Below are 221,114 nucleotides of genomic sequence, written 5' to 3'. Positions count from 1 at the left end.
AAGATTCCTACGGCACCTTTAATTAGGTACTATCCAGGCCGGACCCTGCTTAGCCTCTGAGATCAGATGAGATTGGGCGCTTTCAGGGGGATGTGGCCGTAGGAGATTTCTTTGGGCTCTCTCAGCCCTCTTGACAAATGCCAAGATGATCACCTTGGGAAACAAGCGGAAAAAAAAACCCATGTCAACGCCAACAACATAAAAAGAATCCTACGGCATCTGGTATTCCCAGTTGGTCTCCCATCCAGTTACTAATCAGGCCCGACAATGCTTAGCCTCCGAGATCAGACAAGATCAGGCACTTTCAAGGTGATGGGGCCATAGGCGATCTCTTCGGGCACTCTCAACCATCTTGACAAACGCCAACATGGTCATCTTGGGAAACAAGCGAAAAAAAAACAAGTCATTGCCAACATTGGAGGCTAAGCAGGGTTGGGCAATCAGTTTCCTTGCCTGAAATAGGCATCTCAGAACTGCCATCTGGCTACTTCCCGGGTTTCCAACTCCTTCAACTAATCCCAGGAGACAATACTTCGCCCAAATCCTGGTGGAGGTTCCAACCACCCGATCAATGGTTCCTGTCACCTCTGTCCAGTAGCGGATCAACTTCGGGCATCTCCAAAACATGTGCATCATGTCTCCCCCCATGTTCCCGCACCGGGGGCAACTTGCGTCCGGCCGTTCGGCCAAACTGAAAAAGTTTACGAGGAGCATAATAGGTTCTATATAATAAGAACAGATGTGACATCCTGTGTGAGGAGAGCCACAATTCACCACAGGCAGGATTCCTGTGGCCAATTATAGCTCAGGGGGGTTTAGTACACAGTAAATAGTAAATAGATGGTGTTGCGCTCCACATAAAATAAATTAAGTCTAATAACACAATTAATAAATAATCTCATAAAATCTTGAAAACGCACTCATGTGATTAAAATTAAAATCACTAAATAATCGCATAAAATCTTGAAAATGTGCTCATGCGATTAAAAATTCCATTAATTCTAGAATAAATACCAAGTGAATAATACAGTGCTTGAAGCTATTTCCTACTAATATTCATAAAATGAAGAAGCTAAAATAATCTATATACTCGTGATAAAGTGACAAGAAAAAAAAATCGCAAGTCTTAAAATTATCAACAAAATCGTGACATCAAACAAATCTGTGTCAGTCCATGAAAGTGCATACAAGTGCCAGCAATATGTGCAAAAAAGAGTATATATAAAAATATACAATAAAAATATAAAAAACGGTGTATGAAAAAATTATTATCACAAAATGCAAAAGATAGTAGTCCAGCAAACGTGATAAAAAAATGTCTCTAAATAAGTGTACAAAGGCTAAATCATAAAGTTCATGCAGAAGATGAAATAAATCCACGCTGTGCTATGTGAGGAAATGAATCCTATGAACAACCCCGGGATGATTCCACCAGTGATTTTTCAGCTCCTTAAACGTGGGTGCTCACACACTGAGTGCAGTGGGTACCTTACCTCACTGCTGTCAGTAAGACAGCAAAATACTCCAGTGCAGCAGTTGTGTCCTCAAATGGGGTGTATATCCTCAGTAGGTATAGGGGAACTTCAACACTTTGCGGTGTATATCCTAAATGTAGTATGGGCGCCCCCAAAACCTTTTCCTCCAGATATTCCGCAAGGGATCGCAAATCAGACCCAAGAAAGAAAGAGGGGTGCTCCAATAGTGAAGTACGTTCACACAAATACTTTATTATAAAAAGGAACTAAGTCCTGGGTACTCACACTTATACAGTAACAATCAAGCGGTTTTTTCACTAACAAACAACGAACGGCTTCCTCGTTCGTACCCCGGACGTCACTTCCGGTATCCTCCTAGGCCAATCCTACGCGTATCGTCATTGATCACGTGACTTCATCAGGGACTAATGCATAGGAGGTGGACGAACGTTTAAATAGTCTTTGTAATGGGCGGCCATTTTCCTGTAGTCAATCCTATTTACTACTATTCGCAGGCACGACTCTAGTTAGACGGCCATTTTGTGATAGACTACCTTCTCGACCGGTTCTTGTGCGCTTCACGGTCGTATTTTCTATAGATACAGAAATAGTCTATTCGTGTATTAGGTAGATCTGTGTCCGCTTACCTGGCTTCAAGCCTAATTGGGACATTTGGTGGTTATGTTTATTCAAACAATAACCCGGGATCTACCTAATAGCATTCTTAATGTCAGTGGCAATGTAAACACATTCGCTTGCTATTGGAACGACGGGACCACAGTTCGTTCGTGAGCTGGTTTAAAATTAAACTTAAAATTGAACTAGTATTGTAATAGGAAATAGAAAATTCATAAAAAATTATAAAATTATAAAAAATGGCTTGAGATGGAGGGTAATGTGCGAATTATTAGATATTCTTTAATTGGTAAAAAAACATATTGACTCTAAATCTTTCCTATAAATTAAAATATTGGTACTGGTTAATAAGTAAAATATCTAGAATAGTGTGACATAGTATTTTTCATATTAAGATAAAATAAAATTAAAATTGCTCCCGACACTTTAAGCGATGATCAAGATATCAAAAGGACGCATATATATGCGATTTGGGGGATGGGTACCGGAAATGAAGTCCAGAGTTCCAAACACACCCCTTTCAGTATATCATTGTAGAGTACAGTAACAGGCAAGATGTTGTATGTCATAATGCTTTAAATATATAAAATTCAAATTCATAATAAAATATCTAAAATTACCTAAAAATCGCTGATAAAACAGTTAAGATCAAATTCTATGTTGAGTCCTTGAGGTGTGAAAGTGTCTAAGGTAAAAATCCATTTAGATTCTAGCTGGCTGAGCGTTCTCACTTTATGCCCCCCCCTCCAATGCTTTCTGTAGGGCTCGATCCCCCAAAATGTGAGGTGGGTGGGATCCTTATTATGGTGTGTTAGAAAATGTTTTGACACACTGTGTTTGTCAAATCCATTAATTATATTTTTAATATGTTCCTTTATGCGAACCCTCAGCGGTCTCTTGGTGCGGCCTACATACTGTAGGCCGCAACTGCATTGTAGGACATAAACGGCCCCTTCAGTGTTACAACAAATAAACTCTTTAATATCGTAGGAATTCCCAGTGCTTGTGGAGCTAAATTTGAATCTTTTTTCTGGTGGGCGTTTTGTTTTTGTACACGCGAAACACCGCTTGCATGGAAAAAAACCCTTTCCTGTGAAAAAGGTCACACCATTGTATGGTGGGTCAGGAACATTCCGGACGATCTTATCCCTCAATGTTGGTGCCCTTTTGTACACGAACTTGGGAAATTGGGGTAGAAGGTCTTTTAGATGCACATCTGAGCGTAAAATATACCAGTACTTTTTAATAATTGCCTCTATTTTCTTATATTGGGCATTATAATTCAGAACGATTGGTACTTTGCCTGCTTCCAGCTTAGGGATTTGTTTGTCTTTAATCATCTCCATGCGATCCATATTTCTAACTTCTAAAATTTTCCTTCTAATTTCTTCGTCTTTATATCCTTTATTTGTGAACCTATGACCAATCTTCTCTGCTTGTGTCAGATATTCTTCCGTTTTTGTGCAATTTCTGCGCAATCGCATCAGCTGCCCTTTTGGAATATTGCACAACCAGTTTTTGTGGTGGCAGCTCATGATTGGCAAATAACTGTTTTTGTCCACATTCTTAAAGTGCGTTCTTGTGCGTAGAGTTTCATTTTCTTGCAATATTTCTAGATCAAGAAAAGAGATGGATTCGCTATTAACTACCCATGATAATTTAATATTTCTGTCATTGCGATTCAGTGTCTCCAGGAATAAGGTTAGGCTATCTATGTCTCCTTTCCAGAGTATGAGGATGTCATCTATATACCTCTTATATAATATTAACTCTTCAGGTTTGCCAGGTAGTATCGCATCCTCTTCCCATTGAGACATATAAAGACAAGCTACACTGGGCGCAAACTTCGCTCCCATCGCAACTCCAGTTTTTTGGTAGTAATACTCGCGATCATACCAAAAATAGCTGTTCTTGAGGCAAAAGTCCAAACATTTCACTAAGTATTTTCGCTGTACGCATGGCAAAGTACTGTATTTCCTTAAGCCCCACTTCACTGCCTCACACGCTTGATGGTGTAGGATTATTGTATATAGTGACGAAACGTCTGCAGATGCCATAATCCATGGGCCTTCCTCTTTTGGTAGCCCTTCCAAAATTTGTAATACTTGTTTGGTGTCTCTGAGGTACGCTTTTGTTTGTTTGACTACTGGTTGAAGATATTTATCGATATATTCCCCCATTCTAGAGGTTAAAGAGTCGATCCCATTAACTATGGGTCTTGGGGGCGGGTCTGCTTTATCCTTATGGATCTTGGGAAGTGAGTAAATAATCGGGGTCCTACATGCCTCGGGGATCAGATACTTCGCTTCTTTTTTAGTCAAGATGTTTCTTTTTAATCCCAGATGCACCACCTTTTCCAGCTCCTTTCTACATTTAAACACTGGGTTTTTTGGTAATTTAGTATAGGTAACACTGTCTGACAGTAATTTTGTCATACTGTTCTTATACTGTATTTTAGAGAGGATTACAATCCCTCCCCCTTTGTCAGCAGGTCGGATAACTATATCCTTCCTCTTTGTTAGTTTTCTGATGCCGCTCTTTATATGTTTAGGTTCCTCCAGTTTCTTAATTCTTAAATCTTTCAAGTCTTGTAAAACCACTTTTTTAAAAACTTCAATATGTCTGTTGTTCGAAATCAAAGGGTTAAAAACTGATTTATTTCTTAATTCGCTCCGTATGATATCTTGATCCTCATTCTGAATTCGCTTTTTAATCGGGTTACCAGCCAAGTATTTTTTAATATTCAAGGTCCTTACATACTTCTGTATTCCTACATAAGTTTCAAATTTGTCTAAATTCTTTGTCGGGGCATATTTGAGACCTTTATCTAGTACGCCAATCTCTTCTTGGGACAGGGGGAGGCCACTCAAGTTGAAGATCCCCTCACCTTTTAGTCTCTTCTTTGCCTGTATTCTTTTTCCGGACCTCTTCCCTCTCTTCTTACAGGACTTCTTCTTTGATCCCATTGATCGTTTAGGCGTCTTGGTGGGTGATTCTCCGTGCCCCTCCCTAAAAAAGGCCTGCTTTGATACTGGTCCTGGTAGTAGCCATGGGATCTCCCATCTCCATTTTCCTCATAATGGTCCCTTAGGGGAGCATAATAATTGTTTGTAGGTATTGGATAGCGTCCATCGGGATAGGGGTAATCGCGCGGTGTGCCCCAATTATCTCTATGACCAGTCCCATAATTATGTGGGGGGGTCCTTCCTCGTTGGCCTTGCATTCCTTGGGGTGGGCCCCTATTTTCCCTTTGATCCCTAAGGTCATATGGTGGCTTATTGTAGTTGCCATTCTGTGTCCTTCTCTGGTTATTATTTTTCCAGTAAGGCTTCTTACCCCCATTATGTGGTGTTTGGTTTGAGTAGGGCGGTCTCCTCTCAGCTCTTTGTGGTGTGGAGTAGTTGTGGTCATTTTCTCTCTCATTACCCCTTGGGGCCCTAGATGGTTCTACCCGATTTCCAGTTTGTAGATCATTTTGCTCTGGTCTGTATTGGATACTCCCAGGTTGTGTAATTCTCTCTGGGGTGGAGAATGTAGAGATCGGATCCAAATTACCTCTCTGTCTCTGCCATTTAAAAACATCATCATTTTTAAAATCATTGATATCCCTTGTGTACTTCTTGCTTTTCCTAGTCTGGACTTCTTTGTCCTTCTTGGCTAGGTCTTTATTCAATTGTGACATGAGTGAGGTGAGCTCAGGCTTATCCTTATGTGTTTCCAGTTCCCCTTTTATCTCTCCTATGGTCTGGTCTATTTTCTTTAATTTCCTCTGTTTTCTTTTGAGTAGGAAAATAAGTAATTCTAAACCTTTTGTGTTAAAGAAAGAAAACCATTCATCAATCGACTCCTGGTCAACCAAACCATCGTTTGGTGTAATATCCCATCTGAGTCTTCTCGGCACTATGCTGTCTTTCTGGTACTGCTCAAAAGTGGTTATGTCCCACCATAGGCTCACTTTTTTCTCCATATTGTGGCCCAACTTCCGCATCAGACTCTCTAAACCCCCATTTTTTATTACATTGGAGTCTGAGCTATTAAATACTTGTTCTAGATCAATTTTCCTTTTTTCCATAAAAGAAAATACCTCCATTATGGCTGCAAGGATATATGGGAGAGTAAGTCAAAGTAGTAATGGTAGGTTATCCTCGCGCTATAGTGGTAAAGTTAGAGCAGGTTGGTGTGGTTGCAGCAGAAAACACCGACAGAGGTGCAAACCCTCCCCTCAAAGTGACAGTAAATAGTAAATAGATGGTGTTGCGCTCCACATAAAATAAATTAAGTCTAATAACACAATTAATAAATAATCTCATAAAATCTTGAAAACGCACTCATGTGATTAAAATTAAAATCACTAAATAATCGCATAAAATCTTGAAAATGTGCTCATGCGATTAAAAATTCCATTAATTCTAGAATAAATACCAAGTGAATAATACAGTGCTTGAAGCTATTTCCTACTAATATTCATAAAATGAAGAAGCTAAAATAATCTATATACTCGTGATAAAGTGACAAGAAAAAAAATCGCAAGTCTTAAAATTATCAACAAAATCGTGACATCAAACAAATCTGTGTCAGTCCATGAAAGTGCATACAAGTGCCAGCAATATGTGCAAAAAAGAGTATATATAAAAATATACAATAAAAATATAAAAAACGGTGTATGAAAAAATTATTATCACAAAATGCAAAAGATAGTAGTCCAGCAAACGTGATAAAAAAATGTCTCTAAATAAGTGTACAAAGGCTAAATCATAAAGTTCATGCAGAAGATGAAATAAATCCACGCTGTGCTATGTGAGGAAATGAATCCTATGAACAACCCCGGGATGATTCCACCAGTGATTTTTCAGCTCCTTAAACGTGGGTGCTCACACACTGAGTGCAGTGGGTACCTTACCTCACTGCTGTCAGTAAGACAGCAAAATACTCCAGTGCAGCAGTTGTGTCCTCAAATGGGGTGTATATCCTCAGTAGGTATAGGGGAACTTCAACACTTTGCGGTGTATATCCTAAATGTAGTATGGGCGCCCCCAAAACCTTTTCCTCCAGATATTCCGCAAGGGATCGCAAATCAGACCCAAGAAAGAAAGAGGGGTGCTCCAATAGTGAAGTACGTTCACACAAATACTTTATTATAAAAAGGAACTAAGTCCTGGGTACTCACACTTATACAGTAACAATCAAGCGGTTTTTTCACTAACAAACAACGAACGGCTTCCTCGTTCGTACCCCGGACGTCACTTCCGGTATCCTCCTAGGCCAATCCTACGCGTATCGTCATTGATCACGTGACTTCATCAGGGACTAATGCATAGGAGGTGGACGAACGTTTAAATAGTCTTTGTAATGGGCGGCCATTTTCCTGTAGTCAATCCTATTTACTACTATTCGCAGGCACGACTCTAGTTAGACGGCCATTTTGTGATAGACTACCTTCTCGACCGGTTCTTGTGCGCTTCACGGTCGTATTTTCTATAGATACAGAAATAGTCTATTCGTGTATTAGGTAGATCTGTGTCCGCTTACCTGGCTTCAAGCCTAATTGGGACATTTGGTGGTTATGTTTATTCAAACAATAACCCGGGATCTACCTAATAGCATTCTTAATGTCAGTGGCAATGTAAACACATTCGCTTGCTATTGGAACGACGGGACCACAGTTCGTTCGTGAGCTGGTTTAAAATTAAACTTAAAATTGAACTAGTATTGTAATAGGAAATAGAAAATTCATAAAAAATTATAAAATTATAAAAAATGGCTTGAGATGGAGGGTAATGTGCGAATTATTAGATATTCTTTAATTGGTAAAAAAACATATTGACTCTAAATCTTTCCTATAAATTAAAATATTGGTACTGGTTAATAAGTAAAATATCTAGAATAGTGTGACATAGTATTTTTCATATTAAGATAAAATAAAATTAAAATTGCTCCCGACACTTTAAGCGATGATCAAGATATCAAAAGGACGCATATATATGCGATTTGGGGGATGGGTACCGGAAATGAAGTCCAGAGTTCCAAACACACCCCTTTCAGTATATCATTGTAGAGTACAGTAACAGGCAAGATGTTGTATGTCATAATGCTTTAAATATATAAAATTCAAATTCATAATAAAATATCTAAAATTACCTAAAAATCGCTGATAAAACAGTTAAGATCAAATTCTATGTTGAGTCCTTGAGGTGTGAAAGTGTCTAAGGTAAAAATCCATTTAGATTCTAGCTGGCTGAGCGTTCTCACTTTATGCCCCCCCCTCCAATGCTTTCTGTAGGGCTCGATCCCCCAAAATGTGAGGTGGGTGGGATCCTTATTATGGTGTGTTAGAAAATGTTTTGACACACTGTGTTTGTCAAATCCATTAATTATATTTTTAATATGTTCCTTTATGCGAACCCTCAGCGGTCTCTTGGTGCGGCCTACATACTGTAGGCCGCAACTGCATTGTAGGACATAAACGGCCCCTTCAGTGTTACAACAAATAAACTCTTTAATATCGTAGGAATTCCCAGTGCTTGTGGAGCTAAATTTGAATCTTTTTTCTGGTGGGCGTTTTGTTTTTGTACACGCGAAACACCGCTTGCATGGAAAAAAACCCTTTCCTGTGAAAAAGGTCACACCATTGTATGGTGGGTCAGGAACATTCCGGACGATCTTATCCCTCAATGTTGGTGCCCTTTTGTACACGAACTTGGGAAATTGGGGTAGAAGGTCTTTTAGATGCACATCTGAGCGTAAAATATACCAGTACTTTTTAATAATTGCCTCTATTTTCTTATATTGGGCATTATAATTCAGAACGATTGGTACTTTGCCTGCTTCCAGCTTAGGGATTTGTTTGTCTTTAATCATCTCCATGCGATCCATATTTCTAACTTCTAAAATTTTCCTTCTAATTTCTTCGTCTTTATATCCTTTATTTGTGAACCTATGACCAATCTTCTCTGCTTGTGTCAGATATTCTTCCGTTTTTGTGCAATTTCTGCGCAATCGCATCAGCTGCCCTTTTGGAATATTGCACAACCAGTTTTTGTGGTGGCAGCTCATGATTGGCAAATAACTGTTTTTGTCCACATTCTTAAAGTGCGTTCTTGTGCGTAGAGTTTCATTTTCTTGCAATATTTCTAGATCAAGAAAAGAGATGGATTCGCTATTAACTACCCATGATAATTTAATATTTCTGTCATTGCGATTCAGTGTCTCCAGGAATAAGGTTAGGCTATCTATGTCTCCTTTCCAGAGTATGAGGATGTCATCTATATACCTCTTATATAATATTAACTCTTCAGGTTTGCCAGGTAGTATCGCATCCTCTTCCCATTGAGACATATAAAGACAAGCTACACTGGGCGCAAACTTCGCTCCCATCGCAACTCCAGTTTTTTGGTAGTAATACTCGCGATCATACCAAAAATAGCTGTTCTTGAGGCAAAAGTCCAAACATTTCACTAAGTATTTTCGCTGTACGCATGGCAAAGTACTGTATTTCCTTAAGCCCCACTTCACTGCCTCACACGCTTGATGGTGTAGGATTATTGTATATAGTGACGAAACGTCTGCAGATGCCATAATCCATGGGCCTTCCTCTTTTGGTAGCCCTTCCAAAATTTGTAATACTTGTTTGGTGTCTCTGAGGTACGCTTTTGTTTGTTTGACTACTGGTTGAAGATATTTATCGATATATTCCCCCATTCTAGAGGTTAAAGAGTCGATCCCATTAACTATGGGTCTTGGGGGCGGGTCTGCTTTATCCTTATGGATCTTGGGAAGTGAGTAAATAATCGGGGTCCTACATGCCTCGGGGATCAGATACTTCGCTTCTTTTTTAGTCAAGATGTTTCTTTTTAATCCCAGATGCACCACCTTTTCCAGCTCCTTTCTACATTTAAACACTGGGTTTTTTGGTAATTTAGTATAGGTAACACTGTCTGACAGTAATTTTGTCATACTGTTCTTATACTGTATTTTAGAGAGGATTACAATCCCTCCCCCTTTGTCAGCAGGTCGGATAACTATATCCTTCCTCTTTGTTAGTTTTCTGATGCCGCTCTTTATATGTTTAGGTTCCTCCAGTTTCTTAATTCTTAAATCTTTCAAGTCTTGTAAAACCACTTTTTTAAAAACTTCAATATGTCTGTTGTTCGAAATCAAAGGGTTAAAAACTGATTTATTTCTTAATTCGCTCCGTATGATATCTTGATCCTCATTCTGAATTCGCTTTTTAATCGGGTTACCAGCCAAGTATTTTTTAATATTCAAGGTCCTTACATACTTCTGTATTCCTACATAAGTTTCAAATTTGTCTAAATTCTTTGTCGGGGCATATTTGAGACCTTTATCTAGTACGCCAATCTCTTCTTGGGACAGGGGGAGGCCACTCAAGTTGAAGATCCCCTCACCTTTTAGTCTCTTCTTTGCCTGTATTCTTTTTCCGGACCTCTTCCCTCTCTTCTTACAGGACTTCTTCTTTGATCCCATTGATCGTTTAGGCGTCTTGGTGGGTGATTCTCCGTGCCCCTCCCTAAAAAAGGCCTGCTTTGATACTGGTCCTGGTAGTAGCCATGGGATCTCCCATCTCCATTTTCCTCATAATGGTCCCTTAGGGGAGCATAATAATTGTTTGTAGGTATTGGATAGCGTCCATCGGGATAGGGGTAATCGCGCGGTGTGCCCCAATTATCTCTATGACCAGTCCCATAATTATGTGGGGGGGTCCTTCCTCGTTGGCCTTGCATTCCTTGGGGTGGGCCCCTATTTTCCCTTTGATCCCTAAGGTCATATGGTGGCTTATTGTAGTTGCCATTCTGTGTCCTTCTCTGGTTATTATTTTTCCAGTAAGGCTTCTTACCCCCATTATGTGGTGTTTGGTTTGAGTAGGGCGGTCTCCTCTCAGCTCTTTGTGGTGTGGAGTAGTTGTGGTCATTTTCTCTCTCATTACCCCTTGGGGCCCTAGATGGTTCTACCCGATTTCCAGTTTGTAGATCATTTTGCTCTGGTCTGTATTGGATACTCCCAGGTTGTGTAATTCTCTCTGGGGTGGAGAATGTAGAGATCGGATCCAAATTACCTCTCTGTCTCTGCCATTTAAAAACATCATCATTTTTAAAATCATTGATATCCCTTGTGTACTTCTTGCTTTTCCTAGTCTGGACTTCTTTGTCCTTCTTGGCTAGGTCTTTATTCAATTGTGACATGAGTGAGGTGAGCTCAGGCTTATCCTTATGTGTTTCCAGTTCCCCTTTTATCTCTCCTATGGTCTGGTCTATTTTCTTTAATTTCCTCTGTTTTCTTTTGAGTAGGAAAATAAGTAATTCTAAACCTTTTGTGTTAAAGAAAGAAAACCATTCATCAATCGACTCCTGGTCAACCAAACCATCGTTTGGTGTAATATCCCATCTGAGTCTTCTCGGCACTATGCTGTCTTTCTGGTACTGCTCAAAAGTGGTTATGTCCCACCATAGGCTCACTTTTTTCTCCATATTGTGGCCCAACTTCCGCATCAGACTCTCTAAACCCCCATTTTTTATTACATTGGAGTCTGAGCTATTAAATACTTGTTCTAGATCAATTTTCCTTTTTTCCATAAAAGAAAATACCTCCATTATGGCTGCAAGGATATATGGGAGAGTAAGTCAAAGTAGTAATGGTAGGTTATCCTCGCGCTATAGTGGTAAAGTTAGAGCAGGTTGGTGTGGTTGCAGCAGAAAACACCGACAGAGGTGCAAACCCTCCCCTCAAAGTGACAGTAAATAGTAAATAGATGGTGTTGCGCTCCACATAAAATAAATTAAGTCTAATAACACAATTAATAAATAATCTCATAAAATCTTGAAAACGCACTCATGTGATTAAAATTAAAATCACTAAATAATCGCATAAAATCTTGAAAATGTGCTCATGCGATTAAAAATTCCATTAATTCTAGAATAAATACCAAGTGAATAATACAGTGCTTGAAGCTATTTCCTACTAATATTCATAAAATGAAGAAGCTAAAATAATCTATATACTCGTGATAAAGTGACAAGAAAAAAAATCGCAAGTCTTAAAATTATCAACAAAATCGTGACATCAAACAAATCTGTGTCAGTCCATGAAAGTGCATACAAGTGCCAGCAATATGTGCAAAAAAGAGTATATATAAAAATATACAATAAAAATATAAAAAACGGTGTATGAAAAAATTATTATCACAAAATGCAAAAGATAGTAGTCCAGCAAACGTGATAAAAAAATGTCTCTAAATAAGTGTACAAAGGCTAAATCATAAAGTTCATGCAGAAGATGAAATAAATCCACGCTGTGCTATGTGAGGAAATGAATCCTATGAACAACCCCGGGATGATTCCACCAGTGATTTTTCAGCTCCTTAAACGTGGGTGCTCACACACTGAGTGCAGTGGGTACCTTACCTCACTGCTGTCAGTAAGACAGCAAAATACTCCAGTGCAGCAGTTGTGTCCTCAAATGGGGTGTATATCCTCAGTAGGTATAGGGGAACTTCAACACTTTGCGGTGTATATCCTAAATGTAGTATGGGCGCCCCCAAAACCTTTTCCTCCAGATATTCCGCAAGGGATCGCAAATCAGACCCAAGAAAGAAAGAGGGGTGCTCCAATAGTGAAGTACGTTCACACAAATACTTTATTATAAAAAGGAACTAAGTCCTGGGTACTCACACTTATACAGTAACAATCAAGCGGTTTTTTCACTAACAAACAACGAACGGCTTCCTCGTTCGTACCCCGGACGTCACTTCCGGTATCCTCCTAGGCCAATCCTACGCGTATCGTCATTGATCACGTGACTTCATCAGGGACTAATGCATAGGAGGTGGACGAACGTTTAAATAGTCTTTGTAATGGGCGGCCATTTTCCTGTAGTCAATCCTATTTACTACTATTCGCAGGCACGACTCTAGTTAGACGGCCATTTTGTGATAGACTACCTTCTCGACCGGTTCTTGTGCGCTTCACGGTCGTATTTTCTATAGATACAGAAATAGTCTATTCGTGTATTAGGTAGATCTGTGTCCGCTTACCTGGCTTCAAGCCTAATTGGGACATTTGGTGGTTATGTTTATTCAAACAATAACCCGGGATCTACCTAATAGCATTCTTAATGTCAGTGGCAATGTAAACACATTCGCTTGCTATTGGAACGACGGGACCACAGTTCGTTCGTGAGCTGGTTTAAAATTAAACTTAAAATTGAACTAGTATTGTAATAGGAAATAGAAAATTCATAAAAAATTATAAAATTATAAAAAATGGCTTGAGATGGAGGGTAATGTGCGAATTATTAGATATTCTTTAATTGGTAAAAAAACATATTGACTCTAAATCTTTCCTATAAATTAAAATATTGGTACTGGTTAATAAGTAAAATATCTAGAATAGTGTGACATAGTATTTTTCATATTAAGATAAAATAAAATTAAAATTGCTCCCGACACTTTAAGCGATGATCAAGATATCAAAAGGACGCATATATATGCGATTTGGGGGATGGGTACCGGAAATGAAGTCCAGAGTTCCAAACACACCCCTTTCAGTATATCATTGTAGAGTACAGTAACAGGCAAGATGTTGTATGTCATAATGCTTTAAATATATAAAATTCAAATTCATAATAAAATATCTAAAATTACCTAAAAATCGCTGATAAAACAGTTAAGATCAAATTCTATGTTGAGTCCTTGAGGTGTGAAAGTGTCTAAGGTAAAAATCCATTTAGATTCTAGCTGGCTGAGCGTTCTCACTTTATGCCCCCCCCTCCAATGCTTTCTGTAGGGCTCGATCCCCCAAAATGTGAGGTGGGTGGGATCCTTATTATGGTGTGTTAGAAAATGTTTTGACACACTGTGTTTGTCAAATCCATTAATTATATTTTTAATATGTTCCTTTATGCGAACCCTCAGCGGTCTCTTGGTGCGGCCTACATACTGTAGGCCGCAACTGCATTGTAGGACATAAACGGCCCCTTCAGTGTTACAACAAATAAACTCTTTAATATCGTAGGAATTCCCAGTGCTTGTGGAGCTAAATTTGAATCTTTTTTCTGGTGGGCGTTTTGTTTTTGTACACGCGAAACACCGCTTGCATGGAAAAAAACCCTTTCCTGTGAAAAAGGTCACACCATTGTATGGTGGGTCAGGAACATTCCGGACGATCTTATCCCTCAATGTTGGTGCCCTTTTGTACACGAACTTGGGAAATTGGGGTAGAAGGTCTTTTAGATGCACATCTGAGCGTAAAATATACCAGTACTTTTTAATAATTGCCTCTATTTTCTTATATTGGGCATTATAATTCAGAACGATTGGTACTTTGCCTGCTTCCAGCTTAGGGATTTGTTTGTCTTTAATCATCTCCATGCGATCCATATTTCTAACTTCTAAAATTTTCCTTCTAATTTCTTCGTCTTTATATCCTTTATTTGTGAACCTATGACCAATCTTCTCTGCTTGTGTCAGATATTCTTCCGTTTTTGTGCAATTTCTGCGCAATCGCATCAGCTGCCCTTTTGGAATATTGCACAACCAGTTTTTGTGGTGGCAGCTCATGATTGGCAAATAACTGTTTTTGTCCACATTCTTAAAGTGCGTTCTTGTGCGTAGAGTTTCATTTTCTTGCAATATTTCTAGATCAAGAAAAGAGATGGATTCGCTATTAACTACCCATGATAATTTAATATTTCTGTCATTGCGATTCAGTGTCTCCAGGAATAAGGTTAGGCTATCTATGTCTCCTTTCCAGAGTATGAGGATGTCATCTATATACCTCTTATATAATATTAACTCTTCAGGTTTGCCAGGTAGTATCGCATCCTCTTCCCATTGAGACATATAAAGACAAGCTACACTGGGCGCAAACTTCGCTCCCATCGCAACTCCAGTTTTTTGGTAGTAATACTCGCGATCATACCAAAAATAGCTGTTCTTGAGGCAAAAGTCCAAACATTTCACTAAGTATTTTCGCTGTACGCATGGCAAAGTACTGTATTTCCTTAAGCCCCACTTCACTGCCTCACACGCTTGATGGTGTAGGATTATTGTATATAGTGACGAAACGTCTGCAGATGCCATAATCCATGGGCCTTCCTCTTTTGGTAGCCCTTCCAAAATTTGTAATACTTGTTTGGTGTCTCTGAGGTACGCTTTTGTTTGTTTGACTACTGGTTGAAGATATTTATCGATATATTCCCCCATTCTAGAGGTTAAAGAGTCGATCCCATTAACTATGGGTCTTGGGGGCGGGTCTGCTTTATCCTTATGGATCTTGGGAAGTGAGTAAATAATCGGGGTCCTACATGCCTCGGGGATCAGATACTTCGCTTCTTTTTTAGTCAAGATGTTTCTTTTTAATCCCAGATGCACCACCTTTTCCAGCTCCTTTCTACATTTAAACACTGGGTTTTTTGGTAATTTAGTATAGGTAACACTGTCTGACAGTAATTTTGTCATACTGTTCTTATACTGTATTTTAGAGAGGATTACAATCCCTCCCCCTTTGTCAGCAGGTCGGATAACTATATCCTTCCTCTTTGTTAGTTTTCTGATGCCGCTCTTTATATGTTTAGGTTCCTCCAGTTTCTTAATTCTTAAATCTTTCAAGTCTTGTAAAACCACTTTTTTAAAAACTTCAATATGTCTGTTGTTCGAAATCAAAGGGTTAAAAACTGATTTATTTCTTAATTCGCTCCGTATGATATCTTGATCCTCATTCTGAATTCGCTTTTTAATCGGGTTACCAGCCAAGTATTTTTTAATATTCAAGGTCCTTACATACTTCTGTATTCCTACATAAGTTTCAAATTTGTCTAAATTCTTTGTCGGGGCATATTTGAGACCTTTATCTAGTACGCCAATCTCTTCTTGGGACAGGGGGAGGCCACTCAAGTTGAAGATCCCCTCACCTTTTAGTCTCTTCTTTGCCTGTATTCTTTTTCCGGACCTCTTCCCTCTCTTCTTACAGGACTTCTTCTTTGATCCCATTGATCGTTTAGGCGTCTTGGTGGGTGATTCTCCGTGCCCCTCCCTAAAAAAGGCCTGCTTTGATACTGGTCCTGGTAGTAGCCATGGGATCTCCCATCTCCATTTTCCTCATAATGGTCCCTTAGGGGAGCATAATAATTGTTTGTAGGTATTGGATAGCGTCCATCGGGATAGGGGTAATCGCGCGGTGTGCCCCAATTATCTCTATGACCAGTCCCATAATTATGTGGGGGGGTCCTTCCTCGTTGGCCTTGCATTCCTTGGGGTGGGCCCCTATTTTCCCTTTGATCCCTAAGGTCATATGGTGGCTTATTGTAGTTGCCATTCTGTGTCCTTCTCTGGTTATTATTTTTCCAGTAAGGCTTCTTACCCCCATTATGTGGTGTTTGGTTTGAGTAGGGCGGTCTCCTCTCAGCTCTTTGTGGTGTGGAGTAGTTGTGGTCATTTTCTCTCTCATTACCCCTTGGGGCCCTAGATGGTTCTACCCGATTTCCAGTTTGTAGATCATTTTGCTCTGGTCTGTATTGGATACTCCCAGGTTGTGTAATTCTCTCTGGGGTGGAGAATGTAGAGATCGGATCCAAATTACCTCTCTGTCTCTGCCATTTAAAAACATCATCATTTTTAAAATCATTGATATCCCTTGTGTACTTCTTGCTTTTCCTAGTCTGGACTTCTTTGTCCTTCTTGGCTAGGTCTTTATTCAATTGTGACATGAGTGAGGTGAGCTCAGGCTTATCCTTATGTGTTTCCAGTTCCCCTTTTATCTCTCCTATGGTCTGGTCTATTTTCTTTAATTTCCTCTGTTTTCTTTTGAGTAGGAAAATAAGTAATTCTAAACCTTTTGTGTTAAAGAAAGAAAACCATTCATCAATCGACTCCTGGTCAACCAAACCATCGTTTGGTGTAATATCCCATCTGAGTCTTCTCGGCACTATGCTGTCTTTCTGGTACTGCTCAAAAGTGGTTATGTCCCACCATAGGCTCACTTTTTTCTCCATATTGTGGCCCAACTTCCGCATCAGACTCTCTAAACCCCCATTTTTTATTACATTGGAGTCTGAGCTATTAAATACTTGTTCTAGATCAATTTTCCTTTTTTCCATAAAAGAAAATACCTCCATTATGGCTGCAAGGATATATGGGAGAGTAAGTCAAAGTAGTAATGGTAGGTTATCCTCGCGCTATAGTGGTAAAGTTAGAGCAGGTTGGTGTGGTTGCAGCAGAAAACACCGACAGAGGTGCAAACCCTCCCCTCAAAGTGACAGTAAATAGTAAATAGATGGTGTTGCGCTCCACATAAAATAAATTAAGTCTAATAACACAATTAATAAATAATCTCATAAAATCTTGAAAACGCACTCATGTGATTAAAATTAAAATCACTAAATAATCGCATAAAATCTTGAAAATGTGCTCATGCGATTAAAAATTCCATTAATTCTAGAATAAATACCAAGTGAATAATACAGTGCTTGAAGCTATTTCCTACTAATATTCATAAAATGAAGAAGCTAAAATAATCTATATACTCGTGATAAAGTGACAAGAAAAAAAATCGCAAGTCTTAAAATTATCAACAAAATCGTGACATCAAACAAATCTGTGTCAGTCCATGAAAGTGCATACAAGTGCCAGCAATATGTGCAAAAAAGAGTATATATAAAAATATACAATAAAAATATAAAAAACGGTGTATGAAAAAATTATTATCACAAAATGCAAAAGATAGTAGTCCAGCAAACGTGATAAAAAAATGTCTCTAAATAAGTGTACAAAGGCTAAATCATAAAGTTCATGCAGAAGATGAAATAAATCCACGCTGTGCTATGTGAGGAAATGAATCCTATGAACAACCCCGGGATGATTCCACCAGTGATTTTTCAGCTCCTTAAACGTGGGTGCTCACACACTGAGTGCAGTGGGTACCTTACCTCACTGCTGTCAGTAAGACAGCAAAATACTCCAGTGCAGCAGTTGTGTCCTCAAATGGGGTGTATATCCTCAGTAGGTATAGGGGAACTTCAACACTTTGCGGTGTATATCCTAAATGTAGTATGGGCGCCCCCAAAACCTTTTCCTCCAGATATTCCGCAAGGGATCGCAAATCAGACCCAAGAAAGAAAGAGGGGTGCTCCAATAGTGAAGTACGTTCACACAAATACTTTATTATAAAAAGGAACTAAGTCCTGGGTACTCACACTTATACAGTAACAATCAAGCGGTTTTTTCACTAACAAACAACGAACGGCTTCCTCGTTCGTACCCCGGACGTCACTTCCGGTATCCTCCTAGGCCAATCCTACGCGTATCGTCATTGATCACGTGACTTCATCAGGGACTAATGCATAGGAGGTGGACGAACGTTTAAATAGTCTTTGTAATGGGCGGCCATTTTCCTGTAGTCAATCCTATTTACTACTATTCGCAGGCACGACTCTAGTTAGACGGCCATTTTGTGATAGACTACCTTCTCGACCGGTTCTTGTGCGCTTCACGGTCGTATTTTCTATAGATACAGAAATAGTCTATTCGTGTATTAGGTAGATCTGTGTCCGCTTACCTGGCTTCAAGCCTAATTGGGACATTTGGTGGTTATGTTTATTCAAACAATAACCCGGGATCTACCTAATAGCATTCTTAATGTCAGTGGCAATGTAAACACATTCGCTTGCTATTGGAACGACGGGACCACAGTTCGTTCGTGAGCTGGTTTAAAATTAAACTTAAAATTGAACTAGTATTGTAATAGGAAATAGAAAATTCATAAAAAATTATAAAATTATAAAAAATGGCTTGAGATGGAGGGTAATGTGCGAATTATTAGATATTCTTTAATTGGTAAAAAAACATATTGACTCTAAATCTTTCCTATAAATTAAAATATTGGTACTGGTTAATAAGTAAAATATCTAGAATAGTGTGACATAGTATTTTTCATATTAAGATAAAATAAAATTAAAATTGCTCCCGACACTTTAAGCGATGATCAAGATATCAAAAGGACGCATATATATGCGATTTGGGGGATGGGTACCGGAAATGAAGTCCAGAGTTCCAAACACACCCCTTTCAGTATATCATTGTAGAGTACAGTAACAGGCAAGATGTTGTATGTCATAATGCTTTAAATATATAAAATTCAAATTCATAATAAAATATCTAAAATTACCTAAAAATCGCTGATAAAACAGTTAAGATCAAATTCTATGTTGAGTCCTTGAGGTGTGAAAGTGTCTAAGGTAAAAATCCATTTAGATTCTAGCTGGCTGAGCGTTCTCACTTTATGCCCCCCCCTCCAATGCTTTCTGTAGGGCTCGATCCCCCAAAATGTGAGGTGGGTGGGATCCTTATTATGGTGTGTTAGAAAATGTTTTGACACACTGTGTTTGTCAAATCCATTAATTATATTTTTAATATGTTCCTTTATGCGAACCCTCAGCGGTCTCTTGGTGCGGCCTACATACTGTAGGCCGCAACTGCATTGTAGGACATAAACGGCCCCTTCAGTGTTACAACAAATAAACTCTTTAATATCGTAGGAATTCCCAGTGCTTGTGGAGCTAAATTTGAATCTTTTTTCTGGTGGGCGTTTTGTTTTTGTACACGCGAAACACCGCTTGCATGGAAAAAAACCCTTTCCTGTGAAAAAGGTCACACCATTGTATGGTGGGTCAGGAACATTCCGGACGATCTTATCCCTCAATGTTGGTGCCCTTTTGTACACGAACTTGGGAAATTGGGGTAGAAGGTCTTTTAGATGCACATCTGAGCGTAAAATATACCAGTACTTTTTAATAATTGCCTCTATTTTCTTATATTGGGCATTATAATTCAGAACGATTGGTACTTTGCCTGCTTCCAGCTTAGGGATTTGTTTGTCTTTAATCATCTCCATGCGATCCATATTTCTAACTTCTAAAATTTTCCTTCTAATTTCTTCGTCTTTATATCCTTTATTTGTGAACCTATGACCAATCTTCTCTGCTTGTGTCAGATATTCTTCCGTTTTTGTGCAATTTCTGCGCAATCGCATCAGCTGCCCTTTTGGAATATTGCACAACCAGTTTTTGTGGTGGCAGCTCATGATTGGCAAATAACTGTTTTTGTCCACATTCTTAAAGTGCGTTCTTGTGCGTAGAGTTTCATTTTCTTGCAATATTTCTAGATCAAGAAAAGAGATGGATTCGCTATTAACTACCCATGATAATTTAATATTTCTGTCATTGCGATTCAGTGTCTCCAGGAATAAGGTTAGGCTATCTATGTCTCCTTTCCAGAGTATGAGGATGTCATCTATATACCTCTTATATAATATTAACTCTTCAGGTTTGCCAGGTAGTATCGCATCCTCTTCCCATTGAGACATATAAAGACAAGCTACACTGGGCGCAAACTTCGCTCCCATCGCAACTCCAGTTTTTTGGTAGTAATACTCGCGATCATACCAAAAATAGCTGTTCTTGAGGCAAAAGTCCAAACATTTCACTAAGTATTTTCGCTGTACGCATGGCAAAGTACTGTATTTCCTTAAGCCCCACTTCACTGCCTCACACGCTTGATGGTGTAGGATTATTGTATATAGTGACGAAACGTCTGCAGATGCCATAATCCATGGGCCTTCCTCTTTTGGTAGCCCTTCCAAAATTTGTAATACTTGTTTGGTGTCTCTGAGGTACGCTTTTGTTTGTTTGACTACTGGTTGAAGATATTTATCGATATATTCCCCCATTCTAGAGGTTAAAGAGTCGATCCCATTAACTATGGGTCTTGGGGGCGGGTCTGCTTTATCCTTATGGATCTTGGGAAGTGAGTAAATAATCGGGGTCCTACATGCCTCGGGGATCAGATACTTCGCTTCTTTTTTAGTCAAGATGTTTCTTTTTAATCCCAGATGCACCACCTTTTCCAGCTCCTTTCTACATTTAAACACTGGGTTTTTTGGTAATTTAGTATAGGTAACACTGTCTGACAGTAATTTTGTCATACTGTTCTTATACTGTATTTTAGAGAGGATTACAATCCCTCCCCCTTTGTCAGCAGGTCGGATAACTATATCCTTCCTCTTTGTTAGTTTTCTGATGCCGCTCTTTATATGTTTAGGTTCCTCCAGTTTCTTAATTCTTAAATCTTTCAAGTCTTGTAAAACCACTTTTTTAAAAACTTCAATATGTCTGTTGTTCGAAATCAAAGGGTTAAAAACTGATTTATTTCTTAATTCGCTCCGTATGATATCTTGATCCTCATTCTGAATTCGCTTTTTAATCGGGTTACCAGCCAAGTATTTTTTAATATTCAAGGTCCTTACATACTTCTGTATTCCTACATAAGTTTCAAATTTGTCTAAATTCTTTGTCGGGGCATATTTGAGACCTTTATCTAGTACGCCAATCTCTTCTTGGGACAGGGGGAGGCCACTCAAGTTGAAGATCCCCTCACCTTTTAGTCTCTTCTTTGCCTGTATTCTTTTTCCGGACCTCTTCCCTCTCTTCTTACAGGACTTCTTCTTTGATCCCATTGATCGTTTAGGCGTCTTGGTGGGTGATTCTCCGTGCCCCTCCCTAAAAAAGGCCTGCTTTGATACTGGTCCTGGTAGTAGCCATGGGATCTCCCATCTCCATTTTCCTCATAATGGTCCCTTAGGGGAGCATAATAATTGTTTGTAGGTATTGGATAGCGTCCATCGGGATAGGGGTAATCGCGCGGTGTGCCCCAATTATCTCTATGACCAGTCCCATAATTATGTGGGGGGGTCCTTCCTCGTTGGCCTTGCATTCCTTGGGGTGGGCCCCTATTTTCCCTTTGATCCCTAAGGTCATATGGTGGCTTATTGTAGTTGCCATTCTGTGTCCTTCTCTGGTTATTATTTTTCCAGTAAGGCTTCTTACCCCCATTATGTGGTGTTTGGTTTGAGTAGGGCGGTCTCCTCTCAGCTCTTTGTGGTGTGGAGTAGTTGTGGTCATTTTCTCTCTCATTACCCCTTGGGGCCCTAGATGGTTCTACCCGATTTCCAGTTTGTAGATCATTTTGCTCTGGTCTGTATTGGATACTCCCAGGTTGTGTAATTCTCTCTGGGGTGGAGAATGTAGAGATCGGATCCAAATTACCTCTCTGTCTCTGCCATTTAAAAACATCATCATTTTTAAAATCATTGATATCCCTTGTGTACTTCTTGCTTTTCCTAGTCTGGACTTCTTTGTCCTTCTTGGCTAGGTCTTTATTCAATTGTGACATGAGTGAGGTGAGCTCAGGCTTATCCTTATGTGTTTCCAGTTCCCCTTTTATCTCTCCTATGGTCTGGTCTATTTTCTTTAATTTCCTCTGTTTTCTTTTGAGTAGGAAAATAAGTAATTCTAAACCTTTTGTGTTAAAGAAAGAAAACCATTCATCAATCGACTCCTGGTCAACCAAACCATCGTTTGGTGTAATATCCCATCTGAGTCTTCTCGGCACTATGCTGTCTTTCTGGTACTGCTCAAAAGTGGTTATGTCCCACCATAGGCTCACTTTTTTCTCCATATTGTGGCCCAACTTCCGCATCAGACTCTCTAAACCCCCATTTTTTATTACATTGGAGTCTGAGCTATTAAATACTTGTTCTAGATCAATTTTCCTTTTTTCCATAAAAGAAAATACCTCCATTATGGCTGCAAGGATATATGGGAGAGTAAGTCAAAGTAGTAATGGTAGGTTATCCTCGCGCTATAGTGGTAAAGTTAGAGCAGGTTGGTGTGGTTGCAGCAGAAAACACCGACAGAGGTGCAAACCCTCCCCTCAAAGTGACAGTAAATAGTAAATAGATGGTGTTGCGCTCCACATAAAATAAATTAAGTCTAATAACACAATTAATAAATAATCTCATAAAATCTTGAAAACGCACTCATGTGATTAAAATTAAAATCACTAAATAATCGCATAAAATCTTGAAAATGTGCTCATGCGATTAAAAATTCCATTAATTCTAGAATAAATACCAAGTGAATAATACAGTGCTTGAAGCTATTTCCTACTAATATTCATAAAATGAAGAAGCTAAAATAATCTATATACTCGTGATAAAGTGACTGTACTCTACAATGATATACTGAAAGGGGTGTGTTTGGAACTCTGGACTTCATTTCCGGTACCCATCCCCCAAATCGCATATATATGCGTCCTTTTGATATCTTGATCATCGCTTAAAGTGTCGGGAGCAATTTTAATTTTATTTTATCTTAATATGAAAAATACTATGTCACACTATTCTAGATATTTTACTTATTAACCAGTACCAATATTTTAATTTATAGGAAAGATTTAGAGTCAATATGTTTTTTTACCAATTAAAGAATATCTAATAATTCGCACATTACCCTCCATCTCAAGCCATTTTTTATAATTTTATAATTTTTTATGAATTTTCTATTTCCTATTACAATACTAGTTCAATTTTAAGTTTAATTTTAAACCAGCTCACGAACGAACTGTGGTCCCGTCGTTCCAATAGCAAGCGAATGTGTTTACATTGCCACTGACATTAAGAATGCTATTAGGTAGATCCCGGGTTATTGTTTGAATAAACATAACCACCAAATGTCCCAATTAGGCTTGAAGCCAGGTAAGCGGACACAGATCTACCTAATACACGAATAGACTATTTCTGTATCTATAGAAAATACGACCGTGAAGCGCACAAGAACCGGTCGAGAAGGTAGTCTATCACAAAATGGCCGTCTAACTAGAGTCGTGCCTGCGAATAGTAGTAAATAGGATTGACTACAGGAAAATGGCCGCCCATTACAAAGACTATTTAAACGTTCGTCCACCTCCTATGCATTAGTCCCTGATGAAGTCACGTGATCAATGACGATACGCGTAGGATTGGCCTAGGAGGATACCGGAAGTGACGTCCGGGGTACGAACGAGGAAGCCGTTCGTTGTTTGTTAGTGAAAAAAACGCTTGATTGTTACTGTATAAGTGTGAGTACCCAGGACTTAGTTCCTTTTTATAATAAAGTATTTGTGTGAACGTACTTCACTATTGGAGCACCCCTCTTTCTTTCTTGGGTCTGATTTGCGATCCCTTGCGGAATATCTGGAGGAAAAGGTTTTGGGGGCGCCCATACTACATTTAGGATATACACCGCAAAGTGTTGAAGTTCCCCTATACCTACTGAGGATATACACCCCATTTGAGGACACAACTGCTGCACTGGAGTATTTTGCTGTCTTACTGACAGCAGTGAGGTAAGGTACCCACTGCACTCAGTGTGTGAGCACCCACGTTTAAGGAGCTGAAAAATCACTGGTGGAATCATCCCGGGGTTGTTCATAGGATTCATTTCCTCACATAGCACAGCGTGGATTTATTTCATCTTCTGCATGAACTTTATGATTTAGCCTTTGTACACTTATTTAGAGACATTTTTTTATCACGTTTGCTGGACTACTATCTTTTGCATTTTGTGATAATAATTTTTTCATACACCGTTTTTTATATTTTTATTGTATATTTTTATATATACTCTTTTTTGCACATATTGCTGGCACTTGTATGCACTTTCATGGACTGACACAGATTTGTTTGATGTCACGATTTTGTTGATAATTTTAAGACTTGCGATTTTTTTTTCTTGTCACTTTATCACGAGTATATAGATTATTTTAGCTTCTTCATTTTATGAATATTAGTAGGAAATAGCTTCAAGCACTGTATTATTCACTTGGTATTTATTCTAGAATTAATGGAATTTTTAATCGCATGAGCACATTTTCAAGATTTTATGCGATTATTTAGTGATTTTAATTTTAATCACATGAGTGCGTTTTCAAGATTTTATGAGATTATTTATTAATTGTGTTATTAGACTTAATTTATTTTATGTGGAGCGCAACACCATCTATTTACTATTTACTGTCACTTTGAGGGGAGGGTTTGCACCTCTGTCGGTGTTTTCTGCTGCAACCACACCAACCTGCTCTAACTTTACCACTATAGCGCGAGGATAACCTACCATTACTACTTTGACTTACTCTCCCATATATCCTTGCAGCCATAATGGAGGTATTTTCTTTTATGGAAAAAAGGAAAATTGATCTAGAACAAGTATTTAATAGCTCAGACTCCAATGTAATAAAAAATGGGGGTTTAGAGAGTCTGATGCGGAAGTTGGGCCACAATATGGAGAAAAAAGTGAGCCTATGGTGGGACATAACCACTTTTGAGCAGTACCAGAAAGACAGCATAGTGCCGAGAAGACTCAGATGGGATATTACACCAAACGATGGTTTGGTTGACCAGGAGTCGATTGATGAATGGTTTTCTTTCTTTAACACAAAAGGTTTAGAATTACTTATTTTCCTACTCAAAAGAAAACAGAGGAAATTAAAGAAAATAGACCAGACCATAGGAGAGATAAAAGGGGAACTGGAAACACATAAGGATAAGCCTGAGCTCACCTCACTCATGTCACAATTGAATAAAGACCTAGCCAAGAAGGACAAAGAAGTCCAGACTAGGAAAAGCAAGAAGTACACAAGGGATATCAATGATTTTAAAAATGATGATGTTTTTAAATGGCAGAGACAGAGAGGTAATTTGGATCCGATCTCTACATTCTCCACCCCAGAGAGAATTACACAACCTGGGAGTATCCAATACAGACCAGAGCAAAATGATCTACAAACTGGAAATCGGGTAGAACCATCTAGGGCCCCAAGGGGTAATGAGAGAGAAAATGACCACAACTACTCCACACCACAAAGAGCTGAGAGGAGACCGCCCTACTCAAACCAAACACCACATAATGGGGGTAAGAAGCCTTACTGGAAAAATAATAACCAGAGAAGGACACAGAATGGCAACTACAATAAGCCACCATATGACCTTAGGGATCAAAGGGAAAATAGGGGCCCACCCCAAGGAATGCAAGGCCAACGAGGAAGGACCCCCCCACATAATTATGGGACTGGTCATAGAGATAATTGGGGCACACCGCGCGATTACCCCTATCCCGATGGACGCTATCCAATACCTACAAACAATTATTATGCTCCCCTAAGGGACCATTATGAGGAAAATGGAGATGGGAGATCCCATGGCTACTACCAGGACCAGTATCAAAGCAGGCCTTTTTTAGGGAGGGGCACGGAGAATCACCCACCAAGACGCCTAAACGATCAATGGGATCAAAGAAGAAGTCCTGTAAGAAGAGAGGGAAGAGGTCCGGAAAAAGAATACAGGCAAAGAAGAGACTAAAAGGTGAGGGGATCTTCAACTTGAGTGGCCTCCCCCTGTCCCAAGAAGAGATTGGCGTACTAGATAAAGGTCTCAAATATGCCCCGACAAAGAATTTAGACAAATTTGAAACTTATGTAGGAATACAGAAGTATGTAAGGACCTTGAATATTAAAAAATACTTGGCTGGTAACCCGATTAAAAAGCGAATTCAGAATGAGGATCAAGATATCATACGGAGCGAATTAAGAAATAAATCAGTTTTTAACCCTTTGATTTCGAACAACAGACATATTGAAGTTTTTAAAAAAGTGGTTTTACAAGACTTGAAAGATTTAAGAATTAAGAAACTGGAGGAACCTAAACATATAAAGAGCGGCATCAGAAAACTAACAAAGAGGAAGGATATAGTTATCCGACCTGCTGACAAAGGGGGAGGGATTGTAATCCTCTCTAAAATACAGTATAAGAACAGTATGACAAAATTACTGTCAGACAGTGTTACCTATACTAAATTACCAAAAAACCCAGTGTTTAAATGTAGAAAGGAGCTGGAAAAGGTGGTGCATCTGGGATTAAAAAGAAACATCTTGACTAAAAAAGAAGCGAAGTATCTGATCCCCGAGGCATGTAGGACCCCGATTATTTACTCACTTCCCAAGATCCATAAGGATAAAGCAGACCCGCCCCCAAGACCCATAGTTAATGGGATCGACTCTTTAACCTCTAGAATGGGGGAATATATCGATAAATATCTTCAACCAGTAGTCAAACAAACAAAAGCGTACCTCAGAGACACCAAACAAGTATTACAAATTTTGGAAGGGCTACCAAAAGAGGAAGGCCCATGGATTATGGCATCTGCAGACGTTTCGTCACTATATACAATAATCCTACACCATCAAGCGTGTGAGGCAGTGAAGTGGGGCTTAAGGAAATACAGTACTTTGCCATGCGTACAGCGAAAATACTTAGTGAAATGTTTGGACTTTTGCCTCAAGAACAGCTATTTTTGGTATGATCGCGAGTATTACTACCAAAAAACTGGAGTTGCGATGGGAGCGAAGTTTGCGCCCAGTGTAGCTTGTCTTTATATGTCTCAATGGGAAGAGGATGCGATACTACCTGGCAAACCTGAAGAGTTAATATTATATAAGAGGTATATAGATGACATCCTCATACTCTGGAAAGGAGACATAGATAGCCTAACCTTATTCCTGGAGACACTGAATCGCAATGACAGAAATATTAAATTATCATGGGTAGTTAATAGCGAATCCATCTCTTTTCTTGATCTAGAAATATTGCAAGAAAATGAAACTCTACGCACAAGAACGCACTTTAAGAATGTGGACAAAAACAGTTATTTGCCAATCATGAGCTGCCACCACAAAAACTGGTTGTGCAATATTCCAAAAGGGCAGCTGATGCGATTGCGCAGAAATTGCACAAAAACGGAAGAATATCTGACACAAGCAGAGAAGATTGGTCATAGGTTCACAAATAAAGGATATAAAGACGAAGAAATTAGAAGGAAAATTTTAGAAGTTAGAAATATGGATCGCATGGAGATGATTAAAGACAAACAAATCCCTAAGCTGGAAGCAGGCAAAGTACCAATCGTTCTGAATTATAATGCCCAATATAAGAAAATAGAGGCAATTATTAAAAAGTACTGGTATATTTTACGCTCAGATGTGCATCTAAAAGACCTTCTACCCCAATTTCCCAAGTTCGTGTACAAAAGGGCACCAACATTGAGGGATAAGATCGTCCGGAATGTTCCTGACCCACCATACAATGGTGTGACCTTTTTCACAGGAAAGGGTTTTTTTCCATGCAAGCGGTGTTTCGCGTGTACAAAAACAAAACGCCCACCAGAAAAAAGATTCAAATTTAGCTCCACAAGCACTGGGAATTCCTACGATATTAAAGAGTTTATTTGTTGTAACACTGAAGGGGCCGTTTATGTCCTACAATGCAGTTGCGGCCTACAGTATGTAGGCCGCACCAAGAGACCGCTGAGGGTTCGCATAAAGGAACATATTAAAAATATAATTAATGGATTTGACAAACACAGTGTGTCAAAACATTTTCTAACACACCATAATAAGGATCCCACCCACCTCACATTTTGGGGGATCGAGCCCTACAGAAAGCATTGGAGGGGGGGGCATAAAGTGAGAACGCTCAGCCAGCTAGAATCTAAATGGATTTTTACCTTAGACACTTTCACACCTCAAGGACTCAACATAGAATTTGATCTTAACTGTTTTATCAGCGATTTTTAGGTAATTTTAGATATTTTATTATGAATTTGAATTTTATATATTTAAAGCATTATGACATACAACATCTTGCCTGTTACTGTACTCTACAATGATATACTGAAAGGGGTGTGTTTGGAACTCTGGACTTCATTTCCGGTACCCATCCCCCAAATCGCATATATATGCGTCCTTTTGATATCTTGATCATCGCTTAAAGTGTCGGGAGCAATTTTAATTTTATTTTATCTTAATATGAAAAATACTATGTCACACTATTCTAGATATTTTACTTATTAACCAGTACCAATATTTTAATTTATAGGAAAGATTTAGAGTCAATATGTTTTTTTACCAATTAAAGAATATCTAATAATTCGCACATTACCCTCCATCTCAAGCCATTTTTTATAATTTTATAATTTTTTATGAATTTTCTATTTCCTATTACAATACTAGTTCAATTTTAAGTTTAATTTTAAACCAGCTCACGAACGAACTGTGGTCCCGTCGTTCCAATAGCAAGCGAATGTGTTTACATTGCCACTGACATTAAGAATGCTATTAGGTAGATCCCGGGTTATTGTTTGAATAAACATAACCACCAAATGTCCCAATTAGGCTTGAAGCCAGGTAAGCGGACACAGATCTACCTAATACACGAATAGACTATTTCTGTATCTATAGAAAATACGACCGTGAAGCGCACAAGAACCGGTCGAGAAGGTAGTCTATCACAAAATGGCCGTCTAACTAGAGTCGTGCCTGCGAATAGTAGTAAATAGGATTGACTACAGGAAAATGGCCGCCCATTACAAAGACTATTTAAACGTTCGTCCACCTCCTATGCATTAGTCCCTGATGAAGTCACGTGATCAATGACGATACGCGTAGGATTGGCCTAGGAGGATACCGGAAGTGACGTCCGGGGTACGAACGAGGAAGCCGTTCGTTGTTTGTTAGTGAAAAAACCGCTTGATTGTTACTGTATAAGTGTGAGTACCCAGGACTTAGTTCCTTTTTATAATAAAGTATTTGTGTGAACGTACTTCACTATTGGAGCACCCCTCTTTCTTTCTTGGGTCTGATTTGCGATCCCTTGCGGAATATCTGGAGGAAAAGGTTTTGGGGGCGCCCATACTACATTTAGGATATACACCGCAAAGTGTTGAAGTTCCCCTATACCTACTGAGGATATACACCCCATTTGAGGACACAACTGCTGCACTGGAGTATTTTGCTGTCTTACTGACAGCAGTGAGGTAAGGTACCCACTGCACTCAGTGTGTGAGCACCCACGTTTAAGGAGCTGAAAAATCACTGGTGGAATCATCCCGGGGTTGTTCATAGGATTCATTTCCTCACATAGCACAGCGTGGATTTATTTCATCTTCTGCATGAACTTTATGATTTAGCCTTTGTACACTTATTTAGAGACATTTTTTTATCACGTTTGCTGGACTACTATCTTTTGCATTTTGTGATAATAATTTTTTCATACACCGTTTTTTATATTTTTATTGTATATTTTTATATATACTCTTTTTTGCACATATTGCTGGCACTTGTATGCACTTTCATGGACTGACACAGATTTGTTTGATGTCACGATTTTGTTGATAATTTTAAGACTTGCGATTTTTTTTTCTTGTCACTTTATCACGAGTATATAGATTATTTTAGCTTCTTCATTTTATGAATATTAGTAGGAAATAGCTTCAAGCACTGTATTATTCACTTGGTATTTATTCTAGAATTAATGGAATTTTTAATCGCATGAGCACATTTTCAAGATTTTATGCGATTATTTAGTGATTTTAATTTTAATCACATGAGTGCGTTTTCAAGATTTTATGAGATTATTTATTAATTGTGTTATTAGACTTAATTTATTTTATGTGGAGCGCAACACCATCTATTTACTATTTACTGTCACTTTGAGGGGAGGGTTTGCACCTCTGTCGGTGTTTTCTGCTGCAACCACACCAACCTGCTCTAACTTTACCACTATAGCGCGAGGATAACCTACCATTACTACTTTGGGTTTAGTACACACCCCACACTATATAAGGCCGCCAGCACGGCGGCCTTGTATAGTGTGTTGCGGTGGTCAGGGAAAGAGGACGATAGGCAGGGACATTGTCTTTACTGCTTGGGAACCTAGCACTGTTACAGTGGGTGTTATGTGCCTCCTGCACAGTACACACCTGAAGCTACCCTTTATTACTGGTGTTCAATTTCTGCAATACATGCATCTGCATGTGTCGGTGTTGTGTGCCTCCTGCACAGTATACACCTTATTGCTGGTGTTCTGTTTCTGTAATACAGGAACCTAGCACTGTTACAGTGCTAGGGTGTACAGAGAAGCTGTTATATATAGAAGACTACAGCATACAGAAGAAAGGCTAGTGAATACAGAATACAGGTTTCGTGTATGTAGATAGGCTTGAGTATACAGAGATGCTAGAGTAAACAGTGAGGCTGGGGTACACAGAGAGGCTAGTTTAAAGACAAATACAAAGATGTTAGTGTATATAGAGAGGTTAGTGTATAGAGAGAGTCGAGTGTATACAGAAAGGACAGTGCATATAGAGAAGCTAGTGTATACAGAAAGGGTATACATGAAAGCTGACATTCTATACAGAAGACTGGGTAGTGTATACAGAGAGTCTAGTGGGTACAGAAGACAGGCTGGTGTATTCTAGCTAGTTTTTACAGTCTAGTGTATACAGAAGACAGGCTGTGGTATACAGAGAGTTTAGTGTATTCAGAGAGTCTAGTGTATACAGTCGGCGAGTGTATACATAAGACTGGCTAGTTTACACAGTGTTTACAGAGATGCAAGGGTGTACAGAGAAGCTGGTATATATAGAAGACTACAGCATACAGAAGAAAGGCTAGTTAATACACAATACAGAAGACTCGTGTATGTAGATAGGCTTGAGTATACAGAGATGCTAGAGTAAACAGTGAGGCTGGGGTACACAGAGAGGCTAATTTAAAGAGAGGCTAGTATATACAAAGATGTTAGTGTATATAGAGAGGTTAATGTATAGAGAGGGTCGAGAGTATACAGAAAGGACAGTGCATATAGAGAAACTAGTGTATACAGAAGACAGGCTTGGGTATACATCAAAGCTGACAGTGTATACAGAAGACTGGGTAGTGCATACAGAGAGTCTATTGGATAAAGAAGACAGGCTGGTGTATTCTAGCTAGTTTTTACAGTCTAATGTATACAGAAGACAGGCTGTGGTATACTGAGGGTTTAGTGTATTCAGAGAGTCTAGTGTACAGAGATGCAAGGGTGTACAGAGAAGCGAGAAGCTAGTATATATAAGGCTAGTGAATACAGGCTAGTGAATACAGAATACAGACTCGTGTATGCAGATAGGCTTGAGTATACAGAGATGCTAGAGTAAACAATGAGGCTGGGGTACACAGAGAGGCTAATTTAAAGAGGGGCTAGTATATACAAAGATGTTAGTGTATATAGAGAGGTTAATGTATAGAGAGGGTCGAGAGTATACAGAAAGGACAGTGCATATAGAGAAACTAGTGTATACAGAAGACAGGCTTGGGTATACATCAAAGCTGACAGTGTATACAGAAGACTGGGTAGTGCATACAGAGAGTCTATTGGGTAAAGAAAACAGGCTGGTTTATTCTAGCTAGTTTTTACAGTCTAATGTATACAGAAGACAGGCTGTGGTATACTGAGGGTTTAGTGTATTCAGAGATGCAAGGGTGTACAGAGAAGCTAGTATATATAGAAGACTACAGCATACAGAAGAAAGGCTAGTGAATACAGAATAAAGGCTGGCTTCTACGGAGAGGCTACCACTACGGAGATGCAGAACACTATCTAGGGTATATAGAGAGGCTAGATTATACAGAGAGGCTAGTGCATAGAGTGAAGCTATTGTATATAGAAGCCTGGTTAGTGTATACAGAGAAGCTAGTGTGTACAGAAGAAAGGCTAGACAGGCTATAAAGAGAGACAAGTTTTTACAGAAGACAGTTTAGGGTATACAGAGATGCTAGTTTCTACAGAGAGACTAATGTATACAGAAGACAGGCTAGGGCATACAGAAGACAGAAGACGGGCTAGTGTATTCAGAACATAGGCTAGTGTATATCGAAGACAGGCTATTGTATGCAGAAGACCGGCTAGTGTAAACATGCTGGTGTGATAACAGAAGACAATCTGGGCTATACAGAGACATTTCATCATTTCATCTAGCTCACATCTCTAATGGAGTTTGTCTCATTGCCATGTTTTGCCTTTTCATTCTTATGCTAAATATAGATCACTACACGATTTTAATCATCCACATCAAGCATGCAAAAAAACTATCATACATCAAAATAAACCATGTACTCTTTTGCTCTATTTTGCATATTTGTACCGGGACTGTGAGTATGTGACAGTCCTGACACACCATCCTGACTTATTTTTCTTTATTTCTTATTAGAAATGGAGAGTACTATCTCAAAATCCGCTTAAATCTATTCACTTCGATGAGTTCTACCGCTAATTGTACCTTAATGCAAAATGTTCACAAAACCATCCATTTGCTACCAGACATGCTGCACATACTAAGAGTAATGTAACTATCGCTCTCTAACGATGTAAACAGTTTTATTGCTTTTCTGACATTGACCGAGTATCTCTGACATTAACTGAGTATCTCTCTGCAGTATGATCTTAATAATAATAATAATAATAATAATAATAGGATTGTGTAATGCAAACATCAACTAGTCTAATATAAGCTTTCTCATTGGTACCGGCATATCCTTTAAATTTAGACTAACGCAACTATTTCTCGGCCATTTTCAAGCTAAGCTTTCAATCTCTTACCTTTGAACAGCGATACTTCCTCCCTACAATATTAAGCCATTTAAATGTCCTATTGGTCGCCTATATTATACAACTCTCTGAAAAGCCTATATGTAGAGAATAAAGCTAGTCTTACATCTAAATAAAACAGTTATATTGCTCAACCAAGTATCAGCTGTCATGACAAATAAACGTTTCCACTGTTTGACTCTATTTTCTGTATTACTTCTTTTTCTCCACCTTATCTGTCACAGTTAAAACACAGTGACAAAACATTTCTTTTTACCGCAGCAAAATGTGAGAAAAGCAGTGTAAGCCGTCTTTCTGCCATATGCAACCATCTCTCGCTACCTCTATGCAATAGGATTCTCTTTCCAGTGGAAACGGAAAACAGTCAGTGTAAGCCGTCTTCGTGCGTAACAAAATTAATGGAACGATTTACACGTTGGAATTTGCAAGCTACTTCAATTTACTCTTAAATAATGTACCTTTGCATTTATCCCTTGACTTTGCAACTATCCCTTGATCCTTTTTGGGTATTCACTTTATCTCGACCTATATATACTGCCTCAATATTTTCCTAATTTGTTTTGCTATACTTATTATTATTATATTATAGAGATTACTAACTCTAAATCATTGTAAACCTAACCATAGTTATAATGTCTACAGCTAATTTTACGTTAAAGCAAAATTCACACAAAACCATCTTTTTAAAACCTTTACACATTAAGAGTAATGCAACCATCTCTCGCTACCTCTATGCAATAGGATTCTCTTTCCAGTGGAAACGGAAAACAGTCAGTGTAAGCCGTCTTCGTACGTAACAAAATTAATGGAACGGTTTTCACTTTGGAATTTTCAAGCTACGCTTTGCTGTATGTAGCCGCGTTTACATGTAAGTAACCAATGGGGATTGACATTTCATGTCCATCTCACATCTCTAATGCAATTTGTCTCTTTGCCATGTGATACTTTGTCAGTTATTACACTTTCTCATCCGATAGAAACCTAGTCGTAGCTGATATTTCATGATTACAGCAATCATCTCATCTAATTGCTATTCCGACATTCTGCCTTGGTATTACTTTGCAACGCTCTATTGAACAATGTAAAGGTAAGCTAGATATTTTGTGTATTTCCACTTAAAATCGACCTGTATATACTGTCTCAATATTATCCTTTTTAATTTTCCTAAATTAGATTATAGAGTTTGCTATGTCTAAATCCAGGTTACCTACTCACCTTTATTACGTATACTGCTAATTTTAGGATAATACAAAACCATCTTATTGCTTCGTTACACGCTGCACATATTAAGAGAAATACAATGCTACCGATGTGAACAGTTTAATTGCTCTTCTCACATTTAGCTGGTATCTCTCTGCTATAGGACACTGAATTCGTACCACAACGATCACTCATCTAATATCAGTCCACTCAGTGCTACCGGGATAACTTTTACATTTAGAGTAATGAAATGATGTCTCAGTCATTTTGAAGATACTGCAACCAACGCTTCCGATCTCTTTTCAATATCTTTGCAATTTTAAGTAATATTTAGCTGCTTAGCTCACACTTTGCTGTACGTAGCCGTGTTAACTCTATTAATGGTAACCTGTAAGTAACCAATGGGGATTGACATTTCATCTCTAATTCACATTCACATTTCCAATGCAGTTTGTCTCTTTGCCATGTCACACTTTGCCAGTTATTATACGTTCTCATTCTTAAAGACACGTAAGGATCCTGAAAACGATAGAAACCTTGTCACGTCGTTGCTGATATTTCATGATTACAGCACTCATCTCAACTAATTGCTATTCCGACATTCTGCCTTGGTATTACTTTGCAACGCTCTATTGAACAATGTAAAGGTAAGCTATATATTTTGTGCATTTCCACTTAAACTCGACCTGTATATACTGTCTCAATATTATCCTTTCTAATTTTGCTAAATTAGATTATAAAGTTTGCTATGTCTAAATCCAGGTAGCACTAGCACTAGCCTGTCTTTTGTACACATTAGCCTCTCTGTATAAACTAGCCGGTCCTCTGTATACACTAGTCCATCTGTATACACTAGCAAGTATGCGTACTCTAGCCTCTCTCTCTGTATACCTTAGCCTCCATCTCTGCATACCCAGGACGTTCTTCTGTATAATCTAGCCTATCTGTATAATCTAGCCTATATGTATACACTAGCCTGTCTTTTGTACACATTTGCCTCTCTGTATAAACTAACCGGTCTTTTGTATACATTAGTCCGCCTGTATACGCTAGCAAGTATGCATACTCTAGCCTCTCTCTCTGTATACCCTAGCCTCCATCTCTGCATACCCAGGACGTTCTTCTGTATAATCTAGCCTATCTGTATACACTAGCCTGTCTTTTGTACACATTAGCCTCTCTGTATAAACTAGCCGGTCCTCTGTATACACTAGTCCGTCTGTATACACTAGCAAGTCTCTCTGCATACCCTAGCCTCCATCTCTTGCATAACCAGGACCTTCTTCGGTGTAATCTAGCCTATCTGTATACACTAGCCTGTCTTTTGTACACATTAGCCTCTCTGTATAAACTAGCCGGTCTACTGTATACACTAGTCCATCTGTATACACTAGCAAGTCTGCATACTCTAGCCTCTCTCTCTGTATACCCTAGCCTCCATCTCTGCATACCCAGGACTTTCTTCTGTATAATCTAGCCTATCTGTATACACTAGTGTATACAGACAGACTAGTGTATACAGAGGACCGACTAATGTGTACAAAAGACAGGCTAATGTATACAGATAGGCTAGATTATACAGAAGAACGTCCTGGGTATGCAGAGTGCTCAGCTTCAAGGTATGGCCAACGTGAGTAATATGAGGGACACTCCTCACCCCCGCCCCCACCTACCAGATCTGACTTTCATCCCCTTGCCCTCTCTGCCCCGGTCATCTGGTGGCAGTTTTATGCACACCCGGGCCCCCACCCATTCATAATCCTTACCGACCTTTCCTTCCGCTGCTCACAGGAACACACTGGATGACTTGTCTAATTAACAAGACACCGCTATCCTCCTGTTTGACACCGGTCCCCCTTGGAGGCCTTCACTGTTTGGGTGGTCCCTGCCTCTCCCTGGATGCTCCGCATATACCACAACGACATTGTCAGAGGGGCCCCACTTGACAGGACACGGGGCTGTCATGCCGGTGGCATCTCCCATTGGAGGAAGGGATGATGGCCCCAACCCCTTGGCAGCAGGTTCTTTCATGTACAGACGAGGGCGGCTCATCTTCCCTTCTGGAGTCTTGACCTTAGATGGGGGAGTTGCACTTTGGGGGGTCTGAGTGATACCTAGTGCGCTGTACTGGAAGGCCTTGACATTCCCGCATATGTGTCCCCTCCCCCTGGTTGCGCCCCTCGTCCCCCCCTCTGGCTCCCATCTACTCTTTGCCGACATTGCCTTCTGCAGCTTTCGGGGACCCTGGATGACTTATTTATTGAGCCTATTGGTACGAGACACTGCTTCCCTCCAGGGTGACTCTGGACCCCCCTGGAGGATTTACCCCTTACTGGATGCTCTACACAGCCCCCGATGGCGATGCAGGAGAGACACTAATTGGCGGGCCCCAGGACTGCTGCTCGGGTGAAGTCTCCCGTTGGATGGAGGGATGGTGGCCCCAGCCCCTTGCCTGACGGATTTTCCATGCACCGACCAGGGCTGCTCCTCTTTCATCTTGATGTGGTGACCATGGAGGGGAGGAGTTGAAATTTATGGGGTCCAGGTGTTTGCTGGTGGGAGTGTGCTAAAGGACTTGACATTTCCGCATGTTTGTCCCCTCTCCCCTGTTTCCCCCCTCCCTTCCCCCCTTCCCACCCTTCCCTCCTTTCCCTCCCCCTTTCCCCCTTCCACTCCCCCTTTCCCCCCTTCCACTCCTCCTTCCCCCTTCCCTGCCCCTTTTCCCCCCAGGGCGTGGGCCGGGGTGAGGGGGTAAGGAGAGGACAATCTGCCAAAGGGAGAAATGCATTTGTTCGGGGACTGCATGTACTTTAGGGGTATGGGATGGGGGGTGGTGGATCCAATTCTGTGATGCCTTTTCTGTTGTGACGGGCTCCCTCGTGCATGCCTATGTTTAGGGCGAGCCGAGGAGACCCCTCAGTGCTGACAGTTATATGCTCTACCTCTGTTTTGTTTATACTATTGTTTTTTGGTTCTATGATGTTACTGATTGTCTTTTTATTTGCATACCGGTATCAGACGTGACATTTACCACTGCCGGGACTGGGGGGACTAGGATTTGGGGGCTCCCTCTCCGACCTGTCTACCCACCAACCCAAGTAAGACAGCGCTTTAAACCCAGTGTACATCTGGTAAGCGCTATAGCATAATTGTGCTGTTTTAGTATACCCTTCCTGTACTGTTGAGTGCGGACAACCCTTAATTTCCCTCTCCCCCTGGGGTTGAGGTGCCCGGCCTCTTTTTCCCTTTACCTTTCCTTCCATTTGCCCTTCCTTTCTCCCCCTTAGTTCCCGCCATGCATTACCTACCCAAAACCTACCTTGGTTCAACTTTCTTTGCTTTTCTCTGACGTCCCCCTCCCCCTCCCCGAGGAGCGATGGCAGACTCAGTCAAGGTCGCCTCTCTAAACGTTAAGGGACTGAAGTCCCCTGAAAAACGGTGGATCCTCCTGTGAGAACTGAAGACTTCCTGTACTGATGTGGCCTTTATACAAGAAACACATTTTAAAAATACTAGCCTCCCCTTTCTATGGTCGAGATCCTTCCCTAAGGTCTACCACTCTACTAACCCCTCCTCTAAGACCAAAGGAGTCTCCATTCTGATCTCTAGCAGGCTCCCCTGGGTTCTCCAGGATTCTCTGCTGGACCCTGGGGGCCGATATCTTTTTCTTAGGGGCCACATTGGAGAGCGCCTTTTTACATTTGCCACTGTGTACGCTCCCAATGATCACCAAGACACGTTCCTCAGAACTACCCTGCACAGATTATGTGACTTTCGGGAGGGCCAGTTGATATTAGGTGGGGACTTTAATGTCCCCTTTCGCCATCGGTTGACACTTCTGCCTCTTGCTCCTCGCTCCTCATTTCCTCTAGAAAGCGGATTACTAAGTGTTTACTGAATGACCAATTAGTTGATGCCTGTCGTCTGCAACACTCTGGGGAAAGGGACTACTCTTTTTGCTCTTCCCCTCACAAATCATACTTGAGGATAGACTTCTTCTTGATTCCACATGACCAACTGCACTTGGTGAGCTCTTCCTCCATTGGCCATATTACTTGGTCCGACCACGCTCCTGGACTGGAATCGAAACAAACTTTCTAAGCTCACTCCCGAATTCCGCTAAGAAGCGCCATGTGGTGCTATAAGTATTTACCCACAGAATTTATGTCACATCCCACTATAGGGGCTTAGTTGAAAGTCAGTCACCTGATCGCTACCCAAAACACACTCACGTCTTTGACTTCCCCCCTATTCCCTATACGTGGCCATCCAACCTTTGAACTGGGGACCCACTTAGAAATTCCAACCTAGACAATGCGTCTAAATTCGTCATTGATGGAAAATGGCCTTCTTTCTCAACCCTAACAGATCCGACAGAGCTTTTCCAACTGCCTTTTTGGAGAGCGGCGCAACGACATCATTTTCTCCATTCCATCCCCAATCCTCAAACGTTCGCCCGCCCTCAGACGGAGTTTGAGACTCTATGCAGGAGCGAAGGCCCTTTGGCCCACATTCTCTCTCAAACAGATTACCCACACTTAACATGTCTGTCCAATTGGGAAAAGGACCTTAATTGCTCATTTTCCCCAGCACAGAGACAACGCATTATCACTTTGGCTCTCAAAATGTCGCTGTGCACGAAGATACAGGAGACAAATTTTAAACTTCTCACCAGGTGGTATTTGACACCATCAAAGCTGCAGAAATGTTTCCCCTCTTCCTCGAACATATGCTGGAGATGTGGAGAAGAAGAGGGCATGTTGCTGCACATTTTTTGGTCCTGCCCCAGCTTGGTGGACTTCTGGACAGAGATCCGATGCATAACACAAAAATTCACAGACTTCTTCATCCAGGAAGAGGCTGCATTCTTTCTCTTGCACCATTCACAGATTCCCATTAAGAAGTACAAAAAAAATCAATTTTACGGCATGTGATAAATGCGGCGTAATCCTGCATCCCTCTCTATTGGAAAAAATGTTGCCCCCCTTTCATTACTCACTGGCTTAGGAAAATAGAGGACATTAAAAAAAATGGAGGACTTGATCCTCACATCACAAGGTAAACAAGAATTTTTTAAACAAACCTGAGACATCTGGAATACCTTTATATTCGCTATCGCCTTAGTGCTCTGAGCTTTCCTTGACTGTCCCCTTGGACAGTGGCTGCCATCGTGTCTCGTCCCCTCTTCTCCTTTCCTGATCTTTCAACCCTTCTCTTTTCTGCCTTCCTCCCCTATCTCTCACCCCCTCCACCCCCTCTCTCTTTTGGAAAGAGTGGAAAATTGGGAATGACGGCCCCACACCCCCCTCTGGATGGATTATGCCGGAGGGACCTGGGGGTTTGTGTGACCCTGGATCTTGGTACAGTACTTTATCCGTGCCTCGAATCATTGTGATTGATGGAAGGCAGACTCACAGTTGCGAATATACCTGTATCAAGTATTGTTCAGCTGCTTTTTGCTCTGTATTTCTCTGTTGCATTATGTACTCGGGGGACCGTCTTCCCCTATTTGGAGAAAAAATTATATTTGAAAAAAAAAAGAAGCCTACGACACCTGGTATTCCCAGGCGGTTTCCCATCCAGGCATTAACCAGGCCCGACCCTGCTTAGCCTCCAAGATCAGACGAGATGGAACAGATTCAGGGTGATGTGGCCGTAGCCAATATCTTCAGGCACTCTCAACTCTCTTGACAAACACCAAGATGGTCACCTTGGAAACAAGCGGAAAAAAATAGGTCAACGGCAACAACATAAAAAGAAGCCTACGGCATCTGGACATCCCAGGCGGTCTCCCATCCAGGTACTAAACTGGTCCCAACCCTGCTTAGCCTCTGAGATCAGATGAGTTTGGGCTCTTTCAGGGTGGTGTGGCCGTAGGAGATTTCTTCAGGCACTCTCAACCTTGACTAACGCCAATATGGTCACCTTGGGAAACAAACAAAAAAATCAAGTCAACGCCAACAACATGCACCTAGTATTCCCAGGTGGTCCCCCATCCAGGTATTAACAAGGCCCAACCCTGTTTAGTCTCTGAGATCAGACGAGATCTGGTGCTTTCAGGGTTATGTGGCCATAGGCGAGCTCTTCAGGCACTCTCAACCCTCTTGACAAACACAAAGATGGTCACCTTGGTAAACAAACAAAAAAAAAAACAAGTCAACGCCAACAACATAAAAAGAAGCCTTCAGCACCTAGTATTCCCAGGTGGTCTCCAATCCAGGTACTAGCAAGGCCCGACCCTGTTTAGCCTCTGAGATCAGAGGAGATCGGGTGCTTTCAGGCTTATGTGCCCATAGGCAATCTCTTTGGGCACTCTCAACCCTCTTGACAAATGCCAAGATAATCCCCTTGAGATACAAGCGAAAAAAAACAGGTCAATGTCAACAACATAAAAAGAAGAATACGGCACCTGGTATTCCTACGCCATCTCCCATCCAGGTACTAACTAGGCCCAACCCTTCTTTGCCTCAGAGAAGAGATAGGGCTCTTTTAGGGTGATGCTGCTGTAAGCGATCTCTTTGGGCACTCTCAACCCTCTTGACAAATGCCAAGATGGTCACCTTTAGAAACAAGCAAAAAAAAAAAAAACGAATCAACGCCAATAACATAAAAAGAAGCCTACAATAACTGGTTGTCCCAGGTGGTCTCCCATCCAGGTACTAACCAGGCCTGACTCTTCTTAGCCTCCAAGATCAAATGAGATTGGGTGCTTTCAGAGTGCTCGGACTCTTTCCCCATCACTAATGGGACGAGGCAGGGGTGCCCTCTGTCTCCCCTAATTTTTATTCTGACACTGGAACCACTTATGTGTCACGTTTGGAATGACCCGAATATTACTGGCATATCCAAACCCTCGGCACACCACAAAATTGCGGCATGCGCTGACGATCTAATTTTTTTCGTCTCCAATCCACACATTTCACTTCCCAATATACTCGCGGCTCTCCGGCGATACGGCAGCCTATGAAACTATAAAATCAATTGCACCGTCGGCTGTATTGAATATATCGGTCCCGGATGGTGAGGCCAGGAGGCTACGCTCCGCTTTTCCATTCTACTGAGCTGAAAAATCTATACGTTACCTGGGCGTTGACATCGCAGCGGATTTGGCGCAATTGTACCCGCTTAATTTTGTCCCTCTCCTGAATAGACTGAAATCTGATTTGGGAAACTGGCATGCTTTAACACTGACCCGGTTCGGGCGCTGTAATGCATTCAAAATGACGGCCCTCCCGCGGATCTTATACTTGTTCCAGACATTACCGATCCGGTTACCCCCAATTTTTTTCAGACAACTGCAGGTGCTGCTCCGGGACTTTATTTGGGCGCGCAAACTGCCCAGAGCCCGTTTGCAATTGCTTGCCAGACCAAAGGACAAAGGGGGTCTGGGTCTCCCAGATCTGAGACAATACAACAGAGCGACTCTGCTAGCGAGAGTCGTTGATTGGCATTGTAATGGCCCACACAAGCAGTGGGTGGAGATGGAGATTGAGGATGGATCCATTCCCCTATTGACCTCCCCGTGGCTCCTGTCCTCCCTACCAAAAGACCTCAGAGATCACCCCGTAGTGGGAGCTACGTTGGCTGTTGTGTGGAGGTTGTTCCGCTGCACACACATTGCTCCCCTGCCGTCACCAATGACTCCGGTTATAGGTAATCCAGACTTCCCACCGGGATTTACCAACAAGAAACTGCGACAGTTGACAGTGGTGGGGAAACAGCGTCTGAGAGAGGTGTGGCCCTCGGGAGGGCTCCCGACCACGCAAACTGTCGCCAAGCTTTCTGACCCTCCGCTTGACTTGTTTAATGCTTATCAACTTCGTCACTTTCTTCTGGCCATACAAAGGGCCCCCTAAACTCCTAGAGACCTGACGCCCTATGAATCCATCTGTCACAAAAAGGAACCTGTGCGGCACACCCTCTCCCTCCTGTACAACCTATTAAGTAGTCAGGAGGAAGAGTCGACCCCACCATTTATCCACAAATGGGAGATTGAATTTGGCATCACATTTACCCCACAACAGATAGGGAAGATCCTGACATTAGTACATAAAGCTTCCATCGCAAACCAATATCAAGAATCAGGATACAAGATAGTCTCACGCTGGTATAGAGTCCCATACCTTCTGAATAAAATGAATAGATCGATCCCGGATGTTTGTTGGAGGTGCAATTCAGATACGGGGACCATGGGACACATTTTCTGGGCATGCCCGGCCTTGAGGAACTTTTGGGTGGAGGTGACCGGGACGATAAAAACTCTCAGAAATGTAGATATCGCAGACAACCCAGCAGCGTGCCTTCTACACTTGACCGAACAGCCTTGATACAGGTACTTGAGACTACATTCGGGAGGTGAACATTTAACGTTTACCTACGTAGGCCATGTCTGCCCTGGGTGGCATTCCCCCCCCCTCCCTTTTTGTCTTTATTTTTCTATTTTTCCCCGCCGCCATCCCCCCCCTCCTCTCTCTCCGTCTTTGCACTCTCTTCTTCCCCCGTCCTCCCTTTTGACTATGCCTTGTCTCCTTACTAGCCTTTGGGACCCAGAAGAACCCCAGGGTTCTGGACACGACCGGCTCATATTTTACTCTGGTTCACGTAGGTCATGATAAGCTGGCTCGCTGTGGTCCCAGTTGTTCTCCATGATTACATTTGTCCGAACGGAGCTGCATTAGTTATACTGTACTACATGTCGGAGGTGGGGTTTCTCTCTTTTCTGCATGAAACTCTAGGACTCCCCTCTGAGAACCCAGAGTTATTTGGCTGCCTATTTTTTGTTACCATGTAATTGTGACCCTGGGTCATGCTGTATGGTTGACTGTTACATTTATGTTGTTCTACTTATACTTAGTAAAAGAATAAAACAAAAAATAAAATAAGTCAATGCCAACAACTTAAAAAAAAAGTCAATGCTAACAACTTAAAAAAAAAGCCTATGGCATCGAGAAATCCCAGGCGGTCTCCCATCCAGGTACTAACCAGGTCCCAAACCTGCTTAGCCTCTGAGATCAAATGAGATTTGGCTCTTTCAGGGTGATGCAGCCATAGTAGATTTTTTTAGGCACGCTCAACCCTCTTGACAAACGCCAAGATGGTCACCTTGGGAAACAAACAAAAAAAACAAGTCAATGCCAACAACATAAAAAGAAGCCTACCGCACCTAGTATTTCCATGCGGTCTCCCATCCAGGTATTAACAAGGCGCGTCCCTTTCTAGCCTCTGAGATCAGCGGAGATTGGGCGCTTTCAGGGTGATGTGTCCATAGGCAATCTCTTTGGGCACTCTCATCCCTCTTGAAAAATGCCAAAACCCTGGGAAACAAGCGAAAAAAAACAGGTCAACGCCAACAACATAAAAAGAAGAATACGGCACCTGGTATTCCAAGGCCGTCTCCCATTCAAGTACTAACTAGGCCCAACCCTTCTTAGCCTCTGAGATCAGAAGAGATAGGGTGCTTTCAGGGTGATGTGGCTGTAAGCGATCTCTTTAGGCACTCTCAACCCTCTTGACAAATGCCAAGATGATCACTTTGGGAAACAAGCGAAAAAAACTGGTCAACACCAACAACATAAAAAGAAGCCTGCGGCATCTGGAAAACCCAGGCGGTCTCCCATCCAGGTACAAACCAGGCCCAACCCTGCTTAGCCTCTGAGACCAAGCGAGATTGGGCGCTTTCAGGTTGTTGTGCTCGTAGGCAATTTCTTTGTGCACTCTCAACCCTCTTGACACATGCCAAGATGGTCACCTTGGGAAACAAGGGAAAATAAAACAGGTCAATGCCGACAACATGATGAGAAGCCTACGGCACCTGGTATTCCCAAGCTGTCTCCCATCCAGGAAATAACCAGGCCCATCGCTGCTTAGCCTTCGAGATCAGATGAGATTGGGCTCTTTCAGGGTGATTTGGCCGTAGGCACTCTCTTTGGGCACTCTGAAGCCTCTTGACAAAGGCCAAGATGGTCACCTTGGGAAACAAGCTAAAAAAAACAGGTCAAAGCCAACAACATAAAAAGAAGCCCACGGCATCCAGTATTCCCAGGTGATCTCCCAATCAAGACACTAACCAGACCAGATCCTTCTATGGCACCTGGTCTTCCCAGGGAGTCTCCCATCCAGGTACTAACCAGGCCTGACGCTGCTTAGCCTCTGAAATCAGACGAGATCGGGTGCTTTCAGGTTGATGTGGCCGTAAGCTTTCTCTTCAAGACACGCCCAACCCTCTTGAGAAACAAGCAAAAAACAACATAAAAAGAAGCCTATGGGCTTACAGCGGACCTTAAAAGATGGGACCCACTTGCTCTGTCATGGTTCGGACGCTGTAATGTGTTGAAGATGAACGCGTTGCCACGACTTCTGTATCTACTACAAGCCTTACCTATCAAAATACCCCAGACTTTCTTTCATGCGGTTCGCTCAATCTTTATCAAGTTCCTCTGGCGCGGAAATTATATGCGTATTGGTAGGGCAATGCTATTGCGACCGATATTGCGGGGAGGTATTGGCTTCCCGGACCCTGCTCTATATTACACAGCGACGCACATGACACCGGTGTTGACTGGTGCCGGTGTTCTGCCATATACTGTCCGGCCATGATATAGTGTCTGCGCCGTACTGCGCATGCGCAGTACGGAGCAGACGAAGCTTTCGGAGATTTTCATGCGCGGTGAGTGGAGGTGGTAGCCCCACCATCCAAGTGGACATAGGGTTGTGAATATTAGAGGGCCCCTCGCAGGCGAGCTTCGCTCGCCACGCTTCGGGCTTGGCCTCGCTGCGCTCGGCTCTTTTATATTCTTACTCTATGTCCACTTGGATAGTGGGGATAGAACCTGGACTCAGTGCGCAGGCGCCGTTCATGCTCGGCAATTTTCGGAATCTGTGTTGCTGTGTACTGTGCATGCGCAGTACACAGCGGACACTATCCGATGGGGGACCATATGTGATAAGACACCGGCATGGGGAACTGAAGCTATGGGTCAAGCTAGAGCAGGAGATGGCTCGGGTTCCACTGGCTGGTCTGCCTTGGGCGGGGAGGCCATTGGAGCCCTGTGTGACTACTCACCCGTTAATTGGCCCCTCGCTCGCCGAGATGGATAGTTTTTTTCACCTTTCCCACCTGACTAACTTCCCTTCTCCTATGACCCCAATTATTGGACATCCTAGATTCCCTCCGGGCCTGTCTGACCAGGCCTTTACCAGGCAAGCCCCGAAAGGGCTTCTGAGAGAAGCCCTATTTCTTGGACCCACGGCTTGATTCCCATGGGGACCATACTGCTAGAGCAAGTACCTGTTGCATTGGATATATATATATATATATTGGACCTATATGTTCCAGGGTGGCCTGCATAAAGTGCCAGGCCACCCTGTCAAAGGCCTTCTCCACGTCCGTTGACAACATAAGCAAGGGCCTTCCCTGCACATGCGCCGCATGGATTAAATTGAGGACTCGGGCCGTATTGTCTCTAGCTTCCGACTTATTTTTATTTTTTTTGCTTGTTGCCAAAGGTGACCATCTTGGCGTTTGTCAAGAGGGTTGAAAGTGCCTGAAGAGATTGCCTACAGGCACATCACCCTGAAAGCACCCGATCACGTTTGATGTTGGAAGCTAAGAAGAGTCAGGCCTTGTTAGTACCTGGAGGGGAGACCGCCTGGGAATACCAGGTGTCGTAGACTTCTTTTTATGTTGTTGGCGTTGACCTGTTTTTTTTCCGCTTGTTTCCCAAAGTGACTATCTTGGTGTTTGTCAAGAGGGTTGAGAGTGCCTGAAGAGATTGCCTATGGCCACATCACTCTGAAAGCACCCAATCACGTCTGATCTTGGAGGCTAAGAAGAGTCGGGCCTGGTTAGTACCTGGATGGGAGACCACCTGGGAATACCAATTATTGTAGGCTTATTTTTATGTTGTTGGCGTTGATTCGTTTTTTTTTTTTCGCTTGTTTCCCAAGGTGACCATCTTGGCATTTGTCAAGAGGGATGAGAGGGAAGAGATCGCTTACAGCAGCATCACCCTGAAAGAGCCCTATCTCTTCTCTACTCTGAGGCTAAGAAGGGTTGGGCCTAGTTAGTACCTGGATGGGAGATGGCGTTGGAATACCAGGTGCCGTATTCTTCTTTTTATGTTGTTGACATTGACCTGTTTTTTTTCGCTTGTATCTCAAGGTGACTATCTTGGCATTTGTCAAGAGGGTTGAGAATGCCCAAAGAGATTGCCTATGGGCACATAACCCTGAAAGCACCTGATCTCCTCTGATCTCAGAAGCTAAACAGGGTTGGGCCTTGCTAGTACCTGGATTGAAGACCACCTGGGAATACTAGGTGCTGTAGGCTTCTTTTTATGTTGTTGGCCTTGACCTGTTTTTTTTTTCACTTGTTTCCCAAGGTGACCATCTTGGCGTTTGTCAAGAGGGTTGAGAGTGCCCAAAGAGATCACCTACGGCCCCATCACCCTGAAAGCGCCCAATCTCGTCTGATCTCGGATGCTAAACAGTGTCGGGCCTGGTTAGTACCTGGATGGGAGACCGCCTGGGAATACCAGGTGCCATAGGCTTTTTTATTTTTTTATTTAGTAGTATGCGACATGCAATGCAAAGGCAACTTCACAGAATGTGTGATACAAATACTTACAAACAAACGATCATATTGCATGGATATCAGAGCCAATGGTAAGAAGTCCGAGGAGAATAGCACGTGTACAGCTTTGCGGTCATATCAAGATGAGATTAAAGCTCCATCTCGTTGGGATCCTCTACCACTTAAAATATTATTGATACTAGCCCTGCTACCTTCGAAGAGTTTAGATATCCATAGATAGAGGAAGAGTATTGTGTAGTAGTCAAATGGGGTCGGAACATACCATTTTCTTTTCCCTTTTTTGAGTTAAGAAGGGAAATAGTAGAACTGAAAGGAGGGAGAAGGGGAAAGAGAAGATTGGGGACGGAAATGGCAGAAAAGGAAAAGAAGGGGTAAGGGGGTGTCGTGGGTAGAGTGGATAGGATGGGGTCCCCTCCCAGGGAGCAAGAGACGCCCTCGGCTCACCAGCTCATCAGCTGTCCAACGTTTGGAACAGCGATCTCCAACGATCACCATGAGCTTACTATGTCTCGCGGAGGTATTCTTCTGAAAAGCGAAACTGGGTCCAGTAGAACCATCTGTTCCCATGCTCCTCCGTTTTATCCCTCATTGTGGCAGTCAGGTCTTCCATTCGTTCAATATCATTTACCCTTGCGAACCACTGGGTCACCATTGGAGCAGATTGCTCTTTCCACTGACTTGGGATGCAGGCCCTAGCTGCCTTGAGGAGATGTTTAAGTAAGGACTTATGATAACGCTTTCTCGACATAGGAGTTGGATTGAGAAGAACTGCTGCGGGATCATTGGCTAAGGAAATGTCTGTGAACTTGTGGATGAGTCTCAGGACAGGCTGCCCGAATGTTTGTAATTTAGGGCATTCCCAGAAAATGTGGAGAATGGTGCCAGCCTGTTGCGACTTATGGGCGAAAAAGAGTATTCTGTCCTTCTGTGGTTTGGAGAATGTAGTTTGTAAGTCCCTTTTCCATTTAGCTAGGAAGGGTGGATCCGTGGAGGATTGTGCATCTGTCAGGATTAGGTAGGACCTAGAGAGGGAACCATGAATTGGGCCATCATCCAGGCAAAGTTCCTCGAAGGGGTGGAATTGTCTAGAGAAGAACGAATGGTTAGGTAGTGATCCGAGGAAATGGATTAGCTGTCTAGCTCTCCAGCTATCCAATGCAACAGGTACTTACTCTAGCAGTATGGTTCCCATGGGAATCAAGCCCGTGGGTCCAAGAAACAGGGCTGCTCTCAGAAGCCCTTTCGGGGCTTGCCTGGTAAAGGCCTGGTCAGACAGGCCCGGAGGGAATCTAGGATGTCCAATAATTGGGGTCATAGGAGAAGGGAAGTTAGTCAGGTGGGAAAGGTGAAAAAAACTATCCATCTCGGCGAGCGAGGGGCCAATTAACGGGTGAGTAGTCACACAGGGCTCCAATGGCCTCCCCGCCCAAGGCAGACCAGCCAGTGGAACCCGCGCCATCTCCTGCTCTAGCTTGACCCATAGCTTCAGTTCCCCATGCCGGTGTCTTATCACATATGGTCCCCCATCGGATAGTGTCCGCTGTGTACTGCGCATGCGCAGTACACAGCAACACAGATTCTGAAAATTGCGAGCATGAACAGCGCCTGCGCACTGAGTACAGGTTCTATCCCCACTATCCAAGTGGACATAGAGTAAGAATATAAAAGAGCCGAGCGCAGCGAGGCCAAGCCCGAAGCGTGGCGAGCGAAGCTCGCCTGCGAGGGGCCCTCTAATATTCACAACCCTATGTCCGCTTGGATGGTGGGGCTACCACCTCCACTCACCGCGCAGGCGCCGTTCAGCTTCGGAGATTTTCCGAAGCTTTGTCTGCTCCGTACTGCGCATGCGCAGTACGGCGCGGACACTATATCATGGCCGGACAGTATATGGCAGAACACCGGCACCAGTCAACCACCGGTGTCATGTGCGTCGCTGTGTAATATAGAGCAGGGTCCGGGAAGCCAATACCTCCCTGCAATTTCGGTCGCAATAGCATTGCCCTACCAATACGCATACGTTTTCCGCGCCAGAGGAACTTGATAAAGATTGAGCGAACCGCATGAAAGAAAGTCTGGGGTATTTTGATAGGTAAGGCTTGTAGTAGATACAGAAGTCGTGGCATCGCGTTCATATTCAACACATTACAGCGTCCGAACCATGACAGAGCTAGTGGGTCCCATCTTTTAAGGTCCGCTGTAAGCCCATAGGCTTCTTTTTATGTTGTTGGCTTTGACCTGTTTTTTTTTGCTTGTTTCTCAAGGTGAGCATCTTGGCGTTTGTCAAGAGGGTTGGGCGTGTCTTGAAGAGAATGCTTACGGCCACATCAACCTGAAAGCACCCGATCTCGTCTGATTTCAGAGGCTAAGCAGCGTCAGGCCTGGTTAGTACCTGGATGGGAGACTCCCTGGGAAGACCAGGTGCCATAGAAGGATCTGGTCTGGTTAGTGTCTTGATTGGGAGATCGCCTGGGAATACTGGATGCCGTAGGCTTCTTTTTATGTTGTTGGCTTTGACCTGTTTTTTTTAGCTTGTTTCCCAAGGTGACCATCTTAGCCTTTGTCAAGAGGCTTCAGAGTGCCCAAAGAGAGTGCCTACGGCCAAATCACTATACTATATATCTATATCTATAATAATAAATAATATTTTTAGTTATTATATATAAGATACTATATAGGTGATTTGGCCGTAGGCACTCTCTTTGGGCACTCTGAAGCCTCTTGACAAAGGCCAAGATGGTCACCTTGGGAAACAAGCTAAAAAAAACAGGTCAAAGCCAACAACATAAAAAGAAGCCTACGGCATCCAGTATTCCCAGGCGATCTCCCAATCAAGACACTAACCAGGGGGGCGTGGCCTAGGCATGAAGGAGTGAGGACGCTCTTTTCCGGAGCTCCTGGTCCGTGACCCCTCCGCACCCCTTTACCACAGTCTGGTCGCATATTTCGGCATCGCCGACATCCCCGCGCTTCGGCGGAACACAGCCAGCCGAGCGGGGTCCGCCGCTGCTGCCATGGACAGGTACTTGGTCCCGCTGCAGCCTCCGGCCTCCACGCCGGATCCAGCCAAGATGGCGCCCGCGGCCTCCGGCGCTCCAGGACACGCGGCACAGAGGGAAGTTGAGCAGACTGCTATGCAGGGACACGACATGCCCCCGTTCTCCCCGCCTAGTGACTTGTCCCCGTGTCTCCCCCGCTCACTGTCCATGGCCTCGCTTGACAGCCCGGACCATAGCGGCCTGCCACCCTGGTTCCCTCACAACTCCCAACTGTCCCAGAGACCCTCCCGCAGTGGAAGCCTCATCCCAGGACCGAATGGCCAGGCTGCTCTCGCCTCAGACACACAGGGGGACCCACCGCTGCCACCAGCACCGGCATTATTGGGGGACAAGGCCATCCTAGCTTTACTCCAAAACCTTCCCACTAAAGCAGACTTTAGCTGTATGGCAGCCAGGATTGAAACGACCTTGCGACATGAAATCGCAGGGGTCAAACGTGACGTGTCGGCTACGAACGAGCGGGTGACCACCCTGGCATCGGATGTGACCTCCCTGACCACTGATGTTTCTGGCCTGCAAGCCGCACATGATACCCTTGCTGACAGAGTGGCACAGTTGCAACTCCTAGTGGATGACCTTGAGAATCGCAACCGCAGACGCAACATCAGGATCAGAGACTTGCCCGAAGCCACTGGCCAGGCAGACCTCAAAGCCACAGTTACAGCTATATTTAACGCCTGTCTGGACCGCGCTGCTGACACAGTAATAGCCATTGATAGAGTCCACAGGACCCTGGGCCCCAGGAGCCCCACAGAGAACCGGCCACGTGATGTTTTATGCTGTCTCCACAATTACTCAGTTAGGGAGGATGTCCTGCAAGCGTCGTGGCGCAAAGGCAGCATTGATTTTGACGGGGCCCAAGTCACCCTTCTGCCAGATGTATCCCGCAAGACCTTCCAGATGAGACGCTGTCTGCGACCCCTTCTGGAACACCTAACTGAACGGAGGATTCCATACAAGTGGGGCCATCCGTTTCACCTTATAGTGCGCAAAAATGGGAGGCCCCTTGCGCTACGACACCCTTCGGAGGTCCCGTCCTTTCTGGAGGCATTGGGCCTGCCCTCGGTTCAGGTCCCCGACTGGTTGGCTCCTGTTGTCCCCCAGGGAGCAGTGGCCCCGACGAACAACCCCTCAACCACGCCACAGAGAGTGAGACGCCACCGTCGATCCCAACGTCAGAGATCGCAGGCCCCTCAAGATCGTGAACCCTGAGAGAGTACAGTAATTTTCCGTTATTCCTGTGTTATACCCTTTTTTTTTTGTTTTCTTTTTCTCTACCAACATAGATGGCTGGAGTATCCAGCTTTGTGTTGTTTACCATGCCACGGGCCATTGTTCCCAGCGCCCCCGCTAGGGGAGAGGAAGGACATTGGAAGAACAGAGTTGGACACTGCGCTTCCTGGACGAAGCCCTGAGTTATTGGCGGTACTGTTCACCATTCTCGTTACTGTTTATCTACAGGTGCCCTAGTCTCTGCGCTCTTTGTGTTTTTGGACTGCCTGGTGGTGCCCCCCGGGTGCCCCTGGGCGGCGTTCCCGCTCCCTCCCCCTCTCCTCCCCCCCCCCCTTTTTCCATTTTTTTTTGGGGGGGGAGGGGCGGGTGCCTGGGTGGTATAAAGTTATCTATACTCTGTGTTGAAAAGTTTAATATGTTGGTTTAATTATGCACTGTTCTACTGTTGTTAACTGCCCGATACCTGCTGCAGTGATGTTCTATAATGCATTTGATGTCGTAGTTAAGATGCCAAAGAAGTTCCATGCACGCCCGATTGCGACTGCATGGACCATGGGATGCTGGAGGGGTACTGCACCGACGAGTTCCTCCCTCTGCAGTGCCTTACCTCTTCCCCCACTAGGCCCCTCTGCCCTAACCAGCAGGTTCTCTCCGATAGGAGCTTTAGCAATTCCCCGATCTATCCCCACCCCTCCTACCCTCCTCCTCCCTACTAACTCCGGACCTTCTCCGCTTCGTTACTGCTTTTCCTTTTTCTCCTCCTCTTCCTCTGTGCTTGAACTCTATATCTACTACTGACTCTGGTGGGGACCGCCGACCGGGTACCACTGCCGTCATGGCCCTGAAGCTGGTTTCCTGGAATATGAAAGGGCTGAATGTACCTGAAAAAAGGTCCAGCTGCCTAACAGAATTGTGGCGGATGAAGCCCCAAATAGTTTTCCTCCAGGAGACCCATTTCAGGACAGACCAAATACCACGGCTTTATAGTAAGCACTTCCCCCTGGCCCACCACAGCACGTCCCCTACTTCCAAATCGAGAGGAGTGTGTGTTCTTCTTGCTAAAAACTTGCCGTGGCGCCTGTTAGCTGTCCAAGCCGATAGTGAAGGGAGATATCTCTTCATTAAGGGAACTCTCCACTCGCAAACTTTTACTCTTGCCAATCTATACATGCCGAATGTGGACCAGCTGCCGGCCTTAGAAGCATGCTTGGATGCCCTGGCTGCATTCTCGGAGGGTACTTTGATCGTTGGGGGGGACTTTAACCTCACCTTGGACCCCCGCAGAGACTCATCATCGGGCACCTCTGCGATTTCTGCGAGAACGCGTTCACACATAAGAGACCTGCTACACTCCCACCGACTGATCGATGTGTGGCGTACGCTTCACCCACAGGATAGGGACTATACGTTCTTTTCCACCGCTCATGGTTCTTACTCACATATAGATATGTTTTTAGTCGCCCACAATGCTATCCCGGCGGTCACAGACGCTCAGATAGGCCACATAGCCCTGTCTGACCATGCCCCGATTTCTTTGATGCTGAAGCTACAACAGGAGTCGCGTGGTCAGTCCTGGTGGAGACTGAACGAGTCTCTCCTGAAGGACCCTGAGACCCACGCAGACCTGCTTAGGGAATTAGAAAGTTACTTTGATCATAACCGTGATTCTGTTTCCAACCCCCTCATGTTATGGGCGGCTCATAAATGCTACATTAGGGGCATTCTTATTAAACATGGTCATGGACTCCTATTATTGGACACCCACGCTTTGAACCCGGCATGACGGAAAAGTCTTTCCGCCTCGACCCTGACCGGGACCTTGTGCGGGCCTCTTCTTTTCTTGGCCCTAGGACGTGGACAGCGGTCTCCACTATGTACGAGGCGTTAGCAACCACGGCCCTGGGACAGTGGAAGCTTGCCCAACTCTCCCACTTCTTGAAATCTTTGCCAAACAGTGGCGAATTCCGCAGACCCCTAACATCGTTTGAGGAGGTATGCTCAGGAGAGGGACCGACCCGAGGGTCTCTTTCCCTGTCATATCGCATCCTACTGGACCAACTCTCCCAGGGTAACCTGGTGTTCGTGGAAAAATGGGAGCGAGACCTGCATGTCCGGCTCTCGCCAGACCAGAAGAACCGCGCGCTTCTTTTTGCGCACAAGTCATCCCTATGTAGTAAATACCAGGAAATAGCTTATAAAATTTTGACCCGATGGTACAGGACCCCCACTGTCCTGGCGGCTATGTTTCCCGGTCACAGCCCTTTGTGCTGGAGATGCGGTGAACAAGCCGGCACGTTACTACATATCTTCTGGGAATGCCCCCAACTGGCCCATTTCTGGAGACAGGTTCTCAATATCATTTATGACCTCACGGCTATTGATCTCCAGAACAACCCAGCTGCGATCTTCCTCAATCTGACCCCACTCTCGAGCAAGAAGTACCATAAATCTCTCTTAAAACATCTTCTGAGTGGGGCCAGGGCATGTATACCTAGCATGTGGAAACAGCAGGCCGCTCCACTGGTGTCTCACTGGTTTGCAAGAGTTTGCGACATCTACCGTATGGAACAGCTCACATCAGCGTTAGGCGACAGGGAGGAAGAGCACACTGCTCGTTGGTTGTCTTGGAGCCTGTTCAGGTTTTCCGACGCATACAGATCCTATCTGTAGGCTCTGGCACGTGTATAGAGGGAAGGGTCCGGCCGTGGGAACCCATCGGAGTCCTCTTTCTTTCTCTCCCTTCTCGTATACCACCCTGGTTCACTCTCTCCCCCGTCTGCCTCGTAGCACTGTTAGCCCCCTATAACTTTCATTCTTTCTACCCCCATCCCCTTCTCCTGCCCATTTGCTCCCCCCTCTTTCCCTACCCCCTAACTCCCAAGTATAATTAAAATACATGGTGATTGCAAGGATCTTTTCGTTTTGTTCCCTCGATTTCCCAGCCAGGGGTTGGCGGCCCTCGGGGTGGTCCCGGCTGAGCTCTTTGACCAATAGAATGAAGGTGACCAATGTTAGAGGCCCCTCAGTCTGGGCCTTGAGGGGGATCGCCCCGGGGACTGCCCTGGTTTATAAGTAGACACTGAGGTGCCAGATCATTAGAGTGGGATGATGTGGTGGCCTAGCCACGGCTGGGGCTGCTGCTGACATAAGTTGTTAGGTTTCCCCCGGTCCCCCACGAAGTATTAACTATGTATTTTTGTTAACCTGGAAAACTGAGGGATCTATGTCTTTTACAGTTTGTCTCTGTATTACCTGCAATCCGTAAATAAAGAATAAAAAAAAAAAAAAGACACTAACCAGACCAGATCCTTCTATGGCACCTGGTCTTCCCAGGGAGTCTCCCATCCAGGTACTAACCAGGCCTGACGCTGCTTAGCCTCTGAAATCAGACGACATCGGGTGCTTTCAGGTTGATGTGGCCGTAAGCGTTCTCTTCAAGACACGCCCAACCCTCTTGACAAACGCCAAGATGGTCACCTTGAGAAACAAGCAAAAAACAACATAAAAAGAAGCCTATGGGCTTACAGCGGACCTTAAAAGATGGGACCCACTAGCTCTGTCATGGTTCGGACGCTGTAATGTGTTGAAGATGAACGCAATGCCACGACTTCTGTATCTACTACAAGCCTTACCTATTAAAATACCCCAGACTTTCTTTCATGCGGTTCGCTCAATCTTTATCAAGTTCCTCTGGCGCGGAAAACATATGCGCATTGGTAGGGCAATGCTATTGCGACCGAAATTGCGGGGAGGTATTGGCTTCCCGGACCCTGCTCTATATTACACAGCGACGCACATGACACCGGTGGTTGACTGGTGCCAGTGTTCTGCCATATACTGTCCGGCCATGATATAGTGTCCGCGCCGTACTGCGCATGCGCAGTACGGAGCAGACGAAGCTTCGGAAAATCTCCGAAGCTGAACGGCGCCTGCGCGGTGAGTGGAGGTGGTAGCCCCACCATCCAAGCGGACATAGGGTTGTGAATATTAGAGGGTCCCTCGCAGGCGAGCTTTGCTCGCCACGCTTCGGGCTCGGCCTCGCTGCGCTCGGCTCTTTTATATTCTTACTCTATGTCCACTTGGATAGTGGGGATAAAACCTGGACTCAGTGCGCAGGCGCCGTTCATGCTCGGCAATTTTCGGAATCTGTGTTGCTGTGTACTGCGCATGCGCAGTACACAGCGGACACTATCCGATGGGGGACCATATGTGATAAGACACCGGCATGGGGAACTGAAGCTATGGGTCAAGCTAGAGCAGGAGATGGCGCGGGTTCCACTGGCTGGTCTGCCTTGGGCGGGGAGGCCATTGGAGCCCTGTGTGACTACTCACCCGTTAATTGGCCCCTCGCTCGCCGAGATGGATAGTTTTTTTCACCTTTCCCACCTGACTAACTTCCCTTCTCCTTTGACCCCAATTATTGGACATCCTAGATTCCCTCCGGGCCTGTCTGACCAGGCCTTTACCAGGCAAGCCCCGAAAGGGCTTCTGAGAGCAGCCCTATTTCTTGGACCCATGGGCTTGATTCCCATGGGGACCATACTGCTAGAGCAAGTACCTGTTGCATTGGATAGCTGGAGAGCTAGACAGCTAATCCATTTCCTCGGATCACTACCTAACCATTCGTTCTTCTCTAGACAATTCCACCCCTTCGAGGAACTTTGCCTGGGTGATGGCCCAATTCGTGGTTCCCTCTCTAGGTCCTACCAAATCCTGACAGACGCACAATCCTCCACGGATCCACCCTTCCTAGCTAAATGGAAAAGGGACTTACAAACTACATTCTCCAAACCACAGAAGGACAGAATACTCTTTTTCGCCCATAAGTCATCACTCTGCAGTAAATATCAGGAGATCTCATATAAGCTGATCACACGCTGGTATCGTACACCGGTGGTGTTGGCCAAAATATTCCCCGGTCAATCTGACCGCTGCTGTCGCTGTGGGCAACAGACTGGCACCATTCTCCACATTTTCTGGGAATGCCCTAAATTACAAACATTCTGGCAGCCTGTCCTGAGACTCATCCACAAGTTCACAGACATTTCCTTAGCCAATGATCCCGCAGCAGTTCTTCTCAATCTAACTCCTATGTCGAGAAAGCGTTATCATAAGTCCTTACTTAAACATCTCCTCAATGCAGCTAGGGCCTGCATCCCAAGTCAGTGGAAAGAGCAATCTGCTCCAATGGTGACCCAGTGGTTCGCAAGGGTAAATGATATTGAACGAATGGAAGACCTGACTGCCACAATGAGGGATAAAACGGAGGAGCATGGGAACAGATGGTTCTACTGGACCCAGTTTCGCTTTTCGGAAGAATACCTCCGCGAGACATAGTAAGCTCATGGTGATCGTTGGAGATCGCTGTTTCCAAACGTTGGACAGCTGATGAGCTGGTGAGCCGAGGGCGTCTCTTGCTCCCTGGGAGGGGACCCCATCCTATCCACTCTACCCACGACACCCCCTTACCCCTTCTTTTCCTTTTCTGCCATTTCCTTCCCCAATCTTCTCTTTCCCCTTCTCCCTCCTTTCAGTTCTACTATTTCCCTTCTTAACTCAAAAAAGGGAAAAGAAAATGGTATGTTCCGACCCCATTTGACTACTACACAATACTCTTCCCCTATCTATGGATATCTAAACTCTTCGAGGGTAGCAGGGCTAGTATCAATAATATTTTAAGTGGTAGAGGATCCCAATGAGATGGAGCTTAAATCTCATCTTGATATGACCGTAAAGCTGTACACGTGCTATTCTCCTCAGACTTCTTACCATTGGCTCTGATATCCATGCAATATGATCGTTTGTTTGTAACTATTTGTATCACACATTCTGTGAAGTTGCCTTTGCATTGTATGTCGCATACTACTAAATAAAAAATAAATAAAAAAAGAAGCCTATGGCACCTGGTATTCCCAGTCGGTCTCCCATCCAGGTACTAACCAGGCCCGACACTGTTTAGCATCTGAGATCAGACGAGATTGGGAGCTTTCATGGTGATGGGGCCGTAGGTGATCTCTTCGGGCACTCTCAACCCTCTTGACAAATGCCAAGATGGTCACCTTGGGAAACAAGTGAAAAAAAAAACAGGTCAATGTCAACAACATAAAAAGAAGAATACGGCACCTGGTATTCCAACGCCATCTCCCATCCAGGTACTAACTAGGCCCAACCCTTCTTAGCCTCATAAAAGAGAAGAGATAGGGCTCTTTCAGGGTGATGCTGCTGTAAGCGATCTCTTTGGGCACTCTCAACCCTCTTGACAAATGCCAAGATGGTCACCTTGGGAAACAAGCAAAAAAAAGAAAACGAATCAACGCCAACAACATAAAAAGAAGCCTACAATAACTGGTAATCCCAGGTGGTCTCCCATCCAGGTACTAACCAGGCCCGACTCTTCTTAGCCTCCAAGATCAGACGAGATTGGGTGCTTTCAGAGTGATGTGGCCATAGGCAATCTCCTCAGGCACTCTCAACCCTCTTGACAAACACCAAGATGGTCACTTTGGGAAATAAGCGGAAAAAAAACAGGTCAACGCCAACAACATAAAAAGAAGTCTACGACACCTGGTATTCCCAGGCGGTCTCCCATCCAGGTACTAACAAGGCCCGACTCTATTAGCCTCCAACATCAAACGAGATCGGATGCTTTCAGGGTGATGTGCCCGTAGGCAATCTCTTCAGGCACTTTCAACCCTCTTGACAAACGCCAAGATGGTCACCTTGGGAAACAAGCAAAAAAATAAAAATAAGTCGGAAGCTAGAGACAATACGGCCCGAGTCCTGAATTTAATCCATGCGGCGCATGTACAGGGAAGGCCCTTGCTTATGTTGTCAACGGACGCAGAGAAGGCCTTTGACAGGGTGGCCTGGCACTTTATACAGGCCACCCTGGAACATATAGGTCTTGGCCCCAACATGATGAGCTGGGTAATGTCGCTTTACTCCACGCCATCGGCAGCGGTACGGGTGACCGAGTGGTGCTCGGACTCTTTCCCCGTCACTAATGGGACGAGGCAGGGGTGCCCTCTGTCTCCCCTAATTTTTTTTTTTGCATAACCAAGTTTATTAAAACAAGAAAAAGTGCATACAAATTATTACATACAGCCAAGGTGTCATTGGTATCAGAAGGGTGTACAGTAAGTAGAGTACAGCCGGTTCAAAACCGGTGTCATGAATAACAAACATTTGTAAGAGGGAACAAAAACCAGGGAGAGAGTGGTAGCTGGTCCCGACCATGTGGGTCAGCCAGACCCAAACCAGAACACACAGTTAGGGGCAAACCATCTAACTGGCAACATAGATTCAAAGTGCCTTACGTACAAGTATCGGAGTCTTGTAACCAACGATCCCATATTTTGTCATATTTGGCCGGGCATCCCCTGTTAATATACACAACCTTTTTATATGGTAAATTATTATTGACCTCCGCCTTCCACTCCGCCAGCCCGGGGGGTGCGGGCCGCATCCACCTCCGGGCAATGACCTTCCGCACCGAAAACAAGGTCTCATGCAGGAACGTCTTAGCGTATTTGTCTATAGTATCTGGAAGTACCCCGAGTAGGCATTGTTTCGGGTCCAATGTGACAGGAGAGCCCATGTGATCGTGCAGGAACGTTATAACTTGCGCCCACAGGCCTTGTATTTTAGGGCATGACCAGATTAAGTGAAAGAACGTACCCACCTCACTCCCACACATCTGACAAAGGGTAGATTGAGTGCTTCTGTATCTGGCAACCCGAAGGGGGGTGAGATACGCCCGGTGGATAATATATATTTGGGTCAGTCTGTCAGCAAGTTTGGGTGAGACAGCCTTGCAGGATTCCAAAGCCTCCTCCCATTCCCCATCCTCCAAAGGGCCCACCTCTCTCTCCCACCGGGGCCTGAGAGTATGTGCCAGTTTGGTGGAAGCAGGGGTAGTGAGCATGTCATAGAAGGACGAAGTTAATTTGCGGGGGTCAGTACTCTTGATTATGGCCATTAGTGCATTGGTGGCTGACTGCGGGATGGATTCTGAAAACTGAGCCCGGGCCGCATGTCTCACCTGTAAAAATCGGAAGAGCATGTAGCTGGGGAGTGAGAATTCTTCTCTGAGCGTGGCAAAGGTTTTAAGGGTTCCGTCAACAAACAATTGATGCATATAGAGAATACCATGAGTAGACCAAAGGTCTGCATCGGGAAGTTGTAAGAATTCTGACAGAGTTTTATTATGCCATAATGGAGTGTAATCATTATAGAGTGGTATCCCCAGCTTGACAGAAGCCAAGTCCCATATGCGTCTGTAATGGTATAACAAAGTCTGTCTGTTGTCCCCCAGGCCCGCCCCGCCAAGGCCCATCGCCAGCGGGTAAATTGAATCTTCGGTGCGTCGAGCCCACCCCGGGCATAGCAGTTGGAGAAACCGCCCTCTGTCCGTTTTGTCTATATGGTACAGTTGGGATAATTGTGCCGCAATGTAATAAAGATTAAAATCGGGAAGGGCCATGCCCCCCAGGTCCGTGGGGTTTTTAAGCACCTGCCAAGCTAATTTATGTCTGTTGTTACCCCATACAAAGGGTTTAAGAAGGGCCTCAAGGGATTTAAAATGCTTCCAGGGTAAGTAAGTCGGGGAGTGCCAGAGAACATAGAGGATCTTGGGTAGCAGAACCATTTTTATGAGGTTTACCCGGCCCCAAACCCCCAGTGGTAGACGGGCCCAGGCCCGTAGTTTGGATTTAACGTGGGAAATTAGAGGGCTTAAATTTAAATGTATATAATCCGTTGGTGATCTGGATACGTATATCCCTAGGTACTTGATAATGCTGACTCGTTGTAATGGCAAACTGCCCTGAAATTCGGTCGGTGGGAAGCTGTTAAGTGGAAGAATTTGGGATTTCCCCCAGTTGATCTTTAGCCCGGAGAAAGTCCCGAACCGTTCAATTGTTTGGAGAGCCGCATGTAGAGAGGGGCCCGAGTCTGCCAGGTATAACAGTGTGTCATCAGCATACATGCTGATCTTTTCAGTTAGGGCGCCATGGCTCAATCCCCTGATCTCTGGGTCAGCTCGGATGGACACGGCCAAGGGTTCCGTGGCCAAGGCATATAATAGTGGAGATAGAGGGCAGCCTTGTCTCGTGCCTCTACTGAGGTCGAACATTGGAGATGGCCAGCCATTAGCCACCACCTTGGCCGTGGGCGCCTGGTACAACAGTTGCACCCATTTAATGAACCGTGGTCCAAATCCATATCCCTCCAAGCAGCTCCAGAGATAGCCCCACTCCACTGAATCGAACGCCTTTGCTGTATCTAATGTCACCACCACCCGTGACCCAACTTCTGCGTGTGTAGCCTGTAGGTTAATGTAAAGTTTGCGTAGATTAAAGGAAGTGTTACGGCCTGGCATGAATCCTGCTTGATCCACATGTATGAGGGACAGAATAACTTGATTCAATCTAAGGGACAGTACCTTGGCCAGTATTTTTTGAAAACTGACATTTTATTGAAATTTCAAGGGAAACAAAAAAAATCAAAGAAGGAACAATAAGGCACAAGTAATAAAAGCAAACGGTCACAGACCACAGCAAGCAAAGGCATAGAGTACAGCATTGCATCAACTCAAGCAGTACATTACAATGACACTCCGTTACCTGGAGAGTTAGATTCCTGCAGCCTGCTACTGGTCAATTAAACAAACCTTTCAAAGACTAAAAAAAAGAGGGGAAAAAGAAGGGAACTTAAGGAGAAAGAAGAAAAATAGGAAAGGTGAACAAAAACACGAAGAGTCGTGCGAACAGCCCTAGAATGGGAGAGAAATGGTGCAGATTAGAAAAAGAACAAGAAAGAAAAGAGAAGGAAAACAAAAGAAAGGAGACTAAAGTAAAATAAAGGACGCCCCCTCCGACCCCACGCCCCCCCCCCTCTACACACAAAAGGCGGGTGCCTCCATCCTATCCCAAAGTCCCCATACCTTGTTATGTTTGTCAAGCGTATTATTTAGAGAAGCTGTAAGATATTCCATACGCCTGACGTCCCTAATTCTAGTGTGTAACTCAACTAGTGAAGGGATCTCCCGTTTCTTCCATTTTAGGGCAATTAGGCAGCGCCCAGCCGTCAACACATGGGCTAATAGGGACTGGGAGGATCGGGAGAATGTGGCAGGAGGGAGGCCCAGGAGAAACAGCTTGGGGTCTAACGGCACTTGTGCCTCAAAAATTGTACATAATAAGGCCCTAACCATTTCCCAATAGGGGACAACTCGTGGACATGTCCAATAAATATGGAACAGTGTCCCAACTGCACTACGGCAGCGCCAACAGCGGGAGTCCGCGGAGGGGTAAATAGAATGGAGCAGGGACGGAGTTTGATACCAATGCAGCATAACCTTGTATTGATTTTCCTTATATAAAGTGCAAACAGAGCTTTTGGCTGCACGTGACCAGACCCGCTGCCAGGTCTCCAAAGGCACGGCCTCCCCCAAGTCCCTGTCCCATTTATCCATATACGCGTGCCGCGGTCCCGTCATAGAGGAATCCGCTATTAGAATTTGGTAGGTACGTGAGATCATACCCTTCGGAGACGAGCCCTCCAAGCATACCTTCTCAAACTCAGTTAAAGGGGAGAATTGTAGGGTTGTTGTAAAAGATTGTGCAAAATGGCGGATCTGCAGGTAGCTATAGAATGCTTGTTTAGGTAAATCATATAAATCCTGTAATTCCTGGAAAGATCTAAGTAACTTAGTCCTAGTGTCCACCAGCTGACCAAAACGAAAGAGACCTCTACTAAACCAGGGTTGGGACATTCGAGATGTCAGACTATCCGGAACAGCGGGAGTAAACAAAAAAGAGGTGGCCAGGGAGGCTGGGGAGGACAGTGGATACACTTTTTTGGAGCGGAGCCATAAAGTGCGAACCAGCGCTATTGGTCCCAGTAATTGATATTTACTAAGGCTAATGTCCGTGCTCCACAACATGGAGTTAGGATGTGTAGGGGCCAACCACAACTTCTCAATTTGGGACCAGCGGTTATAGGCGTGTAGAGTACTCCACGAAGCTATTGGTCTAAGTTGGGCCGCTAAATAATATTTGGTTATATTGGGGAAGGCTAAACCCCCCTGATAGCGTGGGGCAAATAGTACAGACCGTGCCAGCCGGTGTCTTCCATAGTTCCAAAAGAACCGTAGAAGGTCACCCTGGAGCGACCTAAGGTGCGCCGGAGGGATAGGGATGGGTAGAGTCTCGTAGAGGTATAGAAGTCTAGGGAGGATGTTCATCTTAATGGTCGCTAACCTGCCAAAGAGGGACAGTTTTAGTAATTTCCATTTGGCCAGGGATGTCCTAATGTCCCTAAAAAGTTGGGGGAAATTAGCTTTATATAGAGTCTCATAGGACGGAGTAAGATGTACCCCCAGATATTTCAGAGAGGATGTCTTCCAAGCGTAGCGAAAGGAGTGGGACAGGGTGGACAAAGTCCTCGGGGCCATATTAAGGGGAAGGGCTTCCGTCTTTGAATTATTAATTTTGTAGCCCGAGAGAAGGCTGTAGGCGTCCAATTCTTTATGGAGATTCGGCAGGGAAACATGTGGCTGAGTCAAGGATAGGAGGACATCATCCGCAAACAGGGACACTTTAAAGTCCCTTGTCCGGACCGGGATGCCATGAATGCTCGGGTTTAGCCTTATACGGGCAGCAAGGGGTTCGATGCACAGGGCATACAAAAGAGGGGATAGAGGGCATCCCTGCCGAGTTCCATTAGTAATAGGCAGCGTAGGAGAGAGGGCAAACTGGGTCCTAACCTGTGTCCGCGGGGACGAGTAGAGGTGAGAGATAGCCTGTAGGAAAGGGCCCTCCACCCCCGCCCTCCGGAGAGTGGCGAACAGGAAGGGCCAGCCTAGCCTATCGAAGGCCTTTTCTGCATCTAAACTAAGGAGTAGTGCTTCCGTATTGTTCCTGTTCGCCACCTCCACAAGATCAATCACTCTCCTGGTATTATCCCCTGCCTGACGGCCGGGGATGAACCCCACTTGGTCTCTATGTATCAATGAGGGCATAAAAACATTCAGTCTGTTAGCCAATAACTTAGTAAAAATTTTTAAATCCGAATTTAGGAGAGCTATTGGCCTATAACTAGAGCATAGAGTGTGATCTTTCCCGGGTTTGGGAAGCACGGTCAGGAAGGACGTTTGCATATCCCTCGGGATGGCTGTCGCGCCCATGAAAGCATTAAATAATGAAGTAAGTCGGGGAAGCAGGATCGGCAAAAAAGATTTATAGTAAAGGTAGGGCAGGCCGTCAGGCCCAGGGGCCTTGTTGTTAGGGAGGGCTTTAATTATGTCCTCTACTTCCTCATCTACAACTGGAGAGTTAAGGCTAAGCAGGGCCGTGGGAGACAACCTTGGGAGGTCACAGTCCGACAGATATTCGTCAATTGCTTGGGTCAAAGCGGGAGTCGGGGGGTTATGGGGAACGCTCGGGTCATTGTAAAGGGTGGAATAATAGTCATGGAAAAGTTGGGTGATTTTAGAAGGGTGTGAATGCAAAGTGCCAGATGCATCTTTGATGGAAACGGGTGTGGTGACCGCAGTCCTCTCACGGAGTTGCCTTGCTAAAAGTGTATGGGATTTGTTCGCTTTATCATAGAAAGTTTGTCTCAGACGGAGAAGAGCTTTCTCCGTCTTCCCAACCTCTAAGTCTCGTAAGCTCGCCCTAGTGCTCACTAAAGCCCTAAGCGTATGAACCGCAGGAGATCGCAGGAGGCTGGCCTCCAGATCATGCAGCCTGCTGAGCAGAAGCTGTCTCGCCTTGTTTGCGTTCCGCTTCAGGGCCGTAGATAGTGCAATACACTGACCTCTAAACACTGCCTTGTGGCCCTCCCACACCGAGGTCGGCCAGTATTTTTATATCCACCTGTAGTAGGGAAATGGGAAATGGGGTAGCCCGGGTCCTTCCCCGGTTTGGGGATAAGGACTATCGTTGCCTCCCGCATAGAGGGGGGCAGGGTGAAGTTTTCAAATAGGTGATTAAATAATGCAAGCAGTTTAGGAGTTAGTAGGTCTCTAAATTGGGAGTAAAATTCAACAGGGAGACCGTCAGATCCAGGGGATTTGGATCTGGCGAAACTTGCGATCGCAGTATCTATTTCTTCCGTGGTAAGGGGTGCCTCAAGTGACTCTACTTGATCCTTCGTCAACTGAGGGAGGGTGATGCTGTGAAGGAAATTGGTCTGCATGTCCGTCAGGTCTGTCACTGTTGTTTTGTATAGATCTGCAAAAAATTCCCTGAACTTGGAGGTGACACTGCGGGGGTCTGTAATCCATCCACCCCCTGGGCCATGAAGGGTGATGACAACTGGGGGCCTGTCTTCGCTATGCACTAGGTATGCGAGGAGCCTGCCTGCCTTTTCCCCATACTCAAAGAGTTTCTGTTTAGTAAAGAAAAGCTTTTGACGAGCCTTCGTATACTGGAGTTGATTAACCACTAGCTCCGTCACTGCCCTGTCAAACGCCCCAGCGGAGTCTGTTTTGATTTTATTTATGTGTGTGATCAGGGTTGTACGTGCGTATATTTTAAATGATTCCCATATTGCGGCAACAGATGCAGTGTGATCATTTTCCAAGAAGTACTGCTTCCATTGGGCGATGAGTTCATCATCCCCCGGGAGCAGCGAGAGCCAGAACGGGTTTAGACGCCATGGTCTCGGTGGTTTATCAAAAGGGATACTGAGGGTGATCCAATATGGGCTGTGGTCCGACAGTAATCTGGGGCAGAATGCAGTTTCGAGAATCCGCTGTGCCAGGGTGTGGGACACAAGTATAAAATCTATGCGGGACATAGAGTTGTGGGTAGAGGAGAAACAGGAGTAGGCACGAGTGTGCGGGAAGTTGTGCCTCCATGTGTCTATAAGATGAAAGGTGGAGATGAGTTTAGAGAATTTAGTTGTGTTGGCACTAGCGCCTGTCGCCTGTGTCGTCTGGAGTTTATCAAGGGCCGGACATAGTGTAGTGTTAAAGTCACCTAACCATATCGCCGGTACTGTGGGGTTACGGGACATAAAAGTAAAGCCTTCCAGGATCACTGTTACACTAAAGGGAGGAGGTATGTAGAAAGCCATAAGGAGAAACGATTCACCGTATAGCTTGGCATGGAGAAATACATACTGGCCGCTGGGGTCAGTTACAAGCTCACAGAGTTCAAAATGTACAGATTTGGCGATCAATACTGAGACACCCCGAGCGTGAGTCGTGTGGGTGGAGTGGTATGCCCATCCAACCCAAGGGCGGCGAAGGGCCATTTGGAGCCTGCCCTCGACATGTGTCTCGACCAGCACCACAACGTCTGCACGTTGCTTTTTGAGGAATGTAAGGGCGGCCGAGCGCTTAATTTTCTCACGCAGGCCCCTCACATTCCAAGTTAGAAATTTTATAGTTGCCATGGCGCTGTACAGGGGACACCACCTCGCCTCAGTGAAACATACATCCTGAGGTCTAGCAAAGAATATAGTTTGTAATAAAACTGATGTACTCTAAACACCGTATAAGGCCCCCTTGCAGCATATATACATGTTCCCATAATCAGTTTCTGATAGCTTGTATGCACACTTGAAAATTGTAAATATAACAGCTTAACAATCCCCTCCCCCCTCCCCGCCTTACACCCACCCCAACTTGTGTAGGCACGATCCCTGAACAATTCTGAACTACCATCTGGGACAAACAGTAACTTCACATGTAAGGAGAAAATGAGGAACAATTTCAGCCACTGGGTCAAGTAGTGGCTCCGAGTCAGCCACCACCGAGAAGGAAAGGGATGGGGCCTAGTTATGCGCCCCCGTAGGTTAGTGTAAAAAAAAGGCAGTAAGACCCAGTTCCTCCGTTCATCTGCATAGTCATGATTCCCAGTGGATAGCGGGGCATAAATTCGCTGCACTATGCAGGCGACCTGTAGGACCAGCACACCTCCGCAGCTCCATGTGGCAGATAAGTGCAGGGGTATGAAAAAGACCCCCATGAGAGGGGCAATGAGATGTAGTGAGTCCACTCCAAATATCCAGGATGAAAAAGTGAGGAAAAAAAAAATGACAGTCGCGCAGTCTGCGTTTGGCCTCCATGAAGCTCTGCCGGCGTTTCTGTATCTCGGCCGAGAAGTCAGGAAATATTGCCACTTTGATGTTTCCTACTGGGATGTTACCCTTCTCTCTTGCCAGCCTCAGTGCAGCATCCCGATCTTTATAGTTTAAAAGTTTCGCAATAAAGGTACGGGGGGAGCCCCCTGTGGAGGAGGTTTAGCCGGCATCCTATGAGCCCTCTCCACCACCAGCATGGGGAGAAGGACTCCCGACCGTATGTGGTTATCAGTAGTTGTTCCAGGAATGCTGTCGGGTCTTTACCTTCCGCTCCCTCCGGGAGACTGATGAAGCGGAGGTTGCACCTTCTCAGGCGATTTTCCATGTCGTCTTGCTTGGCGAGCAACTGGTTAATCTGCCTCTGCATGTGTTCAGATCTAGCTTGTAGTGGATGTCCTCCACCGTGCTGATGCGGGTTTCTGTCTCTGTGACCCTTTCGCGGATTTTCTGGAAATCCTGCCTAATCAAAGATATGTCCATCTTGACCTCCTCCATCTGGGCGTCTCCCCTAATTTTAATTCTGACACTGGAACCACTTATTTGTCACGTTCGGAATGACCCGAATATTACTGGCATATCCAAACCCTCGGCACACCACAAAATTGCGGCGTACGCTGACGATCTAATTTTTTCCGTCTCCAATCCACACATTTTGCTTCCCAAAATACTTGCGTCTCTACAGCGACACGGCAGCCTATATGTATTGAATATATCGGTCCCGGATGGTGAGGCCAAGAGGCTCCGCTCCTCTTTTCCATTCTACTGGGCTGAAAAATCTATACGTTAACTGGGCGTTGACATCGCAGCGGATTTAGCGCAATTGTACCTGCTTAATTTTGTCCCTCTCCTGGATAGACTGAAATCTGATTTGGGAAACTGGCATGCTTTAACACTGACCTGGTTCAGGCGCTGTAATGCATTCAAAATGATGGCCCTCCCTCGGATCTTATACATGTTCCAGACATTACCGATCCGGTTACCCCCAATTTTTTTCAGACAACTGCAGGTGCTGCTCCGGGACTTTATTTGGGCGTGCAAACTGCCCAGAGCCCGTTTGCAATTACTTGCCAGACCAAAGGACAAGGGGGGTCTGGGTCTCCCAGATCTCAGACAATACTACAGAGTGACTCTGCTAGCGAGAGTCGTTGATTGGCATTGTAATGGCCCACACAAGCAGTGGGTGGAGATGGAGATTGAGGATGGTTCCATTCCCCTATTGACCTCCCCGTGGCTCCTGTACCCCCTACCAAAAGACCTCAGAGGTCACCCCGTAGTGGGAGCTATGTTGGCTGTTGTGCGGAGGTTGTTCCGCTGCACACACATTGCTCCCCTGCCATCACCAATGACTCCGGTTATAGGTAATCCAGACTTCCCACCGGGATTTACCAACAAGAAACTGCGACAGTTGACAGTGGTGGGGAAACAGCGTCTGGGAGAGGTGTGGCCCACGGGAGGGCTCCCGACCACGCAAACTGTCGCCGAGCTTTCTGACCCTCCGCTTGACTTGTTTAGTGCTTATCAACTTCGTCACTTTCTTCTGGCCATACAAAGGGCCCCCTACACTCCTAGAGACCTGACACCCTATAAATCCATCTGTCACAAAAGGGAACCTGTGCGACACACCCTCTCCCTCCTGTACAACCTATTGAGTAGTCAGGAGGAGGAGTCGACCCCCACCATTTATCCACAAATGGGAGAGGGACTTAGGCATCACATTTACCCCACAACAGATAGAGAAGATCCTGACCTTAGTACATAAAGCTTCCATCGCAAACCAATATCAAGATACAAGATAGTCTCACGCTGGTATAGAGTCCCATACCTTCTGAATAAAATGGATAGATCGATCCCGGATGTTTGTTGGAGGTGAAATTCAGATATGGGGACCATGGGACACCTTTTCTGGACATGCCCGACCTTGAGGAACTTTTGGGTTCCCAGTAGCGTGCCTTCTACACTTGACCGAACAGCCTGTTCGAAAATACAAAAAAACCCTCACGATGCAACTCCTGAATGCCGCCCGGGCCTGCATTCCCGCACTGTGCAGGCAGCCTCAGCCCCCATCCAAGGTGCTGTGGTATTCCAAAGTCAATCATATTCTCCGGATGGAAGAATTGACCGCCACCCTTCACAACACTGAAGAGGCATTTAGTGTTACATGGAGGCCCTGGACGTATTTTACTGGTACTCGAGACTACATTCGGGAGGTGAGCAGTGCCTCCGTCCCAGAAAACGACTGAACATCTAACGTTTACCTACGTAGGCCATGTCTGCCCTGGGTGGCATTCCCCCCCCTCCCTTTTTGTCTTTATTTTTCTTTTTTTCCCCGCCGCCATCCCCCCACCTCCTCTCTCTCCGTCTTTGCACTCTCTTCTTCCCCCGTCCTCCCTTTTGACTATGCCTTGTCTCCTTACTAGCCTTCGGGACCCAGAAGAACCCCAGGGTTCTGGACATGACCGGCTCATATTTTACTCTGGTTCACGTAGGTCATGATAAGCTGGCTCGCTGTGGTCCCAGTTGTTCTCCATGATTACATTTGTCCGAACGGAGCTGCACTAGTTATACTGTACTACATGTCGGAGGTGGGGTTTCTCTATTTTCTGCATTAAACTGTAGGACTCCCCTCTGAGAACCCAGAGTTATTTGGCTGCCTATTTTTTGTTAGCATGTAATTGTGACCCTGGGTCATGCTGTATGGTTGACTGTTATATTTATGTTGTTCTACTTAATAAAAGAATAATAAAAATAAAAAAAATAAGTCAATGCCAACAACTTAATCTCCCATCCATGTACTAACCATGTCCCAACCCTGCTTAGCCTCTGAGATCAAATGCACCCTCAACCCTCTTGACAAACGCCAAGATGGTCACCTTGGGAAACAAACAAAAAAAACAAGTCAACGCCAACAACATAAAAAGAAGCCTGCGGCATCTGGAAAACCCAGGCGGTCTCCCATCCAGGTACAAACCAGGCCCAACCCTGCTTAGCCTCTGAGACCAAACGAGATTGGGCGCTTTCAGGGTGTTGTGCCCGCAGGCAATTTCTTTGTGCACTCTCAACCCTCTTGACAAATGCCAAGATGGTCACCTTGGGAAACAAGGGAAAAAAAACAGGTCAAAGCCAACAACATAAAAAGAAGCCTACGGCATCCGGAAATCCCAGGCGATCTCCCAATCAAGACACTAACCAGGCCAGATCCTTCTATGTCACCTGGTCTTCCCAGGCAGTCTCCCATCCAGGTACTAACCAGGCCTGATGCTGCTAAGCCTCTGAAATCAGACGAGATCGGGTGCTTTCAGGGTGATGTGGCCGTAAGCGTTCTCTTCAAGACACGCCCAACCCTCTTGACAAACGCCAAGATGGTCGCCTTGAGAAACAAGCGAAAAAAACAGTTCAAAGCCAACAACAAAAAAAGAAGCCTATGGCACCTGGTATTTCCAGGCGGTCTCCCATCCAGGTACTAACCAGGCCCGACACTGTTTAGCCTCTGAGATCAGATGAGATTGGGCGCTTTCAGGGTGATCTCTTTGGGCACTCTCAACCCTCTTGTTAAACGCCAAGATGGTCACCTTGGGAAACAAGCAAAAATAAACAGGTAAACGCCAACAACATAAAAAGAAGCCTACGGCACCTGGTATTCACAGATGGTCTCCCATACAGGTATTAACCAGGCCGTACACTGCTAGGCCTCCGAGATCAGATGAGATTGTGCGCTTTCAGGGTGATGTGGTCATAGGTGTTTTATTTAGACACTCTCAACCCTCTTGACAAATACCAAGATGGTTATCTTGGGAAACAAGTGAAAAAAAAAAGGTCAACACCAACAACATAGACCCTGGCGGTCTCCCATCTGACCCAGACCCTGCTTAGCCTCTGAGATCGGGCGCTTTCAGGGTGATGTGACCTCAGGCGAATGCTTTGGGACATACTCAAAACTCTTGACTGATGCTAAAAGGGTCACCTTGGGAAACAAGCGAAAGAAAAACAGGTCAAAGCCAACAATATAAAAAGATTCCTACGGCACCTTTAATTAGGTACTATCCAGCCCGGACCCTGCTTAGCCTCTGAGATCAGATGAGATCGGGCGCTTTCAGGGGGATGTGGCCGTAGGAGATTTCTTTGGGCTCTCTCAGCCCTCTTGACAAATGCCAAGATGATCACCTTGGGAAACAAGTGGAAAAAAAAAAACATGTCAACGCCAACAACATAAAAAGAATCCTACGGCACCTGGTATTCCCAGTTGGTCTCCCATCCAGTTACTAATCAGGCCCGACAATGCTTAGCCTCCGAGATCAGACAAGATCAGGCACTTTCAAGGTGATGGGGCCATAGGCGATCTCTTCGGGCACTCTCAACCATCTTGACAAACGCCAACATGGTCATCTTGGGAAACAAGCAAAAAAAACAAGTCATTGCCAACATTGGAGGCTAAGCAGGGTTGGGCAATCAGTTTCCTTGCCTGAAACAGGCATCTCAGAACTGCCATCTGGCTACTTCCCGGGTTTCCAACTCCTTCAACTAATCCCAGGAGACAATACTTCGCCTCCATCATGGTGGAGGTTCCAACCACCCGATCAATGGTTCCTGTCACCTCTGTCCAGTAGCGGATCAACTTCGGGCATCTCCAAAACATGTGCATCATGTTCCCGCACCGGGGGCAACTTGCGTCCGGCCGTTCGGCCAAACTGAAAAAGTTTACGAGGAGCATAATAGGTTCTATATAATAAGAACAGATGTGACATCCTGTGTGAGGAGAGCCACAATTCACCACAGGCAGGATTCCTGTGGCCAATTATAGCTCAGGGGGGTTTAGTACACACCCCACACTATATAAGGCCGCCAGCACGGCGGCCTTGTACAGTGTGTTGCGGTGGTCAGGGAAAGAGGACGATAGGCAGGGACAGTGTCTTTACTGCTTGGGAACCTAGCACTGTTACAGTGGGTGTTATGTGCCTCCTGCACAGTACACACCTGAAGCTACCCTTTATTACTGGTGTTCAATTTCTGCAATACATGCATCTGCAGTGCAGAATTTAGAGTCGGTGTTGTGTGCCTCCTGCACAGTATACACCTTATTGCTGGTGTTCTGTTTCTGTAATACAGGAACCTAGCACTGTTACAGTGCTAGGGTGTACAGAGAAGCTGGTATATATAGAAGACTACAGCATACAGAAAAAAGGCTAGTGAATACAGAATACAGGTTTCGTGTATGTAGATAGGCTTGAGTATACAGAGATGCTAGAGTAAACAGTGAGGCTGGGGTACACAGAGAGGCTAGTTTAAAGACAAATACAAAGATGTTAGTGTATATAGAGAGGTTAGTGTATAGAGAGAGTCGAGTGTATACAGAAAGGACAGTGCATATAGAGAAGCTAGTGTATACAGAAAGGGTATACATGAAAGCTGACATTCTATACAGAAGACTGGGTAGTGTATACAGAGAGTCTAGTGGGTACAGAAGACAGGCTGGTGTATTTTAGCTAGTTTTTACAGTCTAGTGTATACAGAAGACAGGCTGTGGTATACAGAGAGTTTAGTGTATTCAGAGAGTCTAGTGTATACAGTCGGCGAGTGTATACATAATACTGGCTAGTTTACACAGTGTTTACAGAGATGCAAGGGTGTACAGAGAAGCTGGTATATATAGAAGACTACAGCATACAGAAGAAAGGCTAGTTAATACACAATACAGAAGACTTGTGTATGTAGATAGGCTTGAGTATACAGAGATGCTAGAGTAAACAGTGAGGCTGGGGTACACAGAGAGGCTAATTTAAAGAGAGGCTAGTATATACAAAGATGTTAGTGTATATAGAGAGGTTAATGTATAGAGAGGGTCGAGAGTATACAGAAAGTACAGTGCATATAGAGAAACTAGTGTATACAGAAGACAGGCTTGGGTATACATCAAAGCTGACAGTGTATACAGAAGACTGGGTAGTGTATACAGAGATTCTAGTGGGTAAAGAAGACAGGCTGGTGTATTCTAGCTAGTTTTTACAGTCTAATGTATACAGAAGACAGGCTGTGGTATACTGAGGGTTTAGTGTATTCAGAGAGTCTAGTGTACAGAGATGAAAGGGTGTACAGAGAAGCGAGAAGCTAGTATATATAAGGATAGTGAATACAGGCTAGTGAATACAGAATACAGACTCCTGTATGCAGATAGGCTTGAGTATACAGAGATGCTAGAGTAAACAATGAGGCTGGGGTACACAGAGAGGCTAATTTAAAGAGAGGCTAGTATATACAAAGATGTTAGTGTATATAGAGAGGTTAGTGTATAGAGATAGGACAGTGCATATAGAGAGACTAGTGTATACAGAAGACAGGCTTGGGTATACATCCAAGCTGACAGTGTATACAGAAGACTGGGTAGTGTATACAGAGATTCTAGTGGGTACAGAAGACAGGCTGGTGTATTCTAGCTAGTGTTTACAGATAGGACAGTGCATATAGAGAGACTAGTGTATACAGAAGACGGGCTTGGGTATACATCCAAGCTGACAGTGTATACAGAAGACTGGGTAGTGTATACAGAGATTCTAGTGGGTACAGAAGACAGGCTGGTGTATTCTAGCTAGTGTTTACAGTCTAGTGTATACAGAAGACAGGCTGTGGTATACAGAGGGTTTAGTGTATTACAGAGATGCAAGGGTGTACAGAGAAGCTAGTATATATAGAAGACTACAGCATACAGAAGTGAATACAGAATAAAGGCTGGCTTCTACGGAGAGGCTACCACTACGGAGATGCAGAACACTATCTAGGGTATATAGAGAGGCTAGATTATACAGAGAGGCTAGTGCATAGAGTGAAGCTATAGTATATAGAAGCCAGGTTAGTGTATACAGAGAAGCTAGTGTGTACAGAAGAAAGGCTAGACAGGCTATAAAGAGAGACACGTTTTTACAGAAGACAGTTTGAGGTATACAGAGATGCTAGTTTATACAGAGAGACTAATGTATACAGAAGACAGGCTAGGGCATACAGAAGACAGAAGACGGGCTAGTGTATTCAGAACATAGGCTAGTGTATATCGAAGACAGGCTATTGTATGCAGAAGACCGGCTAGTGTAAACATGCTGGTGTATATAGAGAGGCTAAGGCTAATTTAGAGGGTAGGCTAAGTGATAACAGAAGACAATCTGGGCTATACAGAGACATTTCATCATTTCCTCTAGCTCACATCTCTAATGGAGTTTGTCTCATTGCCATGTTATGCCTTTTCATTCTTATGCTAAATATAGATCACTAAACGATTTTAATCATCCACATCAAGCATGCAATAAAACTATCATACATCAAAATAAACCATGTACTCTTTTGCTCTATTTTGCATATTTGTACCGGGACTGTGAGTATGTGACAGTCCTGACACACAATCCTGACTTATTTTTCTTTATTTCTTATTAGAAATGGAGAGTACTATCTCAAAATCCGCTTAAATCTATTCACTTCCATGAGTTCTACCGCTAATTGTACCTTAATGCAAAATGTTCACAAAACCATCCATTTGCTACCAGACATGCTGCACATACTAAGAGTAATGTAACTATCGCTCTCTAACGATGTAAACAGTTTTATTGCTTTTCTGACATTGACCGAGTATCTCTGACATTAACTGAGTATCTCTCTGCACTATGATCTTAATAATAATAATAATAATAATAATAATAATAATAGGATTGTGTAATGCAAAGATAAACTAGTCTAATATAAGCTTTCTCATTGGTACCGGCATATCCTTTAAATTTAGACTAACGCAACTATTTCTCGGCCATTTTCAAGCTAAGCTTTCAATCTCCTACCTTTGAACAGCGATACTTCCTCCCTACCATATTAAGCCATTTAAATGTCCTATTGGTCGCCTATATTATACAACTCTTTGAAAAGCCTATATGTAGAGAATAAAACTAGTCTTACATCTTAATAAAACAGTTTTATTGCTCAACCAGTATCAGCTGTCATGACAAATAAACGTTTCCACTGTTTGACTCTATTTTCTGTATTACTTCTTTTTCTCCACCTTATCTGTCAAAGTTAAAACACAGTGACAAAACATTTCTTTTTACGGCAGCAAAATGTGAGAAAAGCAGTGTAAGCCGTCTTTCTGCCATATGCAACCATCTCTCGCTACCTCTATGCAATAGTATTCTCTTTCCAGTGGAAACGGAAAACAGTCAGAGTAAGCCGTCTTCGTGCGTAACAAAATTAGTGGAACGATTTACACGTTGGAATTTGCAAGCTTCGTCAATTTACTGTTAAATAGAGTACCTTTGCATTTATCCCTTGACTTTGCAACTATCCCTTGATCCCTTTTGTGTATTCACTTTATCTCGACCTATATATACTGCGGCTGCCTCAATATTTTCCTAATTTCTTTTGCTATACTTATTATTATTATTTTATAGAGATTACAATCTCTAAATCATTGTAACAAGTTATAATGTCTACAGCTAATTTTAAGTTAAAGCAAAAGTCACACAAAACCATCTTTTTAAAACCTTTTACACACTTGCACATTAATGCAGCCATCTCTCGCTACCGCTATGCAATAATATTCTTTTTCTGACTCTATTTTGTGTATTACTTCTTCTCCACATTAACTGTCACACTGATAACCATTTGTAACACATAACACTTGCAACACATTTTTTAACAGCGGCAAAATGTGAGAAAAGCAGTAGCAAAGCATAGCAATACACATAATGCAACTATTTTACATTCATTATACATTCACATCATGCATACATCCTAATGTAAGCTGTGTATCACTATTAATGTTCATGGTTACATTATGCCGATGACCTGTGGAAACGGAAAACAGTCAGTGTAAGCCGTCTTCGTGCGTAACATAATTAATGGAACGATTTACACGTTGGAATTTTCAAGCTACGTCAATTTACTCTTAAATACGCTATAGCTGCTTAGCTCACATTTTGCTGTATGTAGCCGCGTTTACATGTAAGTAACCAATGGGGATTGACATTTCATGTCCATCTCACATCTCTAATGCAATTTGTCTTTTTGCCATGTCATACTTTGCCAGTTATTATACTTTCTCATCCGATAGAAACCTAGGCGTTGCTGATATTTCATGATTACAGCAATCATCTCATCTAATTGCTATTCCGACATTTTGCCTTGGTATTACTTTGCAACGCTCTATTGAACAATGTAAAGGTAAGCTAGATATTTTGTGTATTTCCACTTAAACTCGACCTGTATATACTGTCTCAATATTATCCTTTCTAATTTTGCTAAATTAGATTATAGAGTTTGCTATGTCTAAATCCAGGTTACCTACTCTCCTTTATTACGTATACTGCTAATTTTAGGATAATACAAAACCATCTTATTGCTTCTTTACACGCTGCACATATTAAGAGTAATGCAATGCTATCGTGAACAGTTTAATTGCTCGTCTCACATTTAGCTGGTATCTCTCTGCTATAGGAAACTGAATTTGTACTAGAACGATCACTCATCTAATATCAGTCCACTCAGTGCTACCGGGATGACTTTTACATTTAGAGTAATGAAATGATTTCTCAATCATTTTGGAGCTACTGCAACTAACCGATCTCATTTCGACTGCAATACTTAATCTCTGCTATTGCAGAATATTTAGCTGCTGACACGTAATTAACTTGATTGATAAAAACCTACACACGTTGTTGCTGTTATTTCGTGTATTTCCACTTAAACCCGTTATAGTTATTTTGCTATAATATGCTATTGCAGAATATTTAGCTGCTTAGCTCACACTTTGCTGTACGTAGCCGTGGCGATTGGCATTTCAACTCTAATTCATATTCACATTTCTAATGCAGTTTGTCTTTTTGCTATGTCATCCTCTGTTAGTTATTATGCTTTCTCATCCTTGTGCTCCAATATTGGGGTATATTCACTACATGATTAAAGACACGTAATGAACTTGATTGATAAAAACCTACACACGTTGTTGCCGTTATTTCGTGTATTTCCACTTAAACCCGTTATAGTTATTTTGCTATATTTATTACTAGTATAAACAGATTACTATCTCTAAATCCTGGTAAACCAGCTCACACTAAACCATCTAATTTCTACCTTACACGCAGCACATATTAACATATTAAAATTTAGCCGGTATAGTGAAATGGTAAACGAAATGTGTAGATCACTCATCTAATATCGTCTTTTCAGTGCTACCGGAACAACTTAGAGTAATGCAACGATTTCTCAGTTTTATGAAGCTACTGCAACTAACGCTTTGGATCTCTTTCCTGATAAATTACGCTCTGCAATATTAAGCAATGTAAATTGTCCTATTGGTCTTCTAACAATGCTATGTATAATAATACAAATCTTTTAAAAGCAATATCGTCTCACTGCAATACTTACACTCTGCATAATATATATGAATAATGCGAATAATGCTAATAATAAAGTCGTCTAAAACTCGGCTATAAGTAGAGAATAAAACTATCTTACATCAAAATAAACCATGTACTGCCAAACCAATAACGGCCAATTACTTAACGTCTATCAGTCAATGACTTAACAAAATAAACTTTAGCACTCTTTTGCTCTATTTTGAATAGTTGTAGTTCTCCACATTAACTGTCACATTGATATCACCACTGACAACACACCACTTTTTAACAGCACCAAAATATGAAAAAAGCACTTTACATGTTTCAGAAGTAGTTGCATTAGCAAAAAATAAAGTCCTGTGTTCTTTACACGCTAGCTTTTCTGTATACTTCTTTTTACAATTGTCTCGGTGTCCCAGCCTCTCTGCATACACTAGCCTCACTGAAATCCCCAGATGTCTTCCGTATACACAAGCCTATCTGTAAAAAAAAAATAGCCGGTCTTCTGCATACTCTAGCCTCTCTGTGTAACACAGTCTCTCTCTGGATTCCCTAGCCTACATCTCTGCATACCCAGGACCTTCCTCTGTATAATCTAGCCTATCTGTATACACTAGCCTGTCTTTTGTACAAATTAGCTTCTCTGTAGCCGGTCTTCTGTATACACTAGCCTGTCTTTTGTACAAATTAGCTTCTCTGTAGCCGGTCTTCTGTATACACGAGCCTCACTGTCTACTCTTGGTTGTCTTTTGTATACACTAGCATCTCTTTATACATTAGCTCTCTGTATACCCAAGCCTCTCTGTATACACTAGTCCACCGGTATACACTAGCAAGTCTGCATACACTAGCCTCTCTTTGTAACTCAACTTTTCTCTCTGTATACCTTAGCCTCCATCTCTGCATACCCAGGACGTTCTTCTCTATAATCTAGCCTATGTGTATACACTAGCCGGTCTTCTGTAGACATTAGCCTCCCTGTATAAACTAGCTGGTCTACTGTATACACTAGTCCGTCTGTATACACTAGCAAGCCTGCATACACTAGCCTGTCTTTTGTACACATTAGCCTCTCTGTATAAACTAGCCGGTCCTCTGTATACACTAGTCCATCTGTATACACTAGCAAGTATGCGTACTCTAGCCTCTCTCTCTGTATACCTTAGCCTCCATCTCTGCATACCCAGGACGTTCTTCTGTATAATCTAGCCTATCTGTATAATCTAGCCTGTCTGTATACACTAGCCATCCATCTCTGCATACCCAAGACTAGCCTGTCTTTTGTACAAATTTGCCTCTCTGTATAAACAACGCTCTATTGAACAATGTAAAGGTAAGCTAGATATTTTGTGTATTTCCACTTAAACTCGACTTTTATATACTGTCTCAATATTATCCGTTCTAATTTTGCTAAATTGGATTGTAGAGTTTGCTATGTCTAAATCCAGGTTACCTACTCACCTTTATTACGTATACTGCTAATTTTAGGGTAATACAAATAATGCAATGCTACCGTGAACAGTTTAATTGCTCGTCTCACATTTAGCTGGTATCTCTCTGCTATAAGAAACTGATTTTGTACTACAACGATCACTCATCTAACATCAGTCCACTCAGTGCTACCGGGATAACTTTTACATTTAGAGTAATGAAATGATTTCTCAGTCATTTTGGAGCTACTGCAACTAACGCTTCCGATCTCATTTCGACTGCAATACTTAATCTCTGCTATTGCAGAATATTTAGCTGCTTAGCTCACACTTTGCTGTACGTAGCCGTGGGGATTGGCATTTCATCTCTAATTCATATTCACATTTCTAATGCAGTTTGTCTTTTTGCCATGTCATCCTCTGCCAGTTATTATCCTTTCTCATCCTTATGCTATACACTTTTTAACAGCACCAAAATATGAAAAAAGCACTTTACATGTTTCAGAAGTAATTGCATTAGCAAAAAATAAAGTCCTATCTTCTTTACACGCTAGCTTTTCTGTATACATTAATCTCTCTGTGTACACCAGCCACTCAATATAGACTAGCCTCTCTGTCTTCTGTATACACGTGCCCGTAATCTATATACACTAGCCTGCCTTCTTTTTACAATAGCCTCGGTGTCCCAGCCTCTCTGCATACACTAGCCTCACTGAATTCCCCAGACTGTCTTCTGTATGCACAAGGCTATCTTTAAAAAAAAATAGCCGGTCTTCTGCATACTCTAGCCTCTCTGTGTAACACAGTCTCTCTCTGGATTCCCTAGCCTCCATCTCTGCATACCCAGGACCTTCCTCTGTATAATCTAGCCTATCTGTATACACTAGCCTGTCTTTTGTACAAATTAGCTTCTCTGTAACCGGTCTTCTGTATACACGAGCCTCACTGTCTACTCTTAGTTGTCTTTTGTATACACTAGTATCTCTTTATACATTAGCTCTCTGTATACCCAAGCCTCTCTGTATACACTAGTCCACCGGTATACACTAGCCTCTCTTTGTAACCCAACTTCTCTCTCTGTATACCTTAGCCTCCATCTCTGCATACCCAGGACGTTCTTCTCTATAATCTAGCCTATGTGTGTATACTAGCCGGTCTTCTGTAGACATTAGCCTCCCTGTATAAACTAGCTGGTCTACTGTATACACTAGTCCGTCTGTATACACTAGCAAGCCTGCATACACTAGCCTCTCTGTGTAACCCAGCCTCCATCTCTGCATACCCAGGACGTTCTTCTCTATAATCTAGCCTATTTGTATACACTAGCCTGTCTTTTGTACACATTAGCCTCTCTGTATAAACTAGCCGGTCCTCTGTATACACTAGTCCATCTGTATACACTAGCAAGTATGCGTACTCTAGCCTCTCTCTCTCTGTATACCTTAGCCTCCATCTCTGCATACCCAGGACGTTCTTCTCTATAATCTAGCCTATCTGTATAATCTAGCCTATCTGTATACACTAGCCTGTCTTTTGTACACATTTGCCTCTCTGTATAAACTAACCGGTCTTCTGTATACACTAGTCCGCCTGTATACACTAGCAAGTATGCATACTCTAGCCTCTCTCTCTGTATACCCTAGCCTCCATCTCTGCATACACAGGACGTTCTTCTGTATAATCTAACCTATCTGTATACACTAGTGACCATCTTGGCATGTGTCAAGAGGGTTGAGAGTGCACAAAGAAATTGCCTACGAGCACAACACCCTGAAAGCGCCCAATCTCGTTTGGTCTCAGAGGCTAAGCAGGGTTGGGCCTGGTTTGTACCTGGATGGGAGACCGCCTGGGTTTTCCAGATGCCGCAGGCTTATTTTTATGTTGTTGGTTTTGACCTGTTTTTTTCGCTTATTTCCCAAAGTGATCATCTTGGCATTTGTCAAGACGGTTGAGAGTGCCTAAAGAGATCGCTTACAGCCGCATCACCCTGAAAGCACCCTATCTCTTCTGATCTCAGAGGCTAAGAAGGGTTGGGCCTAGTTAGTTCTTGAATGGGAGACGGCCTTGGAATACCAGGTGCCGTATTCTTCTTTTTATGTTGTTGGCGTTGACCTGTTTTTTTTCGCTTGTTTCCCAGGGTGACTATCTTGGCATTTTTCAAGAGGGATGAGAGTGCCCAAAGAGATTGCCTATGGGCACATCACCCTGAAAGCGCCCAATCTCCGCTGATCTCAGAGGCTAGAAAGGGTCACGCCTTGTTAATACCTGGATGGGAGATCGCCTGGAAATACTTGGTGCGGTAGGCTTCTTTTTATGTTGTTGGCGTTGACTTGTTTTTTTTGTTTGTTTCCCAAGGTGACCATCTTGGCATTTGTCAAGAGGGTTGAGCGTGCCTGAAAAAATCTACTATGGCTGCATCACCCTGAAAGAGCCAAATCTCTTTTGATCTCAGAGGCTAAGCAGGGCTGGGACCTGGTTAGTACCTGGATGGGAGACCGCCTGTGATTTCTCGATGCCATAGGATTTTTTTTTAAGTTGTTGGCATTGACTTATTTTTTCTTTTTGTTTTATTCTTTTATTAAGTATAAGTAGAACAACATAAATATAACCCAGGGGCCAGATTTAACCCAGGGTCACAATTACATGATAACAAAAAATAGGCAGCCAAATAACTCTGGGTTCTCAGAGGGGAGTCCTAGAGTTTCATGCAGTAAAGAGAGAAACCCCACCTCCGACATGTAGTACAGTATAACTAATGCAGCTCCGTTCGGACAAATGTAATCATGGAGAACAACTGGGACCACAGCGAGCCAGCTTACCATGACCTATGTGAACCAGAGTAAAATATGAGCCGGTCGTGTCCAGAACCCTGGGGTTCTTCTGGGTCCCAAAGGCTAGTAAGGAGACAAGGCATAGTCAAAAGGGAGGACGGGGGAAGAAGAGAGTGCAAAGACGGAGAGAGAGGAGGGGGGGATGGCGGCGGGGAAAAATAGAAAAATAAAGACAAAAAGGGAGGGGTGGGAATGCCACCCAGGGCAGACATGGCCTACGTAGGTAAACGTTAGATGTTCAGTCTTTTTCTCGGACAGGGGCGCTGCCCGAATGTAGTCTCAAGTACCAGTAAAATACCTCCAGGGCCTCCATGTAACACTAAATGCCTCTTCAGTGTTGTGAAGGGTGGCGGTCAATTCTTCCATCCGGAGAATATGATTGACTTTGGAATACCACAGCACCTTGGATGGGGGCTGAGGCTGCCTCCACAGTGTGGGAATGCAGGCCCTGGCGGCGTTCAGGAGTTGCATCGTGAGGGTTTTTTTGTATTTTCGAACAGGCTGTTCAGTCAAGTGTAGAAGGCATGCTGCTGGGTTGTCTGCGATATCTACATTTCTGAGAGTTTTTATCATCCCGGTCACCTCCACCCAAAAGTTCCTCAAGGCCGGGCATGCCCAGAAAATGTGTCCCATGGTCCCCGTATCTGAATTGCACCTCCAACAAACATCCGGGATCGATCTATTCATTTTATTCAGAAGGTATGGGACTCTATACCAGCGTGAGACTATCTTGTATCCTGATTCTTGATATTGGTTTGCGATGGAAGCTTTATGTACTAATGTCAGGATCTTCCCTATCTGTTGTGGGGTAAATGTGATGCCAAAGTCCCTCTCCCATTTGTGGATAAATGGTGGGGTCGACTCCTCCTCCTGACTACTTAATAGGTTGTACAGGGGGGAGAGGGTGTGTCGCACAGGTTCCTTTTTGTGACAGATGGATTCATAGGGCGTCAGGTCTCTAGGAGTGTAGGGGGCCCTTTGTATGGCCAGATGAAAGTGACAAAGTTGATAAGCACTAAACAAGTCAAGCGGAGGGTCAGAAAGCTCGGCGACAGTTTGTGTGGTCGGAAGCCCTCCCGAGGGCCACACCTCTCCCAGACGCTGTTTCCCCACCACTGTCAACTGTCGCAGTTTCTTGTTGGTAAATGGCCTCTGATTTCAAGAAGTATCCTGTATATCTGGAATTCCCGAAGGAGATTTGGCAAGGAAACTCTGGGATTCGTCAGCGAGAACAGCATGTCATCCGCGTAGGCAGATATCTTCTCTCAATAGTACCCATTTGGAGTCCCGTTATGTCTGAGTTTTGTCGAATTGTGGAGAGAAAGGGTTCCAATGACAGTGCGAATAATAGTGGCGACAGGGGGCAACCCTGTCTGGTCCCATTCCCGATGTCAAGGGGAGATGAGAGCACCCCATTCGCTTTGACTTGAGCTGAAGGGCGTGAGTATATCTTACTTATCCATGCCAGCATCTGTTCACTCAGACCTATATTGCGAAGGACAGAGAACATGAATGTCCATTTCACCCGATCAAAAGCCTTCTCGGCATCAGTACTCACGAAAAGACAATGGGTCCCAAATGACTTTGCTTTATGGACCAGGGTAAGTACCTTAATGGTGTTGTCCCTATCTTCCCTGGTGGGAATAAAACCTAACTGGTCAATATGTATAAGGGACTGCAAGTGTTGTGCCAATCACGTGGCGAGGATTTTAGAGAATAGTTTTAGGACCGAATTTAGGAGGAAAATGGGTCTGTAGCTCCCACATAGGCCCGGGTCTTTGCCCTTCTTAGGTATCAACGAGATGTGGGCTCTAAGGGTATCCTCAGGAAAATCCCCATTCGAGCTCAGAGTATTAAATAAATTCACCAAGCGTGGGCCGAGAATAGGGATAAAGGTCTTATAGTATTGTGCGGTATATCCGTCAGGGCCCGGAGCCTTACCCACCTTCGGAGGTCACACGGCCGTCTGGACTTCTTCCAGTGTGATCGGGTCCTCCAAGTACTCCCGTGATTCCGATGAGAGGTTTGGTAGACCAGAACCGGTTACATATCTGTCTATATTGTCCTGTCCGGACCCTGAATCGGGCAGGTTGTAGAGATCAGAGTAAAATTTTTCAAAGACTTCAGCTATTTGGGTTGGGGTAGAGGCCCTCTGGCCATTCTCATCTATCAACTGTGGTATGTAAGAGGCAGATTTCAACTCCTTTACCAACCTAGCTAAGATTTTTCTGCATTTGTCTCCTGACTCCTACGTCAGTTTACGATAAAACTGGAGTGCCGCTTTCGCTTTATAATGGAGTAGGTCATTAATCTGGGTACGGAGTGTCTCCAATTCAATCTCTAAGGTCCGTGAGGGGGCATGTTTATGTTTCGCTTCCACAGAGACAAGTTCACGAAACAGATTAGCAAGCTGTTCCTTCCATATTCGTTTGATGCGCGCCCCGTGCCTGATAAGTACCCTGCGGAGTACTGACTTGTGAGCCTCCCAAATTATCCCCAGGTCGCAGTCCTGCGTTTAGTTTTCTTGGAAATAAAGGTCCAATTCCCTGGTCACATCTGCTAAAACTTCCGGTATCTGGAGGAGGCTCTCATTAAGGTGCCAGAATAGAGACCTAGGTGAGGGGTTCCCAGAGAGGGTGTAGGTAAGGGCTACAGGAGCGTGGTCGGACCAAGTAATATGGCCGATGGAGGAAGAGCTCACCAAGTGCAGTTGGTCATGTGGAATCAAGAAGAAGTCTATCCTAAAGTATGATTTGTGAGGGGAAGAGGCAAAAGAGTAGTCCCTTTCCCCGGAGTGTTGCAGACGCCAGACATCAACTAATTGGTCATTCAGTAAACACTTAGTAATCCGCTTTCTAGAGGAAATGAGGAGCGAGGAGCAAGAGGCAGAAGTGTCAACCGATGGCGAAAGGGGACATTAAAGTCCCCACCTAATATCAACTGGCCCTTCCGAAAGTCACATAATCTGTGCAGGGTAGTTCTGAGGAACGTGTCTTGGTGATCATTGGGAGCGTACACAGTGGCAAATGTAAAAAGGAGCTCCCCAATTTGGCCCCTAAGAAAAAGATATTGGCCCCCAGAATCCACCAGAGAATCCTGGATAACCCAGGGGAGCCTGCTAGAGATCAGAATGGAGACTCCCTCTTTCTTAGAGGAGGGGTTAGTAGAGTGGTAGACCTTAGGGAAGGATCTCGACCATAGAAAGGGGAGGCTAGTATTTTTAAAATGTGTTTCTTGTATAAAGGCCACATCAGTACAGGAAGTCTTCAGTTCTCACAGGAGGATCCTGGGGAGTTCAGTCCCTTAACGTTTAGAGAGGTGACCTTGACTGAGTCTGCCATTGCTCCTCGGGGAGGGGGAGGGAGACGTCAGAGAAAAGCAAAGAAAGTTGAACCAAGGTAGGTATTGGGTAGGTAATGGATGGCGGGAACTAAGGGGGAGAAAGGAAGGGCAAATGGAAGGAAAGGTAAGGGGAAAAAGAGGCCGGGCACCTCAACCCCAGGGGGAGAGGGAAATTAAAGGTTGTCCGCACTCAACAGTACAGGAAGGGTATACTAAAACAGCACAATTATGCTATAGCGCTTACCAGATGTACACTGGGTTTAAAGCGCCATCCTACTTGGGTTGGTGGGTAGACAGGTCAGAGAGGGAGCCCCCGGATCCCAGTCCCCCCAGTCCCGGGAGTGGTAAATGTCACGTCTGATACCGGTATGCAAATAAAAGACAATCAGTAACATCATTGAACCAAAAAACAATAGTATAATCAAAACAGAGGTAGAGCATATAACTGTCAGCACTGAAGGGTCTCCTCGGCTCGCCCTAAACGTAGGCATGCACGAGGGAGCCTTGGTCTTCTGTATACACGAGCCTCTCTGTATACCCTTGGTTGTCTTTTGTATACACTAGCTTCTCTTTATACATTAGCTCTCTGTATACCCAAGCCTCTCTGTATACACTAATCCGTCTGTATACACTAGCAAGTCTGCATACATTAGCCTCTCTGTGTAAACCCAGCCTCTCTCTTTATATACCCTAGCCTCCATCTCTGCATACCCAGGACGTATACACTTCTGTATAATCTAGCCTATCTATATACACTAGCCTGTGTTTTGTACACTTTAGCCTCTCTGTATAAAATAGCCGGTCTTCTGTATACATGAGTCTCTCTGTATACACTTGGATGTCTTTTGTATACACTAGCTGCTCTTTATACATTAGCTCTCTGTATACCCAAGCCTCTCTGTATACACTAGTCCGTCTGTATACACTAGCAAGTCTGCATACACCAGCTTCTCTGTGTAACCCAGCCTCTCTTCTCTCTGTATACCCTAGCCTCCATCTCTGCATACCCAAGATGTTCTTCTCTATAATCTAGCCTATTTGTATACACTAGCTTGTCTTTTGCACACATTAGCCTCTCTATATAAACTAGCCAGTCTTCTGTATACACTACAACACAAGATACTAGCGCTTTCATTTTTTTTTTTTTTTGTATATGATTTTTATATGATTGTTATATGCTTGATCTCTCGGTTTCTGTACACACAGAACTTAGGTATATATTTTAACTGTGAAGGTTCGTAAACAATTTTTCTTCCCTCCTTCTTTATACATATACCTTTTTATACACATATCTTTTAAACAAAATTTAATCGCATCACCTACATCAATTATGACGCGAGTTTTCACATACAATTGTCATATATTGATCTTGTATCTCCACCATCAACATCATTGTCGTGCGTTTAAAAATGCGACTAAGTCGCAGTCTATCTGTAATTGGGCTGATGATTATATGTTATCATCATGAGTTTATTCTTCATTTATAATACCTCCAACCAGTCAAGATTTATTAGTAGTAGTAGTTGGTGGTAGTGGTAGCATTATTACTATTACTACTATTGTTGTTGTTATCTCGCTTATATATTAGTGATCTAATTTCTCTCCTCGTTTCTCTCCTGGAAGGACTGCGATCCCAATGCCAATACCCTTCCCCTCCTCTCCTTGGTATATATACGCATATGGAATACCTTGTTTTTATGTATGTGATTTCTCCTTTTTATGTATATGATTTTTATATAATTATGTTTGATCTCTCCGTTTCTGTACACACAGAACTTGGGTATATATTTTAACTGTGAAGGCTTGTAAACAATTTCCCTTCCTTCCTCCTTTATACATATACCTTTTTATACGCATATCTTTTAAACATAATTTAATTGCATCACCTCTATCAATCTTGACGTGAGTTTTCACATACAATTGTGATATATTGATCTTGTATCTCCACCATCAACATCATTGTCGTGCGTTTAAAAATGTGTCTAAGTCGCATTTATCTGTAACTGGGCTCATGATCATATGCTATTAACATGAAGTTATTTCTTAATTTATAATACCTCCAACCAGTCAAGATTGATTAGTAGTAAGAGTAATGGTGGTAGCATTATTGCTATTACTACTATTGTTGTTGTTATCATTATGATTACCATGTTCACATTATTCAAGCCTTTAGTTGTTATCAATGTCTCTATAGGCATTCCTCAATTTGGCCTATTATCAATACTTTTGAGATCTAAAATTACCTACCACCTATAAATATACTTACTATTACCATCTTTATATTTATAGTTATTTTCATGTTTATTTTTAATTTTTATATTTATCTTTATTTTTATTATTATCATTTTTTCCTATTATTATTAATATTATTATTATTATTTACATTTTCATTTTCATCTTTATTCTCATTTTTATTTTTAATTTTATTTCCATTACTATCACTATTTTTGTTATTTTTATTATTATTATTATTATTATTATTATTATTATTATTATTATTATTATTATTATTATTATCATTATTAATTTTATTAGTATTTTTGCAAACATTTACTTTATTTTTATTTATTTATTTATTTATTTATTTATTTATTTATTTTTATTTTATTTTATTTATTTATTTATTTATTTTTTTCTCATTTTCATTGTTTTTTTCATTTCTGTTCATTTTCCACAACTCTTTTATACATACATTCTTTGTTCCCTATATATATATAACTCTTCTCTAAAACGTTTCACCTTTTTCAAGTTCACCTTCGTTACCATATATTTTACTCACTTGCCATAGTATTATCATTAGTATAACCCTCTCAACCAGCTTGCATCGATTATAGGGTTAATTGCTATCTTGTCTGTCATTATCTATTTACTCTCCTATTTAAGAGCAGTCCACTGCAGCATTGCCTATACCTGCACTTGAGAAAAGAGCGCGCATGCCCGACGAGGCTTGCGCAAGCTCAGAAACGCGTTGTGCTTTTGGGTACCCCCCCGGCTGATGTCACACGCTGCCTACGAGCCAGTCTGAGTCTCTGTGCATCACAGAACACAGCAGAGCTTCCCCTAGCGCGCCCTGTGGAGGAGGATTCATCCAGTAACAGCACCAGCGAAAGGGAACAGTGATTTGACTATCAAACGGAGGACAATAATAATTATGGATGTAAGTGAGACTTTTATTAATTGTATAAAATAAATGCACTTTTTACTGATTTGGCGCTCTTCTATATATTCCTTTTCTGTATACACTAGTCCGTCTGTATACACTAGCAAGTATGCATACTCTAGCCTCTCTCTCTGTATACCCTAGCCTCCATCTCTGCATACCCAGGACATTCTTCTGTATAATCTAGCCTATCTGTATACACTAGTGTATACAGATGGACTAGTGTATACAGAGGACCGGCTAATGTGTACAAAAGACAGGCTAATGTATACAGATGGGCTAGATTATACAGAAGAACGTCCTGGGTATGCAGAGCGCTCAACTTCAAGGTATGGCCAACGTGAGTAATATGAGGGACACTCCTCACCCCCGCCCCCACCTACCAGATCTGACTTTCATCCCCTTGCCCTCTCTGCCCCGGTCATCTGGTGTCAGTTTTATGCACTCCTTGGCCCCCACCCATTCATAATGCTTACCGACCTTTCCTTCCGCTGCTCACAGGAACACACTGGATGACTTGTCTACTTAACCAACTTGTACAAGACACCGCTATCCTCCTGTCTGACACCGGTCCCCCTTGGAGGCTTTACCCCTCACTGTTTGGGTGGTCCCTGCCTCCCCCTGGATGCTCCACATATACCCCGATGACATTGTCGGAGGGGCACCACTTGACAGGACACGAGGCTGTCACGTCGGTGGCATCTCCCATTGGAGGAAGGGATGATGGCCCCAACTCCTTGGCAGCAGTTTCTTTCATGTACATACCAGGGCGGCTCATCTTCCCTTCTGGAGTCTTGACCTTAGAGGGGGGAGTTGCACTTTGGGGGGTCTGAGTGATACTGGAAGGGCTTGACATTCCCGCATATGTGTCCCCTCCCCCTGGTTGCACCCCCTCATCCCCCCCCTCTGGCCCCCACCTACTCTTTGCCGACATTGCCTTCTGCAGCTTTGGGGGACCCTGGATGACTTATTTATTGAGCCTATTGGTACAAGACACTGCTTCCCTCCAGTGTGACTCTGGACCCCCCTGGAGGATTTACCCCTTGCTGTTTGGGCGGTCCCAGCCTCCCTCTGGATGCTCTACACAGCCCCCAATGGTGATGCAGGAGAGACACTAATTGGCGGGCCCCAGGACTGCTGCTCGGGTGAAGTCTCCCGTTGGATGGAGGGATGGTGGCCCCAGCCCCTTGCCTGCCAGATTTTCCATGTACTGACCAGGGCTGCTCCTCTTTCATCTTGATGTGGTGACCATGGAGGGGAGTGGGTGAAATTTATGGGGTCCGGGTGGTTGCTGGTGGGAGTGCGCTAAAGGACTTGACATTTCCGCATGTTTGTCCCCTCTCCCCTCCCTCCCCCCCCTTCCCACCCTTCCCTCCTTTCCCTCCCCCTTTCCCCCTTCCACCCCCCTTTTCCCCCCTTCCCTGCCCCTTTTCCCCCTGGGGCGTGGACGGGGGAGAGGGGGTAAGCAGAGGACAATCTGCCAAAGGGAGAAATGCATTTGTTCGGGGACTGCATGTACTTTTGGGGTATGGGACGGGGGGTGGTGGATCCCATTCTGTGATGCCTTTTCTGTTGTGACGGACTCCCTCGTGCATGCCTACGTTTAGGGCGAGCCGAGGAGACCCCTCAGTGCTGACAGTTATATGCTCTACCTCTGTTTTGATTATACTATTGTTTTTTGGTTCTATGATGTTACTGATTGTCTTTTATTTGCATACCGGTATCAGACGTGACATTTACCACTGCCGGGACTGGGGGGACTAGGATTCAGGGGCTCCCTCTCCGACCTGTCTACCCACCAACCCAAGTAGGACAGCGCTTTAAACCCAGTGTACATCTGGTAAGCGCTATAGCATAATTGTGCTGTTTTAGTATACCCTTCCTGTACTGTTGAGTGCGGACAACCCTTAATTTCCCTCTCCCCCTGGGGTTGAGGTGCCGGCCTCTTTTTCCCCTTACCTTTCCTTCCATTTGCCCTTCCTTTCTCCCCTTTAGTTCCCGCCATCCATTACCTACCCAAAACCTACCTTGGTTCAACTTTCTTTGCTTTTCTCTGACGTCCCCCTCCCCCTCCCCGAGGAGCGATGGCAGACTCAGTCAAGGTCACCTCTCTAAACATTAAGGGACTGAACTCCCCTGAAAAACGGTGGATCCTCCTGTGAGAACTGAAGACTTCTTGTACTGATGTGGCCTTTATACAAGAAACACATTTTAAAAATACTAGCCTCCCCTTTCTATGGTCGAGATCCTTCCCTAAGGTCTACCACTCTACTATCCCCTCCTCTAAGACCAAGGGAGTCTCCATTCTGATCTCTAGCAGGCTCCCCTGGGTTCTCCAGGATTCTCTGGTGGACCCTGGGGGCCGATATCTTTTTCTTAGGGGCCACATTGGAGAGCGCCTTTTTACATTTGCCACTGTGTACGCTCCCAATGATCACCAAGACACGTTCCTCAGAACTACCCTGCACAGATTATGTGACTTTCGGGAGGGCCAGTTGATATTAGGTGGGGACTTTAATGTCCCCTTTCGCCATCGGTTGACACTTCTGCCTCTTGCTCCTCGCTCCTCATTTCCTCTAGAAAGCGGATTACTAAGTGTTTACTGAATGACCAATTAGTTGATGTCTGGCGTCTGCAACACTCTGGGGAAAGGGACTACTCTTTTTGCTCTTCCCCTCACAAATTATACTTGAGGATAGACTTCTTCTTGATTCCACATGACCAACTGCACTTGGTGAGCTCTTCCTCCATCGGCCATATTACTTGGTCCGACCACGCTCCTGTAGCCCTTACCTACACCCTCTCTAGGAACCCCTCACCTAGGTCTCTATTCTGGCACCTTAATGAGAGCCTCCTCCAGATACCGGAAGTTTTAGCAGATGTGACCAGGGAATTGGACCTTTATTTTCAAGAAAACTAAACGCAGGACTGCGACCCGGGGATAATTTGGGAGGCTCACAAGTCAGTACTCCGCAGGGTACTTATCAGGCACGGGGCGCGCATCAAACGAATATGGAAGGAACAGCTTGCTAATCTGTTTCATGAACTTGTCTCTGTGGAAGCGAAACATAAACATGCCCCCTCACGGACCTTAGAGATTGAATTGGGGACACTCCGTACCCAGATTAATGACCTACTCCATTATAAAGCGAAAGCGGCACTCCAGTTTTATCGTAAACTGACGTAGGAGTCAGGAGACAAATGCAGAAAAATCTTAGCTAGGTTGGTAAAGGAGTTGAAATCTGCCTCTTACATACCACAGTTGATAGATGAGAATGGCCAGAGGGCCTCTACCCCAACCCAAATAGCTGAAGTCTTTGAAAAATTTTACTCTGATCTCTACAACCTGCCCGATTCAGGGTCCGGACAGGACAATATAGACAGATATGTAACCGGTTCTGGTCTACCAAACCTCTCATCGGAATCACGGGAGTACTTGGAGGACCCGATCACACTGGAAGAAGTCCAGACGGCTGTGGGACCTCCGAAGGTGGGTAAGGCTCCGGGCCCTGACGGATATACTGCACAATACTATAAGACCTTTATCCTTATTCTCGGCCCACGCTTGGTGAATTTATTTAATACTCTGAGCTCGAATGGGGATTTTCCTGAGGATACCCTTAGAGCCCACATCTCGTTGATACCTAAGAAGGGCAAAGACCCGGGCCTATGTGGGAGCTACAGACCCATTTTCCTCCTAAATTCGGTCCTAAAACTATTCTCTAAAATCCTCGCCACGCGATTGGCACAGCACTTGCAGTCCCTTATACATATTGACCAGTTAGGTTTTATTCCCACCAGGGAAGATAGGGACAACACCATTAAGGTACTTACCCTGGTCCATAAAGCAAAGTCATTTGGGACCCCTTGTCTTTTCGTGAGTACTGATGCCGAGAAGGCTTTTGATCGGGTGAAATGGACATTCATGTTCTCTGTCCTTCGCAATATAGGTCTGAGTGAACAGATGCTGGCATGGATAAGTAAGATATACTCACGCCCTTCAGCTCAAGTCAAAGCGAATGGGGTGCTCTCATCTCCCCTTGACATCGGGAATGGGACCAGACAGGGTTGCCCCCTGTCGCCACTATTATTCGCACTGTCGCATCAAACACGGAAGGAACAGCTCTCTAATCTGTTTCGTGAACTTGCCTCTGTGGAAGCGAAACATAAACATGCCCCCTCACGGACCTTAGAGATTGAATTGGGGACACTTCGTACCCAGATTGCTGACCTACTCCATTATAAATCGAAAGCAGCACTCCAGTTTTGTCGTAAACTGACGTAGGAGTCAGGGGACAAATGCAGAAAAATCTTAGCCAGGTCGGTAAAGGAGTTGAAATCTGCCTCTTACATACCACAGTTGATAGATGAGAATGGCCAGAGGGCGTCTACCCCAACCCAAATAGCCGAAGTCTTTGAAAAAATTTTACTCTGATCTCTACAACCTGCCCGATTCAGGGTCTGGACAGGATAATATAGACAGATATGTAACTGGTTCTGGTCTACCAACCCTCTCATCGGAATCACGGGAGTACTTGGAGGACCCAATCACACTGGAAGAAGTCCAGACGGCCGTGGGACCTCCGAAGGTGGGTAAGGCTCCGGGCCCTGACGGATATACCGCACAATATTCTCTGAGCTTGAATGGGGATTTTCCTGAGGATACCCTTAGAGCCCACATCTCGTTGATACCTAAGGAGGGCAAAGACCCAGGCCTATGTGGGAGCTACAGACCCATTTCCCTCCTAAATTCGGTCCTAAAACTATTCTCTAAAATCCTCGCCACGTGATTGGCACATCACTTGCAGTCCCTTATACATATTGACCAGTTAGGTTTTATTCCCATCAGGGAAGATAGGGACAACACCATTAAGGTGCTTACCCTGATCCATAAAGCAAAGTCATCTGGGACCCCTTGTCTTTTCGTGAGTACTGTTGCCGAGAAGGCTTTTGATCAGGTCAAATGGACATTCATGTTCTCGGTCCTTCGCAATATAGGTCTGAGTGAACGGATGCTGGCATGGATAAGTAAGATATACTCACGCCCTTCAGCTCAAGTCAAAGCGAATGGGGTGCTCTCATCTCCCCTTGACATCGGGAATGGGACCAGACAGGGTTGCCCCCTGTCGCCCCTGTCATTGGAACCCTTTCTCTCCACAATTCGACAAAACTCAGACAGAACGGGACTCCAAATGGGTACTATTGAGTGCAAGATATCTGCCTACGCGGATGACATGCTGTTCTCGCTGACGAATCCCAGAGTTTCCTTGCCAAATCTCCTTCGGGAATTCCAGATATACGGGATACTTCTTGAAATCAGAGGCCATGGGGGTTGCAGTCCCCCCGCAAATGTTAATAGACTTGCAGTCCAATTTTCGATTTAAATGGACCCATACAGCCCTTAAGTACTTAGGTACTTACATTCCACCGGACATCGCGCGTTTGTTTATGTTGAACTTCCCCCCACCCCTTGTCACTAAGATCCACAGTTTGCTTCATGGGTGGCATTCTGGCCTCCATTCCTGGTTCAGGAGATGCAATCTCATTAAAATGAACATACTCCCTAAATTTACCTATCTTTTCCAAGCTCTCCCGATCCAGATTCCAGTCCCGTTTTTTAAGCAAGCTCAATCCTTGCTCACTCAATTTAACTGGGCCCACAAAAATCCCAGACTTAAGCGGTCACAGCTGACATTGTCTAAACAACAGGGAGGGTTGGTTCTCCCTGACTTGCGACGCTACTACCTGGCTTCCCATCTGGGGTGTGTATTGGACTGGAATCGAAACAAACTTTCTAAGCTCACTCCCGAATTCCGCCAAGAAGCGCCATGTGGTGCTATAAGGATTTACCCACAGAATTGACGTCACATCACACTATAGGGGCTTAGTTGAAAGTCAGTCACCTGATCGCTACCCAAAACACACTCACGTCTTTGACTTCCCCCCTATTCCCTATACGTGGCCATCCAACCTTTGAACTGGGGACCCACTTAGAAATTCCAACCTAGACAATGCGTCTAAATTCGTCATTGATGGAAAATGGCCTTCTTTCTCAACCCTAACAGATCCGACAGGGCTTTTCCAACTGCCTTTTTGGAGAGCGGCGCAACGACATCATTTTCTCCATTCCATCCCCAATCCTAAAAACGTTCGCTCGCCCTCAGACGGAGTTTGAGACTCTATGCAGAAGCGAAGGCCCTTTGGCCCACATTCTCTCTCAAACAGATTACCCACACTTAACCTGTCCAACTGGGAAAAGGACATTAATTGCTCGTTTTCCCCAGCACAGAGACAACGCATTATCACTTTGGCTCTCAAAACCTCGCTGTGCACGAAGATACAGGAGACAAATTTTAAACTTCTCACCAGGTGGTATTTGACACCATCAAAGCTGCATAAATGTTTCCCCTCTTCCTCGAACATATGCTGGAGGTGTGGAGAAGAAGAGGGCACGTTGCTCCACATTTTTTGGTCCTGCCCCAGCTTGGTGGACTTCTGGACAGAGATCCGATGCATAACACAAAAATGTACAGACTTCTCCATCCAGGAAGAGGCTGCATTCTTTCTCTTGCACCATTCCCATTAAGAAGTACAAAAAAATAAATTTTACGGCATGTGATAAATGCGGCGAAATCCTGCATCCCTCTCTTTTATTTAAATTAATTTCTCTTTATTTATTTTTCATTTCATCATATCAAAATCCATATACTTTTCAGAAATTACATATTATAAAAGAAAAAGAAACATAATGCAATGGAATTTACTAGCCAATAGATCCATCCCCTTATCTCCCCACACCCCCTCCCCCCCTCCCCAATCCCCCCCCCCCCAATCCCCCCCCCCCATCAGCCACCGCCACAGTCTCTATAATCATCATTATTTCAAGACAGTTATTAAAGGGTATTATAACCTATCTTATACTTAACCACATCTAATATAACTAATCAAGTGGATGCTCCATTTCCTTCCACCAAGAGGCCCATATTTTCTCGAACCCTTTAAGATTTCCCCTACGTATATATACCGTCCTTTCCTTCCACACCAGGTCATTAATGACTTGGGTCCATTCCCTCAAGAGAGGTGCTCCCGCTGCCTGCCATTTCTGTGCTATCAGTTTCCGTGCTTGAAACAGGCACCGTATAACTGCAGTTGTTGTATTCCACCCTTCCCCTGGGACTCTCCTATAATCCAGTATACAAGTTCCTGGGTCCAGGTCCAGCCTTGTCCCAAAGATCCTGTTTATGGTTTCCACTATTTCTTCCCAATACCAGAACAGCTTTGGACATCTCCACATCATGTGTATGAGGTCCCCAAAGCCCCTACATCTGGGGCAGTTAGCGTCCGTCCTCTTTCCAAACTTGAGCAGCCTCTTGGGGGTAAAATAGGCTCGGTGTATCAACATCAAATGCGATATTCTTTGTGATGGGGAAACCGAGGTCAGTGGTCCTAGTTCCGGGGTTCTCCTCCACTGTTCCTCTGTGATTGCTCCTATATCCACCTCCCATTTCTCCTTTTGCTTAACCAGGTCAAGTTCCTTATTGGGGCCTTTGCATAATAATTCATACATGATAGATATAAACCCCCTGGATTTATCTATCTTATGTATCTTCTGTGACAGAGAGGTCTTATCCAGCTCGGGCATCTGGGAACCAAACTGTGCTTCCAAAGCATGCCGTAGCTGTAAGTATCGGAAAAATGTCTGCTGTGGTATGTTATATTCCTTTTTTAAATCCGTGAATGATTTCAGGATTCCATCCTCATATACTTGACCCAGTCTTATTATCCCCTTTTCCTCCCATGTGTTGATTTTCCCTATTAATAATACCTCCTGCAAGTTCTTGTTGTCCCATAGGGGCGTATATTCTGACCATTCCATACTCCCCGTCAGTTTTTTTGCAGTTATCCATATTTTACTCATCATTACTATTGTGGGGTCCTTACGTTTAAAAGAGCTTGCCTCTAAAGCATCAGTCAGTATTTCATGTGGAGCCTCTATCAACCTCCCGCTGCTATTTAGGTTACCCACTTCCTCCAGATCACTATCCACCATATGTTGCAGCTGTGCTGCTAGGTAATAATTCCTAGGGCAAGGTACCATTCCCCCTCTGTCCGTTGGTAACTGCAGCGCCTGGAGCCGGATTCTCGCCTGTCTCTTTTTCCAAATCAGCTCCCGAAAGAGGGTTTTAAATTTTCTAAACCACCTCTTGCATATCCAGACTGGTGCGTGATGTAGAGCGTATAACAATTGTGGTAGCCATATCATCTTAATCAGGCTGCAGCGGCCTGCCACCGACAAAGGGAGCCGACTCCAGGCGTCGCAGTTCCGCTTAAATTTACTTAACAACGAATTTATATTTTTGTCCATATATTGGCCAACATTTGTTGTCAAATATATACCTAGGTATTTCAATGCCCCTACCACCTCCATTTGTGGTATCCCCAGTGCAATCACAGCACTCGGGCTGTCAATTTGGAGCAACTCTGATTTCCCCCAATTTATTAACAAACCCGTGAATCCTCCAAAGTTTTCTACCAATTTGATTACCTTCTTAAGGGATTGGCCAGTATCTCCTAAAAAAAGGAGGACATCGTCCGCGTATAAAGCGATTCTCTCCTCCCTGCCCCCTTCTCTTTGGAACCCAGCTATCTCAGAATGTGTCCTAACGGCAATTGCCAACGGCTCCATCGCCATAGCAAAGAGCAACGGGGAGAGTGGGCACCCCCTCTGTCCGTTGGTAACTGCAGCGCCTGGAGCCGGATTCTCGCCTGTCTCTTTTTCCAAATCAGCTCCCGAAAGAGGGTTTTAAATTTTCTAAACCACCTCTTGCATATCCAGACTGGTGCGTGATGTAGAGCATATAACAATTGTGGTAGCCATATCATCTTAATCAGGCTGCAGCGGCCTGCCACCGACAAAGGGAGCCGACTCCAGGCGTCGCAGTTCCGCTTAAATTTACTTAACAACAGATTTATATTTTTGTCCATATATTGGCCAACATTTGTTGTCAAATATATACCTAGGTATTTCAATGCCCCTACCACCTCCATTTGTGGTATCCCCAGTGCAATCACAGCACTCGGGCTGTCAATTTGGAGCAACTCTGATTTCCCCCAATTTATTAACAAACCCGTGAATCCTCCAAAGTTTTCGACCAATTTGATTACCTTCTTAAGGGATTGGCCAGTATCTCCTAAAAAAAGGAGGACATCGTCCGCGTATAAAGCGATTCTCTCCTCCCTGCCCCCTTCTCTTTGGAACCCAGCTATCTCAGAATGTGTCCTAACGGCAATTGCCAACGGCTCCATCGCCATAGCAAAAAGCAACGGGGAGGGTGGGCATCCCTGTCGTGTACCTCTACTCATTTCTATTTTTTCAGACTGATCCCTATTAATTCTTATTTTTGCACTTGGTGCACTGTACATCATTTTAATCCATCCGATGAATGTGGGTCCGAAACCATACCCCTCCAGGACACGCCATAAGTACCTCCACTCTAGACTGTCAAAGGCCTTGGTCATGTCCAAAGATAGGATGGCTCTCGACCCCACATTCACCGCCGGTGTTTGTATATTCAAAAATGCCCTTGTTATGTTCATACTAGTTGATCTTCCCGTTATAAATCCTGTCTGATCAGGGTGTATGAGCCTCTTAATGATTTTACTTAACCTATTTGAAAGTACCTTAGCCAATATTTTAATGTCAGAGCATAAGAGCGATATTGGCCTGTACGACGCTACATCCTGGAGGTCCTTCCCTTCTTTAAGTATCACAATAATAATCGCCTCCATCATGGAGGCTGGTAATCTCCCTGCTAGCTTTGCCCCTTTCAAGGTCCTGAGCAGCTCCGACAGTAGGGTCTCACTATATTTCTTGTATATCTCCACCGGGAGTCCATCTGGACCTGGAGATTTTGGGGGGCCATTCCGGCCACCGCCTGCTGTAACTCACTCAAAGTTATGGGGGCCTCTAGATCCTCTCTCTCCTCTTGGGTGAGAGTTGGAAGCTTCACTTTCTCCAAGAAGGACACCATATCTTCTTCTTTCCTCTGCTACCTTGTTCTATATAGATCTCCGTAGTAGGCCCTGAAAATCTCGACTATTTCCTTCCCGCTGGTGGTAATTACCCCATCCATAGATTTAATCATTGGGATGGTGGAAGGGGGGGAGTTAGCTTTCACTAATCAAGCCAGCATTCTCCCCACCCTCTCTCCCTCCCCAAAGTGACATTGTTTCTGAAACACGCGTTTATTTTCTTCTCTTTTAGTAATTACCGATTTATACCCCTGTTGTTTATTTTCCCAGATTACTTGTTTCTCGTGTGTTGGGTCCTTAATGTAATTAACCTCTACCTCTATTACTTCCTTCCTGATTCTTTCCTCCCAACTCCTGGATTTTTGTTTAATTTTAACCACCTGTTGAATCAGTACCTCTAACAAATGCTTTTAATGCATCCCAAGTTATGTCAATTGGGGTGGTGTTTGTATTGAACATTATAAACTCTTTTAAATTCTTTAAAACCTCCTCTGTATCCTTCATTAGCTCGAGCCAGAATGGACTAATTCTCCAACCCCCCAGCATCTTTTCCCTTCTCCCTATGCTCACTGATATTATCAAAGGTGAATGGTCCGATAATCCTCTGGGCATATACTCAATCTTTCTCACACTTTTTAATGCTTCTTCGTTGCCTAGGGCCAGGTCTATTCTGGAGAGTGTTGAATACGAACTCGAGAAGCACGAATATTGCTTAACGTCCACATTCCCCACTCTCCACATATCTATTAATCCGACCTCCTTCAAGAATTGACTTAATTTCGTTGTCCCTGTCTCTCGAGTTCTAGTGGGGAATCTATCAATCCGACTATCAAGCACTTCATTAAAATGTCCCAGTATTATGCCTGGTACGTCCTCCTTATCCACCAGAAAATCCATGAGCCTATAAACCACCTCCATTTTAAACGGGGCGGTATATAAACCCCCACCAGAACATATAGTCTTTCCTCCAAAGTACAATACAAAAAAACATAACGACCCAGTTCATCAATACTAGCCTGCCTGCAGGAGAATCTCACCCCGGTTCCTATAATCACACTCACTCCTCGTGAGTAGGATGTATAAGTAGAGTGATACTGAACCTGATACCTCCTGTTTTTACATTGGGGTATAGTTGCTTTAGTTAAATGTGTCTCCTGCAGGCAGGCCAGTCTAGTCCCATACCTCTCCAGCGTGGAGAATACTGCAGCTCTTTTAACTGGACTACCCAAGCCTCTGACATTCCATGAGGCCATTTTAAGTATTTCATCCTGCATTACTCAACCATAGCAGAATAGTAAAATCTGTGAGAAAAAACAAAAGTGCAAATACATAAAATTCAAATGAAGAACCCTTATAATTTTTCATTCCGCTCGTACACAATGCGCATCCATTTAAAGTGCGAATTCTTACCAAGTGCATTATCATTATTTTAATAAGTTCCATAACTTCCCTTTGAGTCAATATTTGTGTATAAACTATATTGAATTCAGCTTTAACCCTCTTGTGATTTTCCAAACACAGTGTTTCTTGAACCTTCCCCCCCCCCCCTCCCCTCTCCCCCGTCCCCTCTCCCATCCCTCCCCCCCTACCTTCCACCTACCTAGGTGTTCCCCTAGGGGATTACACGTGACCTTTCCACACTCGTCCCTTCCATCCCACCTCTCCTCCAACTTCCTACTCTCATACCACCTTACTTCCAACCGGGAGTAGATAAAGATAGAAAAGAACAAGAAAAGAAAAAGAAAAAGAAAAAGATAATTATCCCCTTCCCCTATCACGCTTTCTATCCTAAATTCATGTCTCATTTAATCCTCCCCCAGCTCTCACCCCGTGTATTAATATTCCAGACCCCCAACCCCCCCCACCCCCCCACTCCATCCCCCTAGCACATCTACAACAGCCCCTTATTTGCTTCCAACCATGAGGTTGCTTCCGCTGGAGAGTCAAATAGCTGAGTGCCACCAAGTGCTATTATTCTCAGCCACGCTGGGTATAAAAGTGCGTATGTAACCTTATGTGTCCGTAAGGTGCAATTGACTTCCAAAAATTCAGCTCTTCGCCTCTGCAATTCCGGTGAATAATCTGGGTACAGAGAGATCCTTGCTCCATCATATGTAATGTTGCCCATCTCTCTTACCTTACGAATCAAAGTCACCTTGTCATTATAATTAGAGAATTTAAGGATCATTGGTCTGGGGCGACCCCCAGAGGGAGGGGCTTTGAAAGGGACTCGGTGGGCCCGTTCTATTGAGAAAAAAGATGAAAAACTCTCTCTTCCAAACAGTTCAATAAACCAGGATTCTAGAAATGTTATCTGATCAAGACCCTCACATCTCTCGGGTAGTCCCAGCATCCTGATGTTATCCCTGCGAAGCCTGTTTTCTATTTCATCCATTCTGGCATTTTGATTGCACAATTGCTTCCGCATGCTATTGACCTCTTGACGCAATGGATGTAAGTCATCCTCTATTTGGCTCACCCTTGTCTCCAATATTCTTTCCGCTGCTTTCTGCATATCCTGTCTAATCAATAATAGTTCCTCCTGCATGCTTTTAAATTGCCCACACAGTTCTCCCAGCGAAAGTTTGCATGCATTTACAGCTTGTAGGACATCCCTTAATGTGGGATCTTCCTCAGTAGGGGAGCTGCCTCTAGAAATGGTTTCACTCTCACTCTGGGCCACCCCTTGACGCTTACTTGCGTTCCTTTGACCTGGTACAGCAGCAGCAGTTGATCCTGTATGGCCTTGACTCTTTCTTTCCGCCACTCCCCCCTGGTGTGTTTTTACTTGCGACAATTGGGTCTGTTGTAACATCTGTGTCGACTGTTCCCCCCTTGTCGGGGACTGACCTGGGGTGCGAGCATATCTTTCTAACTTTGTTGCAGCTGCTTGTGCTGCCTGAGCATTCTTTTCCTTATAGGAGCGGAGCTGTTGTGCCCCCCCGTTCTCCTGTATTACCTGCTCTTCTCCTCGCCGCCTTGACATCTTTCTGCAGGTCACTATAGGATATGCAAGCTCAACAGGGCGGTACAGATATACAGAGCTATTGCTGATGAGCTGAAAGGGAGGGGGACAACAACAAAAAAAGGGGGGGGAGAGGTTCTTATACTGGGTACTGGGTATGTTGAATACAAGTGGATGGATCAGTCAGCTTTCCATCAGTAAAAAACACCCCGCAGGGTTAATGTCCAAGAAATGGAAAAAATGTCTCTTTCCCCCCATAAAAAACGCTGACGTTCCTAAGCTCTTTGTTAAGCTGAGGGAGAGATTCTTAAACTCACAGTCCTCATTCCTGATGCCCCTCTATCAGTATTTAATATCGTGAGTCTATTTATGCCATCTATTCAAAGATTTCTTTCTTCAATATGCTGTTACAGCTCAACATTACACACATAGACTTTATATAGCAGTGCCTGAGGTGAGGGTGAGGGGTGATAGCCATTATTTATAATGCAGCCAAGATAGTGGTTCACCTCACTGCTTCACTCCGACCCCCCCTCCGTCCCGTCTCGTACCTCGTACCTCATGCCGCGTACCTCAAAAGCCTCAAAAGCATCTAGTTCCTTCCAGGCACTGTCCCCCCACGAGGGGTTCTCTTCATCCAGCCTCTCACCTCCAATTCCACCGGAGACACCTCTCAGGATAGTGCTGCAACTCAGCGCCTGTTGCTCGCCCACGCTGGGGCCCGCTGCCACTCAGCTGCCTCCCTCAGCTTCCGTCTGTGCTTCGGCGGGACTTGGCGGTACTCGGCGATTTCCGGAACTTTCCGTCACTCCTCGGGCTTTCTCGGCGCCTCGCCAATCTCCACTCAGCTTTCCCCAGCAAATGTTCGTCAGAGCATAAAGAGACATGGGGTGAAAAGCCTGCCGGCGACCCTCTTACATCTCACACCTCTTCGCTCATGCTCTCACATCTCACATCCGGTCGCTCCCCCCTGCATCCCTCTCTATTGGAAAAAATGTTCCCCCCCTTTCATTACTCACTGGCTTAGGAAAAAAAAAATGGAGGACTTGATCCTCACATCACAAGGTAAACAAGAATTTTTTAAACAAACCTGGGACATCTGGAATACCTTTATATTCTCGCTGGAAGGATGTCGCCTGCTATCGCCTTAGTGCTCTGAGCTTTACTTGACTGGCCCCTTGGACAGTGGCTGCCATCGTGTCTCGTCCCCTCTGCTCCTTTCTTGATCTTTCACCCCTTCTCTTTTCTGCCTTCCTCCCCTATCTCTCACCCCCTTCACCCCCTCTCTCTTTTGGAAAAAGTGGAAAATTGGGAATGACGGCCCCACACCCCCCTCTGGATGGATTATGCCGGAGCAACCTGGGGTTTGTGTGACCCTGGATCTTGGTACAGTACTTTATCCGTGCCTCAAATCATTGTGATTGATGGAAGGCAGACTCACAGTTGCAAATATACCTGTATCAAGTATTGTTCAGCTGCTTTTTGCTCTGTATTCCTCTGTTGCATTATGTACTCGGGGGACCGTCTTCCCCTATTTGGAGAAAAAATTATATTTGAAAAAAAATAGAAGCCTACGACACCTGGTATTCCCAGGCGGTCTCCCATCCAGGCATTAACCAGGCCCGACCCTGCTTAGCCTTCAAGATCAGACGAGATGGAACAGATTCAGGGTGATGTGGCCGTAGCCAATATCTTCAGGCACTCTCAACTCTCTTGACAAACGCCAAGATGGTCACCTTGGGAACAAGCAGAAAAAAATAGGTCAATGGCAACAACATAAAAAGAAGCCTACGGCATCTGGAAATCCCAGGCGGTCTCCCATCCAGGTACTAAACTGGTCCCAACCCTGCTTAGCCTCTGAGATCAGATGAGATTGGGCTCTTTCAGGGTGATGTGGCCGTAGGAGATTTCTTCAGGCACTCTCAACCCTCTTGACTAATGCCAAGATGGTCACCTTGGGAAACAAACAAAAAAAACAAGTCAACGCCAACAACATAAGAAGAAGTCTACAGACCCTAGTATTCCCAGGTGGTCTCCCATCCAGGTATTAACAAGGCCTGACCCTGTTTAGTCTCTGAGATCAGACGAGATCTGGTGCCTTCAGGGTTATGTGGCCATAGGCGAGCTCTTCAGGCACTCTCAACCCTCTTGACAAACACCAAGATGGTCACCTTGGGAAACAAGCGAAAAAAAAACAGGTCAATGTCAACAACATAAAAAGAAGACTACGGCACCTGGTATTCCAAAGCCATCTCCCATCCAGGAAATAACTAGGCCCAACCCTTCTTAGCCTCATAGATGAGAAGAGATAGGGCTCTTTTAGGGTGATGCTACTGTAAGCGAACTCTTTGGGCATGCTCAACCCTCCTGACAAATGCCAAGATGGTCACCTTGGGAAACAAGTGGAAAAAAAAAACCAATCAACGCCAACATCATCAAAAGAAGCCTACAATAAGCGCAGACTTTGTTGAAACAGCCGGAGGGGAGTTGGTCTCCTGACACTCCTCTATGGTTTAATCCTAAATTGCCACATTTTGGGGGCATACCAGATCCGGTGATATGGGCCAGGGTAGGCGTTAAGCAACTGAAGCATGTGGTGAGTGGGGGGCAGCTCCTGACGTTTGATCAGCTTAAGGTTAATCATGATCTTCCAAACTGGTATTTTTTTAGATACCTGCAGTTGCGACACGCTTTTCTCTCTCAGTTCGGTCCTGGGGTTTTGCGGGTGGGAGTCTCGCCTTTGGAGACTGTGCTGCGGACAGAGGACCTGAAAAAGCCTCTCTCCGTTGTGTATAGCATGCTGTTTCCGGACAGGCCGAAGCCTGTTCAAAACTGTAGGGAGGTTTGGAGTGCTTTAATACCTGACTTTGGAAGGGAGGATTGGGACGACATGTGGGGACACCCGTTTCAGACCCTAGTATCGGCTAGAGACAGACTTATCCAGTTTAAAATTCTGTATAGAGTATACTATACCCCAGCCAGACTGGCTAGGATTTACGGTACCGGTGCGGGGGGGTGCTGGCGCTGCACAGCTGACCGAGCTGATTTTGACCATGTGTTTTGGCAGTGCCCGCGGATTGAGGAGTTCTGGAAGGGAGTGACACAGGTTATACAATCTGTCCTTTTGGTGCCGATTCCAGTCACAGTTGCGGTATGTTTGCTCGGACTGGTGGAGGGGTTGGCACCTCGAAGGGCACAGAGGACTCCGATTTCTCTGGCGCTGTTCTATGCACGCAAAGCTATCCTGTTGTGTTGGAAGAAACCCGAACCTCCTACGGTTTCTTATTGGTAAGGTTTAATTAATAAAGCTTTGCCATTATACAAAGCCACCTATCTTAGCAGAGGGTGCCCTAACAAATTTGAGAGAGTGTGGCGGTGCTGGCTTGATGCCGCAGATACTGTGAATTTATTGCTAGGCGAGGGGTTTTCTCCTTGTGGGTCGGGCGAGGGGCGGGGCAGGGAGGTGCTTTCCTTTGGATTGGTTACGTCCCCATTTCAAGTGGTTCTTTATTTAGTTACGGTACGGGCTATGTGTTTCTTATATATGTGGTACTGTTGATGTTTATTGACTGAACTAAGAGGAAGGATGGAGGGCTGCACAGGCGGGAGGTTGGTTGGGTGGGGGGAGGTGGAGGGTGGAAGGGAGGGGGGGGGGGGGTTTGGGAAGGTTTTTGGGACCGTTTGGTATGTTTGTTTGTTATTAATGTATTGAAAACCTTTAATAAAAATAAATTTATAAAAAGAAGCCTACAATAACTGGTATTCCCAGGTGGTCTCCCATCCAGGTACTAACCAGGCCTGACTCTTCTTAACCTCCAAGATCAGACGAGATTGGGTGCTTTCAGAGTGATGAGATCAGAGGAGATTGGGCGCTTTCAGGCTTATGTGCCCATAGGCAATCTCTTTGGGCACTCTCAACCCTCTTGACAAATGCCAAGATAGTCAACTTGGGAAACAAGCGGAAAAAAAACAGGTCAATGTCAACAACATAAAAAGAAGACTACGGCACCTGGTATTCCAAAGCCATCTCCCATCCAGGGACTAACTAGGCTCAACCCTTCTGAGCCTCAGAGATGAGAAGAGATAGGGCTCTTTCAGGGTGATGCTGCTGTAAGCGAACTCTTTGGGCACTCTCAACCCTCTTGACAAATGCCAAGATGGTCACCTTGGGAAACAAGTGAAAAAAAAAAACTAATCAACGCCAACAACATATAAAGAAGCCTACAATAACTGGTATTCCCAGGTGGTCTCCCATCCAGGTACTAACCAGGCCCGACTCTTCTTAGCCTCCAAGATCAGACGAGATTGGGTGCTTTCAGAGTGATGTGGCCATAGGCAATCTCTTCAGGCACTCTCAACCCTCTTGACAAACACCAAGATGGTCACTTTGGGAAACAAGCGAAAAAAAAAACAGGTCAACGCCAACAACATAAAAAGAAGTCTATGACACCTGGTATTCCCAAGCAGTCTCCCATCCAGGTACTAACAAGGCCCGACTCTTCTTAGCCTCCAACATCAAACGAGATCGGGTGCTTTCAGGGTGATGTGCCCGTAGGCAATCTCTTCAGGCACTTTCAACCCTCTTGACAAACGCCAAGATTGTCACCTTGGGAAACAAGCAAAAAAAATAAAAATAAGTCGGAAACTAGAGACAATACGGCCCGAGTCCTCAATTTAATCCATGCGGCGCATGTACAGGGAAGGCCCTTGCTTATGTTGTCAATGGACGCTGAAAAAGGCCTTTGACAGGGTGGCCTGGCACTTTATGCAGGCCACCCTGGAACATATAGGTCTTGACCCCAACATGATGAGCTGGGTAATGTCGCTTTACTCCACACCGTCGGCAGCGGTATGGGTGAACGAGTGGTGCTCGGACTCTTTCCCCATTACTAATGGGACGAGGCAGGGGTGCCCTCTGTCTCCCCTAATTTTTATTCTGACACTGGAACCACTTATGTGTCACGTTCGGAATGACCCGAATATTACTGGCATATCCAAACCCTTGGCACACCACAAAATTGCGGCGTACGCTGACAATCTAAAGAATCCTACGGCACCTGGTATTCCCAGTTGGTCTCCCATCCAGGTACTAAGCAGGCCTGACTCTTCTTAGCCTCCAAGATCAGACAAGATTGGGTGCTTTCAGAGTGATGTGGCCATAGGCAATCTCTTCAGGCACTCTCAACCCTCTTGACAAACACCAAGATGGTCACCTTGGGAAACAAGCGGAAAAAAAAAACAGGTCAACGCCAACAACATAAAAAGAAGCCTACGACACCTGGTATTCCCAGGCGGTCTCCCATCCAGGTACTAACAAGGCCCGACTCTTCTTAGCCGACAACATCAAACGAGATTGGGTGCTTTCAGGGTGATGTGACCGTAGGCAATCTCTTCAGGCACTTTCAACCCCCTTGACAAACGCCAAGATGGTCACCTTGGGAAACAAGCAAAAAAATAAAAAATAAGTCGGAAGCTAGAGACAATACGGCCCGAGTCCTCAATTTAATCCATGCGGCGCATGTACAGGGAAGGCCCTTGCTTATGTTGTCAACGGACGCGGAGAAGGCCTTTGACAGGGTGGCCTGGCACTTTATGCAGGCCACCCTGGAACATATAGGTCTTGGCCCCAACATGATGAGCTGGGTAATGTCGCTTTACTCCACGCCGTCGGCAGCAGTACGGGTGAACGAGTGGTGCTCGGACTCTTTCCCCATCACTAATGGGACGAGGCAGGGGTGCCCTCTGTCTCCCCTAAGTTTTATTCTGACACTGGAACCACTTATGTGTCACGTTCGGAATGACCCGAATATTACTGGCATATCCAAACCCTCGGCACACCACAAAATTGCGGCGTACGCTGACGATCTAATTTTTTTCGTCTCCAATCCACACATTTCGCTTCCCAATATACTCGCGCCTCTCCGGCGATACGGCAGCCTATCAAACTATAAAATCAATTGCGCCAAGTCGGCTGTATTGAATATATCGGTGCCGGATGGTGAGGCCAAGAGGCTCCGCTCCGCTTTTCCATTCTACTGAGCTGAAAAATCTATACGTTACCTGGGCGTTGACATCGCAGCGGATTTGGCACAATTGTACCCACTTAATTTTGTCCCTCTCCTGAATAGACTGAAATCTGATTTGGGAAACTGGCATGCTTTAACACTGACCTGGTTCGGGCGCTGTAATGCATTCAAAATGACGGCCCTCCCGCGGATCTTATACTTGTTCCAGACATTACTGAACCGGTTACCCCCAATTTTTTTCAGACAACTGCAGGTGCTGACTTTATTTGGGCACGCAAACTGCCCAGAGGCCGTTTGCAATTGCTTGCCAGACCAAAGGACAAGGGGGGTCTGGGTCTCCCAGATCTGAGACAATACTACAGAGCGACTCTGCTAGCGAGAGTCGTTGATTGGCATTGTAATGGCCCTCACAAGCAGTGGGTGGAGATGGAGATTGAGGATGGATCCATTCCCCTATTGACCTCCCCGTGGCTCCTGTCCTCCCTACCAAAAGACCTCAGAGATCACCCCGTAGTGGGAGCTATGTTGGCTGTTGTGCGGACGTTGTTCCGCTGCACACACATTGCTCCCCTGCCGTCACCAATGATTCCGGTTATAGGTAATCCAGACTTCCCACCGGATTTACCAACAAGAAACTGCGACAGTTGACAGTGGTGGGGAAACAGCATCTGGGAGAGGTGTGGCCCTCGGGAGGGCTCCCGACCACGCAAACTGTCGCCGAGCTTTCTGACCCTCCGCTTGACTTGTTTAGTGCTTATCAACTTCGTCACTTTCTTCTGGCCATACAAAGGGCCCCCTACACTCCTAGAGACCTGACGCCCTATGAATCCATCTGTCACAAAAGGGAACCTGTGCGACACACCCTCTCCCTCCTGTACAACCTATTGAGTAGTCAGGAGGAGGAGTCGACCCCCCTATTTATCCATAAATGGGAGAGGGACTTAGGCATCACATTTACCCCACAACAGATAGGGAAGATCCTGACCTTAGTACATAAAGATTTGTGGTATTCCAAAGTCAATCATATTCTCCGGATGGAAGAATTGACCGCCACCCTTCACAACACTGAAGAGGCATTTAGTGTTACATGGAGGCCCTGGAGGTATTTTACTGGTACTCGAGACTACATTCGGGAGGTGAGCATCGCCCCTGTCCCAGAAAACCACTGAACATCTAACGTTTACCTATGTAGGCCATGTCTGCCCTGGGTGGCATTCCCCCCCTCCCTTTTTGTCTTTATTTTTCTTTTTTTTCCCGCCGCCATCCCCCCCTTTCTCCGTCTTTGCACTCTCTTCTCCCCCCGATTCAGGGTCCGGACAGGACAATATAGACATATAAGTAACCGGTTCTAGTCTACCAACCCTCTCATCGGAATGACGGGAGTACTTGGAGGACCCGATCACACTGGAAGAAGTCCAGATGGCCGTGGGACCTCCGAAGGTGGGTAAGGCTCCGGGCCCTGACGGATATACCGCACAATACTATAAGACCTTCCTCCCAATTCTCGGCCCGCGCTTGGTGAATTTATTTAATACTCTGAGCTCGAATGGGGATTTTCCTCAGGATACCCTTAGAGCCCACATCTCGTTGATACCTAAGGAGGGCAAAGACCCGGGCCTATGTGGAAGCTACAGACCCATTTCCCTCCTAAATTCGGTCCTAAAACTATTCTCTAAAATCCTCGCCACGTGATTGGCACATCACTTGCAGTCCCTTATACATATTGACCAGTTAGGTTTTATTCCCATCAGGGAAGATAGGGACAACACCATTAAGGTGCTTACCCTGGTCCATAAAGTAAAGTCATCTGGGACCCCTTGTCTTTTCGTGAGTACTGATGCCGAGAAGGCTTTTGATCCGGTCAAATGGACATTCATGTTCTCGGTCCTTCGCCATATATGGTCTGAGTGAACGGATGCTGGCATGGATAAGTAAGATATACTCACGCCCTTCAGCTCAAGTCAAAGCAAATGGGGTGCTCTCATCTCCCCTTGACATCGGGAATGGGACCAGACAGGGTTGCCCCCTGTCGCCACTATTAATCGCACTGTCATTGGAACCCTTTCTCTCCACAATTCGACAAAACTCAGACATAACGGGACTCCGAATGGGTACTATTAAGTGCAAGATATCTGCCTACGCGGATGACATGCTGTTCTCGCTGACGAATCCCAGAGTTTCCTTTCCAAATCTCCTTCGGGAATTCCAGATATACGGGATACTTCTTGAAATCAGAGGCCATGGAGGTTGCAGTCCCCCCGCAAACGTTAATAGACTTGCAGTCCAATTTTCGATTAAAGTGGACCCATACAGCCCTTAAGTACTTAGGTACTTACATTCCACCAGACATCGCGCGTACGTTTATGTTGAACTTCCCCCCACCCCTTGTCACTAAGATCCGCAGTTTGCTTCACGGGTGGCATTCTGGCCTCCATTCCTGCTTCAGGAGATGCAATCTCATTAAATTGAACATACTCCCTAAATTTACCTATCTTTTCCAATCTCTCCTGATCCAGATTCCAGTCCCGTTTTTTAAGCAAGCTCAATGCTTGCTCACTCAATTTAACTGGGCCCACAAAAATCCCAGACTTAAGTGGTCACAGCTGACATTGTCTAAACAACAGGGAGGGTTGGTTCTCCCTGACTTGCGACGCTACTACCTGGCCTCCCATCTGGGGCGTGTATTGGACTGGAATCGAAACAAACTTTCTAAGCTCACTCCCGAATTCCGCTAAGAAGCGCCATGTGGTGCTATAAGGATTTACCCACAGAATTGACGTCACATCCCACTATAGGGGCTTAGTTGAAAGTCAGTCACCTGATCGCTACCCAAAACACACTCACGTCTTTTACTTCCCCCCTATTCCCTATACGTGGCCATCCGAACTTTGAACCGGGGACCCACTTAGAAATTCCAACCTAGACAATGCGTCTAAATTCGTCATTGATGGAAAATGGCCTTCTTTCTCAACCCTAACAGATCTGACAGGGCTTTTCCAACTGCCTTTTTGGAGAGCAGCGTAACGACATCATTTTCTCCATTCCATCCCCAATCCTCAAACGTTCGCCCGCCCTCAGATGGAGTTTGAGACTCTATGCAGGAGCGAAGGCCCTTTGGCCCACATTCTCTCTCAAACAGATTACCCACACTTAACCTGTCTGTCCAACTGGGAAAAGGACCTTAATTGCTTGTTTTCCCCAGCACAGAGACAACGCATTATCACTTTGGCTCTCAAAACCTTACTGTGCACGAAGATACAGGAGACTAATTTTAAACTTCTCACCAGGTGGTATTTGACACCATCAAAGCTGCATAAATGTTTCCCCTCTTCCTCGAACATATGCTGGAGGTGTGGAATAGAAGAGGGCACGTTGCTCCACTTTTTTGGTCTTGCCCCAGCTTGGTGGACTTCTGGACAGAGATCCAATGCATAACACAAAAATTCACAGACTTCTCCATCCCGGAAGAGGCTGCATTCTTTCTCTTGCACCATTCACAGATTCCCATTAAGAAGTACAAAAAATCTATTTTACGGCATGTGATAAATGCGGCGAAATCCTGCATCCCTCTCTAATGGAAAAAATTTTCCCCCCCTTTCATTACTCACTGGCTTAGGAAAATAGAGGACATTAAAAAAATGGAGGACTTGATCCTCACATCACAAGGTAAACAAGAATTTTTTAAACAAACCTGGGACATCTGGAATACCTTTATATTCTCGCTGGAAGGATGTCGCCTGCTATCGCCTTAGTGCTCTGAGCTTTCCTTGACTGTCCCCTTGGACAGTGGCTGCCATCGTGTCTCGTCCCCTCTTCTCCTTTCCTCATCTTTCACCCCTTCTCTTTTCTACCTTCCTCCCCTATCTCTCACCCCCTTCACGCCCTCTCTCTTTTGAAAAAAGTGGAAAATTGGGAATGACGGCCCCACCACCCCCCCTCTGGATGGATTATGCCAGAGGGACCTTGGGTTTGTGTGACCCTGGATCTCGGTACAGTACTTTATCCGTGCCTCGAATCATTGTGATTGATGGAAGGCAGACTCACAGTTGCGAATATACCTGTATCAAGTATTGTTCAGCTGCTTTTTGCTCTGTATTTCTCTGTTGCATTATGTTCTTGGGGGACCGTCTTCCCCTGTTTTTGGAGAAAAAATTATATTTGAAAAAAAAAAGAAGCCTACAACACCTGGTATTCCCAGACAGTCTCCCATCCAGGCATTAACCAGGCCCGACCCTGCTTAACCTCCAAGATCAGACGAGATGGAACAGATTCAGGGTGATGTGGCCGTAGCCAATATCTTCAGGCACTCTCAACTCTCTTGACAAACGCCAAGATGGTCACCTTGGGAACAAGCGGAAAAAAAATAGGTCAACGGCAACAACATAAAAAGAAGCCTACGGCATCTGGAAATCCCAGGCGGTCTCCCATCCAGGTACTAAACTGGTCCCAACCCTGCTTAGCCTCTGAGATCAGATGAGATTGGGCTCTTTCAGAGTGATGTGGCCGTAGGAGATTTCTTCAGGCACTCTCAACCCTCTTGACTAACGCCAAGATGGTCACCTTGGGAAACAAACAAAAAAAAACAAGTCAACGCCAACAACATAAGAAGAAGTCTACAGCACCTAGTATTCCCAGGTGGTCTCCCATCCAGGTATTAACAAGGCCCGACCCTGTTTAGTCTCTGAGATCAGACGAGATCTGGTGCTTTCAGGGTGTTGTGCCCGTAGGCAATTTCTTTGTGCACTCTCAACCCTCTTGACACATGCCAAGATGGTCACCTTGGGAAATAAGGGAATAAAAACAGGTCGACGCCGACAACATAATGAGAAGCCTACGGCACCTGGTATTCCCAGGCTGTCTCCCATCCAGGTACTAACCAGGCCCATAGCTGCTTAGCCTCTGAGATCAGATGAGATTGGGCTCTTTCAGGGGGATTTGGCCGTAGGCACTCTCTTTGGGCACTCTGAAGCCTCTTGACAAAGGCCAAGATGGTCACCTTGGGAAACAAGCTAAAAAAAACAGGTAAAAAAAACAACATAAAAAGAAACCTTCGGCATCCAGTATTCCCAGACGATCTCCCAATCAAGACACTAACCAGACCAGATCCTTTTATGGCACCTGGTCTTCCCAGGCAGTCTCCCATCCAGGTACTAACCAGGCCTGACGCTGCTTAGCTTCTGAAATCAGACGAGATCGGGTGCTGTCAGGGTGATGTGGCCATAAGCGTTCTCTTCAAGACACGCCCAACCCTCTTGACAAACGCCAAGATGGTCGCCTTGAGAAACAAGCGAAAAAAACAGGTCAAAGCCGACAACATAAAAAGAAGCCTATGGGCTTACAGCGGACCTTAAAAGATGGGACCCACTAGCTCTGTCATGGTTTGGACGCTGTAATGTGTTGAAGATGAACGCGATGCCACGACTTCTGTATCTACTACAAGCCTTACCTATCAAAATACCCCAGACTTCCTTTCATGCGGTTCGCTTAATCTTTATCAAGTTCCTCTGGCGCGGCAAACATACGCGTATTGGAAGGGTAATGCTATTGCGACCCAAATTGCGGGAGGTGTTGGCTTCCCGGACCCTGCTCTATATTACACAGCGACGCACATGACATGGGTGGTTGACTGGTGCCGGCATGGGGAACTGAAGCTATAGGTCAAGCTAGAGCAGGAGATGGCGCGGGTTCCACTGGCTGGTCTGCCTTGGGCGGGGAGGCCATTGGAGCCCTGTGTGACTACTCACCCGTTAATTGGCCCCTCGCTCGCCGAGATGGATAGTTTTTTTCACCTTTCCCACCTGACTAACTTCCCTTCTCCTATGACCCCAATTATTGGACATCCTAGATTCCCTCCGGGCCTGTCTGACCAGGCCTTTACCAGGCAAGCCCCGAAAGGGCTTCTGAGAGAAGCCCTATTTCTTGGACCCACGGGCTTGATTCCCATGGGGACCATACTGCTAGAGCAAGTACCTGTTGCATTGGATATATATATATATATTGGACCTATATGTTCCAGGGTGGCCTGCATAAAGTGCCAGGCCACCCTGTCAAAGGCCTTCTCCACGTCCGTTGACAACATAAGCAAGGGCCTTCCCTGTACATGCGCCGCATGGATTAAATTGAGGACTCGGGCCGTATTGTCTCTAGCTTCCGACTTATTTTTATTTATTTTGCTTGTTTCCCAAGGTGACCATCTTGGCGTTTGTCAAGAGGGTTGAAAGTGCCAGAGAAGATTGCCTACAGGCACATCACCCTGAAAGCACCCAATCACGTTTGATGTTGGAAGCTAAGAAGAGTCAGGCCTTGTTAGTACCTGGAGGGGAGACCGCCTGGAAATACCAGGTGTCGTAGACTTCTTTTTATGTTGTTGGCGTTGACCTGTTTTTTTTCCGCTTGTTTCCCAAAGTGACCATCTTGGTGTTTGTCAAGAGGGTTGAGAGTGCCTGAAGAGATTGCCTATGGCCACATCACTCTGAAAGCACCCAATCTCGTCTGATCTTGGAGGCTAAGAAGAGTCGGGCCTGGTTAGTACCTGGATGGGAGACCACCTGGGAATACCAGTTATTGTAGGCTTCTTTTTATGTTGTTGGCGTTGATTCGTTTTTTTTTTTCGCTTGTTTCCCAAGGTGACCATCTTGGCATTTGTCAAGAGGGATGAGAGTGCCCAAAGAGATCGCTTACAGCAGCATCACCCTGAAAGAGCCCTATGTCTTCTCTTCTCTGAGGCTAAGAAGGGTTGCGCCTAGTTAGTACCTGGATGGGAGATGGCGTTGGAATACCAGGTGCCGTATTCTTCTTTTTATGTTGTTGACATTGACCTGTTTTTTTTCGCTTGTATCTCAAGGTGACTATCTTGGCATTTGTCAAGAGGGTTGAGAATGCCCAAAGAGATTGCCTATGGGCACATAACCCTGAAAGCGCCCGATCTCCTCTGATCTCAGAAGCTAAACAGGGTTGGGCCTTGCTAGTACCTGGATTGGAGACCACCTGGGAATACTAGGTGCTGTAGGCTTCTTTTTATGTTGTTGGCCTTGACCTGTTTTTTTTTTCACTTGTTTCCCAAGGTGACCATCTTGGCGTTTGTCAAGAGGGTTGAGAGTGCCCGAAGAAATCACCTACAGCCCCATCACCCTGAAAGCGCCCAATCTTGTCTGATCTCGGATGCTAAACAGTGTCGGGCCTGGTTAGTACCTGGATGGGAGACCGCCTGGGAATACCAGGTGCCATAGGCTTTTTTTTTTTTTTTTTTTTTAGTAGTATGCAACATACAATGCAAAGGCAACTTCACAGAATGTGTGATACAAATAGTTACAAACAAACGATCATATTGCATGGATATCAGAGCCAATGGTAAGAAGTCCGAGGAGAATAGCACGTGTACAGCTTTGTGGTCATATCAAGATGAGATTAAAGCTCCATCTCGTTGGGATCCTCTACCACTTAAAATATTATTGATACTAGCCCTGCTACCCTCGAAGAGTTTAGATATCCATAGATAGAGGAAGAGTATTGTGTAGTAGTCAAATGGGGTCGGAACATACCATTTTCTTTTCCCTTTTTTGAGTTAAGAAGGGAAATAGTAGAACTGAAAGGAGGGAGAAGGGGAAAGAGAAGATTGGGGAAGGAAATGGCAGAAAAGGAAAAGAAGGGGTAAGGGGGTGTCGTGGGTAGAGTGGATAGGATGGGGTCCCCTCCCAGGGAGCAAGAGACGCCCTCGGCTCACCAGCTCATCAGCTGTCCAACGTTTGGAAACAGCGATCTCCAACAATCACCATGAGCTTACTATGTCTCGCGGAGGTATTCTTCCAAAAAGCGAAACTGGGTCCAGTAGAACCATCTGTTCCCATGCTCCTCCGTTTTATCCCTCATTGTGGCAGTCAGGTCTTCCATTCGTTCAATATCATTTACCCTTGCGAACCACTGGGTCACCATTGGAGCAGATTGCTCTTTCCACTGACTTGGGATGCAGGCCCTAGCTGCCTTGAGGAGATGTTTAAGTAAGGACTTATGATAACGCTTTCTCGATATAGGAGTTAGATTGAGAAAAACTGCTGCGGGATCATTGGCTAAGGAAATGTCTGTGAACTTGTGGATGAGTCTCAGGACAGGCTGCCCGAATGTTTGTAATTTAGGGCATTCCCAGAAAATGTGGAGAATGGTGCCAGCCTGTTGCCCACAGCGACAGCAGCGGTTAGATTGACCGGGGAATATTTTGGCCAACACCACCGGTGTACGATACCAGCGTGTGATCAGCTTATATGAGATCTCCTGATATTTACTGCAGAGTGATGACTTATGGGCGAAATAGAGTATTCTGTCCTTCTGTGGTTTGGAGAATGTCGTTTGTAAGTCCCTTTTCCATTTAGCTAGGAAGGGTGGATCTGTGGAGGATTGTGCGTCTGTCAGGATTTGGTAGGACCTAGAGAGGGAACCACGAATTGGGCCATCATCCAGGCAAAGTTCCTCGAAGGGGTGGAATTGTCTAGAGAAGAACGAATGGTTAGGTAGTGATCCGAGGAAATGGATTAGCTGTCTAGCTCTCCAGCTATCCAATGCAACAGGTACTTGCTCTAGCAGTATGGTTCCCATGGGAATCAAGCCCGTGGGTCCAAGAAATAGGGCTGCTCTCAGAAGCCCTTTCGGGGCTTGCTTGGTAAAGGCCTGGTCAGACAGGCCTGGAGGGAATCTAGGATGTCCAATAATTGGGGTCATAGGAGAAGGGAAGTTAGTCAGGTGGGAAAGGTGAAAAAAACGATCCATCTCGGCGAGCGAGGGGCCAATTAACGGGTGAGTAGTCACACAGGGCTCCAATGGCCTCCCCGCCCAAGGCAGACCAGCCAGTGGAACCCGCGCCATCTCCTGCTCTAGCTTGACCCATAGCTTCAGTTCCCCATGCCGGTGTCTTATCACATATGGTCCCCCATCGGATAGTGTCCGCTGTGCACTGCGCATGCGCAGTACACAGCAACACAGATTCCGAAAATTGCAGAGCATGAACGGCGCCTGCGCACTGAGTCCAGGTTCACTGAGTCCAGGTTCTATCCCCACTATCCAAGTGGACATAGAGTAAGAATATAAAAGAGCCGAGCGCAGCGAGGCCGAGCCCGAAGCGTGGCGAGCTAAGCTCGCCTGCGAGCGAAGCTCGCCTGCGAGGGGCCCTCTAATATTCACAACCCTATGTCCGCTTGGATGGTGGGGCTACCACCTCCACTCACCGCGCAGGCGCCGTTCAGCGGAGATTTTCCGAAGCTTCGTCTGCTCCGTACTGCGCATGCGCAGTACAGCGCGGACACTATATCATGGCCGGACAGTATATGGCAGAACACCGGCACCAGTCAACCACCGGTGTCATGTGCGTCGCTGTGTAATATAGAGCAGGGTCCGGGAAGCCAATACCTCCCCGCAATTTCGGTCGCAATAGCATTGCCCTACCAATACGCATATGTTTTCCGCGCCAGAGGAACTTGATAAAGATTGAGCGAACCGCATGAAAGAAAGTCTGGGGTATTTTGATAGGTAAGGCTTGTAGTAGATACAGAAGTCGTGGCATCGCGTTCATCTTCAACACATTACAGCGTCCGAACCATGACAGAGCTAGTGGGTCACATCTTTTAAGGTCCGCTGTAAGCCCATAGGCTTCTTTTTATGTTGTTGGCTTTGACCTGTTTTTTTTGCTTGTTTCTCAAGGCGACCATCTTGGCGTTTGTCAAGAGGGTTGGGCGTGTCTTGAAGATAACGCTTACGGCCACATCAACCTGAAAGCACCCGATCTCGTCTGATTTCAGAGGCTAAGCAGCGTCAGGCCTGGTTAGTACCTGGATGGGAGACTCCCTGGGAAGACCAGGTGCCATAGAAGGATCTGGTCTGGTTAGTGTCTTGATTGGGAGATCGCCTGGGAATACTGGATGCCGTAGGCTTCTTTTTATGTTGTTGGCTTTGACCTGTTTTTTTTAGCTTGTTTCCCAAGGTGACCATCTTGGCCTTTGTCAAGAGGCTTCAGAGTGCCCAAAGAGAGTGCCTACGGCCAAATCACTATACTATATATCTATATCTATAATAATAAATAATATTTTTAGTTATTATATATAAGATACTATATAGGTGATTTGGCCGTAGGTTTTTACTGCTTTTCCTTTTTCTCCTCCTCTTCCTCTGTGCTTGAACTCTATATCTACTACTGACTCTGGTGGGGACCGCCGGTCGGGTACCACTGCCGTCATGGCCCTGAAGCTGGTTTCCTGGAATGTGAAAGGGCTGAATGTACCTGAAAAAAGGTCCAGCTGCCTAACAGAATTGTGGCGGATGAATCCCCAAATAGTTTTCCTCCAGGAGACCCATTTCAGGACAGACCAAATACCACGGCTTTATAGTAAGCACTTCCCCCTGGCCCACCACAGCACGTCCCCTACTTCCAAATCGAGAGGAGTCTGTGTTCTTGCTAAAAACTTGCCGTGGCGCCTGTTAGCTGTCCAAGCCGATAGTGAAGGGAGATATCTCTTCATTAAGGGAACTCTCCACTCGCAAACTTTTACTCTTGCCAACCTATACATGCCGAATGTGGACCAGCTGCCGGCCTTAGAAGCATCCTTGGATGCCCTGGCTGCATTCTCGGAGGGTACTTTGATCGTTGGGGGGGACTTTAACCTCACCTTGGACCCCCGCAGAGACTCATCATCGGGCACCTCTGCGATTTCTGCGAGAACGCGTTCACACATAAGAGACCTGCTACACTCCCACCGACTGATCGATGTGTGGCGTACGCTTCACCCACAGGATAGGGACTATACATTCTTTTCCACCGCTCATGGTTCTTACTCACGTATAGATATGTTTTTAGTCGCCCACAATGCTATCCCGGCGGTCACAGACGCTCAGATAGGCCACATAGCCCTGTCTGACCATGCCCCGATGCTGAAGCTACAACAGGAGTCGCGTGGTCAGTCCTGGTGGAGACTGAACGAGTCTCTCCTGAAGGACCCTGAGACCCACGCAGACCTGCTTAGGGAATTAGAAAGTTACTTTGATCATAACCGTGATTCTGTTTCCAACCCCCTCATGTTATGGGCGGCTCATAAATGCTACATTAGGGGCATTCTTATTAAACATGGTCATAGACTCAAAGTGGCCAAAACTGAGGCTCTCTCCAAACTTATTGCCAAGTTGCATGCGTGTGAAGAACGACACAAATCCCAGCCGACTGCTGCGCTGGAGGTGGAGGTGACAGATCTTAGAGAACAAATCAGAGATTTCTCTCTCTTTCAGGCTAGAACCAGACTCATGTGGGTCCGCAGGACGTATTATGAATATGGAGACAAGTGTAGTAGGTCCCTAGCGAACTCCCTGCGTGCCCAACGCAACGCGTCCTTCATTCCAACCATAACCTCCCCTTCGGGTGCCAAGCTTCATGATTCACGGGAGATAGTGGAGTGTTTCCGATCTTTCTATGAAGCCCTTTATAACTTGCACCCCCGGGACTCAGGAGACGCCCTCCAGGCCGGCACAGCGGCCATTGACGAGTACCTAGCTTCGGCAAACCTCCCGTCGCTGACACAGGAAGAGATAGAGCTTCTCTCGCAACCTATCTCCCCGGAGGAATTGTCGGCAGCGTTAAGAGACTCACCCAAGGGCAAGGCACCAGGCCCAGATGGGTTTACGGTCCCTTATTATAAGGCCTTCCTCTCCCTGTTGTCCACGCCGTTTGTGTCAGCTTTTAACGCCCTATTGGAGGGCCAGACCTTTCCACCGGAGCTGTTGCAGGCAAGCATCTCGGTCATACCCAAGCCGGAGAAGGATCCGCTTCTCTGTGCGAACTACAGGCCCATCTCCTTATTAAACAGCGACCTTAAGCTCTTCACTAAGATACTGGCGGAGCGGTTGGCACCCATTCTCCAACGCCTGATACCTCTGGATCAGGTGGGGTTTATTCGTAACAGGGAAGCCCGAGACAACACTACCAGGACAATCAATGTTATAGAACGCGCCAGACGCCTTAAACTACCGATTATGTTGCTCTCTGTGGACGCAGAAAAAGCGTTTGACAGGGTGAGCTGGCCTTTTTTGCTAGCCACCCTGCGAAGCTTGGGTGTACCCCCCCCATGCTTTCATGGGTTACAGCTCCTTACTCGTCACCGACGGCGATGGTTAGGGTCAATGGGTTTGCCTCGTCGCGTTTCACTATTGGCAATGGAACGAGGCAGGGATGCCCGTTGTCCCCCCTTTTGTTTGTCCTATCGCTTGAACCCTTGCTGCACCACATCAGGCAGAACATAGACATCAAGGGACTGGACACCCCCTCACACCACCATAAGGTCGCAGCCTTTGCAGATGACCTCTTGTTCTATGTCTCGGAGCCTCACATTACATTGCCGAATCTCTTAGCGGAAATAAGACGATATGGAGCCCTGTCAAATTTTAAAATTAACTTACAGAAATCGGAAGCACTCAACGTCTCCCTGTCTACCAACGCCCAGACGAGTCTAAGCACTAATTTTCCCTTTCGTTGGGCAACTGGGGCTATACAATATCTGGGTACCAAGGTTCCCCCGCATCTGATTTTCCAATTGAATTTCCAGCCGCTTCTAAAAAATTTTGCCGTAGATCTAGAGAGGTGGTCAAAGTTGGCGACCTCTTGGTTTGGGAGATGCAATGTGCTCAAAATGAATGTAACCTATTACAAGCCTTACCGATAAAAATCCCCCAATCATTTTTTAAAGCCATGCGCTCCATCTTTATTCGATACGTATGGCAGGGCAGGCCTCCAAGACTCAGCCGAACATTACTGCTCAGATCAAAAGACAAGGGAGGGATTGGCCTCCCAGATCCGGCATGGTACTATACGGCGGTGCACATGAACAGAGTAGTTGACTGGTGCAGACACCTGAAGGATAAGCTGTGGGTTCGTCTGGAGCGTGAATCCGTACCATTTCCAGGTTTGCCCTGGAGTGGACCGGGCTGGTCGGGAGCGACGCGGGCACACCCACTCATTGAGCCAACGTTACAAGAGCTAGACAGATATTTTACCCTGACGGGCGTGCCCAGTTTCCCTTCGCCCATGACTCCTATTATTGGACACCCACGCTTTGAACCCGGCATGACGGAAAAGTCTTTCCGCCTCGACCCTGACCGGGACCTTGTGCGGGCCTCTTCTTTTCTTGGCCCAAGACGTGGACAGCGGTCTCCACTATGTACGAGGCGTTAGCAACCACGGCCCTGGGACAGTGGAAGCTTGCCCAACTCTCCCACTTCTTGAAATCTTTGCCAAACAGTGGCGAATTCCGCAGACCCCTAACATCGTTTGAGGAGGTATGCTCAGGAGAGGGACCGACCCGAGGGTCTCTTTCCCTGTCATATCGCATCCTACTGGACCAACTCTCCCAGGGTAACCTGGTGTTCGTGGAAAAATGGGAGCGAGACCTGCATGTCCGGCTCTCGCCAGACCAGAAGAACCGCGCGCTTCTTTTTGCGCACAAGTCATCCCTATGTAGTAAATACCAGGAAATAGCTTATAAAATTTTGACCCGATGGTACAGGACCCCCACTGTCCTGGCGGCTATGTTTCCCGGTCACAGCCCTTTGTGCTGGAGATGCGGTGAACAAGTCGGCACGTTACTACATATCTTCTGGGAATGCCCTCAACTGGCCCATTTCTGGAGACAGGTTCTCAATATCATTTATGACCTCACGGCTATTGATCTCCAGAACAACCCAGCTGTGATCTTCCTCAATCTGACCCCACTCTCGAGCAAGAAGTACCATAAATCTCTCTTAAAACATCTTCTGAGTGGGGCCAGGGCATGTATACCTAGCATGTGGAAACAGCAGGCCTCTCCACTGGTGTCTCACTGGTTTGCAAGAGTTTGCGACATCTACCATATGGAACAGCTCACATCAGCGTTAGGCGACAGGGAGGAAGAGCACACTGCGCGTTGGTTGTCTTGGAGCCTGTTCAGGTTTTCCGACGCATACAGATCCTATCTGTAGGCTCTGGCACGTGTATAGAGGGAAGGGTCCGGCCGTGGGAACCCATCGGAGTCCTCTTTCTTTCTCTCCCTTCTCGTATACCACCCTGGTTCACTCTCTCCCCCGTCTGCCTCGTAGCACTGTTAGCCCCCTATAACTTTCATTCTTTCTACCCCCATCCCCTTCTCCTGCCCATTTGCTCCCCCCTCTTTCCCTACCCCCTAACTCCCAAGTATAATTAAAATACATGGTGATTGCAAGGATCTTTTCGTTTTGTTCCCTCGATTTCCCAGCCAGGGGTTGGCGGCCCTCGGGGTGGTCCCGGCTGAGCTCTTTGACCAATAGAATGAAGGTGACCAATGTTAGAGGCCCCTCAGTCTGGGCCTTGAGGGGGATCGCCCCGGGGACTGCCCTGGTTTATAAGTAGACACTGGGGTGCCAGATCATTAGAGTGGGATAATGTGGTGGCCTAGCCACGGCTGGGGCTGCTGCTGACATAAGTTGTTAGGTTTCCCCCGGTCGTCCACGAAGTATTAACTATGTATTTTTGTTAACCTGGAAAACTGAGGGATCTATGTCTTTTACAGTTTGTCTCTGTATTACCTGCAATCCGTAAATAAAGAATAAAAAAAAAAAACAGACACTAACCAGACCAGATCCTTCTATGGCACCTGGTCTTCCCAGGGAGTCTCCCATCCAGGTACTAACCAGGCCTGACGCTGCTTAGCCTCTGAAATCAGACGACATCGGGTGCTTTCAGGACGCGCTCTCTTCAAGACACGCCCAACCCTCTTGACAAACGCCAAGATGGTCGCCTTGAGAAACAAGCAAAAAACAACATAAAAAGAAGCCTATGGGCTTACAGCGGACCTTAAAAGATGGGACCCACTAGCTCTGTCATGGTTCGGACGCTGTAATGTGTTGAAGATGAACGCGATGCCACGACTTCTGTATCTACTACAAGCCTTACCTATTAAAATACCCCAGACTTTCTTTCATGCGGTTCGCTCAATCTTTATCAAGTTCCTCTGGCGCGGAAAACATATGCGTATTGGTAGGGCAATGCTATTGCGACCGAAATTGCGGGGAGGTATTGGCTTCCCGGACCCTGCTCTATATTACACAGCGACGCACATGACACCGGTGGTTGACTGGTGCCGGTGTTCTGCCATATACTGTCCGGCCATGATATAGTGTCCGCGCCGTACTGCGCATGCGCAGTACGGAGCAGACGAAGCTTCGGAAAATCTCCGAAGCTGAACGGCGCCTGCGCGGTGAGTGGAGGTGGTAGCCCCACCATCCAAGCGGACATTGGGTTGTGAATATTAGAGGGTCCCTCGCAGGCGAGCTTTGCTCGCCACGCTTCGGGCTCGGCCTCGCTGCGCTCGGCTCTTTTATATTCTTACTCTATGTCCACTTGGATAGTGGGGATAGAACCTGGACTCAGTGCGCAGGCGCCGTTCATGCTCGGCAATTTTCGGAATCTGTGTTGCTGTGTACTGCGCATGCGCAGTACACAGCGGACACTATCCAATGGGGGACCATATGTGATAAGACACCGGCATGGGGAACTGAAGCTATGGGTCAAGCTAGAGCAGGAGATGGCGCGGGTTCCACTGGCTGGTCTGCCTTTGGCGGGGAGGCCATTGGAGCCCTGTGTGACTACTCACCCGTTAATTGGCCCCTCGCTCGCCGAGATGGATAGTTTTTTTCACCTTTCCCACCTGACTAACTTCCCTTCTCCTTTGACCCCAATTATTGGACATCCTAGATTCCCTCCGGGCCTGTCTGACCAGGCCTTTACCAGGCAAGCCCCGAAAGGGCTTCTGAGAGCAGCCCTATTTCTTGGACCCACGGGCTTGATTCCCATGGGGACCATACTGCTAGAGCAAGTACCTGTTGCATTGGATAGCTGGAGAGCTAGACAGCTAATCCATTTCCTCGGATCACTACCTAACCATTCGTTCTTCTCTAGACAATTCCACCCCTTCGAGGAACTTTGCCTGGATGATGGCCCAATTCGTGGTTCCCTCTCTAGGTCCTACCAAATCCTGACAGACGCACAATCCTCCACGGATCCACCCTTCCTAGCTAAATGGAAAAGGGACTTACAAACATGCGCAGTACACAGCGGACACTATCCAATGGGGGACCATATGTGATAAGACACCGGCATGGGGAACTGAAGCTATGGGTCAAGCTAGAGCAGGAGATGGCGCGGGTTCCACTGGCTGGTCTGCCTTTGGCGGGGAGGCCATTGGAGCCCTGTGTGACTACTCACCCGTTAATTGGCCCCTCGCTCGCCGAGATGGATAGTTTTTTTCACCTTTCCCACCTGACTAACTTCCCTTCTCCTTTGACCCCAATTATTGGACATCCTAGATTCCCTCCGGGCCTGTCTGACCAGGCCTTTACCAGGCAAGCCCCGAAAGGGCTTCTGAGAGCAGCCCTATTTCTTGGACCCACGGGCTTGATTCCCATGGGGACCATACTGCTAGAGCAAGTACCTGTTGCATTGGATAGCTGGAGAGCTAGACAGCTAATCCATTTCCTCGGATCACTACCTAACCATTCGTTCTTCTCTAGACAATTCCACCCCTTCGAGGAACTTTGCCTGGATGATGGCCCAATTCGTGGTTCCCTCTCTAGGTCCTACCAAATCCTGACAGACGCACAATCCTCCACGGATCCACCCTTCCTAGCTAAATGGAAAAGGGACTTACAAACATGCGCAGTACACAGCGGACACTATCCAATGGGGGACCATATGTGATAAGACACCGGCATGGGGAACTGAAGCTATGGGTCAAGCTAGAGCAGGAGATGGCGCGGGTTCCACTGGCTGGTCTGCCTTTGGCGGGGAGGCCATTGGAGCCCTGTGTGACTACTCACCCGTTAATTGGCCCCTCGCTCGCCGAGATGGATAGTTTTTTTCACCTTTCCCACCTGACTAACTTCCCTTCTCCTTTGACCCCAATTATTGGACATCCTAGATTCCCTCCGGGCCTGTCTGACCAGGCCTTTACCAGGCAAGCCCCGAAAGGGCTTCTGAGAGCAGCCCTATTTCTTGGACCCACGGGCTTGATTCCCATGGGGACCATACTGCTAGAGCAAGTACCTGTTGCATTGGATAGCTGGAGAGCTAGACAGCTAATCCATTTCCTCAGATCACTACCTAACCATTCGTTCTTCTCTAGACAATTCCACCCCTTCGAGGAACTTTGCCTGGATGATGGCCCAATTCGTGGTTCCCTCTCTAGGTCCTACCAAATCCTGACAGACGCACAATCCTCCACGGATCCACCCTTCCTAGCTAAATGGAAAAGGGACTTACAAACTACATTCTCCAAACCACAGAAGGACAGAATACTCTTTTTCGCCCATAAGTCGTCACTCTGCAGTAAATATCAGGAGATCTCATATAAGCTGATCACACGCTGGTATCGTACACCGGTGGTGTTGGCCAAAATATTCCCCGGTCAATCTGACCGCTGCTGTCGCTGTGGGCAACAGACTGGCACCATTCTCCACATTTTCTGGGAATGTCCTAAATTACAAACATTCTGGCAGCCTGTCCTGAGACTCATCCACAAGTTCACAGACATTTCCTTAGCCAATGATCCCACAGCAGTTCTTCTCAATCTAACTCCTATGTCGAGAAAGCGTTATCATAAGTCCTTACTTAAACATCTCCTCAATGCAGCTAGGGCCTGCATCCCAAGTCAGTGGAAAGAGCAATCTGCTCCAATGGTGACCCAGTGGTTCGTAAGGGTAAATGATATTGAACGAATGGAAGACCTGACTGCCACAATGAGGGATAAAACGGAGGAGCATGGGAACAGATGGTTCTACTGGACCCAGTTTCGCTTTTCGGAAGAATACCTCCGCGAGACATAGTAAGCTCATGGTGATCGTTGGAGATCGCTGTTTCCAAACGTTGGACAGCTGATGAGCTGGTGAGCCGAGGGCGTCTCTTGCTCACTGGGAGGGGACCCCATCCTATCCACTCTACCCACGACACCCCCTTACCCCTTCTTTTCCTTTTCTGCCATTTCCTTCCCCAATCTTCTCTTTCCCCTTCTCCCTCCTTTCAGTTCTACTATTTCCCTTCTTAACTCAAAAAAGGGAAAAGAAAATGGTATGTTCCGACCCCATTTGACTACTACACAATACTCTTCCCCTATCTATGGATATCTAAACTCTTCGAGGGTAGCAGGGCTAGTATCAATAATATTTTAAGTGGTAGAGGATCCCAACGAGATGGAGCTTTAATCTCATCTTGATATGACCGTAAAGCTGTACACGTGCTATTCTCCTCAGACTTCTTACCATTGGCTCTGATATCCATGCAATATGATCGTTTGTTTGTAACTATTTGTATCACACATTCTGTGAAGTTGCCTTTGCATTGTATGTCGCATACTACTAAATAAAAAAACAAAAAAAAAAGAAGCCTATGGCACCTGGTATTCCCAGTCGGTCTCCCATCCAGGTACTAACCAGGCCCGACACTGTTTAGCATCTGAGATCAGACGAGATTGGGAGCTTTCATGGTGATGGGGCCATAGGTGATCTCTTCGGGCACTCTCAACCCTCTTGACAAATGCCAAGATGGTCACCTTGGGAAACAAGTGAAAAAAAAAACAGGTCAATGTCAACAACATAAAAAGAAGAATACGGCACCTGGTATTCCAACGCCATCTCCCATCCAGGTACTAACTAGGCCCAACCCTTCTTAGCCTCATAAAAGAGAAGAGATAGGGCTCTTTCAGGGTGATGCTGCTGTAAGCGATCTCTTTGGGCACTCTCAACCCTCTTGACAAATGCCAAGATGGTCACCTTGGGAAACAAGCAAAAAAAAGAAAACCAATCAACGCCAACAACATAAAAAGAAGCCTACAATAACTGGTAATCCCAGGTGGTCTCCCATCCAGGTACTAACCAGGCCCGACTCTTCTTAGCCTCCAAGATCAGACGAGATTGGGTGCTTTCAGAGTGATGTGGCCATGGGCAATCTCTTCAGGCACTCTCAACCCTCTTGACAAACACCAAGATGGTCACTTTGGGAAATAAGCGAAAAAAAAACAGGTCAACGCCAACAACATAAAAAGAAGTCTACGACACCTGGTATTCCCAGGCGGTCTCCCATCCAGGTACTAACAAGGCCCGACTCTATTAGCCTCCAACATCAAACGAGATCGGATGCTTTCAGGGTGATGTGCCCGTAGGCAATCTCTTCAGGCACTTTCAACCCTCTTGACAAACGCCAAGATGGTCACCTTGGGAAACAAGCAAAAAAATAAAAATAAGTCGGAAGCTAGAGACAATACGGCCCGAGTCCTCAATTTAATCCATGCGGCGCATGTACAGGGAAGGCCCTTGCTTATGTTGTCAACGGACGCGGAGAAGGCCTTTGACAGGGTGGCCTGGCACTTTATGCAGGCCACCCTGGAACATATAGGTCTTGGCCCCAACATGATGAGCTGGGTAATGTCGCTTTACTCCACGCCATCGGCAGCGGTACGGGTGACCGAGTGGTGCTCGGACTCTTTCCCCATCACTAATGGGACGAGGCAGGGGTGCCCTCTGTCTCCCCTAATTTTTTTTTTTGCATAACCAAGTTTATTAAAACAAGAAAAAGTGCATACAAATTATTACATACAGCCAAGGTGTCATTGGTATCAGAAGGGTGTACAGTAAGTAGAGTACAGCCGGTTCAAAACCGGTGTCATGAATAACAAACATTTGTAAGAGGGAACAAAAACCAGGGAGAGAGTGGTAGCTGGTCCCGACCATGTGGGTCAGCCAGACCCAAACCAGAACACACAGTTAGGGGCAAACCATCTAACTGGCAACATAGATTCAAAGTGCCTTACGTACAAGTATCGGAGTCTTGTAACCAACGATCCCATATTTTGTCATATTTGGCCGGGCATCCCCTGTTAATATACACAACCTTTTTATATGGTAAATTATTATTGACCCCCGCCTTCCACTCCGCCAGCCCGGGGGGTGCGGGCCGCATCCACCTCCGGGCAATGACCTTCCGCACCGAAAACAAGGTCTCATGCAGGAACGTCTTAGCGTATTTGTCTATAGTATCTGGAAGTACCCCGAGTAGGCATTGTTTCGGGTCCAATGTGACAGGAGAGCCCATGTGATCGTGCAGGAACGTTATAACTTGCGCCCACAGGCCTTGTATTTTAGGGCATGACCAGATTAAGTGAAAGAACGTACCCACCTCACTCCCACACATCTGACAAAGGGTAGATTGAGTGCTTCTGTATCTGGCAACCCGAAGGGGGGTGAGATACGCCCGGTGGATAATATAAATTTGGGTCAGTCTGTCAGCAAGTTTGGGTGAGACAGCCTTGCAGGATTCCAAAGCCTCCTCCCATTCCCCATCCTCCAAAGGGCCCACCTCTCTCTCCCACCGGGGCCTGAGAGTATGTGCCAGTTTGGTGGAAGCAGGGGTAGTGAGCATGTCATAGAAGGACGAAGTTAATTTGCGGGGGTCAGTACTCTTGATTATGGCCATTAGTGCATTGGTGGCTGACTGCGGGATGGATTCTGAAAACTGAGCCCGGGCCGCATGTCTCACCTGTAAAAATCGGAAGAGCATGTAGCTGGGGAGTGAGAATTCTTCTCTGAGCGTGGCAAAGGTTTTAAGGGTTCCGTCAACAAACAATTGATGCATATAGAGAATACCATGAGTAGACCAAATGTCTGCATCGGGAAGTTGTAAGAATTCTGACAGAGTTTTATTATGCCATAATGGAGTGTAATCATTATAGAGTGGTATCCCCAGCTTGACAGAAGCCAAGTCCCATATGCGTCTGTAATGGTATAACAAAGTCTGTCTGTTGTCCCCCAGGCCCGCCCCACCAAGGCCCATCGCCAGCGGGTAAATTGAATCTTCGGTGCGTCGAGCCCACCCCGGGCATAGCAGTTGGAGAAACCGCCCTCTGTCCGTTTTGTCTATATGGTACAGTTGGGATAATTGTGCCGCAATGTAATAAAGATTAAAATCAGGAAGGGCCATGCCCCCCAGGTCCGTGGGGTTTTTAAGCACCTGCCAAGCTAATTTATGTCTGTTGTTACCCCATACAAAGGGTTTAAGAAGGGCCTCAAGGGATTTAAAATGCTTCCAGGGTAAGTAAGTCGGGGAGTGCCAGAGAACATAGAGGATCTTGGGTAGCAGAACCATTTTTATGAGGTTTACCCGGCCCCAAACCCCCAGTGGTAGACGGGCCCAGGCCCGTAGTTTGGATTTAACGTGGGAAATTAGAGGGCTTAAATTTAAATGTATATAATCCGTTGGTGATCTGGATACGTATATCCCTAGGTACTTGATAATGCTGACTCGTTGTAATGGCAAACTGCCCTGAAATTCGGTCGGTGGGAAGCTGTTAAGTGGAAGAATTTGGGATTTCCCCCAGTTGATCTTTAGCCCGGAGAAAGTCCCGAACCGTTCAATTGTTTGGAGAGCCGCATGTAGAGAGGGGCCCGAGTCTGCCAGGTATAACAGTGTGTCATCAGCATACATGCTGATCTTTTCAGTTAGGGCGCCATGGCTCAATCCCCTGATCTCTGGGTCAGCTCGGATGGACACGGCCAAGGGTTCCGCGGCCAAGGCATATAATAGTGGAGATAGAGGGCAGCCTTGTCTCGTGCCTCTACTGAGGTCGAACATTGGAGATGGCCAGCCATTAGCCACCACCTTGGCCGTGGGCGTCTGGTACAACAGTTGCACCCATTTAATGAACCGTGGTCCAAATCCATATCCCTCCAAGCAGCTCCAGAGATAGCCCCACTCCACTGAATCGAACGCCTTTGCTGTATCTAATGTCACCACCACCCGTGACCCAACTTCTGCGTGTGTAGCCTGTAGGTTAATGTAAAGTTTGCGTAGATTAAAGGAAGTGTTACGGCCTGGCATGAATCCTGCTTGATCCACATGTATGAGGGACAGAATAACTTGATTCAATCTAAGGGACAGTACCTTGGCCAGTATTTTTATATCCACCTGTAGTAGGGAAATGGGACGATAGGATTCGGGGTAGCCCGGGTCCTTCCCCGGTTTGGGGATAAGGACTATCGTTGCCTCCCGCATAGAGGGGGGCAGGGTGAAGTTTTCAAATAGGTGATTAAATAATGCAAGCAGTTTAGGGCCGCGTACACACGGGCGGGCTGTTCGCCCAACTTTGTCCGTCCAACAGTTTCGGCAAACAGTCCGCTCAAAATTAGCATGGACGGACATGGCCACACACGACGAACGAACAGTTTGCTGAAACCGTGCGCGATAACGTGAACGGCACGTACGACGGGACGAAAAATACGACGTCCTATACACTGCATTATAACTTTCGGCGTGAAAATCCTTTCTGAGCATGCGCGCAACTTTGTTTGACGAACAAGCCTACACACGAGCGGACTGTTCGCTGAAACAAGGTTTCAGCGGACAGTTTTACGGAATTTCCGAAAAACCTTGTTCGTCAAACTGTCCGCTGAAACTGTCCGCTGAAAGCCCACACACGAGCGGACTGTCCGCCCAAACACTGTTCAGCGGACAAAGTTGGGCGAACAGTCCGCCCGTGTGTACGCGGCCTAGGAGATAGTAGGTCTCTAAATTGGGAGTAAAATTCAACAGGGAGACCGTCAGATCCAGGGGATTTGGATCTGGCGAAACTTGCGATCGCAGTATCTATTTCTTCCGTGGTAAGGGGTGCCTCAAGTGACTCTACTTGATCCTTCGTCAACTGAGGGAGGGTGATGCTGTGAAGGAAATTGGTCTGCATGTCCGTAGGGTCTGTCACTGTTGTTTTGTATAGATCTGCGAAAAATTCCCTGAACTTGGAGGTGACACTGCGGGGGTCTGTAATCCATCTACCCCCTGGGCCATGAAGGGTGATGACAACTGGGGGCCTGTCTTCGCTATGCACTAGGTATGCGAGGAGCCTGCCTGCCTTTTCCCCATACTCAAAGAGTTTCTGTTTAGTAAAGAAAAGCTTTTGACGAGCCTTCGTATACTGGAGTTGATAAACCACTCTACTCTGCATTTTAAGCTGAGTCGCCGTTGCTATGGTGGGATTAGCAGCATATTCACGTTCAGTGGAGACTAGCTCCGTCACTGCCCTGTCAAACGCCCCAGCGGAGTCTGTTTTGATTTTATTTATGTGTGTGATCAGGGTTGTACGTGCGTATATTTTAAATGATTCCCATATTGCGGCAACAGATGCAGTGTGATCATTTTCCAAGAAGTACTGCTTCCATTGGGCGATGAGTTCATCATCCCCCGGGAGCAGCGAGAGCCAGAACGGGTTTAGACGCCATGGTCTCGGTGGTTTATCAAAAGGGATACTGAGGGTGATCCAATATGGGCTGTGGTCCGACAGTAATCTGGGGCAGAATGCAGTTTCGAGAATCCGCGGTGCCAGGGTGTGGGACACAAGTATAAAATCTATGCGGGACATAGAGTTGTGGGTAGAGGAGAAACAGGAGTAGGCACGAGTGTGCGGGAAGTTGTGCCTCCATGTGTCTATAAGATGAAAGGTGGAGATGAGTTTAGAGAATTTAGTTGTGTTGGCACTAGCGCCTGTCGCCTGTGTCGTCTGGAGTTTATCAAGGGCCGGACATAGTGTAGTGTTAAAGTCACCTAACCATATCGCCGGTACTGTGGGGTTACGGGACATAAAAGTAAAGCTTTCCAGGATCACTGTTACACTAAAGGGAGGAGGTATGTAGAAAGCCATAAGGAGAAACGATTCACCGTATAACTTGGCATGGAGAAATACATACTGGCCGCTGGGGTCAGTTACAAGCTCACAGAGTTCAAAATGTACAGATTTGGCGATCAATACTGAGACACCCCGAGCGTGAGTCGTGTGGGTGGAGTGGTATGCCCATCCAACCCAAGGGCGGCGAAGGGCCATTTGGAGCCTGCCCTCGACATGTGTCTCGACCAGCGCCACAACGTCTGCACGTTGCTTTTTGAGGAATGTAAGGGCGGCCGAGCGCTTAATTTTCTCACGCAGGCCCCTCACATTCCAAGTTAGAAATTTTATAGTTGCCATGGCGCTGTACAGGGGACACCACCTCGCCTCAGTGAAACATACATCCTGAGGTCTAGCAAAGAATATAGTTTGTAATAAAACTGATGTACTCTAAACACCGTATAAGGCCCCCTTGCAGCATATATACATGTTCCCATAATCAGTTTCTGATAGCTTGTATGCACACTTGAAAATTGTAAATATAACAGCTTAACAATCCCCTCCCCCCTCCCCGCCTTACACCCACCCCAACTTGTGTAGGCATGATCCCTGAACAATTCTGAACTACCATCTGGGACAAACAGTAACTTCACATGTAAGGAGAAAATGAGGAACAATTTCAGCCACTGGGTCAAGTAGTGGCTCCGAGTCAGCCACCACGAGAAGGAAAGGGATGGGGCCTAGTTATGCGCCCCCGTAGGTTAGTGTAAAAAAAAGGCAGTAAGACCCAGTTCCTCCGTTCATCTGCATAGTCATGATTCCCAGTGGATAGCGGGGCGTAAATTCGCTGCACTATGCAGGCGACCTGTAGGACCAGCACACCTCCGCAGCTCCGTGTGGCAGATAAGTGCAGGGGTATGAAAAAGACCCCCATGAGAGGGGCAATGAGATGTAGTGAGTCCACTCCAAATATCCAGGATGAAAAAGTGAGGAAAAAAAAAATGACAGTCGCGCAGTCTGCGTTTGGCCTCCATGAAGCTCTGCCGACGTTTCTGTATCTCGGCCGAGAAGTCAGGAAATATTGCCACTTTGATGTTAACATCCCAGTAGGAAACATCAAAGTGGCAATATTTCCTGACTTCTCTGGCCAGCCTCAGTGCAGCATCCCGATCTTTATAGTTTAAAAGTTTTGCAATAAAGGTACGGGGGGAGCCCCCTGTGGAGGAGGTTTAGCCGGCATCCTATGAGCCCTCTCCACCACCAGCATGGGGGAGAAGGACTCCCGACCGTATGTGGTTATCAGTAGTTGTTCCAGGAATGCTGTCGGGTCTTTACCTTCCGCTCCCTCCGGGAGACTGATGAAGCGGAGGTTGCACCTTCTCAGGCGATTTTCCATGTCGTCTTGCTTGGCGAGCAACTGGTTAATCTGCCTCTGCATGTGTTCAGATCTAGCTTGTAGTGGCGGCAGGATGTCCTCCACCGTGCTGATGCGGGTTTCTGTCTCTGTGACCCTTTCGCGGATTTTCTGGAAATCCTGCCTAATCAAAGATATGTCCATCTTGACCTCCTCCATCTGGGCGTCTCCCCTAATTTTAATTCTGACACTGGAACCACTTATTTGTCACGTTCGGAATGACCCGAATATTACTGGCATATCCAAACCCTCGGCACACCACAAAATTGCGGCGTACGCTGACGATCTAATTTTTTCCGTCTCCAATCCACACATTTTGCTTCCCAAAATACTTGCGTCTCTACAGCGACACGGCAGCCTATATGTATTGAATATATCGGTCCCGTATGGTGAGGCCAAGAGGCTCCGCTCCTCTTTTCCATTCTACTGGGCTGAAAAATCTATACGTTAACTGGGCGTTGACATCGCAGCGGATTTAGCGCAATTGTACCTGCTTAATTTTGTCCCTCTCCTGGATAGACTGAAATCTGATTTGGGAAACTGGCATGCTTTAACACTGACCTGGTTCGGGCGCTGTAATGCATTCAAAATGATGGCCCTCCCTCGGATCTTATACATGTTCCAGACATTACCGATCCGGTTACCCCCAATTTTTTTCAGACAACTGCAGGTGCTGCTCCGGGACTTTATTTGGGCGTGCAAACCGCCCAGAGCCCGTTTGCAATTGCTTGCCAGACCAAAGGACAAGGGGGGTCTGGGTCTCCCAGATCTCAGACAATACTACAGAGTGACTCTGCTAGCGAGAGTCGTTGATTGGCATTGTAATGGCCCACACAAGCAGTGGGTGGAGATGGAGATTGAGGATGGATCCATTCCCCTATTGACCTCCCCGTGGCTCCTGTCCTCCCTACCAAAAGACCTCAGAGGTCACCCCGTAGTGGGAGCTACGTTGGCTGTTGTGCGGAGGTTGTTCTGCTGCACACACATTGCTCCCCTGCCATCACCAATGACTCCGGTTATAGGTAATCCAGACTTCCCACCGGGATTTACCAACAAGAAACTGCGACAGTTGACAGTGGTGGGGAAACAGCGTCTGGGAGAGGTGTGGCCCACGGGAGGGCTCCCGACCACGCAAACTGTCGCCGAGCTTTCTGACCCTCCGCTTGACTTGTTTAGTGCTTATCAACTTCGTCACTTTCTTCTGGCCATACAAAGGGCCCCCTACACTCCTAGAGACCTGACACCCTATAAATCCATCTGTCACAAAAGGGAACCTGTGCGACACACCCTCTCCCTCCTGTACAACCTATTGAGTAGTCAGGAGGAGGAGTCGACCCCCACCATTTATCCACAAATGGGAGAGGGACTTAGGCATCACATTTACCCCACAACAGATAGGGAAGATCCTGACCTTAGTACATAAAGCTTCCATCGCAAACCAATATCAAGATACAAGATAGTCTCACGCTGGTATAGAGTCCCATACCTTCTGAATAAAATGGATAGATCGATCCCGAATGTTTGTTGGAGGTGAAATTCAGATATGGGGACCATGGGACACCTTTTCTGGGCATGCCCGACCTTGAGGAACTTTTGGGTTCCCAGTAGCGTGCCTTCTTCACTTGACCGAACAGCCTGTTCGAAAATACAAAAAAACCCTCACGATGCACCTCCTGAATGCCGCCCGGGCCTGCATTCCCGCACTGTGGAGGCAGCCTCAGCCCCCATCCAAGGTGCTGTGGTATTCCAAAGTCAATCATATTCTCCGGATGGAAGAATTGACTGCCACCCTTCACAACACTGAAGAGGCATTTAGTGTTACATGGAGGCCCTGGAGGTATTTTACTGGTACTCGAGACTACATTCGGGAGGTGAGCAGTGCCTCCGTCCCAGAAAACGACTGAACATCTAACGTTTACCTACGTAGGCCATGTCTGCCCTGGGTGGCATTCCCCCCCTCCCTTTTTGTCTTTATTTTTCTTTTTTTCCCCGCCGCCATCCCCCCACCTCCTCTCTCTCCGTCTTTGCACTCTCTTCTTCCCCCGTCCTCCCTTTTGACTATGCCTTGTCTCCTTACTAGCCTTCGGGACCCAGAAGAACCCCAGGGTTCTGGACATGACCGGCTCATATTTTACTCTGGTTCACGTAGGTCATGATAAGCTGGCTCGCTGTGGTCCCAGTTGTTCTCCATGATTACATTTGTCCGAACGGAGCTGCACTAGTTATACTGTACTACATGTCGGAGGTGGGGTTTCTCTATTTTCTGCATTAAACTGTAGGACTCCCCTCTGAGAACCCAGAGTTATTTGGCTGCCTATTTTTTTTTTTTTTTTTTTTTTTAAAGTTATCTTTATTGACATTTCAAGATGTGAACAAAACACTACAGAGCCTATTGGGCATACCCTGGCTCGATCACTACAACTTACCAACTAAGAGAGAACAAAAACAAAAACAAAAAACAAAACCAAACAAAAGGGTGAGGCATTACATAAAAATATGCATACCTACCCAAACCACTGTACGCTCAACCACCTGTGTAGAATATTCATATCAACCTGCCGATGCTACATATCCCCTACAAGGCTTACTCGAAATACTTAGGAGATAAAGTGTACATTATAATTACATCGTTGCATGCACGCTCCCCCCCTCCCCCCTAACTATTGGTTGAGCAACCCAGAGGGTTTATGAGGCCATAGATGCCACTTGGACAATTGGGGTACTTAGTGGAACGATACTAATCGTCCATTGAGTCAGCATTAGTGGACAGTGAGTCCGTCCAGATATCCCATACTTTGTAGAATTTTTTGGCACAACCGCGGAACAGGTAGGTAGCCTTGTATAGTGGTAGAGCCGCATTCACTAACCTCTTCCAAAAATTTAAGGAGGGCGCAGATGATGCCTTCCACCTGAGTACTATCGACTTGTGGGCATAGTAAAGTAATAATCCTAGCAGGGTTCTGACTGCCCGGCCTGGGGCCAAGGGTTCCACAAGTCCCAGCAGGCATACCTCTACAGACAGTGGTACTGGTACCGTGGTGATGGTCGTAATAGAGTTGGTCACCGCAGACCAAAAAATTGCGATCTGAGGACAGCTCCAAAATATGTGAATAAAATCTGCTGGGGACGAGTTGCATCTCCAGCAGGAGGCGGGAATAGATGGATAAATTTTGTGCAGACGCGCGGGCGTGTAATAAACCCTATGTACTATTTTAAATTGCACTAATTTATCTCTAGCTGATACTAGCTGTGAAAAAGGACACTCCCAGATTTCCTCCCAATCCTCAGCGTCCAGTGAGGGGAAGTCGACCACCCACTTTGCCTGGAGGTTTTCTAGTCCCGTGTGTATGTTAGGAAGTATCGCTTTATATATGGTGGATAAGGGCTTTGGTAGAGCTTCGTCCCTGAGTAGAGTCTCCAGGGTTGATGTATAAAAAGCAACCTGAGCATTATCAAATCGGGTGTTAAATGCGTGCCTAAGCTGCAGGAATCTAAAGAAGTGTGAGTTGGGTAAATCATATTGTTGTTTCAACCGGTCAAATGACAGCAGTCGGCCTTCCAAACAGAGTTGATTTATATATTTAATGCCCTTGCATGCCCAAACACTAGGGTCAGGAATGGACCCAAATTCCGGCAATTGTGGGTTAAACCAGAGAGGGCTGTGTGACGATATATGTCCAGCAGGCATGGGTCGCATTGATTTTGCCACCAACCACGCCCGTATGACCGCTCTCATTGACGTTGTAAGAGGGAAAGGAGCCCTGGCACCCCGGTAAAGTAGATTCCTCAGCGCCTCATAAGATCCCAGATGTGCTGCTTCCAGAGCCACCGCTGCATTGGACTCATCAGAGACCAACCAGTTGTGGGCGTGGGATAACAGAGCCGCCAAAAAATAGGAGTGGAGATCGGGACAAGCCAGGCCCCCCTCCCCCCAAGGTCTCTGCAGCACCGTCAGTCTGAACCTCGGCTGACCGGTTCCCCAGAGGAAAGATGATAAAATAGAGTTAATCAGGCAAAATACTTTTTTGGGGATCCAGACAGGGGCATGTCTGAGGACATAAAAAAAGGTAGGTAGGAGCTTCATCTTAAATAAATTTATCCTGCCGATTAGAGAGAGGGGCAAATTCGCCCACGCCTTTAATCTACTCCTCATCAACTGTATCAATGGCTCCATGTTAAGGGTATAATAGTCAGAGGTAGATGTGGAGATGTGAATGCCTAGATATTTAATTTTGTCTGCCCATATTAAGGGGAGGTTGGGGTCTGCTACGTCCTTTGCAGCCTTATCAATAGGTAAAATTTGGGATTTATCCCAGTTTACCTTGAGACCCGAGCATCCACGGAAGTTTGAAAGAATGGTCAGCGTCTCTCGAAGCGACTGGGCAGGGTCATTCAAGAAAAGGATGAGATCATCTGCATATAAAGCTACTTTTTCATGTATGGCTCCCACCCGTATGCCCCTAACCCCATCAGCCTGCCTAAGGGCTGAGGCAAGGGGTTCCATCACCAGGCAAAACAGAGCCGGCGATAGTGGACAACCCTTGCCTATTTTTTGTTAGCATGTAATTGTGACCCTGGGTCATGCTGTATGGTTGACTGTTATATTTATGTTGTTCTACTTAATAAAAGAATAATAAAAATAAAAAAAATAAGTCAATGCCAACAACTTAAAACTAAAGCCTATGGCATCGAGAAATCCCAGGCGGTCTCCCATCCATGTACTAACCATGTCCCAACCCTGCTTAGCCTCTGAGATCAAATGCACCCTCAACCTTCTTGACAAACGCCAAGATGGTCACCTTGGGAAACAAACAAAAAAAACAAGTCAACGCCAACAACATAAAAAGAAGCCTGCGGCATCTGGAAAACCCAGGCGGTCTCCCATCCAGGTACAAACCAGGCCCAACCCTGCTTAGCCTCTGAGACCAAACGAGATTGGGCGCTTTCAGGGTGTTGTGCCCGCAGGCAATTTCTTTGTGCACTCTCAACCCTCTTGACAAATGCCAAGATGGTCACCTTGGGAAACAAGGGAAAAAAAACAGGTCAAAGCCAACAACATAAAAAGAAGCCTACGGCATCCGGAATTCCCAGGCGATCTCCCAATCAAGACACTAACCAGGCCAGATCCTTCTATGTCACCTGGTCTTCCCAGGCAGTCTCCCATCCAGGTACTAACCAGGCCCGACACTGTTTAGCCTCTGAGATCAGATGAGATTGGGCGCTTTCAGGGTGATCTCTTTGGGCACTCTCAACCCTCTTGTTAAACGCCAAGATGGTCACCTTGGGAAACAAGCAAAAATAAACAGGTAAACGCCAACAACATAAAAAGAAGCCTACGGCACCTGGTATTCACAGATGGTCTCCCATACAGGTATTAACCAGGCCGTACACTGCTAGGCCTCCGAGATCAGATGAGATTGTGCGCTTTCAGGGTGATGTGGCCATAGGTGTTTTATTTAGACACTCTCAACCCTCTTGACAAATACCAAGATGGTTATCTTGGGAAACAAGTGAAAAAAAAAAGGTCAACACCAACAACATAGACCCTGGCGGTCTCCCATCTGACCCAGGCCCTGCTTAGCCTCTGAGATCGGGCGCTTTCAGGGTGATGTGACCTCAGGCGAATGCTTTGGGACATACTCAAAACTCTTGACTGATGCTAAAATGGTCACCTTGGGAAACAAGCGAAAGAAAAACAGGTCAAAGCCAACAATATAAAAAGATTCCTACGGCACCTTTAATTAGGTACTATCCAGCCCGGACCCTGCTTAGCCTCTGAGATCAGATGAGATCGGGCGCTTTCAGGGGGATGTGGCCGTAGGAGATTTCTTTGGGCTCTCTAAGCCCTCTTGACAAATGCCAAGATGATCACCTTGGGAAACAAGCGGAAAAAAAAAAACATGTCAACGCCAACAACATAAAAAGAATCCTACGGCACCTGGTATTCCCATTTGGTCTCCCATCCAGTTACTAATCAGGCCCGACAATGCTTAGCCTCCGAGATCAGACAAGATCAGGCACTTTCAAGGTGATGGGGCCATAGGCGATCTCTTCGGGCACTCTCAACCATCTTGACAAACGCCAACATGGTCATCTTGGGAAACAAGCGAAAAAAACCAAGTCATTGCCAACATTGGAGGCTAAGCAGGGTTGGGCAATCAGTTTCCTTGCCTGAAATAGGCATCTCAGAACTGCCATCTGGCTACTTCCCGGGTTTCCAACTCCTTCAACTAATCCCAGGAGACAATACTTCGCCTCCATCATGGTGGAGGTTCCAACCACCCGATCAATGGTTCCTGTCACCTCTGTCCAGTAGCGGATCAACTTCGGGCATCTCCAAAACATGTGCATCATGTCTCCCCCCATGTTCCCGCACCGGGGGCAACTTGCGTCCGGCCGTTCGGCCAAACTGAAAAAGTTTACGAGGAGCATAATAGGTTCTATATAATAAGAACAGATGTGACATCCTGTGTGAGGAGAGCCACAATTCACCACAGGCAGGATTCCTGTGGCCAATTATAGCTCAGGGGGGTTTAGTACACACCCCACACTATATAAGGCCGCCAGCACGGCGGCCTTGTATAGTGTGTTGCGGTGGTCAGGGAAAGAGGACGATAGGCAGGGACAGTGTCTTTACTGCTTGGGAACCTAGCACTGTTACAGTGGGTGTTATGTGCCTCCTGCACAGTACACACCTGAAGCTACCCTTTATTACTGGTGTTCAATTTCTGCAATACATGCATCTGCAGTGCAGAAGTTAGAGTCGGTGTTGTGTGCCTCCTGCACAGTATACACCTTATTGCTGGTGTTCTGTTTCTGTAATACAGGAACCTAGCACTGTTACAGTGCTAGGGTGTACAGAGAAGCTGGTATATATAGAAGACTACAGCATACAGAAGAAAGGCTAGTGAATACAGAATACAGGTTTCGTGTATGTAGATAGGCTTGAGTATACAGAGATGCTAGAGTAAACAGTGAGGCTGGGGTACACAGAGAGGCTAGTTTAAAGACAAATACAAAGATGTTAGTGTATATAGAGAGGTTAGTGTATAGAGAGAGTCGAGTGTATACAGAAAGGACAGTGCATATAGAGAAGCTAGTGTATACAGAAAGGGTATACATGAAAGCTGACATTCTATACAGAAGACTGGGTAGTGTATACAGAGAGTCTAGTGGGTACAGAAGACAGGCTGGTGTATTCTAGCTAGTTTTTACAGTCTAGTGTATACAGAAGACAGGCTGTGGTATACAGAGAGTTTAGTGTATTCAGAGAGTCTAGTGTATACAGTCGGCGAGTGTATACATAAGACTGGCTAGTTTACACAGTGTTTACAGAGATGCAAGGGTGTACAGAGAAGCTGGTATATATAGAAGACTACAGCATACAGAAGAAAGGCTAGTTAATACACAATACAGAAGACTTGTGTATGTAGATAGGCTTGAGTATACAGAGATGCTAGAGTAAACAGTGAGGCTGGGGTACACAGAGAGGCTAATTTAAAGAGAGGCTAGTATATACAAAGATGTTAGTGTATATAGAGAGGTTAATGTATAGAGAGGGTCGAGAGTATACAGAAAGGACAGTGCATATAGAGAAACTAGTGTATACAGAAGACAGGCTTGGGTATACATCAAAGCTGACAGTGTATACAGAAGACTGGGTAGTGTATACAGAGATTCTAGTGGGTAAAGAAGACAGGCTGGTGTATTCTAGCTAGTTTTTACAGTCTAATGTATACAGAAGACAGGCTGTGGTATACTGAGGGTTTAGTGTATTCAGAGAGTCTAGTGTACAGAGATGCAAGGGTGTACAGAGAAGCGAGAAGCTAGTATATATAAGGCTAGTGAATACAGGCTAGTGAATACAGAATACAGACTCGTGTATGCAGATAGGCTTGAGTATACAGAGATGCTAGAGTAAACAATGAGGCTGGGGTACACAGAGAGGCTAATTTAAAGAGAGGCTAGTATATACAAAGATGTTAGTGTATATAGAGAGGTTAGTGTATAGAGATAGGACAGTGCATATAGAGAGACTAGTGTATACAGAAGACAGGCTTGGGTATACATCCAAGCTGACAGTGTATACAGAAGACTGGGTAGTGTATACAGAGATTCTAGTGGGTACAGAAGACCGGCTGGTGTATTCTAGCTAGTGTTTACAGATAGGACAGTGCATATAGAGAGACTAGTGTATACAGAAGACAGGCTTGGGTATACATCCAAGCTGACAGTGTATACAGAAGACTGGGTAGTGTATACAGAGATTCTAGTGGGTACAGAAGACAGGCTGTGGTATACAGAGGGTTTAGTGTATTACAGAGATGCAAGGGTGTACAGAGAAGCTAGTATATATAGAAGACTACAGCATACAGAAGAAAGGCTAGTGAATACAGAATAAAGGCTGGCTTCTACGGAGAGGCTACCACTACGGAGATGCAGAACACTATCTAGGGTATATAGAGAGTCTAGATTATACAGAGAGGCTAGTGCATAGAGTGAAGCTATTGTATATAGAAGCCAGGTTAGTGTATACAGAGAAGCTAGTGTGTACAGAAGAAAGGCTAGACAGGCTATAAAGAGAGACACGTTTTTACAGAAGACAGTTTGGGGTATACAGAGATGCTAGTTTATACAGAGAGACTAATGTATACAGAAGACAGGCTAGGGCATACAAAAGACAGAAGACGGGCTAGTGTATTCAGAACATAGGCTAGTGTAAACATGCTGGTGTATATAGAGAGGCTAAGGCTAATTTAGAGGGTAGGCTAAGTGATAACAGACAATCTGGGCTATACAGAGACATTTCATCATTTCATCTAGCTCACATCTCTAATGGAGTTTGTCTCATTGCCATGTTATGCCTTTTCATTCTTATGCTAAATATAGATCACTGCACGATTTTAATCATCCACATCAAGCATGCAATAAAACTATCATACATCAAAATAAACCATGTACTCTTTTGCTCTATTTTGCATATTTGTACCGGGACTGTGAGTATGTGACAGTCCTCACACACAATCCTGACTTATTTTTCTTTATTTCTTATTAGAAATGGAGAGTACTATCTCAAAATACGCTTAAATCTATTCACTTCCATGAGTTCTACCGCTAATTGTACCTTAATGCAAAATGTTCACAAAACCATCCATTTGCTACCAGACATGCTGCACATACTAAGAGTAATGTAACTATCGCTCTCTAACGATGTAAACAGTTGTATTGCTTTTCTGACATTGACCGAGTATCTCTGACATTAACTGAGTATCTCTCTGCACTATGATCTTAATAATAATAATAATAATAATAGGATTGTGTAATGCAAAGATCAACTAGTCTAATATAAGCTTTCTCATTGGTACCGGCATATCCTTTAAATTTAGACTAACGCAACTATTTCTCGGCCATTTTCAAGCTAAGCTTTCAATCTCCTACCTTTGAACAGCGATACTTCCTCGCTACCATATTAAGCCATTTAAATGTCCTATTGGTCGCCTATATTATACAACTCTTTGAAAAGCCTATATGTAGAGAATAAAACTAGTCTTACATCTTAATAAAACAGTTTTATTGCTCAACCAGTATCAGCTGTCATGACAAATAAATGTTTCCACTGTTTGACTCTATTATCTGTTTTACTTCTTTTTCTCCACCTTATCTGTCAAAGTTAAAACACAGTGACAAAACATTTCTTTTTACCGCAGCAAAATGTGAGAAAAGCAGTGTAAGCCGTCTTTCTGCCATATGCAACCATCTCTCGCTACCTCTATGCAATAGGATTCTCTTTCCAGTGGAAACGGAAAACAGTCAGTGTAAGCCGTCTTCGTGCGTAACAAAATTAGTGGAACGATTTACACGTTGGAATTTGCAAGCTACGTCAATTTACTGTTAAATAGAGTACCTTTGCATTTATCCCTTTACTTTGCAACTATCCCTTGATCCCTTTTGTGTATTCACTTTATCTCGACCTATATATACTGCCCAGGGCTGGACTGGGACAAAAATTTGGCCCTGGACTTCATCCAGACCGGCCCATTTTAATTTTGCAAACACGCAAAAAACAGTATAGAAACTGTACGCAGTTGCGCAAAAAAGCCCCTAGAGAGCCCCCCCTTACATCTGGGTCCCCAGAGAGCCCCTCCTTACATCTGGGTTCCCAGAGAGCCCCTCCTTACATCTGGGCTCCCAGAAAGCACTCCACTTACACCAGGGTCCCCAGAGAGCCTCCCCTTACATCAGGGTCCCCATATAGCCTTTCCCTTACACCAGGGTCCCCAGAGAGCCCTTCTTACATCAGAGTCCCCAGAGATCATCTGCCTTACCTTAGGGTCCCCTACAGAGCCAACCCCTTACATCTGGGTCCCCACAGAGCCACCCCCTTACATCCGGGTCCACAGAGAGCCCCTCCTAATATCAGGGTCACCAGAAATAGGGCAGGTAGTAGGCCGGGACCTTGTGGTTGGGGACTCCTGCACTGACTTGGGGCTATGGGCCCCAGATTCGGGGCTATAGCCCCAAAAGTCCCCCCAGCGATGCCACTGGCTGTCACTGAAACCGGCCCACTGAGCCATCGGCCCACCGGGAAACTCCCTATAGTCCCTATGGCCAGTACATATTTTCCTAATTTGTTTTGCTATACTTATTATTATTATTTTATAGAGATTACAATCTCTAAATCATTGTAACAAGTTATAATGTCTACAGCTAATTTTACGTTAAAGCAAAAGTCACACAAAACCATCTTTTTATAACCTTTTACACACTGCACATTAATGCAACCATCTCTCGCTACCTCTATGCAATAGGATTCTCTTTCTGACTCTATTTTGTGTATTACTTCTTCTCCACATTAATTGTCACATTGATAACCATTTGTAACACATAACACTTGCAACACATTTTTTAACAGCGGCAAAATGTGAGAAAATCAGTGGGACGGTTTACTTTATTGAGAAGTGGTTGCAGTAGCAAAGCATAGCAATACAGTTTGATTACATTAATAACACATAATGCAACTATTTTACATTCATTTTACATTCACATCATGCATACATCCTAATGTAAGCTGTGTATCACTATTAATGTTCATGGTTACTGATACATTATGCCGATGACCAGTGGAAACGGAAAACAGTCAGTGTAAGCCGTCTTCGTGCGTAACATAATTAATGGAACGATTTACACGTTGGAATTTTCAAGCTACGTCAATTTACTCTTAAATACCCTTTAGCTGCTTAGCTCACACTTTGCTGTATGTAGCCGCGTTTACATGTAAGTAACCAATGGGGATTGACATTTCATGTCCATCTCACATCTCTAATGCAATTTGTCTCTTTGCCATGTCATACTTTGCCAGTTATTATACTTTCTCATCCGATAGAAACCTAGGCGTTGCTGATATTTCATGATTACAGCAATCATCTCATCTAATTGCTATTCCGACATTTTGCATTGGTATTACTTTGTAACACTCTATTGAACAATGTAAAGGTAAGCTAGATATTTTGTGTATTTCCACTTAAACTCGACCTGTATATACTGTCTCAATATTATCCTTTCTAATTTTGCTAAATTAGATTATAGAGTTTGCTATCTCTAAATCCAGGTTACCTACTCACCTTTATTACGTATACTGCTAATTTTAGGATAATACAAAACCATCTTATTGCTTCTTTACACGCTGCACATATTAAGAGTAATGCAATGCTACCGTGAACAGTTTAATTGCTCGTCTCACATTTAGCTGATATCTCTCTGCTATAGGAAACTGAATTTGTACTAGAACGATCACTCATCTAATATCAGTCCACTCAGCGCTACCGGGATAACTTTTACATTTAGAGTAATGAAATTATTTCTCAATCATTTTGGAGCTACTGCAACTAACGCTTCCGATCTCATTTCGACTGCAATACTTAATCTCTGCTATTGCTGACACGTAATTAACTTGATTGATAAAAACCTACACACGTTGTTGCTGTTATTTCGTGTATTTCCACTTAAACCCGTTATAGTTATTTTGCTATATTTATTACTAGTATAAACAGATTACTATCTCTAAATCCTGGTAAACCAGCTCACACTAAACCATCTAATTTCTACCTTACACGCAGCACATATTAACATATTAACATTTAGCCGGTATAGTGAAATAGTAAACGAATGTGTAGATCACTCATCTAATATCGTCTTTTCAGTGCTACCGGAACAACTTTTAAATTTAGAGTAATGCAACGATTTCTCAGTGTTATGAAGCTACTGCAACTAACGCTTTGGATCTCTTTCCTGATAAATTACGCTCTGCAATATTAAGCCATGTAAATTGTCCTATTGGTCTGCTAACAATGCTATATATAATAATACAAATCTTTTAAAAGCAATATCGTCTCACTGCAATACTTACACTCTGCATAATATATATGAATAATGCGAATAATGCTAATAATAAAGTCGTCTAAAAATCGGCTATAAGTAGAGAATAAAACTATCTTACATCAAAATAAACCATGTACTGCCAAACCAATAACGGCCAATTACTTAACGTCTATCAGTCAATGACTTAACAAAATAAACTTTAGCACTCTTTTGCTCTATTTTGAATAGTTGTAGTTCTCCACATTAACTGTCACATTGATATCACCACTGACCACACACCACTTTTTAACAGCACCAAAATATGAAAAAAGCATTTTACATGTTTCAGAAGTAGTTGCATTAGCAAAAAATAAAGTCCTGTTTTCTTTACACGCCACTCAATATAGACTAGCCTCTCTGTCTTCTGTATACAGGTGCCCGTAATCTATATACACTAGCCTGCCTTCTTTTTACAATAGTCTCGGTGTCCCAGCCTCTCTGCATACACTAGCCTCACTGAATTCCCCAGACTGTCTTCTGTATACACAAGCCTATCTGTAAAAAAAAAATAGCCGGTCTTCTGCATACTCTAGCCTCTCTGTGTAACACAGTCTCTCTCTGGATTCCCTAGCCTCCATCTCTGCATACCCAGGACCTTCCTCTGTATAATCTAGCCTATCTGTATACACTAGCCTGTCTTTTGTATAAATTAGCTTCTCTGTAGCCGGTCTTCCCTTGGTTGTCTTTTGTATACACTAGCATCTCTTTATACATTAGCTCTCTGTAAACCCAAGCCTCTCTGTATACACTAGTCCACCGGTATACACTAGCAAGTCTGCATACACTAGCCTCTCTTTGTAACTAAAACTTCTCTCTCTGTATACCTTAGCCTCCATCTCTGCATACCCAGGACGTTCTTCTCTATAATCTAGCCTATGTGTATACACTAGCCGGTCTTCTGTAGACATTAGCCTCCCTGTATAAACTAGCTGGTCTACTGTATACACTAGTCCGTCTTTATACACTAGCAAGCTTGCATACACTAGCCTCTCTGTGTAACCCAGCCTCCATCTCTGCATACCCAGGACGTTCTTCTCTATAATCTAGCCTATTTGTATACACTAGCCTGTCTTTTGTACACATTAGCCTCTCTGTATAAACTAGCCGGTCCTCTGTATACAGAGGACCGGCTAGTTTATACAGAGAGGCTAATGTGTATACACTAGTCCATCTGTATACACTAGCAAGTATGCGTATTCTAGCCTCTCTCTCTGTATACCTTAGCCTCCATCTCTGCATACCCAGGACGTTCTTCTGTATAATCTAGCCTATCTGTATAATCTAGCCTATCTGTATACACTAGCCTGTCTTTTGTACACATTTGCCTCTCTGTATAAACTAACTGGTCTTCTGTATACACTAGTCCGTCTGTATACACTAGCACTTCTGTGTAACCAAGCCTCTCTCTCTGCATACCCTAGCCTCCATCTCTTGCATAAACCAGGACCTTCTTCTGTATAATCTAGCCTATCTGTATACACTAGCCTGTATGCATACTCTAGCCTCTCTCTCTGTATACCCTAGCCTCCATCTCTGCATACCCAGGACGTTCTTCTGTATAATCTAGCCTATCTGTATAATCTAGCCTATCTGTATACACTAGCCTGTCTTTTGTACACATTTGCCTCTCTGTATAAACTAGCCGGTCCTCTGTATACACTATTTCGTCTGTATACACTAGCAAGTCTGTGTAACCAAGCCTCTCTCTGCATACCCTAGCCTCCATCTCTTGCATAAACCAGGACCTTCTTCTGTATAATCTAGCCTATCTGTATACACTAGCCTGTCTTTTGTACAGATTAGCCTCTCTGTGTAAACTAGCCGGTCTACTGTATACACTAGTCCATCTGTATACACTAGCAAGTCTGCATACTCCTGCCTCTCTGTGTAACCCAGCCTCGCTCTCTCTCTCTGTATACCCTAGCCTCCATCTCTGCATACCCAGGACGTTCTTCTGTATAATCTAGCCTATCTGTATAAACTAGCCTGTCTTTTGTACACATTAACCTCTCTGTATAAACTAGCCGGTCCTCTGTATACACTAGTCCGTCTGTATACATTAGCAAGTCTGTGTAACCAAGCCTCTCTCTCTGCATACCCTAGCCTCCATCTCTTGCATAACCAGGACCTTCCTATGGATAATCTAGCCTATCTGTTTACACTAGCCTGTCTTTTGTACACATTAGCCTCTCTGTATAAACTAGCCGGTCTAATACAGTAGACACTAGTCCATCTGTATACACTAGCAAGTCTGCATACTCCTTCCTCTCTGTGTAACACAGTCTCTCTCTCGGTATACCCTAGCCTCCACCTCTGCATACCCAGGACGTTCTTCTGAATAATCTAGCCTGTGTTTTGTACACTTTAGCCTCTCTGTATAAACTAGCCGGTCTTCTGCATACACGAGTCTCTCTGTATACCCTTGGATGTCTTTTGTATACACTAGCTGCTCTTTATACATTAGCTCTCTGTATACCCAAGCCTCTCTATACACTAGTCCGTCTGTATACACTAGCAAGTCTGCATACACCAGCCTCTCTGTGTAACCCAGCCTCTCTCTCTGCATACCCAAGATGTTCTTCACTATAATCTAGCCTATTTTATACACTAGCCTGTCTTTTGCACACATTAGCCTCCCTATATAAACTAGCCGGTCTTCTGTATACACTAGTCCGTCTGTATACACTAGCAAGTATGCATACTCTAGCCTCTCTCTCTGTATACTCTAGCCTCCATCTCTGCATACCCAGGACGTTCTTCTGTATAATCTAGCTTATCTGTATACACTAGTGTATACAGACAGACTAGTGTATACAGAGGACCGACTAATGTGTACAAAAGACAGGCTAATGTATACAGATAGGCTAGATTATACAGAAGAACATCCTGGGTATGCAGAGCGCTCAGCTTCAAGGTATGGCCAATGTGAGTAATATGAGGGACACTCCTCACCCCCGCCCCCACCTACCAGATCTGAGTTTCATCCCCTTGCCCTCTCTGCCCCGGTCATCTGGTGGCAGTTTTATGCACTCCCTGGCCCCCACCCATTCATAATCCTTACCGACCTTTCTTTCCGCTGCTCACAGAAACACACTGGATGACTTGTCTAATTAACCAACTTGTACAAGACACCGCTATCCTCCTGTCTGACACCGGTCCCCCTTGGAGGCTTTACCCCTCACTGTTTGGGTGGTCCCTGCCTCTCCCTGGATGCTCCACATATACCACAACGACATTGTCAGAGGGGCACCACTTGACAGGACACAGGGCTTTCATTCCGGTGGCATCTCCCATTGGAGGAAGGGATGATGGCCCCAACCCCTTGGCAGCAGGTTCTTTCATGTACAGACCAGGGCGGCTCATCTTCCCTTCTGGAGTCTTGACCTTAGATGGGGGATTTGCACTTTGGGGGGTCTGAGTGATACCTAATGCGCTGTACTGGAAGGGCTTGACATTCCTGCATATGTGTCCCCCTCCCCCTGGATGCGCCCCTTGTCCCCCCCTCTGGCTCTCACCTACTCTTTGCCGACATTGCCTTCTGCAGCTTTCGGGGACCCTGGATGACTTATTTATTGAGCCTATTGGTACGAGACACTGCTTCCCTCCAGGGTGACTCTGGACCCCCCTGGAGGATTTACCCCTTACTGTTTGGGCGGTCCCAGCCTCTCTCTGGATGCTCTACACAGCCCCCGATGGCGATGCAGGAGAGACACTAATTGGCGGGCCCCAGGACTGCTGCTCGGGTGAAGTCTCCCATTGGATGGAGGGATGGTGGCCCCAGCCCCTTGCCTGCCGGATTTTCCATGCACCGACCAGGGCTGCTCCTCTTTCATCTTGATGTGGTGACCATGGAGGGGAGGAGTTGAAATTTATGGGATCCGGGTGTTTGCTGGTGGGAGTGCGCTAAAGGACTTGACATTTCTGCATGTTTGTCCCCTCTCCCCTGTTTCCCCCCTCCCTTCCCCCCCTTCCCACCCTTCCCTTCCCTCCTTTCCCTCCCCCTTTCCCCCTTCCACTCCCCCTTTCCCCCCTTCCACTCCCCCTTTCCCCCCTTCCACTCCCCCTTTCCCCCCTTCCCTGCCCCTTTCCCCCCGAGGCGTGGACGGGGGAGAGGGGGGTAAGGAGAGGACAATCTGCCAAAGGGAGAAATGCATTTGTTCGGGGACTGCATGTACTTTAGGGGTATGGGACGGGGGGTGGTGGATCCCATTCTGTGATGCCTTTTCTGTTGTGATGGGCTCCCTCATGCATGCCTATGTTTAGGGCGAGCCGAGGAGACCCCTCAGTGCTGACAGTTATATGCTCTACCTCTGTTTTGGTTATACTATTGTTTTTTGTTTCTTTGATGTTACTGATTGTCTTTTATTTGCATACCGGTATCAGACGTGACATTTACCACTGCCGGGACTGGGGGGACTAGGATTCGGGGGCTCCCTCTCTGACCTGTCTACCCAATATCCCAAGTAGGACAGCGCTTTAAACCCAGTGTACATCTGGTAAGCGCTATAGCATAATTGTGCTGTTTTAGTATACCCTTCCTGTACTGTTGAGTGCGGACAACCCTTAATTTCCCTCTCCCCCTGGGGTTGAGGTGCCCGGCCTCTTTTTCCCTTTACCTTTCCTTCCATTTGCCCTTCCTTTCTCCCCCTTAGTTCCCGCCATGCATTACCTACCCAAAACCTACCTTGGTTCAACTTTCTTTGCTTTTCTCTGACGTCCCCCTCCCCCTCCCCGAGGAGCGATGGCAGACTCAGTCAAGGTCGCCTCTCTAAACGTTAAGGGACTGAACTCCCCTGAAAAACGGTGGATCCTCCTGTGAGAACTGAACACATCCTGTACTGATGTGGCCTTTATACAAGAAACACATTTTAAAAATACTAGCCTCCCCTTTCTATGGTCGAGATCCTTCCCTAAGGTCTACCATTCTACTAACCCCTCCTCTCCATTCTGATCTCTAGCAGGCTCCCCTGGGTTCTCCAGGATTCTCTAGTGGACCCTGGGGGCCAATATCTTTTTCTTAGGGGCCACATTGGAGAGCGCCTTTTTACATTTGCCACTGTGTACGCTCCCAATGATCACCAAGACACGTTCCTCAGAACTACCCTGCACAGATTATGTGACTTTCGGGAGGGCCAATTGATATTATTTGGGGACTTTAATGTCCCCTTTCGCCATCGGTTGACACTTCTGCCTCTTGCTCCTCGCTCCCTACCCCTCACCTAGGTCTCTATTCTGGCACCTTAATGAGAGCCTCCTCCAAATACCGGAAGTTTTAGCAGATGTGACCAGGGAATTGGACCTTTATTTCCAAGAAAACTAAAGCAGGACTGTGACCCGGGGATAATTTGGGAGGCTCACAAGTCAGTACTCCGCAGGGTACTTATCAGGCACGGGGCGCGCATCAAACGAACACGGAAGGAACAGCTTGCTAATCTGTTTCGTGAACTTGCCTCTGTGGAAGCGAAACATAAACATACCCCCTTATGGACCTTAGAGATTGAATTGGGGACACTCCATACCCATATTGCTGTCCTACTCCATTATAAAGCGAAAGCGGCACTCCAGTTTTGTCGTAAACTGACGTAGGAGTCAGAGGACAAATGCAGAAAAATCTTAGCCAGGTCGGTAAAGGAGTTGAAATCTGGCTCTTACATACCACAGTTGATAGATGAGAATGGCCAGAGGGCCTCTACCCCAACCCAAATAGTCGACGTCTTTGAAAAATGTTTCTCTGATCTCTACAACCTGCCCGATTCAGGGTCTGGACAGGACAATGTAGACAGATATGTAACCGGTTCTGTTCTACCAACCCTCTCATCGGAATCACGGGAGTACTTGGAGGACCCGATCACACTGGAAGAAGTCCAGACGGCCGTGGGACCTCCGAAGGTGGGTAAGGGTCCGGGCCCTGACGGATATACCGCACAATACTTTAAGACCTTCCTCCCTATTCTCGGCCCGCGCTTGGTGAATTTATTTAATACAGATTACCCACACTTAACCTGTCTGTCCAACTGGGAAAAGGACCTTAATTGCTAATTTTCCCCAGCACAGAGACAACGCATTATCACTTTGGCTCTCAAAATGTTGCTGTGCACGAAGATACAGGAGACGAATTTTAAACTTCTCACCAGGTGGTATTTGACACCATCAAAGCTGCAGAAATGTTTCTCCTTTTCCTCGAACATATGCTGGAGGTGTGGAGAAGAAGAGGGCACGTTGCTGCACATTTTTTGTTCCTGCCTCAGCTTGGTGGACTTCTGGACAGAGATCCGATGCATAACACAAAAATTCACAGACTTCTCCATCCAGGAAGAGGCTGCATTCTTTCTCTTGCACCATTCACAGATTCCCATTAAGAAGTACAAAAAAATCTATTTTACGGCATGTGATAAATGCAGCGAAATCCTGCATCCCTCTCTATTGGAAAAAATGTTCCCCCCCTTTCATTACTCACTGGCTAAGGAAAATAGAGGACATTAAAAAAAATGGAGGACTTGATCCTCACATCACAAGGTATACAAGAATTTTTTAAACAAATCTGAGACATCTGGAATACCTTTATATTCTCGCTGGAAGGATGTCGCCTGCTATCGCCTTAGTGCTCTGAGCTTTCCTTGACTGGCCCCTTGGACAGTGGCTGCCATCGTGTCTCGTCCCCTCTTCTCCTTTTCTGATCTTTCAACCCTTCTCTTTTCTGCCTTCCTCCCCTATCTCTCACCCCCTCCACCCCCTCTCTCTTTTGGAAAGAGTGGAAAATTGGGAATGACGGCCCCACACCCCCTCTGGATGGATTATGCTGGAGGGACCTGGGGGTTTGTGTGACCCTGGATCTTGGTACAGTACTTTATCCGTGCCTCGAATCATTGTGATTGATGGAAGGCAGACTCACAGTTGCGAATATACCTGTATCAAGTATTGTTCAGCTGCTTTTTGCTCTGTATTTCTCTGTTGCATGATGTACTCGGGGGACCGTCTTCCCCTATTTGGAGAAAAAATTATATTTGAAAAAAAAAAGAAGCCTACGACACCTGGTATTCCCAGGCGGTTTCCCATCCAGGCATTAACCAGGCCCGACCCTGCTTAGCCTCCAAGATCAGACGAGATGGAACAGATTCAGGGTGATGTGGCCGTAGCTGATATCTTCAGGCACTCTCAACTCTCTTGACAAACACCAAGATGGTCACCTTGGAAACAAGCGGAAAAAAATAGGTTAACGGCCACAACATAAAAAGAAGCCTACGGCATCTGGAAATCCCAGGCGGTCTCCCATCCAGGTACTAAACTGGTCCCAACCCTGCTTAGCCTCTGAGATCAGATGAGATTGGGCTCTTTTAGGGTGGTGTGGCCGTAGGAGATTTCTTCAGGCACTCTCAACCTTGACTAACGCCAATATGGTCACCTTGGGAAACAAACAAAAAAATCAAGTCAACGCCAACAACATGAGAAGAAGTCTACAGCACCTAGTATTCCCAGGTGGTCTCCCATCCAGGTATTAACAAGGCCCGACCCTGTTTAGTCTCTGAGATCAGACGAGATCTGGTGCTTTCAGGGTTATGTGGCCATAGGCGAGCTCTTCAAGCACTCTCAACCCTCTTGACAAACACCAAGATGGTCACCTTGGTAAACAAACAAAAAAAAAAAACAAGTCAACGCCAACAACATAAAAAAAAGCCTTCAGCACCTAGTATTCCCAGGTGGTCTCCAATCCAGGTACTAGCAAGGCCCGACCCTGTTTAGCCTCTGAGATCAGAGGAGATCGGGCGCTTTCAGGCTTATGTGCCCATAGGCAATCTCTTTGGGCACTCTCAACCCTCTTGACAAATGCCAAGATAGTCACCTTGGGAAACAAGCGAAAAAAAAACAGGTCAATGTCAACAACATAAAAAGAAGACTACGGCACCTGGTATTCCAAAGCCATCTCCCATCCAGGGACTAACTAGGCCCAACCCTTCTTAGCCTCAGAGATGAGAAGAGATAGGGCTCTTTCAGGGTGATGCTGCTGTAAGCGAACTCTTTGGGCACTCTCAACCCTCTTGACAAATGCCAAGATGGTCACCTTGGGAAACAAGCGAAAAAAAAACAAAACGAATCAAGGCCAACAACATAAAAAGAAGCCTACAATAACTGGTATTCCCAGGTGGTCTCCCATCCAGGTACTAACCAGGCCTGACTCTTCTTAGCCTCCAAGATCAGACGAGATTGGGTGCTTTCAGAGTGCTCGGACTCTTTCCCCATCACTAATGGGACGAGGCAGGGGTGCCCTCTGTCTCCCCTAATTTTTATTCTGACACTGGAACCACTTATGTGTCACGTTCGGAATGACCCGAATATTACTGGCATATCCAAACCCTCGGCACACCACAAAATTGCGGCGTACACTGACGATCTAATTTTTTTCGTCTCCAATCCACACATTTCGCTTCCCAATATACTCGCGGCTCTCCGGCGATACGGCAGCCTATCAAACTATAAAATCAATTGCACCATCGGCTGTATTGAATATATCGGTCCCGGATGGTGAGGCCAAGAGGCTATGCTCCGCTTTTCCATTCTACTGAGCTGCAAAATCTATACGTTACCTGGGCGTTGACATCGCAGCGGATTTGGTGCAATTGTACCCGCTTAATTTTCTCCCTCTCCTGAATAGACTGAAATCTGATTTGGGAAACTGGCATGATTTAACACTGACCTGGTTCGGGCGCTGTAATGCATTCAAAATGACGGCCCTCCCGCAGATCTTATACTTGTTCCAGACATTACCGATCCGGTTACCCCCAATCTTTTTCAGACATCTGCAGGTGCTGCTCCGGGACTTTATTTGGGCTCGCAAACCGCCCAGAGCCCGTTTGCAATTGCTTGCCAGACCAAAGGACAAGGGGGGTCTGGGTCTCCCAGATCTGAGACAATACAACAGAGCGACTCTGCTAGCGAGAGTCGTTGATTGGAATTGTAATGGCCCACACAAGCAGTGGGTGGAGATGGAGATTGAGGATGGATCCATTCCCCTATTGACCTCCCCGTGGCTCCTGTCCTCCTTACCAAAAGACCTCAGAGATCACCCCGCAGTGGGAGCTACGTTGGCTGTTGTGCGGAGGTTGTTCCGCTGCACACACATTGCTCCCCTGCCGTCACCAATGACTCCGGTTATAGGTAATCCAGACTTCCCACCGGGATTTACCAACAAGAAACTGCGACAGTTGACAGTGGTGGGGAAACAGCGTCTGGGAGAGGTGTGGTCCTCGGGAGGGCTCCCGACCACGCAAACTGTCGCCGAGCTTTCGGACCCTCCGCTTGACTTGTTTAATGCTTATCAACTTCGTCACTTTCTTCTGGCCATACAAAGGGCCCCCTACACTCCTAGAGACCTGACGCCCTATGAATCCATCTGTCACAAAAAGGAACCTGTGCAACACACCCTCTCCCTCCTGTACAACCTATTAAGTAGTCAGGAGGAGGAGTCGACCCCACCATTTATCCACAAATGGGAGATTGCATTTGGCATCACATTTACCCCACAACAGATAGGGAAGATCCTGACATTAGTACATAAAGCTTCCATCGCAAACCAATATCAAGAATCAGGATACAAGATAGTCTCACGCTGGTATAGAGTCCCATACCTTCTGAATAAAATGAATAGATCGATTCCGGATGTTTGTTGGAGGTGCAATTCAGATACGGGGACCATGGGACACATTTTCTGGGCATGCCCGGCCTTGAGGAACTTTTGGGTGGAGGTGACCGGGACGATAAAAACTCTCAGAAATGTAGATATCGCAGACAACCCAGCAGCGTGCCTTCTACACTTGACCGAACAGCCTGTTCGAAAATACAAAAAAACCCTCACGATGCAACTCCTGAACGCCGCCCGGGCCTGCATTCCCACACTGTGGAGGCAGCCTCAGCCCCCATCCAAGGTGCTGTGGTATTCCAAAGTCAATCATATTCTCCGGATGGAAGAATTGACCGCCACCCTTCACAACACTGAAGAGGCATTTAGTGTTACATGGAGGCCCTGGAGGTATTTTACTGGTACTTGAGACTACATTTGGGAGGTGAGCAGCGCCCCTGTCCCAGAAAACGACTGAACATCTAACGCTTACCTACGTAGGCCAAGTCTGCCCTGGGTAGCATTCCCCCCCTTCCCTTTTTGTCTTTATTTTTCTTTTTTTCCCCGCCGCCATCCCCCCCCCTCTTCTCTCTCCGTCTTTGCACTCTCTTCTTCCCCCATCCTCCCTTTTCACTATGCCTTGTCTCCTTACTAGCCTTTGGGACCCAGAAGAACCCCAGGGTTCTGGACACGACCGGCTCATATTTTACTCTGGTTCACATAGGTCATGATAAGCTGGCTCGCTGTGGTACCAGTTGTTCTCCATGATTACATTTGTCCGAACGGAGCTACATTAGTTATACTGTACTACATGTCGGAGGTGGGGTTTCTCTCTTTTCTGCATGAAACTCTAGGACTCCCCTCTGAGAACCCAGAGTTATTTGGCTGCCTATTTTTTGTTACCATGTAATTGTGACCCTGGGTCATGCTGTATGGTTGACTGTTATATTTATGTTGTTCTACTTATACTTAATAAAAGAATAAAACAAAAAAAAAAAAATAAGTCAATGCCAACAACTTAAAAAAAAAGCCTATGGCATCGAGAAATCCCAGGCGGTCTCCCATCTCGGTACTAACCAGGTCCCAACCCTGCTTAGCCTCTGAGATCAAATGAGATTTGGCTCTTTCAGGGTGATGCAGCCATAGTAGATTTTTTCAGGCACGCTCAACCCTCTTGACAAATGCCAAGATGGTCACCTTAGGAAACAAACAAAAAAAACAAGTCAACACCAACAACATAAAAAGAAGCCTACCGCACCTAGTATTTCCAGGCGGTCTCCCATCCAGGTATTAACAAGGCGTGACCCTTTCTAGCCTCTGAGATCAGCGGAGATTGGGCGCTTTCTGGGGGATGTGCCCATAGGCAATCTCTTTGGGCACTCTCATCCCTCTTGAAAAATGCCAAGATAGTCACCCTGGGAAACAAGCGAAAAAAAACAGGTCAACGCCAACAACATAAAAAGAAGAATACGGCACCTGGTATTCCAAGGCCGTCTCCCATTCAAGTACTAACTAGGCCCAACCCTTCTTAGCCTCTGAGATCAGAAGAGATAGGGTGCTTTCAGGGTGATGTGGCTGTAAGCGATCTCTTTAGGCACTCTCAACCCTCTTGACAAATGCCAAGATGATCCCTTTGGGAAACAAGCGAAAAAAACAGGTCAACACCAACAACATAAAAAGAAGCCTGCGGCATCTGGAAAACCCAGGCGGTCTCCCATCCAGGTACAAACCAGGCCCAACCCTGCTTAGCTTCTGAGACCAAACGAGATTGGGCGCTTTCAGGGTGTTGTGCCCGTAGGCAATTTCTTTGTGCACTCTCAACCCTCTTGACACATGCCAAGATGGTCACCTTGGGAAACAAGGGAAAAAAAACAGGTCAACGCGACAACATAATGAGAAGCCTACGGCACCTGGTATTCCCAAGCTTTCTCCCATCCAGGTACTAACCAGGCCCATCGCTGCTTAGCCTCCGAGATCAGATGAGATTAGGCTCTTTCAGGGTGATTTGGCTGTAGGCACTCTCTTTGGGCACTCTGAAGCCTCTTGACAAAGGCCAAGATGGTCACCTTGGGAAACAAGCTAAAAAAAACAGGTCAAAGCCAACAACATAAAAAGAAGCCTACGGCATCCAGTATTCCCAGGCGATCTCCCAATCAAGACACTAACCAGACCAGATCCTTCTATGGCACCTGGTCTTCCCAGGCAGTCTCCCATCCAGGTACTAACCAGGCCTGACGCTGCTTAGCCTCTGAAATCAGACGAGATTGGGTGCTTTCAGGTTGATGTGGCCGTAAGCGTTCTCTTCAAGACACGCCTAACCCTCTTGACAAACGCCAAGATGGTCGCCTTGAGAAACAAGCAAAAAAAACAGACAAAGCCAACAACATAAAAGGAAGCCTATGGGCTTACAGCGGACCTTAAAAGATGGGACCCACTAGCTCTGTCATGGTTCGGACGCTGTAATGTGTTGAAGATGAACGCGTTGCCACGACTTCTGTATCTACTACAAGCCTTACCTATCAAAATACCCCAGACTTTCTTTCATGCGGTTCGCTCAATCTTTATCAAGTTCCTCTGGCGCGGAAAACATATGCGTATTGGTAGGGCAATGCTATTGCGACCGAAATTGCGGGGAGGTATTGGCTTCCCGGACCCTGCTCTATATTACACAGCGACGCACATGACACCGGTGGTTGACTGGTGCCGGTGTTCTGCCATATACTGTCCAGCCATGATATAGTGTCCGCTGTGTACTCCGAAGCTGAACGGCTCCTGCGCGGTGAGTGGAGGTGGTAGCCCCACCATCCAAGCGGACATAGGGTTGTGAATATTAGAGGGTCCCTCGCAGGCGAGCTTAGCTCGCCACGCTTCGGGCTTGGCCTCACTGCGCTCGGCTCTTTTATATTCTTACTCTATGTCCACTTGGATAGTGGGGATAGAACCTGTACTCAGTGCGCAGGCGCCGTTCATGCTCGCAATTTTCGGAATCTGTGTTGCTGTGTACTGCGCATGCGCAGTACACAGCGGACACTATCCGATGGGGGACCATATGTGATAAGACACCGGCATGGGGAACTGAAGCTATGGGTCAAGCTAGAGCAGGAGATGGCGCGGGTTCCACTGGCTGGTCTGCCTTGGGCGGGGAGGCCATTGGAGCCCTGTGTGACTACTCACCCGTTAATTGGCCCCTCGCTCGCCGAGATGGATCGTTTTTTTCACCTTTCCCACCTGACTAACTTCCCTTCTCCTATGACCCCAATTATTGGACATCCTAGATTCCCTCCGGGCCTGTCTGACCAGGCCTTTACCAGGCAAGCCCCGAAAGGGCTTCTGAGAGCAGCCCTATTTCTTGGACCCACGGGCTTGATTCCCATGGGAACCATACTGCTAGAGTTAAGTACCTGTTGCATTGGATAGCTGGAGAGCTAGACAGCTAATCCATTTCCTCGGATCACTACCTAACCATTCGTTCTTCTCTAGACAATTCCACCCCTTCGAGGAACTTTGCCTGGATGATGGCCCAATTCATGGTTCCCTCTCTAGGTCCTACCTAATCCTGACAGATGCACAATCCTCCACGGATCCACCCTTCCTAGCTAAATGGAAAAGGGACTTACAAACGACATTCTCCAAACCACAGAAGGACAGAATACTCTTTTTTGCCCATAAGTCGTCACTCTGCAGTAAATATCAGGAGATCTCATATAAGCTGATCACACGCTGGTATCGTACACCGGTGGTGTTGGCCAAAATATTCCCCGGTCAATCTGACCGCTGCTGTCGCTGTGGGCAACAGGCTGGCACCATTCTCCACATTTTCTGGGAATGCCCTAAATTACAAACATTCGGGCAGCCTGTCCTGAGACTCATCCACAAGTTCACAGACATTTCCTTAGCCAATGATCCCGCAGCAGTTCTTCTCAATCTAACTCCTATGTCGAGAAAGCGTTATCATAAGTCCTTACTTAAACATCTCCTCAAGGCAGCTAGGGCCTGCATCCCAAGTCAGTGGAAAGAGCAATCTGCTCCAATGGTGACCCAGTGGTTCACAAGGGTAAATGATATTGAACGAATGGAAGACCTGACTGCCACAATGAGGGATAAAACGGAGGAGCATGGGAACAGATGGTTCTACTGGACCCAGTTTCGCTTTTCGGAAGAATACCTCCGCGAGACATAGTAAGCTCATGGTGATCGTTGGAGATCGCTGTTCCAAACGTTGGACAGCTGATGAGCTGGTGAGCCGAGGGCGTCTCTTGCTCCCTGGGAGGGGACCCCATCCTATCCACTCTACCCACGACACCCCCTTACCCCTTCTTTTCCTTTTCTGCCATTTCCTTCCCCAATCTTCTCTTTCCCCTTCTCCCTCCTTTCAGTTCTACTATTTCCCTTCTTAACTCAAAAAAGGGAAAAGAAAATGGTATGTTCCGACCCCATTTGACTACTACACAATACTCTTCCTCTATCTATGGATATCTAAACTCTTCGAAGGTAGCAGGGCTAGTATCAATAATATTTTAAGTGGTAGAGGATCCCAACGAGATGGAGCTTTAATCTCATCTTGATATGACCGCAAAGCTGTACACGTGCTATTCTCCTCTGACTTCTTACCATTGGCTCTGATATCCATGCAATATGATCGTTTGTTTGTAACTATTTGTATCACACATTCTGTGAAGTTGCCTTTGCATTGCATGTCGCATACTACTAAATAAAAAAAAAAGAAAGCCTATGGCACCTGGTATTCCCAGGCGGTCTCCCATCCAGGTACTAACCAGGCCCGACACTGTTTAGCATCCGAGATCAGACGAGATTGGGCGCTTTCAGGGTGATGGGGCCGTAGGTGATCTCTTCGGGCACTCTCAACCCTCTTGACAAACGCCAAGATGGTCACCTTGGGAAACAAGTGAAAAAAAAAACAGGTCAAGGCCAACAACATAAAAAGAAGCCTACAGCACCTAGTATTCCCAGGTGGTCTCCAATCCAGGTACTAGCAAGGCCCAACCCTGTTTAGCTTCTGAGATCAGAGGAGATCAGGCGCTTTCAGGGTAATGTGCCCATAGGCAATCTCTTTGGGCATTCTCAACCCTCTTGACAAATGCCAAGATAGTCACCTTGAGATACAAGCGAAAAAAAACAGGTCAATGTCAACAACATAAAAAGAAGAATACGGCACCTGGTATTCCAACGCCATCTCCCATCCAGGTACTAACTAGGCCCAACCCTTCTTAGCCTCAGAGAAGAGATAGGGCTCTTTCAGGGTGATGCTGCTGTAAGCGATCTCTTTGGGCACTCTCATCCCTCTTGACAAATGCCAAGATGGTCACCTTGGGAAACAAGCGAAAAAAAAAAAACGAATCAACGCCAACAACATAAAAATAAGCCTACAATAACTGGTATTCCCAGGTGGTCTCCCATCCAGGTACTAACCAGGCCCGACTCTTCTTAGCCTCTAAGATCAGACTAGATTGGGTGCTTTCAGAGTGATGTGGCCATAGGCAATCTCTTCAGGCACTCTCAACCCTCTTGACAAACACTAATATAGTCACTTTGGGAAACAAGCGGAAAAAAAACAGGTCAACGCCAACAACATAAAAAGAAGTCTACGACACCTGGTATTCCCAGGAGGTCTCCCCTCCAGGTACTAACAAGGCCTGACTCTTCTTAGCTTCCAACATCAAACGTGATCGGGTGCTTTCAGGGTGTTGTGCCTGTAGGCAATCTCTTCAGGCACTTTCAACCCTCTTGACAAACGCCAAGATGGTCACCTTGGGAAACAAGCAAAAAAAATAAAAATAAGTCGGAAGCTTGAGACAATACGGCCCGAGTCCTCAATTTAATCCATGCGGCGCATGTACAGGGAAGGCCCTTGCTTATGTTGTCAACGGACGTGGAGAAGGCCTTTGACAGGGTGGCCTGGCACTTTATGCAGGCCACCCTGGAACATATAGGTCCAATATATATAGAAAGGCCAGTATGGTGGCCTGAAATTATGGGAGGAGCCCGGGGGAATATATAACCAGCCGTCCGCCCGTCTTCCTCGTCGGTTCTGGTGCGCGATACCCGCCCACCCATCCCCTTTATCAGGGCATTTCTCTAAGCATACTCCTCAAGTGAGTACTCATTTCACCCATTTCATATTCATTTCATTTTAAGGTATGCCCCCCTATTTTGGCATACCGTACGTTAGACCAGGGCACACTTTCAGGTCCATTTCAAGTAAGCGAGTTTATGTTAACCTTGTTTGTCATCCTTATCCGTATCGGTCTGAGGGCTCTGGACCATAAATATATATATATATCCAATGCAACAGGTACTTGCTCTAGCAGTATGGTCCCCATGGGAATCAAGCCCGTGGGTGCAAGAAATAGGGCTTCTCTCAGAAGCCCTTTCGGGGCTTGCCTGATAAAGGCCTGGTCAGACAGGCCCAGAGGGAATCTAGGATGTCCAATAATTGGGGTCATAGGAGAAGGGAGGTTAGTCAGGTGGGAAAGGTGAAAAAAACTATCCATCTCGGCGAGCGAGGGGCCAATTAACGGGTGAGTAGTCACACAGGGCTCCAATGGCCTCCCCGCCCAAGGCAGACCAGCCAGTGGAACCCGCGCCATCTCCTGCTCTAGCTTGACCCATAGCTTCAGTTCCCCATGCCGGTGTCTTATCACATATGGTCCCCCATCGGATAGTGTCCGCTGTGTACTGCGCATGCGCAGTACACAGCAACACAGTTTCCGAAAATTGCCGAGCATGAACGGCGCCTGCGCACTGAGTCCAGGTTCTATCCCCACTATCCAAGTGGACATAGAGTAAGAATATAAAAGAGCCGAGCGCAGCGAGGCCAAGCCCGAAGCGTGGCGAGCGAAGCTCGCCTGCGAGGGGCCCTCTAATATTCACAACCCTATGTCCACTTGGATGGTGGGGCTACCACCTCCACTCACCGCGCATGAAAATCTCCGAAGCTTCGTCTGCTCGTCGCAGTACGGCGCAGACACTATATCATGGCCGGACAGTATATGGCAGAACACCGGCACCAGTCAACACCGGTGTCATGTGCGTCGCTGTGTAATATAGAGCAGGGTCCGGGAAGCCAATACCTCCCTGCAATTTCGGTCGCAATAGCATTGCCCTACCAATACGCATATGTTTTCCACGCCAGAGGAACTTGATAAAGATTGAGCGAACCGCATGAAAGAAAGTCTGGGGTATTTTGATAGGTAAGGCTTGTAGTAGATACAGAAGTCGTGGCAACGCGTTCATCTTCAACACATTACAGCGTCCGAACCATGACAGAGCAAGTGGGTCCCATCTTTTAGGGTCCACTGTAAGCCCATAGGCTTCTTTTTATGTTGTTGGCTTTGACCTGTTTTTTTTGCTTGTTTCTCAAGGCGACCATCTTGCCGTTTGTCAAGAGGGTTGGGCGTGTCTTGAAGAGAAAGCTTACGGCCACATCCACCTGAAAGCACCCGATCTCGTCTGATTTCAGAGGCTAAGCAGCGTCAGACCTGGTTAGTACCTGGATGGGAGACTGCCTGGGAAGACCAGGTGCCATAGAAGGATCTGGTCTGGTTAGTGTCTTGATTGGGAGATCGCCTGGGAATACTGGATGCCGTAGGCTTCTTTTTATGTTGTTGGCTTTGACCTGTTTTTTTTAGCTTGTTTCCCAAGGTGACCATCTTGGCCTTTGTCAAGAGGCTTCAGAGTGCCCAAAGAGAGTGCCTACGGCCAAATCACCCTGAAAGAGCCCAATCTCATCTGATCTCGAAGGCTAAGCAGCGATGGGCCTGGTTATTTCCTGGATGGGAGACAGCTTGGGAATACCAGGTGCCGTAGGCTTCTCATTATGTTGTCGGCATTGACCTGTTTTATTTTCCCTTGTTTCCCAAGGTGACCATCTTGGCATGTGTCAAGAGGGTTGAGAGTGCACAAAAAAATTGCCTACGAGCACAACAACCTGAAAGCTCCCAATCTCGCTTGGTCTCAGAGGCTAAGCAGGGTTGGGCCTGGTTTGTACCTGGATGGGAGACCGCCTGGGTTTTCCAGATGCCGCAGGCTTCTTTTTATGTTGTTGGTGTTGACCAGTTTTTTTCGCTTGTTTCCCAAAGTGATCATCTTGGCATTTGTCAAGAGGGTTGAGAGTGCCTAAAGAGATCGCTTACAGCCACATCATCCTGAAAGCACCCTATCTCTTCTGATCTCAGAGGCTAAGAAGGGTTGGGCCTAGTTAGTACTTGAATGGGAGACGGCCTTGGAATACCAGGTGCCGTATTCTTCTTTTTATGTTGTTGGCGTTGACCTGTTTTTTTTCGCTTGTTTCCCAGGGTTTTGGCATTTTTCAAGAGGGATGAGAGTGCCCAAAGAGATTGCCTATGGACACATCACCCTGAAAGCGCCCAATCTCCGCTGATCTCAGAGGCTAGAAAGGGACGTGCCTTGTTAATACCTGGATGGGAGACCGCATGGAAATACTAGGTGCGGTAGGCTTCTTTTTATGTTGTTGGCATTGACTTGTTTTTTTTGTTTGTTTCCCAAGGTGACCATCTTGGCGTTTGTCAAGAGGGTTGAGCGTGCCTAAAAAAATCTACTATGGCTGCATCACCCTGAAAGAGCCAAATATCATTTGATCTCAGAGGCTAAGCAGGTTTGGGACCTGGTTAGTACCTGGATGGGAGACCGCCTGGGATTTCTCGATGCCATAGGCATTTTTTTTAAGTTGTTGGCATTGACTTATTTTTTATTTTTTGTTTGATTCTTTTACTAAGTATAAGTAGAACAACATAAATGTAACAGTCAACCATACAGCATGACCCAGGGTCACAATTACATGGTAACAAAAAATAGGCAGCCAAATAACTCTGGGTTCTCAGAGGGGAGTCCTAGAGTTTCATGCAGAAAAGAGAGAAACCCCACCTCCGACATGTAGTACAGTATAACTAATGCAGCTCCGTTCGGACAAATGTAATCATGGAGAACAACTGGGACCACAGCGAGCCAGCTTATCATGACCTACGTGAACCAGAGTAAAATATGAGCCGGTCGTGTCCAGAACCCTGGGGTTCTTCTGGGTCCCAAAGGCTAGTAAGGAGACAAGGCATAGTCAAAAGGGAGGACGGGTGAAGAAGAGAGTGCAAAGACGGAGAGAGAGGAGGGGGGGATGGCGGCGGGGAAAAATAGAAAAATAAAGACAAAAAGGGAGGGGGGGGGGATGCCACCCAGGGCAGACATGGCCTACGTAGGTAAACGTTAAATGTTCACCTCCCGAATGTAGTCTCAAGTACCTGTATCAAGGCTGTTCGGTCAAGTGTAGAAGGCACGCTGCTGGGTTGTCTGCGATATCTACATTTCTGGGAGTTTTTATCATCCCGGTCACCTCCACCCAAAAGTTCCTCAAGGCCGGGCATGCCCAGAAAATGTGTCCCATGGTCCCCGTATCTGAATTGCACCTCCAACAAACATCCGGGATCGATCTATCCATTTTATTCAGAAGGTATGGGACTCTATACCAGCGTGAGACTATCTTGTATCCTGATTCTTGATATTGGTTTGCGATGGAAGCTTTATGTACTAAGTTCAGGATCTTCCCTATCTGTTGTGGGGTAAATGTGATGCCAAATGCAATCTCCCATTTGTGGATAAATGGTGGGGTCGACTCTTCCTCCTGACTACTTAATAGGTTGTACAGGAGGGAGAGGGTGTGTCGCACAGGTTCCTTTTTGTGACAGATGGATTCATAGGGCGTCAGGTCTCTAGGAGTGTAGGGGGCCCTTTGTATGGCCAGAAGAAAGTGACGAAGTTGATAAGCATTAAACAAGTCAAGCGGAGGGTCAGAAAGCTTGGCGACAGTTTGCGTGGTCGGGAGCCCTCCCGAGGGCCACACCTCTCTCAGACGCTGTTTCCCCACCACTGTCAACTGTCGCAGTTTCTTGTTGGTAAATCCCGGTGGGAAGTCTGGATTACCTATAACCGGAGTCATTGGTGACTGCAGTGGAGCAATGTGTGTGCAGCGGAACAACCTCCGCACAACAGCCAACGTAGCTCCCACTACGGGGTGATCTCTGAGGTCTTTTGGTAGGGAGGACAGGAGCCACGGGGAGGTCAATAGGGGAATGGATCCATCCTCAATCTCCATCTCCACCCACTGCTTGTGTGGGCCATTACAATGCCAATCAACGACTCTCGCTAGCAGAGTCGCTCTGTTGTATTGTCTCAGATCTGGGAGACCCAGACCCCCCTTGTCCTTTGGTCTGGCAAGCAATTGCAAACGGGCTCTGGGCAGTTTGCGCGCCCAAATAAAGTCCCGGAGCAGCACCTGCAGTTGTCTGAAAAAAATTGGGGGTAACCGGATCGGTAATGTCTGGAACAAGTATAAGATCCGCGGGAGGGCCGTCATTTTGAATGCATTACAGCGCCCGAACCGGGTCAGTGTTAAAGCATGCCAGTTTCCCAAATCAGATTTCAGTCTATTCAGGAGAGGGAGAAAATTAAGCGGGTACAATTGCGCCAAATCCGCTGCGATGTCAACGCCCAGGTAACGTATAGATTTTTCAGCTCAGTAGAATGGAAAAGCGGAGCGTAGCCTCCTGGCCTCACCATCCGGGACCGATATATTCAATACAGCCGACGGTGCAATTGATTTTATAGTTTGATAGGCTGCCGTATCGCCGGAGAGCCGCGAGTATATTGGGAAGTGAAATGTGTGGATTGGAGACGAAAAAAATTAGATCGTCAGCGCATGCCGCAATTTTGTGGTGTGCCGAGGGTTTGGATATGCCAGTAATATTCGGGTCATTCCAAACGTGACACATAAGTGGTTCCAGTGTCAGAATTAAAATTAGGGGAGACAGAGGGCACCCCTGCCTCGTCCCATTAGTGATGGGGAAAGAGTCCGAGCACTCTGAAAGCACCCAATCTCGTTTGATCTTGGAGGCTAAAAAGAGTCAGGCCTGGTTAGTACCTGGATGGGAGACCACCTGGGAAACCAGTTATTGTAGGCTTCTTTTTATGTTATTGGCGTTGATTCGTTTTTTTTTTTTTGCTTGTTTCTAAAGGTGACCATCTTGGCATTTGTCAAGAGGGTTGAGAGTGCCCAAAGAGATCGCTTACAGCAGCATCACCCTAAAAGAGCCCTATCTCTTCTCTTCTCTGAGGCAAAGAAGGGTTGGGCCTAGTTAGTACCTGGATGGGAGATGGCGTAGGAATACCAGGTGCCGTATTCTTCTTTTTATGTTGTTGACATTGACCTGTTTTTTTTCGCTTGTATCTCAAGGGGATTATCTTGGCATTTGTCAAGAGGGTTGAGAGTGCCCAAAGAGATTGCCTATGGGCACATAAGCCTGAAAGCACCCGATCTCCTCTGATCTCAGAGGCTAAACAGGGTCGGGCCTTGCTAGTACCTGGATTGGAGACCACCTGGGAATACTAGGTGCTGAAGGCTTCTTTTTATGTTGTTGGCGTTGACTTGTTTTTTTTTTTTTGTTTGTTTACCAAGGTGACCATCTTGGTGTTTGTCAAGAGGGTTGAGAGTGCCTGAAGAGCTCGCCTATGGCCACATAACCCTGAAAGCACCAGATCTCGTCTGATCTCAGAGACTAAACAGGGTCGGGCCTTGTTAATACCTGGATGGGGGACCACCTGGGAATACTAGGTGCTGTAGACTTCTTCTCATGTTGTTGGCGTTGACTTGATTTTTTTGTTTGTTTCCCAAGGTGACCATATTGGCGTTAGTCAAGGTTGAGAGTGCCTGAAGAAATCTCCTACGGCCACACCACCCTGAAAGAGCCCAAACTCATCTGATCTCAGAGGCTAAGCAGGATTGGGACCAGTTTAGTACCTGGATGGGAGACCGCCTGGGATGTCCAGATGCCGTAGGCTTCTTTTTATGTTGTTGCCGTTGACCTATTTTTTTCCGCTTGTTTCCAAGGTGACCATCTTGGTGTTTGTCAAGAGAGTTGAGAGTGCCTGAAGATATTGGCTACGGCCACATCACCCTGAATCTGTTCCATCTTGTCTGATCTTGGAGGCTAAGCAGGGTCAGGCCTGGTTAATGCCTGGATGGGAGACCGCCTGGGAATACCAGGTGTCGTAGGCTTCTTTTTTTTTTATATATAATTTTTTCTCCAAATAGGGGAAGACGGTCCCCCGAGTACATAATGCAACAGAGAAATACAGAGCAAAAAGCAGCTGAACAATACTTGATACAGGTATATTCGCAACTGTGAGTCTGCCTTCCATCAATCACAATGATTCGAGGCACGGATAAAGTACTGTACCAAGATCCAGGGTCACACAAACCCCAGGTCCCTCCAGCATAATCCATCCAGAGGGGGGTGTGGGGCTGTCATTCCCAATTTTCCACTTTTTCCAAAAGAGAGAGGGGGTGGAGGGGGTGAGAGATAGGGGAGGAAGGCAGAAAAGAGAAGGATTGAAAGATCAGGAAAGGAGAAGAGGGGACGAGACACGATGGCAGCCACTGTCCAAGGGGACAGTCAAGGAAAGCTCAGAGCACTAAGGCGATAGCAGGCGACATCCTTCCAGCGAGAATATAAAGGTATTCCAGATGTCTCAGGTTTGTTTAAAAAATTCTTGTTTACCTTGTGATGTGAGGATCAAGTCCTCCATTTTTTTTAATGTCCTCTATTTTCCTAAGCCAGTGAGTAATGAAAGGGGGGCAACATTTTTCCCAATAGAGAGGGATGCAGGATTACGCCGCATTTATCACATGCCGTAAAATTGATTTTTTTGTACTTCTTAATGGGAATCTGTGAATGGTGCAAGAGAAAGAATGCAGCCTCTTCCTGGATGGAGAAGTCTGTGAATTTTTGTGTTATGCATCGGATCTCTGTCCAGAAGTCCACCAAGCTGGGGCAGGACCAAAAAATGTGCAGCAACATGCCCTCTTCTTCTCCACACCTCCAGCATATGTTCGAGGAAGAGGGGAAACATTTCTGCAGCTTTGATGGTGTCAAATACCACCTGGTGAGAAGTTTAAAATTCGTCTCCTGTATCTTCGTGCACAGCGACATTTTGAGAGCCAAAGTAATAATGCGTTGTCTCTGTGCTGGGGAAAATGAGCAATTAAGGTCCTTTTCCCAGTTGGACAGACATGTTAAGTGTGGGTAATCTGTTTGAGAGAGAATGTGGGCCAAAGGGCCTTCGCTCCTGCATAGAGTCTCAAACTCTGTCTGAGGGCGGGCGAACGTTTGAGGATTGGGGATGGAATGGAGAAAATGATGTCGTTGCGCCGCTCTCCAAAAAGGCAGTTGGAAAGCTCTGTCGGATCTGTTAGGGTTGAGAAAGAAGGCCATTTTCCATCAAGGACGAATTTAGACGCATTGTCTAGGTTGGAATTTCTAAGTGGGTCCCCAGTTCAAAGGTTGGATGGCCACGTATAGGGAATAGGGGGGAAGTCAAAGACGTGAGTGTGTTTTGGGTAGCGATCAGGTGACTGACTTTCAACTAAGCCCCTATAGTGGGATGTGACATAAATTCTGTGGGTAAATACTTATAGCACCACATGGCGCTTCTTAGCGGAATTCGGGAGTGAGCTTAGAAAGTTTGTTTCGATTCCAGTCCAGGAGCGTGGTCGGACCAAGTAATATGGCCAATGGAGGAAGAGCTCACCAAGTGCAGTTGGTCATGTGGAATCAAGAAGAAGTCTATCCTCAAGTATGATTTGTGAGGGGAAGAGCAAAAAGAGTAGTCCCTTTCCCCAGAGTGTTGCAGACGACAGACATCAACTAATTGGTCATTCAGTAAACACTTAGTAATCCGCTTTCTAGAGGAAATGAGGAGCGAGGAGCAAGAGGCAGAAGTGTCAACCGATGGCGAAAGGGGACATTAAAGTCCCCACCTATTATCAACTGGCCCTCCCGAAAGTCACATAATCTGTGCAGGGTAGTTCTGAGGAACGTGTCTTGGTGATCATTGGGAGCGTACACAGTGGCAAATGTAAAAAGGCGCTCTCCAATGTGGCCCCTAAGAAAAAGATATCGGCCCCCAGGGTCTACCAGAGAATCCTGGAGAACCCAGGGGAGCCTGCTAGAGATCAGAATGGAGACTCCTTTGGTCTTAGAGGAGGGGTTAGTAGAGTGGTAGACCTTAGGGAAGGATCTCGACCATAGAAAGGGGAGGCTAGTATTTTTAAAATGTGTTTCTTGTATAAAGGCCACATCAGTACAGGAAGTCTTCAGTTCTCACAGGAGGATCCACCGTTTTTCAGGGGAGTTCAGTCCCTTAACGTTTAGAGAGGCGACCTTGACTGAGTCTGCCATCGCTCCTCGGGGAGGGGGAGGGGGACGTCAGAGAAAAGCAAAGAAAGTTGAACCAAGGTAGGTTTTGGGTAGGTAATGCATGGCGGGAACTAAGGGGGAGAAAGGAAGGGCAAATGGAAGGAAAGGTAAAGGGAAAAAGAGGCCGGGCACCTCAACCCCAGGGGGAGAGGGAAATTACGGGTTGTCCGCACTCAACAGTACAGGAAGGGTATACTAAAACAGCACAATTATGCTATAGCGCTTACCAGATGTACACTGGGTTTAAAGCGCTGTCCTACTTGGGTTGGTGGGTAGACAGGTCGGAGAGGGAGCCCCCGAATCCTAGTCCCCCCAGTCCCGGCAGTGGTAAATGTCACGTCTGATACCGGTATGCAAATAAAAAGACAATCAGTAACATCATAGAACCAAAAAACAATAGTATAAACAAAACAGAGGTAGAGCATATAACTGTCAGCACTGAGGGGTCTCCTCGGCTCGCCCTAAACATAGGCATGCACGAGGGAGCCCGTCACAACAGAAAAGGCATCACAGAATTGGATCCACCACCCCCCATCCCATACCCCTAAAGTACATGCAGTCCCCGAACAAATGCATTTCTCCCCCCCGCCCACGCCCTGGGGGGAAAAGGGGCAGGGAAGGGGGGAAGGAGGAGTGGAAGGGGGAAAAGGGGGAGTGGAAGGGGGGAAAGGGGGAGTGGAAGGGGGGAAAGGGGGAGGGAAAGGAGGGAAAGGTGGGAAGGGGGGAAGGGAGGGGGGAAACAGGGGAGAGGGGACAAACATGCGGAAATGTCAAGTCCTTTAGCGCACTCCCACCAGCAAACACCTGGACCCCATAAATTTCAACTCCTCCCCTCCATGGTCACCACATCAAGATGAAAGAGGAGCAGCCCTGGTCGGTGCATGGAAAATCCGTCAGGCAAGGGGCTGGGGCCACCATCCCTCCATCCAACGGGAGACTTCACCCGAGCAGCAGTCCTGGGGCCCGCCAATTAGTGTCTCTCCTGCATCGCCATCGGGGGCTGTGTAGAGCATCCAGTAAGGGGTAAATCCTCCAGGGGGGTCCAGAGTCACCCTGGAGGGAAGCAGTGCCTCGTACCAATAGGCTCAATAAATAAGTCATCCAGGGTCCCCGAAAGCTGCAGAAGGCAATGTCGGCAAAGAGTAGATGGGAGCCAGAGGGGGGGACGAGGGGCGCAACCAGGGGGAGGGGACACATATGCGGGAATGTCAAGCCCTTCCAGTACAGCGCACTAGGTATCACTCAGACCCCCCAAAGTGCAACTCCCCCATCTAAGGTCAAGACTCCAGAAGGGAAGATGAGCCGCCCTGGTCTGTACATGAAAGAACCTGCTGCCAAGGGGTTGGGGCCATCATCCCTTCCTCCAATGGGAGATGCCAGCAGCATGACAGCCCCGTGTCCGGTCAAGTGGTGCCCCTCTGACAATGTCGTTGTGGTATATGCGGAGCATCCAGGGAGAGGCAGGGACCACCCAAACAGTGAGGGCCTCCAAGGGGGACCGGTGTCAGACAGGAGGATAGCGGTGTCTTGTTAATTAGACAAGTCATCCAGTGTGTTCCTGTGAGCAGCGGAAGGAAAGGTCGGTAAGGATTATGAATGGGTGGGGGCCCGGGTGTGCATAAAACTGCCACCAGATGACCGGGGCAGAGAGGGCAAGGGGATGAAAGTCAGATCTGGTAGGTGGGGGCGGGGGTGAGGAGTGTCCCTCATATTACTCACGTTGGCCATACCTTGAAGCTGAGCACTCTGCATACCCAGGACGTTCTTCTGTATAATCTAGCCTATCTGTATACATTAGCCTGTCTTTTGTACACATTAGTCGGTCCTCTGTATACACTAGTCTGTCTGTATACACTAGTGTATACAGATAGGCTAGATTATACAGAAGAAAGAAGTCCTGGGTATGCAGAGATGGAGGCTAGGGTATACAGAGAGAGAGGCTAGAGTATGCATACTTGCTAGTGTATACAGACGGACTAGTGTAGACAGAAGACCGGCTAGTTTATATAGGGAGGCTAATGTGTGCAAAAGACAGGCTAGTGTATACAAATAGGCTAGATTATAGAGAAGAACATCTTGGGTATGCATAGAGAGAGGCTGGGTTACACAGAGAGGCAGAAGTATGCAGACTTGCTAGTGTATACAGATGGACTAGTGTATACAGTAGACCGGCTAGTTTATACAGAGAGGCTAATGTGTACAAAAGACAGACTAGTGTATACAGATAGGCTAGATTACACCGAAGAAGGTCCTGGTTATGCAAGAGATGGAGGCTAGGGTATGCAGAGAGACTTGCTAGTGTATACAGACGGACTAGTGTATACAGAGGACCGGCTAGTTTATACAGTGAGGCTAATGTGTACAAAAGACAGGCTAGTGTATACAGATAGGCTAGATTATACAGAAGAACGTCCTGGGTATGCAGAGATGGAGGCTAGGGTATACAGAGAGAGAGGCTAGAGTATGCATACTTGCTAGCGTATGCAGGCGGACTAGTGTATACAAAAGACCGGTTAGTTTATACAGAGAGGCAAATGTGTACAAAAGACAGGCTAGTGTATACATATAGGCTAGATTATACAGATAGGCTAGATTATTCAGAAGAACGTCCTGGGTATGCAGAGATGGAGGCTAAGGTATACAGAGAGAGAGGCTAGAGTACGCATACTTGCTAGTGTATACAGATGGACTAGTGTATACAGAAGACCGGTTAGTTTATACAGAGAGGCAAATGTGTACAAAAGACAGGCTAGTGTATACAAATAGGCTAGATTATAGAGAAGAACGTCCTGGGTATGCAGAGATGGAGGCTGGGTTACACAGAGAGGCTAGTGTATGCAAGCTTGCTAGTGTATACAGACGGACTAGTGTATACAGTAGACCAGCTAGTTTATACAGGGAGGCTAATGTCTACAGAAGACCGGCTAGTGTATACACATAGGCTAGATTATAGAGAAGAACGTCCTGGGTATGCAGAGATGGAGGCTAAGGTATACAGAGAGAGAAGTTGGGTTACAAAGAGAGGCTAGTGTATGCAGACTTGCTAGTGTATACCGGTGGACTAATGTATACAGAGAAGCTTGGGTATACAGAGAGCTGTATAAAGAGATGCTAGTGTATACAAAAGACAACCAAGAGTAGACAGTGAGGCTCGTGTATACAGAAGACCGGCTACGGAGAGGCTAATTTGTACAAAAGACAGGCTAGTGTATACAAATAGGCTAGATTATACAGAGGAAGGTCCTGGGAATGCAGAGATGGAGGCTAGGGAATCCAGAGAGAGACTGTGTTACACAGAGAGGCTAGAGTATGCAGAAGACCGGCTATTTTTTTTTATACAGATAGGCTTGTGTATACAGAAGACAGTCTGGGGAATTCAGTGAGGCTAGTGTATGCAGAGAGGCTGGGACACCGAGACTATTGTAAAAAGAAGGCAGGCTAGTGTATATAGATTACGGGCACGTGTATACAGAAGACAGAGAGGCTAGTCTATATAGAGTGGCTGGTGTACACAGAGAGATTAATGTATACAGAAAAGCTAGCGTGTAAAGAAGACAGGACTTTATTTTTTGCTAATGCAACTACTTCTGAAACATGTAAAGTGCTTTTTTCATATTTTGGTGCTGTTAAAAAGTGTATAGCATCAGGATGAAAAAGGATAATAACTGACAGAGGATGACATGGCAAAAAGACAAACTGCATTAGAAATGTGAATATGAAGTAGAGATGAAATGCCAATCCCCACGGCTACGTACAGCAAAGTGTGAGCTAAGCAGCTAAATATTCTGCAATAGCAGAGATTAAGTATTGCAGTCGAAATGAGATCGCAAGCGTTAGTTGCAGTAGCTCCAAAATGACTGAGAAATCATTTCATTACTCTAAATGTAAAAGTTATCCCGGTAGCACTGAGTGGACTGATACAAATTCAGTTTCCTATAGCAGAGAAATACCAGCTATATGTGAGACGAGCAATTAAACTGTTCACGGTAGCATTGCATTACTCTTAATATGTGCAGCGTTCAAAGAAGCAATAAGATGGTTTTGTATTATCCTAAAATTAGCAGTATACGTAATAAAGGAGAGTAGGTAACCTGGATTTATACATAGCAAACTTTATAATCTAATTTAGCAAAATTAGAAAGGATAATATTGAGACAGTATATACAGGTCGAGTTTAAGTGGAAATACACAAAATATATAGCTGACCTTTACATTGTTCAATAGAGCGTTGCAAAGTAATACCAAGGCAGAATGTCGGAATAGCAATTAGATGAGATGATTGCTGTAATCATGAAATATCAGCAACGACGTGACAAGGTTTCTATCGTTTTCAGGATCCTTACGTGTCTTTAAGGATGAGAACGTATAATAACTGGCAAAGTATGACATGGCAAAGAGACAAACTGCATTGGAAATGTGAATGTGAATTAGAGATGAAATGTCAATCCCCATTGGTTACTTACAGGTTACCATTAATACAGTTAACACGGCTACGTACAGCAAAGTGTGAGCTAAGCAGCTAAATATTACTTAATATTGCAGAGATATTGAAAAGAGATCGGAAGCGTTGGTTGTAGTAGCTTCAAAATGACTGAGACATCATTTCATTACTCTAAATGTAAAAGTTATCCCGGTAGCACTGAGTGGACTGATATTAGATGAGTGATCGTTGTGGTACGAATTCAGTGTCCTATAGCAGAGAGATACCAGCTAAATGTGAGAAGAGCAATTAAACTGTTCACATCGGTAGCATTGTATTTCTCTTAATATGTGCAGCGTGTAACGAAGCAATAAGATGGTTTTGTATTATCCTAAAATTAGCAGTATACGTAATAAAGGTGAGTAGGTAACCTGGATTTAGACATAGCAAACTCTATAATCTAATTTAGCAAAATTAAAAAGGATAATATTGAGACAGTATATACAGGTCGAGTTTAAGTGGAAATACACAAAATATATAGCTTACCTTTACATTCTTCAATAGAGCGTTGCAAAGTAATACCAAGGCAGAATGTCGGAATAGCAATTAGATGAGATGATTGCTGTAATCATGAAATATCAGCAACGACTAGGTTTCTATCGGATGAGAAAGTGTAATAACTGACAAAGTATCACATGACAAAGAGACAAATTGCATTAGAGATGTGAGATGGACATGAAATGTCAATCCCCATTGGTTACTTACATGTAAACGCGGCTACATACAGCAAAGTGTGAACTAAGCATCTAAAGGGTATTTAATAGTAAATTGACGTAGCTTGAAAATTCCAACGTGAAAACCGTTCCATTAATTTTGTTACGCACGAAGACGGCTTACACTGACTGTTTTCCGTTTCCACTGGTTATCGGCATAATATATCAGTAACCATGAACATTAATAGTGATAGACAGCTTACATTAGGATGTATGCATGATGTGAATGTAAAATAGTTGCATTATGTGTTATTAATGTAATCAAACTGTATTGCTATGCTTTGCTACTGCAACCACTTCTCAATCAAGTAAACCGTCCCACTGCTTTTCTCACATTTTGCTGCTGTTAAAAAGTGTGACAGTTAATGTGGAGAAGAAGTAATACACAAAATAGAGTCAGAAAGAGAATCCTATTGCATAGAGGTAGCGAGAGATGGTTGCCTTAATCTTAATGTGCAGTGTGTAAAAGGTTTTAAAAAGATGGTTTTGTGTGACTTTTGCTTTAACGTAAAATTAGCTGTAGACATTATAACTTGTTACAATGATTTAGAGATAGTAATCTCTATAAAATAATAATAATAAGTAGAGCAAAACAAATTAGGAAAATTTTGAGGCAGTATGTATAGTCGAGATATAGTGAATACACAAAAGGGATCAAGGGATAGTAGCAAAGTCAAGAGATAAATGCAAAGGTACTCTATTTAACAGTAAATTGACGTAGCTTGCACGAAGACGGCTTACACGGACTGTTTTCCGTTTCCACTGGAAAGAGAATCCTATTGCATAGAGGTAGCGAGAGATGGTTGCATTACTCTTAATGTGTAAAGGTTTTAAAAAGATGGTTTTGTGTGAATTTTGCTTTAACGTAAAATTAGCTGTAGACATTATAACTATGGTTAGGTTTACAATGATTTAGAGTTAGTAATCTCTATAATATAATAATAATAAGTATAGCAAAACAAATTAGGAAAATATTGAGGCGGTATATATAGGTCGAGATAAAGTGAATACACAAAAAGGATCAAGGGATAGTTGCAAAGTCAAGGGATAAATGCAAAGGTACATTATTTAAGAGTAAATTGACGTAGCTTGCAAATTCCAACTTGTAAATCGTTTCATTAATTTTGTTACGCACGAAGACGGCTTACACTGACTGTTTTCCGTTTCCACTGGAAAGAGAATCCTATTGCATAGAGGTAGCGAGAGATGGTTGCATATGGCAGAAAGACGGCTTACACTGCTTTTCTCACATTTTGCTGCGGTAAAAAGAAATGTTTTGTCACTGTGTTTTAACTGTGACAGATAAGGTGGAGAAAAAGAAGAAATACAGAAAATAGAGTCAAACAGTGGAAACGTTTATTTGTCATGACAGCTGATACTTGGTTGAGCAATAAAACTGTTTTATTTAGATGTAAGACTAGTTTTATTCTCTACATATAGGCTTTTCAGAGAGTTGTATAATATAGGCTTAGTATATGGCTTAATATTGTAGGGAGGAAGTATCGCTGTTCAAAGGTAAGAGATTGAAAGCTTGATTGAAAATGGCCGAGAAACAGTTGCGTTAGTCTAAATTTAAAGGATATGCCGGTACCAATGAGAAAGCTTATATTAGACTAGTTGATCTTTGCATTACACAATCCTATTATTATTATTATTATTAAGATCATAGTGCAGAGAGATACTCAGTTAATGTCAGAGATACTCGGTCAATGTTAGAAAAGCAATAAAACTGTTTAAATCGTTAGAGAGCGATAGTTACATTACTCTTAGTATGTGCAGCATGTCTGGTAGCAAATGGATGGTTTTGTGAACATTTTGCATTAAGGTACAATTAGCGGTAGAACTCATCGAAGTGAATAGATTTAAGCGGATTTTGAGATAGTACTCTCAATTTCTAATAAGAAATAAAGAAAAATAAGTCAGGATGGTGTGTCAGGACTGTCACATACTCACAGTCCCGGTACAAATATGCAAAATAGAGCAAAATAATACATGGTTTATTTTGATGTATGATAGTTTTATTGCATGCTTGATGTGGATGATTAAAATCGTGTAGTGATCTATATTTAGCATAAGAATGAAAAGGCAAAACATGGCAATGAGACAAACTCCATTAGAGATGTGAGCTTGATGAAATGTCTCTGTATATCCCAGATTGTCTTCTGTTATCACTTAGCCTACCCTCTAAATTCACTAGCCTCTCTATATACACCAGCATGTTTACACTAGCCGGTCTTCTGCATACAATAGCCTGTCTTCGATATACACTAGCCTATGTTCTGAATACACTAGCCCGTCTTCTGTCTTCTGTATGCCCTAGCCTGTCTTCTGTATACATTAGTCTCTCTGTATAAACTAGCATCTCTGTATACCCTAAACTGTCTTCTGTAAAAACTTGTCTCTCTTTATAGCCTGTCTAGCCTTTCTTCTGTACACACTAGCTTCTCTGTATACACTAACCAGGCTTCCATATACAATAGCTTCACTCTATGCACTAGCCTCTCTGTATAATCTAGCCTCTCTATATACCCTAGATAGTGTTCTGCATCTCCGTAGTGGTAGCCTCTCCGTAGAAGCCAGCCTTTATTCTGTATTCACTAGCCTTTCTTCTGTATGCTGTAGTGTTCTATATATACTAGCTTCTCTGTACACCCTTGCATCTCTGAATACACTAAACCCTCAGTATACCACAGCCTGTCTTCTGTATACATTAGACTGCAAAAACTAGCTAGAATACACCAGCCTGTTTTCTTTACCCAATAGACTCTCTGTATGCACTACCCAGTCTTCTGTATACACTGTCAGCTTTGATGTATACCCAAGCCTGTCTTCTGTATACACTAGTTTCTCTATATGCACTGTCCTTTCTGTATACTCTCGACCCTCTCTATACATTAACCTCTCTATATACACTAACATCTTTGTATTTGTCTTTAAACTAGCCTCTCTGTGTACCCCAGCCTCACTGTTTACTCTGGCATCTCTGTATACTCAAGTCTATCTACATACACGAGTCTTCTGTATTGTGTATTAACTAGCCTTTCTTCTGTATGCTGTAGTCTTCTATATATACCAGCTTCTCTGTACACCCTTGCATCTCTGTAAACACTGTGTAAACTAGCCAGTCTTATGTATACACTCGCCGACTGTATACACTAGACTCTCTGAATACACTAAACTCTCTGTATACCACAGCCTGTCTTCTGTATACACTAGACTGTAAAAACTAGCTAGAATACACCAGCCTGTCTTCTGTACCCACTAGACTCTCTGTATACACTACCCAGTCTTCTGTATAGAATGTCAGCTTTCATGTATACCCTTTCTGTATACACTAGCTTCTCTATATGCACTGTCCTTTCTGTATACACTCGACTCTCTCTATACACTAACCTCTCTATATACACTAACATCTTTGTATTTGTCTTTAAACTAGCCTCTCTGTGTACCCCAGCCTCACTGTTTACTCTAGCATCTCTGTATACTCAAGCCTATCTACATACACGAAACCTGTATTCTGTATTCACTAGCCTTTCTTCTGTATGCTGTAGTCTTCTATATATTCCAGCTTCTCTGTACACCCTAGCACTGTAACAGTGCTAGGTTCCTGTATTACAGAAACAGAACACCAGCAATAAGGTGTATACTGTGCAGGAGGCACACAACACCGACACATGCAGATGCATGTATTGCAGAAATTGAACACCAGTAATAAAGGGTAGCTTCAGGTGTGTACTGTGCAGGAGGCACATAACACCCACTGTAACAGTGCTAGGTTCCCAAGCAGTAAAGACACAGTCCCTGCCTATCGTCCTCTTTCCCTGACCACCGCAACACACTATACAAGGCCGCCGTGCTGGCGGCCTTATATAGTGTGGGGTGTGTACTAAACCCCCCTGAGCTATAATTGGCCACAGGAATCCTGCCTGTGGTGAATTGTGGCTCTCCTCACACAGGATGTCACATCTGTTCTTATTATATAGAACCTATTATGCTCCTCGTAAACTTTTTCAGTTTGGCCGAACGGCCGGACGCAAGTTGCCCCCGGTGCGGGAACATGGGGGGAGACATGATGCACATGTTTTGGAGATGCCCGAAGTTGATCCGCTACTGGACAGAGGTGACAGGAACCATTGATCGGGTGGTTGGAACCTCCACCAGGATTTGGGCGAAGTATTGTCTCCTGGGATTAGTTGAAGGAGTTGGAAACCCGGGAAGTAGCCAGATGGCAGTTCTGAGATGCCTATTTCAGGCAAGGAAACTGATTGCCCAACCCTGCTTAGCCTCCAATGTTGGCAATGACTTGTTTTTTTTCGCTTGTTTCCCAAGATGACCATGTTGGCGTTTGTCAAGATGGTTGAGAGTGCCCGAAGAGATCGCCTATGGCCCCATCACCTTGAAAGTGCCTGATCTTGTCTGATCACGGAGGCTAAGCATTGTCGGGCCTGATTAGTAACTGGATGGGAGACCAACTGGGAATACCAGATGCAGTAGGATTCTTTTTATGTTGTTGGCGTTGACATGGGTTTTTTTTTCCGCTTGTTTCCCAAGGTGATCATCTTGGCATTTGTCAAGAGGGCTGAGAGAGCCCAAAGAAATCTCCTACGGCCACATCCCCCTGAAAGCGCCCAATCTCATCTGATCTCAGAGGCTAAGCAGGGTCCGGCCTGGATAGTACCTAATTAAAGGTGCCGTAGGAATCTTTTTATATTGTTGGCTTTGACCTGTTTTTCTTTCGCTTGTTTCCCAAGGTTACCATTTTAGCATCAGTCAAGAGTTTTGAGTATGTCCCAAAGCGTTCGCCTGAGGTCACATCACCCTGAAAGCGCCCGATCTCAGAGGCTAAGCAGGGTCTGGGTCAGATGGGAGACCGCCAGGGTCTATGTTGTTGGCGTTGACCTTTTTTTTTCACTTGTTTCCCAAGATAACCATCTTGGTATTTGTCAAGAGGGTTGAGAGTGTCTAAATAGAACACCTATGGCCACATCACCCTGAAAGCGCACAATCTCATCTGATCTCGGAGGCCTAGCAGTGTACGGCCTGGTTAATACCTGTATGGGAGACCATCTGTGAATACCAGGTGCCGTAGGCTTCTTTTTATGTTGTTGGCGTTTACCTGTTTATTTTCGCTTGTTTCCCAAGGTGACCATCTTGGCGTTTAACAAGAGGGTTGAGAGTGCCCAAAGAGATCATCTACGGCCCCATCACCCTGAAAGCGCCCAATCTCATCTGATCTCAGAGGCTAAACAGTGTCGGGCCTGGTTAGTACCTGGATGGGAGACTGCCTGGAAATACCAGGTGCCATAGGCTTCTTTTTTTGTTGTTGACTTTGAACTGTTTTTTTCGCTTGTTTCTCAAGGCGACCATCTTGGCGTTTGTCAAGAGGGTTGGGCGTGTCTTGAAGAGAACGCTTACGGCCACATCACCCTAAAAGCACCCGATCTCATCTGATTTCAGAGGCTTAGCAGCATCAGGCCTGGTTAGTACCTGGATGGGAGACTGCCTGGGAAGACCAGGTGACATAGAAGGATCTGGCCTGGTTAGTGTCTTGATTGGGAGATCGCCTGGGAATTCCGGATGCCGTAGGATTCTTTTTATGTTGTTGGCTTTGACCTGTTTTTTTTCCCTTGTTTCCCAAGGTGACCATCTTGGCATTTGTCAAGAGGGTTGAGAGTGCACAAAGAAATTGCCTATGGGCACAACACCCTGAAAGCGCCCAATCTCGTTTGGTCTCAGAGGCTAAGCAGGGTTGGGCCTGGTTTGTACCTGGATGAGAGACCTCCTGGGTTTTCCAGATGCCGCAGGCTTCTTTTTATGTTGTTGGCGTTGACTTGTTTTTTTTGTTTGTTTCCCAAGGTGACCATCTTGGCGTTTGTCAAGAGGGTTGAGCGTGCATTTGATCTCAGAGGCTAAGCAGGGTTGGGACATGGTTAGTACCTGGATGGGAGACCGCCTGGGATTTCTCGATGCCATAGGCTTTCGTTTTAAGTTGTTGGCATTGACTTATTTTTTTATTTTTATTATTCTTTTATTAAGTAGAACAACATAAATATAACAGTCAACCATACAGCATGACCCAGGGTCACAATTACATGCTAAAAAAAAATAGGCAGCCAAATAACTCTGGGTTCTCAGAGGGGAGTCCTACAGTTTCATGCAGAAAATAGAGAAACCCCACCTCCGACATGTAGTACAGTATAACTAGTGCAGCTCCGTTCGGACAAATGTAATCATGGAGAACAACTGGGACCACAGCGAGCCAGCTTATCATGACCTACGTGAACCAGAGTAAAATATGAGCCGGTCATGTCCAGAACCCTGGGGTTCTTCTGGGTCCCGAAGGCTAGTAAGGAGACAAGGCATAGTCAAAAGGGAGGACGGGGTAAGAAGAGAGTGCAAAGACGGAGAGAGAGGAGGTGGGGGGATGGCGACGGGGGAAAAAAAGAAAAATAAAGACAAAAAGGGAGGGGGGGAATGCCACCCAGGGCAGACATGGCCTACGTAGGTAAACATTAGATGTTCAGTCATTTTCTGGGACGGAGGCACTGCTCACCTCCCGAATGTAGTCTCGAGTACCAGTAAAATACCTCCAGGGCCTCCATGTAACACTAAATGCCTCTTCAGTGTTGTGAAGGGTGGCGGTCAATTCTTCCATCCGGAGAATATGATTGACTTTGGAATACCACAGCACCTTGGATGGGGGCTGAGGCTGCCTCCACAGTGCGGGAATGCAGGCCCAGGCGGCATTCAGGAGTTGCATCGTGAGGGTTTTTTTGTATTTTCGAACAGGCTGTTCGGTCAAGTGTAGAAGGCACGCTACTGGGAACCCAAAAGTTCCTCAAGGTCGGGCATGCCCAGAAAAGGTGTCCCATGGTCCCCATATCTGAATTTCACCTCCAACAAACATCCGGGATCGATCTATCCATTTTATTCAGAAGGTATGGGACTCTATACCAGCGTGAGACTATCTTGTATCTTGATATTGGTTTGCGATGGAAGCTTTATGTACTAAGGTCAGGATCTTCCCTATCTGTTGTGGGGTAAATGTGATGCCTAAGTCCCTCTCCCATTTGTGGATAAATGGTGGGGGTCGACTCCTCCTCCTGACTACTCAATAGGTTGTACAGGAGGGAGAGGGTGTGTCGCACAGGTTCCCTTTTGTGACAGATGGATTCATAGGGTGTCAGGTCTCTAGGAGTGTAGGGGGCCCTTTGTATGGCCAGAAGAAAGTGACAAAGTTGATAAGCACTAAACAAGTCAAGCGGAGGGTCAGAAAGCTTGGCGACAGTTTGCGTGGTCGGGAGCCCTCCCGTGGGCCACACCTCTCCCAGACGCTGTTTCCCCACCACTGTCAACTGTCGCAGTTTCTTGTTGGTAAATCCCGGTGGGAAGTCTGGATTACCTATAACCGGAGTCATTGGTGATGGCAGGGGAGCAATGTGTGTGCAGCGGAACAACCTCCGCACAACAGCCAACGTAGCTCCCACTACGGGGTGACCTCTGAGGTCTTTTGGTAGGGAGGACAGGAGCCACGGGGAGGTCAATAGGGGAATGGATCCATCCTCAATCTCCATCTCCACCCACTGCTTGTGTGGGCCATTACAATGCCAATCAACGACTCTCGCTAGCAGAGTCACTCTGTAGTATTGTCTGAGATCTGGGAGACCCAGACCCCCCTTGTCCTTTGGTCTGGCAAGCAATTGCAAACGGGCTTTGGGCAGTTTGCGCGCCCAAATAAAGTCCCGGAGCAGCACCTGCAGTTGTCTGAAAAAAATTGGGGGTAACCGGATCGGTAATGTCTGGAACATGTATAAGATCCGAGGGAGGGCCATCATTTTGAATGCATTACAGCGCCCGAACCAGGTCAGTGTTAAAGCATGCCAGTTTCCCAAATCAGATTTCAGTCTATCCAGGAGAGGGACAAAATTAAGCAGGTACAATTGCGCTAAATCCGCTGCGATGTCAACGCCCAGTTAACGTATAGATTTTTCAGCCCAGTAGAATGGAAAAGAGGAGCGGAGCCTCTTGGCCTCACCATCCGGGACCGATATATTCAATACAGCCGACTTGGCGCAATTGTTTTTATAGTTTGATAGGCTGCCGTGTCGCTGTAGAGACGCAAGTATTTTGGGAAGCAAAATGTGTGGATTGGAGACGGAAAAAATTAGATCGTCAGCGTACGCCGCAATTTTGTGGTGTGCCGAGGGTTTGGATATGCCAGTAATATTCGGGTCATTCCGAACGTGACACATAAGTGGTTCCAGTGTCAGAATTAAAATTAGGGGAGACAGAGAGCACCCCTGCCTCGTCCCATTAGTGATGGGGAAAGAGTCCGAGCACCACTCGGTCACCCGTACCGCTGCCGATGGCGTGGAGTAAAGCGACATTACCCAGCTCATCATGTTGGGGCCAAGACCTATATGTTCCAGGGTGGCCTGCATAAAGTGCCAGGCCACCTTGTCAAAGGCCTTCTCCGCGTCCGTTGACAACATAAGCAAGGGCCTTCCCTGTACATGCGCCGCATGGATTAAATTGAGGACTCGGGCCGTATTGTCTCTAGCTTCCAACTTATTTTTTTGCTTGTTTCCCAAGGTGACCATCTTGACGTTTGTCAAGAGGGTTGAAAGTGCCTGAAGAGATTGCCTACGGGCACATCACCCTGAAAGCACCCGATCTCGTTTGATGTTGGAGGCTAATAGAGTCGGGCCTTGTTAGTACCTGGATGGGAGACCGCCTGGGAATACCAGGTGTCGTAGACTTCTTTTTATGTTGTTGGCGTTGACCTGTTTTTTTTTCGCTTATTTCCCAAAGTGACCATCTTGGTGTTTGTCAAGAGGGTTGAGAGTGCCTGAAGAGATTGCCTATGGCCACATCACTCTGAAAGCACCCAATCTCGTCTGATCTTGGAGGCTAAGAAGAGTCGGGCCTGGTTAGTACCTGGATGGGAGACCACCTGGGATTACCAGTTATTGTAGGCTTCTTTTTATGTTGTTGGCGTTGATTCGTTTTCTTTTTTTTGCTTGTTTCCCAAGGTGACCATCTTGGCATTTGTCAAGAGGGTTGAGAGTGCCCAAAGAGATCGCTTACAGCAGCATCACCCTGAAAGAGCCCTATCTCTTCTCTTTTCTGAGGCTAAGAAGGGTTGGGCCTAGTTAGTACCTGGATGGGAGATGGCGTTGGAATACCAGGTGCCGTATTCTTCTTTTTATGTTGTTGACATTGACCTGTTTTTTTTTTCACTTGATTCCCAAGGTGACCATCTTGGCGTTTGTCAAGAGGGTTGAGAGTGCCCGAAGAGATCACCTACGGCCCCATCACCCTGAAAGCGCCCAATCTCGTCTGATCTCGGATGCTAAACAGTGTCGGGCCTGGTTAGTACCTGGATGGGAGACCGCCTGGGAATACCAGGTGCCATAGGCTTCTGTTTTTTTTGTTTTTTTATTTAGTAGTATGCGACATACAATGCAAAGGCAACTTCACAGAATGTGTGATACAAATAGTTACAACAAACGATCATATTGCATGGATATCAGAGCCAATGGTAAGAAGTCTGAGGAGAATAGCACGTGTACAGCTTTTTGCGGTCATATCAAGATGAGATTAAAGCTCCATCTCGTTGGGATCCTCTACCACTTAAAATATTATTATTTTTTTCTTTTTTCTTTTTTTTCTGCCACCTCAGTGAGTTTATTCGGGAGACTCGATTCACCTTTAAGCTCATATTTCTCCCCTCCCAGTTTTCACATCATTGTGGCTTATTTATTCAAATATTTTCTTCTCTTTTTTCATTTCTTTCCTCTTTTCTTTACTATTTAAAAAAAAATTTATGTATATCCGAAAATAGGTAAACAATCTAGATAACAAAACCCCACTGCCTACAACTCATTTTTAGCCCAACCACCATAATTATTTACCTTATATTACACCTAGGTGTGTATATTCTCCCCTCCCCCCCTCCGCTCAATCCCACCCCCACCCCCCAGCGCATGAAAGCACACACTAAATAAGAGACTACCTGACAAAAGTCGCTAAAGGAAATATCACCAAAAAACACACATTCTGTCTCAACTACTTATAGGGGAATCCCCAATTTCAACAATCCGAGGCTCCATATACTTTCAAACTTCCTACTATTACCCTGCTTAACGAAAAAAAACCCTTTCGTTACTAATTATTTTCTTTATATTGGCCATCCATATTTCAGGTAGTGGGCTAGAATGTGACTGCCAATTTTGAGCAATTAGCTTCCTTGCCTGGAAAAGGCATCTAGTCACTGGTATAAATATATTTTTAGGGATTTTATATCCCTCTGGTATAGCCAACAAGCAAGTCCTCACTGTTGCATCCAATGTCAAACCGAAGACTTCATTCACATGCTCTATCACCCGTGTCCAGTATCTAAAGAGTTTCAGGCACCTCCAAAACATATGAATGAAGTCTCCGGCCCGGCCACATCTAGGACACTGATCATTATCTCTCCACCCTATTCTAAACATTTTCCTAGGTGTATAATATACCCTGTGAAAGAAGAAGAGTTGGGAGGCTTTCTGTGACGGAGAGATGGAGACCTTAGTTCCCTGTTCCATTATCCAATCCCAGTCGGGTACAGACAGTGGGCCCACGTCCCTCTCCCATTTCCTTTTACTTTTGATCGTACCTCTTCGATCTAGTACTTTATCCCCCAGCCTAGTATATAGGAATGAGATCAAGCCCTTAAGTGTGTCCTGAGACATAATTTGGGACAGCACCGGGATCTGATTCAGCTGCACCTCCTGTGATCTAAATTGAGCCTGGATTACATGTCTGACCTGGAGGTATTTATAAAATGAGCGGTTTGATAGAGAAAATTCTGACTTTAAGTCGACAAATGACCTGATATCTGAACCCTGGAACATTTGTGCTAGTTTATATATCCCTTGATTTACCCACTCCTTACATCTTTCGACTTTAAATAGCTCCTCCAGATTCCTATTATCCCATAGGGGGGCCAACACAGATGTCTTCTGATATCCCAATAGGTCCTTGGCTGTTTTCCAAAGTTTAGTAACCTGAATAATCGTTGGACAGTATATATTAAACGAGTTTGCCTCTAGCGCCTCCAAAAGCGTGTTATGTGGACATCCTAGCATTAATAACTTATGGCAGGGATTGGTTTCATTTATTGCTATTGCTCCAGCTAGATGTTGTAGCTGGGCCGCCAAATAATAGAGTCTAGGATGTGGTACCGCCAACCCCCCCTCTTCCGGCGGTAGCTGCAAGGTCCGCAAGCTAATCCTCGAGGGACCCCTTTTCCATATAAAAAGTCTGAATAAGGATTCTATTTTCTTAAACCACCCTTCCCCAATCCATAATGGTGAATTGTGGAGAAAATACAGAATTTGAGGGAGCCATACCATCTTAACCAGGTTGCAGCGACCCGCCAATGAGAGGGGAAGGCGGCTCCAGATATCAGCCTTTTGTTTTAGCTTCACTAAAAGAGGGGATAAGTTATATTCCAGGTATGAATTTACATCTCTAGCAATCCACACCCCCAGATATTTAAGCTTCTCTACCTGTTTCAGATTCACAATATCCTGGGGAGCGCCAGTAGACCCCCTTACCAATGGCAGTAGGGCGGACTTATCCCAATTGATGGTTAATCCTGATATAAGACCAAATTCTCCAATCATCTTCATTACCACTTTCAATGAGTTTTGGACATCCCCTAGGAACAGCAAGACGTAGTCGGCAAACAATGCGATTTTTTCCTCCGACTGTCCTCTCCTAAATCCCTGTATATTAGGGCAGGCCCTAATGGCAATAGCCAGCGGCTCCATTGCCAAAACAAATAATAAAGGGGAAAGGGGGCACCCCTGTCTCGTGCCTCGTTCCAACAGGAACGTCTCGGAGAGCTCATTATTAATTTTAATTTTCGCTCTTGGATCAGTGTAGAGTAGTTTTACCCATTTGATGAAATTTGGGCCAAACCCAAATCTAGAAAGCGCTTTAAATAAATATACCCATTCAAGGGTGTCAAATGCTTTGGCTGCGTCCAGAGTCAAAACTGCTCTGGCGCCTCCGTTATCTACCGGAATCTGGGTGTTCAAGAAGAGTCTACGGATATTAACACTGGTGGATCTATTCGGAATGAAGCCCGACTGATCAGGGTGAACGAGTTTATGGACACTTCTTTTTAAACGTGTTGCGAGCACTTTTGCTAAAAATTTTACGTCCGACCCCAAGAGCGAGATCGGACGATATGAGGCCGGGTCCATAGGGTCCTTATCCTCTTTGGGAATAACCACTATAGTGGCTTCCAGCATCGAGGACGGCAAGGTTCCATACTCCAAGGCCTGTCTCAATGTCTCCAACAATTGTGGGAGCAGAACCTCTCCATACTTCTTGTAGACCTCGATTGGTAGTCCATCGGGCCCTGGTGCTTTTAAGTTAGGCATCTCTGCCACCACTTTTTGGAGTTCCTCAATAGTAATTGGGGCCTCCAATATTGCCAAATCTTCCTCTGTTACTGTTGGCATATCCAAGATCCCCAGAAAAGCAGCCATATCTCCCCCTTCACTCCCCCCTTGGGATTTATATAATGAGCTATAATAGCGATAAAATGTATTGTTAATAGTGGATGATTCAGTAATGGTCTCTCCCCCTGGCGTCCTAATTGATAATATCGCTGGGGGGGCCGTATTTGCTTTAACCAGCAAGGACAATATTCGTCCCACTTTCTCTCCCTCCCCAAAATTTACTTGTTTCTGCAATATACGCCTATTATCCATCTTACGCCTGGTAATTGTCCTATACTCTTGCTGATTATCAAGCCAAGCCTTCTGTGTAATAGGATTCGGATTGATAATATATTGTCTTTCTGACAATGACACAGCCTTAATGGCTTCCTCTTCCTGTTTTTTCGTCTCGGCCCGGTTTCTAGCAATTTGTTGGATAAAGAGACCCCTCAAAAAGGCCTTTAAGGAGTCCCACACAACACCCGCTGATACTGTACCCGTGTTAACGTAGATAAACTCCTTTAACTCAGTTGTCACCCGGTCAGTATCCTTTATTAATTCCAACCATACAGGGTCAATTTTCCATTGGCCAGAGTATTGTGTCTTACCTACACAGAGTGTCAATATTAGGGGGGAGTGATCCGAGACTCCTCTCGGGGCATATTCCACCTCATCCACTCGTGGCAACGCACTACTATTCACCAAAGCCATATCAAGTCTCGATAGTGTAGAGAAAGATGCTGAGTAGCAAGAATACTGTCGCTCCCCCCGATACCGAATGCGCCATGCGTCGCATAGACCAACTTCTTGTAAGAAGCGGGCTAGCCTCGTTTCATCTCTCCCTGTTGGTATATTTGCAGTTGGGAACCTGTCCAAAGCTTTATCCAAGACTTCATTAAAGTCTCCTATTGCTATCACAGGGATGCCGGGTTTATCTATTACAAAAGATAATAACTCATATAGAATCTCCAGTTTGAATGGAGGGGGGACATATATATTGGCCACCACATAGGGATTATTTTCAATTTGGCAGTATAGGAAAATGTATCTACCCTTTACATCTATGAGACTGTTGTAGCAGGAGAACCGGACAGCCTTATCAACAAGAATGCTAACCCCTCTTGCATATGTTGAGAATACGGAATGGAACTGGGTCTGGAATTTCCGGCTTTGTAAACACCGTGTCGTCTCACCCGTTAAATGCGTCTCCTGGAGACACAATAATCCGGGTCCTTTGCCCTCTAGGGCTGACAAGACCACTTTTCTTTTAGTCAGATCTCCCAGGCCCCGCACATTCCACGATATTATCTTAATCCTTTTCGCCTGCATCCCTACTTAATGACCCATACATTGGGCAGTTTTAACCAAAAAAAGAAGTGAAAAAATATACAAAATAGTAGTACCAAAAAATCTTTTCCCTTTTTCCCCTTGACTGTGCATACGTGTATCCTATATACTATATAATATTTTATCACATCCCCTTCTAAATAGTGCATCTCTAAATTTGTGTATCCTTGTGTTATTTTTATTATTCTTCCCTTACCCCACCTTGCCATCCCATCTCTCCCTCCTCCCCGCTTACCAAACTCCCTCCCCCACCCCCCTCGCCCCATAGGGCTACCCCCTAGGGGTATATTTGTGGCCTTCTCACAGCACTCCCACCTCTCACCCATACCAATCCTACTGGGTGCTTTCACCCAAAATCTACACCCACTCATGGGAACCCTTTGTCCCCCACTACAAATACCTACTTGTACTCCACACACCCTTATTGCTCAGCCCCTACCCCCCACCTGCATTGTGCACTATACCAGCTACAAAAAGTTGCAACAAGGTTACCCCCTGTTCCTGCCCACTCCCCCCCCCAAAAATGTGTACCCCCGCATCCCTTGAAATCCACCTAACTGCCCTATAATATGTATTTATAGGTCCTTTTTAGTTTCATCTAGCCATTGGGATGCTTCCTCTGGCGTATTGAAAAAAAACGTCTTTCCTGATGCAATCACCCTTAGGCGGGCTGGATAGAGGAGTGCATACTCTAACCTATATTTAACCATTTCTCGTTTGACTGGGATAAATTCGGCTCTTCTTTTCTGAAGGTCAGGGGAAAAATCAGGATACAGAGAGATCCTAGCTCCTTTAAATCTAATGTCTCCCCTCATTCTGGCCTCTCGCAGTAGGGACACTTTGTCCTGATAATTAAGGATCTTAAGCATTATAGGCCTAGGGCGCTCCCCCATATGGCGGGTTTTTACCGGGGTACGATGTGCCCGTTCTATTGCGAATGTCGGGGTGAAGGTTGTCGCCCCAAAAAGTTCCCTGAACCACTCCTCAAAAAAGCCTATCAAATTAGTCCCCTCGCAATGTTCAGGGAGGCCTAGCACCCTGATATTATTTCTTCGATTCCTATTCTCCATTTCGTCGAGTTTATCTGCTTGTGTAGTAACTGTTTTTTTAAGTGAATCAATTTCCAGTCTCACGGGCCTCAGCTCATCCTCCATCGCACCCATGCGTTCCTCGAGCTCGGTAGTTCTCAATATAGTCCTATTCAAATCCTGCCTCATAGACAATAGTTCCTCCTTTATATATCTTAGCTGTTCATCAAACCTGGATATTGAATCTTTGCATTCCTTAATTGCATTCAAAATGTCCCTTAATGTGGGCTCCTCATCCTGGTTGCCCGGCGTCGGTAGGTGAGAGCTACTTTGTGTTGTTTCCAAATTTGTTGTAACTATTGCTGGTTTACCCCCCCCCCCTCCCTTATTTCCCCCCAGTTTAGCCACTGATAAAGTAGGGTTGGCCAGAGGCTGGCCTTGACTCCTTCTATCCGCGGAAGAGTTTTTGGTATCTTTATTGTGTAGGTTTCCCTGCTGAGAACTTGAATTACCGGGTGATGGTGGACCAGAGTGGGCATAGCGCTCCAATTTTGCCGCTGCCGACGCTGCAGCCATTTGATTGGTTTTGTCCTTAGCGGCTCGGGTGATTTGTTGACCCTCTACGGGTATTTGCTCCTCAGGGGATCTTTTTCTTGACATAATTGATCTTAAATGGCCACTTATAAACCCACCTCGCAAATGGTTAGCTTCCACTTATTTAGCTGATCCAGCAGGAAAAGGGTAATGTAGCACACTCAAAAAAAAAAAAAAAAAAGAGGGGTGGGGGGGGGCAGAAATGTTATATGGTTTTCTCCTTATGTATATGAGAGTTACTCGCTTATCAAAAGGGGACAATACTAATTGGCAGCCAACCTTCAACCCCCGCAATAATCCTGCAGCGACAGATCTACCGTTGAATCAAGATCTTTGTGTTGGTGTATATTTGCATATATTCAAAACAATTTTCCATCAATTTTAATCAGTAGTAGTTCACTTCAATCAAAAAGGGAAGAGAGACACTTATCTTAGTTGCCAGATCATGTCCACATAACCTACCATGGATCCATACGAAGCAGATATGCAAGGCATCCAAATCGTCCAGGTCTTCCTCTCTCTTCCCCAAAAGACTAAGCTGTCAGCACTGTCAGTGTATTCTCCGGTTCATTTCCTCCTGTCTCACCAGCCACAGTGACAACTCGAGCGGAGGGGGGGCAAAGAGCAACGAGCGAAGGGGAGTGAGCGGGGGAGAGGGAGCCCTACACAGGAGTCCCCTCTCACCTACGCTACGCGTGTCAGGCAGCCCGCCGCTCAGAGCCTAGGGCGTCACACGTGTCTGCACGCCAAGCTCTAGCGGAGCGGAGGGAGAAGCACCGCAGCGCTACAGGAACCCTGGGGCCGCTCGAGATCTCGCGAGATCCCCAGCGAGACTCTCAGCCCCCCGCTCCGACCGACAGCCAGCAGCCCACAGAGAGCGGTAGTCCCCACGCAACAACCACACACACCCGACCCCGGAGTCACCAGCCCGCAGCTCGAACGAGCATGGGAGACATACGAACAAGGTATAGCAAAAGGCCTTTAGGCAGCATCCGATGGGATCAGGTAGCTTGGGGAGGAGCAGGACGGGGTTATCGAACTAAGCAGGATACCGAGGGGTAGAGCAGCACCATGCTCTCACTCCTCACTCACACTCTCTCCCGTCAACATCCGGCCACACCCCCCCCCCACTTAAAATATTATTGATACTAGCCCTGCTATCCTCGAAGAGTTTAGATATCCATAGATAGGGGAAGAGTATTGTGTAGTAGTCAAATGGGGTCGGAACATACCATTTTCTTTTCCCTTTTTTTTTTTGCTTGTTTCCCAAGGTGACCATCTTGGCATTTGTCAAGAGGGTTGAGAGTGCCCAAAGAGATCGCTTACAGCAGCATCACCCTGAAAGAGCCCTATCTCTTCTCTTCTCTGAGGCTAAGAAGGGTTGGGCCTAGTTAGTACCTGGATGGGAGATGGCGTTGAAATACCAGGTGCCGTATTCTTCTTTTTATGTTGTTGACATTGACCTGTTTTTTATCGCTTGTATCTCAAGGTGACTATCTTGGCATTTGTCAAGAGGGTTGAGAATGCCCAAAGAGATTGCCTATGGGCACATAACCCTGAAAGAACCCGATCTCCTCTGATCTCAGAAGCTAAACAGGGTTGGGCCTTGCTAGTACCTGGATTGGAGACCACCTGGGAATACTAGGTGCTGTAGGCTTCTTTTTATGTTGTTGGCCTTGACCTGTTTTTTTTTTCACTTGTTTCCCAAGGTGACCATCTTGGCGTCTGTCAAGAGGGTTGAGAGTGCCCGAAGAGATTACCTACGGCCCCATCACCCTGAAAGCACCCAATCTCGTCTGATCTCGGATGCTAAACAGTGTCGGGCCTGGTTAGTACCTGGATGGGAGACCGCCTGGGAATACCAGGTGCCATAGGCTTCTTCTTTTTTATTTTTTTTTATTTAGTAGTATGCAACATACAATGCAAAGGCAACTTCACAGAATGTGTGATACAAATAGTTACAAACAAACGATCATATTGCATGGATATCAGAGCCAATGGTAAGAAGTCCGAGGAGAATATCATGTGTACAGCTTTGCGGTCATATCAAGATGAGATTAAAGCTCCATCTCGTTGGGATCCTCTACCACTTAAAATATTATTGATACTAGCCCTGCTATCCTCGAAGAGTTTAGATATCCATAGATAGGGGAAGAGTATTGTGTAGTAGTCAAATGGGGTCGGAACATACCATTTTCTTTTCCCTTTTTTGAGTTAAGAAGGGAAATAGTAGAACTGAAAGGAGGGAGAAGGGGAAAGAGAAGATTGGGGAAGGAAATGGCAGAAAAGGAAAAGAAGGGGTAAGGGGGTGTCGTGGGTAGAGTGGATAGGATGGGGTCCCCTCCCAGGGAGCAAGAGACGCCCTCGGCTCACCAGCTCATCAGCTGTCCAACGTTTGGAACAGCGATCTCCAACGATCACCATGAGCTTACTATGTCTCGCGGAGGTATTCTTCCGAAAAGCGAAACTGGGTCCAGTAGAACCATCTGTTCCCATGCTCCTCCGTTTTATCCCCCATTGTGGCAGTCAGGTCTTCCATTCGTTCAATATCATTTACCCTTGCGAACCACTGGGTCACCATTGGAGCAGATTGCTCTTTCCACTGACTTGGGATACAGGCCCTAGCTGCATTGAGGAGATGTTTAAGTAAGGACTTATGATAACGCTTTCTCGACATAGGAGTTAGATTGAGAAGAACTGCTGCGGGATCATTGGCTAAGGAAATGTCTGTGAACTTGTGGATGAGTCTCAGGACAGGCTGCCAGAATGTTTGTAATTTAGGGCATTCCCAGAAAATGTGGAGAATGGTGCCAGCCTGTTGCCCGCAGCGACAGCAGCGGTCAGATTGACCGGGGAATATTTTGGCCAACACCACCGGTGTACGATACCAGCGTGTGATCAGCTTATATGAGATCTCCTGATATTTACTGCAGAGTTACGACTTATGGGCGAAAAAGAGTATTCTGTCCTTCTGTGGTTTGGAGAATGTAGTTTGTAAGTCCCTTTTCCATTTAGCTAGGAAGGGTGGATTCGTGGAGGATTCTGCGTCTGTCAGGATTTGGTAGGACCTAGAGAGGAAACCACGAACTGGGCCATCATCCAGGCAAAGTTCCTCGAAGGGGTGGAATTGTCTAGAGAAGAACGAATGGTTAGGTAGTGATCCGAGGAAATGGATTAGCTGTCTAGCTCTCCAGCTATCCAATGCAACAGGTACTTGCTCTAGCAGTATGGTCCCGATGGGAATCAAGCCCGTGGGTCCAAGAAATAGGGATGCTCTCAGAAGCCCTTTCGGGGCTTGCCTGGTAAAGGCCTGGTCAGACAGGCCCGGAGGGAATCTAGGATGTCCAATAATTGGGGTCATAGGAGAAGGGAAGTTAGTCAGGTGGGAAAGGTGAAAAAAACTATCCATCTCGGCGAGCGAGGGGCCAATTAACGGGTGAGTAGTCACACAGGGCTCCAATGGCCTCCCCGCCCAAGGCAGACCAGTCAGTGGAACCCGCACCATCTCCTGCTCTAGCTTGACCCATAGCTTCAGTTCCCCATGCCGGTGTCTTATCACATATGGTCCCAAATCGGATAGTGTCCGCTGTGTGCTGCGCATGCGCAGTACACAGCAACACAGATTCCGAAAATTGCCGAGCATGAACGGCGCCTGCGCACTGAGTCCAGGTTCTATCCCCACTATCCAAGTGGACATAGAGTAAGAATATAAAAGAGCCGAGCGCAGCGAGGCCGAGCCCGAAGCGTGGCGAGCGAAGCTCGCCTGCGAGGGGCCCTCTAATATTCACAACCCTATGTCCGCTTGGATGGTGGGGCTACCACCTCCACTCACCGCGCAGGCGCCGTTCGGCTTCGGAGATTTTCCAAAGCTTCGTCTGCTCCGTACTGCTCATGCGCAGTACGGCGCAGACACTATATCATGGCCGGACAGTATATGGCAGAACACCAGCACCAGTCAACCACTGGTGTCATGTGCGTCGCTGTGTAATATAGAGCAGGGTCCGGGAAGCCAATACCTCCCCGCAATTTCGGTCGCAACAGCATTGCCCTACCAATACGCATATGTTTTCCGCGCCAGAGGAACTTGATAAAGATTGAGCGAACCGCATGAAAGAAAGTCTGGGGTATTTTGATAGGTAAGGCTTGTAGTAGATACAGAAGTCGGGGCATTGCGTTCATATTACAGCGTCCGAACCATGACAGAGCTAGTGGGTCCCATCTCTTAGGGTCCCCTGTAAGCCCATAGGCTTCTTTTTATGTTGTTGGCTTTGACCTGTTTTTTTTGCTTGTTTCTCAAGGCGACCATCTTGGCGTTTGTCAAGAGGGTTGGGCGTGTCTTGAAGAGAATGCTTACGGCCACATCAACCTGAAAGCACCCGATCTCGTCTGATTTCAGAGGCTAAGCAGCGTCAGGCCTGGTTTGTACCTGGATGGGAGACTGCCTGGGAAGACCAGGTGCCATAGAAGGATCTGGTCTGGTTAGTGTCTTGATTGGGAGATCGCCTGGGAATACTGGATGCCGTAGGCTTCTTTTTATGTTGTTGGCTTTGACCTGTTTTTTTTAGCTTGTTTCCCAAGGTGACCATCTTGGCCTTTGTCAAGAGGCTTCAGAGTGCCCAAAGAGAGTGCCATCCAGATTGGGCTCTTTCTTTTTGTCAAGAGGGTTGAGAGTGCCTAAAGAGATCGCTTACAGCCGCATCACCCTGAAAGCACCCTATCTCTTCTGATTTCAGAGGCTAAGAAGGGTTGGGCCTAGTTAGTACTTGAATGGGAGACGGCCTTGGAATACTAGGTGCCGTAGTCTTCTTTTTATGTTGTTGGCGTTGACCTGTTTTTTTTCGCTTGTTTCCCAGGGTGACTATCTTGGCATTTTTCAAGAGGGATGAGAGTGCCCAAAGAGATTGCCTATGGGCACATCACCCTGAAAGCGCCCAATCTCCGCTGATCTCAGAGACTAGAAAGGGTCGCGCCTTGTTAATACCTGGATGGGAGACCGTATGGAAATACTAGGTGCGGTAGGCTTCTTTTTATGTTGTTGGCGTTGACTTGTTTTTTTTTTTTTGTTTCCCAAGGTGACCATCTTGGCGTTTGTCAAGAGGGTTGAGCGTGCCTGAAAAAGTCTACTATGGCTGCATCACCCTGAAAGAGCCAAATCTCATTTGATCTCAGAGGCTAAGCAGGGTTGGGACCTGGTTAGTACCTGGATGGGAGAACGCCTGGGATTTCTCGATGCCATAGGCTTTTTTTAAGTTGTTGGCATTGACTTATTTTTTTTTTGTTTTATTCTTTTATTAAGTATAAGTAGAACAACATAAATATAACAGTCAACCATACAGCATGACCCAGGGTCACAATTACATGGTAACAAAAAATAGGCAGCCAAATAACTCTGGGTTCTCAGAGGGGAGTCCTAGAGTTTCATGCAGAAAAGAGAGAAACCCCACCTCGGACATGTAGTACAGTATAACTAATGCAGCCCTGTTCGGACAAATGTAATCATGGAGAGCAACTGGGACCACAGCGAGTCAGCTTATCATGACCTATGTGAACCAGAGTAAAATATGAGCCGGTCGTGTCCAGAACCCTGGGGCTCTTCTGGGTCCCAAAGGCTAGTAAGGAGACAAGGCATAGTCAAAAGGGAGGACGGGGGAAGAAGAGAATGCAAAGACGGAGAGAGAGGAGGGGGGGGATGGCAGCGGGGAAAAATAGAAAAATAAAGACAAAAAGGGAGGGGGGGGGATGCCACCCAGGGCAGACATGGCCTACGTAGGTAAACGTTAGATGTTCAGTCTTTTTCTGGGATAGGGGCGCTGCTCACCTCCCGAATGTAGTCTCAAGTACCAGAAAAATACCTCCAGGGCCTCCATGTAACACTAAATGCCTCTTCAGTGTTGTGAAGGGTGGCGGTCAATTCTTCCATCCGGAGAATATGATTGACTTTGGAATACCACAGCACCTTGGATGGGGGGCTGAGGCTGCCTCCACAGTGTGGGAATGCAGGCCCGGGCGGCGTTCAGGAGTTGCATCGGGAGGGTTTTTTTGTATTTTCGAACAGGCTGTTCGGTCAAGTGTAGAAGGCACGCTACTGGGTTGTCTGCGATATCTACATTTCTAAAAGTTTTTATCGTCTCGGTCACCTCCACCCAAAAGTTCCTCAAGGCCGGGCATGCCCAGAAAATGTGTCCCATGGTCCCCGTATCTGAATTGCACCTCCAACAAACATCCGGGATCGATCTATTCATTTTATTCAGAAGGTATGGGACTCTATACCAGCGTGAGACTATCTTGTATCCTGATTCTTGATATTGGTTTGCGATGGAAGCTTTATGTACTAATGTCAGGATCTTGCCTATCTGTTGTGGGGTAAATGTGATGCCAAAGTCCCTCTCCCATTTGTGGATAAATGGTGGGGTCGACTCCTCCTCCTGACTACTTAATAGGTTGTACAGGAGGGAGAGGGTGTGTCGCACAGGTTCCTTTTTGTGACAGATGGATTCATAGGGCGTCAGGTCTCTAGGAGTGTAGGGGGCCCTTTGTATGGCCAGAAGAAAGTGATGAAGTTGATAAGCACTAAACAAGTCAAGCGGAGGGTCAGAAAGCTTGGCGACAGTTTGCGTGGTCGGGAGCCCTCCCGAGGGCCACACCTCTCCCAGACGCTGTTTCCCCACCACTGTCAACTGTCACAGTTTCTTGTTGGTAAATCCCGGTGGGAAGTCTGGATTACCTATAACCGGAGTCATTGGTGACGGCAGGGGAGCAATGTGTGTGCAGCGGAACAACCTCCGCACAACAGCCAACGTAGCTCCCACTACGGGGTGATCTCTGAGGTCTTTTGGTAGGGAGGACAGGAGCCACGGGGAGGTCAATAGGGGAATGGATCCATCCTCAATCTCCATCTCCACCCACTGCTTGTGTGGGCCATTACAATGCCAATCAACGACTCTCGCTAGCAGAGTCACTCTGTAGTATTGTCTCAGATCTGGGAGACCCAGACCCCCCTTGTCCTTTGGTCTGGCAAGCAATTGCAAACGGGCTCTGGGCGGTTTGCGCGGCCAAATAAAGTCCCGGAGCAGCACCTGCAGTTGTCTGAAAAAAATTGGGGTAACCGGATCGGTAATGTCTGGAACAAGTATAAAATCCGCTGGAGGGCCGTCATTTTGAATGCATTACAGCGCCTGAACCAGGTCAGTGTTAAAGCATGCCAGTTTCCCAAATCAGATTTCAGTCTATTCAGGAGAGGGACAAAATTAAGCGGGTACAATTGCGCCAAATACGCTGCGATGTCAACGCCCAGGTAACGTATAGATTTTTCAGCTCAGTAGAATGGAAAAGCGGAGCAGAGCCTCTTGGCCTCACCATCCGGGACCGATATATTCAATACAGCCAAAGGTGCAATTGATTTTATAGTTTGATAGGCTGCCGTATCGCCGGAGAGCCGCGAGTATATTGGGAAGCGAAATGTGTGGATTGGAGACGAAAGAAATTAGATCGTTAGCGTACGCCGCAATTTTGTGGTGTGCCGAGGGTTTGGATATGCCAGTAATATTCGGGTCATTCCGAACGTGACACATAAGTGGTTCCAGTGTCAGAATAAAAATTAGGGGAGACAGAGGGCACCCCTGCCTCGTCCCATTAGTGATGGGGAAAGAGTCCGAGCACTTTGAAAGCACCCAATCTCGTCTGATCTTGGAGGCTAAGAAGAGTCAGGCCTGGTTAGTACCTGGATGGGAGACCACCTGGGAATACCAGTTATTGTAGGCTTCTTTTTATGTTGTTGGCCTTGATTCGTTTTGTTTTTTTTTGGCTTGTTTCCCAAGGTGACCATCTTGGCATTTGTCAAGAGGGTTGAGAGTGCCCAAAGAGTTCGCTTACAGCAGCATCACCCTGAAAGAGCCCTATCTCTTCTCATCTCTGAGGCTAAGAAGGGTTTAGCCTAGTTAGTCCCTGGATGGGAGATGGCTTTGGAATACCAGGTGCCGTAGTCTTCTTTTTATGTTGTTGACATTGACCTGTTTTTTTTTCGCTTGTTTCCCAAGGTGACTATCTTGGCATTTGTCAAGAGGGTTGAGAGTGCCCAAAGAGATTGCCTATGGACACATAAGCCTGAAAGCGCCCGATCTCCTCTGATCTCAGAGGCTAAACAGGGTCGGGCCTTGCTAGTACCTGGATTGGAGACCACCTGGGAATACTAGGTGCTGAAGGCTTATTTTTATGTTGTTGGCGTTGACTTGTTTTTTTTTTTTGTTTGTTTACCAAGGTGACCATCTTGGTGTTTGTCAAGAGGGTTGAGAGTGCTTGAAGAGCTCGCCTATGGCCACATAACCCTGAAAGCACCAGATCTCGTCTGATCTCAGAGACTAAACAGGGTCGGGCCTTGTTAATACCTGGATGGGAGACCACCTGGGAATACTAGGTGCTGTAGACTTCTTCTCATGTTGTTGGCGTTGACTTGATTTTTTTGTTTGTTTCCCAAGGTGACCATATTGGCGTTAGTCAAGGTTGAGAGTGCCTGAAGAAATCTCCTACGGCCACACCACCCTAAAAGAGCCCAATCTCATCTGATCTCAGAGGCTAAGCAGGGTTGGGACCAGTTTAGTACCTGGATGGGAGACCGCCTGGGATTTCCAGATGCCGTAGGCTTCTTTTTATGTTGTGGCCGTTGACCTATTTTTTTCCGCTTGTTTCCAAGGTGACCATCTTGGTGTTTGTCAAGAGAGTTGAGAGTGCCTGAAGATATCGGCTACGGCCACATCACCCTGAATCTGTTCCATCTCGTCTGATCTTGGAGGCTAAGCAGGGTCGGGCCTGGTTAATGCCTGGATGGGAAACCGCCTGGGAATACCAGGTGTCGTAGGCTTCTTTTTTTTTTCAAATATAATTTTTTCTCCAAATAGGGGAAGACGGTCCCCCGAGTACATAATGCAACAGAGAAATACAGAGCAAAAAGCAGCTGAACAATACTTGATACAGGTATATTCGCAACTGTGAGTCTGCCTTCCATCAATCACAATGATTCGAGGCACGGATAAAGATACCAGGGTCACACAAACCCCAGGTCCCTCCGGCATAATCCATCCAGAGGGGGGTGTGGGGCCGTCATTCCCAATTTTCCACTCTTTCCAAAAGAGAGAGGGGGTAGAGGGGGTGAGAGATAGGGGAGGAAGGCAGAAAAGAGAAGGGTTGAAAGATCAGAAAAGGAGAAGAGGGGACGAGACACGATGGCAGCCACTGTCCAAGGGGCCAGTCAAGGAAAGCTCAGAGCACTAAGGCGATAGCAGGCGACATCCTTCCAGCGAGAATATAAAGGTATTCCAGATGTCTCAGGTTTGTTTAAAAAATTCTTGTATACCTTGTGATGTGAGGATCAAGTCCTCCATTTTTTTTAATGTCCTCTATTTTCCTAAGCCAGTGAGTAATGAAAGGGGGGGAACATTTTTTCCAATAGAGAGGGATGCAGGATTTCGCCGCATTTATCACATGCCGTAAAATAGATTTTTTTGTACTTCTTAATGGGAATCTGTGAATGGTGCAAGAGAAAGAATGCAGCCTCTTCCTGGATGGAGAAGTCTGTGAATTTTTGTGTTATGCATCGGATCTCTGTCCAGAAGTCCACCAAGCTGAGGCAGGACCAAAAAATGTGCAGCAACGTGCCCTCTTCTTCTCCACACCTCCAGCATATGTTCGAGGAAGAGGAGAAACATTTCTGCAGCTTTGATGGTGTCAAATACCACCTGGTGAGAAGTTTAAAATTCGTCTCCTGTATCTTCATGCACAGCGACATTTTGAGAGCCAAAGTGATAATGCGTTGTCTCTGTGCTGGGGAAAATTAGCAATTAAGGTCCTTTTCCCAGTTGGACAGACAGGTTAAGTGTGGGTAATCTGTTTGAGAGAGAATGTGGGCCAAAGGGCCTTCGCTCCTGCATAGAGTCTCAAACTCCGTCTGAGGGTGGGCGAACGTTTGAGGATTGGGGATGGAATGGAGAAAATGATGTCGTTGCGCCGCTCTCCAAAAAGCCAGTTGGAAAAGCCCTGTCGGATCTGTTAGGGTTGAGAAAGAAGGCCATTTTCCATCAATGACGAATTTAGACGCATTGTCTAGGTTGGAATTTCTAAGTGGGTCCCCAGTTCAAAGGTTGGATGGCCACGTATAGGGAATAGGGGGGAAGTCAAAGACGTGAGTGTGTTTTGGGTCGCGATCAGGTGACTGACTTTCAACTAAGCCCCTATAGTGGGATGTGACATAAATTCTGTGGGTAAATACTTATAGCACCACATGGCGATTCTTAGCGGAATTCGGGAGTGAGCTTAGAAAGTTTGTTTCGATTCCAGTCCAATACACGGCCCAGATGGGAGGCCAGGTAGTAGCGTCGCAAGTTAGGGAGAACCAACCCTCCCTGTTGTTTAGACAATGTCAGCTGTGACCGCTTAAGTCTGGGATTTTTGTGAGCCCAGTTAAATTGAGCGAGCAAGGATTGAGCTTGCTTAAAAAACAGGACTGGAATCTGGATCAGGAGAGCTTGGAAAAGATAAGTAAATTTAGGGAGTATGTTCATTTTAATGAGATTGCATCTGCTGAACCAGGAATGGAGGCCAGAATGCCACCCGTGAAGCAAACTGCGGATCTTAGTGACAAGGGGTGGGGGGAAGTTCAACATAAACGTACGCGCGATGTCCGGTGGAATGTAAGTACGTGAGTATATCTTACTTATCCATGCCAGCATCCGTTCACTCAGACCTATATGGCAAAGGACCGAGAACATTAATATCCATTTGACCCGATCAAAAGCCTTCTCGGCATCAGTACTCATGAAAAGACAAGGGGTCCCAGATGACTTTGCTTTACGGATCAGGGTAAGCACCTTAGTGGTGTTGTCCCTATCTTCCCTGGTGGGAATAAAACCTAACTGGTCAATATGTATAAGGGACTACAAGTGATGTGCCAATCACGTGGCGAGGAGTTAGAGAATAGTTTTAGGACCGAATTTTGGAGGGAAATGGGTCTGTAGCTCCCACATAGGCCCGGGTCTTTGCCCTCCTTAGGTATCAACGAGATGTGGGCTCTAAGGGTATCCTCAGGAAAATCCCCATTTGAGCTCAGAGTATTAAATAAATTCACCAAGCGCAGGCCGAGAATAGGGAGGAAGGTCTTAAAGTATTGTGCGGTATATCCGTCAGGGCCCGGAGCCTTACCCACCTTCGGAGGTCCCACGGCCGTCTGGACTTCTTCCAGTGTGATCGGGTCCTCCAAGTACTCCCGTGATTCCGATGAGAGGGTTGGTAGACCAGAACCGGTTACATATCTGTCTATATTGTCCTGTCCAGACCCTGAATCGGGCAAGTTGTAGAGATCAGAGTAACATTTTTCAAAGACTTCAACTATTTGGGTTGGGGTAGAGGCCCTCTGGCCATTCTCATCTATCAACTGTGGTATGTAAGAGCCAGATTTCAACTCCTTTACCGACCTGGCTAAGATTTTTCTGCATTTGTCCTCTGACTCCTACGTCAGTTTACGACTAAACTGGAGTGCCGCTTTCGCTTTATAATGGAGTAGGACAGCAATATGGGTATGGAGTATCCCCAATTCAATCTCTAAGGTACGTAAGGGGGTATGTTTATGTTTTGCTTCCACAGAGGCAAGTTCACGAAACAGATTAGCAAGCTGTTCCTGATAAGTACCCTGCGGAGTACTGACTTGTGAGCCTCCCAAATTATCCCCGGGTCACAGTCCTGCTTTAGTTTTCTTGGAAATAAAGGTCCAATTCCCTGGTCACATCTGCTAAAACTTCCGGTATCTGGATGAGGCTCTCATTAAGGTGCCAGAATAGAGACCTAGGTGAGGGGTAGGGAGCGAGGAGCAAGAGGCAGAAGTGTCAACCGATGGCGAAAGGGGACATTAAAGTCCCCACCTAATATCAATTGGCCCTCCCGAAAGTCACATAATCTGTGCAGGGTAGTTCTGAGGAACGTGTCTTGGTGATCATTGGGAGCGTACACAGTGGCAAATGTAAAAAGGCGCTCTCCAATGTGGCCCCTAAGAAAAATATATTGGCCCCCAGGGTCCACCAGAGAATCCTGGAGAACCCAGGGGAGCCTGCTAGAGATCAGAATGGAGAGGAGGGGTTAGTAGAGTGGTAGACCTTAGGGAAGGATCTCGACCATAGAAAGGGGAGGCTAGTATTTTTAAAATGTGTTTCTTGTATAAAGGCCACATCAGTACAGGATGTGTTCAGTTTTCCCAGGAGGATCCACCGTTTTTCAGGGGAGTTCAGTCCCTTAACGTTTAGAGAGGTGACCTTGACTGAGTCTCCCATCACTCCTCGGGGAGGGGGAGGGGGACGTCAGAGAAAAGCAAAGAAAGTTGAACCAAGGTAGGTTTTGGGTAGGTAATGCATGGCGGGAACTAAGGGGGAGAAAGGAAGGGCAAATGGAAGGAAAGGTAAAGGGAAAAAGAGGCCGGGCACCTCAACCCCAGGGGGAGAGGGAAATTAAGGGTTGTCCGCACTCAACAGTACAGGAAGGGTATACTAAAACAGCACAATTATGCTATAGCGCTTACCAGATGTACACTGGGTTTAAAGCGCTGTCCTACTTGGGTTATTGGGTAGACAGGTCGGAGAGGGAGCCCCCGAATCCTAGTCCCCCCAGTCCCGGCAGTGGTAAATGTCACGTCTGATACCGGTATGCAAATAAAAGACAATCAGTAACATCAAAGAAACAAAAAACAATAGTATAACCAAAACAGAGGTAGAGCATATAACTGTCAGCACTGAGGGGTCTCCTCGGCTCGCCCTAAACATAGGCATGCACGAGGGAGCCCGTCACAACAGAAAAGGCATCACAGAATGGGATCCACCACCCCCCGTCCCATACCCCTAAAGTACATGCAGTCCCCGAACAAATGCATTTCTCCCTTTGGCAGATTGTCCTCTCCTTACCCCCTCTCCCCCGTCCACGCCCCGGGGGGAAAAGGGGCAGGGAAGGTGGGAAAGGGGGAGTGGAAGGGGGGAAAGGGGGAGTGGAAGGGGGAAAGGGGGAGGGAAAGGAGGGAAGGGAAGGGTGGGAAGGGGGGGAAGGGAGGGGGGAAACAGGGGAGAGGGGACAAACATGCAGAAATGTCAAGTCCTTTAGCGCACTCCCACCAGCAAACACCCGGACCCCATAAATTTCAACTCCTCCCCTCCATGGTCACCACATCAAGATGAAAGAGGAGCAGCCCTGGTCGGTGCATGGAAAATCCGGCAGGCAAGGGGCTGGGGCCACCATCCCTCCATCCAACGGGAGACTTCACCCGAGCAGCAGTCCTGGGGCCCGCCAATTAGTGTCTCTCCTGCATCGCCATCGGGGGCTGTGTAGAGCATCCAGAGGGAGGCTGGGACCGCCCAAACAGTAAGGGGTAAATCCTCCAGGGCGGTCCAGAGTCACCCTGGAGGGAAGCAGTGTCTCGTACCAATAGGCTCAATAAATAAGTCATCCAGGGTCCCCGAAAGCTGCAGAAGGCAATGTCGGCAAAAAGTAGGTGGGAGCCAGAGGGGGGGACAAGGGGCGCATCCAGGGGGAGGGGACACATATGCGGGAATGTCAAGCCCTTCCAGTACAGCGCATTAGGTATCACTCAGACCCCCCAAAGTGCAACTCCCCCATCTAAGGTGAAGACTCCAGAAGGGAAGATGAGCCGCCCTGGTCTGTACATGAAAGAACCTGCTGCCAAGGGGTTGGGGCCATCATCCCTTCCTCCAATGGGAGATGCCACCGGAATGAAAGCCCCGTGTCCTGTCAAGTGGTGCCCCTCTGACAATGTCGTTGTGGTATATGTGGAGCATCCAGGGAGAGGCAGGGACCACCCAAACAGTGAGGGGTAAAGCCTCCAAGGGGGACCGGTGTCAGACAGGAGGATAGCGGTGTCTTGTACAAGTTGGTTAATTAGACAAGTCATCCAGTGTGTTCCTGTGAGCAGCGGAAAGAAAGTTCGGTAAGGATTATGAATGGGTGGGGGCCAGGGAGTGCATAAAACTGCCACCAGATGACCGGGGCAGAGAGGGCAAGGGGATGAAACTCAGATCTGGTAGGTGGGGGCGGGGGTGAGGAGTGTCCCTCATATTACTCACGTTGGCCATACCTTGAAGCTGAGCGCTCTGCATACCCAGGACGTTCTTCTGTATAATCTAGCCTATCTGTATACATTAGCCTGTCTTTTGTACACATTAGTCGGTCCTCTGTATACACTAGTCTGTCTGTATACACTAGTGTATACAGATAAGCTAGATTATACAGAAGAACGTCCTGGGTATGCAGAGATGGAGGCTAGGGTATACAGAGAGAGAGGCTAGAGTATGCATACTTGCTAGTGTATACAGACGGACTAGTGTATACAGAAGACCGGCTAGTTTATATAGGGAGGCTAATGTGTGCAAAAGACAGGCTAGTGTATACAAATAGGCTAGATTATAGAGAAGAACATCTTGGGTATGCAGAGAGAGAGGCTGGGTTACACAGAGAGGCTGGTGTATGCAGACTTGCTAGTGTATACAGACGGACTAGTGTATAGAGAGGCTTGGGTATACAGAGAGCTAATGTATAAAGAGCAGCTAGTGTATACAAAAGACATCCAAGGGTATAAAGAGAGACTCGTGTATGCAGAAGACCGGCTAGTTTATACAGAGAGGCTAAAGTGTACAAAACACAGGCTAGATTATACAGAAGAACGTCATGGGTATGCAGAGATGGAGGCTAGGGTATACAGAGAGAGAGAGACTGTGTTACACAGAGAGGCAGGAGTATTCAGACTTGCTAGTGTATACAGATGGACTAGTGTATACAGTAGACCGGCTAGTTTATACAGAGAGGCTAATGTGTACAAAAGACAGGCTAGTGTATACAGATAGGCTAGATTATACATAAGAAGGTCCTGGTTATGCAAGAGATGGAGGCTAGGGTATGCAGAGAGAGAGGCTTGGTTACACTGACTTGCTAATGTATACAGACGGACTAGTGTATACAGAGGACCGGCTAGTTTATATAGAGAGGCTAATGTGTACAAAAGACAGGCTAGTTTATACAGATAGGCTAGATTATACAAAAGAACGTCCTGGGTATGCAGAGATGGAGGCTAGGGTATACAGAGAGAGAGCGAGGCTGGGTTACACAGAGAGGCAGGAGTATGCAGACTTGCTAGGGTATACAGAGAGAGAGGCTAGAGTATGCATACTTGCTAGTGTATACAGGGGGACTAGTGTAATACAGAAGACCGGTTCGTTTATACAGAGAGGCAAATGTGTACAAAAGACAGGCTAGTGTATACAAATAGGCTAGATTATAGAGAAGAACGTCCTGGGTATGCAGAGATGGATGGCTAGTGTATACAGATAGGCTAGATTATACAGATAGGCTAGATTATACAGAAGAACGTCCTGGGTATGCAGAGATGAAGGCTAAGGTATACAGAGAGAGAGGCTAGAGTACGCATACTTGCTAGTGTATACAGATGGACTAGTGTATACAGAGGACCGGCTAGTTTATACAGAGAGGCTAATGTGTACAAAACACAGGCTAGTGTATACAAATAGGCTAGATTATAGAGAAGAACGTCCTGGGTATGCAGAGAGAGCAGTTGGGTTACAAAGAGAGGCTAGTGTATGCAGACTTGCTAGTGTATCCCGGTGGACTAGTGTATACAGAGAGGCTTGGGTATACAGAGAGCTAATGTATAAAGAGATGCTAGTGTATACCGACGGACTAGTGTATACAGAGAGGTTAATGTGTACAAAAGACAGGCTAGTTTATACAGATAGGCTAGATTATACAGAAGAACGTCCTTGGTATGCAGAGATGGAGGCTAGGGTATACAGAGAGAGAGAGCGAGGCTGGGTTACACAGAGAGGCAGGAGTATGCAGACTTGCTAGTGTATACAGATGGACTAGTGTATACAGTAGACCGGCTAGTTTACACAGAGAGGCTAATGTGTACAAAAGACAGGCTAGTGTATACAGATAGGCTAGATTATACAGAAGAAGGTCCTGGTTTATGCAAGAGATGGAGGCTAGGGTATGCAGAGAGAGAGGCTTGGTTACACAGACTTGCTAGTGTATACAGATGGACTAGTGTATACAGAGGACCGGCTAGTTTATACAGAGAGGCTAATGTGTACAAAAGACAGGCTAGTGTATACAGATAGGCTAGATTATACAGAAGAAAGTCCTGGGTATGCCGAGATGGATGGCTAGTGTATACAGATAGGCTAGATTATACAGATAGGCTAGATTATACAGAAGAACGTCCTGGGTATGCAGAGATGGAGGCTAAGTTATACAGAGAGAGAGGCTAGAGTACGCATACTTGCTAGTGTATACAGATGGACTAGTGTATACAGAGGACTGGCTAGTTTATACAGAGAGGCTAATGTGTACAAAAGACAGGCTAGTGTATACAAATAGGCTAGATTATAGAGAAGAACGTCCTGGGTAAGCAGAGATGGAGGCTGGGTTACACAGAGAGGCTAGTGTATGCAAGCTTGCTAGTGTATACAGACGGACTAGTGTATACAGTAGACCAGCTAGTTTATACAGGGAGGCTAATGTCTACAGAAGACCGGCTAGTGTATACACATAGGCTAGATTATAGAGAAGAACGTCCTGGGTATGCAAAGAGAGGCTAGTGTATGCAGACTTGCTAGTGTATACCGGTGGACTAGTGTATACAGAGAGGCTTGTGTATACAAAAGACAACCAAGAGTAGACAGTGAGGATCGTGTATACAGAGCTACAGAGAAGCCAATTTGTACAAAAGACAGGCTAGTGTATACAGATAGGCTAGATTATACAGAGGAAGGTCCTGGGTATGCAGAGATGTAGGCTAGGGAATCCAGAGAGAGACTGTGTTACACAGAGAGGCTAGAGTATGCAGAAGACCGGCTATTTTTTTTTTACAGATAGGCTTGTGTATACAGAAGACAGTCTGGGGAATTCAGTGAGGCTAGTGTATGCAGAGAGGCTGGGACACCGAGACTATTGTAAAAAGAAGGCAGGCTAGTGTATATAGATTACGGGCACCTGTATACAGAAGACAGAGAGGCTAGTCTATATTGAGTGGCTGGTGTACACAGAGAGATTAATGTATACAGAAAAGCTAGCGTGTAAAGAAGACAGGACTTTATTTTTTGCTAATGCAACTACTTTTGAAACATATAAAGTGCTTTTTTCATATTTTGGTGCTGTTAAAAAGTGGTGTGTTGTCAGTGGTGATATCAATGTGACAGTTAATGTGGAGAACTACAACTATTCAAAATAGAGCAAAAGAGTGCTAAGTTTATTTTGTTAAGTCATTGACTGATAGACGTTAAGTAATTGGCCGTTATTGGTTTGGCAGTACATGGTTTATTTTGATGTAAGATTGTTTTATTCTCTACTTATAGCCGAGTTTTAGACGACTTTATTATTAGCATTATTCGCATTATTCATATATATTATGCAGAGTGTAAGTATTGCAGTGAGACGATATTGCTTTTAAAAGATTTGTATTATTATATATAGCATTGTTAGCAGACCAATAGGACAATTTACATGGCTTAATATTGCAGAGCGTAATTTATCAGGAAAGAGATTCAAAGCGTTAGTTGCAGTAGCTTCATAAAACTGAGAAATCGTTGCATTACTCTAAATTTAAAATATGTTCCGGCAGCACTGAAAAGACGATATTAGATGAGTGATCTAAATGTTAATATGTTAATATGTGCTAAGGTAGAAAATAGATGGTTTAGTGTGAGCTGGTTTACCAGGATTTAGAGATAGTAATCTGTTTATACTAGTAATAAATATAGCAAAATAACTATAACGGGTTTAAGTGGAAATACACGAAATAACAGCAACAACGTGTGTAGGTTTTTATCAATCAAGTTCATTACGTGTCTTTAATCATGTAGTTAATATACCCCAATATTGGAGCACAAGGATGAGAAAGCATAATAACTAACAGAGGATGACATGGCAAAAAGACAAACTGCATTCGAAATGTGAATATGAATTAGAGTTGAAATGCCAATCGCCACGGCTACGTACAGCAAAGTGTGAGCTAAGCAGCTAAATATTCTGCAATAGCAGAGATTAAGTATTGCAGTCGAAATGAGATCAGAAGCGTTAGTTGCAGTAGCTCCAAAATGACTGAGAAATCATTTCATTACTCTAAATGTAAAAGTTATCCCGGTAGCACTGAGTGGACTGATATTAGATGAGTGATCGTTCTAGTACAAATTCAGTTTCCTATAGCAGAGAGATACCAGCTAAATGTGAGACGAGCAATTAAACTGTTCACGGTAGCATTGCATTACTCTTAATATGTGCAGCGTGTAAAGAAGCAATAAGATGGTTTTGTATTATCCTAAAATTAGCAGTATACGTAATAAAGGTGAGTAGGTAACCTGGATTTTGACATAGCAAACTCTATAATCTAATTTAGCAAAATTAGAAAAGATAATATTGAGACAGTATATACAGGTCGAGTTTAAGTGGAAATACACAATATATCTAGCTTACCTTTACATTGTTCAATAGAGCGTTGCAAAGAAATACCAAGGCAGAATGTCGGAATAGCAATTAGATGAGATGATTGCTGTAATCATGAAATATCAGCAACGCCTAGGTTTCTATCGGATGAGAAAGTATAATAACTGGCAAAGTATGACATGGCAAAGAGACAAATTGCATTAGAGATGTGAGATGGACATGAAATGTCAATCCCCATTGGTTACTTACATGTAAACGCGGCTACATACAGCAAAGTGTGAGCTAAGCAGCTAAAGGGTATTTAAGAGTAAATTGACGTAGCTTGAAAATTCCAACGTGTAAATCGTTCCATTAATTATGTTACGCACGAAGACGGCTTACACTGACTGTTTTCACTGGTCATCGGCATAATGTATCAGTAACCATGAACATTAATAGTGATAGACAGCTTACATTAGGATGTATGCATGATGTGAATGTAAAATGAATGTAAAATAGTTGCATTATGTGTTATTAATGTAATCAAACTGTATTGCTATGCCTTGCTACTGATTTGCAATCAAGTAAACCGTCCCACTGCTTTTCTCACATTTTGCCGCTGTTAAAAAATGTGTTGCAAGTGTTATGTGTTACAAATGGTTATCAGTGTGACAGTTAATGTGGAGAAGAAGTTATACACAAAATAGAGTCAGAAAAAGAATCCAATTGCATAGAGGTAGCGAGAGATGGTTGCATTAATCTTAATGTGCAGTGTGTAAAAGGTTTTAAAAAGATGGTTTTGTGTGACTTTTGCTTTAACGTAAAATTAGCTGTAGACATTATAACTTGTTACAATGATTTAGAGATAGTAATCTCTATAAAATAATAATAATAAGTATAGCAAAACAAATTAGGAAAATTTTGAGGCAGTATGTATAGGTCGAGATATAGTGAATACACAAAATGGATCAAGGGATAGTAGCAAAGTCAAGGGATAAATGCAAAGGTACTCTATTTAACAGTAAATTGACGTAGCTTGCAAATTCCAACGTGTAAATCGTTCTATTAATTTTGCTGCGCACGAAGACGGCTTACACTGACTGTTTTCCGTTTCCACTGGAAAGAGAATCCTATTGCATAGAGGTAGCGAGAGATGGTTGCATATGGCAGAAAGACGGCTTACACTGCTTTTCTCACATTTTGCTGCGGTAAAAAGAAATGTTTTGTCACTGTGTTTTAACTGTGACAGATAAGGTGGAGAAAAATAAGTAATACAGAAAATAGAGTCAAACAGTGGAAACGTTTATTTGTCATGACAGCTGATACTGGTTGAGCAATAAAACTGTTTTATTAAGATGTAAGACTAGTTTTATTCTCTACATATAGGCTTTTAACAGAGTTGTATAATATAGGCGACCAATAGGACATTTAAATGGCTTAATATTGTAGGGAGGAAGTATCGCTGTTCAAAAGTAAGAGATTGAAAGCTTAGCTTGAAAATGGCCGAGAAATAGTTGCGTTAGTCTAAATTTAAAGGATATGCCGGTACCAATGAGAAAGCTTATTGATTGACTAGTTGATCTTTGCATTACACAATCCTATTATTATTATTATTATTATTATTAAGATCATAGTGCAGAGAGATACTCAGTTAATGTCAGAGATACTCGGTCAATGTCAGAAAAGCAATAAAACTGTTTAAAACTCGTTAGAGAGCGATGGTTACATTACTCTTAGTATGTGCCGCATGTCTGGTAGCAAATGGATGGTTTTGTGAATATTTTGCATTAAGGTACAATTAGCGGTAGAAGTGAATAGATTTAAGCGGATTTTGAGATAGTACTCTCCATTTCTAATAAGAAATAAAGAAAAATAAGTCAGGATGGTGTGTCAGGACTGTCACATACTCACAGTCCCGGTACAAATATGCAAAATAGAGCAAAAGAATACATTGTTTATTTTGATGTATGATAGTTTTATTGCATGCTTGATGTGGATGATTAAAATCGTGTAGTGATCTATATTTAGCATAAGAATGAAAAGGCATAACATGGCAATGAGACAAACTCCATTAGAGATGTGAGCTAGATGAAATGATGAAATGTCTCTGTTTAGCCCAGATTGTCTTCTGTTATCACTTAGCCTACCCTCTAAATTCACTAGCCTCTCTATATACACCAGTATGTTTACACTAGCCGGTCTTCTGCATACAATAGCCTGTCTTCGATATACACTAGCCTATGTTCTGAATACACTAGCCCGTCTTCTGTCTTCTGTATGCCCTAGCCTGTCTTCTGTATACATTAGTCTCTCTGTATAAACTAGCATCTCTGTATACCTCAAACAGTCTTTCTTTATAGCCTGTCTAGCCTTTCTTCTGTACACACTAGCTTCTCTGTATACACTAACCAGGCTTCTGTATACAATAGCTTCACTCTATGCATTAGCCTCTCTGTATAATCTAGCCTCTCTATATACCCTCTCTCTATATATAGTGTTCTGCATCTCCGTAGTGGTAGCCTCTCCGTAGAAGCCAGCCTTTATTCTGTATTCACTAGCCTTTCTTCTGTATGCTGTAGTCTTTTATATATACTAGCTTCTCTGTACACCCTTGCATCTCTGTAATACACTAAACCCTCTGTATACCACAGCCTGTCTTCTGTATACACTAGACTGTAAACACTAGCTAGAATACACCAGCCTCATTGTTTACTCTAGCATCTCTGTATACTCAAGCCTATCTGCATACACGAGTCTGTATTCTGTATTCACTAGCCTGTATTCACTAGCCTTATATATACTAGCTTCTGGCTTCTCTGTACACCCTTGCATCTCTGTACACTAGACTCTCTGAATACACTAAACCCTCAGTATACCACAGCCTGTCTTCTGTATACATTAGACTGTAAAAACTAGCTAGAATACACCAGCCTGTCTTCTTTACCCAATAGACTCTCTGTATGGACTACCCAGTCTTCTGTATACACTGTCAGCTTTGATGTATACCCAAGCCTGTCTTCTGTATACACTAGTTTCTCTATATGCACTGTCCTTTCTGTATACTCTCGACTCTCTCTATACATTAACCTCTCTATATACACTAACATCTTTGTATATACGAGCCTCTCTTTAAATTAGCCTCTCTGTGTACCCCAGCCTCATTGTTTACTCTAGCATCTCTGTATACTCAAGCCTATCTGCATTCACTAGCCTGTATTCACTAGCCTTATATATACTAGCTTCCTGCTTCTCTGTACACCCTTGCATCTCTGTACACTAGACTCTCTGAATACACTAAACCCTCAGTATACCACAGCCTGTCTTCTGTATACATTAGACTGTAAAAACTAGCTAGAATACACCAGCCTGTCTTCTTTACCCAATAGACTCTCTGTATGCACTACCCAGTCTTCTGTATACACTGTCAGCTTTGATGTATACCCAAGCCTGTCTTCTGTATACACTAGTTTCTCTATATGCACTGTCCTTTCTGTATACTCTCGACTCTCTCTATACATTAACCTCTCTATATACACTAACATCTTTGTATATACTAGCCTCTCTTTAAATTAGCCTCTCTGTGTACCCCAGCCTCACTGTTTACTCTAGCATCTCTGTATACTCAAGCCTATCTACATACACGAGTCTTCTGTATTGTGTATTAACTAGCCTTTCTTCTGTATGCTGTAGTCTTCTATATATACCAGCTTCTCTGTACACCCTTGCATCTCTGTAAACACTGTGTAAACTAGCCAGTCTTATGTATACACTCGCCGACTGTATACACTAGACTCTCTGAATACACTAAACTCTCTGTATACCACAGCCTGTCTTCTGTATACACTAGACTGTAAAAACTAGCTAGAATACACCAGCCTGTCTTCTGTACCCACTAGACTCTCTGTATACACTACCCAGTCTTCTGTATAGAATGTCAGCTTTCATGTATACCCTTTCTGTATACACTAGCTTCTCTATATGCACTGTCCTTTCTGTATACACTCGACTCTCTCTATACACTAACCTCTCTATATACACTAACATCTTTGTATATACTAGCCTCTCTTTAAATTAGCCTCTCTGTGTACCCCAGCCTCACTGTTTACTCTAGCATCTCTGTATACTCAAGCCTATCTACATACACGAGTCTTCTGTATTGTGTATTAACTAGCCTTTCTTCTGTATGCTGTAGTCTTCTATATATACCAGCTTCTCTGTACACCCTTGCATCTCTGTAAACACTGTGTAAACTAGCCAGTCTTATGTATACACTCGCCGACTGTATACACTAGACTCTCTGAATACACTAAACTCTCTGTATACCACAGCCTGTCTTCTGTATACACTAGACTGTAAAAACTAGTTAGAATACACCAGCCTGTCTTCTGTACCCACTAGACTCTCTGTATACACTACCCAGTCTTCTGTATAGAATGTCAGCTTTCATGTATACCCTTTCTGTATACACTAGCTTCTCTATATGCACTGTCCTTTCTGTATACACTCGACTCTCTCTATACACTAACCTCTCTATATACACTAACATCTTTGTATTTGTCTTTAAACTAGCCTCTCTGTGTACCCCAGCCTCACTGTTTACTCTAGCATCTCTGTATACTCAAGCCTATCTACATACACGAAACCTGTATTCTGTATTCACTAGCCTTTCTTCTGTATGCTGTAGTCTTCTATATATACAAGCTTCTCTGTACACCCTAGCACTGTAACAGTACTAGGTTCCTGTATTACAGAAACAGAACACCAGCAATAAGGTGTATACTGTGCAGGAGGCACACAACACCGACTCTAACTTCTGCACTGCAGATGCATGTATTGCAGAAATTGAACACCAGTAATAAAGGGTAGCTTCAGGTGTGTACTGTGCAGGAGGCACATAACACCCACTGTAACAGTGCTAGGTTCCCAAGCAGTAAAGACACTGTCCCTGCCTATCGTCCTCTTTCCCTGACCACCGCAACACACTATACAAGGCCGCCATGCTGGCGACCTTATATAGTGTGGGGTGTGTACTAAACCCCCCTGAGCTATAATTGGCCACAGGAATCCTGCCTGTGGTGAATTGTGGCTCTCCTCACACAGGATGTCACATCTGTTCCTATTATATAGAACCTATTATGCTCCTCGTAAACTTTTTCAGTTTGGCCGAACGGCCGGACGCAAGTTTCCCCCGGTGCGGGAACATGGGGGGAGACATGATGCACATGTTTTGGAGATGCCCGAAGTTGATCCGCTACTGGACAGAGGTGACAGGAACCATTGATCGGGTGGTTGGAACCTCCACCAGGATGGAGGCGAAGTATTGTCTCCTGGGATTAGTTGAAGGAGTTGGAAACCCGGGAAGTAGCCAGATGGCAGTTCTGAGATGCCTATTTCAGGCAAGGAAACTGATTGCCCAACCCTGCTTAGCCTCCAATGTTGGCAATGACTTGGTTTTTTTCGCTTGTTTCCCAAGATGACCATGTTGGCGTTTGTCAAGATGGTTGAGAGTGCCCGAAGAGATCGCCTATGGCCCCATCACCTTGAAAGTGCCTGATCTTGTCTGATCTCGGAGGCTAAGCATTGTCGGGCCTGATTAGTAACTGGATGGGAGACCAACTGGGAATACCAGGTGCCGTAGCATTCTTTTTATGTTGTTGGCGTTGACATGTTTTTTTTTTCCGCTTGTTTCCCAAGGTGATCATCTTGGCATTTGTCAAGAGGGCTGAGAGAGCCCAAAGAAATCTCCTACGGCCACATCCCCCTGAAAGCGCCCGATCTCATCTGATCTCAGAGGCTAAGCAGGGTCCGGCCTGGATAGTACCTAATTAAAGGTGCCGTAGGAATCTTTTTATATTGTTGGCTTTGACCTGTTTTTCTTTCGCTTGTTTCCCAAGTTGACCATTTTAGCATCAGTCAAGAGTTTTGAGTATGTCCCAAAGCGTTCGCCTGAGGTCACATCACCCTGAAAGCACCCGATCTCAGAGGCTAAGCAGGGTCTGGGTCAGATGGGAGACCGCCAGGGTCTATGTTGTTGGCGTTGACCTTTTTTTTTTCACTTGTTTCCCAAGATAACCATCTTGGTATTTGTCAAGAGGGTTGAGAGTGTCTAAATAGAACACCTATGGCCACATCACCCTGAAAGTGCACAATCTCATCTGATCTCGGAGGCCTAGCAGTGTACGGCCTGGTTAATACCTGTATGGGAGACCATCTGTGAATACCAGGTGCCGTAGGCTTCTTTTTATGTTGTTGGCGTTTACCTGTTTATTTTCGCTTGTTTCCCAAGGTGACCATCTTGGTGTTTAACAAGAGGGTTGAGAGTGCCCAACGAGCTCACCTACGGCCCCATCACCCTGAAAGCGCCCAATCTCATCTGATCTCAGAGGCTAAACAGTGTCGGGCCTGGTTAGTACCTGGATGGGAGACCGCCTGGAAATACCAGGTGCCATAGACTTCTTTTTTTGTTGTTGGCTTTGAACTGTTTTTTTCGCTTGTTTCTCAAGGCGACCATCTTGGCGTTTGTCAAGAGGGTTGGCCGTGTCTTGAAGAGAACGCTTACGGCCACATCACACTGAAAGCACCCGATCTCGTCTGATTTCAGAGGCTTAGCAGCATCAGGCCTGGTTAGTACCTGGATGGGAGACTGCCTGGGAAGACCAGGTGACATAGAAGGATCTGGTCTGGTTAGTGTCTTGATTGGGAGATCGCCTGGGAATACCGGATGCCGTAGGATTCTTTTTATGTTGTTGGCTTTGACCTGTTTTTTTTCCCTTGTTTCCCAAGGTGACCATCTTGGAATTTGTCAAGAGGGTTGAGAGTGCACAAAGAAATTGCCTACGGGCACAACACCCTGAAAGCGCCCAATCTCGTTTGGTCTCAGAGGCTAAGCAGGGTTGGGCCTGGTTTGTACCTGGATGGGAGACCGCCTGGGTTTTCTAAATGCTGCAGGCTTCTTTTTATGTTGTTGGCGTTGACTTGTTTTTTTTGTTTGTTTCCCAAGGTGACCATCTTGGCGTTTGTCAAGAGGGTTGAGCGTGCATTTGATCTCAGAGGCTAAGCAGGGTTGGGACCTGGTTAGTACCGGGATGGGAGACCGCCTGGGATTTCTCGATGCCATAGGCTTTTTTTTAAGTTGTTGGCATTGACTTATTTTTTTTTTTTGTTTTATTCTTTTATTAAGTATAAGTAGAACAATATAAATATAACAGTCAACCATACAGCATGACCCAGGGTCACAATTACATGCTAACAAAAAATAGGCAGCCAAATAACTCTTTGTTCTCAGAGGGGAGTCCTACAGTTTCATGCAGAAAATAGAGAAACCCCACCTCCGACATGTAGTACAGTATAACTAGTGCAGCTCCGTTCGGACAAATGTAATCATGGAGAACAACTGGGACCACAGTGAGCCAGCTTATCATGACCTACGTGAACCAGAGCAAAATATGAGCCGGTCATGTCCAGAACCCTGGGGTTCTTCTGGGTCCCGAAGGCTAGTAAGGAGACAAGGCATAGTCAAAAGGGAGGACGGGGGAAGAAGAGAGTGCAAAGACGGAGAGAGAGGAGGTGGGGGGATGGCGACGGGGAAAAAAAGAAAAATAAAGACAAAAAGGAGGGGGGGAATGCCACCCAGGGCAGACATGGCCTACGTAGGTAAACGTTAGATGTTCAGTCGTTTTCTGGGATGGAGGCACTGCTCACCTCCCGAATGTAGTCTCGAGTACCAGTAAAATACGTCCAGGGCCTCCATGTAACACTAAATGCCTCTTCAGTGTTGTGAAGGGTGGCGGTCAATTCTTCCATCCGGAGAATATGATTGACTTTGGAATACCACAGCACCTTGGATGGGGGCTGAGGCTGCCTCCACAGTGCGGGAATGCAGTCCCGGGCGGCATTCAGGAGTTGCATCGTGAGGGTTTTTTTGTATTTTCGAACAGGCTGTTCGGTCAAGTGTAGAAGGCACGCTACTGGGAAGCCAAAAGTTCCTCAAGGTCGGGCATGCCCAGAAAAGGTGTCCCATGGTCCCCATATCTGAATTTCACCTCCAACAAACATCCGGAATCGATCTATCCATTTTATTCAGAAGGTATGGGACTCTATACCAGCGTGAGACTATCTTGTATCTTGATATTGGTTTGCGATGGAAGCTTTATGTACTAAGGTCAGGATCTTCCCTATCTGTTGTGGGGTAAATGTGATGCCTAAGTCCCTCTCCCATTTGTGGATAAATGGTGGGGGTCGACTCCTCCTCCTGACTACTCAATAGGTTGTACATTAGGGAGAGGGTGTGTCGCACAGGTTCCCTTTTGTGACAGATGGATTTATAGGGTGTCAGGTCTCTAGGAGTGTAGGGGGCCCTTTGTATGGCCAGAAGAAAGTGACGAAGTTGATAAGCACTAAACAAGTCAAGCGGAGGGTCAGAAAGCTCGGCGACAGTTTACGTGGTCGGGAGCCCTCCTGTGGGCCACACCTCTCCCAGACGCTGTTTCCCCACCACTGTCAACTGTCGCAGTTTCTTGTTGGTAAATCCCGATGGGAAGTCTGGATTACCTATAACCGGAGTCAGTGGTGATGGCAGGGGAGCAATGTGTGTGCAGCGGAACAACCTCCGCACAACAGCCAACGTAGCTCCCACTACGGGGTGACCTCTGAGGTCTTTTGGTAGGGAGGACAGGAGCCACGGGGAGGTCAATAGGGGAATGGATCCATCCTCAATCTCCATCTCCACCCACTGCTTGTGTGGGCCATTACAATGCCAATCAACGACTCTCGCTAGCAGAGTCACTCTGTAGTATTGTCTGAGATCTGGGAGACCCAGACCCCCCTTGTCCTTTGGTCTGGCAAACAATTGCAAACGGGCTCTGGGTGGTTTGCGCGCCCAAATAAAGTCCCGGAGCAGCACCTGCAGTTGTCTGAAAAAAATTGGGGGTAACCGGATCGGTAATGTCTGGAACATGTATAAGATCCGAGGGAGGGCCATCATTTTGAATGCATTACAGCGCCCGAACCTGGTCAGTGTTAAAGCATGCCAGTTTCCCAAATCAGATTTCAGTCTATCCAGGAGAGGGACAAAATCAAGCAGGTACAATTGCGCTAAATCCGCTGCGATGTCAACGCCCAGTTAACGTATAGATTTTTCAGCCCAGTAGAATGGAAAGAGGAGCGGAGCCTCTTGGCCTCACCATCCGGGACCGATATATTCAATACAGCCGACTTGGCGCATTTGTTTTTATAGTTTGATAGGCTGCCGTGTCGCTGTAGAGACGCAAGTATTTTGGGAAGCAAAATGTGTGGATTGGAGACGGAAAAAATTAGATCGTCAGCGTACGCCGCAATTTTGTGGTGTGCCGAGGGTTTGGATATGCCAGTAATATTCGGGTCATTCCGAACGTGACACATAAGTGGTTCCAGTGTCAGAATTAAAATTAGGGGAGACAGAGGGCACCCCTGCCTCGTCCCATTAGTGATGGGGAAAGAGTCCGAGCACCCCTCGGTCACCCGTACCGCTGCCGACGGCGTGGAGTAAAGCGACATTACCCAACTCATCATGTTGGGGCCAAGGCCTATATGTTCCAGAGTGGCCTGCATAAAGTGCCAGGCCACCCTGTCAAAGGCCTTCTCCGCGTCCGTTGACAACATAAGCAAGGGCCTTCCCTGTACATGCGCCGCATGGATTAAATTGAGGACTCGGGCCGTATTGTCTCTAGCTTCCGACTTATTTTTATTTTTTTTTGAAAACTGACATTTTATTGAAATTTCAAGGGAAACAAAGGAATCAAAGAAGGAACAATAAGGCACAAATAATAAAAACAAACGGTCACAGACCACAGCAAGCAAAGGCATAGAGTACAGCATTGCATCAACTCAAGCAGTACATTACAATGACACTCCGTTACCTGGAGAGTTAGATTCCTGCAGCCTGCTACTGGTCAATTAAACAAACCTTTCAAAGACTAAAAAAAGAGGGGAAAAAGAAGGGAACTTAAGGAGAAAGAAGAAAAATAGGAAAGGTGAACAAAAACACGAAGAGTCGTGCGAACAGCCCTAGAATGGGAGAGAAATGGTGCAGATTAGAAAAAGAACAAGAAAGAAAAGAAAAGGGAAGCAAAAGAAAGGAGACTAAAGTAAAGTAAAGGACGCCCCCTCCGACCCCACGCCCCCCCCCCCTCTACACACAAAAGGCGGGTGCCTCCATCCTATCCCAAAGTCCCCATACCTTGTTATGTTTGTCAAGCGTATTATTTAGAGAAGCTGTAAGATATTCCATACGCCTGACGTCCCTAATTCTAGTGTGTAACTCAACTAGTGAAGGGATCTCCCGTTTCTTCCATTTTAGGGCAATTAGGCAGCGCCCAGCCGTCAACACATGGGCTAATAGGGACTGGGAGGATCGGGAGAATGTGGCAGGAGGGAGGCCCAGGAGAAACAGCTTGGGGTCTAACGGCACTTGTGCCTCAAAAATTGTACATAATAAGGCCCTAACCATTTCCCAATAGGGGACAACTCGTGGACATGTCCAATAAATATGGAACAGTGTCCCAACTGCACTACGGCAGCGCCAACAGCGGGAGTCCGCGGAGGGGTAAATAGAATGGAGCAGGGACGGAGTTTGATACCAATGCAGCATAACCTTGTATTGATTTTCCTTATATAAAGTGCAAACAGAGCTTTTGGCTGCACGTGACCAGACCCGCTGCCAGGTCTCCAAAGGCACGGCCTCCCCCAAGTCCCTGTCCCATTTATCCATATACGCGTGCCGCGGTCCCGTCATAGAGGAATCCGCTATTAGAATTTGGTAGGTACGTGAGATCATACCCTTCGGAGACGAGCCCTCCAAGCATATCTTCTCAAACTCAGTTAAAGGGGAGAATTGTAGGGTTGTTGTAAAAGATTGTGCAAAATGGCGGATCTGCAGGTAGCTATAGAATGCTTGTTTAGGTAAATCATATAAATCCTGTAATTCCTGGAAAGATCTAAGTAACTTAGTCCTAGTGTCCACCAGCTGACCAAAACGAAAGAGACCTCTACTAAACCAGGGTTGGGACATTCGAGATGTCAGACTATCCGGAACAGCGGGAGTAAACAAAAAAGAGGTGGCCAGGGAGGCTGGGGAGGACAGTGGATACACTTTTTTGGAGCGGAGCCATAAAGTGCGAACCAGCGCTATTGGTCCCAGTAATTGATATTTACTAAGGCTAATGTCCGTGCTCCACAACATGGAGTTAGGATGTGTAGGGGCCAACCACAACTTCTCAATTTGGGACCAGCGGTTATAGGCGTGTAGAGTACTCCACGAAGCTATTGGTCTAAGTTGGGCCGCTAAATAATATTTGGTTATATTGGGGAAGGCTAAACCCCCCTGATAGCGTGGGGCAAATAGTACAGACCGTGCCAGCCGGTGTCTTCCATAGTTCCAAAAGAACCGTAGAAGGTCACCCTGGAGCGACCTAAGGTGCGCCGGAGGGATAGGGATGGGTAGAGTCTCGTAGAGGTAGAGAAGTCTAGGGAGGATGTTCATCTTAATGGTCGCTAACCTGCCAAAGAGGGACAGTTTTAGTAATTTCCATTTGGCCAGGGATGTCCTAATGTCCCTAAAAAGTTGGGGGAAATTAGCTTTATATAGAGTCTCATAGGACGGAGTAAGATGTACCCCCAGATATTTCAGAGAGGATGTCTTCCAAGCGTAGCGAAAGGAGTGGGATAGGGTGGACAAAGTCCTCGGGGCCATATTAAGGGGAAGGGCTTCCGTCTTTGAATTATTAATTTTGTAGCCCGAGAGAAGGCTGTAGGCGTCCAATTCTTTATGGAGATTCGGCAGGGAAACATGTGGCTGAGTCAAGGATAGGAGGACATCATCCGCAAACAGGGACACTTTAAAGTCCCTTGTCCGGACCGGGATGCCATGAATGCTCGGGTTTAGCCTTATACGGGCAGCAAGGGGTTCGATGCACAGGGCATACAAAAGAGGGGATAGAGGGCATCCCTGCCGAGTTCCATTAGTAATAGGCAGCGCAGGAGAGAGGGCAAACTGGGTCCTAACCTGTGTCCGCGGGGACGAGTAGAGGTGAGAGATAGCCTGTAGACATAGACATAGAGTAAGAATATAAAAGAATATAAAAGAGCCGAGCGCAGCGAGGCCGAGCCCGAAGCGTGGCGAGCAAAGCTCGCCTACGAGGGACCCTCTAATATTCACAACCCTATGTCCGCTTGAATGGTGGGGCTACCACCTCCACTCACCGCGCAGGCGCCGTTCAGCTTCGGAGATTTTCCGAAGCTTCGTCTGCTCCGTACTGCGTATGCGCAGTACGGCGCGGACACTATATCATGGCCGGACAGTATATGGCAGAACACCGGCACCAGTCAACCACCTGTGTCATGTGCGTCGCTGTGTAATATAGAGCAGGGTCCGGGAAGCCAATACCTCCCCGCAATTTCGGTCGCAATAGCATTGCCCTACCAATACGCATATGTTTTCCGCGCCAGAGGAACTTGATAAAGATTGAGCGAACCGCATGAAAGAAAGTCTGGGGTATTTTGATAGGTAAGGCTTGTAGTAGATACAGAAGTCGTGGCATCGCGTTCATCTTCAACACATTACAGCGTCCGAACCATGACAGACCTAGTGGGTCCCATCTTTTAAGGTCCGCTGTAAGCCCATAGGCTTCTTTTTATGTTGTTGGCTTTGACCTATTTTTTTTGCTTGTTTCTCAAGGCGACCATCTTGGCGTTTGTCAAGAGGGTTGGGCGTGTCTTGAAGAGAACGCTTACGGCCACATCAACCTGAAAGCACCCGATGTCGTCTGATTTCAGAGGCTAAGCAGCATCAGGCCTGGTTAGTACCTGGATGGGAGACTCCCTGGGAAGACCAGGTGCCATAGAAGGATCTGGTCTGGTCTGGTTAGTCTCTTTTTTTTTTTTTTATTCTTTATTTACGAATTGCAGGTAATACAGAGACAAACTGTAAAAGACATAGATCCCTCAGTTTTCCAGGTTAACAAAAATACATAGTTAATACTTCGTGGGGGACCGGGGGAAACCTAACAACTTATGTCAGCAGCAGCCCCAGCCGTGGCTAGGCCACCACATTATCCCACTCTAATGATCTGGCACCCCAGTGTCTACTTATAAACCAGGGCAGTCCGCTGGGCGATCCCCCTCAAGGCCCAGACTGAGGGGCCTCTAACATCGGTCACCTTCATTCTATTGGTCAAAGAGCTCAGCCGGGACCACCCCGAGGGCCGCCAAACCCCTGGCTGGGAAATCGAGGGAACAAGACGAAAAGATCCTTGCAATCACCATGTATTTTAATTATACTTGGGAGTTAGGGGGTAGGGAAAGAGGGGGGAGCAAATGGGCAGGAGAAGGGGATGGGGGTAGAAAGAATGAAAGTTATAGGGGGCTAACAGTGCTACGAGGCAGACGGGGGAGAGAGTGAACCAGGGTGGTATACGAGAAGGGAGAGAAAGAAAGAGGACTCCGATGGGTTCCCACGGCTGGACCCTTCCCTCTATACACGTGCCAGAGCCTACAGATAGGATTTGTATGCGTCGGAAAACCTGAACAGGCTCCAAGACAACCAACGAGCAGTGTGCTCTTCCTGCCTGTCGCTTAACGCTGATGTGAGCTGTTCCATCCGGTAGATGTCGCAAACTCTTGCAAACCAGTGAGACACCAGTGGAGCGGCCTGCTGTTTCCACATGCTAGGTATACATGCCCTGGCCCCACTCAGAAGATGTTTTAAGAGAGATTTATGGTACTTCTTGCTCGAGAGTGGGGTCAGATTGAGGAAGATCGCA

The 221,114-nt window shown here is 45.5% G+C and overlaps 44 pseudogenes; 17 read left to right on the top strand and 27 right to left on the bottom strand.

The window, feature by feature from the left end:
• Positions 1 to 40,211: 40,211 nt before the first annotated feature.
• On the bottom strand, positions 40,212 to 40,330 carry LOC143952555 (5S ribosomal RNA; annotated as a pseudogene).
• Positions 40,331 to 40,428: 98 nt separating this feature from the next.
• On the bottom strand, positions 40,429 to 40,548 carry LOC143949139 (5S ribosomal RNA; annotated as a pseudogene).
• A 3,920-nt stretch (positions 40,549 to 44,468) lies between these two features.
• On the bottom strand, positions 44,469 to 44,587 carry LOC143950697 (5S ribosomal RNA; annotated as a pseudogene).
• A 1,855-nt stretch (positions 44,588 to 46,442) lies between these two features.
• Positions 46,443 to 46,561, top strand: LOC143956559 (5S ribosomal RNA; annotated as a pseudogene).
• A 317-nt stretch (positions 46,562 to 46,878) lies between these two features.
• On the top strand, positions 46,879 to 46,997 carry LOC143957147 (5S ribosomal RNA; annotated as a pseudogene).
• A 101-nt stretch (positions 46,998 to 47,098) lies between these two features.
• Positions 47,099 to 47,217, top strand: LOC143954287 (5S ribosomal RNA; annotated as a pseudogene).
• A 10,224-nt stretch (positions 47,218 to 57,441) lies between these two features.
• Positions 57,442 to 57,560, bottom strand: LOC143947868 (5S ribosomal RNA; annotated as a pseudogene).
• Positions 57,561 to 57,883: 323 nt separating this feature from the next.
• Positions 57,884 to 58,002, bottom strand: LOC143956111 (5S ribosomal RNA; annotated as a pseudogene).
• Positions 58,003 to 69,562: 11,560 nt separating this feature from the next.
• On the bottom strand, positions 69,563 to 69,681 carry LOC143953549 (5S ribosomal RNA; annotated as a pseudogene).
• A 1,177-nt stretch (positions 69,682 to 70,858) lies between these two features.
• Positions 70,859 to 70,977, bottom strand: LOC143948531 (5S ribosomal RNA; annotated as a pseudogene).
• Positions 70,978 to 102,332: 31,355 nt separating this feature from the next.
• On the bottom strand, positions 102,333 to 102,451 carry LOC143948476 (5S ribosomal RNA; annotated as a pseudogene).
• Positions 102,452 to 102,549: 98 nt separating this feature from the next.
• On the bottom strand, positions 102,550 to 102,669 carry LOC143949239 (5S ribosomal RNA; annotated as a pseudogene).
• Positions 102,670 to 104,508: 1,839 nt separating this feature from the next.
• On the bottom strand, positions 104,509 to 104,627 carry LOC143944974 (5S ribosomal RNA; annotated as a pseudogene).
• A 355-nt stretch (positions 104,628 to 104,982) lies between these two features.
• LOC143944655 (5S ribosomal RNA) lies at positions 104,983 to 105,101 on the bottom strand (annotated as a pseudogene).
• Positions 105,102 to 105,809: 708 nt separating this feature from the next.
• Positions 105,810 to 105,928, bottom strand: LOC143957211 (5S ribosomal RNA; annotated as a pseudogene).
• A 102-nt stretch (positions 105,929 to 106,030) lies between these two features.
• Positions 106,031 to 106,149, bottom strand: LOC143946277 (5S ribosomal RNA; annotated as a pseudogene).
• A 5,032-nt stretch (positions 106,150 to 111,181) lies between these two features.
• On the bottom strand, positions 111,182 to 111,301 carry LOC143952101 (5S ribosomal RNA; annotated as a pseudogene).
• Positions 111,302 to 111,400: 99 nt separating this feature from the next.
• On the bottom strand, positions 111,401 to 111,519 carry LOC143944060 (5S ribosomal RNA; annotated as a pseudogene).
• Positions 111,520 to 111,618: 99 nt separating this feature from the next.
• Positions 111,619 to 111,737, bottom strand: LOC143947435 (5S ribosomal RNA; annotated as a pseudogene).
• Positions 111,738 to 111,896: 159 nt separating this feature from the next.
• On the bottom strand, positions 111,897 to 112,015 carry LOC143942894 (5S ribosomal RNA; annotated as a pseudogene).
• A 1,229-nt stretch (positions 112,016 to 113,244) lies between these two features.
• LOC143944534 (5S ribosomal RNA) lies at positions 113,245 to 113,363 on the top strand (annotated as a pseudogene).
• A 320-nt stretch (positions 113,364 to 113,683) lies between these two features.
• Positions 113,684 to 113,802, top strand: LOC143943397 (5S ribosomal RNA; annotated as a pseudogene).
• Positions 113,803 to 113,903: 101 nt separating this feature from the next.
• Positions 113,904 to 114,022, top strand: LOC143945547 (5S ribosomal RNA; annotated as a pseudogene).
• An 11,178-nt stretch (positions 114,023 to 125,200) lies between these two features.
• On the bottom strand, positions 125,201 to 125,319 carry LOC143945470 (5S ribosomal RNA; annotated as a pseudogene).
• Positions 125,320 to 125,642: 323 nt separating this feature from the next.
• LOC143943248 (5S ribosomal RNA) lies at positions 125,643 to 125,761 on the bottom strand (annotated as a pseudogene).
• A 10,963-nt stretch (positions 125,762 to 136,724) lies between these two features.
• On the bottom strand, positions 136,725 to 136,843 carry LOC143953538 (5S ribosomal RNA; annotated as a pseudogene).
• A 959-nt stretch (positions 136,844 to 137,802) lies between these two features.
• On the bottom strand, positions 137,803 to 137,921 carry LOC143949746 (5S ribosomal RNA; annotated as a pseudogene).
• A 13,608-nt stretch (positions 137,922 to 151,529) lies between these two features.
• On the bottom strand, positions 151,530 to 151,649 carry LOC143950477 (5S ribosomal RNA; annotated as a pseudogene).
• A 95-nt stretch (positions 151,650 to 151,744) lies between these two features.
• On the bottom strand, positions 151,745 to 151,863 carry LOC143944622 (5S ribosomal RNA; annotated as a pseudogene).
• Positions 151,864 to 155,804: 3,941 nt separating this feature from the next.
• Positions 155,805 to 155,923, bottom strand: LOC143951748 (5S ribosomal RNA; annotated as a pseudogene).
• A 2,709-nt stretch (positions 155,924 to 158,632) lies between these two features.
• Positions 158,633 to 158,751, bottom strand: LOC143954276 (5S ribosomal RNA; annotated as a pseudogene).
• A 101-nt stretch (positions 158,752 to 158,852) lies between these two features.
• On the bottom strand, positions 158,853 to 158,971 carry LOC143954111 (5S ribosomal RNA; annotated as a pseudogene).
• Positions 158,972 to 159,287: 316 nt separating this feature from the next.
• LOC143943312 (5S ribosomal RNA) lies at positions 159,288 to 159,406 on the bottom strand (annotated as a pseudogene).
• A 2,211-nt stretch (positions 159,407 to 161,617) lies between these two features.
• Positions 161,618 to 161,736, top strand: LOC143950686 (5S ribosomal RNA; annotated as a pseudogene).
• A 3,701-nt stretch (positions 161,737 to 165,437) lies between these two features.
• Positions 165,438 to 165,556, top strand: LOC143945172 (5S ribosomal RNA; annotated as a pseudogene).
• A 13,016-nt stretch (positions 165,557 to 178,572) lies between these two features.
• Positions 178,573 to 178,691, top strand: LOC143950233 (5S ribosomal RNA; annotated as a pseudogene).
• Positions 178,692 to 182,240: 3,549 nt separating this feature from the next.
• On the top strand, positions 182,241 to 182,359 carry LOC143956035 (5S ribosomal RNA; annotated as a pseudogene).
• Positions 182,360 to 182,682: 323 nt separating this feature from the next.
• LOC143954254 (5S ribosomal RNA) lies at positions 182,683 to 182,801 on the top strand (annotated as a pseudogene).
• A 7,581-nt stretch (positions 182,802 to 190,382) lies between these two features.
• On the top strand, positions 190,383 to 190,501 carry LOC143946100 (5S ribosomal RNA; annotated as a pseudogene).
• A 101-nt stretch (positions 190,502 to 190,602) lies between these two features.
• LOC143950167 (5S ribosomal RNA) lies at positions 190,603 to 190,721 on the top strand (annotated as a pseudogene).
• Positions 190,722 to 197,150: 6,429 nt separating this feature from the next.
• On the top strand, positions 197,151 to 197,269 carry LOC143944611 (5S ribosomal RNA; annotated as a pseudogene).
• A 95-nt stretch (positions 197,270 to 197,364) lies between these two features.
• LOC143950466 (5S ribosomal RNA) lies at positions 197,365 to 197,484 on the top strand (annotated as a pseudogene).
• A 98-nt stretch (positions 197,485 to 197,582) lies between these two features.
• Positions 197,583 to 197,701, top strand: LOC143952544 (5S ribosomal RNA; annotated as a pseudogene).
• A 15,952-nt stretch (positions 197,702 to 213,653) lies between these two features.
• On the top strand, positions 213,654 to 213,772 carry LOC143947702 (5S ribosomal RNA; annotated as a pseudogene).
• The last annotated feature ends 7,342 nt before the right edge of the window (positions 213,773 to 221,114 follow it).

This window comes from Lithobates pipiens, unplaced genomic scaffold (assembly GCF_037356315.1).
Source record: "Lithobates pipiens isolate NorthernLeopardFrog02 unplaced genomic scaffold, aLitPip1_a1.2 Scaffold_10, whole genome shotgun sequence".
Classification (NCBI taxonomy): domain Eukaryota; kingdom Metazoa; phylum Chordata; class Amphibia; order Anura; family Ranidae; genus Lithobates; species Lithobates pipiens.
Note: the sequence above shows the minus strand (reverse complement) of the source record. Positions and strands in the feature narration are given on the sequence as shown.